The sequence below is a fragment of the Miniopterus natalensis genome, chromosome 14 (genome assembly GCF_054644295.1).
Source record: "Miniopterus natalensis isolate mMinNat1 chromosome 14, mMinNat1.hap1, whole genome shotgun sequence".
Taxonomy (NCBI): Eukaryota; Metazoa; Chordata; class Mammalia; order Chiroptera; family Miniopteridae; genus Miniopterus; species Miniopterus natalensis.
Genome location: NC_142094.1, coordinates 9,297,340 through 9,520,000, shown reverse-complemented (window position 1 = coordinate 9,520,000; position 222,661 = coordinate 9,297,340). Strand labels below are relative to the sequence as shown.

At 48.0% G+C, this 222,661-nt stretch overlaps 2 protein-coding genes across 5 annotated transcripts; one reads left to right on the top strand and one right to left on the bottom strand.

Annotated features, from left to right (window-relative positions):
- Positions 1-32,834: 32,834 nt before the first annotated feature.
- Positions 32,835-37,562, bottom strand: C14H10orf71 (chromosome 14 C10orf71 homolog). 4 transcript variants are annotated; one of them, XM_087824108.1, is made up of 3 exons: positions 35,300-37,562; positions 35,085-35,094; positions 32,835-34,839 (listed from the first exon to the last, which is right to left on the bottom strand). In XM_087824108.1, exons 1-3 carry the CDS (start codon positions 37,560-37,562, stop codon positions 32,835-32,837), a joined length of 4,278 nt encoding a protein of 1,425 aa, XP_087680234.1. The 4 variants fall into 4 exon arrangements, with proteins under 4 accessions (XP_087680234.1, XP_016056330.2, XP_087680236.1 ...); XM_016200844.2 differs by lacking the exon at positions 35,085-35,094 and having other exon boundaries at positions 32,835-34,844; positions 35,295-37,562; XM_087824110.1 differs by lacking the exon at positions 35,085-35,094 and having other exon boundaries at positions 32,835-34,834.
- A 23,635-nt stretch (positions 37,563-61,197) lies between these two features.
- Positions 61,198-187,166, top strand: TMEM273 (transmembrane protein 273). The gene is made up of 4 exons (XM_087824234.1): positions 61,198-61,333; positions 184,203-184,256; positions 185,133-185,273; positions 187,132-187,166. The coding sequence occupies exons 1-4, from the start codon at positions 61,198-61,200 to the stop codon at positions 187,164-187,166; spliced, it is 366 nt and encodes a 121-aa protein (XP_087680360.1).
- The last annotated feature ends 35,495 nt before the right edge of the window (positions 187,167-222,661 follow it).

Genomic DNA, 222,661 nt, shown 5'->3' with positions numbered 1-222,661 from the left:
CCGCACCCTCCCACAGCCCACAGAACTTGCTCGGGGTAGGTGTGGAATCCCCCAGGCGCCCTGCAGGCCGGTCAGGGCCGGGAGCCTGGCATCTTGCCAGCTGGGGCTTGGGCCTGAGAGCTGGGACGGGAGCCTGTGGGGCCAGGAGGCAGGTGTAAGGGGCGGCTGGGGGGAGGAAAAGAGAATGTCTTAGTAAAGGCTCTTTTAGTTGCAAATAATGGGAACCATGGAAGCCAATTTCAGTCAAAAAGCGACTCTGTGAGGATACACGATTTTCCCGGGAGCTCAGGATGCCTGGGACCCCAGCCCTGGGATTGCAGCAGGATAGGTCCTGGGGCCAGCACTGTCGGCCCCTCTTCCTGCCTTGCTGGTCCTGCCTCTGGTTTTGCTCTGCTGTCCTGCCCTTCTGCTGTAGCCATTAGAGCACCTCACCCAGGTTTCCCCAGAGAGAGGGTCCCTGTGGCTTCAGAGCCCCCACAGACCTCCGGGAGAAGAGACCTGCTTGGCCCAGCTGGGCGGCCACCTCTGGTCCTATCAGGTGTGACCAATTGTGGCTGCCCAGGCCCTGCCCTGGGAGGGGATTCCAGTCTCAGACATGGGGTTTGTGATATGGGCAGACACTCGAAGAATGTCCACTCCTGGGAGGCCACCAACTCCTGCTGAGGCAGTTAATCCAAGGATGATATTTATGTTCCTTAGAGATAGAGGCTGTAAGGGGCTTATAATACTCATTTTTAAAAATTTTAATGCAGCACCATCTTTGGATCCCACTCCCATCAGAGAGATCCAATGTTTGTGGTTTTTCTCTAGGACTTGGTCAAGTGCTTGGCTCCAGGTATCCCCTGAGCTGTCCTTGATGGCCTGCCCAGGCTAGAATCCCCCCCCCCCCCCCCCAGTGACAACAAAGTTCGGTTCTGAATTTGGATGCCCAGGGCTCTAACACCACAGGCTGCTGCCCAGGGGCAGTGCTGGGTTGGCAGGGCTCAGGAGTCTGCAGCTTCATGTTCAGAGCAGCAGCATCAGCCTTTCTCCTAGCACATGCTCCTGGCCAAGCCAGGCCCAGTGCTCCCTCAGTCAGTCCTGTGGCAGGAGGCAGGGTGATGAGTTTGGATAAACCAGGATCTGTCCCGTAACTGACCAGGAAGGGCGTTTTATAGGAGGTTGCCCCTTGCTTGGACGTGGGCTTTTAAGCTGCTTCTTTCTGAGCCACCCCAGGCAAAGCAAAGCATCTTGTTGGAGAGCAGCACTGGCTGGTCTTCCTTTTCATTCTGTTGGATGGATCTGAGGAGACTGGGCCTCATGATGGAGGCTTCTCTTGCTGCTGTTGTCTGCCATCTGCTCTGAGCCGGGAGGATGGCCCCTGCTGGGCTCATCTGCTTCTTTTCCAAGCTTGGCTGTGTGCAGGAGATGGGCCATTGCTCCTTAATGCTCTTGTTTGGGACTTGGGCACTGCCCTTCCCACCTGCCCCTGGTTCCCCCAACTTTGCTGCATATGTCCTGGCTCCAGTGCTAGGGTGGGGACCAGGGCACATTGTCAGTCCGTGCTGGGGCCGGGCTTGCAGGGCCCTGGCCTGGAGCAGCTGGTGCCCCAGATGTCACAGCCAGCTCTACCCTGAGATGCCTGTGCTGCTGGTGGAGACAGGTTTGCCAGCTGTCAAATGGCTGAGAAGCCCTGCTGGGGCACTCGGGTGGGAGGGCATACATCCAGCTCGAGCAAAGGGCCCAGAGAGTGCAGGAGGTGTAGGATACAATGACCTGAGCTGAGGGCCTGCCAGGTCAAGGGCTGCCTTGACTCTGCCAATGGGGCAGGTGCCCCTGGGGGCAAGGTTGCAGCCGCTGACAGCCTCATGCTTTCGCTCAGCAGAGACATGCAGCCCTTGACCCACCCCTGGCCCTGGAGTCCCTGCTTTGAGGCTAGTTGAGCTCCCCATGCAGGCCAACACCTCAACAGGATCCGGCAGTGTGAGGTGGGCAGAGCACCACAGGTCTGGGAGTCAGAGGCCTGAGGCCAACCCCTTCTCTGACACTATTAGCTGCGTGATCTTGGGCAAGCTACTGATCCTCTCTGTGCCTCATTTCTTTATCTGTATAGTGGAAATAATCCTAATTTGACTTCCAGGGATGTTGTGAGGACCAAGGGAGATGATGCATGCGAAGGCAGTTTGTGAACAGCTCTCAGGAGAGCAAGGTCATTGGCACAGTGAAGTCGCTGTCTGAGGGGCTGCCTCCTGCAGCAGCTCTGCCGGCAGAATGCAGCCTAAGGGCAGAGGGAAGGTGGTGGCCAGGAAGTGAATCTGTGGGCCCTCCCTGGGGCTTTGCAGGCCTCAGGCCCCTCCCCCTCCCAAGGTCTGGATGGGGCAGCTGGAGGGGCTAAGTGATTGTGTAATGGCCACATCTGTCAGCGCTGGCCAAATGGTTTTTCCAGGAGTCAGAGAGCTAATGGCCCCACAGCCTGAGAGAGCTTCTCCTAAGTGGAGCACTTTATCTACCCAGGAACATAAGAGCAGCGTGGCCCCAGGCCACAGGGACTCAGAACAGCTGCTCTGCCTACAGCTGAGAATTAGTTCCCTGTCCCCATTGGCTTGCCTCCCACCTGCTGCCAGAGACCAGTCTGTAGGTGGTGGCCCTGGTGGCAGGTAGCCGCCTACAGACTGGTCTCTGGCAGCAGGTGGGAGGCAAGCCAATGGGGACAGGGCGCTAATTCTCAGCTGTGGGCAGAGCAGCTGTGATTGCTGGAGGTGTTACCAGATCTGGCTTTGGGACCTTGGCAAGTCCCTTGCTCTCTCCAAGCCTCAGTTTCCCCATCTGTAAAACGCTGGCAGTGAGGATTAGGTGGGATGAGATGATGCGAGCATGTGCCCTGCACAGGGCAGTTACTGCCGCAGAGGGTCATGAGCTCTCCCAGGTGATGGTGGTGACAAAAAGCTTCAGACCGACAGGGCAGGAGAGCTCTGTGGGCCGAGGCAGGAGCCTTGCAGGTGGGACTCCAGAGCGTGGTGAGCCTGGCACTGGGTGCGCGGTACAGACAGGCTCACTTCACCCAGGGCACCAGGGAAGGCAGGGAGGTCCTGTCTACAGAGGTTGGATGGCAGCTACACCTTATAGAGTGCGTTGTCTCCAGAGCTACAAATATCACAAATTCTTCAAATATTGGAAACATGTTTTTAAAAATTGTTTTACTTTGAAACAATTTTAGATTCACATTCAAGCAGCAAAAATAGTACAGTTCCTGTGTGCCGGTCACCCAGTTCCACTGAAGGTAACATTGACCTAAGCCTGGTGCAATAATGGAAACCAGGAAGCTGACACTTGTACGACGCTGCTCACTAGGCTACACACCTTCCGAGGATTTTATGTCTTACGTGCCCTATTTTGCGGGGAGGGGTGGATATTGAAACCTCGTGACGTGTGTATCTTTGTGTGACCACACTGCAGTCCAGGTACACAACTGCTCCAGCGCCCAGAGGCTCTCCCTAACCCTGACCCTGACTCACTGCCCTGCTCGCCATCTCTACTTCTCTCTTGTCAAGACTGTCACACGCAGGGGGTCATACAGTGACTACACGCTTTTTAAAGAACCAATGTTAAATATGATGTGCTATTCACAATGGTTTAGCACATTGAGTATAGAGAGAAAACATTGGCTATATACAGTATAAATTCTAAGGGGCTCAGTCAGATGACATATGGTAACATTTATGAGATAGAGGACATTTTTTACTTATTTATTTTTTATTTTGGTTAAATACATAAAAGAAAATTTACCGTCTTAACTATTATGCAATCTCAGAAGTTTTTCATTTTGCACAATGAAACTCTGTATCCATTAAACAACAGCTCCCCATTTCCTCTCCCCCAGCCCCTGGCAACCACCATTCTACTTTCTGTTCTTTAGACCACTCTCGGTACCACATGTAAGTGGAATCACGGAGTATTTGTCCTTTTGTGACTGGCTTATTTAATTTAGCATAATTCCTTCAAGGTTCATCCATGTTGTAGCACCTGCCAGAATTTCTTGACGTGTTAAGGTGGAATGATATTTTGTTGTATGGACAGACCCCGTTTTTTTGCCCATGCATCCACGGATGAACACTTTGGTTGCTTCCACTTTTTAGTTATTGTGAATGATGCTGCTATGAACACGGGTGTGCAAATTACCTCTTTAAGACCCTGCTTTCAATTCTTCTGGGTACATCCCCAGAAGTGAGATTGCTTGATCAGATGGTATTCTAGTTTTAAGTTTTTGAGGAGACACCATATTGTTCACCACAGGGGCTGCACCATTTTATGTTCCCACCAACAGTTCGCCAGGGTTCTAGCTTCTCCACATCCTCACCAAGGCCCGTTACTTTGTCTAATTGACAAGATCCAGCAGTGTGGGGTGGGCAGAGCGCCACAGGCCTGGGAGTCAGAGGCCTGAGGCCACCCCCTCCTGAGGGCACCGTCCTAAGGGTGTGCGGTGGCTCTGATTTGCATTTCCTTAGTGATGAGTGATGCTGATCATCTTTTCATGTGCTTGTTGGAGAAAAGGCTTTCAATATGAAAAAGTCTTGCTGATGGAGATTCTGGAAAGAATTGAGTAGGAGAGTGTGAAGCTGATGATGATGATGTTCTGTTAACTTTTTGGAATAATTTGTCCAGAGGAGATGGAATGCCAGCCTGCTTTTCCTGGCCAAAGAATCTTGGGCAAGCTCTGAGTAAACCACATGGGCGCATGAATTCTTTCTGCATTTGGATCATAATACTACACCCTATAGCACATGGTAAGAAAAGGGGGGGGGGATAAAGTGTATCTTCTCCCTGTTGCTGACCTTCCCCATTTCGGTTTCCCTCTTTGGAGATGCCCCCTGTGCTGGGTTCTGCATATTTGCCCGGAGATGCCCACAGGTACATGTCCTTTTACCCACATAAACAGTTGCATATCATACACACTGTTTGGTCTTTGCTTTTTTCTTCTTAAGTACATATTTTGGGAAGAGTTTCACATTAATGTGCATGGTTCTGCTCTGGAATGTTCTTCTGATGCTAACTCTGAGCCTGCATGTCTGCATTCCCTCCATCGAGGCACTTAGCTCCAGCAGCCTCTCTCCTGCCTCCTCCCAGGGCTTGGCCAGCGCTCGCCCCTGGCTTACTCCTCACACAGCTGGGCCCGGGGCCCCGACCAGTCCCGGGAGCATCAGAGTGAAGGCAGAGGTACATTCCATGCCTAATGATTTTCACTTTTCCTGCTTTAACGCCAGTTAGCAACTTGATTTCCCCCTTTACAGCTTCTGTTAAAGATAGTAAGGGCCAGTAGGCTGGTATAACACCAACACTGCTGTATTGGTAAATGTGTTGATACTAAACTGTTGACTCTTTAGCTTAAAATGTCCACTCATCAGCTGATGTTCTAAAGTCCTAACTTTAGCACGGGAAAGTTGATTTAGAGGTTGCAGCATGGTGTATGGAAAGTCTGCTTGTGGGAAAGTTGATGCATTTGTGTCAAGAGTCAATGTCACCTGAGGGAGAAGAGCAAAGCCGGGGAGGGCTGGGGTGCAGGGGAGGAGTGAGAACATAGGCCAGGGACAGACCGGAGGGGCCTTGTGAGCCAGCGTGAGCTTTACCCTGTGGCTGATGCCGGGAGTATGGACTATGAAGGGATGTTGGCTTGACTTTGTCTTTTGTTATAAAAATAGTGATTATTTATGGAAACCATCCAGGTGCCAGACATTCTACCAGATGCCTCTCGCACATTATTTCTGATGCTCACATAAATATGTAAGGTTAGTATGGTTTTTCTCACTTTACATCTGAAAAAAGTGAGGCTAAGAGGGTTTAAGTGACTTATCCAGAGTCACCAGCCAGGGAAGTGGAGCCACTTTCACTCGGGGTCATGTGACGCAGATGTCCTGGCTCTGTGCCTTCTGCTACCACACCTCCTTTCTTGCTGCCACTGTCTCAGAGTGGAGGCCTGGTCCGTGGTGAGCACCCAACTGCCACGAGCACCCTCGCCGTGTGGGAGGGAGAACATCCTGCTGGCCATGTCGGTTGGCACACTGACGGTGCACCTTCCCCATGGCTTCCAAGCAGAGGCAGGCCATTGGCCCTGCCCACTCAGGGCAGATGGCTTGATTCCCTGTCTCCTGACACGGAGAGCCAGGGACCCCACTTCCCACCCCCAAGGCTGCTACAGAGATCACTCACCTCCGTGAGCAGACCAGGTCCTAAGCATAGAGCTCGAGCATGCTGCCTGGAGTGTGGGCTGCACTACACAGCGACAGCACTGCGGGGCGGCTGCACACCTGCGCGGCCTTCACAGGTGCCCGGTGGCTCAGCCCGTGGGGGCGGCTGCACACCTGCGCGGCCTTCACAGGTGCCTGCTGGCTCAGCCTGTGGGGGCGGCTGCACACCTGCGCGGCCATCACAGGTGCCCGGTGGCTCAGCCCGTGGGGGCGGCTGCACACCTGCGCGGCCATCACAGGTGCCCGGTGGCTCAGCCTGTGCTGCGGGGCGGCTGCACACCTGCGCGGCCTTCACAGGTGCCCGGTGGCTCAGCCCGTGCTGCGGGGCGGCTGCACACCTGCGCGGCCTTCACAGGTGCCCGGTGGCTCAGCCCGTGCTGCGGGGCGGCTGCACACCTGCGCGGCCATCACAGGTGCCCGGTGGCTCAGCCCGTGCTCGCCGCAGCCTTCCTCCTCTTGGTGCACTGTCACCCCTGCCTGACTCCAGCAGTTCCCAGCTCTGGGCTGATTCCAGCACATGCAGGCTCCTCTCCTGGGTGATGGAGGAGAGCTTCAGGCAGCGGTGACTCTCAAGTATGTAGCTGGGGTGAAGGGAGGCCAATAAGAGGTGACAAAGAACCCAGAGTTGGTGACTTTGGAAAGCCATCCCCAGCACTGGATCTGCTGGGAGGGTACTGACACCAGTGGCCTGAGACTTGGAGAGGGCTGCTGGGCAGGACGCTGGTCCTTGGGGGAGGAGCCCAGCCACTGCCTGCCCACAGTCTCCCAGTGAGAGAGCAGGTGTGAAAAATGTTCCTGCCCATTTTCCTCCTGCTCTGACCCCCTGCCAGTTCTCCATTGCCCTGATGGAAGCCAGAGGGCAAGGGAGCCCCAGGGAGCGGAGTGGGCGAGAGAGCTTGGAAAGGGATGTTGAAGGTCCACTGGAAGCCAGGCACCGTGCCCTCCCTCTGGCGTGTCTTGGACGTGTGTCCGATCCAGTCTCCTGGCCAGTCAGCCTTTCCCTAGCCTCCTTGCAGGTTCCTGGGTAGGTGGCAAAATGGGGACAAAGGTAGCAGAAAGCGTGGGACTTTGGGGAAGTCTTGAGCAGATTTACGAGCATCTTTGGGGTACCTCTGTCGCATCTTTGGGGCACACGGAGGCTGTTGACCGCCCTGGCCCTGTTCACCTCCAGTCCTCTGGCTCTGCTCTGCCCTTCCCTTCCCTCATGGTTTAAGTGGTCATCAATTACTCATGAAAATAAATGGCACGTCCGCTTCCTTGCTTTTATTAATGTCCGTATCCCTTTCTCTAGATGTCTGTTCAGAGCTGGCTTCCACTGCTGGTCCAGGACCAAAGGCCTGGTTCTTTCTGAGATCTTTCCTCCCAGGAACCAGGAAGAGTGACAGCTGCTCTGGCACAGGCCCCATGAGGGGCCAGGGAGATGAAGCCCTAAGGACAGAGGAGGGACAGATTGATGGCAACCTCAGGAGACACCTGCAGCTGGACACCAGCCAAGCCACGCCCAATTCCTGGACTGCGAGATAATAAATGACTGTCTTAGGCTCCTAAGGTTTGGGATAATTCATTATGCAGCAACAGTAGGGGAGACTCAGTAACACATCGGAAGGACAGGAGGACAGGCTGGGCCTGGGCAGTAGGAATCATGGGAGTCCTGCCTCCTGTCCAGGAGTGGGAAACAGGGAGGGGACGCCTCCCCAGGCCTGGGGTCCTCTGACAGCCTCTCCAGTCTGAGCTGATAATCAGCTGCAGCTCCATGCCAAGGTTAGGGAAGGTGGACGGCCACTGGGGTGGAGGAGGCCGGGGTCCTTTTGTTACTAACTGAACTCCATGTCTGTTTTATCAATAATACATGCCTGGTGAGGATGTCTGTGAACAAATGCTCGTCTCCCAGGTCTAATTGTTCTGTCGGGCGTCCCTCCCGTAGATTTATCATTCTGTCTTTGTTCTTTATTTAGTAGTTTTATGGCCAGTGATTAGTAATGGCATCAGTCGGAGTCCCTCTTTATGGGGAAGATTCATCTCTGCTTACTAGTGGCATGAATCTGCAATGAGCAGACTTGTGGGGCAGGAGACTATCCCCCAGCTGGCCCCTCCCCTGCAGCCGGGTCCCTGGTGCCTCCACTGCCTGGGCTGCCCGTCTTGGCTGGGCCTCGATGCCCCTGCGAGAGAGTGTGGCTCTGCCTCGCTGTCTTTGGGAGGCAGCGGAAAACTTAGAACCCCAATACCCCTGAGTTTTCTTCCCTGCCCCTCCCCAACAGCAGCTCCATCACACTCTTAGGAGACTTGAAGCTGAGAGGCACCCTGCGGCAGACCCGGGATGTGGGTCATTTGCAGCCAACACGCAGTCCAAGATTCTGCTCTGCCCTACCCACTATTGCTGCTGGGCCAACCCTTGTCCCAGGGCTGGAGCTTTCTAACTCTGGGTGAGCCTGACCTTTTGTTGTTGCAGCATCCCTTGACGACAGCTCTCCTCTGGGCATTGCCCAAACCTATAGAACCTAAGGCCAAGGTCTGAAGGGTGGGGATCTCATCCCCAGTATAACCTGCCCAGGCACGGTGCCTCATTCTGGATGCACTGCTCCCTGTCTGATTCTTAAGGGCTAAATGAAGCATAAAGTGAGTCGCTCCTGTTCTTTGGAGCACGTGTACAAGAGCTGCAGCAGTGACACAGGTTGGCAGTGAGGGGTCTGTGGGGAGGAGCAGGTTTCTGTGGATGGATGGATGGATGGATGGATGGATGGATGGATGGAATTATGTCTGCTTGTGGCAGGAGTGGAGGAGCTAGGCAGGATGCCCCAGGCCAGCTCCTGAGCTGGCCTTATATTGCACTTTCAGGACCCTCTTCAGCCCCTCCCACACTAGTGCAGGCTGCACAGCATGGCTGGGCTTTCTTGAGAATCCATGGAGTTGGGGAAACAGCTTAGGCTTTGTAGTCCGACAAACCTGGGGTTCAGGTTCCAGCTCCCCTCTGTGCATGCATGGAACAGTTGGACCTCAGGGTTTTCTTCAACACAGTGAAGATAATAGTTGCTTATATGTAAGGGGCTCACCAGCCTCCTAAGGAGTGAGCTCAGCCCTTTGAGGCAAAGTGGTCTGACTGGCCAGAGCTTAAGGCCTTAGCGCCTTCCCCTTGAGGTTTCCCTTGTTGCTTTCTTACTGATCACTTACCTCCTCCATGCTGGCCCCAAAGGGTGCTTGTCTTTTAACTCAAGCACACTCTATCTTTCCCTCTTCTCTATAGCACAGCAGAACACAGCAAAGACCAAAGGAATATTTCATTGTTTTGGTGTCTATCACTCCAAATTAGTGGCTTAAGACACTAACATTTTATCTCATGGGTTCAGTGGGGCAGGAATTCAGGAACAATTTGGCTGAGGCTCTGGCTCTGGATTTCTCAGATGGTTGCCCTGGGACAACCAGTGGCTGGAGCTGGCCATTCAAAGGCTGGAGTGGCTTGGAGATCCCTATCCTCATGTGGACTCAGGGCCTTCCATGTAGTCTGCCATGTGAGCTAGTTGGGCTTCCTCACGACATGGTAGTCTCAGGCTTCTTACTTGGCAGCCCTGGGCTCCAAAACATCCAGGGAGAGTTGGGTGGAAGTTGTATCACCTTTTGTGACCCAGTCTCTGAGGTCATGTAAGGTCACTTACACATACTCTATGAGTGGGGGCAATCACAATGGTCCACCCAGGGTAAGGGGAGGGTAAGCAGATGCCATCTCTTAATGAGAGAATGCTAAGCTTTCAGGAGAGCCTATGGGAATGGAAAACACTTTTGCAACATTTTGGGGCAAATACAATTTGCCACATTTATCATACAGGGAAATAGACTGAAAGAGATCGGGGCCCTGGGACCATCAGAGCACAGGGAATCACACCTTCTGCAGCTTGGAGGCCACTGTTATTGTTCCTCTTCCCTCTGTCCCACCCCACGACCCCCACCATAAGCAGCAGCTCGGTAATCCCCATTGGGATAATCCATGTCTTCAGGAGATCAAGGCCCAAGGAGGTCTGAGAGCCAGGCACGCCTTGTGTCCCTGTTCCAGGCCTTCCTTTCAAGATTCACTTCCTCTCTGAAGACCTGCCTCTTTCCCCATGATTGACACCAGGAAAGCCCTCTGTTTAGTAACACCTGCTCTGACCACAAGCCTGTGGACTGACCCTGTGGCATCGACTGGGCAGGGACGCTGGTCTCACAGGGCACACATCTTCATTTTGGGGCCCTACAGAGGGTGTTACACTTTTCATCTGACTGATCCACGGCATGAGCAGGGAAAAATGCTGTTATTCCTCTGTCCTTTTGACAGTTTCCCCTGTGAGGTCCATAGCCTCTCCCCTTCCCCAGGGCTCTGTGACCTTTCCACTTTGCCCAAGGCCCAGGTGGGTGGAGCTTCTGCTGGCCTGTCAAGCTGCCTCCTGGTACCTTCCTTTCTTCCTTTCCCTTCCTTTCCCTTCTCCTCTCTTCCTCTCTCTCTCTCGCTCCTCCCTCTCTCCTCCCTCCTTTTTTCCTTTCCCTCCGCGTCTTTCTTCCCTCCCTTTTCACTTCACATATTCACTGAGCATCTACTATGTTCTAGGTGCTGTGGATAAAGCAGTGAACAAAATAAAGGTCCCTGGTCTGTGGATTATATCATCACCTCTGTGTGACTGATTTAATCCTAAATCACATGGTATGTTAGCAGGTGATAAGCACTGGAAAGAGTCACAAAGAAGAATAGAGGAAGGGGGCTTAGTGTGCGGTGGGCAGTAGGCAGGCTTCAGTGGAAAGCAGGGTAGTCAGAGTAGGCCTGGTCCAGAAGGTACAATGGGAATGAAGCCTTGAAGGAGGGGAATGAAGGAACCAGGTGGATGTCTGGGAAAGAACATTCTCCAGAACACTCCTTTGCAATAGCAAAGGAAACCACCATTGCAGCCAGTGCAAAGTTCCACAGCATTAGAATAACAGCAGGAGGCCAGTGTGGCTGAGTAGGTTGTAAGAGTGACTAGAGACAGTCATACAATGACAGAGCGGGCTGGGGAGCCTTCATGGGTGGGATAAGGGCCTGGTGGGAGCCTGAATCCCTCTGGCACCTAGGGAGCCTGAATCCCTCTGGCACCTAGCTTTTCTCACGGCAGACATTGGGAAGTCCAGGGCCTGCCCAGGAGCTTTGGGTAGAGCATTAGCCTCTACTCCTCAGTGAGGACTTGTCACAGAGAGCTTGAGGAGGTTCTCTGTCCTGGGCCTGAGCTTGAACTTGAGCCTTGAACACCGACCAGGAGCTGGGCTCTGGCTGGGCCAGATAGGGCAGCGTCTCTGGTTCTGCCTCAGGGGCAAGGCTGCTCTAGGAAGCCGTAGCCACTCTCACCATGCTTGTTTCTCAGGTTCTGGTCTTGGAGTTGGCACAGGGAAGGAGGGAGTAACTTTTTTCCAATGAAGATGCATTCGCTTTGTCATCTGAATCCAATTCCCCTTTAGTCCCTCCGTCTAAGAATTACCCTTTGTTAAACTTGGGCCTCCCCTGTGCATGCCAGGCTCGGGTTGCAGCAGCAATGGAACCCAGAGCTGCCTCCCCTCACCCCGTGCTGTGTGGTGCTGCCTCTGGAGGTTTTCCTCTTGCAGCTGTTTCAGGCCTATGACCTCCTGAGCATTCAGGACTGGGAACTGTGGGTACCCCTGGCCCAGCTTGGAGGACCCAGCCAAGCTCACTGGGGTCATCTGCAGCCAAGGCCCCCAGACTGTGAGGCCTCTGCTAAGCAGAGAGGGACTGTGGTCAAGGGAACCAGACTGATGAGCTCTTAGTGTGTGCTGAGCAAGGGGCTAAATGCTTTCATGTACTAACTCACTCAATCCTCATTATCATCATATGAGGCTGGAGTTAGAATGATCTCCCTTTTATAGACGAAGATACCGAGGGTCAGAGTGGCCTGCTCAATCACTGATTAAGGGGTCCAGCGGGGATGTAAACCCAGGCAGCCAGATCCCAGGCCTGGGCCTAGCTTGTCATCGGTGGAACCTCTTCTCAGTAATACCTGTGAGGTGCCTTGTGAGGTGGGGTAGGTAGTGTTTTACTACCCTGGTGTGCTTTGGTTACAGGTCTCCAGGGCTCCCTTTCTGGGGCAGAGGGTAGAGGAGTGGCCTCTACTTCTCTCTGACCCTTTGACTGAAGAAGACCAGGTGAAAGAATCCCCAACAGACATCTTGACTCAGTTTCATAAGAGACATGCAGCTAAGCCTCCCCAGTATTCCTGACCCATGATATTGTGAAAAAAAATAAAGACTTGTGGTTTTAAGCCACTAAGTTTTGTGGCATTTTCTTATACATCAATAGATACTAATACAGTGTTCATAGTAATTTATACTCTTACAATTAGTGTATGAGAATTTTTATTGCTCTGTACCCTTGTCAACACTTGGGATTGTTAGAACTGATAATTTTGCCAGCCTCACAGGTAGGTAATACTATTTATTGTGACTCTAACTTGCTTCAGGAGCGAATTGAGGTCAGAGCACTTTGGAGCTGTTATTTTGTACTCACAAGTTTAGGATTATAATGTTCTCTCAATGAATTGGCCCCTTTATCATTATAAAATGTCCCTATTTATTCTTCGTGCTAAAATCTACTTTGATTGATATTAATGTGGCTACTCCAGTTGTATTTCTTGGTACATTTTTTTATTCTTTTGTTACTTGATTTTATTCCTGTGAACTTAAGCCTGTAAGTCAGCAGTGTTTCTATGTGTAGTTTAAGGTTCCTCATGCTTCTTGCCACGTGATATTCAACGGTAAGAATATTCCATATTTTTAGTGTTCTATTGATTTATACTTTTGTTTTACTTTAATATTTGCAATTACAACCAGCTTTGGAAAACATTTTGTGCTAAGAGAACACGAAGTTTTGAGTGTGAGGTTATTTCTATGGATATTCATTAATTAAATTTTTTATAGCAAAATGTTCATGTGAGAGACCCAACCAGTGCTGAATATGTGGAGCGTGAACATGCCGGGAGAGTCACTGTGCTGGAGGGACTGGCGCATGTCACCACTCCTAACGGGCACCAGTGGTTTGAAGCCGCTCAGTGAATGACGTTCTCACAAACAATCAGGTATTTGCTCACTTAGATTTATGTGTAGCTGCTAACATCTCACATTTACTAGGAAACGTCAATTGCTTCCCAAATTAATTGTGTCAATTAAAAGCTCTACAAAGAGTGTCAAAAATCTCTTCTTTACCCCTATGTTCTCTTAAAAAGGTATTTTCAGATATACAGCTATAGCTATGTCTATATCTACCAACCTACGTACCTACTTAGATATCTATATATTTTACTAAAGTGATGAACATGAGCTATTATTTCCTTGTAGTCGGTAAGGCTCTTTAACAATGTATAACACACGAACAGCAAAGTGCAGGACTCAAAAAGGTAAATAAAGTTCAATGAATTACCTCAAATGGACATATCTTCGTAATCGCTGCCCAACCGTGGAAAATAAAACTGCATTACCACCATGGAGATTCCTTCTTCCGTCTCCCTCTCAATACGCGCCCCTGCTCCCACTATTCTAGTTTGTAACTCCATGGCTGATTTTGGTTATAGAAATGCAATCATTTTTTCTTTTAAGTCTGTTTTATTTTCCATTCATTCCTCAATTGCATTGACTGTAGCTGTAGTTGTAGCATTTCATTGCTTTGCAGGTTTCCAATGAATGAATATTTCACATTTATCCACTCCACTAATAAATGTAATTTGCATTCTTATCAATTTGGGGTTTCCCAAAGGGTGCTGCTAGGAATATTCTTTGAACTGCCTGCTGGTGAACATACGTGCACAGTTCTGTTAGATACATACCTGGGAATAGAATAATTGGATTTTAGGTAAAGCATGTGATTAACTCTAGTAGATCATGTCAAACGGTTGTTCCAAGTGGCTGCACATATTTCCACTTTTACCGGCGGTGCATAGAAGTTCCCTTTGCCAATGTTTGCCATTGACAGTTTTGAAATTTTAGCTATCTTTTTTAAAATCTTCACCTGAGGATATGCTTTATTAATTTTTAGAGAGAGAGGAAGGGAAAGAGAGAAGGAGAGAGAGAAACATCGATGTGAGAGAGACACAGCGATTGGTTGCCTCCTGCACGGGCGCCACCTGGAGCCGGGGATGCAGCCTGCAACCGAGGTACGTGCCCTTGACCCGAACTGCAATCAAGACCCTTCAGTCTGCGGGCTGATGCTCTCACCACTGAGCAAAGCAGTGAGGAAAGGGTTGAGCTTTTTTTTAAAAAAAAATTATTTTTAACTGCTAAACCAATATTACACTTTTGAAATAAACCCCTCTTGGTCATAACACATTGTCTATTGTTATTTTATATATATATATATATATATATATACACACACACACACATATATATATATATATATCATTAGAATAAATTATATAATATAAAATATTAGATGATAATGCATAACATTATCTTACAATATTTTTTAACATACATGATGTTATGTTATATGTGATTATGTATATAATTTGCTAAAATAAAAAACATTAATCTGCATTTTTCTCTTCTTGTAGTGTCTTTGGTTTTATATCAGAATACAAAAGAAAATTACTTGCAAGGTTTAAAAAAAAAATTTTTTTTAACTTCTGCATATTTTTAGAAGAGTTTATGTAGAATTAGTATTGTTTCTGTCTTAAATATTTGGTAGAATTCACCAATGAAACTATCTAGTCCTGGGGAATTGCTTGTTGGAAATGTTTTAACCTATTAATTTCTGTAATAGATGTAGGGTTATTAATGGCTATTACTATTTTTAATCTTCATCTGAGGATATGTTTCTACTGAGTTTAGAGAGAGGAAGGGAGAGAGAGAGAGAGAGAGAGAGAGATTGATGTGAGAGAGAAACATGCATCAGCTGCCTCCAGTGTGCGCCCCGACTGGGGAGTGAACCCCCAACTTGGGCATGTGCTCCGGCTGGAGCCCCGAACCCGCCACCTCCCGTGCGTGGGAGATGCCCAACCAACTGAGCCACATCGGCCACAGCAAAGGTTATCTATTTTTTGAGTGAACTGTGATAGTTTGTGTCTATGAATTTGCCCATTTTAAATAAAATGTCAAGTTTCTTGACACAAAATTGTTCATAATATTCTCTTATTCTTTTAATTTTTATAGCTTCTGATGTTGGCAGTTTGAATCTCTTTTTCTTTATTCTTGCCCATCTGGCTGTAGGCTTACTAATTTTTTGAGCTTCTCCAAGAATCAGCTTATGATTTCATGGATTTCCACTACTATTGATGTTTATTGTGTCCTTTCTTCTGTTTAACTTAGATTTCATTTATTCTTCCTTTTTGTAAATTCTTAGGGTAGAAGCTGAGGTCTTTGAGTTGAGACCTTTCTTTCCCCCCAATATCAGCATTTGGTACCGTAACTCTCCTGCTAACCAGTAGTTTAGTTTCATCCCACCATTTTTAGGTCGTGCTTTCATTTTCAGTCAGTTCAAATACTTTCTAATTTCCCTTTGGATTTCTTCCTTGACCCATGGGTCATTCAGAAGCATGTTAATTAGTTTCTACATATTTGGGTATTTTCCAGATATATTTCTCTTATTAATTTCTAATTTAATTTTATTTCAGCCAGGGAACATACTGTGCATGATTTGAATCCTTTTTTAATGTATTGAGACTTGCTTTATGGCCCAGAATATGGTCTGCTATGGACTGTTTCACATGCACTTGGGAAAATGTTTACCCTGTTGTGGATGAAGTGCTATGTAAGTATCCATTAGGTCAATTTCATTGACCTTATCTTTTGAGTCTCTTTATCATTACCAATTTTCTCTTTAATTGTATGAATTATTAAGACACAAATGTTGAATCCTCAATTATAATTAATGTTTTTTTCTATTTCTCATCATTTTATCAGTTTTTGCTTTAAGTATTTTGAAGTTTTTATTTTATTTTAGTTTCATTTTTTAATTTAAATTTTTTGTTGTTGATATTATTGAAGATGTTCCCCATTTCTCCCCCTTTGCCCACCTCCACCCAGCTCCTGCTCCCCCTTTGGCCCTCACCACACTGTTACCTGTGTCCATGGGCTATACATATATTTTTTTAGCTAATCCTTTTTTAAAAATTTATTTTAAAATTTATTGATTGATTTTAGAGAGAAAGGAAAAGAGAGAGAGAAAGATCAATTTGTTCCACTTACTCATGCATCATTGGTTGATTCTTGTATGTGCCCTGACTGGGGATCGAACCCTCAACCTTGGTATATCAAGACAATGCTCTAACCAACTAAGCTACCCAGCCAGGGCTCTTGAAGCTCGCTCTCTCTATATATATTTTAAATATGTCTTTACTGATTTCAGAGAGAGGAAGGGAGAGTGAGAGAGAGATAATAACATCAATGATGAGAGAGTCATTGATGGGCTGCCTCCTGCACCCCCCCTGCTGGGGATCGAGCCCACAACCCTGGCCTGTGTCCTGACTGGGAATCGGACCCCAGTCTCCTAGATCATAGGTCGATGCTTAACTGCTGGGCCACACTGGATAGGCACTGAAGCTCTATTTTGAATCAGGTCCCTTAATCACTATATATAATCACATTCTTTATTCTTAGTAATATTTACTTCTGCTTTGATATTAATGTGGATATGCTAGCTTTATTTTTATTACCATTAGCATGGTATATCTTTTCCCAGGCTCTTACTTTTTTAACTGTTTGTAATTGCATATTTAAAGTGAATGTCTCTTGATAGGTTATAAAGGAGTCTTGCTTTTTCTTTTTCTTTTTAAATCCAATCTGACCATCTCTCTCTCTTAATTGGGAGGTTTAGGCAATTTCTACTTAATGTGATTATCTATTGGGGTTTAAGTCTACTATCTTGATATTTGTCTTGTCTCCTTTTTGTTCTCTTTCCTCTTTTGTCTTTCCCTTCCTTCTTTTGGATGAATTATTTTCTATAACATCATTTTATTCCATATTATCTTATTAACTATATATCATGTTTTTTACTAGTTGCTCTAAGGTTTACAACTTAATCTTTAAATTATGATAAGAACATCATCCTACTTCTTTTATAACATAAAACCTTGCAACAGCACCCTTTCCGTTACCTTCTTTCATCCTTTGTGTTATTGTTGACATATATTTTACTTGTGTTTATGTGATAAACCCCATACTACATTGCTATTATTTTTGTTTTAAACAATTTTATTTTAAATATATTAAATATTAAAAGTCCTTTAAATTTAAGCACATATTTATCATTTTTAGAGCTTGTAATTCCTTAGAATAAACACAGATTCCCAGATTTTCAACTGGAATAATTTTCATTCTGCCTAAAGAACTTGCTTTTATATTTCTTGAGGCACAGATCTTCTGAAAATGAGTTCATTCAGCATTTTGTCCAAAAGTCTTCATTAAACCTTCATTTTTAAAAGTTTTTTTCTTGTTGTGCAAAGATTTCTAGTTCAACAGAGTGCTTCTTTAGTATTTCAATAACTTAAAGATGTTGCTTCACTGTCTTCTTGCTTTCATAGTTTTGGTGATAAATTTGCCATCAAAAGTCTTTGCTCTTATCAGCAAAAAGGAAAAAAGTAGAAAAAATGAGGATAGTTTAAGGGACCACTGGGACAATAACAAGCAAACAACATCCACATCATAAAGGTAACAGAAGGAGAAAAGAGACAACAAGAAATTGAGAACCTATTTGAATAAATAATGACTGAAGACTTTCCTAACCTCGTGAAGGAAAAACACATACAAGTCCAGGAAGTGCAAAGAGTCCCAAATAGGATGAACCCAAAGAAGCCCACACCATGATGCATCATAATTAAAATGTCAGAGCTTAAAGACAAAAAGAGAGAGAAAAGCATTTAGTTACCTACAAGGGAGCACCCATAGACTGTCAGCTGATTTCTCAACAGAAACACTTCAGGCCAGAAGGGATTGACATGAAATATTCAAAGTAATGAAAAGCAAGGACCTACAACCAAGACTATTCTACCCAGCAAGGCTATCATTTAAAATTGAAATAGAAAAAAGAGCTTCCAAGACAAGTAAAAGCTAAAGGAGTTCATCACCAACAAACCAGCATTACAAGAAATGTTAAAGGGAAAGAAGAAAAAGAGAAAAAACACACATAAATATAAAAAATAAAATGGCAATAACTATGTACTAATCAATAATCACTTCAAATGTAAATTGCTTAAGTGCTCCAATCAAAAGACACAGGGTAGCTGAATGGATGAGTAAAAGATCTATCCTTTGATGCCAATGGGATGTCAATGAGTAAAGGATACTGTCTACAAGAGACCCCCTTTTGATTGAAAGGCACAAAAAAACTGAAACTAAAGGGATGGGAAAAGATATTTCAAGCAAATGGGAATGGAAAAACAGCTGTGGTAGCAATACTTATGCCAGGTAAAATAGGTTTTTAAACAAAGGCTTAAACAAAATGATAAAGGAATCAATCCAACAAGGGGTTATAATCTTTTAAAACATTTATGTACCCAACATAGGAGCACTTAAATTTATAAAGCAAATATTAATGAACATAGAGAAATCAGCAGTAATACAGTGATTGACTTTAACATCCCATTGACATCAAAGGATAGATCTTCCACACAGAAAATCAAGAAGAAAATAGTGGCCTTAAATGACATATTAGACCAGATGAATTTAATTGATGTTTTTAGAGCATTTCACCCCAAAGCAGCAGAATATACATTCTTTTCAAGTGCGCATGGAACATTTTCCAAGATAGACCACATGTTAAACCACAAAACAAGTCTCAATAAATTTAGGGAGACTGAAGTCATATCAAGCATCTTCTGCAACCACAGTGGTATAAAAATAAAAATCAATTACAAGAGAAAACTTGAAACACACACAAACACATAGAGAGGCTAAACAGCATGCAAACAAAACACAAAGTGAGTAGAAAAAGGAAACAATAAAGACCAGAGTGGAAATAAATGAAATAAAATCTAAAAAAAAAAACAAAAAAAACCCAAAAGATCAATGAAATCAAGTGCTGTTTTTTTGAAAAGATAAACAAGATTAATTAACCTTTAATCAGACTCATGAAGAAAAAGAGAAAGAGAAAAGACTGAAATACAGGGGTGGGCAAAAGCACAAGTTGTTTGTATGGAAAATAATACAATAATTAATCAAAAAATAATACAAGAATATACTCATTGTTTCATGAATATACAACTATAAACTTACTTTTGTCCACCCCTGTAAATAAAATCAGAAATGAACGTGGAGAAGTGACAACTGACACCACAGAAATACGAAGAATTACAAGAAAATACTATGAACAATTATATGCCAACAAATTGGACAATGTGGAAGAAATGGACAAATCATAGAAACATACAATCTTCCAAGATTGAATCAAGAAGAAACAGAAAATCCAAATAGATCAATTACAACCAACAAAATCAAAGTAGTAATAAAAAAAAAACTCCCAACAAGTAAAAATCCTGGGCCTGATGGCTTCACAGATAAATCTTCCAAAATTCAAAGAACTAACACTTATTCTTCTCAAGTTATTTCAAAAAATTTAAAAGGAGGGCAGACTCTTAAGCTATCTACGAGGCCAGCATTATCCTGATTCCAAAACCTGATAAAGACATGACAAAGAAAGGAAAGTATAGACCAATATCCCTGATGGACATAGATGCAAAAATACTCAACAAAATATTACCAAACTGGATCCAGCAACACATTAAAAAGATCATACACCATGATCATGTGGGGTTTATTTCTGAGATGCAAGTTTGGTTCAATATCCACAAATCAATTAATGTGACACATCACATAAACAAAATAAAGGATAAAATCATATGATCACATCAATAGATGCAGAAAAAGCAGTTGACAAAATTTGGCACCCATTTATGATAAAAACACTCAGCAAAGTGAAAATATAGAGAACATACCTCAATATAATAAAGGCCACATATGACAAACCCACAGCCAAGATCGTACTCAGTGGGGAAAACTAAAAGCTTTTCCTTTAATGTCGGGAACAAAACAGCGATGTTCACTTGCTTCTTTTTTAAAAAAATTCCTCACCTGAGGACATGCTTATTGATTTTAGAGAGAGAGAGAGAAACTTCCATGGAAGAGAGAAACGCTGGTTGGTTGCCCTCCCATACACGCCCTGATGGGGGAGTGAATCAGCAGCCTAAGTATGTGCCCTCACCGGGAATTGAACTCCTCTCCACCACCTTTTGAAAAGCTGCTCCAACCAACTGAGCCACAATCACCAGGGCCAGGAATGTCCACTCTCACCACTCTTATTCAACATAGTACTGGAAGTCCTAGCCACAGCCATTAGGCAAGAAGAAATAAAAGGCATTTAATTTGGGAAGGAAGAAGGAAAATATCAGTATTTGCAGATGACATGATATATATAGAGAACCCTAAATATTTCACCAAAAAAGTACTAGAACTGATAAATGAATTCAGTGAAGTAGCAGGATACAAAATAAATATTCAGAAATTGGTTGCATTTTTATACACCAATAATGAACTATCAAAAAGACAAACTAAGAAAACAATCTCACTTATAATTGCATCAAAAATAAAATATTTAACTAAGTAGGTAAAAGACTTGTAGTCAGAAAATTATAAGAGATTAAAGAATGAAACTGAGGAAGATACAAATAAATGGGAGCATGTACTGTGTCCACAGATAAGAAGACTTAACATTGTTAAAATGTCCATACTACCCAAAGCAATCTAGAGATTAACCCAATTACTATCAAAATACCAATGGCATTTTCCACAGAACTGGAATAAATTATCTAAAAGTTTATATGAAACCTCAAAAGACTCCTAATAGCCACAGCAATCTTGAGAAAAAAGGAACAAAATTGGAGGTATCACACTACGTAATACCAAACTATATGACAAGGATACAGTAACCAAAACAGCATGGTACTGGCATAAAAACAGGCGTATAGATCAATAGAACAGAATAGAGAGTCCAGAAATAAAGCCACACTTTTATGGTGAATTAATATTTGACAAAGGAGGCAATAACATATGATGAGGTAAAGACAGTCTATTCAATAAATGGTGCTTAGAAAAATTGGAGGAAAAAAAGGAAGTAAACCACCCTCTTAAATCACACACAAGAATAAACCCAAAATGGATTAAAGACTTAAATGAAAGACTTGAAACCATTAAACTCCTAGATGAAAACTTAGGCAGTAAAATCTTGGACATTTCTCTTAGCAATATTTTTTTCTGACATACCTCCTTGGGCAAAGGAAACAGAAGAAAAATATAAACAAATGTGACTACGTCAAACTAAAAAGTTCCTGCCCAGCAAAGGAAACCATCAACAAAATGAAGAGACAACCCACTGAATGGGAGAACATATTCTCCAATGATACATGTGAGAAGGGGTTAATGTCCAAAATTTATGAAGAACTGAGACAAACTCAGCACCCCAAAACCAGCAATCCAATTAAACAATGGGCAGAGGACCTGAATAGACACTTCTCCAAAGAGGACACACAGATGGCCAAGAGACATATGAAAAGATGCTCAGCATCACTAATCATCAGAGATGCGAATTAAACCACAATGAGGTGTCACCTCACACCTGTCAGAATGGCTCCATCAACAAATCCACAAACAAGTGCTGGGGAGGGTGTGGAGAAAGGGAGCCCTCATCCGCTGCTGGTGGGAGTGCAGACTGGGGCAGCCACTATGGAAAACAGTGTGGAGTTACCTAAAAAAATTAAAATGGAGCTGCCTTATGGCCCAGCAATTCCACTTCTGGTTCTATATCCAAAGAAACCCAAAACACAAATTCAAAGGATATGTGCACCCCTGTGTTTATTGCACTGTTATTTACAATAACCAAGATATAGAAGTAACTCAAGTACCCACCAATAGACAAGTGGATAAAAAAGTGTCGATACATATATACAATGGAAATAGAATGAAACCTTACCATTTTTGACAGCATGGATGGAACTAGACAGTAGTATGCTAAGGAAAATAAGTCAGACAGAGAAAGGCAGGTACCATATGATTTTACTTATATGTGGTCACTAAAGAACAAAATAAACAAACCAAATAGAAACAGACTCTTAGATACAGAGAACAGACTGATGGTTGCCAGAGGGGAGGTGGGTTGGGGGCTGGGGAAAAAGGTGAAGGGACTAAGAAGTACAAATTAGTAGTTCCAAAACAGTCACTGGGATGTAAAGCACAGCAGGGAATATAGTCCAGAATATTGTCTAACTGTGTGTGGTATCAGGTGGGTACTGGACTTACCAGGGTGATCCCTCCGTAAGTTATATAAATGTCTAGTGACTATGTTGTACACTTGAAACTAATACAAAATAATATTGTATGTAAACTGTAGTTGTAAAATAAAAATTTAAAAAGTCTTTGCCCTTTTGAATGTAATATGTCATTTTTTTGTTAAAAACTTTTTTTTTTTAACACTAGTTGGCTTGTTTATTAAAAATACATATCCTGCTTGGTGTTTGTGGAACTTTTTGGACCTTTGGGTTTATTTTTATTATCAAATTTGGAAAAAAGTAATAATTTTTAAATATTCTTTCCCCCTTCTTTGCTTTTTAAATATTCCAATTAAGTATATATTAAACATCTCAATATTGTTCCCAAAGTGGCTGACGCTCTGTTAATTTTTAAAGCAGTTTCTATGTGTCTTATTTTATATAGTTTCTATTGCTATGTTTTTAGATCACTATTAAAATCAAATAACATAATTTGATTTACATCTCATTCAGTATATTTTTTATTTAATTTTTTGTATTTTTCATCTTTAGAAGTTCCATTGGGCTATTTTTTTATATCTTAAATTTCTTTCCTCATTATGCTCATGTTTTACAATCTGGAATATGTAAAGTACATTTAGAATACCTGTTTTAATATCCTTGTCTGCTTATCCATTATTGCTTTCATTTTAGGATCTGTTTCTATTGAATGCCCCGAGTTATGAATCGTATTTTTCTACTTTTTTGCACCCCTGGTAGTGTTCGATTGCAAATTGAACACTGTGAGTTTTATATTGTTGGTTGCTGGATTTTGTTGTATTCTTGAAATGGAGATGAGTTTTGGCTGTTGATCAGCGAAGTTACTTGGACCCTGAGAAAGCGCTTTGATGATGAAATGTCCTGTGGTCTGTGCTGTTCACAGCAGCAGCCGGTCCCCACAGTGGCTCTTGAGGCCTTCTCTATGGCTTGTGCAGAGCTTTGAACAGCCGCGCTTGGGAGGTGGCCACCGTGTTGGACACCGCAGCTCTAGAGGTTTGTTTTCAAGCTTTTGAAGGGCAGATCTAGTGAGCTTTTATTTTAAGATTTATTTAGACCCACTATTAGTGATGCCCTTCTGAAGATTCTACTTAGTGCCCTGTGTCTTAGGAGGTATTTTCATTCTGATTTAGTGGGACATGAACTGTTCTCAACTTTGTGTAAACTCTCGGAATTGTTCTGTCTATGCATTTCCGGTGATTCTTTTTCTGGCATGGGTGGCTCCTTCTTAAAGGTTCCAGGGGCCCCTTCTGCAGATTTCCAGAGCTTTCCATCTGTATAGTGCCCTCCTCTCCATTACTCTGCCCTGAAAATTCTGGTTTTCTTGGCCTCTCCAAACCCTAATCTCTGTCCCCATAAAGCCCGACCACTGGGCTCTATCTGGGTTCTCCTTCCTGTACTGCAGCCTGGAAACCGCCTCCAGACAATAGCTGGCAAATTGTAGGAAGTACCTTGTTCGTTTCCCTTCTCTTCAGGGTCCCAGCCCAATGCTGCCTGCTGTTCAATGTCTAAAATCTGTTGTTTAATGCAGAAGAATCCCTGTTGCTAAGAGGGAAGACAGAAGAGGCATGCTTCATGAAGTGCAGTTTAATCAGTTATAATGGTTAATTCAAGTGTTTTGTAAAAGCTTATTCATGAAATTTGATAAAATTTTTCTTAAGCAGATTCCTGTTGATACCAACTTCCCACTGAAAATCCTAACGATGCCTGATTTAAATAAAAGTGGCCAAATCAGATGGGCCTATTGAAGTCACCTTGGAGGAATATATCTCTGGTTTGCTAGAGAGGCAGAGAAGAGCTGCATTGAGAGTTATTTTGACAGACCTCCAGGGCCATCACCATGGGGCTCAGATTTGCACAGAAGAACCCTTTTCTTATCAGCTTCTGACCATAGCTTGGAGAATTCGGATTAAATTCAAATATGTTGTGGGCATCTTTTTGGAGGGGATGGCGTACGGCTGCTTCAGTCCCTTTCTGGTGTGTTCTGCTCTGCTTCCCTCTCTGCCAGGCAGGGTATAAGCGGGGAAGGCCTCTCCAGGGGCGGGGGGCTGGCGAGGTCAGAAAGATAACATGCTCTGGGGACACAGTGTGGCCAGGGCTCCTTTAGCAAAAGTGCTTAGCTGGGCTCACCTAGGCTTACGTTTTAGAAGCCTCAAGAACATGCTCAAAGGAAGCTGTTGGAACCTTGGGGGACATGAAGTCTCTTAGTTGCCGATTTGATTTTCCAAGGCCCTTTGGACTCACTCTGTTTCAAAACACATAGAGAACTTAATTGAAATGTGACGATGTCAGGCAGTATCTCTCTAGAATTTTCTAAAGCTCCTCAATGCTCAATACTATTCAAATCCTACTTATAGAGTACAGAGTTAGACCTGGACGTATGGACACCTTAGATGGTGATGCTATGCATCTTTTAGAGCTATTTTTCTGTAATATTTGTTTCTCCTTTTATAAAACTAAAATTGCACAGTTTCCTTGGACTGAGGGGAAATGATAAGGGAGATGGCCAGCTCCACCTACGCTCTTTGTCCTGAAGGAAGGCACTCTCGATCCTCCTTTGGCGAGTTAAGAGTTAAAACCCAGCGACGCTGACCTGGCTTCCCCTTGGCAGCCAAACGCCAAGCACTTCAGAAGACTGAGGCCCGATGCCAAGCTCTCCCCGTGGCAAGAAACGCGGAATTCAGGCCCGCTCGCCGCTTCCACTTAACACAATCTGTCTAATGTCCTCATCATTTCATCATCACAAAACCAAATAATAATTTGGTTCTAATTTGGGTTTTGGATGTTGTTGCGCGTGCTGGGCAAGCCTTCGGGCCTCCTTTTGTTGGCAGGTATGGGACTTCTCATCAAAGAACATTAGTTAAATGTGGATGCTGACTTATGGGTTACATTGTGGGACATCTGTTCTTGGGCAGTGGGCCCCTGAGACCCCACTGTGGGCCCACAGAGCAGTGCCCGCTCTGGCTTGGACAGGGTTGACTCATCTACATGGCGTCACCAGCTAGTTGGGAAAGTAAAGAAATAAGGTCAGCCCTGGCCAGTTTGGCTCAGTGGTTAGAGCATTGGCCTGTGGACTGAAGGCTCCCGGGTTTGATTCGGGCCAAGGGCACGTACCTCAGATGCAGGCTTGACCCTTGGCCCCAGTTGGGGATCATGCAGGAGGCAACCAATTGATGTGGTTCTCTCACATCGATGTTTCTCTTTCTCTCTCCCTTCCACTCTCTGAGAAACAATGAAAAAAAAATCCTCGGGTGAGGACTGGAAGGAAGGAAGGAAAGAAAAAGGGAGGAAGGGAGGGAGGGAAGAAGGAAGGAAGGGAGGGAGGAAGGAAGGAAGGAAGGAAGGAAGGAAGGAAGGAAGGAAGGAAGGAAGGAAGGAAGGAGAAAGGAAGGGAGGAAGGGAGGAAGGGAGGAAGGGAGGAAGGAAGGAAGGAAGGAAGGAAGGAAGGAAGGAAGGAAGGAAGGAGAAAGGAAGGGAGGAAGGGAGGGAAGGAGGAAGGAAAGGAAGGAGGAAGGAAGGAAGGAGAAAGGAAGGAAGAAAGGAGGAAGGAGAAAGGAAGGAAGGAAGGAAGGAAGGAAGGAAGGAAGGAAGGAAGGAAGGAAGGAAGGAAGGAAGGAAGAAAAGTCAAAATGGCATTGGTTGCTCTTCCAAAAGACTCTTCGTACTGGCTTCAACACTTTACTTTAACATAAGAACCCCACTGAATTCCCTGGTGGTTACCCGTTGCCTGTCTTGGACTTGGCGCTGCGTTAGCACTGGAGACGCAGCAATAACGTGGACAGGTGAGATTCCTTCCTCCCAGACTGACCATTGAGGGAAAACAGTTAAACCGGCGATTATAATGTGTGCTGTGGGGGGAAGCACATGTGCTGGACTTGGAAAGTGGGTGCATGGCCAGGAGTTAGGGCATTGGGGATGGCCTCCTAGGATGTGGTGTTTAAGGTGGGTGGCCTGGGGTACCTAGGAGTTAGGCAAGAGAGGGTGAGGGCCCAGGGAGAGGGTGAGAGTGAAGAGGGAGTGAAGGGTGGGAGAAAGAGAGGGTGCTGGTCATCTGCTGCTGCTGTTCGATGAACAATTGAAACGTCGTGGCTTGAAGCAGTCACTCTATCCCCCCTCACAGCTCTGTGGGCCAGGGATCTGGGAGTGGCTGGTGAGGTGGTCCTGGCTCAGGTAGTGCTGGAAAGAGCTGAAGCAGAAGGGTGGGGGTCGCTCCCTCTCTTTCCATATTGTCTCGGCCTCTCCTGGCCATCTCCACATGGGCCAGTGTTGGTTTCTCTGCAGCAGAGTGACCAGGTTATGTGGACTGCTCCATGGCAGCTGGGGACATGAGAAGAGTGCATTCAGGAGACTGGTGGAAGTGGCACTGAGTGTTCTGGCCTGGCTGCAGAACTGTACACTGAGCCCATTCTGTTGGGCACAGGGCAGTGGGCAAAGGGCTGAAAATGGCCCAGTAGGTCCAGTCTGAGAACCTCAGGGTAGTTGGAGCCCAAGGGTGCTGTAGGAGAGGAAGGTGATGAAGCCATTGAAGACTGAGGACCTAGCATGCCCTCTTCTGGAGCCTGATTCTGTGCAGAAGGGAGCAGGAAACCCTGGAACATTCTGGATCAGGGTGGGGCGTTATTCTGGGCCTTGGTTCCCTGTGGGGAGGTGTGGTTTGGAAGGAGGTCATATTAGGAGTGGAGGCAGTAGGGGGCGGCCGTCGGGGTGAGGGTAGAGTGATGAATGGTGCCTCGATTGACCCCTGGAGGTAGAACTGACAGCTTTGGGATTTGACTGAATTGGGGACAAAGGACTGGGAGCAGCGGTGATGGTGCCAAGGACTGGATTGGGCCACTAGTGGGTGGTTGCTAAGCATGGGAGCCAGGAAGGAGAGGAACTGGTTTGGGGGGTGCAGCCCTGGAGTTTCCTCTTCCTCCCTTTTTCTCTTGGAATCACATGTAGTTGCTCTGCCATGGTGGAATGTGGAGCTGCGCAGGCCCATGTGGCTCAGTCCCCAATCCTGCCCCGCGCTGGCCCCTGCGCCTCTGTGGCCAGGGGAGTGGAGCCGGTCTGCTCCTCCCACAGCGGCAGTTTCCTTTAAACACCAGCGCTGCCCTGTGGCCCCTGGGCCAATGGGATGTTTGTGCTACTTAAAAGGCTTTTTTTGGGGGGTTCTGTTTTAAAAATTGTGGCCAAAAATACACATCACAAAGTTCACCATTTTAACCATTTTTAAGTGTCCATCGAGCACATTCACCACCATCCCGCTCTAGGCCTTTATGATTTTTTCCAGCTGGAACTCTGCACCCATTAAACACCATCTCCCCATCCCCCCCCCCCCCCCCCCCCCCCCAGCCTCTGTCAGCCACCGTTCTATTTCCTTTCTCTACGAGCTGGCTGCTCGGGCACCTCACAAGCGTGGGTCCTACAGTATTCGTCCTTTTGTAACTCACTTATTGCACTCAGCATAATGTCCTCAAGGACCATCCACGTTGTACCTGTGTCAGACTTTCCTTCCTTTTTAAGGCTAAAAAATATTCCATTGTCAGCACAGACCACATTTTGTGTCTTCACTCCTCTGCTGACTGACAACTGAGTTGCTTCCACCTTTTGCCTGTTGTGAATTATGCTGCTATGAACACGGTGTACAAATACCTGTCTGAGCTCCTGCTTTCAGTTCTTTTGTGTGTCTACCTAGGAGTGGAATTTCTGGATCGTATGGTAATTCTGTTTAACTTTTTGAGTAACTGCCATACATTTTTTACAGCAGCCATACCATTTTACATGCCCACCAGCAGAGTGCAAGGATTCCAATTCCTCCGCATCCTTGCCAGCCCTTTTCTGTTTTTGTAATAGTAGCCACCCTAATGGCTGTGAGGTGATACCTCATTGTGGGTTTGACTTGTGTCTCTCTAATGACGAGTGATGCTGAAGAGCAAGCTTGGCAGCGGAGCTGAAGTGAACATGTGTGGATCAGGAGGTGCGGAGGCCCAGTGAAATCATATTGCCCCGTCCAGTGGGTCACCTGGTCAGATCGAGGGCCCTTGGATATGCTCCTAACACAGGTACAGGACAGCTACCAGTGCAAGGAAGGGCAGAGAAAGGGGCTCCACTTATGGCGACGTTGGCTGGGACTCTTTGCTAGTAGGCCACTTGAATTTGATTAATTCTGTTTTTTAAAAGATATTTTAACATTGATTTTTAGAGAGAGAGGAAGGGAGAGGGAGAGAGAGAGGAACATCTATCTATGTGAGATAGAAACATCAATCTGCTGCCTTCTGCACGTCCCCTACTGGAAATCTTGCCTGCAACCCAGGCATGTGCCCTGACATAGAAGATACCAACAATTTTATCCTAAAGACATCATTGTGAAGGGGATGGGACAGCTCGAAAGACAGCAAGGAGCGATTGCCTGTGAGCTTGGGAAGGATGGCAATGAGAGGTGGGAGTCAGGGGTGAGCTCTTGGTTATTACCTGCTGAACAGCCCCAGTACCTTTGATTGTCCCCTGGACGTGCTCTGTATTTATGTCTTCTCTCCAGGAGATACTGAAGGGGCCATAACATAGTAAAGGGCCAGTACACTAAACAGAAGATGCTAGCAGGGCCTTGACCTACAGTTTCCACAAACCATGTTTTCACAGTTCTCATTGCTATCCTATTAAACACAATGGTAGAAATAGTGATTTTTCTGGGCAACTCAGATCAGTAAAAGATTAATTCAGAAGCTAAAGGACATATCAACAAAGGTCTACCCTGGGAGGCTGCACTGGTTCCATTTTTGTGTGATCAGAAAGGCTAAGGAACAATTAGCTAAACGAATACACTTTGATGTGGTAAGACAATCTATTAGTATTTAACAAAAGTCACTGTGTTTTGATACAGAGATTAATGCTGGGAAATTCTGGTTTCGTCATAAGTTGGTTCACTGCTTTGTGCTTCCTGACTCAGCTTTGGTGCTGTCTCCTGTAGAAAGCCCCTTTCCTTCCAGACTGTTAGGTGCTTCTCAGACCACCCTATTAAATGATGTACCACATGGGACTGTGATGGTCTTTCTTCCCTGTTGGAGGTTAATTCCCTGGGTACAGAGGCCAGATCATATTATCATGGGACGTCTTCAATGCCCAGTGAAGTGCCTGACACAGAGCAGAACTCTGAAAATGTTTGTTAAAGGAGGGAGGGGGAGAGGGTGTAAACGGAGAGAGGGAGAGAGGGAGGAAGGAAGGAGGCCTAAACGGACCCCCCCCACACAGAAAGAGGAGAGCACCATTTGCAAATGAGTTGGTGTCCACTAACTTTTGTTCCCTGGAGGCAAAGTTACCTGCTTCTTAGGAACATAGGAACACAACACTTTGCTGTCAGTGACAGAGGCCGTCCTTCTAGCTGACTTGCTGGGCAGCCAGGTGTCCCTACTCTCTTATATGAACAGAGGCTGGGCAGCCGGGTGTCCCCCCTCTCCGTCATGAACAGAGGCCGGGCAGCCGGGTGTCCCCCCTCTCCGTCATGAACAGAGGCCGGGCAGCCGGGTGTCCCCCCTCTCCGTCATGAACAGAGGCTGGGCAGCCGGGTGTCCCCCCTCTCCGGCGTGAACAGAGGCCGGGCAGCCGGGTGTCCCCCCCTCCGGCGTGAACAGAGGCCGGGCAGCCGGGTGTCCCCTCTCCATCATGAACAGAGGCCGGGCAGCCGGGTGTCCCCCCTCTCCGTCATGAACAGAGGCCGGGCAGCCGGGTGTCCCCTCTCCGTCATGAACAGAGGCCGGGCAGCCGGGTGTCCCCCCTCTCCGTCATGAACAGAGGCCGGGCAGCCAGGTGTCCCCCCTCTCCGTCATGAACAGAGGCCGGGCAGCCAGGTGTCCCCCCTCTCCGTCATGAACAGAGGCCGGGCAGCCAGGTGTCCCCCCTCTCCGTCATGAACAGAGGCCGGGCAGCCGGGTGTCCCCCCTCTCCGGCGTGAACAGAGGCCGGGCAGCCAGGTGTCCCCCCTCTCCGTCATGAACAGAGGCCGGGCAGCCGGGTGTCCCCCCTCTCCGTCATGAACAGAGGCCGGGCAGCCAGGTGTCCCCCCTCTCCGTCATGAACAGAGGCCGGGCAGCCGGGTGTCCCCCCTCTCCGTCATGAACAGAGGCCGGGCAGCCAGGTGTCCCCCCTCTCCGTCATGAACAGAGGCCGGGCAGCCGGGTGTCCCCTCTCCGTCATGAACAGAGGCTGGGCAGCCGGGTGTCCCCCCTCTCCGGCGTGAACAGAGGCCGGGCAGCCGGGTGTCCCCTCTCCGTCATGAACAGAGGCTGGGCAGCCGGGTGTCCCCCCTCTCCGGCGTGAACAGAGGCCGGGCAGCCGGGTGTCCCCCCTCTCCGGCGTGAACAGAGGCCGGGCAGCCGGGTGTCCCCGCTCCCCGGCGTGAACAGATGCTGCGTTCCGCCAGACGCCTTGTTCCTCTTTGGCATCCACAGGGACGAAGAGGAAGTTGGCCTTGATCCCCAAATGTCTCCCTTTGTTTTCTGCTCTGTCAGCAGCCTTGCTCATGCTCCTGTTGAGACAGAGGGCGACTGCTTCCCAAACATAAGCTCCCCTTATGTAAAGTATATTTTTCCTCGTGGGGACACGGTTACTGTAATTGTGGTTATTTTAAACTGAGGGATCCTTCTTTTGTCAGGCAATTCTCTTCTTGGGCCTTGAGGAAATGGGACGTTACTTTTCCTGCTTGAGTAAGAAGGAGACGGGTGGAGAGGGCGCTCGGCGATTTGGTGGCGGGGCCAGGACGACAGCCCTGTCCCCTTCATTTGCACCCTGACGTGTGACTTGTGGGAACCAGGGTTCACGAACGGCCTACGTGCCCTCCTGGCCCCCCACCCAGCGCAGGCAGCTAAGGGCAGCGGGCTGGGGTTGTGTGGTATTTCACAGTGAAGCGAAGGCGCGGCCACACTTGCTGGGAAAAGCAGCAGGTGTAAAATCCTGGCTCCAAATCGCAAACCTGGAATTGCTCAAGCCCTGTGCTCGTGAGAGTCCGGGACTCCCTGCGCTGGGCGCCTCCCCACCCTCCCAGCCTGGAAGCGCTGCAAAGCCGCCCCCTCCAAAACCAAAAACAAAGCCCAAGGACGAGGCACTCTGTGTGGCCCCTCCACAGCTGCCCTCCTGAGTGAGGAGGGGGGACTTTCCCCTTGCCCACGCTGCAGGAATGAAGGGGCTTCGGTGGAAGCCCCAGCAGCAGCCCGAGGACTGGCCTGGCGCCCTCCCTGGGTGCTCACAGAGGGCAGAGGGCAGGCGTCTCCTCACAGGCTCGCCCTGCTCAGGGGCGCAGGGTGGCCACTGCTCTCTGCTCTCCCGAGTCGATTCACATGCTTTCCTCCAAACCCCCAAATCCCATCTCCCTTTGAGCACAGAGCACAGCTACTGGTCATGGCGTCGGGACAACCAGGGCCTGACTCTGTGGCCAGGCCTCCTCATTTTTGCTGCCCAGCAACAGTGGAGGTGCCCCAAGAAGGCACAGGAAGGTGTGGAAGGGCGGAGGCGGGACACTGGGACGTGGGGACGCGAGGATGCTGAGGCTGCTGCTCTGGGCCCACGTGAAAACCCTGTGTGGCCTGTGGGCCGCGATGGGAGGCCTGGAGGGCACATGGCCCTCTCTCTACTCACCAGCTGAGCCCCTCCACTGTCCACAGAAGAGACAGGAGCTCAGAGACAGAACTACACCCATAAACTTGTTTCGCTTTTTAAAAGGTAGCTTTTCCTTTATCAGAAAACAGCTTTCCGAGGAAGGAAAGTTTCCCCAGTAAAGAAAACCCATTCTATTCAAATAAACATTTCTGCAAGATTGCCTGTGTCGGTCCTCAGCTGCTCCCACCGAGCTGGGCTGGTAACGGCTCTGTCTCTGAGTGGCAGGGTGGTCACCCTCGGTGCCCTGTCTGACCTAGAGGGGGGTGTGAGGTGGTCTGCTGGCCTGCAGGGTTCAGCACAGTGCTCCAGGGGCCTCTCCTGCCCTTGGGAAGGGGAGGGTCGGTGCTGGAGGGAACAGCACGGAGGAGTCAGGTGGATCCCCTGAGTGGCAGGGCCAGAGGAGAACAGGGGGGGAAGGAAGGGGAGAGAAAAGAAGTCAGCAGGTCTGGGGTCCAAGAGGGGCTCGGAAGGGACCAGGCCATTCAAGCAGTGTCCTCCCAGGGAGGGAAGCCTGAGGTTGACCTGGAGGTGGGGTGTTTTCAGAATCCACACTTCCTTTGAGACTTTAAGGATCTCAAATGGCTAAATATGTGGTGAGTGTGTGTGTGTGTGTGTGTGTGTGTGTGTATGTGTTCTGGGGGGGGAAGTAAACTCTTCTGGGTTTATTGGGGGGGGGGTTAGTCTGCTGTAATTCTCAAGAAATGTCTTCTGTGGCAAAGTCCTCTAGATCATTGGTGGAGATGATGCCCAGGCTTGGAGTGTCTCCCACACCCTCCCCTGGGATCCGGGGGGGCTCGCTGGAGCCTGGGCCTGCAGTGTGCTGGGTGGGGTCACCAGGAGGCCCAAGGGCTGGCTGCAGGTCAGCATCGTAGGTGCTCTGGGGACCAGGTTGGGTTGCCTCAGTGGCACCAGGGTCCTGCCTTAGGAAGGTGGGGTTAGAGAGCTGAGAGGAGCAGCGCAGTGGCATCAAGGCCGTTGCAGGCAGGGGCCGGATGCCCGGGTACAGCATGTAGGGGGCAGCAAGCATGTTGGGCGGGAGTGGTTCAGGGGAACCCTCCTCAGAAGATGGGATGGGGACCTTGACATATTTGCCTGTCTCTGGGTCATAGAAGGTCTTGATTTTCACCTGAAGCGGCAGATCGAAGACAAAGTACTCTCCAGATTGGGGGTCTTGCAGGACCTTCTGGGTGGCAGGGTAAGGGAGCAGGGGCATGAGGGCCTGGGGCCCCCCAGGCCACCTCCTGACCGGGTCTGAGAAGGTGGCCACCGAGTGGCGATGCACTGGAGGGGGCAGGGCACGGACAGCCGGGAGCCTGGGCAGCAGCCTCTCCCCAGCGGACGAGGGCTTGTGCCCTGCTTCTCCCAGGGGCGGCTTCTCCTCCTGGGCTCTGCCCTGCACTTCCTGTGCCTGGTCAATCTTTCTCCTCTTGCTTGCTAGCTTCTTTGCCCGCCGCAGGGCCTTTTCTGTTTTGGGCGGGACTGCAGGTGGCTTGGCAGCAGCCCTTTCTAGGTGAGAGGAAGGCTCCGCTTTTTCTGGGAAGACTGCTGAGCTGGTGGCTACATCGAGCAACAAATCCCCTGGAGAGAGTGTCCTGCCGTCTTCTGCTGATGGCTCAAGTTGGGGGTCGGCACTGGCTTCCCATGAGAAGGCGTGCGTCAGGTCCTCCCTCCGGGCCACCCTGCTGGGGCTGGGGTTGGCCCGGGGGCTGGCGCAGGAAGGCTCCCCGGACATCAGGCCCAGGTCACTGGGGCCCTGAGAAGCATCGTCCCAAGCGCTGCTGGCTGCGGGGGAGTGCGCACTGCTTCCCTCCAGGGAGCTGCTGTTGGGGGAAGCTGCGGTCTCACCAGCAGCCAGTCTTCTCCTTGGGGGCCCTGCCCTGGGTGTAGACAAAAAGCGACTGTTGAAATCTTGGGTCTGCTCTTCCCACGAGGTTCCAAGCTGCTGTGGGGGTGGCTGGCCTTGTATGTCACTTTCGGGCAAAGCAATCACGGGGATGCCCCGTGGAGCCTCCGGCCTCCCCTGGTCTGTGGGATGGCTCCTGCAGTCACTGGCCACGACCTTCCACACAGCCTCTGGGGGTGGCTTCAGCCCTCCGCCCTCTCCCAGGAGAGGAATAGATGAGACAGTCCCCTTTGTCTCCATCCTGGCCGCACCGGACACCCACCCGTGGTCCTCCATGCCCTTGTGGGCCACATGCTTTAAGGGTGGGCCCCTCATGCCAGTGGGTGTTGGGGTACCGGGCATTTCCTGGCTCTTGGGAGCACAAAGAGCAACTTCCTCGCCCCAGCCTGTCCGAGGCAATTCCTCTGCTTTGTGGCCACCGCCCAGCGCGTCCTCTGAGGACAAGGCCCTCAGCAGGGGCAGCATGACCGGCTTGATCACGGGGGTGGCCCTGAGGGTGTTGTCTTTGATGGCAAACAGCCTGTGCCTGCTCAGAGTGGAAGACGGTGGGGGTGTAAGGCCTTTGGCCTGTGAAAGGGCCGTGTCCTTACTGCTCCCGATCCAAGTGCCTCTGAAGTCAGCTTCTTCCCTCGACGCCCTCCTGGCTCTCTCTCCACACGCACTTTCCCCCTCTGCTTGCCACGTTCCCCTCCTGGCCCGCTCCTCCACGCACGTGGGCCCGCTCCCCAAGGCGCAGTGCGGAGGCCCGTCCTCCGCCATCGCTTTCCCCTCACCGTCCTTCCGACCGTCACCTGCACTCACGTCACTCCTTCTGTGTTCCCACTGGCTGACGTCACTCCTCCTGTCTTCCTGCTGGCTCACGTCACTCCTCCTGTGTTCCCACTGGCTGACGTCACTCCTCCTGTCTTCCCACTGGCTGACGTCACTCCTCCTGTCTTCCCGCTGGCTGACGTCACTCCTCCTGTGTTCCCACTGGCTCACGTCACTCCTCCTGTGTTCCCACTGGCTGACGTCACTCCTCCTGTCTTCCTGCTGGCTCACATCACTCCTCCTGTCTTCCCACTGGCTGACGTCACTCCTCCTGTCTTCCCACTGGCTGACGTCACTCCTCCTGTCTTCCCGTTGGCTGATGTCACTCCTCCTGTCTTCCTGCTGGCTCACGTCACTCCTCCTGTGTTCCCACTGGCTGATGTCACTCCTCCTATCTTCCTGCTGGCTCACGTCACTCCTCCTATCTTCCTGCTGGCTCATGTCACTCCTCCCGTCTTCCCGCTGGCTCTCCGCAAACCACGTCTTCTGCTGGTCCTCGAACGAGGCAAAGGACTGGTCTGAAGAGCTGGTGCTGAACTTGGCCTTACTTTTGAGGTCTGGCACAAAATCAGACTGGCTGTCGCTATAAAACACATCTTCCTCCTCGGGAGAAAGGGGCCCTGGCGAGACTTTGGGGTTGAAGTTTGGGTTCTGAAGTCCTGCCTCTCTCTCGGGTTCTGTCTCTTGAGAAATAGATCGCGAGACCCCATTCTCGAGGCTGGGGGTCCTTGGTGGCTCCGCAGCCCCCCCCACCTCGGGCTCTCTGCTGCAGAGCTTCAGGGCCAGGTGCTTCCTGGGGCAGCGCTCCCTGGAGTCCGGAGACCAGCTGTGCCTGGTGGCACCCAGATCAGAATCTTCGGTGGCATCCTTCTCATAGCTGCTCTTGTTGCCAGCCTCCCCATTGACACAGAAAGGGGCTTTGGTGACAGCTGGAGGCAAGCTAAGGGTCAGATAGTCGTCCGCAGAGGTTGCACCAGGATCAGCTTTAGGGTCCCTCTGGGTACTGACGAGTGACAGAGAAGGAGTGTTAGCTGGTCTCTCCTTAGAAAGCTCTTCGGGGGGGCTTTCCTCCAGCCCATTGGGAAGGGCACCATTGCTCACGGGTTCTTGCTTGCCCCTGCTTTTCTCGTCGAGGCCTTTTAAGAGAGGCGAGGGGGTGTATGTGCTCTTGACGCGCTTCCGCACATCCTTGAGGTTGAACAGCAGGCTGGGGGCTTTGGCTTTGTAGCTGTCCCGAGATGGACACTCGCTGGGCTCCTGTTCTTGGTATCCATTTAGCTGCGCTGGAGGGGATGGGGTTACCTCCATTGGCGGGCTTTTGGGTGGATCCAGGACGTGCTTGGTGGGTATGATGGGGGTCAGAAGCTCTCTGATGTTAAAAGGAGGGTTGTAGCAGTCGTTGGGGTCCAGGGCATTGTCAAGAGCATCGTTTTCTGGAAATCGCCCCTGAGGAGCGTGCTTTGTGTATAAGGCTGAGCCTCGCCTGCTGGTCTGCCCCTCTTCTGTGCCATCTTGTGTGCTTTCTTTGCCTCCTTTGCGAGCCTTTGGTTTCCTCCATGGGGGCTGGGTTGACTTCACCTGGAGGTCAGGCTGTGGGCTGGAAGCTTTTTCCTCCGTGGAGAACACCTGAGCTCCTGGGTCCCTAGGCCTCCTGGGCCCAGATGTGTAGAGAGTGCCTGCTGTCAGCCTGTTCTCTTCTTGACCACAGCTAGCCCGGGGTTGGCAGGGAGAGACCTTGCACTCAGGGGCCTGGGGCTCTCTCAACAAGGGCTTGTCCTCATAATGTTTGGGGGATTTGTTCTCAGGGGCAGCCTCAGAAGGGTCCTTTCTCTCTAGCAGCTTTGGGTGGTGGGCACTCCACGACTCGAAAGCACTGTTTTCACTGTGAAGGAAGGTGCCTTTTCGAGCCCACTCCCTGCTGCTTCCAGGCTCTCCCGCGGCTGGTTTGCGGGGTGGAGAGGAGAACTTGCACTCCAGCGAGCTGGCCCCGTTTTCAGGTGTTGGGAGGAAGCGACTGGAGCCCTGGCAGGCCATTTCAGGACTCTCGGGGGACTCCTGCTCCGCATGCTTCCGATCAGGCTGGTGGCTGTTCTGATGGGCGCTGGAGACTTCCGCGGGCACCCTCCTGACAGTCAGAAAGGCAGAATCGAAGCAGAAGTTGACACTGCTTTCCGGAAGAGGCGCAAACTTGGGGGGGTTCTTGATGGCTGGAGGCTTGCTGGGAGGGGCCCGGCTACCGCCCTGCTGGCCCTCTGTCCTGTCGAAAGATTTAATTAGTGAGGACACTTTGGAAATAGGCTTGCTGCTGCTCCTCAGGCCAGAAACTGGCACCTCCAGCCTCCTCTGGGCTGGCGTCAGTGGGGGGCTGCTTTGGGGATACTCTTCCTCTCCCTGCACATATTTGGGCAGCTGCTGGAACGTGGCTGCCCAGCCTGCGTGCTCCGTGCCCTGCGACGGCAGCTGGCTCCAAATGCCGCTCTTCCTTTGGGTGTGGCTCACGGTTCCCTGGCGAAAATTCCCAAACACCTGGCGGGTGGTATCTGGGGACAGGGCCAGGTCGGAGTCACTGAAGGATGTGTCCTCTGAGACGCACAAACTCCGGAACGCCCGGTCCGTGAGGCTGCTCACCTCCCTGTCTGCTTCGTCCAGCACACTGCCGATGCTCGAGGTGTCGCTGAACCCATCGGCGCCCTTCTTGTTCCCCTGCATCGCCCCGCTGGGAAGCCGGTCCCGGCAGCCTTAGGTGTAGCCTTCTCCCCACAAAACGAGAGCTTCCGGTCGATCAGATGCCGGCACCGAGCGGGAAGTTTTCTCTGCAGAAGGAAGAAGAGGAGGGTGTGAAAGGGTGTCCACCTTAGGGCTCCACGCAGGGACTGCCCCGGCCTGATGGCAACAGTGCTTTCGATTGTCTCACGTGTCAGCCTGGCGGGGCCCCGGGGCCCTGGTTTTGGCCTCATACCAGTCTAGGCTTTGTTTTGAAGGTATTTTCTTTAAGTGTAATTAACATTAAGATCAATAGACTTTGAGTAAAGCAGACTACCCTCCGTAATGTGGGTAGGTCACATCCCAACGCCTGAGAACCCCCGAGGGAGAGAGAATTCTCCTCGTCCTTGGACCCGAGCTGCAGCACCAGCTCCTTGGGTGCAGCCCGCTGGCCTGTGGATGCCGGGCGCCAGCCCCCACAAGCGCATGAGCCAGTTCCTTAAAATAAATCTCTCTCTAAGGACATTTTGGCCGATGACTGACCACACATATGATGGTAGTCCCACAAGACTAACGGAGCCGAAAACTTCCTGTCGCTCGGTGACGTCGCAGCTGTCACAGTGCTGCACACAGCGCGTTCCTCAGGTGTCTGGGGCGGTGCCAGCGTAAACGGACCCACTGCGCTGCCAGTCGCGTAAAAGTGCAGCATGTACACTTACGCTCAGTACACGACGCTTGATGATGACAATACATGACTGTGTTACCCGTTTATGCATTACCATACTGTGCTTTCATCATTATTTTAGAGTGCCCTCTTTCTACATATAAAAATGTGTGCTGTGAGGCAGTAGCGGTTCCACTGGCCGCCGCCACCAGAGCTCCGTCGCCGCGTCTCCTGACCGCACCGTTCCCTCTGTTGGCTTGTACAGTAACGTGCCGTGGGGCCTGCAGCCAGGAGCAAGAGGCTGTGCGCGGAGCCTAGGTGTGTGCCCTCCAGGTGTGTGTAAGCGCACGCTGCGATTGTGCACAGTGACAAAGCTGCCCAAGGACACGTTTCCCAGAAGGCGCCCCATCACCGGGCCGCCTGGGCGCGCAGCCCACTGGTCCTGGTCCCCGGGAGAGCCCGGGCTTGCCTGGTGCTTACAGGCCGGGTGTGCCATTCTGCAGAGAGCTTCTCTGCATCCGCGGGCACCCCTTCCCCTCTCTCACAGTTTATTTTCTTTGTTGGACGGAGCACACTCTAAAATTAAATGTACTTCTATGTTGCCTGTTCCATCACTAGACTGAGGACCAGGCGCCATTAAGCTGCGCGTTCGCTGACTGACCGCATCCCACCAGGAGGGCACAGTCCTCCGGAGCCAACGCCTCCTGGCCCCTCCCTCTCCGCCTTGCCCTGGGCTGTGGGCCGGGGGAGGTGCCAGTAGGGGGGGGGGAGCCTGCCCGCCCTTCCTCCTGGGGCTCCGCTCCTCCTGAGGGACTCCAGGTCCCGGATCCCCCTGACTCTGCCCCTTCACTACTTTCTCTTCTTTCTTCTTGCCATTCCTCCTCCTGCTCCTCTCTTCTTCTTTTTAATTTTAGAGAGAGGAAGGGGGAGAGAGAGAGAGAGAGAGAGAGAGACATTGATTGGTGGCCTCCACACTCACCCCACCCAGGGATAGAGCCCACATCCTGGGCACGTACCCTGACTGGGAGTCGAACCCACAGCGTATCGGTGCATGGGGCAGTGCTCCAGCCAGCAGAGCCAGGGCTCTTCTTTAGTTTTAAATCGTGGTGAAATAGGACAGCATAAATTTACCACCTTAACCATTTCTAAGTGTATGGTTCAGTAGTGCTGAGCACATTCCTTTTGTTCTGCAAACATCACCACCCCCATCTCTGGGACGTTTTTATCTTGCAAAACTAAATTCCATCCCCGTTAAACAGGAATTCCCTGTTCTCTCTCCCCATCAGCCCCGCGGCTCTATGAATGTGACTACCCTAGGTACCTCCATGAGTGAAATCATACAGTCCTTGTGTTTTTGTGACTGGCTTATTTCACTTTGCATAACGTCCTCAAGGCTCATCCGTGCTGTGGCCTGTGTCAGAACTTCTTTCCTTTTTAAGGCTGAGTAGTATTTCATTGTATGTAAGTACCACGTCTTGTTTACCCACTCTTGCCAGTGGACACTTAGGTTGCTTCCGTTATTGGCTATCGTGAATAGTGCTGCTCTAAACATTGGCATCCAAATATCTGTTCTAGATCCTGTTTTTAATTCTTTGGGCTCAAAACCGGAGGTGGAATTGCAATTCTACTTTAATTTATGAAGACACCGTCAGGCTGTTTCCACAGCAGCCGCACCATTTTGCATCCCCGCCAGCGGGGCACAAGGGTTCCAACTTCTCCACATCCTTGACGGCACTTACTGTTTTCTGCTTCTGGTAGCTGCCATCCGAATGGGTTTGAGGTGGTACATTAATTCCCTTTTTGTTACTGTCTGAGGTGGGACCTACCTCCAATGCCACAAACAGGCCTGAAGCAGGGGATAAGTAAATGAGTACATAAAAGTTAGACAAAAGAGCAAGTTTAGACCTAGAGTGGGCCCAGGTGGTGGGCGTTTGGGACAGCAGTCACCTGGCAGGGCTCTGTGAGTGTGCAGCTGGCAGGTGGAGCCCTGTCCCACGGTGGCCAGTCCCCATCAGCAGCAGGCACTGGCCAGGCTGTGCTGTCCCCTCCTGGCAGAGCAGTACCACAGGCAGGGCTCTAGGGGACGGTGCTCCAGCCGGGGAAGCAGGGCCTTCGTGGCAAGGGTCCTGGCCCCATCCTTGTCCGTGTGTGGGATGTACAGGAGGCGTCCTCACAGGCCTGGGCTGCTAAGCCAGCAGCCTGTGTCTCGTCCTGGAGGCTGGCCTTCCCTGGGGTTTGCTGCTTGCTGTCTCTTGACCAGAGCACCCCAGGGAATTTCCCATGCTGATCTGTTGGCAGGCCAACTTGCTCTCATAAATGAAAGAAATGAGCAGAAGCTGCTGGATGTAGAAAAGGACCCTGAGTTCTAGCAAACTGAGGTGCCAAGGAGCCACTGACCGCTCAGGGAAAGCCTCCATCATAGACTCCTCAGCCCCGCCTTGAAAGCCAGGGCTGCCTGCTCCCCAGAAAGCTCAGTGCACGCTTAGGAGGCTGCAGGAAGAGGGGAGTGGCTGCCCCAGGCCCTGCTGCCGGCCAGCGTCACTCCTTCCTACCCCCTCCTTCGCCCACTTGCTCTCGAAGCCGTGGGTGCCAAGCACCCCGTTCTGTTCTCAGACTCCCTGCAGCAGTGTGGCTGGGCTCTGTGGCTGGCGGCACACAGTCCGGCATGGGGACGGAAGTACCCGGATGTCTGGGGAAATTCATGCCTTTCTGATCAGAGGAACGATCTTGATCTCTGCTGCCTCCACTCTGTTGGTGCCGCTCTTCCTGCTCCGATGGGGACACGGGGACCGAGTGGAAGGTATTCACTGGCATGGGCTGCTGTAACAAAGCTCCACACCCCGGGTGGCTAAACAGCAGGAACTTGCTCTCACAGTTCTGGAGGCTGGACGCCTCAAATCGGGGCTCCAGCAGGGTGGGTGCCTTCCGTGGCTGTGAGGGGAGGGTCTGCTCCAGGCCCTGCTCCTCGACTTGCAGATGCACCATCTTCTCCCTGTGGTCTTCCTCCATGCTTGTCTGTGTCCAAATTCCCCCTTTCTTTAAGGACACAAGTCCTATTGGATTAGAGCTCACCCCAATGACCTCATCTGAACAAATTACACCTGCCTTGACACCATTCCAAAGAAGATCACATTCTGAGGTGCTCGGCAGTAGGACTTCAACATGTGGATTTTGAAGTGTAAACAATTCAACTCATGACACTGAGGCATTCACTTTGCAACTTGAGGGATGAGCAATGACTACCGAGGCCCATTTGCTGAGGGTGGCAGTGTGGACAGAACAGTCCTGGGTGCTTGATGGCACTGCTGAGCAGTGGGCCTATGCTAGAGCCACCTCCTCTTAAAATTTGTTACTGGAGTGGGTGAGGAACCTCAGTGTCGGTAGCCACTGTAAGTCAACTTTTGCCCCCTGAGGTCTGACTGATATAATCAGGGTGTCTTCTGGGGTCCTGGAGGCTGAGGTTTTGACCCTGGGCAATGGCTATGCTCAGTAATACCGGGGTGCCTGCACTTCCACATTAAGATGGAAATAAGGTCTTTGGAGATCTAAATTTTGAAACTTAGAGCTAAGTAAACACTCTCAGCCAGTTAAATACCCACTACTATTAGTAGGTATTTGTTATTTCTTTTGAACACTCAGCTTCTATCCCTTATTTCTGGGCAAAAGACTATACCTTTTGGAGAAATTCTGCTCTCTGTGGTGTTTCGTCTTGGTGGGGCTGAAAGTCAAGGTGCCTGCCCAGACCTCGCTGGGACCAGTGCAGATGTGCAACCCAGGTTAGGCGCACTGTACATTTGTCCAGGAGTGACACAAGGATGGAAACGTGCTCTGGCGTCCTGTGCATGTCAGAGCTGTGTGCCCTTTCCCTGCCTAGACTTTCGACTTTCACCTTGAGTCTACAAGGGCTCCAATTTCCTTTGATTACCCATTTCTGCTTAATTTGTCCAATGTTTGTTTCTGTTGTGTGTGCTCAAAGAACCCTACCTGATCTTGGGTTCGAGTCTGAATTCCAGACAAGAATGAGGGAAGCTCACTGATACTTAGAGTACTTGGGAAATAACCACATTTCTTCTGCCTCAGGAGGAGAACCCCCCGTATTGGGAGCTTCATTCAGATAATTCCTTCAGTTCTGATTTAACTTACCTGGGCTTTGATGGGATAGTCCCTGGGTTGGCCTCATCCCCTCCCCCACCTCCCAGTTCCCCACTAACAACTAACGGGGCTTCCAGACGCTGCTCTTGAGCTGGAGGCTCATACCTGCTACAGCAGTGAGGGCTGCCCGTGTCCGCCTCGCTGGGTTTTAGAATCTGTAGTTTTAAAACGTCTGTTCACACTTCTGTTGGCTGTCATCACTGCCCATCTATTAAAAAGAGGAAAAATAATTTCAGTGGATCGCAAGTGACCAAAGGGCCAAGCACATGTTCAGCGCAAAACATGTCTTCAAACAGCAGCAAGATATGCGGCCTTCACTTGTTTTCAGTCACGCTGGAACCCAACAAAACTCCAAGCACAGTCATTTTTGGTGAAAAACAATATGGAGCCAATTTATATTCCTTCCAATATTCATTACTTTGTCTATGGTCTAGGAAATCTTCGGGCACCTGCGTTAGGCCTTTGGGATTTCTAATACGATTGGCCAGCTGAGAATTGTTTTAGTCAGACCTGACCAGCGGCCCTTTCCTTCCCATGTGAATTAATAACTCAGGCTTTGCACAAAGGAAACCAGAGCAGCCGAACCTGAATCCACTGTCAGCAGCAGCACAGCGTTCGATTCATTGTTGGCAGGAGGCTGGACTATCTGTTTTGACAGCTGAGAGAGCCGAAAAGCTGCCCAGGAGAATTTTAAGAGTGCAGAGAATAAAGTGTACACTAATTAAAATAAATCCACTACACACATTTTAAAGGCAGATGGTCAGGGCTTCCATGAGACCTTCCTCATCGCAGCTCCTGGATCTTCATCTAGTCCCCAGGAGATTAGTAATGATACTAGTAATCGCAATAACCCAAGTTGGTGGCGTGCGTTTCGCTGGAGGCTCACAAGGGAGCTTGAGTCACCACCATCAGCTGGCCCATTCCTGACTTCCAGGCTCTCCTTCCTGTTCCCACCGCAGCTGGGTTTACCTTTTCCATAGGTCATATAGCATAATCATATCATGTCTTAGAAATTGATGACTGCTTCTTTCTCTCAAGTCCAAAGAAACTCTTTACACCCAGAAAGATGCCTTCTTTGCCTTTGTGTACTAAACACACCAACATGGAGTCAAGTACATGTGGCGGCGATACTCCAAGTGGACATCTTTATCCCGAATTTTTCTGGAGGGCAAAACAAGACATAGAAAAGGAGCACAAAAGAAGAAGCAATTCTACTAAGAAGGACCTCTGGCCTTGGGTCTTCAGGCCATCTGAAAAATTGTCACTGAATAGTGACACTGAATAGTGAGCCCACCCAGTCCCCTGCCTGCAGCTCCGCAGAGGTGCAATTTAGGGTGAGAATGACACCCATCCACATCTAACACGACAGTGCAGGATGAGACAGTGCAGAAGGACGCGGTGACTGCTATTTGTGAACATTCAGAGGGCCTGGCTGTGCCTGGGCTCATGGGCTCACTCTCCTTGCTGCTGAGATGCGTCCTTCAGAGGTCAGCACACTTGCTCACTGCTGCGGCCATTTGAAGGAAGTCAGACTGAACTGGTGAGCGTCTGGCTCACAGAGCACTTTTTAGGTAAAATAGTGTGGTTGCCTCAGGTGACATAAATGAGGAAAGACTGCATCTTGCTGAGTCCTGTTATAAACAAGGTCTTGGGATCTGCACTAATGAACACGTAGAAACAAAAATGAGTATTTAACCATGGCACGGTAAGCTGCTATTTATGCCCACGGCCTTCAAAACAGTTCTCTCCCAGCTCCTGTCTCCTTACCTCCCATCGCTTCCTTAACTCACTTGGCTCTGCCTTTGGTCCTTTCTTCCCCACTGGAGCTTCCACCATGTAATCTTTGCTCTTCATCTGACGTAGCTGCTACACTGCAGTCAAGGCTGTTGGCCACTATCCTCCTGAGAAGCTCTCCTACCTTGGCATGTGGGCGGCACGATCTTCTCCCTGCCCCGTCTGAATGTCCAGCCTCCTGTCTCCCTCCTAGATGGCTGGGCTGCCTCTGTTCCCCACCCCAGGGCCTCTTCTCTGCCCCATCTACGGTCTCCATAGGGACAATTTTACCCACACCTGTGGTCGCAGGGCGCAGTCGCACCCTGATGGCATGTCCAGCCAGGCCGCTGGTCTGGGCTCCAGGCCCCATCTCCAGCTGCCCACTGGAAGCAGTGCCCTTCCCACAAGCCATTTCTCCCTTGGGAGCCCAAGAATCTGTGACTACGCCTCCCCGCATCTGATCCATCTGTCTCCTCCTCATCGCCAGGGCCATCTATGAATCAGGGTTTGTCAAACAAAATCTGAGCGAGCAGTCAGCCCCATAAACCAGCCTTTTCTTGTGATGAGCAATGAAATAGCCTTTGCACAGTCACCACTAAATTCTAACTCTTCCAAACGTCTTCCCACGTGATGCTTTTTCCAGTGTGTTGTCATTGCTGTTGAGCTGCCATGGACTCGGTGCACTGCGTTTTGCAGGGACATTGCTTGCTCTCCGGTCCCTCACAATGCCCCCGTGTGGCCCTCTAGGCTCATGGTGGGGAAGCTGGAGGTCTCCCCCGCCCCTCCCCCTCCAGGCCTGTGGTGAACTGGGTGAGGGAGCCCCGGAGCGGTAGTCCCCCCACCAGAAGGTCTCTCTCTGTTCCCTGTCACCAGCTGTTGACCATGTCCCCCTCAGCTTTCCTGCCCCCTGTAGAATTTTTGTTGCTTTATTCGCTTGGTCTGCTGTGACTGTCTTTCCATCAAGGCGTGGAGCTCCTGGGAGTGGGGTCCCAGCAGTGCTCGTCTTTGACTGACAGGCTGCCTGGCGCATGGCAGTCACTGTCAGTGTTTTCAGCGCCCCTTGCTGAGTGCACTTCCCGGGCCCAGGGATGCGGTGACAGGTTTGCTGCAAGTTCGTAGTGTTCAAATGGAGGTTAACACTCTGCCGCTGTGTTCTCTCGTTGTCTCCCCTGGAGTCCTGGCCAGCGGTGGCCCCAGCCTGTGAGGTCACACAGCCCCAGCCCTGCTGGTCTGCCCAGGCTGTGAGGACAGGAAGTGGCGAGGAGAGGGGGCTTGTCCATGTCACCCCCTAGGGGCCCCAATCCAGATCGCCACACACAGCCCCTCTGCTGAACCCCATGACTGAGGAAGTGTGACAGGCCCACAGAACCAGAGTCCTGACTGGTGACTCAAGGCCCCAGCTCCAGCACCATCAACTTCATTCTGAGATGATAATGCAGCCTCAGAGAGGTGAAGAGAAAATTCCATGTCGACGAGCCCTTCCTTAGCTTATGTCCATGCAATATTTGAATACACTTTTCATTAGACATGCTACCTATAAAATCAGTCATCCCATACTTAAACTAAAAGTAGGTATTCATTGTTCATCTGAAATTCAAATTTTGCTGGACATCTTGTTGTTTATCTGGCAACCTGAGGTCCTCACCAACTTAGGACCCAAGGTGGATCCCAGTGAGGCGAGGCTCCTGCAGCGAGTCCGCACTGGATGGGTTGTTTGCATGGCCCCCTGCAGTTCAGTACACACCTCAGCACCCATTATCTCGTGTAATTCCCATGACCCCTATGAGGTGGGGTGACCGGGCCTATTGTCACCATTTTTTAGATGGAAAAATCAAAGCACAGAGCAGTGGGGAATACTGCTCAGAGTTACACAGCACGCAGAGAAGAGAACTGGGGCTGGGATCCACTTGACCACCCTGTGCCTTCTTCAGGATACAGCCCTGACCATGGTCACGGGCTCAGATGCACAAGCGTGCGTCTTGGACTCATGGGCTGGAGTTCATGGGAGAATTGAGGATAGGTGAGGATAGGTGAAGATAGGCGAGGATAGGTGGAGGAAAGGAGACTTTCATTTCTATTCACATCCCAACAGTTTTCTCAGTTCAGTTTTTCTCGACAACCATAGGAGTAGAATTGGTGACTAGGCTGGTAAGCACAGGGTCCCTCCTGCCTGGGGGGGGGGGCATGCGGGGAGGCCCAGGTAGCTGGTGCAGAGCTGGGAGGGCCGCTCTCCAGCTCTTAAGGAGGTGGTTCAGCTCTCCCCTTGGCCTGCTCGTCTCTGCACAGGAAGCCACTGGGGTTTGCTTTGTTGCTGGGTTTGACCACTTGCCTGTGGTGTGGTTTTTGAGCCCAAGCTCTTTGGGTAAATTTAATTACCTTAATTGAATGGTGTTTTCTCTTCTCAGGAAAGGGAGAGCAGGAAGCCGGTAGAGATGACAGGGGTTGGCTTTATCACACCCAGAGGCCCTAGCAAATTGGAATTGATTTCCTTCACTCCTCTTTCTGGGGTATTTGAGTCATTGACTCGGGCGTGTCTGAGGAGCGGTTCTGTGACGGATGGCCCATTCCAGCCAGCGAATAAACAGAGGTCCACGTGGCCTCCACCACTGCACCCCACCTTCATCAGGCTTGCCCGGGACCCCTGCCTTGTTGGTCAGTCTTGGGCCAACCTCTTGACCATTCTGTGCAATTGCCACAACCTGTCTACTTGCTGTTTCAGAGGCAATGTCCCAGTCTATGTCCAATAAGATGGCAAATCAACGTCCTCAGTTGGGGTCCTTCAGGGCAGGGGAGCAGCTGTGTGCTAAGTGTCTGTGGGGTGCAGGCTTCAGGCCACTGCTGCTCGTGCCTGTGCTCACTCCTCCTCGCTAAAACTCAGCAGGGTGGCCCTCTCTTCCCACCTTACAGCTGAGGAAACTGAGGCCACCTGAGTCTGAGGCTACCTGTGCAGGGGGCCTCCAGGCCTGGTACGTGTAGGAATCCAGGACATGCCTGGGCTTGCTGTCTCATGGAGCTAGCTGTGAGTGGTAGTCCCAGCTGCTGTGGGTGTTCCACTGCCCTTGGGAGAGATCTCAGGAGCCGAGGTGCTTTCTTCCTGGGGCTCAGCTCAGCTTCACCTCCACCCTCACTCCCTTGTCTGGCCTGGGTTGCTGGTCTGGTCTGCTGTGTCTGGATGGGACATTTCCCCAGGAACCTCTGAGCATTGCCCAGACCTGGGGCTATGTCTGCAGTTAGAGGCCAGGGAGCCCGCACAACAAGGGCTGGGACTGATCCAATTGAGGGCTCCCCAGGACAGGAAGGTGCCAGCACCTGGCATCACATGCCTGGGGAGAGGCTAGATGCAGGAGGAAAGGGGTAACTAAGGCCTGGAGACATGGGGGTGGGGGCTGAGTGTGTTTACAGCTGGCTGGCTGGCTGGGGCAAGCGCACTGGTGGATTTCCTGCTACTGACTGGGCATCCAGGGTGGAGTTGGGGCGAGGCACAGAGAGGGCCCCACGCGGTGCACTTGCAGCTGCTCTGATGAGGGTGTCCGGCAGTGGTCTCACTCCACACAGGCTCTCAGCAGCTCATCTTCACGCTGCTCCTGACCATTCCTGGTGGCCAGGCATTGCGGGGACCAGGTCCTGGAGCTCCTGGCAGCCAGGTGGACTGGACTCAGCCTGCACTATCCTTGGGTACTCCTTCTACCATAGGAGCTCTGGCCTGGCACTGCCCAGCTTCTCAGCCTTGTTCCAGCAGGAGCCTCACTGGCCAGATGTCCCTTGGACAAAGGGCCATCAGACTTCCTGTGGGCTCAGAGGTACCTGATTTACCTTTATAGAAGCAACTACACTGGCATCAAAGGTAAAAGTAGGGGCAGAAAAGAGCCAACCCTAAAGAGCCCTGCCCTCACCTCCCTCAGGCCCCCCAGAGCTGAGGGAGTACCATGCACCTGCTACTGCCTGGGGAGGGTTGAAGGAATTGCCTCAGAGGCAAAAAGCTGGGAACAAGAAGGGACAGACTGGCAGGAATGGCTTTGCTGCTCGGCCCTTTGACCCTTTGGCCTCCTTGGACCCAAAGTCCAGGGCCGTGCCCAAAGTTCCCTGGGGCAAGATCATCCCTGGTTGAGAGCTGTTCCTATGGAATCAAGGACAGAGCACTAGCCCGGCCTCTGGCACATCCTTTGTTCACTCATTCATTCCTTTGTTCACTCATTCCTTTACCCAGTCCACGTTCCCCAGGACATCTTGTCCTGGTTTCTGGAAACCGAAGAATCGAAATGAGATAGGAGACCTGGGTGAAGTTGTTCTTCCAAGGCAGTGCCATACTGGGCAAGCCACCGAATCTCTGTCTGCACCTATGAAATAGGGCAATAAAAATTACCTTGGCTCTGCCCCACCCCCTGGGCGGGCTGCTCCCCAGGCTGGAGAGGGCTGAAGAAAGAAGTTACCATGCAGTTGGTCCCTGTGGCAACCCAACCGATGCCTGAGAGTCTCCAGATGGTCAGAGCCTGCTGACTCACTGGGTCATCCCCCAGCCAGGGGGACACTGGCACCAGAAGGAGGCCCCGTGAGCCCTGGCTGTGCAGCCCTGTGCTCTGCCTGCAGGCTGCTGGGCAGCAAGGGGGATATGGGCGTGTCCTTTCTCCATGTGTCTCCCCAGAGCAGAGGTTTCACACTTGTTTGGTTTTCCTTCAACACACAGTAAGAAATATACTCACATCACGGCACAGCACACACTCAGATATACACGCATAAAGATAATTCATGGAGCAAATCTTACCCTGCTTACCAGTACTGTCTGATATTTCCATTCTGTTCCATTCTGTTCTATTTTATCCTATTCTATTCTATATTCTTTCATTTAAAAAACATATTTGCAATTTAGTAAGTGATTTCAGCACCCAATAATGAGTCATGATCTGCAGGGGTTTAAAAAAATCCGTTCCTGATTAGACTCAATTGTAGCTGCCCTGTTCGTAGTGGTGCTGGGTTTTCATCTGGATGGAGAAACAGAGACCCGAGGCCCAAACGCAGTGCCTGGTATGGTCTGGACAGATTCATGTGGGAGAAGGGAGGAGGCACTTGGGTGGTGGGTCCGTGGGCCAGGCCTTGCGTTTCTACTTCCAGGCTGTCTCCAGTTCCCCCACAGTGCCTGGGCCTAGCACAGGGTCATTTATTTGTTAAACAAACAAATGAATGAATAAGAGAAATCCCCATTTCCTGAGCACCTGGCATAAGAAAGGCATTTTACATACTCCAGTGTCATTGATTTATATTTATTACTATGTAATGTATACTCGCAACAACCTGTGAAGTAGAAATTACTCTTGCTCTGTGCAGAGGGGGAACCCGGAGTCCAGAGAAGTTTAGTGCCTGGTGGTGTGGGGACTGAACCTGGGGCTGCTGGAGAGGGAGAGGGTCCCTGCACCCTGCGTTTACAGAGGCTCCTCCAGGAGCTTTCCAATGCCCGCTGCAGTTGAGAACCTCTGCTCAGGACCACCCCACCCCTGGCCTCCCTGCAGCATCACACTTCTAGTTTTCACCCTCAGGTCTCCGTTCCCTGCATTCCTTTATACTTGGAAGTCCACAAGCAGGGCGCGAAGGCCTTGCAAGCCTGCCCTGCCCTTACTGATGGACACGTGGCTTGCCAGTTAAGAGATGTGGAGTCAGACCGACTTTGGACAAGTCACTCAATTTGTCTGAGCCTTAGTCTTGTTTCTGTAACCTGGGGCTGATGGGGAACAAATCCAGGATACTCATGGAAGCCCCTGTGGATTATCAAGTGGGTGTTGCAGGGATGACTGGACTCGATGGCCTCGACACCACCTAGGAGAACCTTGTCCAGAGAGGAGACACCTTCAGAGGCTTCCAGAGAAAAAGGCATTGGGTTTGTTGGAGGTGGGGTGTCCAGCCTGGGCACCAGGCAGAGGGCTGTGGAAAGAGCAGGAGGTTTAGAGTCAGACCAGCACCTCCATTTCCCAGCCCTGTGCCACCTCAACAAGTTACTGCACCTGCCTGAGCCTCACTCCTTCATCTGCTGCAATACCTCCCTCTCTGGGTGGCTGTGAAGGGTGGAGGTAAAGGATGGCTGAAAGCTCAGAAAGGACTTACAAAGAGTAAGCTCTTGATAAGTGGAAGCTCCCACCACTGGAGACCTGGGGTTTGAGGCATACAGTGCAGGGAGGGAACCCATGTCCAGACTGAGGTACTAACATGCCAACGGCGCCGCTGAGTGTTTTGAAGGAGCTGGTGGGGGAAAAACACACTGTGGTGCTCACTAAATGCTGGGCACGTCGTTTCTGATCCCCAGGCAGGCAGTGTGACATCGTGGGAAGGGCATGGACTGAGGCCAGGCCCCCTGGAGCATGGTCCCTGGCCAGAATGACTAAGAGTGGCCCTCGGCGCATTATAAAACCTCTCTGTGCTTCGGTTTCCTCATCTGTAAACTGGAACTACTAGTAGTACCTGCCTCGTGGGGTCATCATAAAGACCCAGTGATTCCTGTCTGTGACGTGGTAGGCCCCTACTCAGTATCCATAAATGTCACTGTTGTCCCCACCATGCAACCTGTTAACCCAGGGCCAGGGTGCTGGGAGTCACTAGGATGATTTTGCCTTTCCCCAAAATCAAAGGGCGAGAGCAGAGAGGCAGTGACTGATTAGAGCATCCCAAGGGTGCCCCTGTCCTTGGAACACCTGTGTCTGCTCTCTCTGCGGGGTTCCTGCATTGGCAGACTGGCCACTCAGGTCTCCCTCTCGGACGGGACCGCAGCTGCCCTGTGGCGCCATCAGTGCTGGAGCTACTCCCTGTGAGCAATGGGTCCACAGCTCTGAGGCAGTCACCAAAGCAATCTGGGGGAGTCCTGCACACTCTGTTACAATTTAGACTCCTGTCCTCTCTTGCCCTTGAGATTTAAGATTAAGGTCAGGTAAATTTAAATGAGGTAAAATTAGGTAAGTTTTAACTGCATTTCTGTTCCTTGGGATGGGCGAGGGCCAAAGCAGGTTCTTGGCTGATGCTGATGTGAGCTGAGCTGCCAGATACTCACATTGCCATGAAGTGGGAGCATCATTTCCCCTCCAAGGCTGTGCCCTCCACTCCTAGTGCTACAGGTGCCCAGATCCATGACCCTCTTTGGTGCAAGAGGGAGGTAACAATGGTGTCCAGTGGTCATTGGGCCACTGTGAAGATGGGCTTGGTCCTCCGAGGTGCCAGCTGCTCTCCTGCTGAGCAATGAGCAGGATCAATGGAACCCGAAACATTGGGATTTATCTTTAGTGACCTCTGGAAGGAAAAGCCCCAAGTTGGAGGTCAAGTAGGAGAGATAACAATGGACAAATAGGACAGTTGAGGGGAGCAAGTAGTTCTTGTATTTCTCTCACATGCCTAGCGCTTTTCATGTTTGCTCATTGAATGCACCGTTCCCCTGGTTGGCAGCCGACACTCGTATCCCCATTTTACAGAGGGGAAGTTGAGGCTCGGGGGCTTGCTGACAAGGACAGAGCTGGCCTGTGAATCCAGGTCTGCATGATCTTGAAGACACTGCTGAACCCTCCAGGGGCCCCCTGGAAGCAGCGTGGACTCTGGGGCTCTGGAGGATGGGCCTGCCCAGGCATGTGTCTGTTCTAAGGACAGTTTGGCTCCTGGTGAGTGGACCAGCCTTCTTTGTAGAGACTCTCGGATGCTGGTATGAGCTACAGGTTTATTGGGCAGTTAGGGAAAGATGTGAGCTTTGAATTCAAGGCCCAGGTTTACATCTCAACCCCTTAGTAGCTATGCATCCAGGGCAGTCTGTCTGCCTGCAGTGCCTACCCTGTGAGGGGAAACCGAAGAGCTGCCATGCTGGACCTCGAGGACAGAACCGAGCTATGCACGGAAGCACCCTGCCTATGGGACTAACATGGCCAGCAACTGCCCTACTGAAAATGGTGGCCACCCTTAGGGCGAGGAGTGGCTCTGAGTTCTGACCCCTTGGCCTCTGTGGCCTTTGGGCCTGACCTGCCTCAGAGAGGGGCACACAGTGCTGGGCAAAGGATGGACTGGTGCAGCTCCAGAGCGACCCAGCTGCTGCAGGCCAGGCTTGAAGGCAGGAGGCCTGAGACCAGCCTCCAGGCTCCGCAGGGTGTGTGGAAGGCACTGGTCACTCAAGCAAATCTCAGCTTCCTCTCCTCCTGGCCTTCCTTAAGCTTCAGGTAAAGGCTTTAGAAGGGAGGTGGCTGAGATGAAGTCCCTCCCTTAGCCCAGCCTGGCAGTCCTTCAGTGGCTAAGGCCCACTCTGGAAGAGGCCCTCAGGTACAGAAAGCCCCAGAGATTCCAGGGGGCTGTGTGCAGGCTGCAGAGGCCCCTATGAGGCCCTGAACCCAACTTATACCATGTGCCAGTATCTCCACAGGACCTGAGAGCCCTCTCAGGCCTTGACACCAAGACTGTGCTCACATCCTTTGTGGGCTGAGCCTTCAGGGAGGGCCAGGGAGAGAATGGAGGTCATGAGGCTTCCTCCCACTTTCACGCGCTGTGGTCCAGAGGGGCCCCTTTCTCCTTCCACTGAGAAGGGAGGTCTGCCTGTCAAGTGCTGGGGAGAAGGCAAGTACTACTGGCCGGCTGGCCCTTTGGACGCTCTTGCTATCAGATTCCCACACACTCCAACTCCATTCTCAAGCTCTGCCAGCCAACAGCATAGACTCCCAAGGGAATGCACTTTGCACCAGGCAGTCTTCAGTCTTCCACCTGAGAGCCCAGGTCCGCTGACAAACTGCTCTGCCTCCACCTTGATGCAGGAGGCCACGCATTACTCACACAAGCAGCCCCCCAGGGAATGTTCCACAATGAAACTGATGACTTACAGGGGGGATGACATCTCAGCAGAGCTCCACATGCTCCAATTTGGGGTCTTATCCATGTGCCTTGACCCAGTCCTCCCCTCTCCACCCACCCTCACCTGCTCGAGTCTCCAGACTGGGAAACAAATAGAAACTAAGAGGAGCCTGGGTTTTCTACTAACTAAATGAAATACAAGAGTGAGTTGTAGGGCCATAAATTGGCTGGATTTTGGGAAATGTGGTTTAAACTCTTCAATGGAAACCTGCTGGGAAGAACCAGCACTGTGTCTTCACCGAAAGCCCTTTCGTCTCTGCAGTAACCCTGGGCGGATGGAGTGAAATCCAGGAGACAAGGAAGACAGCGTGGCCCATCCACTGGCCGGCAGGTTTCAGTACTCAGATTTCTGGCATAGGCTGGAGGAATAGAGCTATTTCCAGACCTGGGGCTTCCCCCGTCTATAAGGGTTGCTAGGGCTTCCTTAGGGTCGGGAACAAAGAAATGGAAAATAAGAAGACACTTGTGAGGATCCCTGACCCTCTCTGACCTTCCCTGTCTCTTCCACACACCTCTGTTCCCCAGTGTCCAGGGAATCCAAGACCCTCTGTTCCCAGCACCCAGCATTCCACCAGCCCCCTGTCCTCCCCTCGGGCACAGTTGCTCATACCCCAGTGAGTCTCTGGTCACCAGAGAGCAGGCACAATTGTCCCCTCCCACAGACTCAGGGGCAGACACTCGCTGGACTCAGGTCACCTGGAGATGTCTATTTATAAACCATCCTGATAAGCATAATCTGCCTTGCTTAGCCAGGGCCACACTCCACAGCAGAGCTAACCCGCCCAGGGCAAACCGAACATTTCCTGTAGCAGCCAGACTTGAAGAACTGGCCCAGGGAGGGACAGGGGCCTGCAGAGATGGCCACTGGTCCTGAAGGGTCTAGCTGTTCTGCTAGAACTTTGATTGTGTGTGTGTGTGCCAAATTGACTCATGTCAAGGGAGTGTTGTGCGGCAGGGGCCAGCACACTTTTTCTGTAAAGGGCAGAATAGTATGTTTGGTTTTGTTGGCCATATGGTCTGGGCTATTGTAGCCATAGACAATATGTAAATGAACGACTGTGGCTTTGTTCCAATAAAACTTTATTTACAAAATCAGGCACTCAGCCCATAGCTGTGGTTTACCAACCACTGTTGTAAAGGGAATTCAAATGCTGGAAAATTGTACCTCATTTAGCACAAACATTTGTTTAACCTACTCTCTAAGATTTCTATATTTAGGGGTTTTAAAATATACTTCAAATAGAGTTTATTATAACTGGGTTAGATGTGTTGAAAAATTGTTTCATAATTTAGTTTAGTTTTTTTTTTTTTTTTTTTTAATAGCCTTTATTTTCTAGAGCAGTTTTAGGCTCACAACAAAACTGAGCTATTGGGTGAAAAATACAAAGGTTTCCCGTAGAGTCCCTGCTCCACCTGCACAGCTTTGTCTGTTATCAACATCCGTGGGTGTGTTTAAAGTCCGAAATAATACTTCCTAAGGCTCTCTAGCTTTCCACACATGCTCAATACTGTTCTTTTCAATGATCATTTCTCCACAAGAGAAAATAAAGATTTCCTTTTAGATATGGCCAAGTCTGCTGCGGGGGAGTCTGGATGGAGACCCCCCGAGTGTGGGGACATGAAGTCTGGTGGGGGCCCCGTGATGAGGACACTCATGCTCTCAGAGTCCACAGGCCAGACTCTAAATGACCAATTGTCCTCTTTGTTACAGCTGGTCGGCTCCCGCCTGGCCCAGCGCTGGAGGACGCGAGATAGTCAGTCTCCTGCCACAGAGTTTGTGACCGTGGGGTCGCCCACACTGGCAGCACAGTGAGCTGGGCACGTCCACAGGCGAGAGCCCACTCAGCCGTGTGGGAACAGAGTGCCCGGACAGGTGCACATAGAACAAAGTCACACAAGCCTATGCCACATACCCTGGGCGGCGCGCCCCTCAGGGTTCACACAGCTGTCTCGCAGCCACGGCACACCCAGCACCCTGAGAAATGCAGTCCCCAAAAGGCCCCTCAGCGCTCACACCACCCTGCTCAGCACCCTGGCCCGAACGCCATGCCCAGTGCGCTGGCTCAGAGCACACGGCCTGCTGCGGGCACTGCGCCTCCCGCCTGCGAGGGACCCGAGTGCCCGCGTCCTACCTTCCGCTCTCCGCGGGTCCGCGCTTGCTCTTCAGGCCTCCCTGGAGCGGGAGAGAACACCGACTTTCCCAGCAGCCCGCTCTGCCCCGCAAACCTCTTCCCCGTTGGCTGGGCTGCCCAGGGATGAGAGTCTCGGCCCAGCCTCCTCTTCCTCGGGAGCCCGCTCACCTGAGGAGCACCAGCCACCAGAACCGGCGGACACTGGAAGCCCGCGGCTCGAGCCCACAGAGACCCGGCGGGGAAACCAAATGGTGCTCCTGGTGGGAAGAGGCAAACAGTGCGCACTGCAACACCCGCGTGGTGTCAAGTAACAGTCAGATTAAACAAACAGCCTCAGCAGCTATTTTTACATCCAGATCAGCCATGGGTAATAGATAACTTGGGGAGCGAGAAATGCTGGCCGCCTAGCTGGACCCTAACCAGGATCCCAACGTCAATCCAGAACGATTTCCTAAACTAGTCCAGCACCCAGATTCAAATACCACCCCCCCCCCCCAAGGTGCAAAGGAAAACATTTGTTTAGGGAAACAGTGAAAACGGAGAGTGTGTGCCTGGGAACCGGCTGGCCTGCTGATGCCGCAGGGCAGAAATAGCACCTTTCATCATAGCCCAGAGGGCCGCAGGCCGCATTCCTCGAGTAAGGAGCCGTACCCTGTTGTGCTCTGGGAGCAAAATACCATGCCCAGCTGCAGGCTGGGGAAGGCCGGCTGGGCTTTCAGGGTGAGAGCTGCAGGAAAGTGTGAAATAAAATCAGGAAGGAGGCAAGGTAAGCTCCCACCCGTGAGCCTGGCCCTGGCAGGCCCAGGTATTTGCAAGTCCAAGTGCCAGTGACAGGTCCCTCTACCAGGCGAGCTCCCGCTCTGCTCCGTCTCTGGGAGGTGCTGGCCCAGGGGGTTCTCTGTCTCGGCCGGGGGTCATGTGCTCCGCAGGCTGCCCGCAGACCCCCAGATCTTTCAATCTGTGTCTTTGCTTGTGTGGTACCAGTTCCTGGGTGCCCGTCTCACCCTCCAAGCTGGCCCTGTGGACTCTGCTCACTGCCAGGATTTAAAATGGGAGTTTCTCTTTCCCTTTCTTTCTTTCTTTCTTTCTTTCTTTCTTTCTTTCTTTCTTTCTTTCTTTCTTTCTTTCTTTCTTTCTTTCTTTCTTTCTTTCTTTCTTTCTTTCTTTCCTTCCTTCCTTCCTTCCTTCCTTCCTTCCTTCCTTCCTTCCTTCCTTCCTTCCTTCCTTCCTTCCTTCCTTCCTTCCTTCCTTCCTTCCTTCCTTCCTTCTTTCTTTCTCTCTCTCTCTCTCTCTCTCTCTCTCTCTCTCCCTCCCTCCCTCCCTCCCTCCCTCCCTCCCTCCCTCCCTCCCTCCCTCCCTCCCTCCCTCCCTCCCTCCCTCCCTCCCTCCCTCCCTCCCTCCCTTCTTTCTTTCTTTCTTTCTTTCTTTCTTTCTTTCTTTCTTTCTTTCTTTCTTTCTTTCCTTCTTTCTTTCTTTCTCTTCTTTCTCCCTTCCGCCCTTCCTCCCTTCCTCCTTGCCTTGCCTTGCCTTGCCTTACCTTACTTTACCCTCCCTCCCTCCCTCCCTCCCTCCCTCCCTCCCTCCCTCCCTCCCTCCCTCCCTCCCTCTCTTTCTCTCTTCCTTCCTTTCTTCTTTCTTTCTTCTCTCTCTCTCTCTCTCTCTCTCTCTTGTGTCTTTGCCCTGACACTCCCTGGTCCCCTGGCCTAGGGAAGCCAAGGCGCCTAGTTCCTGCTGGGTGCCCACTCTGTGTGGGGCTCAAAGCCCGAGGACGTCTGCATCACAGGCTCCTCTGTGTCTTTCTGCAGACCGCCTTTCCTGCCTCTGTGGGCTCCTCATGGCCAGCCACCTCTTTCCAAGCCCAACTCAGTGCCTGGCACCACCCCAGCCTGAACCCGCTGGTGGCCAGGGTCACAGGAACCCGGGTCTACGCACTTCAGTTAGAGCAGAGTCAGAAAGAGGAGCTCCTTGTTGTCCCACAGAGGGAGTATCAGGCCCAACCAGCAGGAATATCCGGCCCCTTCTCCCCCTGGGGGCCTCACTATTTGCCTTTTGCCCTGAGAACTCAGGGCTGCCTGCTCACTGATCAGCACTCGGAGATGGCTGGAGGGAGGCCGAACATAAACCCTTAATTTTACCCACTCACCCACCTCTCTTGTCAAAACTAACACAAGCCAACCTGGCAGATGAAAAGAACCAACCTGAGATGGAAGCTGGCATTAAGAAAACAAAACAGAACATAGATTTGGAGCCCTGACCCCTGGTATTTTTTAGCTACTTGACAGCAGCCAAATCACTTAACCTCCCTGTGCCTCAGTTTACTCATTTCTAAGATGGACAGATTGCTTATGCTCTGTGGGGGTTGAAGTGCAAATGAGTTCATGTACATGGGTATGCTTGCATGTTACAAAGCTGCTCAAATGTCAGTCATTTGCTTTTTTTCATGATTTTTGTCACATCTTCAACTAATGCTTGCTTACTATTTTATGTAAAGAGAACTTTTAAAAACAGAGCTTTACGGCAAACACTAATATCTGCGAAACCATGGGTTTGATGTTCTAGTTAATTTTTTCCCTATCACACATGGAAACAAATTTATAGGCAGTTCTTATGCTATCTGCATTTGAGCCAGCCGTGCTGTTCAGACTTCAGGAAATGTTGCATCATTACATCTCATTTTATGGAGGAGTTTGCTTTGGGGCACGAGCAACGTGAGCTGAACCGATTCAGCCGGGCCCCGATTTCCCTGACTTGCCTTCCTCCCACTCCTCAGGACATTTCTCCCCCAGCTTACTTTTAGTTCTTCCCAGGTGGAGAGCATGACCTCACATCGGTCTAGGATCTAGAAGCCGCGAGCTCTGCTGTGCAGCAGGAGCTGGTGGTGTTTGCTGGAGGTGGCTGGCGGAGGAGAGAAAGTCCCAAGGATGACCTGGGGACAGTTCAGGAGGCTGGGCAGGCCAGCAGCTTTGTCAGTGACGTCAGCAGGGAGGTCAGCAGGGAACAATGAAACACAGTTGACCTGGCAGAAGTCTGTCCTGGGAGCAGTTCTCAGAGCGCGGCTGGGCCCCGTCTGCTAGCCTGACTGCAGCTGTCCGCTGCAGAAGCTGGAGTCTCCGGGAACATGCCTCCACCTGCCCGGTGCCGTGGACCCCACGTGGAGTTTGGTCATGGTGGGCGCACTGGTGCCGACCCCTCCAGCACAGAGCAAAGCCTGAGAACTCAGCCCAAGCTCCAGACCAGGAGCTCAGGGTCTGCATGGGCCTGAGCTGACATCTTTCCAGGAGACGGGCCCAGGAAAAGTGATCACTGTCTTCCAGTCCAGAAGCCGTGAGCTGCGTGGAAAGAATGTGAATGAAGACACAATTCTAAATGCGGAATCACGGGTGCTATGTGAGCCGGCTCTGACCATCCAGAAAAACAAGGCCGCTTGTACATTCTGCAAGAGCATAAATAAAGCTGTCCTCAGGTGGCGGGCTGCGCCTTCCCACCCCGCGGTGACCTCGCCGCCCCTCCCCGCGGGGCTTCTGGGACGCGTGGGAGCTGCCCGCTGCCTCTGTGGGCATGAGAATGGCCCGGCTCCTGACTGGGCGCGTGTGATGCTTGCCGACTGAATTTTGCAGCACATTTACTCTGTTCTGCGTTTGTATTCGTTACAAATGTTCAGAAGCTGGTTGGTAGTGAGGCTGGTGCAGCAGGGGCCCTTCGGGCCAGCTCCTGCTGCCGGGCACCCCCCGATCCTCGCACTGAGTGACAGGTCCTCTGCACCGCTCGCTGGGGCCTCAGGAGGCTTTTCTTCGCTAGTGCTCAGCCTTCTCTAGAAGTCTTTGCCATACGCTTCTTCAGGAGGCTGGTGGACTTCCTGAGCTGAACAACAATAACAACAACATAATAACCACGCTAGCTGACGCGCGCAAACCGTTGTTCTGGGCCTGCTGCTGAGCTGCCCTGTGCGTGAACCTCACACTGTACGCCCTTTGTCTCGGGCCCGGCGCCCTTTCCTTCTGTCCCCACCTGTCGGGGAGCGAGGGAAAGGCGAGCGAGGGAACGAATGTTGCCTGAGCGCCGGCTGTGTGCTGCGCACCATCTGCGCCTTCTTTCACAAATCCTCACAGCGCCCTTGTGTGATGGCTGCTTGTGCCCCATCCTTACAGATGAGGAAACTGAGGCTGGCAGACGTCCTGGATGTCACACAGCCATGGTGGCTCTGAGGGCGTAGGCCCGGGCTTGTCTGCAGGCCTGTCCAGCCTGTTGCAGATGCTCCCCTCCCCCAGCTAACCACTCTCCTAGCCCAAGTGCAGGGAACACTTTCTCCCACCTGTTCTCTCTGCCTCCCTCTGGTGAGAGACCAGAGTCAGGCCAGGGTACCTCCTTAGCTACTGATTTGTTATGGGAACGAGGGGACGCTGCACCTCAGTGTTGGAACAGTGTCCTCAGGGCTGGTGGCAGGATGGGGCATCGTTTCAAGGGGTGCTTCTGAAGCCCAGGATCCACTGGGCCACCTGCTGAGGGGCCTGAGCAATCGGATTCCCTCTGCAGGTAGGTTTGGTCCCTTTGCTGCAGGACAGTGTGCATCCAGTGCTGAGCTCAGAGGGGCTGGATTTAGGCGGAGGGGGATCCCTGTTTGCAGCTCATGATAGAGAACAGCCCACCAGCCTAAATCACTGAGGCCTTTCCTAGGCTGCTGCTCTCCCAGTCTGACCAGCTTGGCACCAGGAGGTGGCTGTCACAGTCAACTGAGGGTCACAGAGACCAGGGGGTCTCCTATCAGGATTCTTTGCTTAGAAGTTTAATTTAAATGAAAGAAACAGAGCCTGTGCTATGAAATGAAGTAAATCCAGTTTATTAAAACACTGCCAAATGCTAACAAAATCGAGGTAGCCCCCTGGGAGGTTGAGCACCAGCACGCCCAGCATCTACTTAAGTCAGCTCTAAAATAGGGGGAGATCTAGAAACCTAGAGTCAGGAGGAGCTGGCAGGCAGCTCTGCTCTCTGGGCAAGGTCAACACATGTTTCTGTAAAAGGCTGGGGAGTCAGGTTTTCAGCTTTGCAGGCAAGTACTCTGTTTCACAGCATCTCAGCTTGGCTGTGCAAAGTGGCCAGAGACGATCTATAACCAATGGCGTGGCTTTGTTCCAATAAAACTTTATTTATGGATACATTTGAATTTCATAATTTTCACATAACACAAAATAGTCTTATTTTGTTTTTTCCCCAACTATTTAAATATGTGAAAACCATTCTTAGCCCAGGAGGCTCTACGAAAACAGTGGGAAGGACGAATTTGGCTCATGGGCCATAGCGTGCCCACCCCTAAGCCTCCGTGTTCTCCTCTGCCACCACCAAGCACCAAGCAGATGTGGACAGTGAGCACTTGGAACCTGGCTGGTTGGATGGGACTGTGCTGTACATGGAAAACACACCCTGGGTTTTGAAGACAGTGCGGGAAATAAAGAACGTAAAATACCTCCTCATAATACTCTGCATTGAATATTGCATTGAATCTTTGTTGACATGATACTACTTTGGGTATTTTGGCTTTAATAAAAGATACCACTAAGATTGTTTTCACGTTTCTTTTTACTTTTTTTAATGTGGCTACTGGCAGATTTTAAATGACAGTGGCTCTCACTGTATTTCTGTTGGACAGCTCGTGGTGAGGTGGCTCAGCTTCTCCACTGCCAACTGCTCGGAGTTTAGATATTAAGCAGGAACTTGTTTTTCCTAGATCACTGGCGCTGATGTTCCTATTTGCTTCTACCATTATGTGTAAAATATTGGCCCTTGAGAATGACACTCTCTGCTAATGAAATAAAAGTGGTGGCAGCTACCATTTTCCCAGCACCGTCTAGACGCCGGGTAGCTGCCTTTCGCACAGGAGGTTTTCATTCTCGCAGCCGCCCTGGGAGCCATTCCTGTCTCCACTTCCAGGTGCAGAACAAGGTCAAAGAGGTGAAATCTCTTGCCCAGAATTACGTAACTGGCGGCAGAGTTGCTCTCCAAGCCAGGTCTCCCTGTCTCCCTAGACGGAGCTTTCTTCACGGTGCCAACGAAGCTATTTGCTGTAACGATGGCCTTGGCTGTACAGCCCGGAGGGCAGCAGCCGGTCCGCAGCGGCTGCCACGGGGGTCTGGGCGAGGAGGTGCGAGCAGAGGGGACCGCGCCGCTGCGGGCAGGGACGGGGCCCTTCTCCACCCTTGCAGGTGGTGGGTGTGCACTTGTGTGTATCTGCTTATATTGAAGGAAAATAGGAGAGCAATAAGCTGAAAAACAGAAGCAGTTACCTCCAGGGACAGGGGAGCACAGTGTGGGGATGGGAGCAGGTTTGCCTACCTGGTAAGGTGGATTTGATGTGCAGCCATGTAGGCATCTTACAGAATTAAAGAACTACATTAAACAGAAAAATTTAAAAAGTCCCTAAAAATTAAGCGCAAAATGAAACAAATAAACTTAATATATAGATGGCATAATTTCACAGATGGGGGTTATTTCAAACGACTTTAAAATTTATTAATTTGACTCACCATCTATAAGGAGCATCTGCCCTAACACAAAATTACCTATAAAGTGAAAGCTCCAGCTGTTCTCAGAAGCAGATATAGATGTAGATCCAGCAAATTAGTAAGTATATTAATCTCACTAGAAAGCAAGGCTTTTTAGTGTTAAAGAGATGCAAATATAAAATTAAAAAGGTAAATAGAACCTGTTACTTGTATATTTGAATATCAATGTACTTATACTTTAGTGTCATTTAAAGCTGAAGAGATTCTATAAAATCAAATATAAAAAGATCAACTGTAAAAAACAAGTATAAGATATACTTTATCTTAAGAAAAGTATTTCCTACTGAAAAGGTCTTGAAACAATAACCAGCGCAATAGCAACGAACCTCCATTGCACCCAAATTTTGTCTTTAAATACAATTTCTCATGACAAAGAATAAGCATTTCCTGACCTGGAGCAGCAAATGTATAAGAAGAGTTTAGACCCCCTTGTCACGCCAAAGGCAGGCGGCTAAGAAGAACCGCAGTGAAACCACGGAGCTAAGGGACCAACTCGAGGAGCTTCCCGCAGAGTGATGGGCATGCGGGCATCAGCAAGAATGGGGGGCATCAGCAAGAATGGGGGGCATCAGTAAGAATGGGGAGCATCAGCAAGAATGGGGAGCATCAATAAGAATGGGGGGCATCAGCAAGAATGGGGGGCATCAGCAAGAATGGGGCCGGGGCGCGCTGGAGCCCCAGGGCCGTAGGATGCTGAAAGGCCCGCAGCTGAGAGCCCCCGAGCGGGAGGTTGCGGGAGCAGCGTCTCTGCAGAGCGGAGCAGGGCCCAGGGCCTCAGCTGACCCTCCTGTACCAACACTGCCAAGGAGCCAAGTGAGAGATGATAAAAAAGGAAGGGGAAATCTAGAATATTACCATTTTTCAGACCCCTGACAGTGGATGAAGGCGGCGATCACCCAGGGGCCTCCTGTGGAAATATCCATCGCCCAGGAAATACTCTTGCCAAAAAAAACCTAAATCAGAATGAGCTTCTGACTCTGGATCTCACTACCAGGTTACAGAGTAACAAGAGAGGGCCCTGAAAATGACTCCACGAGGAAGCGATCCGCAGCTGGGGGGAAGCTGCAGGACAAGCGACCCATTTCTTTAACAAGTAAGCCCCTGAAACCGAGGCAGGAGGAACTGATTTAAAGCCACTAAAGATGAACATCAATCAGATGTCATTTATAGACTCTCTTTGCATCTTGATTCCAACAAACCAAATATTTGAAAGACAACTTGGGAAACTTGAACGCTGCCAAGTTTTTGACGATAGTCAGGAGTCGCTGCTCATGTCTTGGGTGTGATAATAGGATGCTGAGAAAAGAAGCTTTGTTATTTAGAAAGACCTACACTGCCACTTCTGAACGAAATAATATATCTGGGACTTAGTTCTAAGTAAAGCAGGGTATGGGGAAAAGGGTTGGAGTATACCAAATAAGATTTTTAAAGTTGGGCATTTGTTACACTGTCTTCTGAACTTTTTTACGGACAGTCCCATAATTTAAAAAACCGGAAAACTCCTTGGAGCATGAAAGAGAGAAAAGGAGGATCAGAGTGAGCTGAGGGGAGGTGGGGGCTCCAGGGAAGGAGAGAGCCAAAGGAGGTTGGAGAGCCTGCTGAGGAGCCAGGGCGAGACCTGAGCCTGTCCTTTGGGCCTCGTGGCAGAAGAGGTGGCACTTGGGCCTGGCTGGCCTGTCCCATAGACTCCAGTCTGTCTGGTAAGCTTACTTAGCGTTATTTGATATAAAGTGGCTTCAAAGAGGCCAGCATCTCTACAAATATTGGCAGGTACACAAAATATCAGAAACAACATCTAATTTCAGAGGTTGATCGACTGAGGCTATGCTTAACAATTAAAAAATTAAAATAGAAGAAAATATCTGCAATAGATTGTTAAGTAACCAAGTAAAAATGGAGTTTATATATTGATGTGACAATGTGTACATTCACGGAAAGACAAAAAAGTAAAAATGCAGTTTTGTTAGGAAAAAAATGTCTTAAATATATCACCAAACATTAGGTAAAAAGATGCCTAAACCTAGCAGATACTGTTTTGCTAGTAGCTTGTGTGTGTGTACCGATTTTGCCTGGTTGGGAAAGCGATAGAACATTTTCGTTGAGATGATCCGTGGCAGGGTGAAGAAAGGCTGTCTTGCTCTGACAAGAGGTTACAGTTGGACCAAGTTGCAGAGAAACCTGAGCCCTGAGCGTCAGTGAGACACCTCCCATTCCCTTGCCTCTTGCCCCCTGGAGCTCGGCAAAGGTGCGCGGCTTGATTTAACTGGTGACATTAACACCTTGGTATGAACTAAGGATGGTGGGGCTAAAAATACACCAGTGGACAGGAGTCTCTCCAGAAAACCCAGAGATGTCTACTTTCTCCCAAGGGCTAGGGTCACTCCCCAGCGGCCAGTGGCTATGACATGGGGACTGTGTCAGGGGCAGAAGCTGCTCCGTGGACCTTTGCACATCCCACGTCCCCTTTATAGGCACTGTCTTTGCTGCAGAACCTCAGTCACCCAGGGCCCCAGGAGGAAGGTGGTGTTCACCACCACGATGGGCTGCCCAACTTATGTGCCTTTAATCCTGTTGGTGGTGGGAAGACTGGCACTAGGAGTTTGAACTGTGGAGTCAGGCTGGACCTGGGTTCAGCAACTTCAGTACTTGAGTTCTGGTTAGGAAAGAATTCAGAGCCAAGACTCAACCTATAAGAGAAGGTTTATTTAGAAAGTCAGAGGTAGAAGTGAGTGGTAGAAGAAATGGGCTCAGGAAACCAGTTACAGAGGCAAAAGAAGGGCCCTTGGAGCTTGGGAGAAAGAGAGAGGCCAGGAAAACTGCACCTGAGGGGAGAGAGGGAGGGGAGGGGAAGGGTGAGGGGGTGTGCCTAGGAGGGAGAGCTCTCTGGGTCCTCCATCCTAAGGGCTTTTAACAGTGGAGAGTTTAGGGGAGGTCCTAGGGGAGGACCTTAATAGAATATTCATGAACTTTCCAGGGTGCTGGTCTCCACTGATTGGTCAGCACCAGGGGTTCATTAGTCAATGCAGCTGGTCCTGAGATCAGCTGTGGCATCGCTTGTCTGGTTTGGTGCTGTTCTGGGCCTGGAGCTGAAACACAGCAATGTTATCTCTAGGGAGGAAAGGTCAGGGGGTCTAGACCAAATGACCAGCGAAATGCTGCAGGAAGAAAGGTCCTGGGGTGAAGTGCCTCTTGCTAGGCTTTCCACCTGGTGACCTTCTGTACCTGGCCCATGGTGCTTGCTCTGCTCACGGTCTAACTGCCAACCACAATCCCATCAGAGCTCTGGCTTCCGGTTGGGAAATGGGATCCCCAGACACCTCCCTGAATATCAGCTCCGCTAGGGGAGATTCAGTCTCACACCCTTGTCCAGTTTTAGAGCCCAGAGTGGGACACAGACACCCACAGTGAGACTGCGACAGGCTCAGGTGCCTTTGAGGTTGGAAGAGAGCACATTCTCAGATGGGAAGCTTTATAAGTCACCTTCTCTCTAGGTTTTCTATCTGGCATCCAAGTCCCAACTCTTTAAGGTTGGCTCTGCTTCCAGAGCTTTCCAGAGGCTTCAGGGGGCCAGGATTCAGGGAGCTGAGTCTTTCACCCAGCTCCCTGGGCATCTGCGAGTCGCTGTTCCAGCGGCATGAAGGGTGCTGTCCTGTCTGCAGAGGGCTCTTCACCACCTCAGGGGTTTTCATTCTAGTGAAGCCCTTTGAGGAGGGCTCAGCAACCTCGTCACCATCCACTTTCCAGCAGAGGGAGCAGGGCCTTGGGACTCAGAGGAGTCACAGGACGAGTCCAGCAGATAGCAGAGCTGGTGCCAGACTGACCCGAGGCGCCCCAGAATTGGACTAGGGCCTTTCTGGTCTTGCCTGGCTTCATGGAAGGGCCAGCACATGCCTTTGCTTACACACCCCTGGCTCTCAGCGCCAGACCACGGACTCCAGATGTGGCCCAGAAGGCTGCAGGAGGGCTTTGTTCTAAAATAATTTGGATTGGTTAACGGCGCTTAAAAAGTCATGAGATTTTGTGGCAACAGCAGCATTTCTGACTTTTTAATGGAAAGTGGGATACCACTGGGTGGCATCCGTACATGGGGGTAGGAGCTGGGGCTAAGGCCATTGCTTCAGACAGGGCACAGCCTTCTGCCAGCCGCCAGCTAATCTCACTGTTCACATAAGCTGCCAGGACTAAAGACTTCATATTGCAATTCCATTCTAAGCAGGGGGTGGGTTAGACTGTGTTATGGAGGGATAGCTGGTCACAACAAAGCTACCCTGTCTCAGTGTCTCCCCTAAAGCCAGCTGGGGGTGCAACGCTGAACCCTCAGACCCTCCACCCTCCTTGTCACCAGCAAACACTTGGAGAAGCGGGTGCCACGCTGAGCTGAAAGAAGCCTCGAAGAGGGCATAAACCAGGAGGTGTTCTGCTGGCATTAATACTAAATAAGGCTTATCTTTAGAAACACTTACCTGCTGTGAACAGATATGTCTTCATGAAATATGAAATCCACCCAAATTTATTAAAACCGCCTGCACAGCAGTGGGAGCTCACACTGAGCAGCTCTCCATTAGCGCCCCATTATTATGATGGCATTATTTATTTATATCCTAGCCTAAGACAGACATGATGTAATCCAGTAATTAAGATTGTTATGATTGAATATTTATTAAGCACCTACAATAAGCCAGTCACTGATCCACATAAAATGAGCCTTTACCCTCAAGAGCTCCCATCTTGATGCCATCGGAGCTCAGGGCCTCTCACGGGGAGCAGGGGGAGTTTAATGGGTTCTGTCTTCCCTGAGCAAGCCTGAGAAATGGCGCTGATCAAAAATTGGACCCAGTTTAGTGTCGCTGTTCAGTCTGAATAAAATGAAGACAATCCATCGCTGGCTTAGAAAGGAGATGGGCGTGCAGAGGGGCTGAGCCCGCAAACGCCTGGCACGAGGAGCCAGGTCTCCCGGCAGCCGGCGTGCACGGGGCCGCTGGCTCCTCCGGGCCCCCGAGGCGAGGGGCGAGGGGCGAGGGGCGAGGGGCGAGGGGCGAGGGGCGAGGGGCGAGGGGCGAGGGGCGAGGGGCGAGGGGCGAGGGGCGAGGGGCGAGGGGCGAGGGGCACGGGCAGCTTGCTCTGCTTTGTAAACTCATCCCCAGACCCAGGTGGGTGGTTCTTTTGTTCTTCTCATTACATTAGCCCCGCTGAGACACGTCACAAGCCAGGGTTCCTGGGTCCCTACTGTGTGCCAGGGCTGGGGCTGCATGGGGACCACCCAGCCTCAGGCCTCCTGGAGGCCACCCGGTCAGACAAGACCCCGCGGGGAGCCCTCTCCCTTTGCCCCCTCCGACGGCCCCAACACCGGAATAGTTCCAGGGCTTCCCCTCTGTCTGCCTCTCCCGCCCTGCCTGCCCCCTTCTTCGTCACACTGGGCGGCTTCTCCCTCACAGGACCTGCGGGGCCCGGGGCTCCCCAAGGCCGAGCTGCTGCGCTCGGGGCGCTTCTCCTGCCCCGGCCCGCGGCTGTTCGCACAGCGAGGGCAGGTGAGCGAATGGAGCCGCGAGGGGCTCCGCGGATGAGACGCGGCCTGGATGTGCACTCGGCACTGCACATGCACTTCTGTGACCAACTTTCTTCAGTTACAGTTTCCCTAGCAGCTTATTTCTGTTTTGAAAGCGAGTGGAATGTCCCCTGGGCCCTCTCCGGTGCCTTCGTGGGAGGTGTTTTGAAAGCTGACACATGTGCGCCATGCTTGTCTCAGCTCCAACCCTCACTCCTGCATGTGCTGAGACAAAGTCTGCTTTGTCACGGACAGGCCTGTCCTTTTCCACAAAATACCAGTTTTTATTCACATTGTAATTTTAAAAAAATTGTGGTGAAGTACATTCTGCATAAAATGTAGAGTCTTAACTATTTTTAAGTGTACAACTCCGTGGCAGTAAGTACATTCCTATTGTCGGGCAGCCATCACCACCATCCATCTTCAGAGCCTTTTCAGCTTCCCACACCGAAACTCTGCCATTAGACGGCGACTCCCCATCCACCGCCCGCACCCCCTGCCACCACCATCCTGCTCTCTCTCTCTATGAAATTGGCTAGTGGGATCATGCAGTATTTGTCTCTTTGTGACCAGCTTATTGCACTTAACATAGTATCCTCAGAGTTTATCCATGTTGTATCATGTGTCAGAATTTCTTTCCTTTTCGAGGCTGCATAATATTCCATTTCATGTACATGCAGCATTTTGTGTATCTGTTCATCCACCGATGGACGTGTGGGTTGCTTCCGCCTTTTGGCTATCATGCGTGGTGCTGCTGTGAACATGGGTGTACAAACATCTGTTCAAGATCCTGCTTCCACCCTGCTTCCAATTCTTTCGGGTACTTATGCAGAAGTGGAATTGCTAGGTCATATGGTAGCTCTGTGTTTAACTTTTGAGGAACTGCCATACTGTTTCCCACAGTGCCCGCACCAATTTACATTCCTACTAACAGTGCTTAAGGCTTACAATATCCCCACGTCCCAACCAAACCTTTTTTTTTTATTATTTCTTAAAAAAAACAGTGGTCATTTTAATGGATATAATATCTCATGTAGTTTTGATTTCTGTTCCCCTCATAATTAATACTGTTGAGGATCTTTACAAAATATCAGTTTTTAAAGAAGTGTCCAAACATCATTCAATGAGGTTTCATTTTATTTTATTATTTATTTATTTATTTATTTATTTATTTATTTATTTATTTATTTATTTATTTATTTATTTTATTATTTTATTGATTTCAGAGAGAGGAAGGGAGAGGGAGAGAGAGAGAAATATCAATGGTGAGAGTCATTGCTCGGCTGCCTCCTGCACGCCCCCTGCTGGGGGTTGAGTCTGCAACCCCCGGCATGTGCCCCAACTGGGAATTGAACCTCAATCTCCTGAATTCTAGGTCGATGCTCAACCGCTGAGCCACCCTGGCTAGGCTAGGTTTCATTTTAGATGAAAGTCTTCGTACTGAACATGCCATGAGGTTTGTAACTACGTTTTTGGATGGGCATGCAGATGACAAAGGGTTGCCAGCTGTGCCACCTCTTCCCTTTAACGCAGGGCCAGCTGTGCACTGTGACCACCATTGAGCATTAAACATTGCAATGCTGTGCCCACCCCTTATGTCTCTGATTTAATTCGTCTGGGTGATGCTCAGCCATACATAGGGGAGGGTTACTGAGCTTCCCACGTAAATCTGATGTGCAGTCAGGCTGGGAGACACTGCTTCAAGCTGTGCTGTTGTTTCCCTGGTGCAGGGAAACTTTGGGGCTAGAGATGGGACACAGCAGCCGGTGTAAGAGTGGCTGAGCACCTGCTTCAGACAGGCTCCTCCTGGTGCTGGTGACGAGCACCACACTGAGGTTCACTATGGGTCCTCCTTCTTGCTCTGACAGTTGCTCTGATGCCACCAGAAATCCCCAAAGCCTGGCTCCCAGGCCACATGAAGTTGTCATGATGAGGCTGGAGGATACATACCTTCCCCTTGCAGAAAAGGTAATGCCACTTATCATCCATGTTCTTCTTGGAGGAGATGTGGACATTTGCTTTCACCTACAGTTTTTGCGACTTGGAACTAGTGGTTAAGCTGCAGTGGTTCCCGACCATCTCTGGTGGTAAGACTGGTCTGGAGGCTTGCTTCAGTACAGATTCGCAGGCTTCTCCCTTGGAGCTTCTAATTTGCTGTCTGGGTTGGTGCTCAAGAACCTGTTTTGCATTGTTTTTAAACAAGCACCCAGATGATTCTTGTCTGGAGTTAGGCAACACTGTCCTAAAGTGTGAGGGATGGTGCCAAGGGAAACAGCTTCCCTTGGGTGTAGGCCCTACCCTGCCTCATGATAACACCTCTCATCATGGCCAGTTCACTCTTAGCAGAGGTTCTCCAAACCTGGCCCCTGACCAACTGCACCAGCAACTTGGGACTTGTTAGAAATGCATATTCTCAGGCTCTACCCCTTCAGACACTGGGGGTGGCCCAGAAAGCTCTGTGTTTACAAGCCGAGCAGGGGCTTCTCCTGTAACCTCTGCTCTTAACAGAGCATTCTCACCATTCACAGGCGGCAAACCAAGGTCCAGAGGGACAGCGCAACTTTTCCGGAGTCAGACAGTGGGCAAGGGCAGGGCTAGGTCCAGGGCCCCCACCCCCACCCAGCATGAGCTTGTTCTTCAGAGGGTATAGGGGTGTAAAGACAGGGCCCGGAGCCTCGGTATTCAGGAGGCTCTTATCCGCGATTCCAACTTCACTGCAAATGATGAGGGAAACCGAAGATGGAAGGAACGAAACATATGCCACGTGGATCTGCCTTTCACATAACTTAGAGAATTTTTGGCCAATGAACACATGAACAATCCCCATCTAAAGACAATTCTCGCCGTTAAACAAACAGCCTTAACAGCTTGGGTCTAGGATTTTAAATTACACTGGAGGTGGGGAAACAAAGGCAGCCAAATTAGGCAAGTCAGACGTAAATATGCTCTCACCACCCAGGGCATTAGTGAGAACTTGTCATCAGAAAACAGGACTGCCCAAGATCATAGTTTTAATTTGGAGCAAGATCAAGCCACCAGACCCAGGCCACACCCTTCAGGGACTATTTTAAAAGAGATTGTTACCGAAATGCCAGGTCAGCCCAGAGTGAAGAGAAAGCATCCAGAGCAGCTGGGCTTAAAGAGGAGCAAGGTGTCCAGGCAGAGCCGTGACCTCGGGAACACTTTCCACTCCCCAAATGAACATTGGCCACCCTTCCAAACCCCTCCCAACCCTCCAAACAAAGGAGGATTGTGAGCACAGCAAAAGCAATCTTAGGAAGGAAATTCATAGCAGTACAGGCCTACCTCAAGAAACAAGAAAATATCAAATAAACAACCCAACCTTACACCTAAAGGAACCAGAAAAGCAAAATAAGTAAAACCAAAGTGAGTAGAAGGAAGGAAATAATAAAGATCAGAAGAGAAATAAAATAGAATCTAAAAAAGTACAAAAGATTAATGAAACCAAGAGCTGGTTCTCTGAAAAGATAAACAAGATCGATAAACCTTTAACCAAACTCATCAAGAAAAAAAGAGAGAGGATCCAAATAAATAAAATCAGAAATGAAAGAAGAGAAGTAACAACTGACACTATAGAAATTCAAAAGATTAAAAGAAAATACCACAAACAATTGTAGGCCAACAAATTGGACAATCTGGAAGAAATGTACGAATTCCTAGAAACATACAATCTTCCAAGACTGAACCAAGAAGAAACAGAAAGTATAAACAGATCAGTTACAACCAACAAAATCAGTTCAGTAATCAAAAACTCCCAATAAGCCAGATGGTTTCACAGGTGAATTTTACCAAAATTAGAAGAATTAATACCTATTCTTCTCAAACTATTCCAAAAAATTCAAGAGGAGGGAAAACTCCCAAGCTCATTTTACGAGGCCAACGTTATCCTGATTCCATAACCAGATAGAGACACTAAAAGTAAAAAAAATATAGGCCATTATCCTTGATAAACATAAATGCAAAAATCTTCAACAAAATATTACCAAACCAAATTCAGCAATACCTTAAGAAACTCATACACCATGATCAAGTGGGATTTATTCTTGGGAGGCAAGGTTGGTTCAATAAGCACAAATCAGTTAATATGGCACAATATGATCATATCAATAGATTCAGAGAGAAAAAAATTGACAAAATCCAGTGTCCATTTATGATAAAAACTCTCAGCAAAGGGGGAATACAGAAAACATACCTCAGCACAATAAAGACCGCATATGACAAACCCACAGCCAACATCATACTCAGTGGGGGAAACCTAAAAGCATTTTCCTTATATCAGGAACAAGACAGGGAAGTCTGCTTTCTCCACTCTAATTCAACATAGTGCTGGAAGTCCTAGCCATAGCAATCAGACAAGAAGAAATAAAAGACATACAAATTGAAAAGGAGGAAGTAAAACTGTCATTATTTGCAGATGACATGAAACTGTATATAGAGAACCTGAAAGAATCCACCAAAACACTATTAGAACTGATAAATTAATTCAGTAAATTAGCAGGATATAAAATAACTGTTCAAAAATTGGTTGCACTTTTACACACCAATAATGAACTATCAGAAAGAGAAACTAAGAAAACAATGCCATTTACAATTGTATCAAAAAAAATACCTAGGAATAAATTTAAACATGGATGTAAAAGACCTAAACTCAGAACATTATAGTACATTAAAGAATGAAATTGAAGAAGATACAAATAGATGAGAGCGTGTACTGTGCTCACAAATATGAAGAATTAACTTTGTTAAAATGTCCATGCTACCTCCTAAAAATCTATCCATTCAGTGTAATTCCTATTAAAATAATAATGGCATTTTTCATAAAACTAGAACATATTATCCAAAAATTTATGCGAAGCCACCACAAGAGACTTCTAATAGCCACAGTAATCTTGAGAAAAAAGAAGTAAGTGGGAGGAATCACGCTACCTGATATCAAACCATAGTACAAGGCCATAGTAAACAAAACAGCATGGCACTGGCATAAAAACAGGCATATAGATCAATGAAACAGAATAGAGAGCCCAGAAGTAAACCCACACCTTTATGGTCAATTAATATTTGACAAAGGAGGCAATAGCATACGATGGGGTAAAGACAGTCTATTCAATAAATGGTGTTTGGAAAAATTGGACAGATAAATGAAAAAAAAAAAGAAAGTAGACCACCTCTTAAACCACACACAAGAATAAACTCAAAATGGACTAAAGACTTAAATGTAAGACTTGAAACCATAAAACTCCTAGAAGAAAACATAGGCAGTAAAACCTTAGACATTTCTCTTAGCAAACATATTTTTCTGACATATCTCCTTGGTCAAGGGAAACAAAAGAAAAAATAAACAAATGGGACCACATCAAAATAAAAGGCTTCTGCACAGCAAAATAAACCATCAAGAAAATGAAAAGGGAGCCCACTGTATGGGAGAACATATTCTCTAAGGATACATCTAATAAGGGGTTAATATCTAAAATTTATAAAGAACTCAGACAACTCAACACCCCAAAACAAACAATCCAATTAAAAAGTGGGCGAGGACCTGAATAGGCACTTCTCCAAAGAGGACACACAGATGGTCAATAGACATATGAAAAGATGCTCAGCATCACTAATCATCAGAGATGCGAATTAAAACCTCAATGAGGTGTCACCTCACACCTGTCAGAATGGCTCCATCAACAGACAACAAGTGCTGGGGAGGGTGTGGGGAAAGGGAGCCCTCATCCGCTGCTGGTGGGAGTGCAGACTGGTGCAGCCACTGTGGAAAACAGTGTGGAGTTTCCTCAATAACTGAAAATGGAGCTGCCTTATGGCCCAGCAATTCCACTTCTGGTTCTATATCCAAAGAAACCAGAAACACTAATTCAAAAGAATACATGCACCCCGGTGTTTATTGCACTGTTATTTACAATAACCAAGATATAGAAGCAGCCCAAGTGCCATCGGTAGACCAAGAATAAAGAAGTGGTGATGCATATGTACAATGGAATATTACTCAGCCATAACAAAGAATAAGATGTTACCATCTATGACAGCATGGCTGGACCTAGAGGGCATTATGCTAAGTGAAAGAAGTCAGGGAAAGACAAATACTATATGATTTTACTTATATTTGGAATCTAAAGAACAAAATAAATGAACAAACAAACGAGAAATAGGCTCATAGATACAGAGAACAGACTGATGGTTGTCAGAGGGGAAGAGGGTTGGAGGGCTGGGGGAAAAAGGTGAATGAATTAGGAAGTACTAATTGGTAGTTACAAAATAGTCACAGATGTAAAGCACAGCACAGGGAATATGGCCAATTATATCGTAATAAGTGTGTGTGGTGCCAGGTGGGTACTTCAAACATCAGGGGGATCACTGTGTAAAGTATATGATTTTCTAACAGCTATGCTGTACAACTGAAACTAATATGAAATAATATTGAATGTAACCTGCAATTGAAAAATAAAATTAAAAAATAAAATGTCGGAAGAAGTGTTTTAAAGGGGGGTGGATGTTGTGAGGCAGCAGGGGGAAAGAGCTGGCATGGCTCAAAGTCCAGCTTGGTCTCAGGGTGTGGGAGTGACGTTCACCCACCTGTCCCTCAGTGGTCTTGTCTATGCAGTGCACGTAATAATATTGGCTCGGCAGTTTTTGTGTAGATTAAGTAAAACAATGAATATTCAACCCTTAGTTCCATACCTCAGTGGAGACTGGTACTCAGTGAGAAGCAGCTCAGATTCCGAGAGTGATATGTTATCTGTTGTCCTTGAAAGTGCGTAGGCCCTGCCTGTCTGGGTCCAGCCACCACTTTAAGCAACAGAGGACAGAGCCAGGATGCCTTGTTTCTTTAGCACGTGAGCTGGGCAAAAAGTCAGCACTGTTACCCCTCAATGCCTTCCTCCGCAGAAAGACAAAAATAGCCAGCCTTCCATCTATTTGAAACACCAACAGAGAGCTTGTTGCCCCCTTTCCACAGCATCATTTGCTTCTAATTCACACCCAGGGTTCATCTTTGTAAGTTTCACTAGGTGGTCCCATTCCTAAAAATTTTCCATGTGCATTTCCAATACAGCCATTTAGGTGGCGGAGGTGACAGGCATGTGTACAGCCATGTGTGAGTGTGAGAGTGTGGCATGCATGCATGAGTGTGTGAGTGTATGTGTGTGTCTGGCTCTGTGTGCGGCACAGGACAGTGTGAGGGTCAGAGTTGGTATTATCTTTTCAGAAAGAGAACAGGAGCTGATTTCTACTGTCTGGGGAGCTAATTTTCTAAGGACCGTACCCTGAATTCTTTGTAGGTGTTATTATGTACAACTTAAAAAATAAAATGTGTTTTCTAAAATGTCCCATATTTTGGAAGTGCTTTCCATATTGAGAGTTCACTATATATTCCACTCCAGTCATCTTTAATGGGGTCACAGTCCAGCCCCATGGAAGGGCCCTGGGGGTTCATCCCACCCCCTCATTCTATACTTGGGGACATCGAGGCCCCTGGGGGAAGGAGCCTGGCCCAGGCGTGTGGTGTGTGGATGGCAAACCCATGGTTGGGTGGGACTGACACTTAGAAGAATCTTTTAGAGGCTGAAACAGGCTAGATATTCACAGCTCTTCCTGTGGGGTGATGTGATATATGAACCTCCATCACTCACCAGAAGAACCGATTTTCCAACTTAAAGTTGCAAAGAGTCTGAAAATGAGCCTCAAACTCATCTACTCACTCATTCAATATATCTGTGCCCCCCCTGGTTCTGGGTACTGGGGACCCTGAGATGCCACACAGGCCTGGCCTCCACCGGAGCTGGGCACCCTGCCCCCTGCTGGCGGGAGGTCAGCTTGCAGGGCGTGTTCTCCACCGGCCTGGGAGGCAGTGTGCAAGGGCGCAAGGGCGCAGGCCGGACCCCGGCACAGAACCAAAAGGAACGCTTGCCTAAGGCACAGGGGGCGGGAGAGGGAGCTCAGGAGGCTCCCCTGGGAGGCCAGCTTGAATTTGGTGTTTTTGGGAGGGTTGGTCTCCCCTCCTTACGACGGGAAAGGAGGCCACAGGCAGCAGCTGGGAAACAGAAAGCGGGGAAACAGCAGAGCCAGAGCCCGCCTGCCTCCCTCAGACGGACACGTGTCCTGCCTTTCCTCCTCTTGTTCCTCCCGCCCTCTCTCCTTCCCTTCCTCACTCTCTTCTCTTCTTTCTTTCCTTCCTTCCTAATAAAAAGTATTTTTCTCATTACAGACAATTTGACATTTTGTGAGGGTGGGGGAAGAAAGTAGGAACCCCCCCCAGGGATGTTGATAAAGGAGCAGACTGTGCTTGTGCGGTGTGTCGGGGGGGGGGGGGGGGGGTCTATGTGAAATCCTCGGCTCCACTATGCTGTGAACCTAACACTGCTCTAAAAAATAAAGTCTGTTAAAAAAACCAAAAATACCCCGACCTTCTACCCTTAGACCCATGTGCCGTCCAAGCATTCGCTCATCTTTTAATTAACGTAGTTGCGGTCATACCATCTGGACAATTTTATACCCTTGCTTTGTCATTAAATATCACAACAAAAACATTTCCATGTTGTTATAAATTCTTCTAAAACATTATTTTTCATGGCTTACTCTTCCATATTCTGCAATGTCGACGTATTGGGCGCCTTAGAAAGTGTTACTGCAATGGTGTTTACGGGTAAGACATTTTTATTTAGACCTGTGGCCTCAGGCTGTTTGCAAGTGTGGACTTGCTGGCTAGAGGGGCACATTATCAAGTTCCGTCTGGAGACATCTGCCCAGCGGTTTCCTCCTGCCACCGGCAGTGAGGGGGCGGCCTGGCTGACCACTCCTCGCCGCCTGGTTACTTCTTCTCTGTGGCTCGTTGCTGCTGTGAACTGTGGAAATGGGCTTCGGGTACACGGTCACATGCTGGTCATGACTGAGACCAGGCGTAGGGTGCCACGTGGGGTGACACAAGTACAGGGCAAATGGAGTGGGCAGGATTCTTCCCAGTCACACCCAGGGTGGGGCAGCCTTCCTGTTAACAGGCGGGACCAGAGGGGACATGCCCTGGAGCATCAGCCTTAAAAGGCAGCCCAGGGCCACCGCAAGGCCTGGGAGTGTAATGCAGGGGACATTCTGTGCAGAGCCATGGTTTGCATCCCTTCTCTGCTAAGCTCCTGGCTGCAAGATTTTGGCTAGATGTTATCTCTCGAGTCTCTGTTTCCTTTAATGTCCCGGGCCGACTTGTTTTGGGAAACAGGAGAAATGACCGCCAGCAGGACACCTTCAGGTCAGGCTTCTTCCTCCTTGCCTTTGCTTCATTCCCAGCCCCCCGGCAGCCGGTCACAGCCTTCACGGCTGACGCGGCCCAGAGCAGAGCCTGTGGGCTGGAAAGGACGGCGGACCCGACGGTGAGCCCTGCCGTTGCCCGCAGCCCTGGCCGCCTCTGTCCCAGCTGTGCCAACGCGGTGCACACCCGGCCGGTCAGCGGGTCTCGGGGTGAGCACCTGGGGGCCAGCCTCCCAGCGCTCCTTCCTGGCTTTGGGGTGAGTCATGAAATGCAGGAGGGTAACTGCTCAGGAAAACAGGCTCTTTTAAAATCAGGTGCTAAGAGAGCTTTCAGCAGCCTGTGTGGTGCTGCTGACTGGAGCCCTCCAGCCAAATCTGTGACACTTCAAAGAGCGGAGGTGAGGTTGCTTCTGGGAAATGAGCACCAACCCCGCCCCCAACCCAGATTTTCTTGGACCAGATGACAGGAGCAAACCCAGAGACGGGAAGTATTGACGTGTCTGCGGCACCAACCTTGCCGAAACCCCGGCTGAGCCCTTAGTCTCACTTTCTCCGAGTTCTGTGTTCAGTTTCTTTATCTGTAGGGTGGGGATGGATCAACTAAGTCCAACCTTGTGGGATCATGAGGATGGAGGCAAGGGGCGAGAAAGGCACCACGTTGGAGCTGCTGCAGACTGTTACGTTACGTTTTGATATTGTCACACACCCCGTGAGGTGGGAGCATCACTGTCTGCGATGGAGTTCCTCCTGCTGCACAGCCCAGGTCCCCGTCTCAGCACCAAGCACTGGACAGGGCCTCCCTCCCCTGCAAGCAGCAGGATGTGGGAGCGAAGCCTGGCTTCCTGACCTTGGCCAGCGCCCCTCTCCCCGCCCCCCTGCAACTCCTCCTGCGCAGGTGGAGCTTGTGGGCTCAGCCTCCACTTCCAGGCAGGAGCACTTGGCGAATCCCGAAGCCTCCCAGATGTGCTTGGAAAGGGGCGCTGCCTGGAGCTTTCATCAGGGCTCTTCTGCCACCTCCTCCTGCTCCCAGCCCTGTGGCTCTGCTTCCGATAACATCTTAGGTCTCGCACGTAGCTAAATATATCCGGCTGTCAGCGGTGCAGTCCCGGCTTTTCCGACTCAGCGTCAGGCTGCGACTTCACAGCCAGGCTTAGTTAGGGGTACACATTCTGTTTTCAGGAGTCTCCTCCTTCTTCTCCACACTACAATTTTAGGCACAGGGACAGACCCCACAGAGCCAACTGGAAGACAGGGGGGAGCAGGGTAGGGCTGGAGGGACCCAAGCAGGGCAGCGCACTGAGTCCTCAAGATCAAAGTCTCTGGCTCCTTTGCCCATGGCCTTGGAACACCGCTGCCTCCCTGAGCTGGGAGCTGTGGCCACTCGTAGGGTCAGGGTCAGTCGCCGTCTCACGACCAGCAGCTTGGAAACTTGGGCAGCCACTGGCTCTCTTTGAGCTGCAGGGCCGTCGTGTGAGAAGGAATCATGGTGACTTCTCTCACCACTATGGCGAATGCAGGAAGGTGATGGGGGTGCAGGCCCCTGGGCGGGAAGGTCCTCGCGCTGGGGGGATTGGTTGTGCAGAGCCTCCCTGTCAGGCCTGCCGTGCCTGTGTCCAGGTCAGCCCGGCTAGGATGTCCTGAGCAGCTCTGCTGGGCCCTGAGGCTCAGTGAAATGGTGAACTCAAGGGCACACAGTCAGCAGTGGAGCTGTGTCTTTGGGGAGCCAAAGTCGCCACAGTCCCCGCCTGTGCTCCATCTTCCAGTCTCACCTAGTGATGATCATCTGCATTGTTCTCTGGCTCATTGGCCTAAAAGTTCTGAAGGAGGAAGCCGACTGCGGGCAGAGGGGCATAGCAGGGCTGGGCAGGGAAGAGGGAGGGGGTTCAGCAGGCTCACCCGATGGAGCTGGTTGGGGGCCCGGGGCTGCTGCATGCCTCACCTGAAAACTCCAGGAGTGTCGTCCACACCGGCTGCAGCCCTGGGACTCATGCAGCTCACAGCCTGTATGGTTGAATGCAGTGGCCGTCCAGGGCCACTTGTCCCAAGGCCACCTTGGAGACACAGTGACCCCTGCTGTATCACTGAGCCTATTTGGAAGTTTTTGCAGAACAGGAAGGCAGGCTTTCAAATGGTCCTGTCCAGATGCACACACGCAGTGTCTGCTCTAATTGCTAGTCGGTAGGGAGGCCTTGTGAGGGCAGCTGATAGTCACATGTGGCCACAGTGGTCGGAGTCACGGGCTGGCAGAAGAGGAGAGAGCTTCATAAGATGGTGAACACGGGCCTAGAAACCTCCAGGCCCAGCCCCTTTATCTTACGTTGAAACTGCCCCAGTGCATCTTCGCACAGATCATTGGGCCAGTCCCCTGGTCATAAAGGCTGCTCTTCTGAATATAGCAGGATGGGCCAGCTCCCAGTTTTGAAATGACCTTCCTCCCGTGTGCATGTGTGCACATGCTAAGCATTGGTCTGCATGTAAAAGCACCTGCAGCTCGCCTGTGGGCCGTGAGAGAGTGAGAACGGAGAGGGTGGTATTTGGGCATTCCTGGCAGAGGAGGAGATAGCGGTACAGCCAGAGGTTGAGGCCTCAGGGTAGAATCAGGATCCTTGCGCTTGGGAACTGCCGTAATCTCCGCCTTCCGGAGGAAGACACTGAGGCTCTAGCTCACGGCAGGCTCCTCGGCAGGGTGAGCCCTGCACCCTGCAGTGGTGTGTGGCACGTGCGTGCCTCTTGCTGTTACCTCTTTGGCTCCCATCCGGCCATCCATTGTGTTAATTGAGTGCTTCCCAGCGTTGGAAGGCTGGGTTTTGTGCTTGAATATATTGCCACATTAATAACTTCAGAACATTTCAGGCAGCGTCGAAATAGTAAATTAGGACACGATGGGCTATATATTCAGGGCAGAGAGCTGAAGTGCCATTTTATTACACGTGCCACGGAATTAAAGGCTTAATTTTCTTTTAAAAGATGGCGATGCATCATTTCCTGCAGCCAGGTAAAAACAGTTAGCAGAAATGATTTACCCTTCATTTCATTTAAAAATAGGAAGCCGGAATCCCAGGATCTTGCTCTTGGTTATTTATCTCTGCCTGGAGGGCACTTGAGAGTTGGATCCATCATTCTAACTTGAAGGACACAGCAGAGCCCCGTGAGGGCAGGAGAGGGGCCCTGACCAAGCGGTGGCTGTGTGTATGGGTTAGGGGTGTGTGGCCTCCCGAGCAGACCAGGAGCAGCCAGGCCACGTGCCTCTCAGGCTCAGCCACACTGGCTCTGTGACCGGGCTGCCACCTCCTGGTGCCTGGTTTTCCCGCCTGCAGAATGGGCTAACGGCAGAGCTGCCTGCGGGGCTGCTGTCAGGATCTCTTGAGATCACAGGAGAAAGAAAGTGGGTCTCCAGTGACTCTTGCACAGTTATGTGATATTCATGGAAAGAAAATTTGAGAACACCTTTTTGATTTTTTGATAGTGAAAGTAATAGTCATCGAGAAAAACTTGGAAAATATAGAAAATGACAAGGAAGAAAATAGATAACACGTTATCATATTGATAACGCTCTGTTTTCCTTTTGGGACATAACTTCTGAAAACAAAATTAGATTCATACACATTTACAGTGTAAGACTCTGGAGCTCTGATTTCACGGCTGGATAGTGTAGTTGACCGCGGCCTCGCCATGAAAGATTGTCCCCACACTGCCTCTCGCGGCTGCTCACAGGCCTCGTATAAATGCACACGAGCCCACTGCTGGATCTCTGCACAATTTCTTTCATGAGCACGTCTCCACCAATCCTTTGGAACTTATAACCCTGAAAGGTAGATAGTATTGACCTGTTTTAGAGGCCACCGCACTCGTTTCCTGCGCCTGCCACCAACCGAAGGCTTCAAGCAGCAGCAGCCTGTCCTCTTACAGTCCAACTGCGAGTCTGAGACCGAGGTGGTGGCGCACTGAGCTGCTGTTGCCACCGAAGGCTCTGCCGGATGAGCTTCCTTGCCTCTCACAGCTTTGTGGCTCCAGGTGCATCTTGGCCTGTGGCCACATCACTTCAGCTTCTGCTCTGTCTTCACATGGACTTGTCACCTCTGAGTGCCTTTAGACAGGCACTGTCCCTGGCTTAGGGCCCAGCTGGATAATTAGAATGATGTCCTCAGCTTTAGATTCCTAACTGAATCCAAACCAGGTGCCATTCACAGATTTGGGGTTAGGATGCTGACATATCTTTTTTGGGGACAGTGTTCAGCCCACTACAACCAGGAAGCTGGGGCTTAGAGAAGTGCCACCCTCTGCCCAGGGTTGCATGGCTTCATAGTGGTATAGGGACTCTCACTTAGGCACTTGGCCTAAGCATATTTAAGTTGTCTGAACATCGTTTTATATACATGGGAGTCATCTTCAAAATTTTTTGTTTTAATGGACTTTTTGTCGGATGACTCTAGCTCTCTCCTGTCTGTCCTTCCCAAGTCCAGTCACCCTTAGGGACAGGTCCCTGGACCTCAACTTTAAATCTGTCCCTACAGCAGAGTGGAGCATGCCTGGCCACCGACCCACCCAGCTGCAGTCTCCCCACCCTGTGGGGCTCTGAGCTTTAGCATCACTCCCTGTGTGGCAGGCATGAGCACCCCCACTCCTCCCAGGGATTCCTACTGCTTATCCCATCAGATGCCTCAGGTGTCACCAACACCACCTAGATCCAGGCACCTCCCCTCATTTGGTCCTGACTGCTGTGGGCTTTTCTCCTTTCCCAGGAGGCCCCTGACCAAGTCTGCCCAAGAGGCCTCCTTTCTGAAGTGTGTGGGACGCCCCCCAACAGCACCCTCCTGGGCACCTGGCCTTCTTGTGTGACCAGAGCTGCTGAGAGACTTAAGTGAGGTTCTTCACCGTGACTTTGCCCTGCCCACCGCTTTGAGAACCTGATTAACACAGGAGAAGAGGCTGTGGGTGGACATGGAGCCGAGTGAGGTGCCCCTAAGGACCTGGCCGGCTGACTCACCCCATTGCCTCCTGTGGGCTGCAGTGCTGGCCCTTGTGACCCCCCAGCTTATTCTCAGCTCACATTGACTTACGTCTCTCCACACTTGTAACCAGGTCTGAGTTCTAATCCTGTCTCTACTCCTTTCCGGCAGGCCTTTGTCGTGTCGTGATGTGAGAGGTCAGAGGGAGGCCTCTTGACCCCAGGAGGTCTGCTGCCTGCATTTCTGCTCCCAGGCAGCAGCTCTATGGAGCCCTGGTGCCCACAGGAGAGAAGAAGTTCAGGTGCAACACAGACGATGTCTGTGGCGACCTGCTGCGTGGTGTGGGGGGAGCTCTCAACCTTGGGGAGCACTGAAGACATGGGGATGGGGCTTGTTTAAACACAGACCTGGGGATGAAGTAGGGGTGGAGAACATGCCCCTCTAGCTGAGTCCCAGGTGGTGCTGGTGCTGGGACTTGGGCCGCCCTGTGAGGACCAGGCCAGCTCTGAGCAGCAGCTCTGGGAGGGCTGGGCATTCCCTTCCTGGAGGCTGGCGGGATGTGGGCATCTCATGGTCCCCAGGAATGGCCCAGTGCACTTCCCCAGCCAAGGCTGACATGCTTCTTCCACAGCCAGCACCCAGGGGGTTGCTGAAGGGAAAGGGCCAGCATCTCCTGGCCAGTGCTGAGCTGCAGCACTGTGCCCACATCTTGCCTGGCTGGCCACAGCCCCGGCAGTATCCTCAAAGTCAGCGCAGGGCCTCCCACAGACGTTGCCCCTGCCTGTGGATGGTTTGGGAGGAGCATTTCCCAGAGCCTCTGGGGAGCCAATGGAGATTAAGCTGAAGGTGATGACACCTATATGTGCATGTGGGAAGCACTGCTGAACGTCATTCACAAAGGCGGAGGGTCTTGTCCCCAAGGGACGCCGGGAGGGCAGGGCCCCTCCCTTCAACCGTCCTCTACCTGCTGTTGAGATGGAGGTACCTCTTAGAGTGTGTGTGCGTGCATGTGTGTGTGCTCTGGTGCAGGACTTGTGAGGCGTGGATCCTGGGGCTTGAGGAAGTGAGTGCTGGGATGGGCACCCAAATGGATGGTGGAGCTCTTCCCTCCACCACGGGGGTCTGAATGTGAGGGCATGGTGCCTGTTTCTCAAGGTTGTAAGAAAAATCCAGGCTCCAAACTTACACATTCTTGGTGCCCTTCTGGGGCTGTAGACGGAGCGGCAGGGTCCAGCTCCACACAACTGCCCCGCTCTGCCTTCACGAGATGTTCTCTGAGCCCCCTGTCGAGGAGGCCGAGAGCCTGGTGCAGGAGAGTCGGGAGGGGCAGGAGCAAAGGGGAGAGGCCTCTAGGAGGCTATAAAACAAGCGGCAGGTACAGTGACCGCCTGACCCAAAGCAGCAGGGGGGCCTCAGAGAAAAGCAGCCAGAAGTCCAGTAGCAGATCCAGACAACCAAGTGGATGTGGCAGAGGCTACTGCAGACCTCACCCCAGGATGCGCTGGAGCCAGGCAGATGGGTGGGTTGTGTGTGCTGTGCTGGGGGCACCCGGAGGGGGGTTAAGTTCAGCCTTGCCTCAGTGGAATGACACTTTCTGGGCAGAGGAGTGACAATACCTTCCTTAGACCCTGGACAGACCGTGTGGCATTCGATGCCCTCTTCCGTCCCCCTTTGGGGTGAGATTTCTCCAGGAAGCCCGTGCTGGGACTGGCAGAGCCCTCACACTTTCTCCTGGTCTTGGGCGCTCCCTGAGCCAGCTTGCTTCTGTGTCGGGACCTAAGCCACACTGCTGTGCTCATGCAAGGCTGGGCTCAGGGCAAGAAGAAGGGGAGGGGCCTGACGTTAACTGAGCACCTATATAGCAGGGGCCAGGCCAGGTAATTAACAATCAGCCTACAGTTACCCTGAGACTTAGATATAATTATACCCATTTTAAAGATGAAGAAACTCAAAGGAAAAACCAACTTGTCCAAGGCCACACAAGCAGCATGGGCGGAGAGGTGGCCCATGGCTCCTAGTGGAGGTGGCAGTTCCTTTCCAACACTACTATATGCATCTACTTCATGATGAGCTACATCCTAAGAAAGTCACAGCCAGACTTATGCAAGGGAGGCAGGGCTTAGCAAGTGAGTGACAAACTCACAGACTTGCTTTCAGGTTTGGAATCTGGGTCCCCTGGTCATGACCAGCTGGGCCAGAGCCCAGAGTCAGAAGAGGAAGGTGGGGGAGGGCCTGTGGGCTGCAGGTACTGTGCCCTGTGCCCCACATGGGCTGCATGGATGTCCCCATGAGCGCCCCCAGCAGACAGAGGCTAGCCCTGAGCGCATGGTGCTGTGTGGAGCGTTCTGTGGCCAGGAGCACAGCTGGGGTGGCCTGGGCCCTGCAGCTCCAGCAGACTTCTTCAGGGAGGAAGGTGAAACAGAGAGGAAGATGCCCAACACCCCGGGGAATGAACCCAGTTCTACGGTTGGGAATGGGACTTCATCGCACAAACCATCTCATCTAACCCCCCAGAGCTTGGGGAAGCAGGCTGTGTTATCCCCACTTACAGAGGGAGCAGCGAGGCTTGGGGAGGCTGACAGACTTGTCCAGAGTCACACAAAGAAAAGCGGATGAAGCTGGGACTCAAGGCTTACTGACGCTCTTGCCTTCTGAACCTGAGCAGGTGAAATGCTCCCCATTCTTCCTGCTACAGCTACTCAGTCAGAACTTGACTCCCACAGGGAGAAGGGCTTAAAGATGCTGTGCTACGGGCACCAGTGCGAGGGAGGCAGGCTGGGCCAGAGGCTGCTCCTGTCATCGAGGACAGCCTTCCGCTAGCTCCCGGGACCCCTGGTGCAGGACAGCAGGCATCTCCCAGGCACAGGCCTGTGGGAGGGGCCTGGGAAGGCAGCCTGGGTACTGTGACTTCCTCTGGACAGCTGTGCTCAGCATCAGGCAGGCTGAGACTGGACCTTGGTCCAATTAAGCCACTGATCAGCAGGCTCTGTCCACCCACATGCCTGGCGGGGCTACACTGCTTCCTACATCCCATGGGACCGCCTGGGCTGAGATACCACCCAGTAAGTCTCTCCAACCTGACCCTGCCCAGAGAGTGGTTTTTATTGTGAAAAAAGGACTACAGAGGCCCACACTCTGTGACAGCACCCCTCAAGGCGGCAGGCAGTTGGAGGGCACAACTGCTCCCAGACAGGAAGCAGGCTGCATGTGAGGCACCCGCCCTGGACACTCACGCTTCCTTTCTGGGAGTGGCAGTGAGGCAGTGGGAAGGAATCTGCTCCCACCCAGCCAGACCCGCCCTCACCCTCACTGCCAGATGACTTGGAAGCCAGCTGAACATTCCTGCGTCAGGCTGTTCAGAACTGGACCATGGCCTCAAGGGTCCGAAAACTCCTGCACCCTCCTTTCTCGCAGAGCTTGGCTCTTCTCCGCAATGCCTTCTGCCCCAAGGGACTGGATCTCTGACCTTGGCAAGGCCCTCTGCCGACCCTGTGCCCTATTCGTTTATAAATAGGCCCATTTCTCATCTTGCTCTGGCCCAGGGCTCCACACCCAGGAGGCAGATGCAACCTCGGGATTTTCTTTCCAGCCAAGGGCAGAGCAGGACCTGACACAAGCTTATGGGCCTGAAGGATGAGATCACAGATTCTCCTGCAAATAGCAACTCATGCTGAACAGTTAGAAACACAAGTGAGCTGTGTGTTACTTTCCTGCAGCTGCTTGTCAACCAATGGTCTTTGGCACCAATTCAGTGCCAACAGGAATCCCCAATTTAAGGTGCAGTGAAGAAGGAAACTTAATTCAGTGTCAGCAGCTCCATTGTGATACAGCACAGCTGTGAAAACCACATGGCTGTGAGGTAGCCCTGGGGCCAGGCCCCTCTCTGCTAGATAGCTCTGCCCTGCTCCATGCCTGTCTGCTTTGGGCTGGGCTGGGCTGGGCTGCTCTGCTCTGCTGATGCAATCTTTAGCCTTTGGTGGAAAGGGAATGTGCTCCTGGAGCCACCAGGGAGCTGGCTTATATGGACAGGAGTCTTCACCCCTGGTTTCTGATTGGTTTGTCCTCATGCAGATTAGGACTCCAAATCCTTGAAGTTTGATTGGTCCAAAAGGCTCTAATTGGCTGGAGCTCTGCAGCACTGATTGGATGGGGAAAGCCTCAGTTCCTATTGGTTGAAATAGGATTCCAGGAGCTCCTTTATAAGGGCTGGCTCAGATGGCAGAAATAGTGTGGACAAGCAGTTCAGTGCAGAGGCAAGCAGTTTAGCACACGCTTGTCTGTAAAGTACAGTTTGTGTGAGAAGCCCTTGTGTAGAAATGGCTGTTAGGCTCTGTTTTTTAAAATGAAAGTGTTACATCTTTCAGAATAGCTATCATCAAAAAATCAACAAACAAGTGTTGGCAAGAATGTGGAGAAAAGGGAACTCTCATGCCCTGTTGGTGGGCATGCAGGTTGGTGCAGCCACTGTGGAAAACAGTATGGAGTTACCTCAAAATATTAAAAATGGAACTCCCTTATGACCAGCAGTTCCACTTCTATGAATATATCCTAAGAACCCCGAAACACTAATTTGGAAGAATATATGCACCCCTATGTTCATTGCAGCATTACTTACAATAGCCAAGATTTGGAAGCAGCCCAAGTGCCCATCAGTACAGGAGCAGATAAAAAAGCTGTGGGACATTTACACCATGGAATACTACTTGCTCATAAAAAAGAAGAAAATCTTACCCTTTGTGACAACATGGAGGGACCTGGAGGGTTTTACGCTAAGTGAAATAAGCCAGTTAGAGAAAGACAAATACCACATGATTTCAGTTATATGTGGAATCTAATGAACAAAATAAACTAATAAACAAAATAGAAGCAGACTCATAGATACAGAGGATACAGAGGACAGACTGACAGCTGTCAGGGGGTGGGTAAGAAGACTGAGTGAAGAAAGTGAAGAGAATAAGCAAAAACAAACAAACAAACAAACAAAAGACCCCATAGACAGACAATAGCATGGTGATGACCAGATGGAAAGGGGGTGGGGAGGTAGGCGAGGGCACAGGAGGGGTAAGTGGTGATGGAGGAGACTTGACTTGGGGTGGTGAACACACAATACAGTACACAGATGATGTGGTACAGAATTGTACCCCTGAAACCTATACACGTTTTTTATTATAATTGTTTTTTAAATTAAATTTATTGGGGTGACAATGGTTAATATGAACATATAGGTTTCAGATGCGGGTTTCTATGTTACAAGATCTGTATATTGCTCTGTGTGCCCCCACTCAAAGTCATACTTTCTCCTGTTACTTTTATTAACCAATGTTACCCCAATAAATTCAATAAAAAAGAAAACAAATGTTAAGCCCAGTTAGCCACCAGGAGCCCTTCTTAGTAGGTGCATTTTTTTTTTTTGTACCATCAGAGTTCACATTTGCTAAGAAATTACCACACACTGGGAGACCTTACACAACAGAAGTCTATTCTCTCACAGTTCTGGAGGCCGGAAGTCCAAAATCAAGGTGTCGGCAGGGCCATTCCCCTCTTGAAGGCTGGGGTGGGGGGGGGGGGCTTTCCTGGCCTTTTCCAGTGGCCCCATTTGTTTCTTGGCTTGTAGACACATCACTAAAGTACCTACCTCTGTGTGGTCACAATACCTCCTCCCCTACTGGCCACCTCTAATGTTCATCTCTCTTTCTTTTATAAAAGGACACTTGCCATTGGGTTTGGGGCCCACTGGGATACTCCAGGATGATCTCTTCACAAGATCCTAATTCTATCTGCAGAGACCCATTTCTCAATAAGGCCCCATTCACCGGTTCCACAGATTAAGAGCATGGACTTATATTTTGAGGACCACCATTCAACCCACTGCATCTAGTTATCATAAATGAAATTTACTGAGATGGCCATCAATAGGTGAGTCAAATGAGGAAGCCCAAGAAAAGAGATTTGCAACAGAGGGACATGAACATATGGGGTGCCTGCTGCTCTGCTGTCTAGGGTGCCCCCAGGGCCAGATAGATCATGCTGATTCTGAATGCGACTCTTTGTGAACTAACACCAGTTAAGCTGAGGCCTTGGGAGGAAGTGGTGCTACCTCCTGTATGGCTGAACTTGTGGGTCAGCCGCTCAGCTATCAGCTGGATTAGTGAATCGTCAATAGATCCGGTTGAGCTAAGACAGCTGGAGTTTGCAGACCACACAAAGGCACTAGTTATTTTGGCGTTCATGGTGATTTGGCATGATTTGTAGCTTGGCGCTTGGCCACTATGACACTCACAAAGTCTGGGCAGCTGTCACCATGTCATGCTTTTTACTGAGAGAAATGCCGACTGTAATTTCATGGTGCACGGAAAGAACACAAACTCTGGAGTCCCACAGATCCCCTGGGTCTATCCCCCTGTAACTGCTGCCTGTGGTAACTTGAGGCTTGGGCAGTTTTCTCCCAGGTGAAACAAGGAAGGACAAACCCACCTGGAAGAACTTCCATTACAAAGCTAGATTCTTTCTCAAGTCCTAGTCCAGGGCCTGCCCCAGGCCCTGGCACAAAGTGAGACTCATTAAATGGTTTTTTGACTTTGGGGTGAAGCCTGGACCTTTCACTGCCTCCTCCCTCCCCTTCTCCATCTCTCCAAGTCCCACCATGTCTTAACCTCTCCCTTGGGCCCCTGGTTTGGGCCATATTTTGCTTGTCTGGGTCCCTGCAGCAGCTTCCTGACCACTCTCCCCTTTATGCCATTGGTTCCAAAGTAGAGAGAGAGAGAGAGACTGGGCAATGGGTCCAGCCAGGGTGGATCTATCTGAGGCCAGAACAGAGGTCGGTGATGACAGAGTGAGTTTGAGATATAACCTCCAAGGGGCCAGTCCAAGGTCAGAGCCAGCAAGTGGGTGACAGGTAAGGCATCAGAATCAGGGAGCTCATAAGAAGAATTGCTCGAGGCAATATGGGTATGGCCAGTCCCCTCTCAAAGGCCTCTGATGACCCAGCCCCATGCAAAAGCCTCCGCTAGTATCGGCCAGATCCCAGCGACTGCTATCCGGGAGCTCCTGTGACTCAGGTAAGAAATGAGTTCTTGAGAATGAAGGTGGCATTCTCATCTTGATGAAAGGCCTGGCTTTGAAAGAAGGAGTAGCCTCCAGGAGGTGGCCAGCTGGCCTGGTAGATGAGGCTCTGAACTGGCCTGAGAATTCTGAGCTACTAGCTCCTGCAGAGTCAGTGGGGCCCTCACAAGGACCAGGGCTGTGGTATGGACAACCCTCCTGATCCAAAGGGCTGGAAACCAGCTTTGGATGAGAAAGAAACGTGTCCAGAAATCCCAGATATCTTGAAAGACAAGCTGTCATACCAAGTGAAAAAAGAGATTTGAGGATGTGCTAGAAAATTAAACAAACAGAAAATTAACCCGTGGGAAGACTCGGGCTAGGAATCTCACATGGCCTTGCACATCTGCTGGCAACAGTGAGTGGGAGTGAAGTCCAAGTGTGTCATCTGTGTATCCTCTTTGGTGAAATATCTGGTCATATCTTTTGTCCATTTCTGATTAGATCATTAGCTTTTTATTTATTTTACTGAGTTTTGAAAGTTCTTTATATAATTAGGTATAAGGCATTTGTCAGATAGGTGGCTTGCAAAATTTTCTCCCGGTCTTTCAGTCCTCCTAACAAGGTGTTTTGCAGGGCAAAGTTTTAAATTTTGATGCGGTTCAATTTTCAGTTTTTCCTTGTATGGACAGCCTAAGGTTTTAGTGTCAAGTTTAAGGATTCATTGCATAGCTGCAGATCCCAATAATTTTCTCTTATTTTTTCCTAAAAGATTTATAGTTTTATGTTTAACGTTTAAGTCTGTTTCTCCAGTGGCATTTGTTGCAAAGGCGTTTCTCCCACCTTTGAATTGCTTTTGTACCTTTGTCAAAACTCAATTGGGCATTTTTATGTGTTGAATTGTATCTCTCCAAAATTTATATATTGAAGTCCTAGACCCCAGTATATCAGCATATGACCAATGGTATTTAGTGATAGGGTCTTTAAAGAGGTGATTAAATTAAAATGAGGTCATTAGGGCTGGCCCTAACCCAATATGACTGGTGTCCTTACAAGGAGAGAAGATTTGGAAACAGACACACACTGAAGACCATGTGAGGACCAGGGAGAAGATGGCCATCTGCAAGCCAAGGAGGGAGGCCTTAGAGGAAACCAACCAAGATCTTGGAGTTCTAGGCCCTCCCAAATAATGAGAAAATAAATTTCTGTTGTTTAAGCCCCTTAGTGTGGTACTTTGCTTGGTGGGTTCATTTCTGGGTTCTCTATTCTGTTTCATTGTTTTATGTGTCTATCCCTCCATGAATCCCACACTGACTAGATTACTGTAGCTCCAGTAATACCAAGACTTAATATCAAGTAGACTGGTTTCCTTCATTTTATTCATATTTTGCTTCATTGTTTAAGTTATTTGAGGGTTTCAACCATTCAATATAAATTTTAGTACAACCTTGTCTATGCCTATAAAACTTTGCTGGAATTTTGATAGGAATCACATTAAACCTATAAATTAATTTGGGAGGCATTGATATCTTTGCTATATTGAGTCTTCAAACTTACGGACATCGGTTACATAGGTCCTCTTTGATTTCTTCAACATTTTATAATTTTCAACATATAGATTCTATACATGCTTTGTCAAGTTTATACCTAAATGTTTCATTTTCTTTGGAGCAATCATCAATGGTATTGTGTTTAATTTTGGTTTCAAAATGTTCATTTGTAAATATAGAAATAAAATTTATTTTTTTGGTGTTGTTTTGCAACCTTTCTGGCCTCACTTATTTTTATTCTGGAAGCTTTTTTATTTTTATTTTAGCTTTCTTGGGTTTCCTATGTAGACAATCATGTCATCTAAAAATAGGGATAGTTTTATTTTTTCACTTCCCCTCCCTCCCTCCCTCCCTCCCTCCCTCCCTCCCTCCCTCCCTCCCTCCCTCCCTCCCTCCCTCCCTCCCTTCATCCTTCCTTCCTTCCTTCCTTCCTTCCTTCCTTCCTTCCTTCCTTCCTTCCTTCCTTCCTTCCCTTTTCACTCTCGCTCTCTTTCCCCTCCCCTCCCCTCCCCTCCCCTCCCCTCCCCTCCCCTCCCCTCCCCTCCCCTCCCCTCCCCTCTCTTCCCCTCCGCTCCCCTCCCCTCCCCTCCCCTGGCTAAAACTTCTGCTACTATGTGAAAGGGAAGTGAGAACAGACACCCTTCCCTTATTCCATTTTTCCCTATTAAGTATGATATTAGCTATTGGCTTTTTGTAAATCCTCTTTATCATGTTGAGGTGGTTTCCCTCTATCTCTAGCATACTGGACTTTTTAACAAATTATTATTATTATCATAGGTGTTGAATTTTGTCAAATGATTTTCTGTTTCAATTGATATGATCATATGATTTTTCTTTTTCCTCTTTAGCCAGTTGATATGGTTGATTACATTGACTGATTTTTTAATGTTGACTAAGTCTTGCATACTAGAATAAATTTCAATTGGTTATAGTGTATAATTTTTTTATACATCATTGAATTAAATCTTCTAATATTTTGTTAAAGATGTTTACCTCTAAATTCATGAAATACATTGGTCTATAGTTTTCTTTTCTTGTGATTCTTTTGTCTGGTTTTGGCATCATGGTAATACTGGTCTCATAAAATGAGCCACAAATTGTTCCTTATTTTACTTTCTTGCTGAGATTACATAAAATTGATGTAATTATTTAAATATTTAGTAAAATTTATAGGTGAAGCCATTGAGCCTGGAGATTTATTTGGGGGAAATTTTAAATCACAAATTTAATTCCTTTAATGATTATAGGACTATTCAGGCTATCTATTTCATCTTGGAGGAGTTTCATAGTTGTAGTTTTGAGGATTTGATTCATTTTGTCTGAGTTGTTGAATTCATGACTGCACAGTTACTTGCAGCATTCCTTTATTGTCTTTTTAATGGCTGCAGGATCTACAGTGAAATCTCCAGTTTCCTTCCTGATATTGGTGATTAGTGTTTTTTCTCTTTTTAGCTTTGTTGGTCTTGCTAGAGGTTTATCAATTTTATTGATTTTTTTTGAAGAAGTTGTTTTTTTGGTTCATTGATCTTTCTTTATTGTTTTCCAGTTTCAATTTCATTAATTTCTGCTCTTGTTTTTATTTTCTTTCTTTTACTTACTTTTTTTCCTACTTGGTTTTATTTCTTTTTCTACTTGGGTTTATTTCTTTTTTTAGCTTCTTGATGTAGGGCTTAAATGATTGATTTGACACTCTTTTCTAATGTAAGCATTTAGTGCTATAAATTTTCCTGCAGGGTATTTCATTGGATATAGAATTCAAGTTTGACAGCCTTTTTCTTTCAGCACATGAAAAATGTTGTGCCACTTCTGCCTAGATGTCATATTTTCATACAAAAAATTTGCTATCATTCAAGTTGGCATGTTTCTATAAGAAAAGTGTCATTTCTCTCTGGTTGCTTTTAAGACCTTTTCATTGTTTTTAATTTTCAGAAGTTCACTTATAATGTATCTTGTTGAAGATCTCTTCTGGTTTGTCTTATTTAAAAATTGTTCAGCTTTTTGAATTTGTCAATTTATATATTTTTTGTTTTTATTTTTTACCCAAAACAAATGGTTTTCAGCCATTATTTCTTTGAAAACTTTTCAACCCTACATTCTTTCTCTTTTTCTTCTGAGACTTCAATGATGCAAATTTTATATCTTTTGATTTTGTCCAATAGGTCCCTGAAGTCTCTTGGTTAGTTCCTTTGTTTGGCTGCAGTGTATTCTCAAGTAACACTTAAGAAAGGGTGTGAGGCAAATACACTTCCCAAATCTTAGCATCTGTCTTTATTTTTCTATCACATTTCACTGTTTGAAGACTATAGAATTTCAGGTTGAAAATAGATATTTTTATCAGAATTTTAAAGTCATTGCTTTATAATCTTTCAGTACCTACTGTGAGTGAACATGGTCAAAAACATAAATAATTTCCTTCCTTTGTAGGTAACTCAATTTTATTTATCTTTTCAGAAAACTTTAAGGTGTTCTTGTTTATCCTTATGCCAAAACCACATGGTAATTTTTACTACAGCTTCATAGTAGGTCTTGAAATCTGGTAGTGTAAGTACTTAAACTTTGCTCTTTTCCCCCCATAATTGACCTGGCTACCCAGATCTTAGCATTTCTATGTAAATTTAGAATCATCTGTCAGTTTGCACAAAAGTAAAACCTGGGATATTACTTGGATTGAAATAAAGGTATAAATCAATTTTTAGAGAATATACTAAAACAATTGAGACTTTCTATGCAGTAACAAGGTGTACCCCTTGATTTCTCAGGTTGTCTTCCATTTCCTTCACTAATATTTAATATTATTTAAAAAATATAGGCCTGCACATTGTAAATATTTCACAGCTGTGGCTGTGCATGGGCCTTTACCCTTTTCCATTTTCTGTTTCTTGAGATTTGCCAGGGTCCTGGGAGCCCTGGCACCTTTTGAAGTTCTGGGGAGTAAAATACATAGGTCTTGTAAGGATCCTCATACGGGTCCCATCCTCTGGGATCTGGGATCCCTTTTGTCAGTCCCCTAGCCACTTACAGGTTTTGAGAGGTTGTAAGCAGAAAAGGGGCATGACCCCATATAAGTTTAAGGAAGAGTTTTCTGGCAATAGTGCATGTGTTCAGGGGCCTGGGGCTTGAGGCCATACCAGAAGCAAGGGCACCAGGACCGGGAGTGGTCCCAGCCTGAAAGACTTTGTAATGGCGGAAAGAGCCTCTTCCTAAGGAGACCATATCCGTGATCCTGAGTGAAGCCGTGGAAACTGTACTGGAAGAGTAAGCAGAACTCCTTCCCTGCTAGAGAACAAACTCTGGGATGGTTTGCCCTTCATCCCAGTGTGTGTGAACCTCTGTAGCTGTCTCCTCTCCTTGCCCCATTCTCTTTAGCCAGTGGCCTCCCTTAATCTTGATTCCCTCTCTAGGTGCCTGGTAGGAACAACTCACATCAGCTCTGCCTCTTGAGCTTAGACCCTCAGTGCAAGCTCAACTTGGCCACTGGGTCCCAAGGCTGGCTGCACTGAGCTTGAGCTTATCATGTGTTCTTGGACTTGGGGTTGAGGCTGCTGGCCTTTCTTTGGAGTGACCCTTTGGGGGACTTAACCAGTTTCTACTAGTCATCACCTGGCAGTTTCACTCAAAACCAATTCTCTTCCTGGAAGGACACTGTACCTAAACTCCAGTGGCTTCTCATATAAATCCAGATCACTTTCCACTGTGGCTGGGCTGCAGAATGTCTGGAGGCACGTGGGACCTAGCTCCATCACACATCAGCTTTCTGTTGCTCTGTCCTCCATTGGAGAGGCAGAGAAAATAGAAACACTGGACCCCACCAGAAGACGCCTAATTGCTCTGCCATGCAGCCAAACTTGCCTCAGCACAAGCCGACCTGGACAGGTGGCGATGCTCAATCATTTCTCGTAGCCACTAATGAAAATAGTGCTGCCTTTGGCTGGGTAGTCCAAAGTGCCCAACAAATGAATTCTGAGTCCCAGGTGAGAACTCTAGATCTGGAAAGTCTTGGATAAACTAATGACACATCTTGGTGCAAATTTTAAACCTCCCAATAAAGTCCATGCATGTGGCCTGATGGTCCTATAGAGATTTCAGGATTGGTACATATATTAGTCACTGTAATTAAAATCCTGGGGTTATATTATATGTTATTTGTATGGCAGTTTGTGATGTGTTTAATGCTCCCAGTTTCAAAATTATTAAAGCTACTGTCCCTGGCTGGCCAAAGTGATAAGCAAAGTAAGGATGTGATGTTATTCCCTCTCGATGGGGCAGGCAGGGAGGAGGGTGCGTGTGGGATTTCCTTATAAAGAGACCAAGCGCCAAATAAAAGAACTCCAGCTGTGCAACAGGAAAGTTGAAATGGTTTGTTAGGATCATTAATATTGCAATGAAAACTAATTAAACCTGGAGCTAGAAGGAGTTCATTGGTGGTTTGGAGCCCAGGATTCTGCTTCTGCAGAGCTGGTTACAGCCCTGTAGAACTTGGAAAGTTGTCAGCCGGGCTTGGGGTCGTGCAGCTCTCTCCTTCCTGTGGCCTCTGAAATTGGGCTGGCCTGAACGATGCGCACTCAGCAGACGTAAGCCAAGAGGTCTCCTTGGATTTCCTAACGTACCCGTAGCCTCTGTCTCCAGAGGGGATCCGGACAATGCCTCTCTGATCTGGGTGGGTCATCTCTTGCAGGCTACTGAATGTGGGCTTTTGAATATAGGAAGGGGGGTGGTAACTGACAGGTTTTCTGTCCAAGCAATGAGAGACTTTTCAACATTGCAACTCGAGCCACCTCAAACCACTGGAATTAAGTGACCCACAGCTTCAACAGCAACTTTGTGCCACTGAGGTACTTTCACACACATCTCGTCTGCTCTTCTCAGAATCCCCCCAAAACTCTTTTATCATTTCTTTCCCCAAGTTGATTGGCTGAGAGAGGGAGGGTTGCTTCGTAGGCTGGGTTTAGCTGGCAGTATTCTATGAAGGAGGGCCCTGAAGACCAGCCCCTGCAGGAGGGAGGGGCTGGGAGCAGGCGGGGCAAAGGGAGTCAGGCTGGGAGCCTGGGGCTGGGGTGCTCCTTCAGAGGTGTCCTGAGTTGGGTTGAGATGGTCAGTGCTTCATCCTTTTGCTTTGATCACTCACTGAATGGGGCCACCTGGGAAGGGTGGGACCTTGGGCCAGATGGCTCTGCGTTGATATCACCTGTGAGCATACTGACAACTAGCCCCACCCCCACCCCATAGCACCCCCAGCAGCTGGGCAGCAAGTCCTTTCTCTTAGGGGTTCTGGGTAACACATTCTCTGCAGTTTGTTTATCATAATCTCCCTTAACGCCAGCACAGTACCTAGAACATAGTAGGTTTTTAATAGATATTTGTTAACGCAGATAGAATAGTCCCATTTCACACAGAGAAAACCAAGGCCAAGGAAAGGGAAGTAAATGGTGGGACTAGACTTAGAAGAAAGGTCCCTAACCCCAGAATCCTGGCCCCGGGCCTCTTTCTCTTATGTGATTCTACTCATGACAATGAAGGACAGGCAGAGGGACATCTGGGCAGTGCTCATCTGGCCCCTGGTACAAAATCAAGTTCATCCTTTATCACCCAGAGAAGAGAAGCAGGTTTTCTCTATATCAAGGCCTTTCCCTGAGTTCCCAACCTAGGCTAGCTTTGGGTGGAAGTTTGTCACTGATCACAAGAGGAAGGACAGGGGCTTGTCTCTCAGGCTGAAAAACTTGACCTTGAGTTTCAGGACCCCCAGAGTGAAGGGCAGGCTATGGCCAGCCCAAGGGGCTTCCTGGGGCCTGGGTCTGGGCACAGAGGACAGAGCCCATGGACACACAGGCTCAGTTGCAGGGAAGTTGCCCTGAGATTCCCCCTTGACAGTTTTTTACAAGGTTTCAGCCTCTGTACTTGCATTTTAGGCAAAACCAAATGTGTAAATCTGATAACCAGACAAAGGACAAAAACGTTTATCTTTTTTGATTTTCTAGTCCTCGAATTCAGCACTTTTCTGTGTGCCATGAGTGGTTACAGAAGGGCCACCACGTTGTTGCTGTCAGCCGGGGGTGCAGTGGGCGGGCACAGGAAGGGGTGTGGTCGCCTCCAACCACAGGCATCCTCTGCTGTTCACTCCCCTGTTGCACCTGGAGAAGCGGGGAGGAACCATTTCAATCACTTCACTGTAGGGAGCTGGTTTTGAATGTTGGAAGCAAAAATTTATGCATCCCCAAGAAGGAGACAAAATCGCTTAGCATTGTGGTAAAATCTGTCTCAGTTTCCCAGGTCAAATCCCATGTCCCAGAAGAAATGGCTTCTATCTACCTTGGCCCTGAGCAGCTGAGCTTTACCGACCGAGTCCGTGGGATCCAAGGCTCCTGAGGGCATCTTACTAAAGCCCTTCACCTTATAGATGAGGACACCGAGGTCCCGGAAGGTGAAGGTCTGAGCAGTGGGAATAGAGATGAGGGAGGTTAATTTGACAAATTATTAACCCTGGTCATTATTGTAGAATGATCCCCTAGGAGCTCATGAAAAATGATAATTATTTAATTGCATGCTTTATCTACATAGTATATTTTATGCGTTGTATAATTGTCACCATCATAATTAATGGCGGTTAATTCTGTAGTAGATAAAAGTGGTCTGCTGAAGGGAGTGTTTAGATATCTTTTCTTTTTTAGTTCAAGGTTATATCTAGGCCATCTTTTGCTTTTTGATCACCACAGGCAGTAGAGAGGGCAAGAAGAACAAGCCTGCAGGACTCCACTCACTGTCCCCAATTCTTGATGCCCAGCCATTGTCTCCACTGTGAGGGGAGAACATGTGTCCAGGGCAGTTCAGGTGCTCCTCCACATCTGAAGATTCAACCTGACTCTAGGCCCCAAATACCACCATTTCAGAGGAGTGGGAAATTCAGCCACCAACTCTGAACCTTCCTTGTATACCTTCAATAATTGTTAATGTTTTGGGTTAAGTTCAACTGCAATAGAATAAAGAAATGCCAACATCCCAGTGGTTTAGAAAATTCTGGAGCCAGGCAGTCCAGCAGCAAAAACTCTTGGGGGGGGGGGGTAGCTTTTTTTCACACCCAGATGTGTAACTTTTGTCCTCAAGGTTGCGTCATGGAACAAGTTGGTGGAAAAGTCCCAGCCTTCATATCAGCATCCCTGGCTGGTACCAGGAAGGAAGCAGGGGTTGGGGTGCAGGACCAAAGACTGCTCTTTCCGGCTGAATAGACTTTCCAGCATTCCCATAGAATAATTCATTTCTATTCCGTTGGCCAGAATCAGTCACAGGCTACTTTTAACTGCAAGGGAGGGAGGTAAATAAAGATTTTAGCTGGTGCATTTTCTTCTAGCTGAGAAACCAGGGTTCTATAACTAGGAGCATGATGATTGGACGCAGAGCAGCACTGTCTCTGTCACAAGATTCCACGAGCTAACACATGCCAAGCCTCTAGCACAGCTCCTGCCATGGTTGGGCTCTTGTTTATTAGCAAAGGCTTAAGATTGCCTCCACCTGTTAGGCTGAGGCTGCAGAGAGAAGGCCATGCCTGCTCTCAGAGAAGCCTTGATCTAATGCTCAGCCAGGTCGTGAGGCATACGCAGTCTACCAAACAGACGAAGCATCTCCGAGCAGACCCGCTTCTCACAGCTGGCACCTTGTGGCTTTCAAAGGATGAGACTGAAGGGACAGTTAGTCAGGGTTTAGGGGGTGCCTATGATCTTCCTGTGTTTTATGGCCATAAGATAGTGTGGGAGCCGCCGAAAGAGGCTGTTCTTGATGGACAGCATCGTTAGGTGGGAATGATACAGTTTAGGAGCCAGAGAGTCCTGGGTTCAAATCCTACAATGATACTGATGCCAACCCTCAATGTGGCACACCTCAGGTTCCGGGCCTGCCACATGGAAATAATAGCCTTTACCTGGCAGGGCTGTCATGTGAACAGTGCCCAGTGCAGCTCTTGCCAAGCTGCTGCTGCTACGATTCCATATGGCGGGGCCAGCAAGACTGCCCAACTCCAGGAGCCGATGGACTCCTTGGATCAGACTTACTGTGAACAAGTAGGAAGAGAGAAGTCTGGATGGTCCCTTCTCCACTCTTTCATCTTCACATAGAAATCAATTTGTTTGATGACAAACAGCAAAATAAATTTCTTGTTCAATGATTAATTCTATACCAAAATAGCACTCCATACTAGGTAAAGCCAAGGAAAATGGATTCCTCAAGGTCCCAGTGTTATTCCAGAACTCTGTGTGATTTGGCTGAAGCTGGGTGACTTTCTGAGAGTGTGGAGTTCTGGGCTGGTGGGAGGCATCCTCCACTGGACGTCTAAGCATGTGAACCTAGAACGCTGCAGTAGGAGTTTTTCACTCCAGCTCCTGGGGCCCCTCTGGAGGTCCAGCCATGTGGCCATTTGTGTGTGTATGTGTGTGTTGTTTCAAAAGTTCTTTATAAACTTTGGATATTAACCCCTCATCAGATGTATCATTGGCAAACATGTTCTCCATTCAGTGAGCTGTTTTTTCATATTGTGATGGTTTCTTTTGCTGTGCAAAAGCTATTTAGTTCGATGTAGTCTTGTCTGTTTATTTATTTTTGTTTCCCTTGCCTGAGGAGATATATCAGAAAAAATATTGCTAAGAGAAATGTCCGAGATTTTACTGCATATGTTTTCTTCTAGGATTTTTATGGTTTCAGTCTAACTTTTAAGTCTTTAATAGTGGTGTAAGAAGATGATCTAGTTTCATTTTTTGCACTTATCTGCCCAATTTTCCCAGCACCATTTATTGAATAGACAATCTTTACCTCATTGTATGTTCTTGCCTCCTTTGTGAAATGTTAATTAACCATAAAGGCATGGGTTTATTTCTGGACTCTATATCGTGTTCCATTGATTTGTATGTCTGTTTTTATGCCAGTACAATGTTGTTTTGATTACTATGGACTTGTAGTATAGTTTAATATCAGGTAGTGTGATTTCTCCAACTTTGTTCTTCTTTCTCAAGAATGCTGTGACTATACAATGTCTTTTGAGGTTCCATATAAATTTTTGGAATATTTATTTTAGTTCTGTGAAATACACCATTGTTATCTTGATGACAGAAATTGCAGTGGATCTATAGATTGTTTTGGGCAGTATGGACATTTTAATGGTGTTAATTCTTCCAATCCATGAGCATGATATATGCTTCCATTTATTTGTATTTTCCTCATTTTCTTTCTTCAATGTCTTGTACTTTTCTGAGTACAGGTCTTTTACATCTTTGATTAAATTTATTTCTAGGTATTTTTTTGTTGTTGATGCAATTGTAAATGAGATTGTTTCCTTAGTTTCTCTGATTACTCATAATTGGTGTATAAAAATACAATTGATTTCTGGATATATATATATATCTTTATTGATTTCAGAGAGAGGAAAGGAGAGGGAGAGACAGAGACAGAAACATCAATGATGAGAGAGTCATTGATCGAGCCCACAACCTAGGCATGTGCCCTGACCGGGAATCGAACCCAGATCGTCTGGATCCTAGGTTGATGCTCAACAGCTGAGCCACACCTGGCCTGGCTGGATATTTATTTTGTATCCTGCTACTTTACTGAATTCATTTATCAGTCCTAGTAGTTTTGTTTTTTTTTTTTAAGATTTTTTAATTGATTTTTTTAGAGAAGCTGGATAGAGGAAGATGAGCCTGCAAAGGACATATTGAAGCTGTCAGAGAGGTAGAGGGAAATAAGGAGAGTATTGTGTCCCAGAAGTAAAGGGTAGCAGTGGTAGAGGTGCAAAGAACTTGCTTCTAGTAGTTTTTTGGTGGAATCTTTAGGGTCTTTATATACAGTATCATGCCATCTCCAAATAACGACAGTTTTACTTCCTCCTTTCCAATTTGGATGCCTATTATTTCTTCTTGTCTGATTGCTGTGGCTAGGACTTCCAGTACTATGTTGGATTAGAGTGGAGAAAGCAGACTTCCCTGTCTTGTTCCTGTTCTTAGGGGAAATGCTTTTAGTTTTTGCCCATTGAGTATGATGTTGGCTGTAGGTTTGTCATATATGGGATTTATTATGTTGAGGTATGTTCTCTCTAGTCCCATTCTGCTGAGAGATTTTATTATAAATGGTGCTGGATTTTATGCATTTTCTGCATCTATTGATATGATCATGTGTTTTTAATCCTTCGTTTTGTTTATGTGATGTATCACATTTATTGATTTGAGGATATTATATCAAGCTTGCATCCCCAAAATAAATCTCACTTGATCATGGTGTATAATCTTTTTAATGTATTGCTGGATATGGTTTGCTAATAGTTTGTTAAGGATTTTAGCATCTATGTTCAACAGGGAGGGATATTGCCCTATAATTTTCTTTCCCTGTAATGTCTTTATTTGGTTTTAGAATTAGTATAATGCTGGCCTTGTAAAATAAGCAAGGAGTTTTACATCCTCTTGAATTTTTTGAAATAGTATGAGACGATAGGTGTTAGTTCTTCTTTGAATGTTTGGTAAAATTCACCTGTGAAGCCATTCGATCCAGGACTTCTGTTTGTTGGGAGTTTTTATTTATATTATTACAGCTTCAATTTCATTAGTTGTTATTTGTCCATTCAGATTTTATGATTCTTCCTGATTCAATTTGGGAAGATTGTATGTTTCTAGGAATTCATCTATTTTGTCCAGACTGTCCAATTTGTTGGCATATAATTGTTCATAATATTTTCTTACAATCATTTATATTTCTTTGGTGTCAGATGTTCCCTCTTCTCTTTCATTTCTGATTTTATTTATTTGGGTCCTGTTGCTTTTTTTCTTGATGAGACCATTTAAAGTTTTGTCAGTCTTATCTTTTCAAAGAACCAGCTCTTCGTTTTATTGATCTTTTGTATTTTTTATTTATTTTTTTTTAGCGTGCGCGAGAGAGAGAGTGAACATTGGTTTGTTGTTCCACTTATTTATGCACTCATTGGTTGATAATTGTATGTGCTCTGAACAGCGATCGAACAGCAACCTTGGCATATCGGAACAATGCTCAAACCATCTGAACCACCCAGCTAGGGACTTTATTTTTTTTAAGACTCTATTTTGTTTATTTCTGCTCTGATGTTTATTATTTTTCTTCTTTTATTCTCTTTGGATTTTGTTTGTTGTTCCTTTTCTAGTTTCTTTAAGTGTTATGTTAGGTTGTTTGAGTTTTTATTTGTTTCTTGAGATAGGCCTGTAATCCTATGAATTTCCCTCTTAGGACTGCTTTCCCTGTGTCCCGTAGATTTTTGGGTTGTTGTGTTATCATTTTCATTTGTTTCAAGGTATCTTTTTATTTCTACCTTGATCTCATTGTTAACCCATTTATTGTACAGTAACATGTTATTTAGCCTCCAGGTCTTTGTGTGTTTTTCAGGTTTTTTTCTGTCATTGATTCTATTATCATACCATTATGGTCAGAGAAGATGCTTGATATAATTTCAGTCTTCTTAAATTTACTGAGACTTGTTTTGTTTCTTAACATGTGGTCTTTCCTAGAAAATGTTCCATGTGCACTTGAAAAAAAAAGTATATTCTTATTCTTTGGTGTGAAATGCTGTGAAGATACTGATTAAGTCCATCTGATATAGTGTGTCATTTAAGGCCACTGTTTCCTTGTTGATCTTCTGTCTGGAAGACCTATCCATTAATGTAAATGGAGTGTTAAAATCCCCTACTCTTACTGTATTACTGTCTATCTCTCAATTTATGTCCACCAAAATTTTCTTTATATGTTTAGGTACTCCTATATTGGGTGCATAAATGTTCACAAGGGTTATATTCTCTTTGGATTGCTCCCTTTATCATTATGAAGTGTCCTCCTTTGTCTCTTATTATAACCTTTGTTTTAAAGTGTATTTTGTCAGATATATGTATTGTTGGCCCAGCTGGTTTTCTATTTCCATTTGCATGAAATATCTTTCTTCATTCCTTTACATTTAATCTGTGTATATCTTTCATTCTTAGGTGTCTTGTAGACAGCATATATATGGGTCTTGTTTTCTTATCCATTCAGCTACCCAATGTCTTTTGATTAATTGATAGGTATGTAATTACTGCTATTTTATTCTTTTAACTATGTTCCTCTTTTTTCTTTTCATCTACTTCTTCTTAAAGAAGATCTTTTAACATTTCTTGTAATACTGGTTTGGCAGTAATGAACTCTTTTAGAGTTTTCTTGACTGGGAAGCTCTTTATTTAGCCTTCAATTTTAAATGATAGCCTTGCTGGGTGAGTAGTCTTGGTTGTAGGTCCTTGATTTTCATCACTTTGAATATCTTGTGCCAAACCCTTCTGGCCTGAAGTGTTTCTGTTGAGAAATCAGCTGACAGTCTTACGGGAACTCCCTTGTAGGTAACTAACTGTTTTTCTGTTGCTGCTTTTACGATTCTCTCTTGGTCTTTAACCTTTGGCATTTTAATTATGATAAGTCTTGGTGTGGGCTTCTTTGGGTTCATCTTGTTTGGGACTCTGTGCTTTCTGGACTTATCTTTTTCCTTTACCAAACTAGGGATGATTTCAGTCATTATTTTTTCAAATAGGTTCTTGAGCCCTTGCTTTTTCTGTTTTCTTTCTGGTATCCCTAGGATGTGGATGTTGTTACCCTCATATTGTCCCAATAGTCCCTTAAACTATCTTCATTTTTTAAATTCGTTTTTTAAAATTTTTCTGCTCTCATTGGATGTTTTCTACTACCTTGTCTTCCAAATCGCCAATTGATCCTCTGCTTTGTGCAACCTACTATTTATTCCTTCTGGTGTATTCTTTGTTTTGGATATTATACTTTTCATTTCTGACTGGTTCTTTTTTATGGTTTCTGTGTCCTTTTTCAAGTTATTGTAGTTCTCTCTAAGTTTCTTGAGCGTCCTTATAACCATTTTTTAAAACTCTGTATCTGATAAATTGCTTGCCTCCATTTCTTTAGCTTTTTCTCTGGAGATATCTCTTGTTCTTTCACTTGGGGCATGTTTCTTTGTCTCCTCATTTTGGCTGCCTCTTTGTATTTGTTTCTATTTATTACCTGTATTTGCTATGACCCTCAGAATTGATATGGTGTCCTTATGTAGTAGGTGTCCTGTGGGACCCATTGGCACTCTCCATTTGATTACCTGAGCTGGGTGCTCCAAGAAATGTCCCTTGTGTGGGTTATGTGGGTCTTCCTGTAGTAATTTAGTCTTGATTGCTATTGGCAAATTTGTGCTTGTGGTCAATCCTCAGGCTGGCTGACTGTGAGGCTCAATTCCAACCACAGTGTACAAGCTGCTGTGCAGGTGCTGACCACATGAAGCTGAATTTGTCTCAGCAGAGTCTGATGCCTGCTGAGATTTCCCTTTTGATATGCTGCTTATGAAGCTAATTGGATCCTGCTCTGATGTTATCTGAAGCTGGTCACTGGGTGTACTGGTTTTGGGGCCTCTTGGAAGGGACTATGGTGTAGGCCGATATCAGACTCTACCTGTGACTGGCGCTGGGCAACCTGTTTAGAGCTACAAAGCTACTGCAGTTTGTGGCTGCCTCTGATGGGCTTGAGTGTGCATGGGAAGGACTAAGCTGCACACCAATGCCAGCTTTTACCAACACCAGGCCTGGAGACAGGTCAGCCAAAGTCCCAAGACACCCCGAGATCCACCTCTACCTGCTACCCCTTGCTGGCTGACTGTTAGGCTTGGTCACAGAAAGAGCCTCTGGGGATACTTGAGTTGTATGAGGTAGGTTCTCAGCGAGTCACCTGGTAGGGGCATGGTGTTCACTAGGTTGATACAGGTTCGAACTCATTGTCGGTGCTGAGTGTGAGGCCAGTCCCAGGGTATATCAAGTCTATCTTCTGTCTGCTGGGTGTCATACACCTTTGTGGTGGGTCAGGCTCTCAGGGATTCATTAGGGTGAGGACAGTGGAGTTTATCAGGCCCAAACAGACCAATATTTGGCCACGTGAAGGGAGGGCTCTGCACCGGTTGGGTTTGTGAGGAAAAAATGGCCCCCAACCCATAGCCACACAACTCAGTCTGTCCTAGATTTTGCCCAGACCTAGGAGTTGGGAGGGTGCAACTTCCAGGAGTCAGGAGGATGGGATTAGCATATCTCCTAGGAGAGGGAGGCATCATTCAGGTTCAAGGGAAAGTGGAAGGAATGGAGCCCAACCCAAAGCCACACAATCAATCACTAACACCTCCTAAGTCTGGCCAGACCTCTATACCCATGCCCAGGCAGCTGATTCCTCAGCAGGGTGCAAGGTCCATGGGGTGGGGTTATTGCATTTCCCCAGGTTGATGCCGATTGGAGGGGTATGCTCCATTCAAGACAGATGGCATCTACGGTGTGGGAGAGGGACTCAGCATAGGGATCCTGGCTGCTGTCCCTGCAGCTCTCTCCTCAGAGCCACAAACCCCAGTCTCTCCTCAGGTGACTCTAGTATGCTCTGTCACCCTCCATCAGAGCCCAGGGTGAGTGGCAGCCAATGACATTTTGTGCATTGGCCTTTTAAGAGAGTTCCTGTGTCTCTAGCAGACTCCTATCTCTCCCAGGTAGACAGAATTCATGCTGATTTTCATAGCTGGATGTTATGTGGGCACCTTTTTTCAGCTGTGGTGCTTTGGGCTGGGTGCCCAGTGTGGGCCTGAGTCCTATGCTTCTCAGGGGGAATCTTCATAGCTTATATATCCCTCTGGAATCTCAGCCACTGCCTGTGGGAGTGGGGTTAGCCCTTTTTATGTCTCTACCCTTCCTACTAGTCTTAATGTGGCTTTTTCTGTAAATCCTTGGTTATAACAGTTCTCTTCAGCTGGTTATTTGGGTTGATTGCTCTATATTTTAGTTGTAATTCCAGTTTGATCCTGGAAGGAGGTGAGTGAGTGTAACATCCACCTACTCTGCCACCGTCTTGGAACCTCTGTATTATATCTTCTTGTAACTTGCATGTCAATCTCAAGGATCTCAAAATAGAGAGTTAAAAAAACAAAAACTTTTAACTAAAAAAATGTGACTCAATTAAGTAATTAAAAGTAAGATATTTGGGAAAAGGTAATACTGTATTTTTCCTGTACTTATATATTTTGGTGCTTCTCTGATTATTTTTTCTGAGGCTAGATTTGTAGAAATGTAATTATTGAATGAAAGAGTATAATTTTTAAGCCTCCTAATATATATTCTCAAATTGTTTCCAGAAAGTCCCACAATATGTGCACCCACCAGAGTTTGTTTTACAAGGCCCACAGCATTATTGTCTTTTTCGATGTTAAAAACAAGAACAAAACTCTCTTACTCATTACTCATTACTCATTCCTCATTACTCATTGCCAATTCTATATGTACTAGACGATACCTCATTATTTTAATTCCCATCCCACTGATTACTAGTGAGACTGAACATTTTTTCATATATTTATGGCTTATTGACATTTGCCTTCATACTTAGCTCATATTTTTATTGGGGATCTTAAGTTTTTTTCTGATTTGTAGAGTATTTTAACTCATACTAACCCTTTTGTCGTATTTGTTGAAAATACTCTTTTCTAGTTTTTCTGTCTTTCATCTTTTAAGTGTGGCATTTTTGAATGAGTGTATGTATAGTATACATAGTATACTACATAGTATACTATAGTATACATACACAGATTATGCAGTTTAATTTATCCATATTTTTCTTTGTGGTATTTTTTATTGCTGATCTTAGAAGTGCCTCTGCCATCCCAATAGCAGTAATTATTGGTATATATTTACTTCTTTTTCCCAAGGTTTCAATTCTACTTCATGACTAATCTGTTCCTTTTCCCTTGGGTGTGATGTTCTCTTTATCATCTCAATTTTTAAATATTTTTGAGATTTCTTTCTGTGCTTACTTAGTCTGTTCCATTGATCTGTTTGCAAATTCTTTCACCATAAAACACTTAATTATTGGAACTTTAGAATACACTTTAAAATTTGGCAGAACAGATCCCCTGCTTTTTAAAAATGCTTCCAACCTTTCTCACTTGTTTATTTTTAGATAAAGTTTAGAAATATTTTATAAATATTTGTTTCGTTAAAAAAATCCACCAGCATATTGAGAGTATTTATTTATTTATTTATTTATGCCTATTTATGGGACTCTGGCAACTTTGCAATATATTTGCAATTCTTTTCTCCATTTATTAAAATATTACATTATATATTTCAGTAAACTTTCCTGTTGATTGCACATGCATTGTAATAGTTACTAGTAGTTATTTCATACTTGTTTTATTGTTGAAAGTATTACAAATATTCCTTTTATTCCCCCCATTGATCCCCTTCCCCATGTATCCCTCCCCCCAGGCCTTCACCACATTATTGTTTGAGTCCATGGGTTATGCATATATGTATATAAGTTGTTATGGTAATCTCTTTCCACTGACCCACCCACACCTTCCCTCTGAGTTTCGTGAGTCTGTTCCAGCTTCTATGTCTCTGGATCTATTTTGTTCATCAGTTTATTTTGTTCATTACATTCAACATATGAGTAAGATCATGTGATACTTGTCTTCCTCTGACTGGTTTATTTCACTTAGCATAATATTCTCTAAGTCCCACCATGCTGTCTCAAAGGGTAAGGGACCCTTCCTTTTTATAGCTGCATAGTATTCCATGGTGTAAATATCTGAGAAGATGTTTGATGTGATTTTAATCTTCTTGAACTTATAGAGACTTGTTTTGTATCCTAACCTGTGGTCTATCTTTGAGAATGTCCCACGTGCACTTGAGGAGAATGCATATTCTGCAGTTTTGGAGCAGAATGTTCTGTAAATGTCAATTAAATCCATCTGATCTAGTGTGTTATTTAGAGTCACTGTTTCCTTGTTGATTTTTGTCTGGAAGATATATCCAGTAAAGTCAGTGGGGTGTTAAAGTCCCCTACTATGACTGTATTGCTGTTGATCTCTCCTTTTAAGTCTTCCAGAAGTTTTTATTTTCTTCAGTCTCTGTGAGTTCTTTACTCTCAGGTGGATCTCTTGTGGACAGCATCTATTTGGGCCTTGTTCTCTTACCCATTCAGCTACCCTGCTACCTTATGTCTTTTGATTGGATCATTTAATCCATTTATATTTAAGGTTTTTATTGATAGGTACTCATCCATTGCCATTTTATTTCTTTATGCCTATGTTTCTCATTCTCTTTGTTTCAACTTCGAGTTACAGCAGTCCCTTTAACATTTCTTGCAATGCTGGTTGGGTGGTGATAAACTCCTTTAGCTTTTTTGTTATCTGGGAATCTCTTTATTTCTCCATCTATTTTGAATGATAGCCTTGCTGGATAGAATAGTCTTGGTTTCAGATCCTTGCTTTGCATTACCTTGAATACTTCACGCCATTCCCTTCTGACCTGTAGAGTTTCTGATGAGAAATCAGCTGACAACCTTATGGGAACTCCTTTATAGGTAACAGATTGCTTTTCTCTTGCTACCTTTAAGATTCTCTCTTTGTCTTGAATTTTTGGCATTTTAATCATGATGTGTCTGGGTGTGGGTCTCTTTGGGTTCTTCTTGCTTGGGACTCTCTGTGCCTCCTGACCTTGTGTGACTTTTCCTTTGACCAGGTTAGGAAAGTTTTCTGCCATTATTTCTTGAAACAGGTTCTATATCCCTTGCTTACTTTTGACCTCCTCTGGAATTCCTATGATGTAAATTTTGTTATGTTTCATGCTGTCCCACAGCTCCCTTAAACTGTCCTCCTGTTTTTTAATTGGTTTTTATTTTTGGTTCTTTGATTGAATGATTTTTTTTTCTATCCTGTCTTCTAATTCACTGATCTTATCTTCAGCTTCCTCTGATCTGCTGTTTATTCCTTCCAATGTATACTTTATTTCTGCTATGTCATTCTCAATTTCCTTCTTAGTTTCCATTTCTTTTCTCATGCTGGTCAGCATTTTTATGATCAGTATTCTGAACCCTGTATCTGATAGGTTGCTTATCTCCACTTCATTTAGCAATTCTTCTGGAGACATCTCTTGTTCTTTCATTTGGGACTTATTTTTTTCTCTCCCCATTTTGGCTGCCTGTTTGGATTTATTTCTATGTATTAGTTAGATCTGCTAGGACTCCCAATCTTTTGGATGGTCTCTGGTGCAGGCCAATGTTTGTGACTGGCCTTGAGTACCCTGTTTGAAGTTTTCCATACTCCATAGCTCCTGGTTCTATCTGCTGGTGCTGGGTATGTTTGGACAGGACCAAGATGTGCACCAATGTCTGCTTTTCCAAGTCTGCTTCTTGGGTCCAGAAGCAAATCAGGCAAAGACTCAAAGCACCCAGAGGCTGTTATTCAGTTTGTTAATGAGTTTTAGGCTGTAGAAACTCCACAGGATGGGGTGAGAGGCTTTCCAGCAGGGTGGGGCAATTGCTCCCCACACCCCCTCCCAAGGCACATCTGCTTTGAAGGTAAACGTTTGCCTGAGAAAGATGTCCTCCCCCAAATGGGGGAATGACTCAGCACCAGGGTCCTGATGGATCCCCTCTGAGCTCTATTCCCCCAGCCAGCTCCCCTAGATTCTCCTCACACAGCTCTTGTCCTCTCTGACTTCCCTCTGCTGGAACCCAAGGTGAGTGGCTGCACAGGAAACATTGTGTGTTGGCTCTTTAAGAGGGGTCCTGCATTTCCAGCTGTCTCTCCCTGGCAGACAGAAACCCTGCTGCTTTTCACAGCCAGGTGTTATGTGGGCACCTTTTTCAGTTCTGGGCCCCTTGGCTGGGAAGGTCAGCTTGGGGTTTAGGCCCCAGAGTCCTCAGTGGGAACCCCCCCACAGCAGAGATATCCCTCTGGACCTTCAGCTGCTGCCTGTGGGAGCTCAGCGGGCCCTCTTGTGCCTCTGCCCTTCCTACCAGTCTCTATGTCGTCTCCACTTTTCATCCTTGGTTATGAGGGTGCTCTCCAGCTCTCCTGCAGTTGCAGTTGATTATTTAGGATGTTTTTTCTATATTTTAGTTGAAATTCCAGTTTGGTCCTGGTAGAGTCCCAGTGTAGCTTCCACTCAGTCTGCCACAATCTTGGAAAATCCTAAGTTATTTTATACTTTAAAGTCATTCATATTCTATTTTAGTAATTGTTGCTGGTGATGTTTATTTACTGTGTTCTCCACAATCTTATTGATTTAAACAGCTGGCTTCTCAGTCCTCTTGGGTTGTTTTAGTTTTTAATCATATTGTCAGTAAATAACATAATGTTACACTTTTCTTTCCTGGATCGCTTCCATGTCTCACTCTTCATGCTGTTGCACCAGCCAGAACTTCCCAGACGTCACTAGTACTGGTGGTAACGGCTTCTCCTTATGGGTTTTATTTCAAAGGTAATGACGCTGCATAGTGATGAATTAAGTATTATTTTGGCTTAAGGTTGGTTTTTACCATTCAAGGATGTAGTAGTCCCTCCGTATCCATGGCTTTGATTTCCATGTTTCAGTTATTGCAGTGAAAGGTGGTCCAAAACTATTAAGTGGAAGATTCCAGAAATAAACAATTTATAAATTTTAAGTTGCACATTGTTCAGGGTGATGCCATCCCATTCTGTCCCACTTGGGACATGAATCATCCCTTTGTCCAGCATATACATGTTGTATACACTCCCCACCTATTAGTCGCTTAGCCATCTGGGTTATCAGACTGTCCCTGTATCACAGTGCTTACGCTCAAGTGACTCTTATTTTACTTAATAATGGCCCCAAAGTGGAAGAGTTGTGATGGTGGCAATTTGGATATGACAGAGAGTAGCCATAAAGTGCTTCCTTTAAGTAAAGGGTGTGTGTAGGAAAACCATGGTTTATATAGGGCTTGGTACTATTCATGGTTTCAATCATCCACTGAGGCTGTTTGAATGTATCTCCCCACGGGTAAGGAGAAACTACTGTATATCATTCAATTTTTAAAATTATAGGACAGTCATCTCTATGCTCAGTTTTATCATATGCCTTTTCAGAATCTTTTAACACCCCCATTTTATAATACATCTCATGATATTAGTAGATTTCTTAGTATTTTATCTTCCTGAATTCCTCAGATGAAATCACCTCGATCAAAGTAGAGATTATTTTATTATACTATCCTATTTGATTTATTAGCATTTCTATTGGGTAACTGCATAATTTGCAGAGCCCAGTGTAAAATGAAAATGTGGGGCCTCTGCTGAAAGCTTGAAGAATTTAAGGTGGTGACAGAATTAAACCATGTGCAATGTCCTGAGCACAGGCCCTGAGCTTCTGTGCTGGCCGATGCCTGTTCATCCAACCCTGAGTCTGCTTTTATGTTTGTACATGAAGCTGAAATTGGCCCAGTTGCCTTTTTGTGCTCTCTTGGACAAGTTTTTATATTTGATAAGATTTATGTTCATTTCAGAAAAAGAAGAGGGTACTTACCATATTTTTTGTCTTCCAGTAGAGTTCATATGGCATGGGGTTTCATTGTTCCTTGAAATGTGAAGGGAACACATAGACACATCATTCAGCTATGAGGTATTGATTTATTTCAAATATTATGAGAAATTTTCAACATGAATATTTCCCCCCCAATTTTCTAAAGCCAATTTTAATCACTTGGTTTTTTTTTCCCAGAAAACTGGTCAAATTTATCTGGATACCTCTAAATTTCAATGTGAGGTTTCATGACTTTTGTAATTTCCTTACCTTTGTTACATCTCATTTCACATAACTAGTTATTTGTCTATCTTTCTCTTTTCTTGATGAGACTTAACAGAGATTTTTCTATTTTATAGAAAACTATAGTGATTTTATAGTGATTTTCACCCACCCTCTCCGCCCCCAACACAAACGCCAATCTGAAGATTTATTAATTACTCCTCATGAGATGGGGGCCTTGTCTGCTTACTTGTTTTGTTTGCTGTGTCGTTTCTGCTTTTACCTCTATTGTTGCCATTTACCTGTCTACTTACTTGTGGGGTTTTTTTCTGCTCACTTCTCATGCTCTCAACTAATCTTTAAATATATATATACTTGTTTCTGCTTCTCCTTCAGACCACGTTCCATGTCCTTTGAAGTTTAGTGTTTTTGTCCCCCCCCCCCAAGAATTTGTAATTGTAAACGTGACTTCTACGATTAGAGTTGATTAAGAGGTCCCTCTTTCTTTTTATTTCCATGAGGCTAAATTTCATTTGTTTATTTAAACTTTGCTATCATCTAATTTTGTTGTACATTGTCTTAGACTGCTATATGTATAATTCTACGTTTTTAAGTTTCTGTGCCTTCTTTTATAAATGTCCCAGGACGCTTGGCTAGCAGGAGTATTCTCTATATGGCATAGTCTAGATTCTACCCACTAATGCAATCTTATTATAATTCTCATTTCTATGTCCCTTATTTTTAATTAACATGGTTTGTTGAAGGTTAAAAGATGTACGTTAAAAATCTGTAGCCAGGATTGTCCTCGGTCCTCGATTTGCACGTTTCTTTCAGCGCGTGGCATCTGCTGTGCTGTTTCCTGAGGGGAAGTTCGTTGGCTGTTCCGTACTTGCTCTGAATGGTTTCTTCTGCGGCCCCACCCTTCCCTCCTCAAGCGGCCTTCTCTAAGGCGGGCAGCCTCGCCGTCCTCAGAACACTCCCCGTCTATGACCCATTCATCTGTCCCCGAACAGCGCTTCAGTGCCATCTCCACCCTGTTCCTTACAGGTCTGAGAGCGGGCCGCCTGACAGCTCGCCACCTGCTGCGCGTGCCCAGCACAGCCCCGGCTCCGCGATGCACTCCGTAAGCACGCAAAGCATGGAGGGCCAGTGACCCTCCTTGACACGGTAAATGCTTTTGTTCTGTTTTTTTACCTAGACTTTTATTTTTCCTGGAAAGAACCTGATCATCCCTGCGCTTTGTTTGCCCTCCCTCCCCCGGTTCCTGGAAGAAGGGCGAGGTTGCAGCGGCCCCTTGCTCTTCCCCTGCAGCCGTCCCCTCAGGAGGAGCCCCCTTCCCACCCCGTTTGCTCCTCCCGGCTGGTCCCGCACGCAGAGGGCACAGCACAAGGAGTGCCAGGCTTGGAACAGGTGACCAGGCCAGAAACCAAGCTTGGCCAGCTGCGCTGCCTTGAGGACGCTGACCCTTCTGGACTTCAGGCTTCTCCGCTGTGAGGATAAGGGGGACGATGTACATAAGGCTCGGATCCGAAACAAAACTGACCCTCCATTTGCTGCCTTCCGGTACCATTCTTAGGGGCAAACAACAGGAAAAGTGCCACCTGCTGAAGGTTGCTGACTGACCCGTGGGTGGACCTCTTGGATGTGCTAGCGCTGCCCTGGGCCCAGAAAGAGGGACATGAGGACTGTGCTGGCATCAGGGAGTGACCGAAACTAGAGAACCGTGAGTCATGAGCACATTAGCTCCCCAGGGATCTGTCCTTCACGTGGGGGGCAAAGTGGCAGCCATGGTTGTTTGCAGTGTACCTTGGGAATGGGGTTAAGAGGCTCGTCCTGTGTCAAACAGCGTTTTGGTGGGGAGCTGGAGTTAGTAACACCTTCAGTTAGCACAGGGCCTTACTTTGGAGAAGCTCAGAGTCCTCTTGTCTCGCCTAGATTGCTTACTAGCATGTGCAACATTGCAACAGTGAAGGGAAGTGGGTCACACCTGACATTTGTGTTTTCTGGGAAGAAGATGGACAGGCCCTTTGATCTCCCTTCTCAGGGTGCAGAAACCCAGGCAGCATCCGTGACCCCTCTGGGGTATTAGAGAAGGGAAACAGGCTCAGAACTGAGGTAAAGACCCGAAGGTCCTTTTCCAGGGCCCCTCAGTCAGCCCTTAGAGTAAGGAGCATCCTAACACCCAGCCGCCCCTGTCCTGGGCCCCCTGACATCAGGCCCAGGACCTGAGTCAGTGCAGCAGCCTCTCTGAAGAACAGGCTCCTGCCCCGATGCTGGGAAGGTGGACCTCTCCTACTTCCCCAAGCTCTGCCTCCCTGCCCAAGGTCAGGCTATGAGCCCGGCCTGAGGAGGGATCCCTTCACGGCCCGTTAGATGCAGGGTCATTTCTGAGGGGGAGGGACTCCCTGGACTTTATGTGGAGGTGGCTTAATTCAGTGTCCTCTCCTTGTAGCCACCCAGCACTGTAATCTTCCCTCCTTGTCTGCTCCACATCTACGAGGCCCTGGAAGTGTCCAACCTACCTTAAGGCCAAGTACCTGGGCAGCAAGAAACCACTGTGTTTTCCACTTCTAGCTTGTTTGTTTATTTCCTGTGCCTCCCGTTCCTACAGGCCACAGCCTTCAGTGCCAGAACCCAACAGGCAAATGCTGAGCCCCTCGAGCACGGGCTTGCTCTCAGCCCTGAGCAGCTGGGCCCTGCACGGCCCGACCAGGAGGGCGCCGGCGATCCAAACTTAGCTTTGTAAAGGGCTCCTGGCTGAGCAGCCCCCACAAATGCTGGATCTCAATTCCTCTAAAGTAAGAGGACCACTTTCTCCTGTCCCCAGGGTACCCTGCAAGTGAATTATTTATTATTTGTAAAGCACTTTGTAGGGCTCAGTATCATTACACAGGGACCACGGGGATCAAAAGCAGCCCTGGATGCCTGACAGGGTGGTTGTTACTATTAAGCATTTATATAGCACTTTACATTTGCCAAGTGCTTCCCAATCACTTATTAGTTAATTCTCCCAGCACTCCCAGCTGTCAGCAGATGTCATTCGCCGTGTTCTCCGCCCAGAGGTGAGGTTCCTGAGCTTGGAGGGGCTGGCCTGTAACCTTGCCCAGGACCACCTACCACAGTGGCTCCCCCTTTGACCCATAAGCCAAATGCAGTTTTCGGTTCTTACGACCATGTCATTAACCTGCCCCAGTCCACAGCGAAGCACCCGGCAAAAGATTGCCATAATTTATGACCTCGGTGATGCTCCCAGGGACACTGTCAGTTTATGACCTACTGTGTCCTGAAGGGAACAACACTGGCTTCGGAGTCAAAATATGTTTGTGCAACTTATAAGAAGTATGACCATGAGCAATTCCTTAATGGTCCTGAAGGTGGAGGTCCTTGATGATCAATTAGAGAGGAAAGCTGGTGAGTCTGCTGTGGGGACCAGAAGTATTAAATGGAGAGAACATGCAGAAAGTAAAGACTTAATACTTGTCAGCTCCAGGCCTCTGATCAGTCGTGGCACAGACCAGCTCCAGCTTTAGAGATGACACAGGCAAGCCCACTGCAAATACTATAAGGAAAACTTTGGCTCAAGAAAACCCACCGGGCCCACCAGAGTGGCTCAGTTGATTGAGCGTTGTCCTGTGTACTGAAAGGTTGCTGTTTTGATTCCCAGTCAGGTCACATGCTTGGGTTGTGGGTTTGATCCCTGGCTGGGCACATATGGAAGGCAACTGATCCATGTTTCTCTCTCACATTGATGTTTCTCCCTCTGTCTTTCCCCCTCCCTCTCTCTAAGCATGTCCTCAGGTGAGAATTAAAAAAAAGAAAAACCACTAGGACTGTATATAGTTTATGACTTTAGCTTAGGAACCTAGAAGTAGAAAGGTAAGGGAAAGGAAAGAGCTAAACCTACAGCTATTTTCATTATACATAATAAATCATGTTAGTTAGAACCCATACTGCCCTTCAATAAGCTTTTTTTTTTTCATTAATTAACAAATATTTATTAAGCACCTACTATGAAACAGGCACAGTTCCAGGAGTGAAAGACTTGGCAGTGAACAAGAGAGACAAAGCTAAAGAGATGCTTATCGGGTAATGGGTAGGGGCAGGCCTGTATTAGAAGGAAAGAATGGTATGTGCAAATGCCCGGGGGAAGGGAAGACTTACGAACGAATGAGAAATGGGGAAAATGGTGAGGAGATGAGCTGGGGGAGGACACCAGGCGCTGCTCACACAGAGCCCCAAGCCCAAGCGAGAGGCTGGATTTTATTCCCCATACAACAGCTCTGAAGGGCCGTAAGCGGGGGGTGGTGTGATCCGTCGGGTGCAGTGTGCCTCACCATACATTCATCAGGCAAGAATCTGAGCGCCCAGTTCTGTCGGATTGTTAATCTCTCGGCTCCAAGAAGTCCACGGTGAGCATTCTTAGTGACACCAACTGATCCAAAATGCATATGTAGAAATCTCATCCTCAATGTGGGGCTTTTGGGGGGTGATTAGGTCATGAGGGTGGAGCCCTCCTGAATGGGATTAGTATCCTTCTAAAAGAGGTGCTGGAGAGCTGCCTTGCCCCTTTGCCTGTGTGGACACAGCAAGAACACGACTGTCTATGAACCAGGAGGCAGGGCTACAGTAGACATACACTCTGTTGGTGCTTTTATCGTAGATTTCCCAGCATCCCGAACTATGAGAAATAAGTGCTATTTATAAACTCCCAGCCTGAATAGGCTGAGCCACTTAGAGCACATCTGAAGCCCAGAGCCCAGTGAAGGAAACCCTGAAGACGGGCCTCTCATCACCCAAGGCCTTGCCATCGAGCAATAAGCACTGCTTCGGGCGTCCTTTGCAGTGCCCTCATGTCCACAATTGTCTGTTAAGCCTCAAACAATCCAACAGGCTCAGTGGAACGAAGCAGGTCCCGTGGGCTCCGGTTTCTCAGCGCTGGTGTTAGGGCTGACCCTGCATTGCAGCCCCAAGGGGCTCCCCCCCTCACTCAGTTGTCCTCCCCTGCCTCCCATTGTGAGGTGTGCCCACACACTGGCTATGGAGAGCTAGTTCACCTTTTTTCTCTTCCTGGCAGTCTGGGGAAACCATGCCACTTACCAAAGTACTCCCCCATCTCAGACAGATGCCCGTGGGCCCCAGTTCCCCTCCTGGTTGCTGACATAGACTCAGCATATAAGACAATCTCTCTGGGAACCGAAGATCTTCCTAAGAAGGGTGTCCTGGCCTGTTAGAAGCTTGCAGTCTAGTTGGAGAAACAAGACTTCAGTGCTTTGGAAATGGTGCCTGTGGAGGCGTAAAACACTGTGGCTGGGAAAAGCCTTAACATCTGGTCTCTGAAGATAACAGCTGTGATCGCCAGGCTGCACTTGTTAGTTTCTGGACACATCGTTCTGACAGTGTGTGGCTAGGAGTCTCTGCCAGCCTGACGCTGAGTCCCTGGAACCTCATCAGTGGGGACCCATTGTTTAAAAGCTTTGGAGAAAAACAGGGCTGAAGCCTGAGGTCACAAATGAACCCATGAAGCACTTACGCTTATAAGCTTTTTACATCCAATGCAATAAAACAAAGGCCACATGCTAAATAAGGCAGAAGCATTGGCCTCTTACATATCATACATTTGTAACAACAGGAAGCGTATAATTAATTTCCACTTACCATCCTTTCCTCTCTAGAAACTTCGATTCTTCTTCCTCAGCTCCAGCAAGATGCTTGTAAATTCAGTTGGCTTGCACTCAGAGGACATGTTAAAGGGGATGATATTTGTGAAGTGCTTTCATATCTATAACTCTTCATGCCCTGGGCGCCCCACCTGTGTTGGACAGAGTTCTTACCAGCAGACAAGGAAATTCATACTGGTTAGTTTAATCAGAGGGTGCATTTAACCACCATGTTCGTTTGCTTACAGGATCTCCCGGGAAACCAGGAGGTAAACTTGGCTGCTGCACAGCCAGGAACATTGCCCAAGCAGACACAGGACTGTTCTACAAAATGCCACTGCTCCGCCACCCACTGCTCGGCACTTGGGACGCCGGGCTCAGGATTCCAGCCCAGCTGCCAGCAGGAGCCGTCGCTTCTGCAATGAGCTTTCTGGAAGATATCATGCCTGGCGGTGTGGCCAGAGCCTCTTGTCCATGTCATTTTCCAGGTCCTGAGTCAGTGTTGGTGTGGCGGATGCCAGGTCTCTCTGGAACTCTCTGGAAGTGGAGTCTAGCCCCCGTCTCTACAGTTGGGAGCCTAGTGAGAAGGGAGCTGCCGAGGGGCCAGCTCACGGGCTCTGCTGCTCCCCCGCGGTCACGGCAGGCTCAGGCTTCCCGCAGAGGGCAGACGGCACCTAGGACACCGCGCCTCGCTTTTCAAATTAAATGCTCTCGACTCTCTAACAAGACAATAGTCTTAAGAACCAGGATTTGTAGGGAGAGAAAGCTTCTTAGAAGTTCCCTAGGCCGCCTTTATAACGTCAGCCTCCAGGCTCAGCCAACGTGAACATCAAGGTTAGAGAAACACCTGCGGTGGAGAAACTCATGAGGTAATATAATCAGAGGCCCTGCTTCATAGGCCGAGAGGTGAAAAGCTCACCCGGTCCCTCTGGTGGCAGCCGCAGAAGAGAGAGGACAGGACCAGCTGGGCAAATGCAGCCTTTATCGTCCCCTCCTGAGGACAGCTTGCCGGGAGCAGGTGCTCCGAAGCATTTCTCACCGTCCCAATATCAGCAGCGCCCCTCTCGCGCTCCAGCCTGTGTCCCGGGGCTATGGGCCCGGAGGGAAGATAAGCGCTGATTCATAGCCACAGTTTACGCGCGGTGGCAGCAACGCGGACCGCTGGCAGGGAGGCAGCGGGCGGATGCGCCAGGGGAAGGGTGCCTGGCCAGGGGTGCCACACAGTCATTCAGGGACCCCGCTCTCCACTTAGTGGCTCCGTGGCCCCCTTAGCTCTGAGTTCTTTGCTGTATCCTCTTTATTGACCAGCCAAAAAGAGCAAGGAAACAGAGGAAAACCCGCAAGAGATGTCAGGGCCTGGCCTTGAGGTGGTGTGCACCCGCCCCCAGCCCCCCATCTTAGCCAGGGCTTGATCCTGTGACCCCCACCCTACCCCAATCACGGGAGAGGCTGGGCCATGCGGCCTGGCTGTACCTAGGAGGAAAGGAAGCATAAGTGAGCTTCTGTCCCTGGCTTGGGATGCGGAAGTGTGTGCCTTCGTGACAGGACACAGGTTCGGAGGGACAGTGGGTAGCAGTTGGAGGGTTCCAGGAGACGTCATATGCAAGGACTCCATGGCCCAGTGGAAATGGAGTCCAAAGCTCAAGACCGTGGGCCCAAATGGGGCGATAGCTGCCCAGTGGCCAGGACCCCAGGCAGTGACCTGACGAGCCAGGCTGCCGCAGAGGTCAGTGAGGACGCAGCCTAGGTCCCAGGTCTCCTCTTTCCTGCCGTCCTGAGGCCACAGGAGCCCCCCACAAGCTCAGGTTTCATCTGGCCTGAGGGCATGGCCTGCTCTCCTTCGCCTCTCCTCTCCACCTCTTTTGGCTCTACGCCTTTATGATAGGATCAGGGTAGGGAGGGGTGGCTGGGGGAAAAGGCAGTCTTTCTACGTATGTGACCTTGCTGTTCTGTCTAGTGTTGCCTCTCTGTTGATGCGTTTGGTGTGATCGGTGTCCACGCCTTGGTGTGTGTGAGTTCTTCGCAGACCCCTCTGCAGGGCATTCCTGAGATGGGAAACCCAACTTCGGCACAATCTTTTCCACCCCTCTCCTTCAGCTCCCCTAGCGGCCGCTGTCTGCTGGATCCCAGCTTGTGATGGGCCAAGCTCTTGGGTGGCACATCAACAACATAGCTCAAGCCTGGACCCTTCTAGAGCAGTGCTTGACACAAGCAGTCAGTCTTGCTATTCAGATTACAAGAGTGTGGCTGCTTGGCGGTCACCCTCTTCCCGGCCATATCTTTTTCCATTCCATTTTCTCTGGCTCGTGTACATAATACGGGGTAGATGAATAATTTTAACCAGATGTCCAACCAGGGAACGAGGGGCCAACCTCTTCTTTTTGTAGGCACCAGTCTCTTTCTTGGCTTGGGGGGTGAGGAGGGAACCTTCTCCCCAAGATGGAGGGATTCCTCCTGAGGCCAATGACACATCTCTTCCTGCTCCCTAGTCCTGGTCTTCTGCTTCTATAGAATTTAATGGGGCTAAGGTGGCTGGAGTGAGAGTGTCTGTGTTACTCAGGGTCTCCAGAGAAACAGAACCAACGGGATGTGTGTGTGTGTGTAAATATATATATACATATTCATTTATTATAAAAGATTGGCTCATATGATTATGGATACTGGCAAGTCCAAAATTTGCAGGGGTGGGTTGGTCAGCTAGAGACCCAGGGAAGTGCTGATCTGCAGATCAAGTCTGGAGGTTGTCATGTTACAGACCCAAGGAGAGCCAATGCTGCATTTCAAGTCTGGAGGCCATCTGTGGAAAACTCTCTCTTGCTCCGTGGGAGGTCAGTATGTTGTTCTATCCTGACCTTCAGCTGATTGGATGAGTTCCGCCTGCATTATGGGAGACAATCCCAATGTCCACTGATTTAAATGTAAATCTCATCCAGAAACAACCTTACAGAGGTATCAAGAATAATATTTGACCAAATATCTGGAATCTGTGGCCCAGCCAAGTTGACACATAAAATTAACCATCACAGTTGGGGTAACTGAGTGGGTTTGCTCCCTTTAATGCCCTCTGAAGGGGCAGTCTCATTCCAATTGCTAGTCACTCCTTTGCAAGTCCTTGGTGACTCTTCAGAATATGGGACCCTCAACACTGCTCATCCCCAGCTTTTGTCCAGTCACGAAATTGGGGGCAATAAAACAAGTTACAATAAAAATGAAACAAATTCCTACTCTATATAATTTCCTAGAGATAGCAGTTACAGATAGTTTATAGCTTTTCAAATTTCTAAGTGACATTCTCTCTCTCGCACTCTCTCCCCCTCCGTCCTTCTGCCCCCTCTCCCCCCTCTCCTTCCTGATTACATCCACATCGGTGTCTATCTCTGTCTAGTTTTGTATATAAAGCCTTATTGGATACAATTCACACCATATACTAGTCACCCATATGAGGTTTATATCCGCAGATATGTGCAACCATCACCGTAATCAGCTTTAGAACATGTCACATCCTTAAACACACGCCGTACCCGTCAGCCACCACTCCCCTAGCCCCCTTTCATTACCCCTCAGCAGCCGCAGACTCCTGATCCTGGACTTGCGCATGAATGGAGTCATGTCATAGGTGCCCTTTAGTGACTGACTTAAGTCGGCGCGTTTCCCGGGCATCCGTGTTGCAGCGCACGGCGGCACTTCACTGGATTTTGTGGCTGACAGTCCATTGTGCAGATGAACCGCATTTCATTTCTTCATCAGCTGATGAGCATTTGGGTCGTTTCCAGCCTTTTGGTGATTGTGAATGGTGCTGCTGTGAACATTCGTGTGTAAGTTTTTGCACGGACATGTTTCATTTCTCTTGGGTATATAAGTAAGAGTGAAATTGCTTGGTCATCTGGTAGGTAAATCACATTTAATCATTTGAGAAACTGTCTGTTTTCTGAAGTGACTGCGTCATTTTACATTTCCACCTGCAGTGTATGAGGGTTCCCACTTCTCCATCCTAGATAACAGTTACTATTATCTCACTTTTTGCTTCCAGCCATCCTAGTGGGTAGGAAGTGGTATCTCACTGTGGTTTTGATTTGTATTTTTACGATGACCAATGATTCCAAGCATGTGCTCTTGTTTGTTACTGATGAAAATATGGGTTGGAATATCTGGCTGCCGCCAAATTCTGCTTAGCGTTGCTAGAAAACTTGAGTCTCAGTAGTGCCTGTGGTTGGAGAGCTGGCTAGACTGTCAGAGACAACTTTTCCCTTTATTGCCATTCCCAATAGTGATTATTTGTCCAGAGCTCCAACTCCCCTGGCTAGGTGGTGCTGGAACTGCCTGCATTTGCAATAGACCCACAGCCTCGTCTCTCCTCTGGCCCCCTCCACCCCAGACCACCTTCCATACCTCAGGACTGCTTGAGCCGTGGCCTCAGAGGGGCTGAGTGGGGTTCAAGGATTCTATTCTATTGTTAGGCCTTGAAGGCCATTCCAGTAAGGGCCGAGCCTGCCTAAAAACATTATGTGAGGTAATGTGCGTTCTAGCAAATCAAAGCGATCTTTTCTTTTGCACGCCTCCTTGCTGCCTTCTAAGAAGTGTGTGGTTTGCTAACTGGAAGTTCTTTGCTGAGTGTAAACAGTTATCATGCCCCGTGTAATGGCTTCCATAGACTTGAATATAGTATTGATTTGGGTGTGTAAGTTTAAAGGCAGAACTAGAAAATAGTACCTTGCTCTCTTTAATGAGAAAGGAGTGGCAAGTTGAGTGGTTCTGGGGAAGCTCTAGGAGTGGGAGGTTGTAATAGCGGAGATTTGGACTAGAGGTTGGCACACTTTTTCTTAAGGGGCAACAGTAAATATTTCAGGCTGTATTTTAGGCTCTGTGGCCCATTCTTTCTGTCCTGCAACTCAACTCTGACATTGCAGTGTGACAGCACTCTTAGACGGGAGGAAACGGGTGCTGTGGCTGTCCCAGTAAAGCAGGTGACTGTAGTCAGCTGACTCTGGGGGGACTGAAGGAATAGGAGGGAGAGAGAGAGAGAGAGAGGAGGGAGAGAGGAGGGAGAGAGGAGGGAAAGTGAGAGTCTCTTGACCAGCAGTTGAAATGTGACACTTGGGAGAAGAGAAGTGACTGGTAGAGAATTTTCAACTGTGACTTTGTGCACCTCATGAAATGCGTCTGGTGTGGACAGAAGCTGCACCTGGGCAGCCAACATGAGGATTACTAGCAGGATAAGTTAGGATCATGTTCAGCTCACTCTGGCCAGAACCAGAACCAGAACCAGAACCAGAACCAGAACCAGAACCAGAACCAGAACCAGAACCAGAACCAGAACCAGCATTGTGATCTGAATGGCAGCAGTTGGCTTCTGTCCCTGGAAGGCCCTGTTGCTGTGGAGAAGTTGAAGCTTCCTCCATTTGCCTTGCACAGAACCTTGTTGGACACATCTTTCTTCCTTTCTTTAATCTTCACCTGAGGACATGTCTAGAGAGAAGAAGGGAAGGAGGGAGAGGGAGGGAAGGGGGAGAGAGAGAGAGATGGATGGATTGCCTTCCCTATGTGCCCTGACAGGGAATCGAACTGGCAACCTTCTGGTGCACAACCAACTGAGCCACTCGGGCAGGACTGGCGAAACCCTCTCGGACGAAAGCTCTGCTCTCCCGTCAGCACTGACCTTGTCACACATTAGTGCATGGCTGCCTAGTGAGTGCTGCAGAGACGACAGATGGGGAGGAAGAGGCATGGCTGGGTGGCAGACCTGACGGCAGGGAGGGAGGGCCCCCTGGTGCTGGGTGCTGTGCTTACCACCACCGGCTTGATGAACACCGACCACTAGCTGGGGCATTTGGGGTGTTAGACCCTGGAATTTTTTCCTATCACAGTTTCAGGTTGCTTTATTTAGGAATCCATTCCTGAAGAAATAGGCATTTTCTCCCTGTGGAAATAAATGTTGTGTCATATTTTTTCTATGGATTAGCTTTATTTGGTACTATAATGTCCTACTTTTACTAGTCATGAGACTGTCTGATTTGGTTGCTAAGAAAACAGTGCAAAGACCACATCGGCCACTTTTGAAGCTAGTTATTTTGATCATGAAGACACAGCCAGGACCTTTGGTCTGCTTTGTAGTCTTTGGCAAATTATCTCAAGAGAAAGTCATTTCAGAATATTTTATTCTCCGGATAAATATAACTCTTTTGTAAACAAACGGCTGCCCCAGGACGCGGAGCTCTTCTCGCGGAGCCTGGGAGAGGTGGCGTCCTAACGGCTGTCGAGCTGCTCTAGCCACACATCCTCCCTCCATTTAAAGTGAATTTTCAGGAAAAACATCTGAGGCAAACATGATATGAAAGGTAATATGTTTATTGCTCAAAGAGCTCATGCGGATTTTGAAGAACATTAAGACCCCATCAGAGGCGCACAGGAAGAACCAGAAGAGGCGAGCGGCGCCCCCAGCGCCAGTTAACAAATTAATGCTCGCTCCTAACGGTTGGTCTCGCGCGGTGTAAATTGAGTCTCAGATGGTGCACTACTTTTTGGAAAGCAATTTGGCAAAACGCTTCAAGATTCATAAACACGATCATGTCTCTGATCCACAATCTGAAACTCTTTCCCAAGCTCAGAACCCAAGTCGGGCAGATCATTACGTATTTTACTGCACTGAGTGCCAGCTCCGAAGTCGACAACAGGGGGCGATCTGGCGCATCAGCGGGCTTATGGACTAATATGCAGCCGTCAAAGAGAGGATTCTGAGGGCTGGCAGCATGCAAAGCAGAATGGGCAGGATTTCCACGGTCTGCATCGCTCCAAAGGCCGGGGGATAATGCATACGGTAGCATTCCTTCTCCGTCACCGGAGGGATGAGTATGGAATTAAGAAGGACTTTTTCAAAATTCCTCTTGAGTATAGAAAACTTCACACATACACAGAGGCAGAGGAGGTAATAAACTTTTATAAAGACACCACTTAGGTTTCCCAATTAGTAACCTTTTGAAATATCTGCTTCATAAAAATCCCTAATAGACAATATTTTAAAAAAGCGCAACCAACATGCCGTCATCACAAACAGCAAAGTAATTTCTTTCCAGTGTCTTTGCAAAAATGTTGACATTTTAGATTCACAGAAAAGCTGGAAGGATAGTATAAAGAACTTCTGTGCTCCCTTGTTCCAGAGTCTCCAAATCTTAATATTCTGCCTCATTTGTTCTGTTCCTTCTTGCCCCCATAAACACATACATTTTTTCCAAAACCACTTGTCTTAGTATGTCCTGGCTGCTATAACAAAAATACCATAGACTGGGTGCCTTAAACAATTATTTCTCACAGTTCTGGAGGCTGGAGAGTCCAAGATCAAGGCACTGGCACATCGGGGTGTGGTGAGGACCTGCTTCCTGGTTCATACACAGCCACATTCTTGTGTGTCTTCATGTGGTGGAAGGGCCCAGGGAGCCATTTGGGGTCCCTTTTAAAAGGGCACTAATGTCATTCATGAGGGCTCCACCCGCAAGACCTAATCCCTCTCAAAGTCCCCACCTCCAGATAGTGTCACACTGGCTGTTAGGTTTTAACACGTGAATTTGGTTGGGGGGCACGGACATGCAGTCTGTAGCGCCATTCGAGAATAAGTTGCAGGCATGACGTACCTTTATTCCTAAATACTACAAGGCGTGTTTCCTCAAAACAAAGATATCCTTTCGCATAAATGAAGTCCCGTGATTACAACCAGGAAATTAGCGCACAGTCATGGCTGTGTGAGCTGTAGATTGAGCGTCACTTTTTGAATTTCAAAATTCCTTCTACATTTATCCGTTGATTTGCTGCTGTGAGGATGAGTTTTTCTTCCTATTGGTTGATTGATTGACCTCAGCAGGAATTCGTGGATTCATATTTATTTGATGTGTCATCGGTTATGCCATTATTTATTTGTGTGTTCTAATTATCCTGCATTTGTCCAGTGTAAGCTCTTCGTGCTGAATCCTGCTCCTGTGTCCCTGATCTGTCTGCACAATATTCTGAGCACTTTCTAACTTTCTGACACAAGATGCTCCAGTTTCATCTTGTACTTTCCATATTCAGGCCCTGGAACCACCCATTTCACCAACGAAAGCTGGCTTCTTCCACTGGAGATTGTATTCAGAAACTAAGATGTGGGTTTCAGGTGGGCTCATGGCTTCTAGGCTCTCGCAGTGGACCAGGCTGGGAAACACACGGGTGTACACAAACCCACACTCACACATTCACCCAGAACATACATGTCTATACATTTACATGGCAATTTTATACATACACAGTCCCACACATGCACACACACATCTTGCATGTCTATACCTTTACATAGGTATTTTATACACGCACAGATACATCATGCATGTCTATACATTCACTGGCTATTTTATATGCACACAGACCCACACATGCACACACACTACAATATACGTAAGTTTATGTAAGTTTTCTCTGTTTCCTCTAATTCTAATCCAACACCACGGATTTCATTTATCTTTCTCACTTTTCATATTTGTAACTCCTGTCTCTAACCATATAATAGATTTAGTACCATTACTCACAAACTGTTTATTTGCTCAATCAAGTTTGGACTTTTTTGTCTTCTAAGTATGTGGAGAGTATGGGCTTTGTGTAGTTTCATTTTTCTTTCCTACATTCCCTCCCTCCCTCCCTTTCTTCCTTCCCTCTCTCCCTCCCTCTCTCTCTCTCTCTCCTTCCTTTTGCAGGTTATGTTGGAGATTTGATTCTATAATTACTATCATCTTTGTTACTAACAATAATTTCTTAACATTATCTAATACCCTGTTTGTGTTTAATTTCCCTGGATTTTCTATAAAGTTTCTTTTTGTTGTTGTTGTTAATCCCCACCCGAGGATATTTTTTCCATTGGTAATTTTAGGGAGAGTGGAAGGAGGGGAGAGAGAAGGAGAGAGAGAGAGAAAAAAAAAACCCACATTGATATGAGACACATTGATTGGTTGCCTTCCACATGTCTGGCGACTAAGTCCAGGGATCAAACCTGCAACCCAGGTAGGTGCCCTTGGCCCTTCAGTGCGCAGGCCGAAGCTCCAACCACTGAGCCACACTTGCCAGGGCAAGTGTCTTTTTGTACTTGACTTTGTTCTAATCAGGATCCAAACAAATTTCACACTTGTGTTGGTTGCTAGGTTTTTAAAGCTATTTAAATAATTCATAATAGCACCCCTTTTCCATGTAATTTATTTTTGGAGGAACTGATCTTTTATCCTGGGAACCTCCCACAGTCCAGTTTTGGCTGACTTTATCCTAAAGGTGTCATTGACTGTATTTCTCCAGCCTCAGGTTTCCTTTGATAGGAAATTAGGCCTTGCTGGTGTTTACATTGTTTTGTTCCGTTCTGGAAGGAACCCGTGCCGGATGGCGTCGTGTTCTTGCTCTTGCCTCATATCCCAGGGAGCATCGTGTCTGCAGGATGACTGATCAGTCCCCACGGACAGGCGATGTCAGCTTCGTTACTAGGAAGTTCCCGTCCACCTTTCACCTAGCGGACGGGCCTGATGACTGCTGCCTGGATTCACTGCCCAGAGATGACGGAAGTGTGACGTGCTAATCTGCGGGAACGGTGCACCTCTCCCCACAGTTCAGGTAATGAAAAATATAAATATGTAAGAATGAAGGTTTATACCAATATCAGTAGTAAGCTGAGGCCATATGGCATTATCCACAAGAGAAATTTTATCTGGTTTCCCAGATAACCTCTTGACTATCCTGGGGAGAGCATGCTGGTTTCCAGAGGCTTGGCAGTTTATTTTGGGAATGTGTGTGGCCAGTTAAATCCCTTCATAGGAAAGACGGGAATTAAAATGCACACCCCCCACCACTCACCAATTTCACGGTGGAACTGGCCCCAGTGAAATACTTTCTCAGGGAGTGGCTTTCCTGGTCTTGAGGACCGAAGCACTTTGTGGGTCGGTTTAGAGGTGGGCACTGGGGAGCTTACAGGCATATTCATTGCAGCAATGTTTGGAATCATAACAGTTACCCCCTGCAGAGGGGTGAATGGACACAGGACAAAAATAAATGTAACCCCTGCAAACATAAGAACACTGTAGAGCAGGCAAAAGGCATAGGTTTTAACTTCCCAAATCAACATGGATTAAATCTCAAAACCCTGATGTTTAGTAAAACAACAACACATACAAGGTACTGGGAAATCCATTTTTGTGTCAGTTATGGAAATAGAAACATGTCAAAAACATTATTTATTTTTTATGACTATATATGTACCTAGCTATATAGAACTATAAAAATAAATGGAAGGCAACATGAAACTCATTATAGAGCTAGCCAGTGGGTTCTGGTGATGGCAAGGGGCCCTGATTTTAGCCGAAGTGCTCTAACATTGGGTGAAGCAGAGCTAACATAGTACTTGAGCAATGTCCTTAAGTACATTCGCGCTGGAAAAGATGGGAGGAAGTGTACAAAACAGTCATAATAGTTCATCTTAGGGACCTGGAATGTGAGTCATTATTTTCTTTCTTTTGTATCTTTCTGTTTTTCGTTTTGTTTTTAAAAATTATGAAAGAAAGGCAGGGCCTTGCTGGGCAGCAGCAGAAACTTGTCCAAACGCAGAGCCCCTGAGGGGAGATGGCCCCCGCTGCGCTGGCTCCGTAGGGCTGGTGGCTCTCCAGGGCCTGGGCACCAGCCGGCCGGGGGGCTGTCTCCCTGGGGCCTGATGGGCTCCTGCAGCCTGAGGCCACCTTGGGGCCAGGTCTCCTGATTCAAGCTTGTCTGCCCTTTGCCCAGGGGTGAGCCCCGGACCTCTAGATTCTTTCTTTTCCCTCTTTGCCCGCAGCAGGCAGTCCCGAGTGCTCCAGGCCACCTTCCTCTGTGCTGCCCACCCCAGCCTCGGTTCTCTCTCTAGTCCATGTTGGGTAAGATCCAGACTGGCTTTCCTAAATGCCCTGGCCCACCTGTCACTCCTGGGGACAAGGATTCTCTGCAGTCACTTATTGAGGATGGCACAGAATCTGAACAGCTTAGCCTAAAGTTTATGGTCCTCTCTTGAATCCGAGCCCAACCTTCCTTCTCTTTCTCTTTTTCCCTGTGCCCCTCTCCCCCACCCCATTCTCCTAAGAACCTCTTGCTAGAGCCAAACAGTCCACAGTGCTTCCCCGGTGACCCTTGGCCTGGAGCCCCCCTGCCCCCCGACACACACTCTCCAGGCTCCCATCAGTTCTTCCGTGAGCTCTCTGGGCCCTCAGTAGCCTGCCGTCCCTCTGAGCGCCGGTGTCATGTATTATCCATGTGCTGCACATTTCTTCCATACCTATTATAAAATAATAATAAAGTAATAGCTACTGCTTACTGCATACCTCGATGTCAGGCGCACACAGAGTTATTAACCGAGGGCATTAGCTTGATGTAGGCCAGAGAGGTGAGAAGACAGGAAAGGGCTGGCAGGGCTCAGGCCATCAGGCCCCCTGGAGATGGCTTCCCGGGTGTGGAGAATTCCGTGGGCTCAAGAGAGCCAAGCAGAAGAAGGTCTACTTAGATCATTTGGGGAACAAAGGTGGGGAACACGGAACAAGGTCATGCTCAGAGATCTGGAAGGGGCAGGTTTGGGCTAAGGCTGTCAGAGTGGCCCTCCTGAGGAACATGTCCATGCCGCCCCGCCAAGGGTCCAGGACACCAGCAACAGGGAGAAGGGAGCAGATGCCAGCAGATGTCAGCCCTGACTCTCGCCCCCGGCTCCCTTTCCCTGCCCTTGGGGCATGTGCAGAAAAGCAAAGGGCTCTGGGGCCTGGCTGCCTTGCTCAGGCCCGCCACCCCCGCCTGGGTCGGCTTGCTCCGCAGCTTCCTGCGCCTCAGGCTCGCTGCTCCTTAGCTGCTGTTCCAAGTCCGTGTGGGCGCACCCCTCCGACCGCACGTTCCAGCATTCTCTCTCTACAGGACCCGCAGCCCGTCTCCTGCCCCAGCACCTCCACATTATCTCTAGCCCTTGTGGCCGCTGTGGTTTCTGTCTTCATGCCCCAGAGTCTCAGCAGCTTGGTGGGCAGGCTAGGAGGGCAGGCCCTGGGCTAGAGCTTGAATGAACTCTTATTCAGGGCTCTGCCTACTTGTCCCAGCGGCCCAGGTGTCCTTCAACAAGGGCCTATGTCCTCACCACCAAACACCCTCACAGAAAAAGCAGCTGCATAATTTCCAGATAGAACCGGGATTTTCCCCTGCATGGACCAGTGGGAGGCAGCCGGAGGGACCCGGGCTGCAGGTGTGAGTCTTGGAGGGCAGGGCCCGCCTGGAGATAAGACTCCAGCCTCAGCAGGGTGTGCCTCCCTCCAAATGCCAACCTCCTGTGAGCAGCTGGAGGCACCAGCCACTCACCAGGAGGACCTGGGAGAGGCAGGCATTTGGTGGAGCGCTGGAGTGCTGTCACCTCCCAGGACGGGTGACGTGGAGTTTTATTTTTACCCCGTGCTTCTGGAGAAACCTAATGGCCTGGAGTGCTCCTCTCTGTTCGTGAGATTTAAAGGGGGGAAAGGAGTGCACATAAAATCCCACAGCAGGCAACTGGCTGCCTCCGACTATTAGGTCCCATTAAAGATGTAATATCTGTGGTGTCTCAGGAGAAATTCCCACTTATTTATGCTGAATATTAGGGCAAATATTAGTTAGATCAAAACAGGATGCAGTTAAGTCTAATCTGATGTCATGAGCAGAGCTTGCCTCAGGAACAAGATAAGTGGCGATTACTTCCAAGCAGAACTAATCATTTTCCGAGTGAGCCCATTCTGTGTTCATCAGAAGGAAGGTGTGTTCCTGCGAAACGCGCGCTGTGCTTTAACCACACTTTCTGCAAACGTACAGATGCAGGCGTGGGCTGCCTCCCCTTTCTGCTCTGGGTTTCCCTCTGGGACAGTAATTAGGAAATACAGCCCAATAAAGGAAATGAGCTTTGCTGTTTTTATGGGGATTTTAAACTAAAGAGCTTTGCTCTGTAATCGAAGGAGCGGCTCCCTCTGAAGCCCAGTAGCTCGCTCTGTGCTCTGCACTACCTGATGCTTCAGACCTTTTGGAAAATGACTGCTTGCCCTCCTGGAGAGGTATTTGCTGAGAAGAAGGGTAGGGAGGCTCAGGAGGGGGCCTGGGAGCAGGACCCTATGGGTCAGAAGTGGGTCCCAGTGTTGGGGCTGGGTGCAGAGGACCCTGGGTGCAGATGGCTGGGCTGGAGATGACCCAGAGCAGGTGGCACCATGGGGCAATCCCTGCCCTTCCCTCCCTAGTGCCAAGTGCAGTCTTCCCTGACAGCTCATGGCCATGTCTTATGTCTTTATCTCAAACTATAGCAGCTGGGCTTCCAACATTCTCCTGAGGCACAGAGTCCCGAGCCCAGGCTTGTTTGCCAAGACCTTTCTCAGGCTGCTAACATTGCCGGCACTGAGGACTGCCTCTGTGCCCTGTCCAATGTGCCCTGGTGACCTGAGCACATTATATCGCCCACGTGACAGGCATGAGGGGCTCCCAGAGGATGGCACCAGTCCCAGGACCAGTGCTCCAGTCATTCTTAATGGATGCACCACTTCCTCTGTCTTTCTGGGAGGAGCAGCTGCTCTGACTGTGGTCCGGACACTGGGTTTTCTCCGGAGTAGAGATGGCCCCCCGCTGGCTGGCAGGCACTGCGGGCCACGCACAGGGCCGTAGTCTGAATGTGCACGGGGCTGAGTGCAGCCTCCTTCGGGACCTTGGCTCCATGCTTGCCTCTCCCCACACAGGCCGGGGCTGGGCCAGGCATGAGAAAGTCCACGTGAGCTTCCGATCCGTCCCCCCCAGGCCTAATGCTCCCTCCGGCGTCTCCACCACAGCCCGCGCACGCTCCGGGCTCTTCCTGTGGATCAGCCTGGCGAGGCCCAGCAGACTCAGAGAAGAGGGAGGCCCCAATCCAGGCTCCATGAACCCACAATTCTAGCTAAGAGAGTGGGCGAAAGATAATTACCTAAGACCACCAGCTGAGTAAGGTGAGTGCATCTGGTGGGTAGATGGTGATCTAAGGAGGCATCATATCCATTTGGGAAGATCAGGGAAACCTTCAGGGAGGAGGTGTCATTTGAGACCTTAAAGGTTGGATCTAATTCCACCTTGAGGAGCTGGCTTCCTGGGACCACATTCCAAGCAGAGGGAGCTGCAGGCGGAAGGGTGTGGAGGTAAAAGGTGAGGGCCGTTTTTCATCCAAGCAACAGAAACTCGGTCTGGTTGGCAAGACTAGTGGGATGCAATGGTTGGCTGCCACACTATTTCAGGGAATCGAGAAAAATGGGAACAACAAGACTCGGGCAGGAAACCGAGCAGTAGCATATCCGGGACCTTGGCAGGGCCTCACCGGCCTTCCCTCTGGATGCTGGCAATGGGACCAGCACCAGCCTCTGCTCTTCTCTTAGTTCCTGGAAAGAGCGTGATTGGGGACCCTCGGTCAGGTGCTCACGAGGCCCGGAGAGGCAGGGCTGCCCTGGGGGGTCAGCTCTGTGTTCCTAGAGAGGGGGACTGTAGTGAACTTGGTCAGCCTGCCCACCCCTCAGCCCCGTGAAGTGTCTGCTATAGTCAGAGGAAACAATGTCTAAGGGGTCACGGCAGGTGGAGGTAGAAGGGCAGCTCAAGGACAGACTTCCAGGGCCGGCTAACAGGCATGCGGGCTGTCTGTGCACAAGGTGCCACTGTGGACTTGGCAGGAGAGAACCCAGCATGTCCCTGTGCTCGCCTGCTGCCCGGCGGCTCACCTCCATTGGCCCATTGCCAGCCCTCCCTTTAAATGCTGGTCCTCACGTCGTCCCTCCCGCCACTTTTGCTTTTCCTGCTTTTTGGCCACCCACCCCAGTGTCATTGCTACTGACGGTCTGATGGCTCCCGAATCTGTGTTGGGGACCCAGAGCTGTCCCTGAGCCCGCCTGGGTGGCCACAGGCACAGAGGACATTAAACAGAGAACGGCCTCTTCCTCTGCCCCTCTCTTCTTGAGCTTTGTTCAAAATAAATGGCCTCAGCATTGCCCACTCACTCAGGCAGCGCCTCCTCCCTCTCCGTGCTCTGCATTCAACCCCGTCCTCCCTTTCTTGCTGCCGTGTCACAGGTCAGGCCTCACGCTCCCCCCTCATCATCGCTGGCACAGCTGCTTCCACTGTCATCCCAGGTCCTCTCCCTCTCCCTCTCTCTCTCCCATACACACACACACATAATATTATTTGAAAATAAGTATTTAAATGCTCAACACTTCACCCTGAATACTCCACAATGAATGAATGCAGGACAATCCCAGGTAGGGCAAAGGGCTGAGATTGGTGTAAAGGCCTGGACTCAGAAGCTGGCCCACCGCTGCCCTGGGCCAGGCCTGAGCTCCTGTTCACTCACCTCTGAGGTGGGCTTCTTATGTCTCCCCTGACCCACAGAGTGTCACAAACTTGACTGCTAATTTTACTAATTTGTACAAGCTGGTCACACGAGCTGCTGGTCACCAAGTCTCTTCTGCAGCCCAGAGGATGGGAACAAAACCAACAAGGCTGCAATATCCAGTTAGATTTAAAAATGTGCCCAGAAAATAAATCTTGTAGGAGGTTCTGTATATGGTCACAAATGATTAAGAATATCTTACATGTTTGAGAATATCTTGCACATCACATTGGGTTGGTAGAAATGTAATGTAATGAACCAGCAGAAGTCAGTGGACGTCCACAGACACATCACCATCAGCAGGAGAACTCACTTTGGTCAGCACCACAGCAGGGGGTGCTGGGCTGAAAAGGGGGGAATTGCGGAGCTGATGCTCCCTCAGCCTCCAGACTGGGAGGCTTGGATGGCGCTGGGGAGAAGCTGTGGGGGAGACAGATGGGCTCTTCGGGAGAGCTTGGCTGTGCACTGAGGTGACGCTGAGGCTGCTGGCTGGGCTGGAGATGGCCCAGAGCAGAGTGCTGGCTGTGCCTGGGCCACTGTGCGCGTATCGTCTGAGCGAGCGCACACTATGCTTGCTGCAGGGCAGGGCTGCTGGTTGGGCCCTGGCAGAGTTTGTGTCCTCAGGGCTCCCCCAACCTGGCTCCCCAGCTGGCTACGGGGCAGCCTGCGGCCTGGCTCCTCCTCACTGACCCTAATAGCACAGGCCCTTTCCCGAGAGAGAGAGAGAGAGAGAGAGAGAGAGAGGGGGGGGGGGGGAGAGGGAGAGAGAGAGCCAGCGCACAGGACATGTAAGGTCTCCCTGGGGATCCAATCGAGTCACTCTCTTTACGCTTCACCCGAGGGTCATAGCATCTACTTGAGAACTATTTTAAGGCTGCGTGGTGCTATCGGAAAACCACCATTACAGGATGGCTGCCTGGAATTCTCCCCGGGTCGGGCTGGGAGCTGACCTAGGAAGGTTGGGCTGCCAGCCGGGGGACCACTGTGGCCGCAGGTGGAAAAGATGACCAATGAGCAGCAGCAGCTCAGGTTTGGCGCTCCAAGTTCTCGCTAGAGGAATAGAAGCATTATCTTGTCTAAGTAATATTTCATTGTTTCCCTAATCTGAACACTGCAAAAGACTTCTTTTAGAAAGTACTTAACCCCCTTGAGGCTGAGAGGGACGTCAGCCTGCCGAGCTCCTCAGCGGGCTGGGGCCACTTGGACCCCAGTCCTGGGCCCTCTGGCCGGTCCATAGCTCGCCTATTAGTTCACGCATCTAGTGCTCGTCACACCTCCCCAAAGGCACAGCACTAGGGCTTCCGGAGTGGACGTAATGTCAGCCTTGGCTGGGAAGACGGCAGAGGAAGGTTGGCCATCTATCCCTTTTACAAAGGAGGGGCTTTGGGGGGCACAGAGCATGTCAAGGAGGGGTGCACTGACGTTTGGGATAGAGGACATGCTTTTCTTGAACTTAAGAAACAGCACCCTGGGGGGCAGGTAACAGGCCTGGGCCAGACAGGGACTGCTCATCTGCTGGTCTGTACTCTCTCACACAGCCCACTTCCTTAGGCCTGCACTCCCCCGGGACCCTGCCTAAGCCCACCTACCTGACCCTGATGGCAAGGGTCTGACCTTGAGGCTCCACCCTCACTGGTGGCTCTGAGATTCACACTCAGCCTCCTGGGCATGGGAGTTGAGTGGGAGCAGGCAGATGTCCCTGTGCTGCAGGGAAAGCATGGAGCACTGAATCCAGAGGGATTTTGTATCACAATGTGGGTGTCATAGAAGGAAGTCACCTACTCAAATGATGGGAGGCCGCGGCAGCTCCACCAGGAGGCAGGCCCAGGTGGGAACAGAGGCCCGTCTCACTCAGGGAGAGCGGAGAACCAAGAGCCAATCTGCACTGCAGACGGCAGGATGCTTCAGAAGACTCCAGAACCCAGGGGCTATGGGCGGGGACACCAGGAACCATCGAGGCTCTGGCCCTGGCTTCCCACCTGGGTCTCTCCGAAGACGGGGGTGGGCGAGCGTGCGGGACTGCAGCCCATCATCAGGCTGGCTGAGCCCCACAGTGTTGGCCGGAGTCTGTCTTGTGCACCAGTCTCTCTGCCCACCTGACACCCTCTCTTACCCCCGGAAGCAAAGCTTCTTGCTTTCGAGGTCTTCCGTGTGCAGATGGGGTGGAGGTAGGAGAGTGGCATGACTCTGAGTCTGGGTTATAGCTTCACACAGACTTGGGTACAAATCCTTGTCCTGCTGTATCCTGCTCTTTGATTGGGGCAATTGGTAAAAGCCCTAATCCTTGGCTCCCCTGTGTGCAGATGGTGATAATTATGGCACATACTACATGGGACTGTCGTGGGGACCAAATGGGGTGGTGACTATGAAGTCCGTGGCACTGTGCCTACTACAGAACACAAAGCCCAGTGACTGCAGTGATCTCCACTACTCCTTTCAGACATCATGGACAACCACATGGTGAAGGGCAAGAGGCTTTGGGCACCAGTAGACCTGGGATTGTCTCCCAGCCAACAAGTGTTAGCCATGTGTCCTTGGGCAAGTCACTTTCCCTTTCGGCTTCAACTTTCCAACACTTAGTTCAACTTTCCAGCACTCACATTTGCCACATGAGTTTGGAGATATGCATTGAAGCTCATCAATGAAGCTTTCTAGTTTCGGATTCATTATGAATATGTTTAGATTCATTTATTTATCTGTTCATTTATTTTTGGCTCCTGAGATATAGAATAAAACAGGAGTTTAAGTTTTGACTGTCACTGAAAAAACAATATCATAATGAAGACCTGGCATAGAGTCATGGTAATCATCTCTCAATATACAGTGTATGTGTGCCAAATCATCACACGTATATACCTTAACCTTACACAATGTTGTGTGCATATTATATCTCCATAAATCTGGAAAAAATCAAGTTTGAATTTTATGCTAAGATGGAGTGGATACAGTTAAAGGATTTTATGTGGGTAGTCACATGGGCTGTGTTAACATTTTTGAAGTGTTTATGTATCACAGTGGTTGCTGGATGGAGAGGAGATGGAGCTGGAAGACCAGGTGAGGTGCTGAAATAGTCCCAGCAGGAGTGGTGGTGACTTGAAGCAGGATGATCACATGGAGGAGAGCAAGATGGCCCTGGAATTCACTGTGATGCTTGGACGTGCTAGGTTAGGGAGAAGGAATCAACACATGCACCCCCCTCGTTAAGGGGTGGGGAAGTAGAGTGGGTGGACAAGGCCTTCTCAACAGGGAAGGGTGAGCCAAGAGCTCTCTTCCATCCTGCTAAGTTTCAGATGCTAGCTGGAAATGCAAACAGAGGCCAGGAAGGCAGTTGAACAGGGCAGTGTGCAGGTTGGGAGGGAGACTTCTTTGGAGAGTAAATACGAGAACATTAGTTATGATAAGAGTAGATGAAGCTCAGAGAAGAAAGACCAGAAAGATTCTAAGGTGCTAACATTCATAGCCTCGGTGTGACAGAGGGAGCAGCCGCTGAGCCGGGAAGGCGCGCTAACTGGGAGAGAAGAAAGCAAGAGTGTGCTGCACAGGAGCAGAGAGGCACCTGTGCCTAGATGGAGGCTGAGGGGCCAAGAAGAGGAGGAGGAAGGTGCCGTGTTGGGATTTAACTCTGAGCTGCTCTTTGGTAGCCTTGGCAAGAGTAATTTCAATAAGGCAAGGCACATTTATGCTCACTTGGAGTGAACTAAAGAGTCCAGAGCAGGTGAGAAAGAGGAGAGAGCTAGAGCAGGTCAACTTTCTGAGACATTTTTGCTAATAAGGGGAGCAAATAAACAGGGAAGCAGCTGGAGAAAAGGAGGAGAGACAAGTATTTTGGTTGGTTTTAGGATGAGACTCTAGAGTATTTATGCGCTGCTGGGTGGTCCAGTAGAGGGCTGGAGGCTGACGCTATAGCAGAGAAAGGATGGAAAGAACTAGAAACCTTCCGGAGGTGGGAGATGAAACAGAACACAAGAGCAGCGATGGCCTCTCCATATGAGCCAGGACACTTGGTCACTTGTGAGGGCAATTATTATGAGATACCCATGACTGTTTTTTTCTTCTGCTCCATAACCACGAGGTATGGGGTTGTCCCAGATCCCAGTGAGGCTTGTCAGATTGGGCCGGAGTACATGAATGCCAGACTCCGGGTCCAAGAGCTAGATCCTTAGTCCCAAGAGCTAGATCCTTAGTCTAGATTAGACTTTAGGCCCAAGGTCTAGTTATTAGTGTGAGCTAGAAAATCTTTGAAAGGAGATGGAATTTATTCTCCTGCTCTCTCAGTTCCCTTCCCAAGATTATTCAAAGGCCTTTCGAAGTGAGGCGAGGAAGATAGTTTGGAGTGGAGGGAAGCAGAGCATGTTGGGAATGTTTCACCCTATGCATCCACTGGGAAAGGTTGGGATGAGGAAGGAGAGAAGACTTGTACTGTAGCCCAGGAGTGAACTAATATAGTCACCTGTGCTGTCCTGGGACAGCAGAGAAGTGTAGGTGTGGCAGACCTAGATTTAAAAGGGTCAGGGCTAGTTCCCTTTTTCCATTACATCCCCTAGTTTCTCAAGGTCAGCATAGCATCTCATATTTTCCAATGGGGACCATGGGAGTTAAGCAGAAACACTGAAAGACTATGGTGAGTCTATACAGAATCTAATGTCTGAGATGAGAGAATGGACGTAGAATAATGTAGCTGGGACAGTCCCCACTGGGGACCGGCTGGCCACCCTGAGGGAGCTCATGGGCGCTAAGCCAGTGCTGCAGACCGAGCTAGCCATGGCCGAAGGGAGCATCGTTCACGGGCTGTGCCGTGGACCAAGCGAGATGAGTCCTAGTGAAAGCAAGAGGCCGCCTTGGAGGCTGCCACCAAGAGGAGGGCCCCTCCTGCCTTTTCTCCTGTGACTTATAAAACCCAAAGTTCACCGTCAAGCCCTAAAGCAACGGGAAACCGTAAAAAAGGGGGAAGTCCTAAAAAGGGAAAAATCCTGAGGTGACTGCATTTTCACTTAAGCAATGAGAAATCCAATGTGCTCTGAGTTCATAGGAAAGCAAATAGATTAAATGTCTGTAGAAGACAGAGAGGGAATAAGGAATTAAAATTAAACCGAGCTGTAGAATAAACCTTCCTTTTCGCAGGCCTGTGCTCGACAGCTCTCTTCTGCCCCCAGCCCCAGCTGCACGCCCGCCCTCCTCCACCCCACTCTCTGCCCAGGGACGCTGATCTTCAGGGACCTTGTGGGTGAGTCTCAGTGGCGGTTGGCCCGTGGGGCTCTCTGGAAGGTCAGAGGGACAGAGGGAAGAGGGTGAGGTTGGAGTGTTCATTGCCCTGGACACCTCTTTGCATTGCCCTCGTCTTTGTACTGACCGAGAGTCGCAGCCCCTCTCTCAGAGCGACTCCCTCTACACGACTCTCTCCCTCTGGATTCTTGTAACTGCTCCCTCTCCCTCCCTTCGAGTCTTGGGTGGGTCGCAGCCTTGAAAGACGGGCTGCCGCGTTCTATGTTAGCCAATTGGTCGCTGGGTGAGATGTTTTAAAATCTCCCACTGTGATGTGGATTTGCCTATTTCCATTTTAGTTTTATTATTCTTGCATATATTTTGAGGCTATGTTGTTAGATGTAAATTTTTAAGGTTGTTACATCTTCCTGGTGAAACTTTTCTTATTATGAAATATTTCTCTGTGTTTTTAATAATGCTTCTTACCTTAAAGTCTGATATTAAGAGAGTTACCTAAGCTTGCTTTCGGTTCGTGTTTGCTTGACATAGTTACCATCCCTTTACTTTTAACGGTTCTTTACCATACAAAGTGTGTGTTTTGTAAGCAGTGTGGTCTTTTTTTCCCAGTCTGATGATCTGTTATTTAATTGAAATATTTTTATATTTACACTTACTGCATTATTCACTATTTTAAGTTTATAACTATTCTTTTCCACTCCTTTCTACTTGTTCTGCCTTTTCTGTTTCTCTTTCCTCTCCTCTCTTGCTTTCTTCCTGATTATTTTTTATTTCTTTATTTCCTCTTTATTAGAAAGTTTCTTACATATTATTTTGCTGATTTTGATGGTTACCCTGGAGACTTACAAGCATCACTGATTTATTAATTTTTAATATAGGTTAATACTTTTATCACTTCCTGTACAATGTAAAGATGTTATTCTTTAATTACATTTACTCCTCCTGCCTGATGTGTTTTATTGCATACATCTCAATTTAAATCCCATAGCATCATTATCATTGTTTTACAGAGTCAAAGGTCATCGGTATTTACTTGTATTTTCTCTTTCTGTTGCTAATCCCCCCCTCCCCCATCTCTCTGCTTCTATCTGGAATTATTTCCCTCTGTCAAAAGAAAGCCTTTCAACATTTCCTTCAGTGTTCAGTCTGCTGGTGATAAGTTTTTTGTTTTTGTTTGCCTGAATATATCCTTATTTTGCTTTTATTTTTTAAAGATATTTTTGCTGGCTATAGAACTCGAAGTCTGCAGTTGATTTTCCTTCAGACTTTGAGGATAGATTTCCATTGTTTTCTGGCTCCCATCATTTCTATTGAGAAGTCAGTGTTAGTCTTATTGTTGTGTAGCCCTGAAGGTAAGGTGTCTTTGTTTCTCCCTCTGGCTTCTTCAAATATTTTTTATTTGCATCTTATTAACTAGTTTTTCTTTGGTGTGTGTAGCTGTAAGCTTATTGGTATTTTTCCTGCTCAAATTAACTCATCCCTCTTGAGTCCATCCTTATTGCTCCACTTTAGAAGTTGGAAAATTGATCCAGAGCAAGGCTAAAAAATGGTTGGTGATAACTTAGGCTCTGGATCATTTGGATCAGTATACACCAACCTCTAACTGGCAACATCACCTTCTAATGAGCTTTAATATCACCTAGTTCACTATCTTCTCTCTTACTCGAGAAGTTTTTAGTAGATAATGTAAACAGTTTAGCAGGTATGGAGTACTTTGGGTTGAGACACACTTTTCTAGACCATCACCATGCTCTAGGTGCTGTGATGATACCGATATGACACCTAGCCATTTTTAGAGATAGTCTAGAATAGTGATTAAGACCCAGCTTCTTGATCAGACCACCTGGGTTTACATCCCAGCTCTGCCACCCTTTTCCCACTAGCTGTGAGACCCTGGGAAGGTAAACCCTCTATCCCCCAGTTTTTTTTCCTATAAAATAGACAGCACTAATAGTGCCAGCTTACAGTGGCAGTACATCATAGTATTTTTTCCCTTTAAGGAGCCAGTCAGTTAATACCAAAATAGTCATTATGTGCAGCACCCTGTCCCTGCCTTCAGGGTACACACTGTCACTGGAGCTGGTGAATAATAAGTATAATGACAGACCATGCAGGGAATCTAAAGTGGCAAAGGTCCAAACTGGAGCATTCCTAAGTTGTCTGTGACCTGAGCCCCACAGCATGGTCTGTGTCCCCCAGACCACATGTGTGTGCAGCATGCATGGAAAATCAGGTCCCTGAGCCAGATCGTCAGGCATGCTGGTGACACACTTCCAAGGAAAGAGAATTCTGTTGTCCAAACAGGATGGCCCTTCCCTAATCCTGCCTGCCAGGAAAGCCTCTCAGGGCTCTAGACTCCGACTTCCCAGGGCCTTGCATCTTCTTGACTGCTTTGCCTGGAGGCCCTGACCTCCTTGGGGTTGGGGTGTGTCTATGCATAACACTGACACAGGGTGGGACTGAGCTCTAGAGAACCCAGTCACACACGCACTGTTGAAACGGGTCTGGGGGACTCACATAGAACAGTGCAGAGCAAACAACTGATGTCACTTACTGATGCCTCTGTTGAGAAGTTCCCTACAGGTGCCCCGTCCCCCACTGCCTTCTCGCTCTTCTTTTGCTCCTGCACCTCCCTCTTCCCAGCTGCACTAGATAACACAGGAACCTCAAATTCTCCTCAGATTCACACCCAAGCCACTTGGAGGATCAGCAGGTAACGTGGCCCTTTTCCAAGCAGCATCCACCTTTCCAAGAGGACAGCTAAGAGTGTAAACGGCAGAGTTCTTCCTTCTGATATTTTGGTTGTTTTACTTTGTGTTTCCCCAGAGTGGAGCCTCAGACAAATTTTTGGTGCAAAAAATACATTTTGGAGGCTGGTCCAGGAAGCAGGAGAGTAGTACAAGGCAGTTTCTAGAGAGAGCAGAGGTGGGACTTGGCCATGACCCCTGAGATGCTTCACCCAGAATCATCTGTTTGGAACTCGAGCGGAGGCATTTGTGTTTTCATTCCCCAGTACTGAAGAGCTGTCCAGGGAGCAATAGCTCCCCCATATTTCCAGACTGCCTAGGAGCTGAGTGGGGTGCGTGTCTTCAAGAAAAGCTCAGAAGCAGAGAAAGGAGGAGACCCAGGCTCAGGCTGAGCTGGGAAACACACTTGGAGCTGTCTACCTGCTGTGGCTGAAAGTGAAAGTGGCCAAGTCGATGTGGAACAAGACACTTATGGCATCTGCCACGCAGTGGAGCACTTGGAGGTGCCTAGCTCAGTGCCGCCCTCCCCGCTCTTCCTCACCCTCCGACCCTGCCTCCTGCTGGCTCGCCACGGGATGTTGACTGGGCAGGCACTCCAGCCTGGGCTGTCTGACTTAATTTTAGCACTGTTTTCATGACCTCAGCTTGTATTTGATTTATGTAAGAGCTGAAGCAAAGCTGTTTTGGTTCTCAAATTGTTGGTTTGTGTCTCTGGGAATTAGATATTTGCTAACTCTGGTGAAAGGAGACATGAAATCACAAATCCCGCTAGCTAGTGTCTGTCTGTATGAGGATTTCAAGTCAAAGTTTTCTCTCTCTTTGAGCTTGCAGTTTTTCGGGAGAGAAATGAACTGAAGGTGGAGTCCGGACTATGCATGGGAGGCAGAGAGAGGAGAGTGAGAACACTTCGTAACAAGGCAGATCCTGAGAGACAGGCAGGATGGCGAAGGGCAAACCTAAGAACCGTTTTGTGTTGGTCATTTTAGATACATCAGAACTCCAGAGAGTGGCCTCTATGGACTAAGCTGGGGGAACCGGCTGATCATAAGGTCACAGGAAAGACTCGTCTCACCTCACTGCCTTTTGCCCATGACTGCTCACTTAGTTTCCACACCTGGCCTTAGGTGAACATTGGTTCTTTTCCCAAATCACACTCACTTTTGGAATTTGCCTCTTTGAAGAAAAGCAGAGAAAGTAACCTAGACCTGGGTTGATAAAACTGGAGGCTAAGAGAAAGGAACCGTGAGCCAGATCACCAGCCAGTGATGTAACACGGGCAAGTCCTCTCGTGTCTCCAGGCCTGTGTACTTCAGGGGGGTGGTCTGAGGCATCCTCTTAGGTCCCTTCCTGTGGATCAGTCTGTGCTTTCTCACCTGGGTGAGTGTTCATGGGCACCAGATGCCTGGGGTTTAAACAGACCCAAGAGCAATGCAGCACTAAGAAGGCACCCAAGATGTGGGGATATGGTGGCAACCAAGCTGTCGCAAGAAATGCTCTTGAAGGTGGAGGGTGGAACACACTGAAGGAGCAAAAGCTTTTCCTTAGCCCCCCCCCCCCCCCCGCCTGGAAGCCATCACCTCCATTCCACAGCAGTGGGATCGATGTTGTGCTTTGTCTAGAATCCTTGCTGTCCTAACAGCTGTCACTAAATCCGCTCCACAGAGGCCATGCCTCGCTGACTCCGCACATCATTACTGCCGTGGTCACCCTTTCAGCACAGTGGCTCTTTTAACACTCAGAGCTGAAGAGATTTTGGACAGTCCAGAGAAATCAATATGGCTAATTCTACAGTGATTCCTTTTATGAACTACCTCTGAAATGCCGGATATCTTTTCAGCTGTGCTCCAAAAATCATTTGATCCCTGTAACCCTGAGCCACTCTGAAGATCACAGCTTATTTGCTCTTTAGAGTATATTTTATCACGCACTTTTAGCTCAAAGCAGTAAAACCTGACCCAAGCTGCAAACCCTTTAAGTAGAAACATGTATATAAACATTTTTCTTTTGCATAATTACGTACATTCTGAAAAAAAATAAGACTGAATAAAATTATTTAAGCAGAAGCTTTTATTCAGTCCATCTTGGAGCTGTTAACAATTTCCTTCCCAATGGAGAAAACTGGGCTGTGCCCAATATCTGCTCTTGGTGTTGAGAACTGAACTCAGTCTCTAGGTTTCTCACTCAGATGACTTCCTGCCTAGTCTGAGATGACTGACTGCAAGCTACCAGGCCATCTCCTGCCTCTGCAGGAGAGCAGTTCCTGCAGACCTGACTCTAAGCCCACTGTGTAAAGTGATAACAGAGAAAATACAGGGGAATTCAGCTAGTAACCACCCTCCTCCCACTAGAAAACAGGTCCACAGCCTTTGCTCCTGCAACATAGCCCTCTCAGGAGGAAAGGCGAGGCTAGTGCACACTGAAAACTCCTGCCTCAGGCCGCTTGCTGTGGTGAACGGCTCTGGACCCTGTGCTGCAGGTGAATGGCTCTGGGCCCTGTGCTGCAGGTGAATGGCTCTGGACCCTGTGCTGCAGGTGAATGGCTCTGGGCCCTGTGCTGCAGGTGATTGACTCCGGGCCAGTGTTGCGAATGGTTTCAAGCCCAATGCTGCAGGTGAATGGCTCTGGACCTTGTGTAGTACACAGGGGACTAGAGGAATTGCTATAGGAATTATGTCTCCCAGCAGTGCCTCTCCAGGTGTTCCCCACTGCTGACAACCTGGACAGTGTTAAGGCCCAGTAGACCAGAGGAGACTTCTTTATGAGAACTGGGTGGAGGGTGTGAGAGGTGCCCCTGTCTGGCTCAGGGCCTGGGTGTGCAGAACTGGCCGGATGCCTGAATGTGTGCTGGGTCCTGCGTGTGCCTGTGCTGACACTGGAGCAAAGATACGTGAGATGGGCCTGCCTTTGGCTCTCCTGAGAGAGAAGAGGGAAGGCCAGGAGGAACTCGGTTCCCATGGGGCCTGGGATGGGGTGGCCATGGAGAGCCAGCTGCAAGCTCCTGCGCTTTTGACTACAGGTCCTGTGGGGGCTGAGGCAGGAAACGATGTGGAGTTGGAGTAGCTGGCCCCAGAGTCTTTGTCATGGGCGTTTGGTTGGCTGGACCGGAGAGAAGGCTCTTGGTTAGAAGGTTGAGCCAGCCTAGGGGCAGAACTCCCTGCTTTTGGCCAGGGAGGGAAAAATGAAAGCCAGGTTGGGCTGTTGGGGGTGGGCCACAGGAGCTAAAGCTGCCCAGCCTGACAGGGTGAAAGCACAGAGTAAACCACACGAAGCACAGCTGGGCTTGGGCCAGGAGGAAAGAGGAGAACAGAAGCACAGATGTGCCCTGCTTCTGAGGCAGCTGGATGCCAGTGAGGACTGGGGCGGGAGTGCCAGTGGGAGGTTCCCACCACCGGCAGCCTCTACCCGGTCAGGGAGTGAAGGTTGGTGTGGGGCAAGTTCGGTCCTGATCGCCTGAGTGAGTTAGTTCGCTCAGTGCCTGGAGATCTTACGGGGACCATCACCCCGATCTTATAGATGAAAAGACTGAGGCCCAGGGAGGTTATGTGACTTGCCTTGGGTGACGCTGTATAGGTGGAGATGTGGAGACTGGGATCCAGGCAGAGTGGCTCCAGGGCAGAGCTTCCAGCCATGCCTGACCCGCTTCTCTTCCTGAGCTGGCCCTGCTTCTCGACAACCCTGTGGGGCTCCCTTGGCTCCTGCTGCTTCACTGTGAACCCCACCCTCAGACAGCCCATAAGAACAGGGCCAGGACTCAGAACAAGCACTTTCTGAATTCCAGGTCCTAGACTCCTTTTTAGGCCTCAAGAATGGCCTGGATACCCCTGGCCTCTGCCCCCAACACTTAGGACATGGCTCAGCTTTCTCTGTTTTTTCAGAGAGCTGTTTCTGCAACCCAGCACCACTCACTTCTTCCTGTCTGTCTGGTTTTGATCACGGGCTCTGCACCCTCCCTCAGGGGCCCCACCCCCAACTTTAATTAGCGCTCACGACCCACTCCCCATCTCTCCAAAGCAGCCTCTCTGGCACACTGCCCTGTCTCCTGGCTCCTCGCAGACAGAATGGGCCAAGGCGAGGCCCATGGCTGAGAACCCAGGCGACTGGTGAGATGACCTCCAGGGACAGCTAGGACAAGGTCGCCAGGAACTACAGAAGCTACCTAGAAAATGATGTTGGAGAAAGCTCCTCCCAACTGCTCAGAGCAGGCAAAGCTCAGAGCAGGATGCAACGAGAACACTAAATTCCAGTGGAAATGACAGAAGGATGCGGATAAGTGGCGGAAAAGTGTCCCAACTGGGACCTGAGGCAGAAGCTTGATGCAAATGGAGCCTTGGTGATTTGCATAAAACAAAATGGAATAAAATCTTGAAAGGAGGGGAAAACACATAAAGCTTCCTTCAGCTCCATGACTTAGAGCTGCTGTACCTTTTCAACAAGGTTGGATTTGGGGTTTTGTGAGCAGAAGGCACCGGTGGGCTGAGCACAGGAAATGGTTCACCTGTGAAAACCTCATTAAAACTTTCCTGGGAAGGTCTCCCTGCAAAGCCTGCCTGCCAGGCAGGCGGGTGGGCAGACGTCAGCAGCCACTGAGACGGGATGGGTTGAGGGCGGTTTTAGAACTGGAACCACTACTGTGGCTTAATAAAAGTTTGAAAAATACAGAAAAGTTGGGGGAGTAGACACTGATTCTCTCATAGGCTTACAGCCCAAACACAGCTATTCTTGTCATCGTGGTATGTTTCATTATAGTCTTTTCTTCCATGTATTTTTGTGATCATTCTATGCAATCAAATTTTGTATATTGTTTTCTCCTCAAATGGGCTTCTCCCTGTTATCACTTAGTAAAAATTACTGTTATTAAGCAGTGTGTGTGTCCTAATTTGTTATGTCCCTCTTTGACCGTTTGGATTATTTCTCATTTTTTATCATTATAGATATATTTGTGCATAGGGCTATTTTCCATCTTTGAGGTTATTTTCTTAGACAAATTCCCCAGCAGTACAATCTGCATGTCAAAAAACACACCCATTTTGGAACATTTTGTTTAAAGTTGCCCTCTGACCTTCTCAAGGAGCGTTACTGTCCACGGGCAAATGTTGGGCCTTCGTGCGGTCCCACCTCGGAGCAGAGGCTTTGGCTTCTCTTGGCTGCATGCTGCTCCTGTTCGCTCGTTCAGCAGTCACGGAAGCCCTGCTGTCACCAGAAACCGACGTGCGTGTGGTGGAAACAGAATGGACCTGACACGTCAGGCTGCTCAGACAGCTCGCCGCCGAGAAGAGGAGGCAGGCGACGCACCAGCACAGTCTGCGTGGGTGAGCGGGCCGGGCGCCGTGGCATTAAAGCTGAGCAGCCCTGTGGAGACGCCCGCAGCTCTGCGCCCCGGGCCCAGGCTCCCGTTCCCTGGCCGCAGTGTCCCCTTTCCCTAGACTCCCTCTCCTCGCCCCCTCCCCAGCGCCCCCGTAGGCCCCCATAGTCACACCACAGGAGCTCTCAGCTCTCCTGAGTCCGGAACCGCCTCAGCGTCCCCCCCAGGCCATCCCGCCGCCTTCAGACCGACGTGGAGATGGACTGTCTACCATTTTAGCTTCTCGTGCTTCTCACTTCCTCCGCAGCCAGGGACTCCAGAGCCTCCGGCTGCTTTCCCTGTGCGCCCCTGTCCACCCTGAGTGTCTGAGCCCCAGCCTGGGGTGCGGAGAGACGGTCCGGGCCGAGGCAGCAGCGCGGCAGAGGTCCAGGGGCGCCCCTGGGTCAGAGGCGGGGCGAAGACGCGGGCCATGGCCCTTTAGAGAGCTAAACAGTCGTGGATGTTTCAGGGCCCAGGAGATTGTCTCCTTGCGGTTTTGTTAGCTGCAAGCTGTTGGCCCGAAGTTTGAATGTTTTTTATATTTTTTTCTGTCTCGTGCCCCGTTTTGAGGTAAAAACTGTTCATTCCGTTTCCCCCGCTCGGGCGCAGAGGCCGAGCTGATGGGAAGGAAGCAGCTTCTCCCAGCCCGGGAGGACTGCGGCGGTAACGCTCCAGCTCGCCGCTAATTACAGCCACCCTGGCAGTTCATATGCTGCAGCAATAAAAATAACCATAAACCTTACATAATCATTAAAGTTAAGCAAACAGCTCCTCGCTGCACCATAATGTACAGGTAGTTGCTAATAATCCAGGAACAGCGCTGGGGCATTCAAGGAACATCTTTCCTATCTTCACAGTTTCTTAAACAACTTTAGAGACATATTTTTATTAAGTATATGCAAGGCAGATGATCTTAAACCTCAAGAAGAGTGTGCATAATAATTGTGTACTCTTCTAATACCCTCCACAGGCCTATTCAGAGTCCATTCGGAAAGACAATAATATATCAAGAAGTTCTGCAAACTCCCTCCTAATGAAGACATGCCAATTTGAGACCAACAATGTGGCCTCCAAGGACAAAACAACCCCCGCTCTCAGTCTCTCGGTGTTTCGCTACTTTATTTCAGAGTGATTCAAAATCTAATTAAATTTCTAAACTCTAATGAAATTACAGAAGAAAAATCATTTAGGATTATATTATGTACAATTACTCACAGCTGAAAATTACAGTTACCCTCTTTCACCATGATGGGGTCTCCCGGGAAACCCTTGTTATTTATCCACCATATTAATCTGACATTTCTCCACTATTTACAGGATGGAGGTAAAGCTGAATTAATTAAGTGTATATATTCTGAGCTGCAACAGATAGGTGGGGAGGGAGAAGGCATGTGGGCTGATATTACCTATGCAAGAAAGCCTGGGGCTGGGTAAGGAAAGACTGACACTGGATTTCTTCTAGCTGGGAAGACACTCAGAGTGGGAGACCTCTTGGGAGCAGATGTATTGCACATGGGGAGGGGCAGAACCTTAGATGATATGAGCTCAGATTGTGGGATGTTCATTCCAAATTCCGTTTGTCTTTAAGAATCTTAGTTCAGTAGGTAAGACAAGACCTTGCCGCCAGAAGTTTGCTTAGGGATGGTGGTCTGAAATCCTGTTTTTAAAGGATTCAGTAACTCGATCAAGCAATGCTAATATATTTAAATAATCAGACTCTTTTTAGTCTTTAGCAGCTGGTTAATAATTTCATAAAATCCATCTGCTCGAAGTCCTTAATTTCTTAAAATAGTTTTGAGGGTGCCTCTGTGCTCACATGTATTGTCTTGCATTGCCCCAAGTTTGGTTGTGAGGACCTGGAATATTGACTAAATAATCTGGATCTTTCTTCTCAATAAGAATGAACAGAAAAGCTAGACAAAAATGTATTTTTAAACATCTGTTTAAAGTTCTCAGAGAGCTAATAAGGCAATGAAGAAACATGAGAACAAGATCTGGGAGAAGAAACTCCAAATGAGCCTGAAATTTAAAAAGTTTTCTCCCAGAGACATCTTTTAATCCTAGAGGAGGTGGCTGGGAGCTGAGAAATGAGCAAAGTTATTGATCCCTTTGGGCAGATAGAACTTAGTCAGACCCTGCTAAGTTGGTAACCTTTCCAACTTTGGGTCAGGATGTTGAAGGGCTAATCCCTAGGAGAAATGCTAAACCAAAATTAAACCGGCCCTCCAAAGGACCGAAGTCCTGCTTTAATTCGTCTTTATCTTGGACATTGCACTTAGGTGTTGCAGTTTTTACTATTGAAACCTAGAAGACTGTCAAAAGCAATATAAATCCATCTGAAGAAAGATGACATTATTCTAAGCTTTAAATTATTTTATTTTTCTAATTTTTCAAGTACAATATTAATGACTCAATAAAAAGAAAGGTATATAAAAAGATTTAAAAACACACTGGAAAGCCCGGTCGGCATGGCTCAGCAGTTGAGCATCGACCTATGATCCAGGAGATTGAGGTTTGACTCCTGGTCAGGGCACATGCCCAGGTGGCAGGCTCTATCCCCTGCAGGGGGCATGCAGGAGGCAGCTGATCAATGACTCTCTCTCATCATTGATGTTTCTCTCTCTCTCTCCCTCTCCCTTCCTTCCTCTCTCTAAAATCAATAAAAAACAAAAACAAAACACCTCAAAAAACCACCACACACTGGAAAGAAAAAAGCAAAGGAAATAATTGACTACAGAAACAAATCCATATTCAATCCAGGAAATTGAGCTATCAGAACATAGGCATTAAAACAATTATACTTACCTGTTCAAAGATACAAAAGATAACATTATTTTGGCAGAGAATTGGAAAGTATAAAAAGATTCAAATGAAAATTGTAGAACTGAAAATTACAATAACCAAAATTCACTTAATAGGTGGTTAAACATCAGATTACGTGCAGCTGAGGAGAGAACTGGTAAACTGGAAGATAGTTTAGAAGAAAATATCTATACAGAAACATGGGAAGAAAACAAGGTAAAAACACAGAAGACATTATAACAGACTCAGAAGATAAAGTGATGGAGTCTATCGTATGTGTAATTATAGTACCAGAAGGAGAGGATGAAACATAAACAGTATTTGGAGAGATTGTGGCTGATGATTTTCTAAAGCTAATGAAAAACATGAAGTCACATATTTAAGAAGTTCTAAAACTCAAAGCAAAATAAATCAAAAGAAAACCACAGACACACCAGAGTAAAACTGGTGGAAATGAAAGACAAAGACCAATTTATCAGCAGCAAGAAACAGAAAAAAATCTTCAAAAGAGCTAAAGGTTGCATCTTAGCATAAGCATGCTTATAGCAGCATGTGAGCAGCCGAAAAAAATAAGCAGGCATGCAAATAAACAAACAGTTTGAAACATACGGAAGCTAGAAGTAAGTCTATGAAAAAATTCTTCTGAATCTTGTATCTCACTTATAAAAGAAACTTGATATGAATTTTCCCAATTTTGACAGCAATCATAAATTTTTAAAAATTGCAACACTAATAAGAATGATGCTAAAGGAACTTATATGAACAACTAATAACGAAAATCAATTTCAAACATGTTATAGAAAACCCTCTCTTTACTCTTAAAAAATAGTTGACATATGAAGAGACATAAAAAAATACATAGCAAAAATAAAGGAAAAAGTATTACAGAGTTTTGTCAGGCAGTTAGGTAATAAAAATATTATTTTCTTTTTCTAGGTTTTTAAGTTTGTAGTACTTTTAGCTTTTATAAATTTGTAATTTTTTGAACCTAATTTTGTATTTATGCTTTTGTATTTTTTTTTAGGTAAGCACTGCTAAATTTTATAAGCTTCAGGTTACATAAAACTTGGATCTTCTGTTAAAGCTGACTTTTAAACAAAAATAATGAAAGTCAATGAAATAATATCTTTAAAAGGTAAAGAAAAATTATTACTTGTCTTGAATTCCAGCAATATCCAGCAAATGTCCAATAAAAAAGAAAGTGAAATAGAGGCTTTTTCAGAAAAAAACTGAGAGCATTTGTCATCAGCAGACTCACACTGAAGAGTGAACAGAGGATGTTCTTCGAGGAGGAAAACAATCCCAGACGAAAACTGAGAGAGGCAGTGAGGAATGAGCAATGGAAAGGCCATTTGTGTAGAGAAATCGTCATCATCACTGTCAACATCATTACTGTCATCGTCATCACCATTTCTTCACTGCTATCACTGTCACTAAGTATTGATGTCTGATGGGGCAAGTTCCTCCCCACCAAAAACCATCATCCTTGCCCTGTCCTCATGCTTTCTTTACAAAATCCTCTAGCTGTTCTTGGTTTTCTATTTTTCTGCTTAAGTATGTGAAGCTCCTATAAATTCACCTGGAGTTTTTGTCATTATATTGAATCTATACATCAATCTGCAGACCACTGTCATTTTTATAATGCTAACTTGTTCCATTTATAAACGTGGTGATCTCTGCATTTATTATCTTCTTTAATGTCCTTTACGAGAGATTTATCTCCAAAAGGGTTTTATGCATTCTTCATTGAGTAGACTTCTAGATAATTTATCATTTATGTTGCCATTGTGAATGGTATCTTAGTATTTGAATATACTTTAAAATTTATTTTTGCTATTGTAAAAAGAAAGCTACTGCTTTATACAGTTGCTTTGTATTCAAACCCCTGGCTTAGCTGCTTCATTAATTTTCTCAATGGAATATTCTGTCAAGATTTTTATTCAGCTAATCATTACATTAGGAAGTAATGCCACTTTTGTTTCTTCCTGTTTAGCACCAAGCAAGTTTTTTTTGGTTTTGTTTTTAAAAACCATAACCAGGTGTTGAACTTTATTAAATGTATTTTCTGTATCAAATGATCATGTAATTTTTCTCTTTTGATTCACAAACATAGTCAATTATATTGATAAATATTTTTTTATTTTTAATCATTTTTCAATCCTTTGAATAACCCTATTTGGTCATAGTTTATTAGTTTTTTTAAGTAAGCAGTTAAATTTAATTTAGTAATATTTTATGTAAAATGTTTATATCTATATCTATATTTATATATTTATATTTATATCTTTTTCTACTGCCCTTATTTGGTTTTGGCATCCAAAAATACAAGCTTTTATTAATTTAATTCAAATTTTTCTGTTAAAATTTACAGATAATTATTTGTTTCTATAAAATTTGGTAGAACTCGTAATGCCATGTAAACATGGGCTTTTAAAAGGAAGAATGTCTTTGATTATATTTTTAATTTTTTTTCGATGCAAGATCAGCTTAGTTTTTCATTCAGAATATTATTTATTTATTTAGTTAGTTAGTTAGTTAGTTTGTTTGTTTAAAATATTACAGATGTCCCTTTTTCTCCCCTATGACCCATTCCACCCTGTTCCTTCCCCCTCCCCAGTCCCTCTCCCCACCATTGTCCCTGTCCTTGGGTTGTGCATATATGCATATAAATTCTTTGGTTACTCTCTCCCCCTCCACCCACCCGCCCTCCTCCCTCCCTCTGACATTCGTCAGTCTCATCTATGCTTCCATGTCATTGAATCTATTCTGTTCATCAGTTTATTATGTTCTTTAGATTCCACATATAAGTGAGACCATGTGATGTTTGTCTTTCTCTGCCTGGTTTATTTCACTTAGCATAATATTCTCCAGGTCCATCCATGCTGTCCCAAAGGGTACGAGATTCTTCTTCTTTACAGCTGCGTAGTATCCATGGTGTAAATGTCCCACAGCCTTTTATCCACTCAGCTACTGCTGGGCACTTGGGCTGTTCCCAGATCTTAGCTACTGTAAACTGTGCTGCTATGAACATCGGGGTGCATATATCCTTTCTGATAAATGTTTCAGGATTCTTAGGATACATTCCTAGGAGTGAGATCACTGGTCCCATGGCAATTCCATTTTTAATTTTTTAGGAAATTCCCCACTGTTTCCCATAGTGGCTGCCCCAGTCTGCATTCCCACCAGCAGTGCACTAGGGCTCCCCTTTCTCCACCCCCTCGCCAGCACTTGTCCTTTGTTTATTTGTTGATGGAGCCATTCTGACAGGTGTGAAGTGATACCTCATTGTGGTTTTAAGTTGCATCTCTCCTATTATTAGTAACCTTGAGCATTTTTTTCATGTCTCTCGGCCGTCTGTATGTCTCCTTTGGAGAGGTGTCTATTCAGGTCCTTTGCCCATTTTTAAATTGGGTTGTTTGTCTTTTTCTTGCTGAGTAGTATGAATTTTATATTTTTAATTTTTTGATGGCTATTGGTACCTTTGTCTATTTCTTCTTGTGCTAAATTTGGCATTTTATATTTTTACTAATTTTTGTCCATTCTTTGAGGTTTTTAATTTTATTTATGTAAATATTAATACAATTCTTTTAAAAACTCTCAATTATGTCACGGTATCATATTTGTATGCTATTTCCCTCCCTCTGAGAAGTCTCACTGAGGTCTGTTGTACTATACGTGAACCAGTGTTCTGTTACTCATTTGCAACAGCCCTCGATTTTATGCAGCGCTCATGGATGAAAGACTATTTTCCAGCCTCTTTGCACTTAAATCTGGTGAAGAACATGATTAAGTTTTTCCAATGACATATAAGAGAAAATGATGTGCCACAAAATTTGTGTTCCCTCTTTGTTGAGCTTAAATTTTTCGGTATGAGCTTATTTATGATGTTATTCAAAGGGGCTACTTCTTGCTTATTTTTTTCTACTTAATTTCTGTTTCCAAAATAGATGTGTGACATCCTTCAACTATAATTGTCTATTTTCCCCTGTAATTATTTCAGCTGCTGCTTTTTGTATTTTGAGATTATATCTTTAGGTGCCTACTATATATTATTATAATATTTTCTTTATTTTTTAGCAGTATAATACCCATCTTTTCCTTTCATGTTATTCTGCACCTTAAATTCTGTTTTATTCCATATTAAAATGACTACCCTGTTTTTTGTATTTGATATTTTTTGTTTCTTATTTTCAACTTTTATGAATTTCTTTTTGAAATATGTCTTTTAACAATATATGGACAGCACATACAGAATTTTAAAAAATCCAATGTTTGCAGAATTTTTAAAAATCCAACATCAGCGTTTCTGTCTTATAATTAGGAAGTTACCCTTTTTGCATGTTTAATGTTTATTGAAGTTCAATATACATGCAGAAAATGTATATATTAGAATATAGAGCTCAAAGAATTTTCGCAAAAAGAAAGCACCCACGTAAAGCTTCCAGTTTATGACCAGACCTCTGAAGTCTCCCTGTGTCCCTCTCGGTTACTACTCCCCAAAGAAAGACACTTGACTTAAGAGCATAGATTAATGTGGCCTGTTTTCATATTTTACATAAACGTACCTGACTTCTTTTGCTTACGTTACGTTTGTGAGATCAATCTATATTGTTGTGTGAAGATGCTGATTGCTCATGTTCACTACAGTACAGAATCCTGTTGTGCAAATATACAATTTATTTATCTACTTAGTTGTGGGGCATTTTGATGACTTCCTGATTTTTGTTATTACTGTTTGGGCTGCTATGACTGTTCCATAGTGCATGTCTTTTGGTGCACAAACTTTTCCACATATATATATATTTTTCTTGGGTGTATACCTAGAAGTGGAAGTGCTGGGTCATTGTATTTAACCTCAGTGGAAATTACACTCTTAGCAGTACATGAAGAATCTGGTAGCTCTAAATTTTCACCAACTATTGGCATTTTCTGTTTTTATCATTTTTGCTATTTTGGACGGTATATAGTGGAATTGTATTGATATTTTAATTTGCATTTCTCTGCTAACAAATGTAACTGAGCACCTTTTTATATATTTCTTAGCATTTATATAGCCTTTTTTTGGTGAAGTGCCGCCTCAAGCCTTTTGCCCATTTTTCTATTGAGAATTGTCTTGTCTTATGGAATTCATAGGATTATGAAGGACTAGACAGGAGGGCTGGGTCCAATATATGTATTATCAATATCTCCTTCCATTTTATGAGTTGTATTTTCACTCTGGTAATGATGTATTTTGCTGCACAATTAAGAAGTTCTTAATTTTAATGAAGTATAATTTATCAGTTTTTACTATTATAATTTTTTGTCTTGTTTAAGAAATCTTTGTTTGTGCCAAATCACAATGATATTTTTCCACTTACATTTACTTACTTCATAATTACTTTAATTAATAATTTATTTCCATCATATTCTTCTACCTTTTCCTTTCACTCTACCTTTTGTTGTTATTATTTTTCTCTTTTCTTATGTTCCTTGGGACAAACTGATTTTTCTTCTGTTTATGTAAAATTTCAAGTCTATAATTTTGTTATTCTGATGTCTATCCCTAACCTCTCATGATCCATCCCTGTGTGTTCCTTGGGATAAAGCTCTGACATGTGCTTACTTCCATCTGATATCCTCCCAGTCTTTATATTCATTCCACCTCCCACTGTACGTTAGTGTATCTAGAATTTTAATTCTGAAAATATGTCTGTGTGTGTGTGTGTATCCAGAATTATTTTTAAAAATTGAAAAGAGGGAAAGTGAGAATAGAGAAAGAAGGAATTTTTTTAAAAGAAACATATTTCTCTTCATTCTTTGGATAATTCCACATTTGGGTAATAGACTTCAAAATTTTTTTTAACACTAACTTCCATGATCTTTCATTGGTTTCTTACATTTCTTTATTTGCTGGAGTATTTCTTGTGAGTGTTTTGAAAGAGATGCTGATATTTTGCATGGCAGAATATTTTTGACTTTGTGTTTAAATAAGAGCTTAGATGGATATAAAATTCTTGGTTTATAGCTTTTTTCATTCATTACCCCATTTTATGGTTGTTTCTGTTGAGATATTGAATATTACCTAATTATTTTCCCTTTGTCAGTGATGTATGTTTTCTCTCTTGAAGATACTAGAAAAATTTTTTTTCTATGACATTATTCAATTTCAATGAAATATACTTAAATAGCCCGGCCGGGGGTGGCTCAGCCGTTGAGCGTCGACCCAGGACCCAGGTGATCGGGGTTCGATTCCCGGTCAGGGCACATGCCCGGGTTGCGGGCTAGGCCGCCGATCAATGACTCTCATCATTGATGTTTCTGTCTCTCTCCCTTTCCTTTCCTCTCTCTGAAATCAATAAAGATATATATTTTTAAAAAATTAAATATATATTTAAATAAAATATACTAACCTCACCCTAATATATGATTCTTAACATTCCTGAGCCATTTCAGTCTGAAATCACTAATCTTTAATTTTTTGAGAAACTTAATTTATTATTTCTCCAAACACCCCTCATATTTTTCTCTTCTTCAGTACTCCAATTTATTAATGTTGACACTTTTACTTCTGCCCTCCACGCTTCTAAACATTTATTATTCTTTTTCTCCTTTACGCTGTTTTCAGAGGGAATTACTAAACCTTTCAAAGCGCACTAATTAATTTTTCTGCTTTATTTTCCTTCTGTTCATTTCCTCCATAATGTTTCTTACTTATATACTTTTATACCCATTTTTATTTTTTCATTACTGCTTGTTTCTGTTTCTACTCTCCTCTCTTGCTTCTCTGGGTACTCCTTTTATGCTCATGTTAAATTATTGTGTTTTTATCCTGCCCCGTTAACTCTAACTCCTCTGTCATCATGTGTTTGGCTTTTCTACTTTTCATATTTAGCTCTTTGGTGCTTTTCCCCGTGAACTCGTTGTTTTGAGGGGATCCACTGTCTTGGGTGGTGACATGAGGTGGGGGAGCCGCACAATCCTCGCTCCAATTGTGCCTTCCTACGAGAGCTGGGGACACGAGGCGCGGATGTGACCCGGCTGACGACCTGGGCTCAGGCCCTGCTCCCTGGCTCGCCTCCTCTGCTCCTCACCAGGGGGCTCGGGTGCCCTCCGGCCACCGCTGTCATTTCGCCCCCTGAGCCCCAGGTGCCGGCGGCTCCCCTGCTGTGGGCACCTTGGGCCGAGAGTGGGCAAGGGGTGGAGGTGGGGACTGTGCTCGAGCAGGCAGGTCGGCATCCCCCTGCTGTTACTGGTCCCTTTCCCCAGTCTGCCCTGACGGTGACACCGCCCTCAGGTGGCCTGCCGGGATTTCGCTTCACCGGGTGGCTCACACGAGGGGAGCGAGCGGGGCACAGCCCGGGCCTGGCGCCTGGGCCTTTCAGCTCCACGCTGCCGGTTGCCACCCGCACATGCTGGGACCCAGCCACCTTCTGTCTCCATCACGATCTCTCACCATTTCCAGTGTAGACTTCGGGATTCTCGTTTCTCTGTGGGAAGCCCTGTGCTGGTCCACGATGTGTGCTAGTCTATGAGGGAATGTGTGACAAGAACCCATTTATTTAAGTCACCCATGGCATCTCTCAGTATAGATCTGTAGTATTTATTTTATAGGCCATTTACAATTGGCTCAGTTTTTGTAAATCAACCTCACAAAAAAATTACATCAACCACTTACATTTACATTTACAATGCACCAATCATTGTTTTAAGAGGGACATATGTATTAATTCACTCACTCCTCATAACCCTATGAATGCATTTTTCTTCTTCTTTTACAAATAAAGAAACTAAGAAGCAGAGAGTTTATGTTTGGGTCAAGACCATCTGGTCCCCAAGTCTATGCTCTTAATCACTACATTATAACTGACTAAATTTCTTTTTAAAAAGCTTGGCTTAACCCCAGCACTATTTCTCTCTCCAACAATTTTGCCTTGTTTTTCTGCCTTAGTAAACAATATCCTGGGGGGAGTATTTCCCAAGCAGTTAGATTTTTGGATTTGTTGAGGTAAGAAGAGATTTTTCATGTAGGTCCATTTTTAGAATGATAACATTTAGATAATAACATTTGTTAATACAAAAGGAATTCATATTTGTACTCAGTTCTTGTGATTCCTGGGCAGAATCCCATCTGCAAATACTTCCTAGGCAGGGAAGCCAGGAGGAATTTTAATTCCTCCTGACAAAATGAGGTAGAGTGAGGCTTCCCAATGTTTGCAACCTTCTCTAAGAAGCTTCCTGCATCACCTAACGTGCCCAGATAACAGATAACCCATTACTCAAGGTTGAAGTCAAGACACAGGGCATCTGGATGGTTTGCATTTTTGCTGGTCTTCAGGTTTAATAAATGTTATCTTTTGCAACCTTCTAAGAGATATGGGCTAATAATAAAGTTCCTCTTTTCAATAGTGAGGGAAATGCTGCATATACCTTAGTTCCCTAATTCTCACACAGCCTGCAGATGGCCAGTGTGGATAAAATTCAATGCCCAGCCTGAGAAAGATGCTGTGCCCTGAACTCCCTTTGAAACGGGCTCTTAGCTCGCCGTGCTTAGGTTTCTTTGGCGAGGAGCCCCTGAGCCAAAGGAGCTTTGAGCTATTGAACATGACATTAGTCCGTGGCTTCCCCAAAGTCACATTAACGACTACCTAGTTTCTCAGCTCCCATGAAGCACTGGGAAAAAATTGAAAATGAAAGTTGCTTTTGGGTTTTGGTGGTTTCATTATTTCAAGATTAATTACTTTAATAATGAAATTTGCATTAGTACCTTAATGGACTTTATACTTTTTATCATGACCTGGCCATATTTGAGAAAATTTAGAATCACAATATTGTCCTTGGGTCTGCAACAGAACCGTGTATAGTCATGCAGAGATAAGGAAAGAAATTAAGCTATATGTAAAGGCATAAGTATAACTTTTATAATGAGGAAATAAAATTAAAACAACACTGCATATATATGTATTTATGGTGAGATTGGACCACGTTTATCTGTATGATTTCTGTGGCCCACCCTAAATGCACACTTCACTTTACCTCATTACTTCTGCTAACCATAGTCCAAGGTTGCACAGTCCTTTAATTGCAAAAGGTTTTAGACAAGTGGCCTGTACCACTGACCATGTTTGCCTACAACCTGACCTTTCTTCTGTCCCTGGAAACAGGTATCTAAACCAACGTGCTTATGGAAACTCAAGCGGGGTGATAAAGGTAAAAGGATACATTTACTGGTGTGCGCTTCCGTCTGCTTAAGAGTTCAGTTTAGGCTGGTTCCTGACTTTTCCATGTCATTTTGATGTTTAAATTTTAACAACTGTGTGATGACCACCCTTATATATACATCCTTCCACATTTGTTCAATTATTTCCTTAAACTGCGTTTCTTAAAGTGCAATTAATGGGTCAAAGCTTGTGTAAACCTTTAAAACTGTTGATGGTACTTATAAATAGAATGACTGAAACAATTTAAATTTCTATCAATACAACCTTGCTGGTATTAATATTTGTTTTGATTACATTTTAATTATGCGATCTTTAATAAGTATCAAATTCTTTATAACATATGTGGATTATAAATAAGGAGACTACATAATTTACTATCCAAACCTTTTGACTTTTGTCAAACCTTTGAGAGCTAAAGGGGATGCTATTATAATTGCACTAAGTTAATGGACACAAACCAGGACTTATCTGGGAAAAACTTATATGCTCTTCCTTCTAATGAACATGGAAATAACACAGATGCCCATGCACTCACCTCACAGTGAAAGAGCCGAAACATTACCTCTGCATTCTACCTGCCTGCTCCTTCCCTCGCCCTTTGCTCTCCTTAATGTTGTATTTATTATTCTAATGATTTTTTTTAAATACTACTCAATGAAAAAATGTATATATTCCCTAGAGTCTTTATTGTTTAGTTTTGCTTATTTCTATGCTTCACGAAAATGATATCATTCTGTCATCTTTTGCAATTTGATTTTTTACACAGTATTATGTTTCTAAGATTTATCCAAGTTGTCTATATTGCGGTAGTTTCTTCATTTTTTTTGCTATGTAATATTTCTCGACTGCTTCTCCTTTCTCCTGTTAATGGCTTTCCTGGTTCTGTCAAGGCCTTTAGCTTTACCGATCATGTTCCATAAACACTCTTTCCGGTGTCTCTGAGGGTGCGTGTCTAAGTGTGTCCCTGCGGCCTCCCCAGGAGGAGCACTGTGGGCTCCCGCGACACAGATCTTCAGCTTCACTAGAGGACAGAGGTTGCTTTCAGAGATGCTGTGCCCTACATTTCCACATCCTCAATTTATCTTCAGCATTTCTCAAGATCTTTTCATCTTTATTGAGGTTTAATTGACAAAAACACACTACACTTAAGTTATACAAAGTGTGGTTTTGATATATGTATACATTGCAAAATCCTCACGGCAATCATGCTCATTAACATTCCTATCCGCTCGTATAATTGGCACTTTCTCCTCTGCGTGTGTGGTGAGAACACAAGACCTCCTTCCGTCTCAGCAGGTCTCAGGCACACGGCACGGCATTACCCGGCGGCCGGCGCGCTGTGTGCTGGGTCTCCGGAGCTTGCCCGTCTGATAACCGACACTGTGCCCGTTGGCCGTCACCTCCCCGTTGCCCCCAGTCCCGGCAGCTACCCGCTTATTCTCTGCTTCTCTGAGTTTCACTACGTTGCATTCTACAGATAAGTGAGACCACGCAGTGTTTGTCTTTCTTAGGCTGGCTTATTTCACTTGGCATCATGTCCTCTAGGTTCATTCATGTGTCACAAATGTATTACTCAAGATTTTTACTGCTACCGGTCTCAAAAGTGTAAAATGATCTCTCACCGTGGCCCTGACTGTCTGATTATTAATGCAGTGAGCATAAAGCTGCGCTACTATAGATCAATTTGAGAAGACTTGATATCTTTAAGATTTCTGAGTTTTCCTGTATACAATGACACACTTTTAGTTTGTTTAGATCTCCTTTAATGCTGCCAACTAAAGTTTTCTCCATGTGAGCCTCAAGCAGCCTTTGTTAAATCTTCTATTCTATTCTATTCTATTCTATTCTATTCTATTCTATTCTATTCTATTCTATTCTATTCTAAATAATCTATTATATTCCACATATATGTGTGTATACACACATACATATTGTTGGTGGTGGTAATTTTTATTTTTTTAAACATTTTCTGTTTGTTACTAGTGTATAAAAATCTAATAAATTTTTAAAATGTTGACCTAGTATTCAGCCATATTATTATTATTATTATTTTTAAAATATGTCTTTATTGATTTCAGAGAGAGGAAAGGAGAGGGAGAGAGAGAAACATCAGCGATGAGAGAGTCATTGATTGGCTGCCTCCTGCACGCCCCCCACTGGGGATCGATCCCGCAACCTGGGCACGTGCCCTGACTGGGAATCAAACTGTGATCTCCCAGATCCTAGGTCGATGCTCAACTGCTGAGCCACACCAGCTGGACCAGCCATATTATTATTTTTAACAAATAGTCTTTGGGTCTTAGAAGTTTTCTAGATAGATAAACAAATCACCTGAGAATATAGTTTTTTCTCTCTTCTCAATTTTTATTCTTTGTATGCCCCCCTTTAGAAGAAATATGTACTAACTAGCTCTCCAGGCAATATTTGCTAGAAACAGTGATGAGGACATTCTGTCCTGTCCTTAATTTTAAAGGGATTGTGTCCACTTGGCTCACCATAATAATGATGCGTGTTGGCTTCTGTGGTAAATACTTAATATTAAGTAAAGAAAGTCCCTATCCATTCCCAGCTTATTGGATGTTCTTTATTATGAATCGATGATGGATTTTATCAAATGCTTTTCTGTGTCTATTGAGATAAGTGTATGTTTTTCTATTTTAACCAATTAAAGTGATGCTTATATCCCCTTTGTATTAATATTATTATTTTTGTCTTCTCTCTTCTTTTTCTTATCTATTCTGTGAGAAGTTTGTCTTATTATTAGCATTTTACAAACAAATTTTACGGTGTCGAGCCTTTCAGGCATGTCTTTGATTTCCGGCCATTCCTTCTGCTCTCGCATTTATCGTCTCCTGCCATGTGTCCTCGTTGGGGTTGGTGCTTTTCCAGACTTCTCAGGCGTCAGGCCATCTTTCAGGTTTCGCTGGAGGCCCCGTGGCCCCCCTTTCTGCCCTCCGTCGGGCCGTGGCTGTGCCAGGGAGGGGAGCGAAGCTGTGCGGCCGCCCGCGCCGGGGTTCGCCTGCCAGAGGCCCTGGACGCGTCTCGGGCGCTCTAGGGCAGGCGCTAATCCCGGCGCTCGGCTTGACCTGACACGTGCAAAAACAGTTAAACGGGGCCGCCAGCGTGTGGAAATCGTGACTCACGCAAACTCGGGGCTTCCTTGCCCGCCTGCAGTGCGCTGGGCCCTCCTGCGGCCCGCCGCCCGCCCGGGCACTGCTCACAGTTCGCTCGGGGACGCGACCGTGCCCAGAGTGGGGTAAAAATGTACAAGTGCACATGCTTCAGGAGAAGCAGCAGCGAACACTTGTCCTGGGGCAGGTGACACTGGTTCAAAGTGTTTCTCATGAAATGAAGTGTGCGCAGCGGGGGAGGGGATGGGCTCTGCAGGCAGCAGGATGGAGCAAAAGGCTTCTCGTCTGAGCAGCCTGCTCCCCTGGTCCGTCATTCACGACGCTGGGAAAGCAGGAGTGGCTGTGCCAGAGGACCCACTGGTGCTAGGGGACCTACTGGTGCTAGAGGACCCACCGGTGCTAGAGGGACCCACCGGTGCTAGAGGACCCACCGGTCATCCAACCTGACCGGCTCTGGCTGGACGGCTGGGCCTCGCAGGGGTTGTGCCCACACAGGCGGGCACAGCACAGTGCCAGGAGCACAGACTACAGCGGGCACCTGCTCAAAGCCCAGCCCTCACATGCACCGCAGAGGAGACCGGGGGGAGCCACACACAGGTGCTGTGAAGGGGGTCCAATAAATGCCATATTAGAACAGCTCTAAATCTCTCAGCACAGTGGGAAGCGCTTGGTGGGCTGGCCGTGTCAGGGATTTGGCCGAGGGAGCCCAAGAATGAAAAGACTAATTTCTGCCAGCTCAGTTGGATGGGGCTCAACAATTGTCATTAAGTTACTTACATTTTAAAAAGTGACATTTCTTGCCCAGCTGGGTGTGGCTCAGCTGCTGGCATCAACTTAGGATCAAGGAGATCGAGGTTCGATTCCAGGTCAGGGCACATGGCTGGGTTGAGGGCTCGAACCCCAGTGGGAGGCGTGCAGGAGGCAGCTGATCAATGACTCTCTCATCATTGATGTTTCTCTCTCTCTCTTTCTCCCTTCCTCTCTCTGAAGTCAATAAAGATATATTAAAAAAAAAAAAAAGTCACATTTCTTGCACACTTGAGTTGGTGGCTTGGCAGTCAACCAGGTGTCAAAAAGCAGTACAGAAGCATGTGGCCCCAAATGTGTTGTGGAGCCCGTGATCACAGTCAGGAACACTCAGGGCTGGGTGCTTAGCCTGGGGCCTGTGAGCTTGGGGGGAAAGGTCACATCTCTGTCTTGTGACCTCTAACAAAAAGCTAGCATTTCCTTCTGATGCAAATGCAGCAGAACCCCAGAGATACTACTGCCTGAGTGACTTTGCTTTTAGTAGCATGGCCAATATTTTTGTCCACACTCTAGCTGGTACACATCTCTCTAAACGTGTTCCCCAGTCATCATGACGTCAGGATTGTGGGAGCTAGTTTCCCTGCCACTAGATTCTTGCTATTTACTGTGTGGATAAAGAAGCACATATATTTCTATATCAGAAGTGTTTTCTAAATATTTTGATAACTGTATTTCAGTACCAACTGGTTTCTTTTATAACCCCTACATACTTTATTTGGGGCAGTTAAAAATGTTATTCTGAAAAGAGAGTTGTAGGCATCCCCAGACTCAAAGGGGTTTATGGCATAAGAACTGCCACTGGCTGGGCTGTGGACCGGAGAAGGCAGCTTTCTGACCTGCCCCAAGGTCCTGGGGACTACTGCAGGAGCTAGAGAGCCAGACCAAGCAGCTTTGCCCATATCCCCACCCCACACCCCCAAATTTACTGGCCTGGGTCTCTGGGCAAGAATCTGCACCCAGCCGTGCTTCTGCTGTGTGCTGTGAGCTGTGTGGGGAGGGTTATGTAGACAGTGCTGGGTAAAGACTAGCAACAGCATGTCACAGTGGGTCCTCACTGTGGGCCACAGCATTCCACCCCCTGCAGAGGCCAGGGTGACAGGTCTTCCGGCAGCCCTGCCTGCAGACAGCGGAGAGAGGAACTGAGCAGCGTGGGGCTGTGGCAGTGGCTTCCTCCTCTTTCGTCCCCTGGGGCTTGGCTCCTTCCCCCGGGAGCCCTGGGTCACACAGCCTGCAGGACCTATTCTGCGGGGAGCCGGGGCAGAGCCAGCATGGGCTCGGCGGCCAATATGCTGAGAGCCTTTTTTCTTCTCCTGGGTAAGTGAGGGGTGCAAGAGCAGGGTGGATGTTTCTCTTCTGCGGCAGGGGGCCCCCCCGGAGAGGGAAACGGGGTGAGCATTCACCCACTCGGGCTCGGCCTCTAAAGCATGGTTGTGTCCCTGTGCACAGGTGGCTTTTCTCACTTTGACCGGACAGTGAGCATTGCTCTTGTCTGTTTTATTCCAGCTGCAACTTATACATGCTCCCGGGCCAGGGGAGGACAGGAAAGTCTCATGTGGCAGAAGGAGCTTTGACCTTGGGACCTAGACCCTCTGGTGTTAAATTGTGGGTGGCTCCATCGCCAGCAAACCTCTTAGACACACTGCGTATCAGTTTCTGAAGCAATAAAATGGGTGATGATAATGTTTGCCTCTTAAGATAGTGTGAAAATTAAGTTAAATTTAATCAAGTAAAATCAGACTAATTACACAAGATGAGAGAACGTAGGTCTGTCTATGCTCCTCTATAGCTAGAGGCGCGTCCGTCTGTTACGGAGGAAAGTGGCCCTAGAGACACAGAGGTGCTTTTGTTTTCAAAGTCGTCTTTAATGCTGTGCATCAAAAAAAGGGAGCAGAGAGAGAGGCAGAGACCAGTGAAAAAGTACAGTCAGATGGAGAGGGAGAAACATAAGGCCAGAGAAACAGGAAGAAACCAAGAGGCAGCGATGGTGAGGAACACGCGTGGATGGAGACAGACAGAGAAGGCAAGGGCCATGCAATTTTGCAAAATTCCCTTTGACATCAGCTGTCATTTCTTAAAAAGGCCATAAGCATCCCTCAAGTACACAAGGGTGCTCAAAGGCAAGCAGGAGGTCTCTAAATTTCATCTTCCGTCTGCAGAGTAATAACCTATATCCTGGGCCTGGCAAAGTTGCTCCCATGGGCAGGACTCTGTCTGAAGCCTGCAACAAGCCCAGCAGAAAACAGACAGCCAGACAGCCATGGCATCTATCAGTTTACACATGGAAATGCTCCCTGCCAGTGGCAAAGAGGGGATGGTGAGAACTGAGAGCAAGGACGAGGGGCCTGCAGGCAGCCGGTGCAGGGCATGTGCAGTGAGATGGCAGAGGGGGCAGCAGCTCCGGCCCTTGCTTCTGCTTTTGACCTAGCTAGATAACCCGCCCTGGGGAAAAAGGAAGCTAAATGAGCAGGTTATACAGAGAATTACAAACAAAGAGTAAGCCTTTACAATGCTCAGGCTCACAAATAATAAAAGAAATAAGAACACCTAAAATTTTTGAGCGCTTTCGTAGTCTGCTAAACCGCAATCGGTTAAGCTTTCCATGCGCTCCTCCAGTCCCCACCACAGCTCCACGGCACTGGCCGCGCTCCTCCCTGCACCCTACCGTGAGGGTGCGGCTCTCGGCCAGGCATCCCGGCTAGTCGGAGCGGCCAGAGGCTCCCAGTAAGACGGCAGTGGTCAGGAGTGAGCCTCTGCTCCGCACCGGGGACGCTGACCTTGCTCGACTCTCACCAGCTCAGAGATGGGGGGTGCTCATCTCCTTTGGTGCAGTTTCCTCCTCTGTAACTTGGGGGTGATAATAGCTCCCACCTCACGGGGCTGCGGAGGGAATTCGACTGTCCCCGCGCGCTTCCTGCACGCAGCCAGCACCTGGTGTGAGCTGAACACTCGCTACTGGGTACTCAGGGAACTCGCTGATCCACTCTTCCCAGAGGGCGATTTGGCAATAACCCAGAAATCCCAATTTCAGGGTTTAGCATCATGAAATGATAGGGCAAAAGCTCCCCCAAATATTTAATAGAATGTTATTAGCACCGCTGACTACAGTGAAAACCAGAAACAAGTGATTATTAGCAGGAATCTGGCCAAGTCACTTGTGCTCGAAGGTTTCAAACAACATCCAGGGTGCTTAATGAAAGACACAACTTTCCCAGGACTGACATGGACCTAGGAGAGGTGACAAAGTAATTGTTCTTAATTACCCTTGCTGACCGGCCATGAACATACTCAAATTTCCGTGTCCAAACATTGCTGATGGTCATGAGATAACTCATATCTGCCCTTACATTAATTTAAATAATTTTAAGGCCTGAAAGCAATGTAGAGTTTTAAAAGAGTGAAAAAGTAGCCTGCCACAAGGGCGAGTTCTGGCTCAAAATAGCTGGTTAGCATTAAGTTACAGTTCTGTAGTTATATTTTGCATCTGTTTGCTTACCGATCTTACTGATCCAAAAACAGACTGGAAGGGAACCTTGCAAATGGTTACTAGTATCCTTAATTCTTTTTAGGAAATAGGGTTTTGAGGCATTTTTTAGTTTCTCTGTTTGCAATTTTTCATAATGATCATATATATTCTTAATTCTAATAAATTTCTATGAACAATAAAGTAACATGGCAGCTGATTGAAAGCAGTGTGGAAAGGGGTTTTCTTTTTAGGGCTGGTGAAAGGGACCTAGAGGCATCTATCAGGAACAACTTATTAAGGAATGACCTGTGAGGGCAGGTGACCGGGCCAGTCACTCCAGGGCATAGGTGAGAGCTGTGGATAAGGGACTTTGGGCCCCACTGGGGAGAGGAGCACCTCTGCCTGTTACCTAGTGACATCCAGGCTCTCATAGGACCCCACACACAAAGTAATTGCATAGTTCAGAAAAACCAGTTTTTGACTATTCTAAAAATATTTTTAAAAACAGAGATCAATGTAACAAGCATTCATGGACTCAATACGATGAATGAACACTTTAAAAATTTGGTTGTTTTAAAGATATGTGCATTTAAAAGTATCTAGATGGCAAATTGACATAGTCATCAAAGAAACAACATCAGAGATGGAGTGGAAGCCCTTTTGGTCCCCTCCTCTATCTTGCTTTCCTCCCTCCCTCTCCAGAGGAAGCAGCACCAGACTGGCTGCTCTCCTGTCCTGTGTCACTTTCTAGGTGTTAAAGAGTTGACCCCAGTGCACCAGAGCACACACCACCTGCTGCAGTGCCTACTCCCCCATTCCGATAACAGGAACCAGACCTACCCATTGCAACTGCCTGTAAAGGTTCTGTCACAACACTATATAATTTAGTCAAATTGAAGTTGTTTCTAGCTTTTTGCATGACTACCATGCTGCTGCGATGAGCCGTCTTGGTCCTGTGTCCTGAAACTCCTGTGCAGCTGTGTTTCTGGGAGACACACCTGGAAAGGGGGATGCTGAGTCATGGGTGTGCATGACCCCCTTTTATGGGACATTGCCAAGCTGCTTCCCACCAGGGACGTCTGAATATCTGTCCCCCTACAGACTCAGTAGTACTTGATATTATCAGATGTCTCATTTTTTGCCAGTTGGAGGACTGTAAAATATTATTGCCAAGTTTTCAGGTTATGTGTTCCTCATTACTAGTGAGAATAACTGTTCTCCTATGTTTATCAGACAGCTCAGTTTCTTTTTCTATAAATTTCATGTTAGTTTTATTTGGTTATTGGCCTTTTGTGTATTTTTTCTGGATATTAATTATTTGTCTGTGTCATGTGTTGCAAATATTTGCAAACATCTCTCAATATGTTGTTTATCTTTTATCTTTGTGGCATCCTTTGCTCTGCAGAAGTCTCTAAATGTGACACAATCACATCTATCAGAGAGAGAGAACTTTTTTCTGAGCCATTTGAAAGTTGTATACAGCATGGTTTTTTTAAACCCTTAAATACGTTGATATCCATTTCTCTAGAGATAATCTTATATAACCACAGCACAGTTATCAACTTCAGGAAATTTAACACTGACAAATACTTCTACATAATCTATCATAGGCCAGTATTTCCTGTTAACCCCACACAGCCCTTTGCAGCTTTCACTGCACCGTAGCAAGGAGCCAGAGGCGGGCTGGGCGTTGCATTTGGTGACCGTGTCTCCTTAGCCTCTTTAACCTGGAACATCTCCACCGCTTGGTTGTCTTTATGACGCTGGTATTTTAGAAGCTCTCATCTGTTTCTTTCCCAGACCACTTTCATGGAACTTTTGGAGGTTCGCACAATATCCTAGTGATTAGATTCTGGTTTCCACTCCCCACCAGAACACTACATGCCTGACCCTGTGTCCTTCCCAGGGTTTCACGCCTGGAGCCACAGGACACCTGTCTGAGAAAGGCTGGTGTACTTTTGACATAATGATAACAAACTTACATCTAGGTTTTGGGTTATGGCCATCACAATACTAAATAAATTATTTGTGACTTAACTGTTGACTAATCAGTATTTTTAAATCTTGCTAAAATCTTGCTCCAAGAATAGCTATTGGAAATATCTGGTAAAATTTCTTGGTATTTTATTAGAGGTTTGCATTTTCCTTTTTAAAAAGCTGACATAAAATATTCCTATGGATTCTAATTCCAACCAAAGTGTCAGCCATCTGTCTCCATTTTAATTCCATTGGAAAGCATGCGCTGAAATCTATGTATTACTATAATCACATTGGTAAAAGAAATACAATATCACTTTCATTATGTTCCAGCTGCCTAAAACATTCTTCATTAAAGGAGCCAGTTATTGAAGAGAACAGCCTTTTTCCTCCCCTTAATTTATAATGAAAAGATGGCAGAGGCAGGGTAAAGAGAATTAAATTCGTTTTTATCTTACAAGTCAAAGTCATCACTTTATTCCTTGGCCCTGAGTCCCTGAGATCTTTGTAAAAATCTTTCCTGACAGCTTTTCCCCGCTCAGGTTCCTGCCAAGATGATGGTGCAGGATCCTGAGGTGTGGATTCCAGCGAGAGAAAATTCCCGATGAACCGTTTCCTCTCTCTGTGCAACGAATCACCACAAATATAACAAAAGGAAACTAACACACCAGGGTTACTCAGGGAGTTAGCCAGGGTGTGTGTGTGGGGGGGGAGGGGTGTGTTTTACTATTGGATTTTAAGAGTTCTTAATGTATTCTGCATGAGTCCTTAATCAAATGTGTAATCTGCAAGCATTTTCTCCGAGTCTCGGAGCTTGTCTCTTCACTCTCTTCACAGGGTCTTCACGCAGCAAAAGATTTCATTTAATATAGTCTAGTTACTGATATTTTTTATGGATCATGCTTTTGATATCATGTCTGAGAAGTTTCCAACAAGCCCCAAGTCTCCAAGACTTTTTAAAAATTTATCGTTATTGTTGAGAGTATTACAAGTGTCCCTCTGTTTCTCTCATTGACCTCCTCCCCCCTGCACACCCTCCCCTCAGCCTTCACCACACTCTCTGTGCCCATGGGTTATGCATATGTGCATATACGTTTTTAGGTTAACCTCTCCCCATCCACCCGCCCACCCCTGCCTTCCCTCTGAGATTCCCTATCTCCATTTCATTTAGCTTTTCTTCTGGAGAATTCCTTTGTTCTTTCATTTGGGGCTTGTTTTTTTTTGTCTCCCCCTTTTGGCTGCCTGTTTGGGTTTGTTTCTATGTATTAATTAGATCTGCGAGGACTCCCAGCTTTTGGATGATCTCTGGTGCAGGCCAGTGTCAGACTCTGTTGTGACTGGCCTTGAGTACCCTGTTTGAAGTTTTCCGCACTCCACAGCTTCTGGTTCCCTCTGCTGGGGCTGGGTGTGTTTAGACAGAACCAAGATGTGCACCTGTATCTGCTTTCTCAAGCCCTTGGTCCAGAAGCAAATCAGGCAAAGACTCAAAGCACCCAGAGGCTTATTCAGTCTTTTAATGAGCCTCAGGCTTTAGAAACTCCACCTGGTTCGGGGAGAGGTTTTGCAGCAGGGTGGGGCAATTGCTTCACCCCCAGGCAAAAGCTGCTTGGATGGTAAATGTCTGCCTGAGAAAGATGTCCTCTGCCATATGGGGGAATGGCTCAGCACAGGGATGCAGATGGCTGCCCTCTGAGCTCTACTCCCTGAGCCAGACCCCCTGGATTCTCCTCACACAGCTCCAGTCCACTCTGCCCTCCCTTCTCCTGAGCCCAAGGTGTGTAGCTGAACATGAAACTTTGTGTGTTCGCCCTTTTAGAGGGTGCCTGCATTTCCACCTGTCTCTCCCTGGCAGACAGAAACCCTGCTGCTTTTCACCGCCAGGTGTTATGTGGGCACCTTTCTCAGTTCTGGTGCTCTTGGCTGGGAAGCCCAGCTTGGGGTTTAGGCCCCAGAGTTCTCAGTAGGAACCCCCACAGCTGAGATCTCCCTCTGGACCTTCAGCTGCTGCCTGTGGGAGCCCAGTCAGCCCTCTCGCCTCCGCACTTCCTACCCGTCTCTATGGGGTCTCCACTTTTCTTCCTTGGTTATGAGGGTGCTCTCCAGCTGCAGTTGCAGTTGATCATTCAGGATGGTTTTTCTATATTTTAGCTGTAATTCCAGTTTGGTCCTGGGAGAGTGTCAGTGTAGCTTCCGCTCAGTCCACTGCCATGTTGAAATCTCCCTTGTCTCCAAGATTTTTATCTTATATTTTCTTCTACAAGTGATATAGTTTTATATTTTACATTTAAATATACTGTCCACTTTAAGGTCCATTGTGAATTTAGATCAAGGTACTTTTCCCCTATAAATTCCCAGTTGCTCCAGTACAGTGGGCTGAAAATCTGTCCTTCCTCCATCAAATTGATTTTGTTCTCTGGTCAAAAATTAGTTGGTCCCACTTGTGTGGACTATTTCTGAGTTACGTTTCCTTTTTCATTGATGTATGTGTCCATCCCTTTGCCAATACCACACAGTCTTGATTTCTGTATGTATATAAGTTTCAAGATAGTAGAGTAATTCCTACTTTATTTGTCCTTTTCAAAAAAGATTTTAGAAATTCTGGTTCCTTACCTTTCAATAATCTTTTCTATATCAACAAAAAATTTTGCTGGGACAAAAATATTTTGCTGGGATTTTGATGGAAATTGCATTAATTCTCTCTCTCTCTCTCTTTCTTTCTTTCCTTTCTTTCATTATCTTCACCTGAGGATATTTTTTCCATTGATTTTTAGAGAGAGTGGAAGGGAGAGAGAGGAGAGAGAGAGAGATAAACATTTATGTGAGAGAGACACATCCATTGGTTGCCTCCCCCATGCACCCCAGCTGGGGCTAGGAATTGAACCTGTCATCCAGGTACATGCCCTTGATCAGGAATCAAGCCTGCGACCCTTCAGAGCATGGGCAGAGGCTCTATCCACTGAGCCACACCAGCCAGGGCTATTTATTATTTTTAAATTATTTTATTTTAATTTTTCCATCGCCATATATCCCCTCTATGCCCTCTTCCACCTTCCTCCCCGCCCAAGCTGTTGTCCGTGTTCATGAGTTCTTCCTCTTTTTTTTTCTTTTTTGCTCAATCCCTCCACCCCCCAGCAGAGCTGTCTGCCTGCTCTCTGTCTATGAGTCTGTCTCTATTTTGCTGGATAGTTCAATTTGTTCATTAAATTCCACATGATGAGTGAAATCGTATGGTACCTGTCTTTCTCTGACTGGCTCATTTCACTTAGCATAATGTTCTCTAGGTCCATCCACGCTGTTGCAAAGGGTAAAATTTTCTTTCTTTTTATGGCAGAGTAGTATTCTATTGTGTGAACAGCTTTCTTACCCACTCATCTACTGATGGACACTTGGGCTGCTTACAAATCTTTGCTATTGTAAATAATGTTGCAATGAACATAGGGGTGCATATCTTCTTTTGAATTAGAATTTCAAAGTTAATAGAAAACTCAGGATGATAAATATGTCAACTCTATTTATCTTACTGAGTTTTCCATGAACTTAGTATGTATTTTCATTTATTGAGTTTTTTTTTTTTTATTTCTCTATCAGCCTTTATAGAGCTTTTAATATGAGATCTGTATATGTATTATTAGACTTGCTCCTAAGTGGTGTTTTTTTTTTTTTTTGAGTGACTGTAAATTGTGTTGTATTTAAATTTTCTCTTTCTATGTGTAATTGTTAGTATATAAAATACAATCGTTTTGTGTGTTAATCTTGTATCCTGTCACCTTGCTAAAGTCACTTACTGGTTTTAAGAGTTATTTTTTAAATGCCTTGGGGTTTTCTACATAGATCATAATGTCATCTGCAACTAAGGAGAGTTGTGTTTCTTCCTTTCTAAATGATATGCCTTTTATTTCTTTTTCTTTACTTATTGGTTTGGCAGGATCTTCCAGTACTATGTTGAAGAAGCATGGTGATGGCAGATATCCTTGCCTTGTTCTTGATCTTCCTGAGAAGCACCTTGTTTGTCACTATTAAGTATGATGCTAGTTGTAGGGTTTGTGTGTAGGGTTTTGTATGATGTGTGTGTTGTTTTGTTTTTTGTAAACATTTCCCTCTATTCCTAGTTTTTTGAGAGTTTTTGTCATAAATGGGTGTAGAATTTTGTCAAATGCCTTTTCTACCTCACTTAATATGATCATGTAATTTTTTTTCTTGTTTGGCTTGTTAATACGTTGGATTACATTGATGGATTTTTGAATATTGAACAGTCTTGCATCCCTGAATAGACTTCATTTGATCATGATGTATAATTCTTTTATCTTGTTGAATTCTATTTTATAATATTTTGGTAAGGGATTTGAATTTACATTCATGAGAGATACTGGTCTACAGTTTCCTTTTTTGCATTATTTTTGTGTGGTTTTAAGGTCATGGTAATGCTGGCTTCATAAAATGGATTAGGGAGTATGCCCTCCTCTTCTATTTTCTGGATGAGATTATATAGTGTTGGTGCTAAGTTTTCTTTAAACATTTGCTAGAATTCTCCCATGAAACTCTCTGGAGCTGCAGATTTCTTTTGGGGGAGTTTGTAGATTATGAACTCAATTTCCTTAATTTGAAGCATCTATTTCATATTGAGTGAGTAGTGACAGTTAGTACTTTTTTTCTTTTTAAAAATCTTCACCCAAGGATATGTTTTTATTGATTTTAGGGAGATAGGGAGGGAGAGAGAAGGAGAGAAACATTGATGTAAAGGAGAAACATAAATCAGTTGCTTCCCATACATGGGATCGAACTTGCAACCTAGGTATGTGCCCTGATCAGGAATCAAACCTGAGACCCTTTGGTGTACAGGATGATTCTCCTCCCACCTAAGCCACCTGGCCAGGGCTATGATAGTTTGTACTTTTTGAGGAATTGGTTCATTTTATCTAATTCATCACATTTCTATGTGTAGAGTTGTTCATGGTATTTCCTTATTATCATTTCAAATATGTGTACGGTCTCTGGTGATATCCCTATTTTATTTATGATGTTGATAATTGGCGTCTTCTCTCCTTTCCCTTTGTCATCTTGCTAGAGGTCTGTCAATTTGACCAATCTTTTCAAAGAATCAGTGTTTTGTTTCACTGATTTTCTGTATTATTTTTGTTTTCAACTTCATCGATTTCTGCTCTTGTTTTATTATTTACTTCCTTCTTGCTCTGGCTTTATTTGGATATTCTGGTTTCTCCAAGTGGGATATTAGATTATTGATTTAAGATTTTTGTCTTTTCTAATGTAAAAAAAAAAAAAGGCATTTTTAGTGCTATAAATTGCCCTTTCAGCACTGCTTTAGCTGTGTCTCACAAATTTTGATGTGTGTGTTTTCATTCTTCTCCAGTTAATGAATGTCTTGATTTTCCTTGGAACTTTTTCTTTGACCCATGAGTTATTTAGGAGTATTGTTAGGTTCCCAGTGTTTGGAAAATTTCCTGTTATCTTTCCATTATTTATTTCCAGTTGAGTCGATTGTGATCAGAGTACACACTTTGTATGATTTAAATTCTTTTAAATTTGTTGAGGTTTGGCTCAGAGTATAGTCTATCTTAATATATCTTATATGAGTGTTTAAATAGAATGTGTATCCTGCTAGTGTTGGCTCCTGTTGCTTGATAGCATGGTTAAATTTTTTAAAATATCATTACTGATTTTCTGTCTAGTTGTTCTATTAATTATTGAGAGAAGGTTGTTGAAACCGTCAACTATAATTGTTTATCTGTCTATTTTTCCTTTCAATTTTATCAGCTTTTGCTTACATATTTTGTAGCTATTTCTTGATATATGGACATTTAGGACTGCTGTGTCTATTTGGTGGATTGACTTATCATTATGTCATATAATATAATGCAATGTCATATCAGTCACTCTGATCATTTCATTTGCTCTGAAATTTTTCTGATATTAATATAGCCACTCTTTTTTAAAAAATAACATTTCTTTTTTTTAGTACTTTTTCTTTCAACCTACCTGTATCATATTTGGAATGAGTTTCTTGTAAACAGCATATAGTTGTAATTTTTAAAAAAGATTTTAAATTGATTTTTAGAGAGGGGGAGAGAGAGAGAAATATTGATATGAGAGCCATAGCGATCAGCTGCCTGCCAGGGATCCATCCCACAACCTGGGGCCTGTGCCCTGACCAGGAATCAAACTGGCAACCTTTTGGTGCACAGGATGATGCCCACTGGCCAGGGCTAGTTCAGTCAGTTTTCAAATTGACTTGACAAGTCTTTTTTTTAATAGGCAAATTTAGGTAATTTAATAAAGTTATTGATATTATAGAGCTTTCAGTCTGACAATTTATGTTTTGATTTCTGTTTGTTCTTTGTCACTTTTTTCCTACCTTCTTGTGCATTACTGGAACTATTTTTAGAATTCCATTTTGATTTGTCTGTGGTGTTTTGTTTTGTTTTGTTTTTATATATATCTTTATTGATTTCAGAGAGAGGAAAGGAGAGGGAGAGAGATAAAAACATCAATGATGAGAGAGAGTCATTGATCAGCTGCCTCCTGCACGCTCCCGACTGGGGATTGAGCCCGCAACCCGGGCATGTGCCCTGACCAGGAATCAAACCCTGATCGCCTAGATCCTAGGTTGATGCCCAACTGCTGAGCCACGCCTGGCTCGGTTGCCTGTAGTGTTTTTGAGTGGATTGCTTTTAATAGCTTTCTTAGTGGTTGCTTTATCACATATATACACATAACATATCACAGTCTACTGGTGTCAATATTTTTTTTTAAATATCTTTATTGATTTAAGAGAGAGGAAGGGAGAAGGAGAGAGAAAACTAGAAACATCAATGATGAGTCATTGATCCGCTGTTCCCTGCACGCCCCTGCTGGGCATCGAGCCCACAACCTAAGCATGTGCCCTGACCGGGAATCAAACTGTGATCTCCTGGATCCTAGGCTCAACCGCTGAGCCACGTTGGCTGGGCTGCTGTCAACATTTTAACAGTCCAAATGAAATGTAGAAATTGTGCCTCTCTGCCCCTTTAATCTTTTAAATATTTCTTCTACATATACTGAGAACTATATCAGACATACTATCATTTTTTAACTTCAACTGTCACACATAATTTAGAAATCTTGGAGGAGAATGAAAACCTATTTTATCGACTCATGTTTTTAGGAGCTGTGGCAGACACCAACTACTGAGCCACACCCGACCTCAGGACACTGTTGTTTTCAGCGGGTACCCAAGGTCCTCAGTCAGTTTGCCCTTCCTCTCCATCTTTCAGGATCTTCTTTTGTTGGTTTTTAATATACTATCTAGGGTAGTAGACATACTTAGTGAGAGGGACAGAGAAAAGAAAGCCTATTTCAATCTTTCCGTGAAAGGAAGTGTTAAGAGGCTCGAAGATGGGTGATTTGGGGGTGTTCTTTGTGGAGGGGTTTGGGCTACCTAACATCTCTTAGATACACATACCTGATTCTGGGGGCTCCTAAAGGGTTGAACATGCCCCAGGAGGTGAGGGCAGGAGGCGCAGCCCCGGCAGAGTGCCTGCCAGGAAATCCCTGTGGCCCTCGCACCCTCGATGGAGCCACAGCTGTGAGGCTGAGAAGCCAGAGCCCATCTGGCTGACACACAGATCCGCAGGATCTTCACTTGCTTCCCAATCAGACCACATGTGCGTCCTCTTTAAAGTCATTGTAAGCATCTCTGTCCCACACAGACCCTCATTTATCCACCAGAATTGCTTGAACTGCGTCTTCTATTAAATTTGATTCCACAAAATAACCAGCTAATGGTTCTCAGTAAGATGAACTGGGCTAGAGCTCTCCTGCTTGTCTGAATGAAACGAATGAGCAGCTGGGGAATTTCTGCCTGGAACTTGGCCGTACCCACCTTAGAGACCTGTGCAAGCCTGTACTAACCCTTGGGCCATGTTGTCAGGGATTCACGAAGGGCCTGGAGCTGTGGGCTACCCCAGAGGATCGGACACATGGGCACAGGGGCTTTCTCTTACATTAAGCAAATGCTGATTTTCACCAGGTGTTTCTGGGACACAAAAATAAGTGAGTCAGCCCCAACCTGAAAGAGCTGACAGTCTATCAGGAGAACAGTTGCAAAGTGGTGTGCTTAGTGCTGAGACAAAGGACACAGAGAAACAGAGGAGCGTTCCTTAATCCAAACTAGGGTATCTAGGAGGGCTTCCTGGAAGAGTTTTGTTGAGAGCCAATTGATTATGCGTCGACTTGGTTGCAATCCTTCAGCAGTTTCCCACTGCTGCCAGGGCAGACTGAAGTGTTTCCTGGGTGCACAGCACCCCAGCTCTGTCATGTGACCCACCCCAGTGTTCTGCCCCCCAGCCCACAAATATCCATCAGGCCTCTGTCCAGTCTCAAGGCCTCCTCATATCCTCTCCCCTGTGTGGAACTGCACTGCCCCTTTCCCAGGGCCCCAAGATGCTCACTCACAGTGCTCCTCACAACCCCAGTAGCACCCCTGTTTTCACGCGTGTCTGTTTGGCATCTTGTTTCCCTGGCATCTTGTTCCCCCCGCCTCTGTCAGGGGGGAATCTGGTCTCGCTAAGCCCCCACTCACTATACCCAGGGCCTGGCGCTTGTTTGTGAGTTGATTAGTGCATGAAGAGGGGACTCAGCTTCCAGACCCCCGTCTGCAGGGACGAGGCTGGTTGAGACAGGAGGGGTGCGGGCAGCCTGGACTGGGGGGGAATGAGCTGAGGCTGCGAGGTGAGCAGGGGCCGGTGGGGGAGGCTTGCTGAGCCCCTGGAGGAGGTGGTCTTACCCCACAGGTGTTGGCAGCCATGGGGGCAGAGCCCTGGCCGCAGAGTCGCGGGCAGGCTGCAGCAGGGACACTCTCCGGGCAGGAGAGGGCAGGCTGGCTGCCGAGGGCCACGCCGCAGGTCTCTGCCGGCTTCCCAGGCCCGCTGCGGGGCGGGCTCCAGCTTCCCCTGGGAGCGGCTCTCGGCCTGGGAGCCAGAGGTGCGGCTGAGAGGCGGTGTCTGTCACAGCTTTCGGCTGGCCACACTCAGCCCCACAGGAGACAGTGTTGGACGGGGCGGCTGCACTGACCCTCAGAAAGCGATGGGGCCCTGAGGGGGTCCCTGAAGTGACCTTGGGGATGAAGAGCGGAGACGGTCCTAAGCTCCAGGTGAGCCACACACACACATGATGCAACTGCAGTCAGTGTGGAGACTGTTTGCCCTGTGTGCTGATGTGAGACACTTCTGTGGAGCCTGGCTAACTCGGGTTCAAACCCCAGGGCCCTGCTATTGAGGTGTGTGACCCTGAGAGGGCATGTCACCTGCTGAGGCTTCTGGACGAAATGAGGGTTATGGTCCCAGGAGAGAGCCCCTGCCCCTACCCCAGCCTCTGAGTTGCCTTTAGAGGCCCCCTTACACACACATCCAAATACAAAGACTTTGCTTCCCGTTGGTCTTGTGGGAGAGTGTTTAGGAAGTTCAGGAACTGGGTGGGCACACAGACATGGGGACAGAGGTTTGTGTGTGCCCTGGGCAGCTGAGAGCTAGGGTGGCATAACCCGGAGGGGAAGCCACAGCCTGCACAGGGCCCTGGAAACCAGAGAGGGCGTAGGAGAGCTTTTATTTCAACAACCAGCATGCATTCCTGGGCAGACCCAGTTTCCCTGGAACCCGTTGTTTGGTGGGAGGAACTATGGGGAGTCTAGTTGGGGCCCATTCCCAGTCTTGGGGGGCCAGTCATCCCAGCAGGCCCAGCAGGCCCAGTGTCTTCCTGCTTTGCCCAGAAGACCCTGCCAGCCCTTGAGACCTCAACAGCTCTGAGCTGCCCCCTGAGGAAAGTCACCCCTGGGGAGCAGACTGCAGGGCCCTGAGGGGAAAGTGAGCTGGGCCTATGTGTGGCTTCATTGACAACTTTTCAATATTTGAACATGTGCATGCCCTGGGCTCTGCAAATGTTAGAAGCTGCCTTAGAGAAGATAGCTAGATGGAAGTGCCAGGCGCAGACCCTGGCCTGTTGCAGGACTCAGTAGATGAGTCCTGTTGCAGACTCTCCTGGTAGATGAAGGCAGGTGCTGTGTTGCCCAGGTCCAGGGCTCTCCTGCTGGCTGGTGTTGCTGCTTTCTCCACAACATCAGGGCCCCTTCCCCCTGGGCCATGCCAGGGGTCTGCCCACAGCCCCGCCCCCTGGGCACAGGTTTCCTCCCCAGGCCCGGGGGACTCCTGAGCAAAGCTTCCCAGAGGCTGAAGAGCACAGCATGAATACTGCATGAATCATAATAACCCACCACTTAGTGGTTGTGCAGTGCTCTCCCATCCGCACACTCACCAGCATTCATTAGTCATTCTGTGCGGCTTCCAGCGTCCCACTCTCTCTGCCAAGTCTCAGCCTTGAAAACAGGCCTTCTCTGGTCTGAAGCCCCAGTGATGTGTGGGTGAGCTATCCCCCACCTGGAGTCCTGCAACCTTGTGGAGGCCTCTGCTTGGCTCTGTGACTTGTCCTCACATCAGAGACCTGAGCCCTTGATGGGGAGGCCTGTCCTTTTCTGATCTGCACACCTGCCAGCGCTGCTCGGCTCTCCATGCTTTGCTCTCCACATCTCCCTCAGCCCCCGGGAATCTGAGGATCCCGTCCCGAGCAGGTGTCTGGATGCTTGTGGAGGACACCTCAGTCTGCACCCACGCAACTCCAGGGGTCTCATAGCCACACTCTGTGTGGCCGGGCAGGCTTCCTGTGGGCAGCCCATTGCAGGGGGCCAGGGAGCTGGAGCTCGTCGTGTCTGGCTGGACAGGAGCTGAATAGGGACTCATGTTCTGGTTCCAAGTATCATTCCTTCCCACCCACAGTGGGCCCATGGGAAGGCTTCAGGCCCCCACAGAGATGTTCAAAGATGGTGCAAACGCTCCCCAGGGAGTAGGGTTAGCTGGGTGTCCAGCTGTGGGCCTGATGTCCAGTGGTCCCTGCACTACCATCGCCCCACCAGGGCAGCCTCAAGCTCCTCTGGCTGCCAGCGCCTCTGACTCCTTCAAATGTTCAGCATTTCCCCGGCCAGGTGAGGCATGTGAGCTCTGCCAGGTGTGACAGTGTTTGCATGTCACTGCCTCCTAGCTGGCATGGACCTGGAGCATTCTGCCCACTCTCCCTTTGGGAGTGGTCCCCGGCCTGGAGTACCCTGCTCTACCCGGGGCTGAAGCCAGCTCCCCGCCTCCAGCCCCGCCATTAGCCTGGAAAAGTATTGATCGGTTTGGCTTCTGTAGCTGAGTATTGTAATTCCAGTGTGTGAATCTTTAAGAATTAATTAGTGAAAACTGTCCAGGAAAAACAAAGTCGGCACAAGTTTTGCTCCCATCTGGTCACCCACCGTTACTGTTTTCCTCGTAGTTACAGTGCTATTCCTGGAAGCTGGAGCATCTTCCGCTGTTTCCTGGCCTCAGGTCGGCCTCTGCGTCTTCCCGGGGGCCCTCCATAGCTTCCATGTCCAGTTCCCCCCAGTGGCCACGTCCTGGCTGCAGTACCCCCTTCTCTGAAAAGCCCCGAGAGCCTCAGTTTCCCTGTGTCCCTAGCTACTCTGACCCACGGAGCTGCCCTCTTTATTCCCAAGCCCGGCGCTCCCTCCAGCCTCCTGGCCGTTGCTCAGGCCTCTTCCTCTGCCCTGACACCCTCGCTGCCTGCCCCTTCTCACCCTCCCCCACCGCCTTCACCCGATCCTACTTGTCCTTTTATTTTCAATTAAAAAAAAAATATATATATATCTTTATCGATTACAGAGAGAGGAAGAGAGAGGGAGAGAGAGAGAAACATCAATGATTAGAGGCATTGATCGGCTGCCTCCTGCACGCGCCCTACTGGGGATCGAGCCCGCAACCCGGGCATGTGCCCTGACGGGGAACTGAACCTCGATCTCCTGGGTCATAGGCCAGTGCTCAACCTCAGAGCCACGCCCGGCCGGGCTTATTTTCAATTTAAATAACATTCCAGGTGACATCCTCTGGTTCCTGAGGCTGGGTTAGGCCCCCTCAGTCGTCCTGGGTGGCTGATGGCAGTGTACCTCCATGTGTTAGCAGGGCCCCCGTGCGCAGCATTCCTTCCTCGCTGCCCGCCTGCTGGGCATTGGGGCCACTGCTGGCCAGGGCCAGGAGGAGCTGAGGAGGCGCTGGGAGGGGGTGCTCTGGCTGCTTCAGTGTGCTCCTGGCTCCTTGGCAACAGGATGTGTCCCAAGGCCCCCACTTTCCCCTTGGAGCATCTCTGCTTTGCTCTCCTCTCCTTTGTTTTCTTTCGCTTTCCTTCTCTTGGAACTTATAACTCGGGCAGCTGTGGGTCGTGCCCCATCCCAGGTGCTTTCGTAGGAAGCAGGGGCATCAGCAGCCAGAGTGGGGTGTCCTGGTGAGCTGAGGTTTGGCAGCTGCAGTCTCTAATGAAGCCGGAAGAGGACACTGAGGAAGAGCAATTTCATGTAGTGTCTGGGCTTGTGGACAGGGAGCCTGTGGTTTCTGCAAGTCAGAGCTGGGTCAGAGGAGGGCTCTGGAGCCCCGTGCAAGCCTGCAGACACTGGGGTAGGAGCCGCGCGGAACCCAGGCCTGCTTCGCGGTGCTCCAGCATCTGCTCGGGAGGCATGGAGCCTCCAGTCCACATTCAGGCTTCGTGTGCTTAATTTCCAGCCGCAAAGAGCCCCGGCAGGGTGTGGGGATGGCCAGGGCCACTGACTTGCTTTTATGAGAAATGGACCCATCTATAATCTCTGAGGAAGAAACAGGGTTGTTGGCACCCGTACCACCCAAACCAGCACAGTGAGAGAAGCAGGCCTGTGCTGCCGTGGGACCCCCGAGGCCAGCTGAGGTTGCAGGGGCTCAGAACAAATGGGCAGAAAGAAAAGAACTGTTGGGGAGTCCTTCTGTATGTCAGGGTCCTAAATCCCCACCTTCAGGTGAGAAAAGTGAGGCCAGGATCAAACCATGACGTGAAGCGTAACTGGACTGTCCCCTTTCTCTCTGCACTCCAAGTCCCTTCCCAGCCCTCTCTCCAGCAGGATCCTGGCTTGGTACCTGGACCGTGGCCTCAGGTGGGGAAGACAGATGCACCCAGCAGTGACAGCAGGAGTGTCCATGTGTGTCCCACACGGGGTGCGTGGGTATTGCATGAGCGTCCCTCTCTCAGGCTTTCAGGAGCAAGGTTATCACTTGATTCATTTCTCTGTGGCTGACCCTCACTTTCCTCCTGAGCCCCGCTATCACTCAGTGCTAGAAACGTGACCGTGTCACTTCCAGCCACTTCTGGTTTCATGCTCAGCAGTTTGACCAATCACTGCTGACAGGAAGGGCTGTGCTAATTAATCAGGTACGGGTCACAGGTCCATCCTGGAGCCAGCTCTGGGGGAATCACGTGCTGATGGCTCCCCAAAGGAAAATCCAGGTGCTGCCAGCAGCGAGGGGTCGAGGTGAAGGGAGGTGGGCAAGTCACACAGCAAGTGGCACCACACACATCCTGTTCAGACTTCTTCCAGATTGTGGAGAGCGAGGTTCCAGGTGATGGACATCACCAGTGATACTGGTCTTCTCTTTGGTGTAATTCTGTCTTCCTTGTCATTCTGTGAGCTCCTTCATGGCACAGGCGTTGGGTTGCTCTTGGGTTCCCCTGGGCACTAGGGCCACTCAGAACTCACTGCAGGTACCTCATTCCTACATGTGGACTCAGTCAGGAGGAGATGGATGCCTGTTCTAGATATTTGAAACTCCTTCCTCTAGCTGAGAATGTTGGAATTCATGAAATCTAAAGTTAGAAGTCATTCTGCAATATTTAAGTTCCAAGATGAAAAGGGCCCAGCCTTGGTTGACAAACACTCAGGGCAGCCTTTCTCTATTTTTAGTTCAGATTCATATAGAACGACCAAGTGCCATGCACACCCACTGCCCCACTGAACCACACAGCCTGATTCTACCAAATAAGGGTGTTGCAGAGACCGCCCCCGCTGCGGGTGGGCCCAACAGATGCGCACAGCAAGGGGTCTGCATGTCAGGGATAGGCTCTCAGAGGCTCAGATTCCAATTGAGATGGCAAGGCCACGTGACGCCTTCCCGTCACGCTTGTCCCGGAGCAAGCCTGCTTGCTGCCCCCCTCTGCTGGCTGCCCTCTGCCTCCAGGGAGAGCAGGCCCCGGGAGCTGCCTGGCCTCAGGCCACTTACTCTTGCAGAAGGCTCCTCCTTACTGGGGAGACACTGCAGAGAGCAGGCTGTGCTCTGCAGGACTGAGCTGGGAGGTGCTGCAGAGAGGGGAATGGAAATCAGCTGTTTTGGTGGGTTTGGGGGGATGGAGTATCAGGTCATCTGTCAACAGCAGGTCCCAGTGGGCATGATGAGGAAGCAGAGACCCTAACCCTAGACACAGAGCCCTAAGTGCCTTTGTGCATCTTGGAAAAAGGAGCAGCCTCTGGGCAGGTATAGCATCGAGTGTGTGCTTGGCGAGAGCTCCTGGGTTCAGGGCCCGACCTGGGTACATGCATCCCTGTGTAGGTAAGGCCACCCTGGAACCTCAGCACGCCCAGGGAGAGGCAACCCCAGCTCTCTGCTCGGGGCCTCTGCGCCTGCCCTCTGCTCCTGGCTCAGTGTGGACAGTGCAAGGAACGCCAGCAGCCAAGTCAGATTTGGCCAGCACTGTGCCCTGTGAGTCTATGGGCTGACTGTGTCCCTGCGTGTCCCCAGGGAGACCAGCCTTGAAACAGCCAGCTCCTGCTCAGATCAAACCCTTGGATCTCCCCTGGGTTTGAGAGCCTGTCCTCTGAATGCTAAGCTCCCTCTTCCTGTTTGCAGAGAACCCAGAGAATTCCAAGTGCAGTGGCTCCTGGCTTCTTCCTGGGTGTCTCACAGATCTGAATGTGGGAGCATTTGGAGCCCTCTGGCTGTGCTCACAGACCAGCTCTGCTAGGGCCATCCATCCTCCAACTACTTTGCAGAGCCAGGGAAGATCAGCACTTGGGACTTGCAAGGGGTCTAAGGCCCAGGAAGGTGACCCCAACTCATGACCTTGGCAGGGGCAGGGTTGGGGTCAGTGGGCTAGTGTGCTCAGGATGGATGCTCACCCGGGGGCTCACTGGAGCTCAGGGCAGAGATGCAGAGTGCAGGGGGAGGGCCGCATGGAGGGATTCTGCCCCCCTAAGGAGGGGAAAGGCTGCCTCTGAGTGGCGGTGGGCTGGCTAGCAGGAATTCCTTGGCGGGGACGTGGCCTGTTTGAGTGCCTGCAGCTGTCAGAGCAGTGGCCCTGGGGGAGGGCACTCACTCAGCCCCTGGGCCTCAGGCAGAACAGCCTGGAGAGCCTGTTTAGGGCCAAGAACTAGAGGCTGCCTCAGGGCTTGGGGTGGACACAGGATGCATGGAGGGTAGTGACTGAGGGTCTTGACCCTGGGGGCAGGGGCAGTAGGGGCTCAAGGGAGCCCCAGCTATGGGCTCCCCGCCCGAGAGGACCAGGGGTGAGAGTTCAGGACTACTGCTGGTGGGCAAGGCTGAGGAAAGACGCTGGGTGCTGGGCCCTTTGACACTAGACAGTCTTCCTCCTCTCCCCCTGTGGGCCTCCTGCCAGCAGGCTGAGCTTCTCCGGCACAGCCTCTGTGCATGTCCCTGTGTGCGCACATGTCCTTGCATTTCTCTGTGTGTGTCTCTCTCTAGCTCTCTAGCTCTCTGGCTCTTTTCATCTCACTCATTCTGACCTGTGTCCTTTCTTCTTTCTCTGTTCAAGTTTCGTCTTGAGCTTATATGAAGTTTGAGGCTGCCTGCTCCATGTGGAGAGCGATGGTGGGGGCCAGGAAAGGTCTGTGTGTGAGGGGCGAGGGAAGGGCTGTCTCCAGGGAGCAGGACACACTGGATGCCCTGCCTTCTGAGCAGTAGAGGCAGAGTGAGACCAGGCTGTGCTGGGGAAGGAGCCAGGGTGAGTGTGCTACGCACCAGCTCTGACTTTCAGACATCCAGCTGCAAATCAGCTCCCTGCCACAGCCACTTGGTTTAGTAACCCAAGTAAACCCGCTACGCTGTGTGCAAGACCCAAGGCTTTGACCCATCCCTGAAATGGTTTCAACCCAGCTGGAGTGGCAGGATCAACATAAAGAGTTACTGTACAGAAACAAGGAAGTTCAGCGGGGGCTTCAGAGAACTGACAGAACCGTGTCACGTTGTACCTGAGATGTCTTTGGTGGGTGTGTGAGTGGACAGGCCCCACGTGGGGCATGCATTCCCGAGCAAGGCGAGGAGCCACTGAACTTCCAAGTGGACTTGGGAGCAGAACAGCTGTGGACTTTTACTCCAGAATCCCCTACCTTTATTCGCTTACCAAGTGAGGCCACCAGACAAATCCTAAACTCCATCACGATGCTCCCACCTCCACTAAAACATGTAAAGTGAAGATGTCTTCTGTGGAGTGTCAACCCAGCACGTGACCCCAGCAGCGCTGAGCATGGTCACTGCTGGTCTTTGCTAGTTTCATGGGTACCTGCCTCAGCCATTGTCCAACCTCCAGGCGGTCAGGACTGGGGAGGTGGACTTCTCTTGGAACTAAGCTTGGGAAGGTATGCTGTCTCCCAACAAAGTCACCTGCTCCCTTTTAGGAGAAACCATGCAATGCTTCTTCCTGCTTCTGCCTTTGTCTGAGAGCTTGAACCTGAGAATCAGGGTGAGGCCTCACCATCCACTCACCCCTGCCTAAGCCCCTCTGGCTCCTGGCCTTTGTGTTTTGGCGTCATCCTGTTAGTGAGCTGCCGGGGACTGTGTCTGCAGGGTGTTGCTGGAGCTCAGATCTGGGCCCTATCACTTTCCGTGTCCCCTGGCCTTGAGCACATCATTAGGTCCTCAGTGCCCCAGGTCCTCATTCATCACGTGGCAACGATGATAGTGCAGGTCTCACAGTCATTGCTGCGAGTATTAAATGTATTAATGCAAGTGCTGCACCAATATGTGGCCAATTAACGTGTGCCTTCCTCTCCAAGGCCACAGCTCTGCCTTAGCTCTGCTAGGGTCTGCCTGCAAGACCACAGCCCCAGCTGTGAGACTCGTCTCCTGTCTTAAGAGTTTAATCGCAGGCTAGAAGAGTGAGACACCTTGCAACATGCCACTTCATTCATTCATTCATTCATTCATTCATTCATTCATTCATTTGTTCGTTCATTCAGCACATGGGTATCAGTACCTCCTATGTGCCAGGTGCTGTCAAATGCTGTGGGTAGAACACCCCACAGGACAAAGCACAACCCAATGGGAAACCAGCCAGGAGATGCAGTCAATGGGCTGGTAGCTGAGGAGCTCTCAGGAGAGCGTCTGACACACAGCAGTGCTACGTCAGTTGTTAAATGATGTGGTCAGTTGTGATGGGTGAGCACAGCTGCTGTGGGGACCCTGAGGGGCAACTGAGCCAGGTATGGGAAGAAGTGACCTGCAACCAAGACCAGACGAAGGAGAAGAGAGAAGATGGGGCTGGGCAGAGGGCCTGGGGGCAGCAGATCTGGGCCTGTGAGGCACTGGAAGCAGCTCAGACTGACTGGCAGGAGAGGGCTTGTGGGAGTGATGCAGGCAGCTGGAGAGGCAGGCAAGGGTGAGTGCGGGTCTGGGGAGCCGTGTCGAAGGGCTGGCTTCACTGAACTCAGTGGGGCCTCTCTCCTGGCCTGGGTTCTGAGGGGGCTCTAACATTCCAGCAAGGCTCCGAGACACTGTGGCAACCAGGAGCCCAACTCTGTGCTCCTGAGGGTGGTGCCTCAGCAGGAGAGTGGCAGGCTTTCCCAGATGTGTGGGAGGGGTTGCTGGGGACAGGGTCTGGCCTTCCAGCCCTGCCTTGCCTGCTCACAGCTTAGTTCTGCTCTAACCAGACTCTGGGGTTTCTTTCTTTGCAGATGTTGGAGGAGCTCAAGTATTGGCAACGGAAAAGTCTTCTGAGGTCGAAACTGGTAGGTCCCTGCCCAGCTGATTCTGCGTGGGAGGCAAGGGGCAAGAATGAGGTAGCCCAAAAGGCCTAGCTAGGTGGTGGGGGCATGCTGGGTCAGTCTCTTACCAGTTATCACAGGATAGGAAAGGGAGCACTCACCCCCAGGCCTGCCTGAGTGGCTAATGCAGCTTTATCCCGGGGACATTGTCCTCAAAGGGGCCTGTTCTCAAAGGAAACCTGAGTCACCAGGGCCACCGTTGTCCACACTCTGTAATGAGCTGCTCCAGCACCCAGAGTGCCATGCCTGCAGCCTGGCCCTGGGGCATCAGGCTCTGCCGAGCTCTGTGCCCTACCATTCTCTCTCCCTGCCGCACAGTCAGCTCCTCTCCCCCTCAGAGCTCACCTAGAAGGCAAGGTTCAACTTGCATGTCACCTCCTCTGGGAAAGCTGTGGACTCCATGCCAGTCCAACCCACCGTTACCTGGCATTGGAGTGAGCCCTTGTGTGCCCACTTGCGTGCAGTTTCCCCCAAGAGCCCAGTCTCATTCCTGTGCTTTCAGCGTTCATCAGAGCTGGCAATTTACACAGACCTGACAAAAGAACTCATGAAAGTGTAAGTGAGGAAGGGCTATAGAAGGCCAGAGAAATGAAGGTTCCCCAGCTGAGAAGACCAGGCAGGGTTCCCAGAGAGGACAGGGCCTGGGACAGGCCCTCAGGAGAGTGGGAAGTCCTGGGACAGGCCCTCAGGAGAGTAGGCGACCTCCTTGGTGGGTCAGAGTGCAGAATTTTAAGGTCCACACGCCTGACTTGGGCTTCATCCAGAATGTAAAGGGCGTTGTGGGGCCCTTGGCAGGGTGGTGACCAGCTGAAGCAACACTGGCTCCTCCTTGCCCTTCAGACATCAGGTACGCCATCATCGGGATGGCGCTGGGCTTCGCCATATCGGCCTGCTCGCTGGCCCTGAAGATCTGCATGATCAAGAAGCACCTGTTCGACTACGACTCCTCAGACATGAGGAGCATGAACGTGGGCGTCAACGGTAAGGACACGGTGACTCTCAGCATGGGCTCTGCTCCTGACAAGGACGTGTTCCTGGCAGCCGCCCAGCACGGCACCAAGGGCCACTCCAGAGCACTTGGGAGAGAAACAGTAAAAACCATGGGCCTGCCCTGGCTGATTGGCTCAGTGGTTAGAGCATCGGTCTGCAGACTGAAGGGTCCCGGGTTCAATTCCAGCCAAGGGCACCTGCCTCGGTTGCAGGTTCAATCCCCAGCCCCTGTGGGGGTGCGTGAGGGAGGCCACCAATCAATGTCTCTCTCTCACATGGATGTTTCTCTCTCTCTCTTTCTCCCTTCCACGCTCTCTGAAAAGCAATGAAAAATATCCTCAGATGAGGATTAAAAAATAACCCACAAAAAAACAAACAGTGGGCCGATAAGGAATACAGTCACTCCCCCCACATCCCGTGTCTGTCTTTCTGTCTCTGTGCTTTTCTATTAGTCACTTCTGATGTTCCTAAGAATCAGGTTTCCTGGAGAAAGGTGGGAAAGATGAAATTTATCCCAGAGATGATGAGGCTCGTCCTAGCATGGTGGATGGTGGAAGGGGCTGCCAGCATTGGTTATGTGGCCTGACTTCATTTTTTTTTTAATATATATTTTTATTGATTTCAGAGAGAGGAAGGGAGCGGGAGAGAGAGATAGAAACATCAATGATGAGAGTCATTGATCGGCTGCCTCCTGCATGCCCCCTGCTGGGGATCGAGCCCACGAAACCCAGGCATGTGCCCTAACTGGGTATCGAACCACAATCTCAAGGATCATAGGTCGATGCTCAGCCACTGAGCCATGCCAGTGGGCCCGATTGCATTTTTTCATAAATGAGGAAATCATTTTTCATGATCTAACTAGAGTCGTACTTCCATGAATCCAGCGTGGTTCTTGGTGTCCTGTGGTACCTGCAGGTGACACAGAGTACACAGACACTGAGCTGTCAGCTTGTGAGTGCTTTTTTCTTTTAAGATTTTTTTATTGATTTTTTAGAGAGGAAAGGAGAGGGAGAAAAACATTTATGTGAGAATGAACATCAATCAGCTGCCTCCTGCACGTCCCCTACTGGGGATTGAGCCCACAATCAAGCCGTGTGCACTGACAAGAATTGAACCGGCAACCTTACAGTGCCTGAGATGATGCCCAACCAACTGAGCCACACTGGCCAGGGCAGCTTGTGAGTTTTGATGGCAAAATGTAATAGCTACTCTCGACTCTTTTTCTCAAGGTGGGCCTTTAAGAACCACCCCGATACCAGGCATAGTGGGACGATGCTGCAGTTTCCCAAAGGTTTTCCTGAGGATGGGGAGGAAGGCACCTCACTGTGTCTCCAGAAAATTCGATGGTTATCTGTGAAGATATGCAGAAGGCATGGGGTTGGGGGGAGTCTGGGCCAGGAACGGGGAGTGGAGGCACTTGAGGGGTTCCTCGTGCATCTAATTGCACAAGGGGCTTAATTAGTCACAGGAGTTTGTTCACCATTGATTTTGTATCCCTACAACAAGGAAGGAGGGACAGCAACCAGCCCCTTCATCACAGAGCAGGCACATGTCAGGAGCTGCAAGTGGAGGAGAGGCGAGGAATGACAGGGGCTCTAGGGAAGGCTCAGTCTCACCTGCGTGATAAGCTAAGACCTCATTGACAGGAGCTGGGTAGAGGAGCTCCGACAGTGCCGCAGGCGGGGGCAGAGCACTTGGCCCAAGACAACCACCTCTCGTGGCCCCAGCCCAGGGAACCTCTCAGCCCTGCCAAGCCCAATTGGCTCTGACCCCTCCCCTTGCCTGGCACTGAGTGAGCTGCACATGGATCACAGTGCCTCCTTCCTAATGCCCTGCTCTCTCTGTTTAGATACCATCATGCTAAAGAAGAGAGCCCCAAGGTAAGGTTGCTACTGAGGCACCACTTCCCTCCTGTTTTATCTGTTCTGCTCCCCTGCCTGTCATCCCCGCCCTTTTCTCCACTCTGAAATGTTTCCTAGGGGACTACAATGCACATGGCCCCCTCTTCCCACTCTCTGCCCCTCTAGGTTGTGGGCAGGTGTCATGAGAGGAGGGGGTGGCACAAGATATAGTAGCCAAAAGGGCTTGGGCTCACCTCTGGGCACCCTGGGCATGCGGCTGCAGACTATGTGGCCAACTCTGGCCCTGTGTAAGGGCCTGGAGGGCTCAGATGGAAAGTCTAGCATAGTGATCTTACCACCACCCATGGGTGAGCAATGCTCCTTGGCCAGCCAAACTACCCACACACCGAGAGGCACTCTCTGAGTTAAGACATTTGGTTTAGGAAACTCCAGTGCCCTGAAAGTCTCCAGAGCTCGTTGCAGGCTGTTTCAGGGACATTTAGTACCTGAAAATGTAAGACTCCACAAAGCCCAGTTCCTCACCCGGGTGTGTGTGTTTGTGCATGCGGGCGCCCTGGCAGGCGGGGGCTGGGGAGGCTGTGACGATGTGTGGTGAATGACTGGCACACACACTGAGCATGAAGATGCTGCTGCGGACAGTACACCAGACACGCAGTCACTGTGGCTTCAGGCTGCTGTGCGTGACCATGTTAGAGGAGCAGCTCAGGCTGGTGTGTGTGTAAGTTCTGGATCATTCTGACACGTCAGAGCCACAGGAGGCGGTTTCCACAGTCCAGGCCAGGTGGCTGGAATCATCTCTCAACAGCAAACACAGTGGAAGTGAGGCTCAGGGAAAGGGATGTGGAGGGCGAGGAGGAAGGCAAGTGGGCGGAGGAAGGCAAGGAAGAAACGCAGGACGGGGACAGGAGGGTGGCTGGGCCCCCGGCCCGGCGCTTTTCCCAGGACACACCCTCACCCCGCGCAGGGCGCTGCTCCCAGGGGCCTGTCAGAGCCCCTCTGCAAGCGCCAGGATTTCTGCTGAGCGGAGGGACACAGCTCAGGTTTCTGAAACCAACACTAGATGGAGTCAGGCTGAGCCAGGAGGAGTGGGACCCAGAGGAAACGCAAAGGCCGAGCAAGAGGTTCTCGCAGCAGAAGTCTGCGTGTGCCTTCTGCCGTCTGGGAAAGATCTGATAAACCACTGTCCTGACATCATAAAGAGGGTAAGTGACGCTGGTCCTGTTGTTCTGTTTTGCAGGGCAAAGCTCAGCCTCTCTGAAAGGTGAGTCGATCCTGTGGGTCATCGTTTACCGAGTGAAAAGGGGGAAGACAGTCGTCCGCGTGGCTGTGGCTCCCTGCCCGCCCCGTGCAGAATGAGGTGGCTGCTGGCCAAGGGCCACGCGGCCTTGTGCCAGGGTGGCTGTGAGACCAGCAACTAGCATCTTTTGGGGACATCTGCAGAAAATCCTAGTAGGTGGAACTTTGGCGAGGTGTAGAGCGAAACTGGGGCATTTGCCCAGTTAGAGCTGAGACACCGGGTTCGAGCAGCAAGATGTTTGCCTTTTCATTGGCCAAGGCCTTCTCTTGACAGAGGCCAATCGGACAGTTGGCCAATTTACTCCACTTGATGGAAAAAAATTCCCACACTTCTCTTTGTGTCATCAAACTATCGGTTTGGCTAAGCGTCTGCTTTTCACCTCTGCTTTGGGGTCTCAGAGTAGACAGGGCCTGACAAGAGGGCAGGGCCTGCAGAAGGGGCGCAGCCACAGGCCCCCTGAAGGACGCCTGCTCCCTGGGACAGCAGGAACCTCCCCCACGTGTATCCGAGTCCCTGGCTCCCGGTTCACACCCCCAAGGCCTGCTTGCCTGAGTGTTGCACTGCCCAACACTCTCACTCTCCCTTATTTGGAAAGACATGTAAATGTACAGAAAAGTTGAAAGAACAGTGTAATAAAAACAACCATACTCACCCTTCACCTAGATCCACAACTCAGCATCTGCCCATTGGCTTGACCTCGGTACACATCTATTGCTTCACAACTAGTGTACACATCGTGGTATTTCAACCCTAAACACGTTGCCACGCCATCTCTCACAGTCACCAGGCAGTGCCATGTTTAGGAAAATGAATGATAATTCAGCATCCTTATTGCACAGCCCACGCTGAAATTTCTGTGACTGCTTAAAAAGTGTCTTTCACAGCTGGCTTTCCGAGCCAGGCGCATTGTACTTGGTTTTGTCTCTATTTTCTCTCATTGTTGGACAACACCGCTGCCTTTTCCCCATGGCAGCAATTTTCAACCCTTTTTATCTCAAGACACACATAAAGTGATTACTAAAATTCTGCAGCACACCAAAAAGTATATTATATTATATTTTTTTGCTGAGCTGACCAAAAAAAATACTTATAATTTAGATTCATTCACACCAGAGAGCTGTTGTTGTGTTGGCCATTGGCATTTTCTTGACAGCCTAAGAGAAGAGAGGTCAGTGCCCCCAGTAGGTGGGTATTGCGTGTTTTACAAATCCTTGCGGCTCACGGGTTGAAAATCGCTGCCCTATTTTGAAGTACCTGAGCCTGTTGTCTTGTATGATGCCCCATTTTTTGGACTTGTCAGATTGTGTCCTCCCGAGTAAATTCAGACTGAGGATTTTGTCAAGATTGCCACAGAAGTGACACTTGTATCTTTTACTGATGCGTCGGGAGGGACCGATGCCAAACTCTCCCACTGCTGGTGGTGCTGGTTTGCTCGCCTCGCCTGGTCAAGGAAGCAACAGCTGGTCCATGTTGTTGAGAACAAATTTCCCCTTTGTAGCCAGTAAATAATCTGAGAGTGGTGCTTTGAGACCATGTGAACATCTTGACTCTCACCAATTCTTCACCCAGTAACTTAATATCTCTTTATGATTCTTGTTTGAATCAGCTATTGCATTGGGAATTACAAAATACTGAGGTTCTGATTCCAGCGTTCCCTCTACGCTTCATAGCTGGCTTTCTTCTCAAAAAAAGGTCTTTTTCTTTCCCCCCTTTTTCTTTCATTTACTTGTTGAATATTATTCCTATGAACTTCAATGCACTTTAACTCATTGCCATCATGAATCTTTCTTATGCTCTAATTTGTCCAGTTACAAGTTACTTCTCAGAGCCTTTTGACAGGACCCCAATTGTCATTGAGCATTTCCTAGATTTCAACACAACGCAGTATCCCAGGTTCCCCTTGTGCTGTCCTTACTCAGGCCTGGAATCACCCTCTTCCCCCAGGGTCCCTGCTCCCCCGCCCCCTCCCTCCCTCCGTTCTATCCTTCCCTCCTTTTTTTGATGCGGAATAGTTTTTAGAAACTGGGATCTGGGCACAGTGTGTGCTCATAGCTTCTGAGGCGTTATCACTTCTACACCCCCTCAACGGACTGTCAGGAAATGTATGTTAAAATCACAAATTCAGTATCTTAAAGTTCTTCCTAAGTATTTCTTATTTTAGATTTTTATTTGGTCTCCTACAAAGTGAAAACCTTATTTCTCCACCATATGAAGGCTTTTGCTCGTTTGCTGTATCACACACACAGACCTCCAGATTTACAACAGTGAACAGCTACAAACCTGCTTAGTAACTTGAAGAATTCTTTCCATTCCCCTTTGTCCTTAGAAGTTAGCCTTCTGTGTGTGTGGAGTTCCGTGTTCAAACTGAATGTATTTTCTCTGAGTGTTAGGTTATCGATTTGATATAATGAGAAACATTTGGCTTAGTCTGCTGTTTTCATGTCTGCTTTCTGATATTCAAAAATTAATCCTTTCAGTTTAATTTTTGAGTATGTGAAACATACACACTCAGAGAAGTCTTGCTCCCATACCTGTCCACTCCACCATGCTTTTTTTTTTTAATTCTCACCTGAGGATATTTTTTTCCATTGCTTTTCAGAGAGAGTAGAAGGGGGAGAGAGAGAGAAAGAGAGAGAAACATCAACCCAAGAGAGGCACATCGATTGGTTGCCTCCTGCATGTGCCCAGACCAGGGTGGGGGATCGAGCTCGCAACCCAAGTATGTGGCCCTTGGCTAGAATCAAACCCAGGACCCTTTAGTCCTCGGGTTGACTCTCCAACCGCTGGGCCAAACTGGCCAGGGCTCCACTATGCTTTGAGCAAACTATTTTCAATAGTTTCTGCTTTATCCTTTCTGTGTTCATTTTACCAAATATATTTAATTAAAATTTTCTACATATATACAATATTTTATAAAATTAAAAAATATTTTATATGTACATACATGTACATAAATATAAATTTTCCCCAGGCCTTGTGTGGGTTTATATTTTTATTTGTCCACTTGGCATTTCATTGTGGTGTGTAGTATGAGACAGAGATATAATTTTAACTTTTTCCTAAATGGCAACCCAGTTATTTCAATATAATTTTTAAAAACCACCCTATTTCCCCCAGTGTTTTATTTGCCTCCCTTATCATGTTCTAAGTTCCCTCATGTACCTGGACAGTTCTAGACTTGGCGTTGCTCTCCAGGGGCACTTGGGGTTATTCAGGAGCTAGAACATGCTTTTGCTCTGGAGGCCTCATGATCCCCTCCACCACCTGCGCCCGCCCCCCGGCATGGGTTCCTTCCCAGGGGCACACGCCTGCTCTTCTGTCCTAGCTATTCTTGCATATTTGTTTTCCATGTGAACTTCACAGTCAGCTTCAGAATCTACCTAGGGACACAACCATCTTCGTATTTGGGGGATTGCTCTCAATCCTGTCTTAAATTGAAGATGACTGACGTTTCTAAGCAGTCGTTCACAGAAGAGAGATTTTTTTACAAGTCTATTTTTGCGTGTCTCGGGAGAATTTTCACATTTTACTCTCATGGATTTTTCACATTTCTTGTTTATTTCATGTTTTTCTTGCTTTTGTGATTGGAGTTTCCTAGTTTGTCTCCTGCCTGGCCATAGGTTGCTCTGGATCGCTCTTGTACCTAACACTGTGGCAGTGGGCTTATTGGATGCTGTTATTTTTTGTGTTAGTTTTCTTCTTGATCTTTTATTTGCCACCTTTATCATGTTCTAAATTTTATGATATGTCATCTGCCAAACTGTAGGTCTTTGTCCATTTCTTATGCCTCTAATTGTGTTTTCCTCTCTGATTGCAGTGGCTAAGACCACCAGTGCTAAATAATAGTGGAAACAGTGTGGAGACTTGTTTTGTGCCATATCTTGGTGGGAAATACACTATTGCTTTCCATTAAGTGAGAACATGGCTTTAGGACTGGAGTGTGTGTATTTTATCACATTTTAAAAAAGTATCCATCAATTTTTATTTTATTGAGTTTTTAAAATCAGAAATGTGTGTTGGATTCGGTCAAGGGACTTTTCAGCCTTAGCAGGCATTAGCTCACCCTCTGCAGGTGTGCCCCGGGGCTGGCCTAGCAAACCAGGATGTATAGGCCCCTTTGTTGTTAGTTTTGTTTTGTTTTCTTGCTCCTCTCCTTGTTGGTCTGTATAATTTTTACAGGATGTGTTGGAAGATTTGGGTTTAGGCAGCCACCATAATCCTACATTCTCCAAAGGACTCTTTCTCCTCTCTTGATCCCCAGTCTAGGCCTGCAGCCTCAGTCACCCGCTAGTCTAGCCAGCAAGGCCGTCCCAGCTCCTGCCCAGCTTCTCTTTTCCTGCAGGTGGTGCCTGGCTCTCTGGGGGTTGGGGACATACCTCTCTGAAGAGGAACTGTTGCCTCGTCAAAGAACAACTTCCCCCACGAGGTAGCTCACAGGTGCCTCTTCCCCAGCTCTGGGCCATCGGGGATGGAAGGAGGCTGCTCTCCTGGTCTGCCCATCTTCTTTGGGCATCAGAAATTCAAGCGCAAGTGCCAGCTAGGTACAACCACTGAAGATCCTCCCCTTAATAACACCTGAAGGGGCCCCTTGAACTCAGGACTTGTTAAAGGCAATAGGAAGAACGAACTGCCTGCTGAGCCTGGACCTCTAGGCCGACTTAAACTCTGTGTTCTTCCTTCCTTCCTTCCTTCCTTCCTTCCTTCCTTCCTTCCTTCCTTCCTTCCTTCCTTCCTTCCTTCCTTCCTTCCTTCCTTCCTTCTTTCTTTTTAAAATATATCTTTATTGATTGATTTCAGAGAGAGGAAGGGAAAGGGAGAGAGAGAGAAACATCAATGATGAGAGAGTCTTGATCGGCTGCCTCCTGCACGCCCCCGACTGGGGATCGAGCCTGCAATCCGGGCACGTGCCCTGAGTGGGAACCGAACCTCCATCTCCTGGATCCTAGGTTGCTGCTCAGTCGCTGAGCCACGCCGGCCGGGCCCATTATACTTTCAAGAAGCAGCACCGACACGTGGCAGCACTTCGGCCGCTGTCGGAGCCCCTTTCCCCACTCCTTTCTTCCCGTCCTTGCTCGTTCCTGACGCGCCTGCCCCGTGTCTGCTCTGCTGCCTTCAGCTCTGCAAGCCGACGGTGGTCTGTCCCTGGCCTCCCGCACGCGGCCGTGGGCTTGGCTTGGGCACTGATGCTTTACTCGGCCCCATCTTTCTGCTATTGTTGCGTCTTCTCCCAGGGGGAGATGTTAGTTAAACATCAAGATGTTAAGACTGAGTACACACAATGGAAGGGCATAAACAAGTATGCGATGTAGCATAAATATGTCCTTTTGTTATAACTGTGGATAATGTTCATGTGAAACTACAGTGGAGTGTTGGTGTGAGTTCAGGCTCCCCTTGGAGGGGTCGGCGAGGCCCTTCGCCGAGAGGAGCCACAGCAGGGTCTCTGCCCCACGTCCAGCCCACGCTCGGCTGTATTGGGATCTGATCTTTTCTTCTCTGTTCCTGGTTTTTAATATATATCTACGTTGCCCTTCCCTCCGTCAAAGCTGATACACTAAGTACAGCAAAGCCTCACCCTCTGTAGCCGCGTGTAGTTCAGACTTGAAGGTATCAGTTTCCAGTTACGTTCCCACAGGTCTGTCTGTCTGTTCCTCTTAGTGTCTGCCAGACCTGTGCAAAGTCTTCAAGCACACAAAGTGGCACCTGCCCCTGAGATGTGCCTATTACTTGGGGAATGACTTCTTCCCTTTTTGTCACCACCGTGGATGAGGTGCTGTGGTCTTGGTTTGGCGGGCAGAAAACAACCTTCAGGCTGAGCTCCACCTAAAAACGCCTCTTTACCTAGAAGCCACTGGGCTTCAGGCCCCTTGCTGTGCTGCATGAGGAAATGTTCCCCTGGCTAAGATTTGCTGATGAGCTCTTTCGCACCTGTCTAATTGCGTATCCCATAAGCACATGCTATGATCAGTTAGAGCACAGTCACTCTGTCAGCAAGTCTTCCAGATGGTCTCTTCCTTTCCAGAGATGAACAAGTGATTGAAGTCTAAGTAAGCAGTCACTTCAGGAGGGGCTGGCAGTCCAGACCTCTGCCCACTGCAGTTTGGGGATGTCTTGAATTCGAGTGTCCAAAGCTGGTGATGAGCCTTCACGTGGAATTCAATATCCAGGGCAAATAACAGAGTGAACAGAACCCACAGAGCCTGTGTCCTGAGGAAGATATCACTTCTTTTCTGCAAGAAGCTCACTAAATAGAGGAAGGCATAAGCACTGTATCCAGGACTGAGGAAGGGTGGAAGCCAACCAGGCCTCTGTCTACCCTGATGCCCACGCCAGAGCTGTTTGCGCTTCTGTGATGGCATTGCTTCCGTGCTGATGGAACCTACCCCAGCAAATGCTTGTGAGAGCCAAACTCAAGACACAGCCTCTTTAGCTCCACCACCTCGTCAGCAGGTAAGCAGCATTTTCCAGAACTGTTGGCCTCACCTTCTTAGCTGCCAGAAGAACCCCCTGTGAACATTCAGGGGCCCTGATCCACAGAGACCTGGGGCAGTCTCTGTTCCTACGGATGAAACGCTGCTCTTCCAAAGAAGAAACAGCAGACTGGGCCGGAGTGAGAGACGGGTTCTGTGGCCATGGGCTGAGCCCGCAGCTCTGCAGGTTCTATGAGGGGCCAACAAAGGGTGGCTTGAGAAAGCAATGCTGTGCCTGTAGAAAGCTATAGGGATATAAGTGACTATTGTTATGCTTATAGAATTATTTTGTGGTTATTGTTACAATGTGCATACCTTGCCAGGAAGGGGCTAAGCAAACATCTTTTTACTATTTGCATCAACCAAAGGTTCTTTGCACAGCCCCTGTTAACATGTCTCCGCCCTGCAGTATTGACCTGTATTTCTGGGGCTGCCTCTGGGGTGCTCTTTGCCACTAAACAGAAATGCAGGTAGTTATATGGACTGGTTCTTCTTGGATTGGGTTTCTCTCCTTGTGTGTGATGAAAGATAAGCTATATTACATAACAAAGTGCCTTGTTATAATAATTTCCTGAATTCCCAGGGCATCTTTCATCTGACTTGATAACAATGTAGTTCATTAGCAGCCTTTGTTAGCTGATCACCTAGAGCAGCAATGCGATACTCATAAGCAGCTTTCCGTGTGTAAGATACAATAAACCATCATGTGAGCTATCTGTTCATTGATTTGTTTCTTTTGGCAGCATTTTAATTAAGACATCTGCTTTGCGAATGGCAGGGCCACCTGCGAACTGACGGGGAATGCCTCTGGATCTTCAGTAATCCTTTTACTTTCTCTAGGCTTCACAGAACTGTGATCCTCTCCCCACCCCACACCGTGACATATTTTCCCAGCACCACTTCTGGGCTCCAGTTATGTTTGATCTCACACAAGGTCTCCATTGGGAAGAACACAGAGAAATGGGCTGAAGGCCAGTGCTCTCTCTGCTGGTGATAGAGGCTGACATGCCTGGGGGGCAAAAGGCGCAGGGGCCCTTTGCATTGGGTCTCCTTGGCTTATATCCAAATCCAAGCTCAGGCTTCCTTCCGCGGTAGCCCTACTGGAAGCTCCCCATGGCCTTGGACAACCCTTCTGTGTGGGACCAGCTCCTGGGGACGGAGGTTCTGGTGGGCAGACCTGGGAGTGTTTGGGGCAGCCACAAAAGTCATTGTGTCTGTGGGGGCAATGTCTTCAGTGAGGGCGTTTCGATGGCCTCAGGTTTAGTTTGGAAATGTGTAAGCAGAGGCAGGGGCTGGAACAATCCAGTAGGCCCTGGGCCCACAGAACACATGCAGACCCCAGGCAGTCTGGCTCGTGGGCAGGACACCCTGCCCAAAGCGGAAGGGCAGATGCCACTCCAACACAGAGAGGAAGAGCCATCCCTACGCAGGAGAGGTGGCTGCAGGTGGCAGGCCACAGGTGGCAGAAGCCAGCGGGACTGCAGTGCTGCTACAGGTTTGCTGGTTTCAGGACTTAGTGCCTGCATGAGAAGGTGAGCTGGGGAAGGGTTATCCGGCAAGAGCAACAAATACATATGTATTAATCTCTATTCTTACAAATTTAACTTGTTTGTGTTTAATACATAAATTAAAATTGATACATAAAATTAAATCAATATGTGTGTATCCTCTTCTATGTGTGTTAGAAGTATACATATCATAGAATTCTAATATCCTCTAGGATATGTTCTATTCTAGATATATGGGGTTTGCGTAAGTAAATAAATGGTATCCCTTTTCACCATCCAAGTTTAAATTGGTTGAGAGGTAGACAAACAAGTTAAGCAGATGGAGATGAAAATACCAGAGTTGTGATTTTCAAATGAATCCTAGAGTCCTGCTTAGTGTCCTGGCCCAATTCAAGCAAGAGGTGAGAGTGGCTTGGGCCGCAGTGCTAGCCGCAAAGATGCAGAGGATGGATGGGCTTGAGGTGCAGGACTTGTGGACAAGTAAATTCGGGGGTGAGGGAAAGGCCAGCTCAGCATCACCACTCTTAGGGTCTGGCGTCTTTGTCCAGAGTGTGAAGGACCCAGGAGCCCTGGTCTTGGAAAAGGTCTATAGCTTGTCATGGATTTGCTGTAGCAACTAACAGGGAGCCAAAGGAGGGCTGTGCTTGGAACAAGAATGAACCCACATTCCTGCAGGTGTTCAAGCTTGTGAACTTGGATTAAAAACTCACATTTTGGAGATCGCTCCAAAATGCGCTCCAGCACCCATGAGAGAATGCAGGGAAGGATCAGCTGGAGGGTGGGCTCCCCTCCCACGAGATGCAGTGTGCGGAGGGTGCCTTAGACAGAGGCCGCTGGGCCCAGTGGGACGAGGGCACCAGCAGAGGGGCGGATACTTGTGACACGAAGCCTAAAGGCCGGGCTGGGCTGTGCTCTGGGCCATCCTGCTGACTGACTCTTCCCTTCTGAGTCATTTGTCACAATCTTAGATGTGTCAGATAAATTAATCATCCTTCAAAGGACATGGTTTTGTACACATACGTTGTCGCTGCATGACAAGTGGGTGGTCCCTGTCCCGGGCTGTGTGCAGAGTGCAAGCAGTCGCTCAGGCTGCTGACGGTCCAGCCTCGCTTCTCAGTGCACTTGGGGTCTGGGTGTTCACGGTCCTGGAGTTTTAACTGACTCAGGTTTTCTCTTCATCCGTGGTCCCCTCTAAGCAGTAGAGAATGATGGTAGAGTAGTAGGCTCTCCAGTCACATGCTTCTTTGTGAGCTAGACAAACAATTTAACCTTGCTGTGCCTCAGTTCCTCATTTGTAAAATGGGCTAATAGTTGTCCCTGCCCCATAGGGTCTTTGTCAGCATTAAATTAGGTAATGCCCATAAATCTCTTAGAACACCGGCATGTAATTGGCACTCAGCAAATATGATCTATTATACACAATTTGTTTGGGTCAACTTTTACTCCGTTCCAAAATTCAGGCACTGAGCCCCACCAGCTCAGTGGTTGAGTGTTGACCTACAAACCAGGAATTTGAGGTTCAATTCCAGGTCATGGCACCCAGTACGGGGTGTGCAGAAGGCAGCCGATCAATGACTCTCTCTCATCATTGATGTTTCTCTCTCTCTCCTCTCCCTTCCTCTCTCTGAAATCAATTAAAAAAATTATTTTTTTAAATTTAGACACTGAGATTGGAAGAAGAATGGAAGTTTTGTTCTTAGTGAAATTTTAGGTGAAACATACAATTTTAAAATATATTTTCATAAAAAAATTTTATTTTAGAACAGTTTTAGGTTTCCTAAAAGTCGTGAGGCTAGTTTGAAGGGTTCACATAAGCCCACACTAAAGTAACATCTTACATTGCTATGACTTATATGTCACAATCAGTAAGCCAACACGATTACGTTAGTATCAGTTGAAGTCCACACTATGCTTAGATTTTCTCAGTCTTTCCCTTATATCCCTTGTCTGTACCAGGACCCGCCGAGGACACCACACTGCATCATGTATTCAAGGCTCCTCATGGTTGTGATGGTTTCTCAGACCATCCTTGTTTTTGATGACTTAGTCCCTCAACCTAGGATTTATCTCATGATGAGAAATTTCTCTTAAGTGTAACATAAAATTGATTATAATCAAACAATAAGCCAAATCTTCACTAATCTTGTCTATTATAAATAAAATCTAATCTTTACCCATATAAAAAGAATTAGCCATATAGCTGACAAATGTTAATAAGTTTGAACTGGGTGGGCTCAGTAAAAAGAAAACTTTTTAATGAAACAAAGAAGGTGTTTCTAATTGGCGGGGGCCGCCCAGGTCAGCATCCTGTAACCTCCATGTGCATCAGGTCAGCAGCGGGACCAGGCAGGCGCTGAGCCCCGGGGAGCAGGTGCAGGTTTGACGGGCTGTCCCCTCCCCAGGTAAGACAAGCCTGCCCTTCAGGGGGTGGCTCGCAGCGGCCACTACTGTTCCTCACAAGAAATGACCCATAAGGACGCCTCACAGTGTGGTTTTGGGTTTTTTTGCCCTTTCCTGAGTTTAAATTAGGAGGTGGTTCTTACATGCTGGCAACATATAGTGAGTCCAGCACAACTACCGAATGACAAAAAGGACTTCAAACCATGCCCAAGAATCGCCCACACGTACTGTGACGGGGCGTCTGCAGCCAGCAGGGAGGGCTGTGCTCCCTGCCACCAGCCGACTCATGCCATCGCCCAGAGGCCCACCCCCCCGCTGATACAAATGTTGCTCAGCTCTGCCAGCTTCTGAAGTCAGGTAACATGGACAGCTCTACTCCCCCACGAGGCTTGACCTGGGTCATCCAGGTTGGGCGTGAGTGGGGTGATGTCCACAGGAAGTGGCTGGTCTCAGAAGGAAAATGAGAGGTGACAGAACAAGACAGAAGTTGCTCAGGCGCTGGCCACCTTCATCTAGACCCCATGGATACTTTACTCATTTAAATTGTGCCTCGCTCGGCTGAGCATGACTCAGCGGTTGAGCATTGACCTGAGATCCAGAAAATCATGCTTTGACTCCCAGTCAGGGCACATGCCAGGTTGCGGGCTCGATCCCCAGTGGGGGCATGCAGGAGGCAGCCGGTCAATGACAACTCTCTCATCACTGATGTTTCTCTCTCTCTCCTTCTCCCTTCCTCTCTCTGAAATCAATAAAGATATATTTAAAATAAATAAATTGCACCTCCAAACCAAGCTTTTTAGACATATTTGCATTCACCATAGCAACCAACATGCTCCTTCATGTGAGACAGGCCAGTCAGCCAGGACAAGTGGAATAGGGAAACTGAGTCAGACAGCTGAACAAACTGACAGAGCAATTTACAGCAGATACAGGTCACCTCCCTAGAAATAATACCCAGGCCTCAGTTGTATTTCAGCTCCAGATCCAGAAAAGCAGCAAAAGCAGGTGGGCAACACTAGGACCAGTTGCAATGACCAATGCCCCCTGTCCTGACACTGACCAATCAGTGAAGACCACGACCCTGGAGGAGCACACCTGGAAAACTGGAGAATATTCTGTTGAAACCATCCCCTGAGATTCCTGTCTGCAAGAGAGAAATAAAAGCCTCAAGACAGAGGAGCCAGCTCGTGCTCTCCCTTTGGGGAGCACCCCCCCATTCCCTTTCACCTCTTCTTCCCCCTTTCTTCCCCCACAGGCAGGCATCTCCTAAACTCTAAGAATCCCCCTGAGATTGCAACCAGGGAAGCAATGGGCAGAGGCAGCTTGTCGCGGGCTAGTCCCCTGAACTTGACCCCAAGGCCTCCTTTTCTCTGACTTCCCAGAGAGCCAGGGCCGCCCAGCCTAGGCTCCCCTGTTGCTTCTCCTGTGCTAAGCCCTTTCTTGTTTTACTGTCCCCAGCTTTAATAAATGTTCCCTCATAGTCATCTGGAGTCATGTTGTGAAATTTTTCCTGTGCTAAGTCAAGAACCCACACTACCGGTTGGCCCCACCAAGAGCCAGGTCCTCTTTCCGATAACACATGGACAGAACCATTTACTCTGCATGGTTAAGAGTATGGGCTCTAACAAAGGTGGCCAAACCCTAAATGGTCTGCCTATCACTTACTCTATGCAGGACTCTGACAAGTCCCTCAGCTTTACCTTAGTTTCCTTCTCTGTCAACTGGGGACAGTGGCCACAGAGGGTGCTACGAATTTCCAATGAGCTATGGCATGTAAATGCTCCACAGATGTTACCCATTGCAAGCTATGGCACCAGCCACTGTGGGAAACAGAGAAGAGGTGTGGTCCTTAAATGGAGGAAACTGCAAGCAAGCAGGGTAAGCACATGCTATTTTAGAGGTGTGAACAGAGCACTGTGGGAGCACAGAAAAGAAGAGAAACTCATAACTACTAGCAGAGAGTGACGTGTTGGCCTGGAAGGGAAGAGCTACTGAGCCAGGGAAGGGGCAGAGCCTCCTGGAACCTGAGATGGCAAGACCCAGGGTGATGGGAGAGCATGGTGACCCTAAGGAGGGCCAGAAAGTCACTGCCCAGGGCTAGACTGCGGGGGAGGAGGGTCAGGAAGTCTGTGATGCAAGCCAGGTGCCAACATTTCGGCCCTGATGTGTCAGCAGTTAGACAGACATGAGCAGAGTGAGGACTATGGGCCAGGTACAGAAGGTCACCAGGGTGGACAGCCCCAGGTGCCTAGCAAGGGACAATAGTGGGGGTAGAACCTCACCCCCAGGGTGGCCTTTTCTCCCTTAGCATATTGTTGGTAGCATATCGTTGGTCATATGGTTTGGACTCCTGACCTTTCCTCCCTAGAGACAACATCTAGGCCTCAGTTGTTTTTCCAGCTCCAGGCCCAGACCACCCACAGCTGACCTCAGGACCAGCTGCATTGAATGATGCCCCTCCCTGGTGCCAACCAATCAGTCAGTGGAGACCACAATCCTGAAAGGACTCACCTGGAAAGCTGCTGAATATTATAATAAGACCTTTCCCTGGGACCTCCCCTAAGATAAAAGCATTAGGAAAGGGGACCCAGTGCTCTCCCTTCTGGGAGCACACCCGCCTCCCTGTGCCTTTCCCTCTCCCCCGCCCCAGGCCCATTACCATCACCTTCCTCACTCCCAAGCTCCAAGAGCCCTTTCTTTGCCTCTATAACTTTTTTCCTAAGACCATTTCTTCTAGACATTACTTCTGCTACCTCTGTGACTTACCAAATAAGTGTCCTCTTATAGTTCAAGTCTTAGCTCTGAATTCTCTCCTAGCCGGAATTCAAGTACTGAGGTTGCTGAACCCAGGGCCAGTCTGACCCCATGGGCCTAACACCAGGTGCCGCTCCTGCCACCTACAACACTTCGTTTGTCTGGACTTTGTGAAACCTGTTTTCTTTTTGTGGATGAAAAAGGGCCATATACAAAACCTGACAAATTCGGGGGAGGCCTGCATGGTAACCTTGCAAACTCAGAGACCTAAAGTAACCAAAAAGGATGGTCTGAAATTAAAAGTTTTGATTTTTACAAAATAATCATTATTTATATTTTCAAAAAGAAAAAATTAACATTTGGAAGTTCTCCCCTGTAGGAAGAGGGGTGAATTGGAAGGAACAGGACTGGCTCCCAGACAGGCACAAGTATGAACAGCTGAGCAATCGGGGCTGGGGTTTTTTTCCACACAGCATTAATAATAACATTTCCTTTTCTCTTCTTTTGGCATGTGTTTTTGTTTTGTTTTGTTTTGTTTTTTGTTTTTAGGAAAGGGGAGGAGGAAGGAGAAATAAAATCAGAGAAAAATGCCAAAAAACATTTCCCACAATATCTAAAAATAGAGAACTATAGTTCTTGTCAAGACAGTATGAATTCTGAGTGAATTATTTTTTTTCCAGTTTTCAACACCAATAAAGATTTTTTTGCAAGAGCCACCACATCAGAACACTCATCTTCCAGATCAAATAACCCCCGTCCCCTTTTGCCTTCACTTGCTGTTTTCCATAAAGGCATAAAGGATGTATTCTGCTCTTGCAAACAGTAAGTGTTCAAACAAGAGAGCTTTCTGATACTTGCACACTGGTGAGGCATTTTCACAAATAGCCAAGTTTTAGCATAATTGGATGGACTGAAATTTCTCTCAGTATAAATAGGACTGGAATCCACGAACTGATTTTTGAGAAATTCTGCAAAAATCCTTTCTTCTTTCCTCTTCTCTTAAAACGAAGTCTTTCCTTTTTTTTTTTTTTTTTTTTTTTTTCCTATTTGCTCCAGGCACCTGACGATTTGTTCTGCTCAGTCAGATGCAGACAGGTTTCTCCAAGTACTACCTCTGGGATGTCCTCAGGGCCAGCGCCTAAACCAAAGCCCTGCAGGATCAGTCTCAGCCAGGCCGAAGGGAACACAGTGGCAGAGCAACAGGGTTTTCACTAGGCTGAACAGACCCAAGTCCCCGGCCCTTCCCTTCCCTAGTTTCCCCAAGTATATTTAGTGCTGTTTTAAAAGTCTGGGGCCACGATGCAGTCTTCCCCCGACAGCAGAGTAAAAGCTTCACAGACTGTGCCGTCTGCCTGGTGGTCAGTGGCAGCCACAGTGGCTGCTGCTTCTGGGAGATAAATGGAGTCTGACAACAGTTAGGGTCTTAGGACCCCTTCGGGGCTTGCTGGGGGCCCCAGAAAGGGGCACTGTGCTGAAGCCAGAGAGCACTGCCCTCAGCCGCCAAGGGGGGATGTGACACCGCCGCTGCCTTCCACCCGAGGTCCCCGAGACAGCCGCAGCAGGATAGTTGATGAAATCCACTGCCTGAGATTTCAGTTGATCCGCTCGCCGTGGAGGTCAGCGGGGAAGGTGAGCCTTTTGGGCTCTCCGCGGAGAGGCTGCTGCAGAGGACGCTGCAGAGGGCGCTGCAGAGGGCACCGCAGAGAGAGCCGCAGGGAGAGCTGCAGAGGGCGCTGCAGAGGGCGCTGCAGAGGGCGCCGCAGAGAGAGCCGCAGGGAGAGCTGCAGAGGGAGCCGCAGAGGACGCCGCAGAGACTGCTGCAGAGGGCGCCGCAGAGGGAGCCGCAGAGGACGCCGCAGAGACTGCTGCAGAGGGCGCTGCAGAGGGCGCTGCAGAGGGCGCTGCAGAGGGCGCCGCAGAGAGAGCTGCAGGGAGAGCTGCAGAGGGCGCCGCAGAGGGTGCTGCAGAGAATGCTGCAGAGGGCGCTGCAGAGGGCGCTGCAGAGAGAGCTGCAGAGGGCATCCTCACCATGCCTTTAAGCGCCCCAGGGCATGCTTGTCGGCAGCTGCCAGTAAATCACCAGCCATCTCGCCCTCCGTGTAAATGAAGCCCATCAGTTCCCTGAAAGCTTCAGGCTCCACATCACGGTGTGAGCCGAGTCTCCTCACCCCCCTCGCACGGTCCAGCGTGGCTGGGAACCCGGGCGGAGCTGCTGCTGTAGCTCCGTGAGCCGGGGCTCCTGGCCAGCAGCGCTCAAGCAGCGGTCTGAGAAGCGGGGACCCGCAGTCCTGACCCAGCGGCCAGCCGGCGCCGGGCACCTCCCCGCGTTCTTGGGGCTCGGGGGGAAAGGCTGACAGCGTTGCGCCCCACGCGGCTGGCCAAGGGGTGAGCCGTCGTGGGGGAAGCCCGCTGGCTTCATCCATCACACAGTCTCTGCAGGTGAGTTGTTGGAGCCCTTCTTTGCCTTGCGCCAACCTTTGTGCCGCCGACCCCCAAAGCTTTGGTTTCTTCTCCCCGGGCACTCAGGGGGGAGAATTTGAATTTTGCCCGAACTTCGCTCTTTGGACAGCTGGCCAGTCCCAGGTAAAGCGACAGGTAATCTTCGCTTTCTTCATCTAGCCCTTTTGGGTTTACCCTCAAACACCTTTTCAGTTTATCGCTGGTTCCTGATGAAAAGGCTGAACTTCTGATGACTTCACCCATTTCCCCCCCTCTGCCAGAGCGAAGGCGAGTGGCGCCCACACGCAGGCTGCACTCCTGCATCCCCGGGGAACCAGCTCTCGGCCGCAGGACCACTCGAGGCTCTGCCCGGGGCGGGGCTTGCAGCCCTTGGCATCACCAGTTTGAAGGCCAGGCAAGATATCCAACGTCCGGGGACAAGGATTTCTGTTCTCTCTTCACCCAGGTGAAGTCAGCAGTGGGAAGACAGATTTGTCCGGTTAAACAGGAAATCTCTCGGAGCAGTGGCGGCAGCTGCTGGTCCCCGAGCCCCTGTGCTCGCCTCCTACTGCCCACAACACCCCAGACCTGCGGGACCTCGGGTACACAAATGCACACATGCTTGGAACATGCACACACACACACACACACACGGCAGGTGAAATTAAAACTTTCAAAAACTAAAAGCAGCCCATGGTGGGTAGTCATGTCCTGGGCTGGTATTTTTCCCTAGCGAAGGTTAATCTTCACCTTAACTAAGCCTGTCCTTGTCTTTTGCATCTGAGATAATATACCAGATTAGCATGCCTTTGCAAAACAAAGTAATTTCCCTTTTCCTGTCCCTCAAAGCACGGAGCTGAGACCACAAACCATTATCATTGTTATCATGTTAATCACTGACTGTTAACTATCCTGCGTGTCTATCATTTTACTTTCATCCAATCCCAGAGGTTCCCTCCTACCCCCCAAACCCCCCACCCCTGCTTGGCTTTCTCCTGCCTCCCTAATGTATCACCAGTGGATTTCATGTAACCCACTTACCTATCCTCCTGAATTATAATTTACAAAGCAAGGTGCAAAACTGCCATTCTCTGGAGCATTATCTCAGTCCCTCGACATTTCACTTCCTGGCATGTATCAACAGTTTGGCTCAAATAACTTCACAAAAATTCTTCACAGATTCGAATGTTTCTCATGTTAACATCTTTCACAAAGCTAGTTACAGAAAGTCAATATGAGAATATAGGACACAGAAGTTCAGAGCCATGGAGGAAAGACTGAGAACTTCTAACACTCATTTAATAGGTGTTCTGGAAGAAGTGAGCAGACAGAACAAAGGCGCATGGAAAGAGATAGAATAGACCGCCACGCTGCAGAAAGCCACCGACGCCCGGCTTAAACGGAAGGATCTAGAGAGGTAATGCAAAGCCAAATGTACCCTGAAAAATCAAAGAAATCTGAGGATACCAGGAGCAAAGAAAAGCAAATGACCTATAAAAATATGAGAATGTGACCAAAATTAGACTTCTATTGGCAGAAATGAATGAAAAAAGGTAAAGGAGCCGTATTTTCAAAATTATTATGCTCCATAGTATTCTATACCCAAACAATCATCCATGTGAGAAAGAAAAAAGAGATGCCAGAAATTCAAAAGCTCAGAAAATCTACTATCTAAAAATTCTCTCTTAAACAAAAAAAGACCAGAAGATGAACTTTCAGCAAAATTAAAAACAAATTTCAAAAGAATATGTGGGATAAAAGAAGTGGCAGTGAACAAAGAAACTAGTAACATTTTTGTCTAAATTTAAATAAGCAATGATTTTTTCAAAGTTACAGCACTATTAAATACACTAAATTTTACATGATCTCATCATGGGAGGTTATATGAAAGAAAAATGAGGAAGGGAAGTAAAAACATATTGTTTAGGGACATAATATAAAATATTGATTCTCAATGTTGATACAAACATATAGTATTAAATTTGTGTGATATAAATCCAGGGGAAGCCCCTAGAATTGAAAGGGGGCTGGGCATGTTAGATGGGCCAGGTACAAAAAACTCGAAACTCACCGGGGCAGGAAGCCCCAGATGTCTAGCAAGAGGCAAAACTGGGAAAACATGAACCTTGTCCCCAGGGTAACCTCTCCTCCCCTAGTATATCGCTGGTCACGCAGCTTAGACCCCTTGAGCATTTCCTCCCTAAAGACAGCATCTAGGCTTCAGTTGTGTTTCAGCTCCAGGTCCAGATAAGCAGCAAAACCAGACAAGTGACCTGTGGCTGCCTCAGGACCAGCTACAGTGACTAAGGACCCCCTGCCCTGGCACTGACCAACCAGTGGAGACCACCACCCTGAAAGAGCTCACCTGGAAAGCTGATGAATATTCTTTTGAGACCCTCCCCTGACACCTCCCCTAAGATTCCCACCTTCCTGACAGATAAAAATGCTCTGGACAAAGGACCCAGCGCCTGTGGGAGCACGCCATCTCCATCTCCATGCCCCGCCCTCCCTCCAAGGGGACCCCATGAGGCTTGCAGCCAGGGCAGCGATGGGCAGCAGCAGCTCACCCCGGGCTTGCCCCCGACCCTGTCTCCAAGGCCCCTTCTCTCCGCCTGTCAGTGAGCCAGAGCAGCCCCCCAGGCTCTCCTGTTGCCCCTTCTGTGTCTTCCTAGTTTCACTGGCCCGAGTCTACTTTTCCTGCCACCATGGCCCCCATACCCTTTGGCACCCTGCCCTGTAGCCCTTCCCTTTGGGTATCCCCACCTCCCATCATCCCATTTTCTTTAAATAAATTCAATTTGTCTTTATTCACCGTCTGAAACGGCTACTTAGCTGCCGGTGCACCAGGGGCCTTAACCTTTCAGAAGGAAGCCGACGAGCAATCACAGGCCCCAGGGAAACAAGAGGGCGGAGGGGAAGGAGGGGCACAGCCAAGGAGGCACTGTAAGCCGTGTGGACAAGGGCCACACCCCAAACCCGAAAAGCCAGCGAGGCCCGCATGGAGGCCTTGCAAACTCAGACCTGCAGTAACCACGAAGGCTGGTCTCAAAGGAAAACTTTAAACATTAGCCGTGTGTGGTTGGTAGCCCTGTCCTGAGGCAGTACTTTTCCCTGATAAAGGTTAATTTTCGCCTTACGTCTTTTGCATCTGAGATAACACCCCTGAGTAACACACCTTTCCAAAACAAAGTAATCCCCGTTTTTTTTTTCTGTGCCCTCAAAGCACCAGGACAGAGACCAGGAATCCTCTTGTTGTTATGTTATCTTGTTAGCTATTGACTGTTAACTATCTCTATACACTTATGTAAAAGAAGTATGTGTCTATCATTTTACTTTTTATCCAATCTCAGAGGTTTCCCTCCCCTCCACTCCCTCCCCTGCTTTGCTTTCTCCCACCCCCCTAACCAATGAATTTCCTGTAACCACTCGAGCCTTCTCCTTTGATTGTAATCTGTAAAGCAAGGGGCAAAACTGCCATTCTCCAGAGCATTATTTCAATCCCTTGAGATTTTGGCCCTTCAGCATGTCAACAGTTTGGCTCAAATAAACTCACAAAAAATTCTTCACAGGTTTGAATGTTTTATTACATTAAAAATAGTAACAAATCAAGGTGGCAGAAATAGGTATAAATATATAAAAATAGATGTGAATAGTTAAATTCAACTATTTAAAACAACTATTTATTTATGTTTTAATATATCTTTATTGATTTCAGAGAGAGGAAGGGAGAGGGAGAGAGAGAGAGATAGAAACAACAATGATGAGTCATTGATCGGCTGCCTCCTGCACACCCCCTGGGGATCAAACGTGCAACCCGGGCATGTGCCCTGACCAGGAATCAAACCTTGATCTCCTGGATCCTAGGTCAAAGCTCAACCACTGAGCCATGCCGACCAGGCCAAGAAATATTTATTGTGATTTAAAAATCCAGGCACCTGCTATTTGTAAGGGACAGAACTAAAATAAAAATTATAGTAACACTGAAAATTAAGAGATGAAAAAAGTTATACCAGGAAAATGCTAACAAAAATATGACATTTAGAAAGAGTAATATCAGGAAAAATTGAATTCAAGTAAAAAGCTTGACAAGAGACAGATAAGGATATTTGCTGTCGATAATAGTGTTAGGGGCAGAGGTGTTAATTATGCTCTGTTGACTGTGATTGTCAGCTATGGTTATAAGAAATAGTAATCATGCTCTATTAACTGAGATTGCTCTGTTCTAAATAGAAAAAGCATTTTCTAAGCTGTCTGGGAGTTGTATGCCGTGGGACAGGGGAGTTAACTTTGGAATGCCGTCCATTCTCCTTTTCTGAGAACTGTCATCCTGGAAAGATTAACAACCGTGTTCCCGAAACAATGGAGTCCAGGAGGCACCCACCCTTTGTGACCTCCAGTCCACCTTGCCTACTTTCCCAGGCCTGTAATTCCTATTTTCTCATCTAATCTTTGCCCTTCTATCCAATATAAGCAGCTGACTTAGAGGGGGCGGTAGAACAGATTTTTGCGGATGACCCCCTGCTCTCCCACACTACCAGCAATATTGAAATAAACCCACATATATGATTCAACCCTGTCTCTGCTTACTTGGCTCAAGTGGTGACAGGTATCCGGGGCCCATTGTTGTCCAGTTTCAGTAGAAGCATCATTACATCAAAATCTCTCTCAAATCAAGTCAAACATGCTATACCCACAAAGGGAAATAGTAGGAAGTTAAACCCGCTCTGCAAAAATCAACAGTAGAAATTTGGAACTTCTATTAGGTAGGCCAAAAGAAACAAAAAAACCCTCAACAAATTACAAAGGATTGAAATTATGTGCTCTGCATTTATTGACCCAAATAAAATAAAAATCTAAAAAAATTTGAAATGCTAGTACAAAAATATTTCTTAGCTGTAAATCTTAAAATATTAAAAGACAAAAACTCACGAGGGATTCTGGACCTGGAAATGACATAGTGTATTTTTCTAACCCTTCTCTCAATAACAATGATAAACTCAGTACAAAATCCTAGGAAACACATATTTGAAGGCACTGAAGAGCCACCCAAAGCAGGAATAAGCCAGAGGGAAATTGAGCCTTAAAAGAATGGAAGTCAGTGAGCTCCACTTTGATCTGGCTCCACTTCTGTTTACAATGGAGTTTAAGCAGAAAGTGACTCTCTCACTGGGCAGAAGACAAAGATGGGACTTGAGGCAGTTATAGCAGCGAGGAACTTAGGGGAACGATCCCAGAGAGGAAGTAGCCTTAGAGGGGGAGACCGGAACTCTGCTTAAAAATTCCCCTTAAATCCTTGCTGGCTTCTAAGCTGGGCTGCAGAGTGAGAAGGTCAAGGGGCTCCGTGCAACAGCTGGAAGACTGGAAAGGCTGAACAGAGATCTGAGCAGCTATCCTGCAACTGAGAGACCGTTTGATATTCAAATCCTGACAAATTAGAGGAATGTGGTGTGATGGTTAATTTTATATAGAAATTTTTGGGCCACAGTGTCTGGATATGTAGGCAAACATTATTCTGGCTGTTTCTGAGAGGGTGTGTTTTGGATGAGATTAACGTTTGAATCAGATTGCCCTCCGCGATGTGGGTGGGCCTCTCCAATCAGTTGAAGGCTTGAATAGCACCAGACAGATCTTCCCGGAGCAAGAGGGGATTTGCCAGCATACAACCTTCAGACCTGACCTGCAGCAGCGGCTCTTCCCTGGTCTCCAGGCTGCCAGCCACCCTGCAGATGTGCACATGCCTGCCTCCATGACTGCACAGGCCAATTACATTAAATAAATCTCTTTCTATATATGTACACATCATATTAGTTCTGTTCTCTAGAGAACCTGGACTAATACGCTAAGTAAGCACGTCTGGCTTCCACTGAAGCCATGACTGGGGGTTTTGCCCTAGGGCTGGAGGGAAACTGAAATAGACCCACTCAACAAATTCCAGGACCAGGGTTCTAGAGATTCGCAATCACTTGCAGCGATTTAACGTGACAGACTAATGATTGTGTCCAGATTTTAGGTGACTAAGTAAGTGATGACACACAAGTCAATGTCATTTAAAATGAATTTATTCCTTACATTTCCCCCAAAGAAGGAGAAATGTAAACACTGTGCCATGCAGAGCCATAGGGGGAGACCCAGTTTGGCCAAGAGATGGAGCGAGGCAAAAGCATGACCCTGAGCCTTTAGAGTATTTTCCACTGGAGAGGGAAGGCAGGGAGGGAAAGCAGCTGGGATCGGCCAGTTTGAGTAAGACTGGCAAGGCTGGCAGGCTCTGGGCTAGAGGGGTGCTCTCTAATTTCCCGACACCTGGGCCTGGGTGACGTAAGGCAGGGGAACGACTGGCTTGTTGTGTGGCAGTTACATAAAGGAGGTGTTTGGGACTATGGATCCAGGATTGGTTGGAGGGTTTATACTATGATTTTCACTTGCCTGCAAAAGCTGGATTGCAGGGAGGTATAAACAACTTTGGCTGTGATTAATGGATGCTACACAGACAAATACTAAATCTATGAAAACATAGAACAACTAGAAATCATCACTCTTCAGAATCCAGAGTCCCCACCATGTGTCATTATTTAATAGAACAAAACCTCATATTTAAAGAAGCAGGATACACGACTCTTAAGACGAAACAAAAAATAGAAGCAGACTGCTAATGTAGGAAACATTCAAACCTGTGATGAATTTTTGTGAGTTTATTTGAGTCAAACTGTTGACACTGTCCCTGAAAGCAGAATCTCAATGGACTGAGAGAACGCTCCAGAGAATGGCAGTTTTGCACCTTGCTTTATACGTTACAATTAAAAGAGGCGACGAAAGTGGGTACATGAAATCCACTGGTGACAGATTAGGGAGGCGGGAGAAAGCAAAGTGGGGAAATCTCTGGATTGGATAAAAAGAAAAATGATAGACACACACTTCTTCAGGTGGGTGCAGGATAGTAAACAGTCAACAATTAACTCAATAACAAGGAAGGGATTTGTGGTCTCCTCAGAGCAGTGCCTGTGCTTTGAGGCGTCTGGAAAAAGGAAAATTACTTTGATATTCCAACGATATGTTTTCGTAGATGCAAAAAGACAACAGGCTCAGTTAAGGTAAAGATTGACATTTGTCAGGGAAGATACCAGCCTAGGACATGACTACCCACCATAAACTGCTTTTTAGTTAAAAAGTTTTAATTTCAGACCATCCTTTGTGGTTACTTTAGGTCCCTGAGTTTGCAAGGCCGCCACGCAGGCCTTCCCGGAGCTGGTCAGGTTAGCATGCGGCCTCTTGTCGGCCACAAGACCCAAATATCCTTGTAGCTATTATTCATCCCCCACAGGAATCCCAGCTTCTGGAGGACAAGGATTTTGTCTGTCTCGTTCACTGTTGTATCCCCAGAGCCTAGAACAGTGGCAGGCAGAAAGTAGGTGATTAATAAACATCTATTGTCGCTCACGTACAGACACCGAAAATATTAAGAGTATATTGAAAAAGTTAAAGTCAATGGTTCACGCGCAGGCTAAATAGCAACCTCAGACAGTGAATAAAGAAAAATTGAATTTATTTAAAGAAAAGGGGATGGGGAAATGGGGATATCCGAAGGGAAGGGCTACATGGCATTGAGCCAAAGGGTATTGGGTCCATGATGACAGCAAAATAAACTCGGGACAGTGAAACTAGGAAGAACATAGTAGAAGCAACAGGAGAGCCTGGGGGGCTGCTCTGGCTCACTGATGAGGCAGAGAGAAGGGGCCTTGGAGACAGGCTCAGGGGGCAAGCCCGGGGTGAGCTGCTGCTGCCCATTGCTCCCTTGGAGGTTCGGGATATGTGCCTGTGGGGGAAGGAGAGGGGGAAAGGAATGTCAGAGGTGTGGTCCCTGGAGGGAAAGTGGGCCCTGGGTCCTTTGTCCTGAGAATATTTATGTCTCAAGAAAGTGGAGCCCAGCCAGCATGGCTCAGCAGTTGAGCATCTTGGACCCTATGATCCAAGACATTGCAGTTTGATTCCCAGTCAGGGCACATGCCTTGGCTGTGGGCTCGATGCCCAGTAGGGGGGGTGTACAGGAGACAGTCAATTAATGACTCTCTCATCATTGATGTTTCTCTCTCTCCCTCTCCCTTCCTCTCTCTGAAATCAATAAAGATATATATAAAAAAGAAAGTGGAAATCTTAAAGGAAGTCTCAGGGGAGAGTCTCAATAGAATATTCATCAGCTTTCCAGGTGAGCTTTTTCGGGGTCGTGGTCTCCACTGGTTGGTCAGTGCCAGGGCAGGGGGTCATTAGTCACTGTAGCTGGTCCTGAGGCAGCCAAGGTGTCACCTGTCTGGTTTTGCTGTTTATCTGGGCCTGGAGCTGAAATACAACTGAGGCCTAGATGCTATCTTTAGGAAAGAAATGCTCAGGGGGTCTAAGCTGCATGACCAGCGATATCTAGGGGAGGAGAGGTTACCCTGGGGACAAGGTTCTTGTTTTCTCAGTTTTGCCTCTTGCTAGGCACCTGGGGCTTCCTGGCCTGGTGAGTTTCTGTACATGGCCCATTGTCCTTGCTCTGCTCGTGTCTGTCTAACATATATAAACATGACAAAGAATACTTTTATAGGAGTACATTTGAACATCTAGATAAAATGGATGATTTTCCCAGAAAATTTAAATGACTATATGTGGCTCAAAAAGAAGCTGAAAACTGAATAGGCTAAGTACCATGGGGTGGGATTAAAATAAGAGTTGTAGCAGTTACTGCCTAAGTGGCCTTCCATGAGACTGTCGGTTCACTCTCTCACTAACAGTATATCAGTGTCCTTCCCCACCTGCTCACCCATGCTTTTTGCCTTTTAAACACTTTTCCTTTTTTTATTGATTAAAATTATTTCCTAATGTTATGCTCAGTTTTTTAATGTGCATCATTTCTAATTTTTGTTATTATAAACCACACTTAATGAAAATCCTTGCGTATGTTCTCTTGGCACAGACATGGGAGTGTCTCTGCGGCAGATAGAAGTTCTACCTCTCCGCCTGCAGCCTGGGCGCAGCGGGCCAGCGTGGGCATGTGCGTGATCGCGTTAGTGTGATGACGTTCCTTCTAGCATTATGCGGAGCCTGCCGCCGAGGCTGCTGGACCCTGATGCCAGGGTGGAAGGTGTCCCTCTCCGCCCTCTTTGTCCCGGTTTGCACCTCAGATTTAGTGCTTATGCCAGGCTGGCCCTGGAGAGAGAGAAATACGAGCCGCTTCTGCTGCCTGGGGATCTGGGCTGCGAGCCCCAGGTAGGGGAGTGGACACAATGAGCTGCGAGACGGCTGTGCACAAAGCAGCCGGGTGGTAGGAGCACCATGAGGGGACAGGGACAGCCCAGAGCTGGTGAGGTGGAGGGTGGGTGCTGTGAGGACAGCCGCAGTATGGCTGAGTCAGGCTGGGGGACCCGTGGTGTCAGATGAGCTGGGATAAGCCGTGGTCTCCTCTAGGACCATCATAAGAATTAAACGACATAGTGAAACACCCTGCTCTGCATCTGGCTCATGGTCAGTGGTCGATGAATGCTGATTCTTTTCTGTTCTATGAACTTGGGGCTAAAGGACAGAATCTGAGTGGGCCTTCCCCCAGTCCCGGCAGCTGGATCGGCTCATTCAGGTCTCAGCGTGCTGGAATCCCAGTCATACCCCACCTCCCAGGCCATGCCTGTGTGCTAGGCCACACTCCCCGGGGCGGCCTCCTGGGCAGAAAGGCTGCCCGGCCCTGCTCCTGGGCCCACGGCCCGCCCTGCAGCCTCCCTCCACGTGGCGTCCCTGCAGCCCTGCCTGCTTGCCCAGCTGGCTTTGATCAGCTCTCCTGAGCCACATTTCTCTGTCTTCATTTGTCCTTGTTTATGTTTCCTTGCAAACAAATGTCATGTCTTTCCCACAGGGCTTCTTTCTAGCCAGTTTGTTTTAACCCTGTGTGGACAGGAGCAGGTTTCTGCTCTTCGCCCCAGCCTTCTTTTCTGCACCCAGTGAGCCAATGCTGCCCTCTGATGCAGAGGCTAATGCCTGGGGCTGAAATGCCCGCGGGAAGGGTGTGGAGCACCTTAGAGATGGATGGGCAGGGCCAAGGGGCTTTACAAAGTGAGCCTATATTTTATTTTATTTTAAAATTTTATTTGTATTTAAATAAAGCTAGAAGTAATTTATTGCTTATTTTAAAAACATTTTATTATGTTTATTGTACAAAAATTAGAAAATAAAGATAAACAAAGATTTGTTTATCATTTTCAAAGATAAATGTTGTTCACATTTTGGTGTGTATCACTTGGTGTGAACGTGCATATATACACATACTAGGTTTACAGAACTGGGAGCGACAATAAATGTTTTACTTATTACACTGTGAAGACACTTTTCCATGCTCTTCATGAGCTACATTGTACCCCATTGCTTAGTTGTCCCATAATTTATCTCACCCAGGGGCTCTCAGACCCTCACAGGCATTTGAATCAATCACAGGGCTGGTCCACACTGGCATGAAGCCTAAGAATTGGCATTTCTCACAAATTCCCAAGTGAGGCTGATGCCATCCAATCAGTGTAGCCTCACTTCCTGCCCCAGACAGAGGTTGCTTCTGAGTTCATGAGCATAAATAACACTGCCAGAAATGGGCTAGCAAAATCTTTGGCACACCCCTACGTTCCTGAAGAATGAATTTCTAGAAGCAGGATGACCAAGACAGATGGCGTCTTAGGTTTAAGGTTGTTGCTACATACTGCTAGGAATTTTGCTTCAATTTATTTTCCCACCAGAGCATACCAGTTCTGGACCTCTTGTTGATTTAAACTATTTTTTAAATAAAATGTGCCCACCTCATCTAGCTTATATAGTCAAAAAGGCTAGGTTCCCATCTGCGGGGTGTGTGAACCCAGGAAACCTCTCTCACCTCCCTGAGGCTCAGTTTCTTCATCTATGAAAAAGGAAAGATACTCCCCAGCCTACATTTCTAGGTTGCTGTGGGATTATAAAATGATGGATGGGTGTACCCTTCCTAAATTGTGACCCACGTGTAGGTGGGAGGGTCCTAAGAACTTCTCTGAAGGATTAGGATTTGACCTGAATTGTGAAAACTTCTAGAAAGTAGTTACTGGGGGGAAGTTGCTTAAAGGGCTGGTCTTTACAGCCTAAACTGTGGGCTCCAGTTACTGCCTGTAGGGGCCCCAGGGGTGCAGTGCCGTGTTGAATGTTTGACAACCTGCTCCCTGCCCGGGGTGGGGGACCTTGATTTTAGCCTTTGCCAATTACCGTGGTGTCAGCTCTCCCTCTAAGCCCTCTTACAAGCTGCCAGTGTGTTACAAGATGCAGTAGGATAATTAGGAGTTGATGAGTTTTAAGTATTTATTACTTTTGTGTTTAATGCAATTTATTTAATTGTAAGGTTATATGATTTTAGTTTTGATAATGACTATATTAAACAACTGGCTTGCAAAAAGTTGTTGAAAGACTTAATACTTGGCCCTCACTGGCCTGTACTAGCTGTCCCCAGCACACCACTGGAGGCCTCATGGCTGTGAGTTCATTAAAGTAATTTTCCATCCTCACAGAGGAATAGTGCATTGTTACAGTAACTTTGGTTTTTGCATTCAACTGAGGGCTATGCACTGGCAATCTGGATTATTTTGGTTCCAGATGTTTGGCATTTGCATCTTAAAGTACTCCAGTATTAGGCTTTGCAAGGAATGAAATTTGGGGCCCTGCTAAGACATCTGGCTCTCATGCTGTGCAGCCTAGCTCCCTTGCACCAGACTCGTGCGGAGAGAAATCTGGCAATTTGGGGAAGCACACTTTGCTTCCAAACCCTCATCAGGGAGGTCTTGAGAGATCAGTTTTAATTGCTGCTATTCTTGCCTTTTAATTATCTTAGTTTGGCTTTATGTGATCAGTTTAGTTTTCTGTGGGCTGGATGGTGAATCCTGTAGGGTACTGCTCCTTATCACATTACTGATGTTTGTGGCTGTAAGTTTCCAATAAGCTGACTTGAATTTCTGTATGTGCTGTGGTTCCACTAAGAGCTATTCACACCTTTTTCACTAAGGCATGTAAATAATGTAAAAAAATTTTTTTGGCCTGTACAGTGATATTTCACTGGCATGTACCACTGCCTATGAATTTGTGCTATGTAGATAGCCTATTATGTGTTGTACCTAATAAAATAATACTAATGAATTTGCTGGGTTATCTTCAAGTTTTGGGAATTGTTTTAAAACTTAAATCGAGATTTAAATAATAAGCAGATGCTTATAGTGTCCTCCCACAAATAATAAATAATTCTTATATGCTTGCCTCTGATCTTTAACACACGGCAGTCCCTTCTTATTCCCCCCTTATTTATGGGGCATGTGTTCCAAGCGCCCCAGGGGATGCCTGACCTGCACAGACTTCTGAACGCTTTCTCACACGTGCTCACCTCTTCACTTAAAGGAAGCACTTTCCGGTTTCTCTCTGGCATATCCGAGCTGCGAGCATCACTGCTCTGGTGCTTTGAAGCCATTGTTAAGTAAATCAGGGCCGAGCCGGGCGATCGGATAACCAGGAAGGCTGCTGAGTGACCAACAGGTAGTGAAGTATCCAGTGCGCAGTTGCTGGACAAAGGGAGGATTCATGTCCCAGGCAGGAGGGACTCGGGTGATTGGAAATGTCATCACCCTACTCTGAATGGTATGCAACTTGACACTTCTGAATTGTTTAGTTCTGGAATTTTCCATTTAATATTTTCCCATTTAATATTTTGACCCGAGGCTGACTGCTGGTAACTAAACTGCGGAAAGTGACACGGCGGCTAAGGGGAACTGCTGTCTTTGTTGAATTTCTGACAGCCAGGCACACCAGCGATGGCTTCCAAGGGGAGCCGTCTCCCTTATGAAGGGGGACAAGTGAAGGTGACGACCCTCCTTCCCGCCAACACTGGCAGGACTTCTCCCTCCTCCCCGCAGTGGGTGTCACGGTGCCCACGGCGCCGGCTGGCTCAGGTGGCTGGTGGTCAGGGGGGCACGTTGCTCAGGCCGCTCTGCCGGTTGCCTGTGTTCTGCGGCAGTGCCAGCACCCGGCTCTGCCCCCCTGACGCCCGCTGCCCTCCCCACGAGCGCTCCTGCTTCACTGACTGAGCACACAAAGCGGGAGGGGCCTCTGGGACCAGACCCCATCCTGGGACCAGGCCAAGGGAGGTCCATCCTGGGAGTGCAAGGCTGGCTCAAGGTTCGAAAACCAAGCAAAGGGAGGCATCACATGAACAGAGCGGGGGGGGGGGGGGGGAAGCCCCACATACATAATTATCCCAATTGACTCAGGAAGAGCTTCAACCAAATCCAGCAGCCTGTTTCTATGAGAGCACTCAGTCTAGCAGGATTGCAAGGGAATTTCCTCAACATGGAAAGGCCATACATAAAAGCCCGTAGCTAGCATCATACCCGATGGTAAAAGGCTGAAAGCTTTCCTAAAGACAGGACCAAGGCAAGGAGGCCAGGCTGGCCACCGCGTCAGCGCTTTCCTGAGATTCTTGTCAGAGCAGCCAGGAAGCAGGAAGAAAGAAAAGGCAGCCAAATTGAAAAAGAAGAATATTTGCAGGTGACATTATTTTATAGATAGAAAACCCTAAAGGATCCACAAAAAACTGTTAGAATTAATACATTTAGCAAAGTTGAATAATAAAAAAAGTTGTATTTCTGAGCAACAGTAATGAACAGTCCAAAAAAGATATTTAAAAAACAGTTCCATTTACAAAGCATCAAAAAGAATGGAATATTTAGGGATAGATTTAGTCAAGGAAGAGAAAGAGTTTTTGTACACTGAAAACTGCGCCCCAGCCCTGGTGGAGGGAGCAGCTGCAGCGGACGCCTCGCACTCTGGCCCCTGCCGTTGGCCTCAGAGCCCTTTCCTGGGAAACTTCCTGTGGGAGTTCACAGCCTTATGCAGCCTTACCAAAGGCCCCCTTCACCCCCCTTCATTCCTGGACAGCCTGGGATCAGCTTCAGGGCCCTGAGTGGTGTTCTGGGGAAGGGGCGGTGGCTGCCTCCTCCGCCACCATCTGTTAAGGGACTGCAGCATCTCACAGGGGACATTCTCTCTGAAGGACTGAATGGGAAAAGCCAGTCTGAAGGTGAGGGTCTGCAACAGCCATTCTAATTGTGGGGATGAAAAGAAATCATCCCCGCCCTGGCCCGTGTGGCTCAGTTGGTTGGGCATTGCCATGTGCACCAAAAGGTGGTTGGTTTGATTCCCGGGCAGGGCACATGCCCAGGGTTGCAGGCTCAATCTGTGGTAGGGGCCCGGCAGGAGGCGGCTGATCAATATTCTACCTTCACATTGATATTTCTCTTTCTCTTTCCTTCTCCCTTCCTCTGTCTCTAAAAAATCCATAAAAATATTTTTAAAAGAAAGAAATCATTCCAGTTCTGCTCTGCTTCAGTGTGAGCACATGCTGCTTTCCAGCGGGTGTGGAAAATGCCTGCGATGTGAGCGGAAGGCTGGGCTAGAGTAAGCCCCGTGCACTTAGAATTCCTGGGAACTCACTGTTGGCCTGTGAGGTTCCAAGTTGGAGCCAATGCGTCCAGAGGTTCACTCAGGATGATTTAGCAACTGGTGGCCTGAGAGTTGTGTCGAAGGTGGCCTGTCGCCAGCACATTTTGGACACAGTGAGAGGGAAGACTCTCCCACTCCCCCAGAGCTCCCAGCGTGGCTCTCTAAGAACAGGCTTAGGGAGTGGCCCGCTGCCGGGATCCTGGAGCTCCTGGTCACATGCATGGCCTCCAGCCAGGAAGTCCTGCCTCCCAGCTGAGATCACCCTTCCAAGGAAGCAGATGTTGGAAAAAGGCACTTCTGCATCCAGAACTCTCATTAAACATTCCTGATCCCTTGGAGCCAGAACTGGGCCGAGGCAGGAGACTCTGGGCCAAGTGGGGGTCTGGGGCCTGGAGCCCAGTCACGGACTCTCCCCCTCCCTGACGACAGAGAGGGCCTGGGCTATTTGTGTGGGCGCCCTGAGGTTAAGGTCAAAACCCTGAGGCAGCTCCAAACAAACCTCAGAGAAGCAGCAGCCTGTTATTAAGTCAGAAGGCAAACAAAGGCAAAGCTCCCTTTCCCATTCACTGGGGGGCCTGAGGAGAGCTCTCTATTACACTTCTCTGTGGCTGAGTTTTCCTTACATGGTCCACTGACTCACTTCTTTTCAAATAATTATAAGCAGCAACAGAAAATGAACACACACAAAAAATATTTCCGTACCGTAACCCTCTGATAACTTCTGGGAGTTCTCGGCAGACTTGGCCCAAAGGTTGAGGTCATCGATAAGCCTGAAGATTGACCTTCGTGGGCAGAAACTCCGCTCAGAGCCCGCCCAGTGCCTGGCCCGCAGCATCTGGGGCAGCTCACCACTTCTATCCCTCCCTCATATGTTAGGTCTGACATGAGGGGTTCTTCAGGGAGGGGGAGGGCAGAGTGGGTAGGCTCCCCCTTTCCAATGTGAAGAGAAGGGTGTTGCCCATTTAAAACACTTGACACCAGCCTGGCCAACATGGCTCAGTGGTTGAGCATCGACCTATGATCCAGGAGATAGCAGTTCGATTCCTGGTCAGGGCACATGCCCAGGTTACAGGCTCAATCCACATCAGGGGCGTGTAGGAGGCAGCTGATCAATGACTCTCTCATCATTGATATTTCTATCTCTCTCTCCCTCTTCCTTCCTCTCTCTGAAATCAATAAAAACATTTAAAAATAAATAAATACATAAAAATAAAAGACTTGACAAGAGAGGCTCAGCCATAGAAATGCCCCAACTGATGCTGTCCGGGAACATCAGGCTCCTTGGCCAGGAGGACAGGCTAGTTCTGGGCCCTCCTTGCTCTGGGATGAATGCTTTGATTCTCCCTTTAGCCTTGATTGTAGCACAAGCCAAGCTTGGGAAGGGAAGGGAAGCAGGAGGTGGCATCTCTGGAAGAGTTCTGGAGGAAATGTGAAGGCTGGAAAATACCCCAGCCTTCTTGACGAGGTTTAGGGCTCATGTGCTGTGTGAAATGAGTGAGCGCGTCACCAAGTGCTGTGTTGGTCCTTTTGGGGTTTTGTGTACCAACCCCCTGGTTGTGCAGTGAAGTGCTGGAGCTCCGGCAAGGCTGTGAACTAGCTGGAAGACTGGGGGCTGGGCAGCCTGGGCCATAGCAACACCCCCTGTCCCCTGAGGGGCAGGCACCCTGTATGGTGGCCTCAGCTAAATGCTTGTGTGGAGCAAGAGGAGGGACCGTGACGGAGGGCCTTCCTATGGCCCCGGCCAGAAGCAGCGCAGAGACCACAAGAGGGTGAAGGACATTGCACACATTAGCAGGGCTTTGCTCTAAACCACCCCAGGAAGCAGCCCACTGGGGCAGTAGAAGATAGCCTGGCAAAGCAGCCCGCAGCCCTGCCTTCTGGATGGAGATGTAAACACCCCTCTTCCCCCCTGCAACCCCCAGAGCCTCAGGACTGAAGAGAAATTTTGTAGAAATCTGTAGAGAATTTATGTAGAGAATTTATGGGGAAAAGGGCTGACCCAGGGAACTCTGGAAAGTGGATTTTGACTAGAAAAGGTAAGACTAAAGATCAAAGTAACTGTATGGAAGCACTGAAATGAGTTTCCCATGGGGTGCAGGCGAGCAATCCTGTAACTGCTGAGCATGCACAAGGGGACTGAACAAACTGCCTGGATGGTGGGGGGGACCGCAGCGCTCAGGGGGCAGGAAGGCTCGCTGCAGGGCAGACGCTGGGCAGCCAGCTGCCTCGCTAGAACATATTGAAACAGAAAGGACAATCTCTGTCCATCGGATTCCTGCGGCTGCATGACAAATCGCCCCAAAACATAGTGTGTAAAACACCTTTTACTATGCTCACGGTTTCTGAGAATTCAGGCAGGACCGGTGGCTGAACTCCATAGGGACAGCTAGTCTCTGAGGCCTGGGGCCCCAGGGGGAGAGCCACAGCCTGGGAGGCGGAGGCCTCTGAAGGCTCCTTCACTCATGCCTCTGGGGGCTGGCTGGGGCTTCCGCTGAAACACCTCCGGGGGCCTCTGCATGCAGCCCGGGCTTCCTCACAGCATGATGGCTGAGGCCAAAGGAGAATGGAGAGGGTTAGAGAGAGCGAGCGAGAGGGATAGGCAGGGAGAGAGAATAAAGAGAAAGTCATATTGTCTTTAGGACCTAGCACTGGCCATCTCCCAGCACTGCTCCTTTGCATCCTATTGGTGGAGGCAAGTCCGCCTGGTTCAGGAAGAGGGGCCTTGTCTTTCTCCATACAGGAATGTCAACCTCATTTGCGAGGAGAGCACATAGGACGGGAGATCTGCTGCTGGGATGGGGGGCCGCCTTTGGAAAATACAATCTTCTGCAGCCCACCCAGTCTCTCTTCCCTTTCCTGAGGTCATCACTGCTCCCGTCTCTTCCGATCTCCTCTGTGCCTTTGCACACACACGTTATAGAACTTGGCTTGGGGCTTTTGGAGGGAGGAGTTAGCATGTTTAATGTTTACATACGTGGGACTCCCCCCGCATATTTTTCACTTAATATAAACTCATTTATTAGTACACGCAGATCTCTTTTTTTTATTGCAGCATAATATTCCACAATTTGCTTATGTTGTAATTTATTTAACTGTTTCTTTATCTTGATGGATCTTTGAAATGTTTCGTGCTTTTTCTAATATGAGCTATACTGCAATAATTATTTCTCTATGTGCTATTTTACCCACATAGCACAAAATGCGAGTGTTTCTCAGGAAAAGACGACAGGCAAAGTGCCCTTCTCCAGAGTCCACTTCATCTTCAGTCCACACAGGGGCCCCTCGCCCCCAGGGGCACCTTCAGACAGCCATGCCTCAGCACTCCTGTTCCCCACGCAGTGAAAGGAAAGGGCTCTTCCTTTTCAAAATAACATTTTTATTGATTTTTAGTGGGAGAGGAAGGGCCAGGGAAAGGGAAACATCAGTGTGAGAGCAGAACACCGGTCGGCTGCCTCCTGCATGCCCCCTACCGGGGATCGGGCCCTCAACCCAGGCATGCACCCTAACTGGAAATCAAACCAGCAACCTTTCGGTGCCTGGGACAACGGCCAACCAACTGAGCCACACCGGCCAGGGCACGAAGGGTCTCTCCTTATTGTTCTTGCTTCAGTCCTTGTTTTGTCCTAAGGCCTAGATTAAAGCTTGTGCTCAACTTGGAACCATCACTGCAGCCAGGAAAATAGGATTGGCTTCAACCAATTGGGGTCATCTCTGGAGCTGGGATTTAGCTCAATCCCTTGAATGATTGAGAAGGTAAATACCCCAGTAGAAAATCAGGGTTCCATCAGCAGAAAAAGGGGTGAATGGACTAAGGAAGCAAACCACAAGTGGAGATGACAGTGGGTAATCTATATTTCCTCATGTCCTTCCTCACCAGGACTTAGTACCATCAATATTTTTAACTCTCCCAACCCTCTGCATTCCTTCTCCTGGGAACTGCCTGCTTATTTCCTTACTGAGCTGTTCATTTCAGTTTCACCAAAAGACAAGGGCATGCACATTGAAATGGTGATAATTTTTTAAGCAATAAAGTTAAAAAAAGATGGCAAAGACTCAAAGATACTTGTGAAGACTGATATCTATTATGTCAGAAAAGCTACCCTTTTATTACAAATGTTAACTTATATTTTCTTTGCTAACT

Bases quoted from the DNA above. Each gene is read 5' to 3' on its own strand.
- C14H10orf71 (XM_016200844.2), bottom strand. From the start codon at position 37,562: ATGCAGGGGAACAAGAAGGGCGCCGATGGGTTCAGCGACACCTCGAGC. The intron at 34,845-35,294 runs ATGAGCCAGCAG...AGAAGGAGTGAC, and splicing joins GGGAAGACGGGAGGAGTGAC to GTGAGTGCAGGTGACGGTCG.
- TMEM273 (XM_087824234.1), top strand. From the start codon at position 61,198: ATGGCCTTGGCTGTACAGCCCGGAGGGCAGCAGCCGGTCCGCAGCGGC. The intron at 61,334-184,202 runs GTGGGTGTGCAC...CTTTCTTTGCAG, and splicing joins CTTCTCCACCCTTGCAGGTG to ATGTTGGAGGAGCTCAAGTA. The intron at 184,257-185,132 runs GTAGGTCCCTGC...CTTGCCCTTCAG, and splicing joins GTCTTCTGAGGTCGAAACTG to ACATCAGGTACGCCATCATC.